A 261952-nucleotide genomic window follows, 5' to 3' on the forward strand; every position below is an offset into this window, starting at 1 on the left:
TTTACAGTATCATCAAATAAAGAACAACTATGCAAGGCAGACTTCCAGAAATGTGCTGGCTGGGGGTTATTGTTTTAATCCCACTGGACATAAAAGGCAAAAGCACTTGGAAGGTTTCACCTAGAAGGAATGGATGGTCAGTCACCTTGGGGTCAGCAACACAGACTTGGAAGGAGCCTTGGGCTCCTAGAGGGGAAAACTACTTCCTGTTTGTGGAGCCTTGGGATGTAAAACACCTAGCCCCATGGAAGAAGTCTTCCCATTGTGGGAGGTAAACTGGATTCTAGAACAGAGGACATGTCAGAGACCACAAAGAGACACCCAGAAGACATAGGGATGCCAGATAAAATGCTGAGTTTGAATTTCAGATAACAACAAGGGCTTGTAGCTCAGTGGTAGAGCACTAGCTTGTGTGAGATTTGATCCCCAACATCAGGAAAAATATCCAACTAAATAAACAAGTAATATTATAGCATAAATGTGTCCAAGCTTCCAAATATTTCATGGGGTGTACTTATACCAAAAAATTATTTGTTGCTTATCTGAAATTCAAATTTAACTGAGCATCTTGTATTTTGTCTAGCAACCCTAAGAAGACAGTATGAGGACCCTTCACAGTGTTTTTTCTGTTACCCCAAGTTTTTGATTGCCTTGGTCCTGCCAGGACACCTGAGGAAAATGTCAGTGCCCATGCGTGGGGTGAAGCCATACTGAGATACCTGTGCATTCAACTCTAGATTGGGGAGGGGTCCTACAAGAGAAAAGAAAGGCGAGATGACCAGAATCTGAAGACCAATTGGGTGGAAGTGGGTGGGAATCAGGATGGATTTGTAGCTCTTGTGAGCATTTCTCCTACAAAACTTATGGGGCAATCTGGTTAAAGTATATTCTCAAGGAGGCTGGGGCTTGGGCCATTGTGATTTGGACATTAAATATCAGTGTGACCTCACACACTGTAGAAGTCTAGGTAACTTGAATTACAAGTGCAGCTTCAGGCATCAGGGTTAGGAACTTTTCCTTTAGCTTCCAAGGTACCATAACAGGGTGTTAGCATGTAGTTTTTCCTTTTGCTTATTTCAGCGGTCACTCCCAAGCTGAGAACATAGGACGCTAGATGACCATGTACCCACGTACTCTAAAGAAAGGCTCCAGACCATCTATGCAGAATGAGCTAACAACTGATCCAAAGAAACCATTTGGAGCTGTCAGAGCATCAACCCCCACAGGCTGTCCAGGCGGAGCTAGGACTTCCCTAGCAGATTGCAAAGGGAGGGTTGCCCTCAAGCCAAAAGGAATGTGGTGCCAGGGGCAGGTGGCTTCAAGCCAAGTGAAATGAATCTTCAAGGGCTTAGAGAACTAACCTGTGTACCCTGGGGTGGCCTTCCCCTGGCTTCACCACACCTACAAAATAAAGGTAGAGCAGCTCAGAGCACACTTGTGTGGTGACAGGTCACAGACGAATGGGCTTTCCCATGGGCTCTGCACACTCATGGGAGGTGACCAGGCTCCACTGCGCTTGGAAAAAGACCCCTCATGAATCTGAAAAGAATTATGATGAGTGAAAGAAACCAAACCTCCCTCCAAAAAAAGAGCACATAGTCTATGATGACATTTGTGTAAAACCAAACCAATTGATAGTTCCAGAAAGCAGATGGCTATTGCCTGAGGATGGAGTGCGAATAGGAGAGAGACGAGGGCTAGTCATAAGTGTTTAGCAAGATATTATATTGCCAATTGCCAGGGCCAGAAAGCCATGCTGAGAAATGTCCCAATTGAAGACTCTAGGGAATCCCTAAAAGATGCCCTGGTCACAAAGACCCAGCATCTGTCACACCAGAGAGCACTACATCCAGGAAAGACTTTTTCTGGCTCTTATCCCAAACCTCACTTTACAAGAGCTTGAGACAGCCAGGTCAGTGGAGGAAGCAGGGAAGAGTACAGGAGAGAAATGAGGAGGAAGCTAACCATGACTTCCTTCCCTGTTGCAGACTTCCAAACCTGGGGCAGGAGAGCAGCTGTCTAATGGTTGAGAGGCTAGAGTTTCGGTATTAGATTTGATCTGTTTTTAAATCTCTCATGATAAATAGCTTGTTAATTCCTGCAAGACCTGCAGTGTGGAAAAAAATTAAATTGTTTCCTGCTTTGCATACCAATGAGTCCAGCTCCTCCAACAACCAAGATGGCTTTCTTTTCAGTCTATCTACCTGGTCTACTCTACCTACTGAGGATCAAATGAGCCATGGAGTATTCTTAATGACCTCTATAGGAAATGAAGAAAAACAGCATACATGTGAATATTGCCAACTAAGAGTTTTGAAGGAAATCACCAAAGACACTGTTTTTTATTTTGTTTTGTTTTGTTTTGTTTGGTGGCTCTGGAGTTTAAGCTCAGGGTTTCACGCTTACTAGTCAGGGGCCGTTACCACTTGAGCCAGTTCACCACCCCAACAAAGACACTTTTCAAGAAAAGAATCTGAAGTGGTTAAGAGCATGGGTTAGATTTGAATCCTGGTTCTTCTACTTCCTGCTTTTATGACCTTGGTCAAATTGCACAATCTCTGGGTGCCTTGGGAATGGTTCTGTTAGTCGGCTTAGGTTAAGTCGTTCTGCAAAAGCAAGCAACTCTTAAAAACTCGGTGGCTTGTAACAGCATAGGTTCATTTCTTACTCCTATCACAATAAACCAGCCACTGCCATCACAGATTGCCTTTGGCTCTGGGACCAGACTAAAGGAGCAGCCCTAACTGGAACACTGCTAACGTTAAGGCAACCAACAAAGAGCAGATGATGGTGATCCCATGCAGTGCCTTTTAGGGCTTCTTCTCAAAAATGACATATGTCCTTTTGGTGTACCTTTCCTTGGCCAAAGGAAGTTATGAGGCTAAGCTTGATGTCAACCTGATGGAGAGGTATAAGTCTCCCACAAAGAAGTGGGAGAGAATGTTTGGGGCTATAATTCCATCTCTTGCAGTACTCACCTTTGTAAAGTGCTTCAGACAGCACCTGACAGGGCCATGTAAATGTTATATAAAGACCATCACTAATAACGTCTTTTCCACATTTTATTTGGTTATTTTTCTAATGAGGTCAATTGCTCTCAGATCCTGATTCAAAACAGTCCCTACATCAAGAACTGTAAAATTTGGCAAGAAACACCAAAACACTGGGAAGGAAATCTTATTAAGAAATAGTCAGAATCTGGACCTCAGACTCAATTTGGGGTCTCAATGAAACATTCTAAGGAAGAGGAATAAATAGCACTGTGTTTTCCTAGCCCAGTCTCTGCCTGTCTCTCCCTGAAATATAAGCATCAAGGTAATGGGCCATCGTGTCTTAGCTATTTCAGGATGACGAGGCTTATGGAGCGCAGCCTCTGCAAAGTTATTCTTAACTCATTTGTCTGGAGGCAGACGGTAATAGCTCTGCTTCTGTCGAATGCTTAGACTATGGAGAGAGTGAGCCCGGGCTCCAAGCCAGCTGTTCTGTTTCCTCTTAGTGTGGGGATCAGCATTATCTGGCCCAGTGTCTGACCAACAACTTTTCTGTGAAGTTCCATGGGTGCCCAGACTGGCCCATTAGGGGGTCTGTCATAGATGTTCTTCTGCTGTATGTTCAGTTTGGGGTTTTCAACTGGGTAGTTCAAGGATGGAACTGGGAACTGTCACTGCCTCAGAGGAATGGGACATTTTTCATGGTCCCTGAGCCTCAAGGCCAAGGTGGCCTCAGGATTGGACCATTCTGAGGATTTCAAAGTCTCTTCTCAGCCCCTCAGAACATTTCAAAGCTTATGCAAAAGACCAAAATTCTGACTCTTGCAAGTGAGAAGCAGAGGGGGATGATTTGTATGTCATTTCTTGTTAGGACAGCTTTAATTTTATTCTCTTCTTTCTGATGGCTTGCAAACCATTCTAAAATGTACTGTGCAGCTAGTTCTTCACCTTATCTCTTTTCTCCTTATCAATTCAATCCAAAATGACAAACATTTGTTTTCTAATGAATAAAATATGTGCTAACCAAGGGCTTTGGGTCACACACACAAGGATTAACTCTTGGTCCTATCATTCATATGATCTGTGCTAGTTAGTTCACAAATATCACCACGGCAGGGCCAAAGGCAATTAAAGTGAAACAACTCATGAGTGCTAGATGTTTGTGTAGGTAAGTGAAGGGGGCTTCTTAAAGGGGTGTCATTTGAACTGAGCTTTGAAGGATGACATTGTGAGTTGAATTGTGTCTACCCCAAAAAAGATATCTAATATCTGGTACCTGTGAATATAACCTTATTTGGAATTAGGATTCTTACACATTGAGATGGGGGTTATTGTGAACAAGGGTGGACCGCAATCTTATTCTGAATTTGGATGGGACCTAATCCAGTGACTAGTGCCCTTATTAAAGGGGGAAATTTGGACCCAGACACAATGCAGTGAGAAGTCATATGACAACTGAAGCAGAGATTGGAGTGATGGATCTACACACCAGGAATGGCCATGATTACTGTGAAGAGGCAAGGGAGGATTCTTTCCTCCAGCCTTCAGAGAGAGCACCACCATGCTAACACCTTCATTTCAGACTTCTGGCCTCCAGAACTGGGAGAGAATAAATTAATTTTGGTTTAAGCCACCTGATTTGTAGTCTTTGCTATGACAACCCTAGAAAGCAGGTATAGATAGTCAACACTTTGAGACATTGGAAAGGACTCTGTGTAGACAGCCACTATGAGCACATATAACAACTTTTGAAAACATATGGAGTCTGCAGAATAATTAGCGGTTAAATTCAACTGTAGCAAAGGAAGTGGAAAAAAAGGAGGTACTGAATATAGTGGGAGATGAAGATGGAAATAGAGACTGAGAACTTCAGTCCAAACTAAGGGGTTTGCGTCTGGAAGCCATAGGTGTTTTTGACTCGAGTCTGAACTACACGTTAAATACTTTCATTATTCAGAGGTAAGATCGTACTATCCCAGTATGACTTTGAGTTTCTTTTAGTCCCTCTCTCTGATTTTGGTCCTAGTATTGGGGCTAGTAGATGATTCTGGGCTTAGACTGAAAGGTAGGGACAGGATCTAATTTATCTTTGTGTCCTCAGCAAATAGCACAGTAGAGGTAACATGTTGTATTATTCAGGACTTTAGCTGTGCATAACAGAAACGTAATTTTGCTTACTCAACCAGGAAATTCATTGGCTCACAAAACAGGCAAAAAATGAGAGGGTATGTTCACTTTGCAAGGGCTGCTATAACAAGTGACCACAAACATTCTGTCTAGCAGTTCTAGAGGTTAGAAGTGTGAAATCAAGGTGTCAGTAAGTTTCATTCCTTCTAGAGGCTCTCAGGAAGATTCTGCTCCGTGCCTTTTTCTTACCTTTGGATGTTACAATCCTGGGCATTCCTTGGCTTGTGAACACATCATTCCAGTCTCCATCTCCACCGTCACATGGCATTCTTCTCATCTGCCTGTCTCTATATCTCTTCTCCTCTTTGTATAAGGACATCCATCATTTTGGATTAAGACCCACCCTAGTTGAGTACAACTTCATCTAAACTTGATTACATCTACAAAGACCTTATGTCCAAATGAAATCACATTCACAGGGATTCAGGGTTTGGACTTGCACAAATCTTTTGGAAAGACACAATTCAATCTACAATAAAGGAATAGATATAACTTCAGGTATGGCTGGCTTCGGGAGCTTGAGCAGTATTATCTGGGCTCAGTCTCTTCAGTGTTCAGATAGGCTCTGCCTGATGGCCACTAGACGTCCGAGGATCTAAGTGTATGTTGATGGCAGCTCTTGTGTTTCATGTTGATGGAGATTAGAGCAGTAGTGAAGGAGGGGATAGGAGAGCAAGACATGGTTGTTGAGTTCTATGGTTTAACTATTGTTTGTTTCCCTCAAAGATTCATGTATTGAGGGCTTGGTCTTCTGTGTGATAATGTTGGAAGATGGGACCTGTAAGAGGTAAGACTTAGTGGGAAGCCCTTATAGGCTGATGGGGAGGGTATACTCTGGAAGAAATTGTAGGACCCCAGTCCCTTTCTGCTTTCTATTTCAAGACATGTTTCTTCCTCTAGTATGTGTTCTGCCATTGATGCTGAGGCCCTTGCTAGCCTGAACCATGCAATTTGGACTTTCATCCTCCAAAACTGTGAGTTAACTTCTTTTTATAAAGTTAACCTGCTTAGGTATTTTATTAAAGCAACACAAAAATGATGATACAGTGAGGCACGGCAAATTAGAGATGGGATGGATAAGGAGCAAAGATAGGGGAGAGAGGATGGTACCAGTGGAGTGGAGCTGTTATAGGCCCTGGACACCTTGTTAGCTGATCTGGATAAGTCTCTTTAAAGGGTCCAGTAAAGAACAGGTACCCAACACCAGGCTTGAGAAAAAGCACTCTTTGTTTGTTTGGTGGTGCTGGGGTTTGAACTCAGGGTCTCACACTTGCTAGGCAAGTACCACTAGCTCAAGTGGTACTTGAGCTACTCCACCAGCCCTTTTTTGTGTTGAGTACTTTCAAGATGGAATCTAGTGAATTATTTGCTGGGGCTGGCTTCAAACCCTGATCCTCCTGATCTCTGTCTCCTGAATAGCTAGGATTACAGGCATGAGTCACTGGCACCCAGTAAAAGCACTCTTTATGCAGAGCTTGCTATCTCCTGCCAGGACCAGTGGAGTGGGATCTGGTTTTTTCTCTGTTCAACTTCCGTTTCCAATTCCTTTGCTGATATTGACAATAGTGCCATCCTTTCCTTTAGGATAATTCTTACCACCACCACCACCTCCAATTCCAGCTCCTGGAGTCTCTAGCTAGTCCTGGACTGAGCAATCAGAAGAGCTCATCCCCTTGGCCTTAGGGCTTAGCTCAGGGAATGGCCTCCTGTGAGTCTAGGGATCCTAATCCCTAGACGTTTTCTGCAGCTATTGGGAAAGAGAAGTCCCCTTTCCGCCTGGAGGGAGGGGTGTTAAGCTGGTAGGATGGAAGTGTGGGGCTGCTAAAGGCCATCTGTGCAGCCATGTGGGAGAGCGTGCCTCTAAAGCAAGTCAAGACAGAAGAGAGCAGAGAGGAGAAATGCAGAAGAGGAGGCCTGGGACATGACTCCAGCAAATGCATCTGGCTGGGCTTGAAATAGTGTCTCCCCAAGCACTTTCTAGAATCCACATGGGTCAAGGGATTCCTTTCTCTACTTCAGCAGGTGTGAGTAGGATTTCTTTCATCAATAACAAGAGTCCAGATTCCACAGATCTGCTGCTCAGAGGCACCTCAGCCTTTGGTTGGATGGACTCCAGAGAGCTCAGGTGGCAGCTCCAAGGAGTTGAGTCAGAAATCTGTGTGGTTCCCTTTTCTCCTCTTGCCCTCAAGAAGAAAGCAGAGGCATATCATATCAGTGGTCCTTTAGGTTGCTCTGGTCTTTCCTAGCATACCTGGTATCCTCATGTTGCAGCAATGGGGACCACCCCAAACCTTACTCTGAATTTTCTGACCTGCTATGGTTAACACAGCCACCAGTCACATCAGCCACCTTTGCTAAATATAGGCATTTAATTCCATGTGTGTTGTTACCTTGCCTTGAATGCGTCTCCTCTTCACAGCCTATTTGGTCTTCACAACAGCCATGTTAAGACAGCAAACTGATAGTCTGATGTAATTATTGTCATTTTCACCAATGCTCAGATGAGGAAACTAAGCCAGTGATTTATAAGGGCAATTTTTGAGTATGAATACTTCTGAGCTAGGATCAAAAGTGAGACTGGGCCCCATTAATCTATTAATCCTCCTATTTGTCCAACAAATATTTCTTAAGGCTCTATAAGAGCCAGGGTTTTGTGGTGGCCTTTTTTATTGTTGTTGTTTGTTTGTTTGTTTTGCTAACTTCAATAATGAGTTTAAAATAAATATATTAGTTACCTTATCATCACTGCTACAAAATACATGACATAACTGAAAAGGAGAAAAGATTTATTTGGGTTCACAGTTTCAGGGGGTTCAGTCCATGACCACTTGATCAAAACATCAAGGCAGCAGGAATGTGTATTAGAAGTTTTTCACACATGGTGGACAGGAAGCAGACAGAAGATCAGGAAGGGGGCCAAGGACAATGTGCCTCCACGGATCAGCCCCCAGTACCTACTTCCTCCAGCTAGGCCCCACCTCCTAAAGGTTCCAGAACTTTCCAAAATAGCAGAGCCAGCTGGGCACCAAGAGTTCAAAACACAAATCTATGGGAGAATTTTTCATATTCAAACCATAACAGTGAGTAAATAAGACATGAATCCTCCCTTTAAGGATTCCCTGGTCTATGAGGAATGTTAAAGATATGTTTCTAAATTATAATGTTAGAAAGGCAGGAAAGGGTAAGTTTTCCAAGAGGCCCAGATAAAATATTGTGGAAATTCAGGAGAGAAGGGTTATTTCAAATAGGGACATAGACATTTGTGGCCATCTTAGGAAGGCAAGTAGGAGGAAGATGTACATGGATGAGAAGAAGGGCATTCTAGGAGGAAAGAGAAAAAATGAACAAAATCAAAATCATGGAAAGTCAAGGGGCGGTCAGCCAAAAGCTGAATGTGTCTGGAACATAGGACATGGGAGGGAAGAACAGGAGAGCTTAGAAAGCTGGATACAGAGACAGTAATGAGGTGGGGCTGTGTTCTGTTGATGATGACTCTTAAAGCAGGGTCCCCATATGGTTTCATCATGAAAATTAACCTGAGCAGTGTAGAGAGTGTTGGAAAGACAGGAGAATGAATGAGAGATTAGTTTTTCAGACAAGAAGTTATATGGTCCTCAGTAGGACAACATTCTGGTTATTTATTGGTATGTTGACAAATCACCCCAAAACTTAATGGCACAACACTCCTGTTTTCTCCATATGACAATAAAGAGGGAATATTTACTGGACATCTCTCCAGAAATTCCAGTTTTCTCTGGGTAGGTACAATCCAATAGTCTTCCCTATCATATTTACTTTCCTATAACCCATAGCAATGTGCATACAGTTCTATTACAGAGCTTCAGTTTTGTTTACTGTGTTGGTTCTGTTCTTATCTACTAGGCTGTAAGCTTTTTGAAGGTTGATTAATCATACAGCCTTACACATGACAAGCTGTAGGCTAAATATTTGTTGCATTAACAAAAAACCTTTAATGGCTCAAAATAACAATAATCTTGTTAAAACTCATAATTACATAGATCAGGAGTTTGGGTAGGGCTCGGCTGAGTGACTCTTCTGTAGAGTGCAGCCTGGAGTCACTTATTGGTACTCAGCAGGCAAACTAAGATTGTCTGCAGGATCCAAGGTTGCTTCCTTCACATACCTGGCTTCTTAGAAGAAATGGCTGAAAGGCTGAGTTCAGTTGAACCCTTCTCCTCCTCTGTGTAGTTTCAAGTCCTGTCCAGCCATCCAGAACTCTAAAAGTGAGAATTCTAAGACATAAGAAGTAGAAATTGCCTATCTCTAAGGTCCTGGGCCTAGAGATTGGCAGAGCATCATGTCTATCATATTTATTTGTTCAAGTAGCTATAGAGCCCGCTCAGATTAAAAGGTTGGGACATATACTCACTTTTCAGTGGGAGCATTGTCCAATATTTGGAACCATCTTTCATCTACCCCAGGTAACCACAATGGAAATGGACAGAAGATGACAGGAAAAAGGTAAATTATAGAGAAGTCACAGGACTTGACAACCACATGGAGTCATTCATTTGTTGAATATTTATTACTATGGGTAAACTGAGGATACTGTGAGATACTAAGGACACAGCAATGAACAAACTCTCCACCTCTATGGCACTCCTAGATAGGCGGCATAGAGAATGAAAGATGTGCTGAGGCTCCCAGCGTCTGTTCGTGGTAGCACAGTGATGCCATTATCAGACATAGGAGAATGTGAATTCAAGTTTGATAGCAAAACCGAGACACCATGTGCTCAATTCTCTGGCAAGCCTCATAGATTTCCTGCCTTCCTTGGGCAGGAAAAGCATGAGGAATCATGCAATCTACAGCCCACTGTCAATAGCACTCTGGTAATAAGTGGGAGGCTCTAACCCTGAAACTTATGCTCAGCTTAAATCCTCATGCATTTAAACTTGAAAACCTCTCCAAAGACCCACATTTTAAAGGAACAGAAGTATCTGGTTCCAGAAAACTGTTTTGGGGCACTTGGAAACTCAGATTAGTATTACTTAAAAGTGTATTCAAATGCCCACAATACATTATTAAACTTTTTTTTTAAAGAAAGTTGCAAAGTAATAGGTAAAACTTTTTTGGAAAAATTAATTGAACATATACAATTTGTGTTTATACATGCATGGCAAAAAGTATGGAAGGATACTGTATTAGTCAAGATAGGTCCCAGTAATGAGTGATCTAAAAAATCTTATTGTATACCACAAAAAGGTTCACTTGTCAAATACACCAGTGTCCATCGTGTGTTGGTTGTGACTCTGTTCTCTGCAATCCGGGATCCAATTATGTTGAACATTGTGTGACAGAGAGAATGGAGAAAGCAGCAAATGAACCAGGTATTGGCCTTAAAGAGCCTACACAGAAGTGATGCAAATCATTTCTACTAACAGTTCATTGGTCAAGCAAGTCACATGGCTGTATATGGGGTGGGGCCTATATATTCATTCAGAGTAGCAGAGTGACTATGTGTTAGAAGTAATGCAAATATTAGGGCTAAGGATATCTCAGTGGTAGAGTGCTTGCCTGGCATGCATAAGGCCCTGTACTGAACCATTTCCAGTAATTACTTCCAGGGGTAGATAGGGTGGGATGGGATGGGTGGGTGGTGGGGGAGGAGAAGGGAGATTTGCCTTTCACTTTATGCACTTCTATATTAGCTGCCATTTAAAAAGGATGCACTATTTTTGTAAGAAAAAATAGGCTTAAATTTTATTTTCCTTCAAACATATTATTATGGAAAAATCCAAGCATATACAAAGGTGATGTGTCTGTCTCCCAGTGCTCCCCCAATTCTCAATTCACAGACAACCTTACTTCAACAATAATTTTGGACCAGGGGTGTAGCTCAAGTGGTAGAGCACTTGTCCATCAAGAGCAAAGCCCTGAGTTCAATTTCCAGTACACCCCCTAAAAAAAAAGATGAAGAAAGAAAGAACAATAATCCTACTTATTCTCCTTTCAGATTATTTTGAATAAATTCCAGGCATATTATCTTGTCTTAAATTTTTTAGTATATGTCTCTAGATTGGGACTTAAGAAAAATAACCACAATGTCATTATCATTACTAAAAAATTAGCAATAATTTCTCAGTGTCATATATCCAATCAGTTTTCAAACTTTCCCAGCTCTACACACACACACACCCCACACGTATCATTAGATATATACCATTATATATACACACATACATCATATACTTATAGATATGTATACACGCACACACACAGAATGCTGTCATAGCTTGAGTATGAAGGTGTCCCCTGTAGGCTAATGTGCTAAATCCTAGATCTCCAGTTGGTGGTTCTATTTTGGGAGGTCCTGGAAACTTTCAGTGGTGGAGCCTCGCTGGAGGAAGTAGGTCACTGGGAAGGGTCCATTGCCCCTTCCTTTCTTGCTCCCTGCTTCCTGTCCACAATGAGGTGAAGAAGCTTCTCCTCCACAGGCTCCTGCTGCCACGATTTTCATCTAAGTGCATGGGGACAAGCAACCATGGATAAAACCATCTGTGAAACTATGAACCAAAATAAATCCTGCCTCCCTTTGTTGTTTGTCAGGCATTTTGGTCACTGCAATGAAAAGTTAGCTAATATAAATAGTATAAAGGTTTGTTTGAAGCAAGTTCCAAAGAAGGTCCATACATTATGTTTGCTGATATATGATCTTGACCTACAGGTCTCTCTTCTATTTTCCCTTCTCATTTTCCTTTTACTTTCCTTCCAATTTATTATTGAGGAAAGAAAGTTTTTTAGCTTATACAACTTCCCACAGTTTAAATTATTCAGATTTAAGCTGAAACCCTGAAGACAGGTGTATCTCTGTCCTCTGGCTGTGGTTTGAATGTCCCCATGAAATCTCATGTTGAAATTTATTCCAACTCTGGGATTTGGAATTAGGACCTTTGGGATATAGTAAAGTTAAATGAAACCATAGGGGTGGAGCCCTAATCCAGTAGGACTATGTGTTTATTAGTTTTATTTATTTATTTATTGCTTTGTTTAGGACTGGGTCTTGCTACCTTGCCCAGGCTGGCCTAGAATTCATGATCTTCCTGCCTCAGCTTCCCAAGTAGCTGAAATTACAGGCATATACCACCACACCTGGCTCAAGACTGTGGTTTTATGAGAACAGGAGGAGAGACCCAAGCCAATGTTCAATGTTTCTCACCAGCTCATCTCAAGGATGCCCTGTGGCACCATGGGTCTCTGCACTAGCAAAACAAATCTCACCAAATGTAACCACCCAATCTCGAGCTTTAGAACCATGAGGTGAATAAACTTCTTTTCCTTGTAAGTTCCCAGTCTATGGTATTTAGTTACAAGAGAAAATGCACTAAGAGCCCTTGTATTCCTGGCAAGTTGGCTGTGGATTAAGAGGCCCAGTCAGATGTAGCTTTGACTTTCTTCCCAAGAATAGTTCAGGTCGGCTGTGTGTTTCCACCAAGAGTAACATGTTAGCTTTATTTTCTTTTTTGTGACATTAGCTTAGCCTCTGTTGATGATTTCTGTATCCATCCAGTTTTTACAGGAGATGTAAAGAGGTGATATTCCAGTTCTATTATTCCCTTGTCACTTATCAGAGGCAATATTTCTATAATGAGAAACCTCTCCATTATCAACTATTTGACTATCCTGATACACACTTATACAGGAAAGGCAAAATAAACACTTGACTTTTTGCCTGTTTACCTGTTTTCAAATCATGCATTTGCTTCCTTGCCTCTTCAGAGTTTTTATTTTTATCAATAGGAGTTCATGTACTTAAACCCAATTACTATGTTTCAAATCATTGCCATTATTATCATTCCTGTACTCAAATTGTGCCTCCCACCTTTGGTCAGTGGGAGCCTCTTCAATTTGTCACAGCTTAGTAGTTTTTGATATTTTGTTTCCTTGCTTTCTTGACAAGATATGCCAAGCTCATTTTGGACTTAGCCATTTCTTCAGGAGCCCCGGTTTCATAGGTAGGAAATTACATTTGGAGACCATAATTTACAGCTCATTGCCATAGGGGTGCTCATTGTTTCTAGGCCTTTTCTGTGGGCAGACTAAGGAAATAGTTATTTAAAAAAAATTTTTTATTAGGATATATTCATTGTTTGGGGGGATTCATTGTGATACTTCCAAATAGGCTTAAATTGTTCATCGGTTAGATCACCCCCACCATGTTAGGGAAATTATTTTTAATAATAAAATATTATTATCAATTCGTATGGAAACTTCCATTTCAAATTCAGTACTATGAAGTTTTTACTTGACCTCATCTATCTTGCATATAAACCTGCTTTCTCCTACCCTGAGGCTCTGGTTCCTGGTAATAGAATTACTCATTTGCTTCATCCAGAGTATTCTAATAGTCTCAGAATAACACTGTCACCACCACTATGATTACTGAAGACAGATCGTTTTTATGATTTATTTCCTCCCTTCCTTCCTTCCTTCCTTCTTTCATTTTCTTTTATTTTGCTTTTTCTCCTGACAGTTCTTTTTGTCCTTGGGATAAATCCCACTAAGAATATACACTCAAGTGACTAAGCTTTAAAGTCATTTGAAGGGCTGGTGGAGTGGCTTAGGTGGTAAAGTGCCTGCCTAGCAAGTACAAGCCCTGAGTTCAAACCCCAGTCCTGCCAAAAAAAAAAAAAAAATTAAAGACATTTGAAATAGTTTTTCATCGTGTAGTTATGTGTCAAATTGCATAAAAAATTAAGTTCATTTTTTCATTTACTTTAGGCTTTTAGTGTTGGCCATCCATTTTTAAAAATTGAATTTTGTTATAGTTATGTAAAATATTCACATGGTTCCAAAGTCATACCTACAAAAGAAGGTATATTAAGAAAGTATAGGACTGGGGGCATGGCTCAAATGGTAGAATGCCTGCCTAGCAAGCATGAGGCCCTGAGTTCAATCCCCAGTACGTCCGAAAAGAAAAAAAAGTGCAGCTTCTCTGTTCTTGCCTCCCTACCCTAGACCTTCTCTTTCCCTGTGGATAGCGTTCTTTTAAAAATTACAGTTTGCCAGGCATGGTAGGGCACACAAGTAATCCCAGCATTCGGGAGACTGAGGCAGGAGGATCGTGACTTCCAGGCCAGCCTGGGCTATGTAGCAAGACTCTGTCTCAAAAAACAAACAAACAAAAATTTGTAAATACACATAAGCACATCTCCTTTCTTAAATTCTATGCATATTTCTCTCCATTTTGATCTTTTTGTTGGAGATGACTCCAAAACAGAACTTCCTTTAGAACCTGGTAAAAGAGATTCTTACCCTAGGTTCTCCTGCCTGGAATCCCATGCTTTAGAGGCCTCACATATCACAAACACAAGCAATACACTTATTAAAAAGCCCCTGGGTGCCTTGGATGCTAGGCCACCAGCACTCAGTACTGGCACAGTGAGATGCAGGGCCCTAAACATCCTTCCTGGTAACTAACACTTTCAGGCCTCAGAGAAACACTTCTGCCTCTTGCCCTAAGATGTGTAGACAGTGGAGACCAAGTGTGTAGGTTGTATTGCTGCCAACATTGGAGATGGGCACAGCTTTCAGGTTTGGGGAAGATTTGAGCAAAAAACATTCAAGTGAGAGCAGAGACAAGTAAACTACTTTGTCAAATCCTTCCTCTGGGCACAAACACAGTAGAGTACAAAACACAATACAGTTTTCTAGTAATGCAGAGTGTGCCTGTTTCTGTAACGCCTTGCTAAAGGCATGTTTTAAAGCTTTTGGGTTTTGGCCCATCTGATAGTTTAGAGATGATTTCTGTGTACTCTAATTTTTTTTTGTTGTTGTTATTCTTAGGTTGAGTGAAGTTGGGCATTTTTTAGTGTGATGAGGACCATTTGCATTTCTTTTTATCTACTCATATCTCTAAGCTCATTTTCTCTGGTTCTACTTTAGGTATATACACTGTGAACACCTGGATCCTTCTCTGCAGTGGACTCTGGATTAGGAGGTTTGGGAAATTCAGCCAAATGTAAAGCATCATCATGCAACACTAAATAGCAAGACATACAAGGAGCATTGGTGGTTCAGTGGTTTCATGAGAGAAAGACAGAGAGAGCAAGAGATCTCAAAAGAATACAGAATCAATTGCCAGACATAATAGCCATGAAGTGCAGAGACAGGAAGTGTGAGGGTGTGATACTCAGAGGTCTTAGAATTATTAAGGTGGAGTTGGATCCAACCTGGATCTTGAAGAACAGATTGGAAACATACGAGAGAAAGTTGAAGGTGGGAATCCCAGCCCTGGTGGTAGCCTTGAAAGCTGGGTCGAGAGTAGGGCCTTCTGGGTAGGGCATAAGAGGAGGAGAATGACATGTGCTAAGATAGAAAATGAGAGGCTACAAGACATGGCACTGGAGGCCAATGACTCCAAAACTTCCCCTCACCACAAGATGGAGTAAGCTGTACTCCCTCTTACATGTATGCCCACCTTATCCCAGGGAAATTGGGGGCAGTCTGAGAGAAGGGGAACATGCATTACCTGTAGGGGCTATTTAGATAATCAGATCATGAAAAGATTTCAATTGGATTAACTTCTTAGCTCCTTCCACAAACTCCAGTGAGTGGAGTGGTAGGGGCAAGAGCTGAGGCAGAAGGCTGGATGATTTACAGTAAATATAAAATCAAATATTCACATTCTTCATACATTTCAGCTGCTGTTGGAGCTAAAATCTTTGACCCTTATAAATAATAGTGCAGGTTGAGCATCCCTAATCCAAATCTGAAATCCTAAATGCTCTAAAATCCAAAACATTTTGAGCACCAACGTGATGTCACAAAGTGGAAAATTCAACACCTGATCTCATGTGTCAGATTGCAGTATAAATGCAGGCGCACTAAAAATATTGCATAAAATGACCCCCAGTCTATGTGTATAAGTTATATATGAGACACTAATGAATTTCATGTTTAGACCTGGGTCTCATCTCAAGGATAACTCATTATATATATATGATATTCCAAAATTTAAAAAAAAATCAGAAATCTAAAATACTCCTGGCTCCACGCATTTCTGATAAGGGATACCTAACCTATACTGCAATGGACAGAAAGTGTCCCCTCACCCCAAATTCACATGTTAAAATCCTAACCCCCAATGTGACGGTATTAGGAAGAGGGCTTTTGAGAGATAATTAGGTCATGGTGATGGAGCACTCATGAATGGCATTAATGCCCTTATGAAAAGGACCCCAGAGAAAAAGGAACCCTTATACACTGCTGGTGGGAATGCAAACTAGTACAACCACTCTGGAAAAAAATTTGGAGGCTTCTTAAAAATCTAAACATAGATCTACCATATGATCCAGCAATCCCACTCTTAGGGATATACCCAAAGGAATGAGACACAGGTCACTCCAAAGGCATTTGCACATCCATGTTTATTGCAGTGCTATTCACAATAGCCAAGTTATGGAAACAGCCAAGATGCCCCACTATTGATGAATGGATTAAGAAAATGTGGTATTTATACACAATGGAATACTACTCAGCCATGAAGAAGAATGGAATCTTATCATTTGCAGGTAAATGGATAGAACTGGAGAACATCATCCTGAGTGAGGTTAGCCAGGCCCAGAAGACCAAAAATCGTATGTTCTCCCTCATGTGCGGACTTTAGATCAAGGGCAAACACAACAAGGGGATTGGACTTTGAGCACATGATGAGGCGAGAGCACACAAGGGAGGTGTGAGCATAGGCAAGAATCTCCCCTGAAAAACAAGATAGCATTTGATGTCCTCAGTGCAAAGGAACTAATGCAGAAACTTTAAAGCGACAGAGGCCAATAGGAGAAGGGGACCAGGAACTAGAGAAAAGGTTAGTTCAAGAAGAATTAATTTAGAAGGTAACACACGTGCACAGGAAATCAATGCGAGTCAACTCCCTGTATAGCTATCCTTATCTCAACTAGCAAAAACCCTTGTTCCTTCCTATTATTGCTTATACTCTCTCTTCAACAAAATTAGAAATAAGGGCAAAATAGTTTCTGCCGGCTAGCGAGGGGGTAGGGGGGAAGAGGGAGGGGAAAAGGGGGGTAAGGAAGGGAGTGGGGGGAAGGGGGGAGAAATGACCCAAACATTGTATGCACATATGAATAAAATAAAAAGTACCCCAGAGAGCTCTCCTTTCCTGTCTTTGCCATGTGAGGATTCAAGGAGTTGGAAGTCTGTCAGTATTCTAAAGAAGATCTTGGCTGGAAGCGACCTTGACCTTGGAATTCCAGTCTCCAGAACTGTGCGAAATGCCCTTCTGTTGCTTAAGCCACCAGTTCTCTGGTATTGCATTAGAATAGCCTGAGCAGACAAAGACGAACACTTCATAGAGCTGTTGGGAGCACATCGTGAGATAACTGATCTGAACTGGCAAACAGAAGTACTAACAAGTGTTAGCTACTATTATGAAGTGAGAAAAAAAATGACTTGCTGAGGGGGTGGGTGAAAAACTAAATCAAAGGATGAATGACCAACCCAGTGGCAACAGTCCTTGGTACTAATGAGAAAGTCTGTGAGAGCCAGACAGGTCCAACACCCTGGGCTCTGCAGCTGAGGGCCATCCCCTGCCTAGACCTACACTTGTCCTAGCAGGAGCCAGTGCTAGGCTGGCACACAAATTCCTTGGCTCTGTTTCTTTGACAATTATAACTAAGGAATTCAGCTTATTTTGGGTGAAATCCCTGGAAGTCCAAGTTCAGATCTCAGACTGAGCAATGCAGCCACATTTTCCAGTGAGTAACTCCCTCCAATATAACTCCTGGCAAATGATCCTATCAGTCGCTGAGAGAATGTGCAGTCATCTGTGGTAAATAGTAAGACCACTGCATGGGGCCTGACTCATCTGTCAGAGCAAGGGTATTTTGAAAGCTTGACCTCATTTGCAAACATGTGTTTGCACATACCTTTTGTCAGATGCAACTTTTCTGTTCCCAACTTAGCTCCTCGAAATTTTCCCTGAAATGAAAGATATGGCTATGAAGAGATAGAAAAAAAAACTTTTAATAGACCTTGACTCCAGGTATATTCTGGAGGAACTTCTCTGTCTCTGAGCCAACTTCTCAGAAACAACGTCTGAGCCAGCTTTCAGTCCCAACTCAGGAGCTAGGACTAGGGGGAAAGAGAAACGGAAAGTACCAGAATGATAACAGCTGCCATTCCTGAGGGATTACCTAGGTGCCCAGCACTGTGCTGGCCGCTGTATGTACAGTGACCAGCATGGTGACCTTGACATGTAGCTAGTGGAGAACTAGAGAAATTCAGGCTGTGAGCTATCATGTGAACCCAGACTGCATCTCTGTTTAACTGCTGCAGTAAACATTTTTTAGATATTACCTGGTGTATAGCGTTAGCCAAGAGCCTCCCACTCCCTGGCTGAGATCTGGAAAAAAAGTTTTAGGCATTTTCCCAGGCTGGCATGCACTTCTGGGAAGAGAAGGGAACTGGAGGTTTCTGTGATTTATAAATAGATACTCTAGGGGAGGGGGGCAGCCCTCTGTTTAAAACTGCCCCAGACTTCTAGATCTGGTTCCCATCATCATGACACCCTGCATCCACAGTGTCTGGATTAGGCAAAAACCCATGTCTCTGAGTTCTTTCTCACTGCTCCCCAACATCCCACCAAAATACACAATCATCTGAATTCTAGAGACTTAACGAGGTGCTCTGTATGGCTTTTCCAGGTTGGAGCACAGAGCTCCACACACAACAGGTGTACCATGAAAGTACTGTGGTTGATAATGGTGACACACAGAGATCTGCATGTGCACAGTGAGTAGGAGTCTTAGGGTTAAGATCCAACTCTGTCCTGATTTGCTGGGATCGTGTCTGAATCTCCAGTTTAAGACTTCATTTGTGAAATGAGGACTTTAGGTGGCTCCTATGGCCTCTTCCCTCTGGAGAGGTCTGGATTCTGTGATTCCCACATGCCCATTTGAAGGGCAAATTTGGCTTCTGGAGCCCCTTTGGGGAAGCAGGTTCCTGGGCAGGGCTGCTCTTTGTCCTACCTTCCAAGTGGCCTTCATAACCCCGGAATGGGAAACAGTGTTACTATTAGTAGGCTCACAACCATCAATGTGTTCAACAGAAAGAAGTGGAGAAATCTCTTTTCATGAGTAGTACATTTCAGGACAGAGCAGGAACACTTTCCTCATGAGCCAAAAACTGCACAGCATACCACTTTGAATATAAAGTTTGGGTAATGAGGGCCTTTGTTTCTGCTACTTGCTGGCATTTCTCATATCAAGAACACCAGTGAGGCTAGAAACAACGAGGAGGCTCCCAGACACACAGCACCCAGCAGCCCCTTAGGGTAGCTGCCCTATGGCCAGACTCCTTCCAAGAAGATAGTGAGTGAACTTGATGAGAATACTCAGGCTTGTTTACAAAAGCGAACCAGGGAGACTCATTCTTTCAATTCCCAGGTGACATGTGTATCAATCTTATGATGACACTCCATCGTAACTGTCTGAGCTGAAACAGTCACTTGGATGGTGGGAAGTTTGGGGCAAGATGGCTGGGCACTATCACGGCAAGCCCATGAGGAAGGCATTCTGGACCAATGGAACTTTTCAATGTCCCCTGAGACCAGTGACGAAGCAGTCACATGCTCTGCCACAACTCCAGATCTTTCCTCAGGTAGAACATATTTCTACATGCAGTATTTCCACCTTGTCAGCAGAGCTCAACCATTAATAGAGCTCATCCCAGAGTGTCTATAAGACATCATTTGTAGACTGGGAGTGTGGCTCAAGTGAATGAGTGCCTACCTGAGTCCTGAGTCACTTGTCCCTGAGTCCAAACCCCAATATCACACACACACACACACACACACACACACACACACACACACACAAAGAATCAAGGAAGGTTGAAGGATATCAAAGACTTAATGCAGTCTAATTAAAAGTCCAATGTGGTGTTCCAACCTCGGCACAGACATCTCTCAAATAACCTAAGATTTTCAGCAGCTGCAAACATCTGAACATCACCTCCTGCTTCCATTCCCTAGTAAAAGAAACAAACTGGAAAAGCTAATATGAGCCAGGAACAGACTTTAGGAAGCCGGTGGTTGATTAACTACATGATCATCCAAAAGGAATCTGCAGCAATCATGTAATCAGTTGAAACCGACCTTGTGAAATACATATTTTTCAAGCACTTATAATGGATGCACCATCATGCTATGTGCCCTGAGGGATGCAAAATTAAGCAAGTGTGTTTTCCACTTCAAGATGTTCATAGTCTAGATGGAAATATCTGTCTTACACACACATAACCTGAACACCTGAAATGGGGTCAGTGTTATCACAAAAAGACAAGGCAGGAATTTAACCTGGGTCCAGGAGCCTTCCCCACCAAAGCCAACCCCAATATTGTGTGCAAGCACACAACACATGTGTACATGGGGAGGGAAGGGAGGACTTATAACTTCCATGAGATTCTCAAAATGATCAGTGATTTTACCACAAACACTAAAACACACAGTTTTAGAAATTAAAAGAGGAAAAGAATCACATTGGCTGGCCTGCCAGTAGGATGAGGAGTAAAAGTGAAGAAAGGCTTTCTGATGAAGGAGGACTTTCAGGTGGATAAACCTCCAAGAGTGGGTAGAAAGAATTCCAATAGGTAAAGATGTGGGGAAGTTCCCAATAGGCAAATTTGATAGGAATACATGGGGCACATCCAAGGAATTGGGATTAATTCATTTTGCTGGATCATCCAGGAGAGGGGCAAGGTAACACCACAAAGGAAGCCAAAGTGGCTTTGAGATTGCATACTGAACCAATATTCCTTATTGGTCAAATATTTGTTATGGATATTGCTATAGTTTGAATATGGGCAGTGTTCTCCCAAAGGTCTATGTGTTAAAGGCTTGGTCCCAGGATCGCACTTTTGGGAAGTACTGTGGACCTTCAGGAGGTGGGTCCCAGTGGGAGAAATTTAGGTCATTGGGATGTGCCCTCAAAGGGGATTTGGGACCCTGATATCTCCTTTTCTCTCTCTCTCTCTCTTTCCTTTCTGGTTCCTGATATGGGCAGGTTGCTTTGCTATATACTCCTATCTTGATGTGCCACTCTTGTCAGTGGCCCAGAGCAATGGAGCTACTCAATTTTGGACTAGAACTTCCAGAACTGTGAGCAAAAATAAACCTTTTCTCTGTTTATTTCTCTGAGTTGATTTCCTCAGATATTTCATTATAGTAACAGAAAGCTGACTGATACCAAACAGGATGGTCCCTTCCCTCAAACAGCTTATATTGTAATTTACAGGAAAATTATAAATAAGCAGAAAAAACTAATTTTAAGTACACCAGAAATTCAAAGAAAATTTTGGCTATTCAGGAAATCTTCAGAAGTGAACTTCAAGTTTAGTCTTGACAGGTGGAAAGGACTTAGCTAGGTGATTTGTGGAGAAAGGACTGTCTAACAGGAAATAGTACACGCAAAGGGAGGAAGATGGCCAGGAAGAAACAAAGAAGGTGAGAAGACCAAGAAGAGGTGATTACCTGGAGAAGTCACTGTGTTGACGAGCCGGGATGTGAGTTTGAGAAGGCAGGCGATATGAATCCTCTGGATTGTGGAAGATTATGGAAATCACTCCCAGACTTCACTTCCTTTGAATGCACTCTCCCAATAGAAGCCATATCAAAAAAAAATGTTACTTTTAAGCTTTCTGATATGAGGGATTTCTAATATATGCAAAAGTCGAGAGAGATGGATGTTCCCGTCACCCAACTCCAACAATTCATGGCCATTCATAGTTCCTTGCCATAACTTCTTCCATACTGTTTTGAAGAAAATCCCCAACCCTATATTCTTTACTCCTAGTGCCAGGAATTGAATCCAGGGTCTCTTGAAAGCTAAGCGTGTACTCTACCACTTGAGCTATACACTATAGTCTTTCATCTGTAAATATTTTGAGTATACTTCTCTAAAAGAAAAAGATTCTTTGGTCTGGGACTGTGGCTCAAGTGGTAGAGCACCTGTCTATCAAGCACAAGGCCCTAAGTTCAAAACCCAGTAAATGCCAAAAAAACAGAAAAGAATTCTTAATTTTTGTGTAATCACAATACCATTGCTACACACTGAAGAAAGAACAAGCATCATTATTAGATATCTAGTTGGCATTCAACTTTCTAATTATTTCATAAACGGTTTGATTGCCAGGATCCAAAAATGTTCATACATTGCAATTACTTTTATTTTGGTGCCAGGAATTAAACCCTTGAGCTTGCTAAGCACATACTCTACCATGGAGCTACATTCTCTGCCCCCAGTTGGTTGATCTTTTAAGTTGTTCAGGTTTTTTTGTTTGTTTGTTTGTTTGTTTTTCATTGACCACGGAGTCCATCTCTTTGCTGTTTTCTTTCCTGCAGTTTATGTATTTGTTGAAGAAATGAGATTGTGTGTCCTATTATGTTTCCATGGTGTAGATTTTGCTGACTCTATTCCTCTGCTTTGGTTTAACATATCCTCTGTCCTCTGTGTTTTCTGTAAATTGATTATTGGTTTCAGAGACTTGCTCAAACTCAAGTTTGAGTACTTTAAGGATAACTAGAAATTATTGAGGAGTCATCCCAGGAGTCCAGTGCCAGGCCAAGAGCATCATCTTATTGAATCCTTAAAGCCATTTCACAGATGAGAAAGCTGAGACCTTAAGAGGTCATGTCACTTGTCCAAGATCACATAGTTGTAATCAGGGGAGTGAGTGATGGGAAGAAGATGGTTGGCTAGTGGGTACAATGGTAGAGTTGGTTAGGAAGAATAACTTCTAATGTTTTATAGAATAGCAGGATAACAGTGGTTGAGAATAATTAATTATTTCAAAGTAACAGGTAGAGAGAATTTGGCATACTCCCAACACAAAGGAAAGATGTATGATTGAGGCTGGAGATATAACTCAATGGTAGAGCTTGTGCTCAATATCCAGAAGGCCCTGGAATCAATCCCCAGCACACACACACACACACACACACACACACACACACACACAAGACTTATGAGATGATAGATAGACCAATTACCATGCTCTGATCATTGCACTTTATTTATATGTGTTGAAAATGTCACATTGCATCTTATAAATATGTTCAATTACTGTGTATCAATTAAAAGTGAAAACATCCTAAAATTATTTCAAGAATGACTGATTGAGGGTTTCAAAATAACCCCCAATAAGATGCCCACATACTTTTTTGCCTGAAAAAAGCATGTAAATTTCCTGCATACGTGGGGGAAGCTTTTTACTTTCCCTAACACTTAATGTGCAGGACCAACACAAAGAAAAGGAAACCAGCCTGGCTTCTTAACGGTCAGGTGGCCACAGTACAACATCACGTGACAACAGTCAGGCTTGATTCCAAGAGTCATATGTTACATGTTGGAAAAACACAGGACTCTTCACATTTCTTCCAGAAATCTCCACCAGGGAACATCAAAAACGGAGACCAACAACTCCATTTCATTCCTAACCATTGATCACTGACCAGACTTCAGACATCTCAAGTTATTTGCCTCCAATAACCTGTTTGTCTTTCTGTCAGCCACCATCACCAGGATGATGTAACCTAGATCCTCTGATCCACCATCACCAGGGTGATGTAACCTAGATCCTCTGATCAACTTTCCTGTCATCTGTTAACATTTGCTAACATTAAGACCAGCAATCATATCACCTTGCTAAACATTTTTCTTTCTTTTGATTATTCTTTTCTCATTTATGTTCCTCAAATATATTGACTAAAGAAAACCACACTGGAAGCTTGTGAACTGCTTGTGAGGTAGCTTTTAGGAACCTCCAGGATCACTTTCCATTCTCTTTTGTGTGCCGGGTATTCCATCCTTTACACAAACTATTACTTTCCACAATTTTTTGTTATCAGTTTTCCTTCCCATTGCCTATGCTTTGATTCCTGGCTGATGTAGCCCATCACCGTGAACTGTTGCCATACTGAGCTCCTTTCAGGCTCAGCTAAAATGACCTCTTCCTCATGGCTGGAAGGAATCTTCCTGCCTTCCCTTCTTCCTTCCCTCCCTCTCTCCCTCTCTTCTATTCATCTATCCATCTAGTCTACCATTCAACCTTCCATCTTTTTAAACAACAAACATTTATTGTTTGTTGTTGTTTATTGTTTATTGAACATCTGCTATGTGTCAAGTACTAACTAGCTCTTCGAGATACAAGCTGAATATGCCTGACAGGAAGTGACAGTTTATTACTGCAGTACCCTATCTGGTAACTCCCCAGCCACATGTAGCTATTGAGCACTTAAAACGTAGCTAGTCTAAATCAACAGGTGCTTTATAATAAAATGAATGTAAAATATACATACTATTAAAGATTTCTAATTGATTATATTGAAACATAATGTTCTCTATTTACTTATATATGATCGAAGTGATACAAATAATGTGGTTTTCATTTTTAAATGTGGCTACTAGAAAATTTTAAGTTATTGGGCTGGAGACATGGTTCAAGTAGTAGAACGCCTGGTTAGCCAGCACGAGATCCTAAATTTAACCCCCAGTACCACCAAAGAAATAAATAAGCCCAAGGCACTGAGTTCAAACACAATACCACACCAAACACATACACACACACACACACACACACACACACACACAGAGGGAGAAAATTTTAAATTATCGATGTGGTTTGCATTGGTAGCTCACATTCTATTTCTAATGGTCAGTGTTGGTATTGAAGGATGATACAGGGGAGAAGAAGAGCAAGTGCCAGGACTTTTCATAGGTGTGCTCATGAAAGTGTTTTTAGCCTAGGAGGCCATGAGTGAAAAGAAGAAGGGAATCAACTTATAATGTGTCATGCATTGTGCTGGGTACTATAAATATCCTCATGTGCTATTGTAGTCATTTTAATGTCTTCACACATCGGCTTGGCATTTAAAATATCTCACATAATGCTTGTGACAGCAACAGCGATCCTCACAATCTGACCATGCTTCTGGCCCCTCCTTAGCTCAAGTCCATCATCTCCAGGTTGGACTGTTTGCTGCAAAAGTCTATTAACTAGTCCGCCCTCCCCCACCCTGCCCTGCCCCACCCCAACCCCTTTCAAACCTCTACCTCATGGTCCAAATGATCCTTCTAAAACACAAATCCGATCATGTTGTTCCTCGCAATGAAATCCTCCCACCTAAAATACCAGGTATGATCTGGGTTCTGCCTACCTACCTCCCTAGTTCCAGATCTCACCACATAACCTCTGAAAGAATTTTCCTCCTCTCTTTGTCTGGTTAATGTTTTGATTTTCAGATTGTATTGACAACATTACTTTCTCTAAGACTTTCTAGAGCTCCTTCCTATGCCCTCCACGCGACTATTCTGGGTTGGAGAGTCTTTCTTACCTGTCCTTGGATTCTGAGGTGCTTCTGTGATGTAGCACTGGTCATACTGTGATGGTTAATCGCAATTATCAGCTTTGATTGGACTGAGAGACACCTAGGAGATTAGTAAAGGGCACATCTAGGTGTGTCTGTGAGGGGGTTTCCAGGGACAATTGAAATGTGGGACAGCCACCAAGGAGGGAAGACCTGCCCTAAATGTGGGCAGTGATGTCCAGTAAGGCTGGGGTCCTAGATGTAACTAAGATAAAAGGAGGAAGTCTGGCAGGCTCTTCCGGAGTGAGCGCATCTAGTGCTGCTTCCTTTGCCCATGGACATCACACTCCATCTTCTTCAGTCTTCCAATGTGGACTCACACCAGCAATCTCCAGCACGCTTCCAAGCCTTCATCTTCTAACCGGAGCTACATCATTGGTCCCTCTTGTTCCAAGGCATCCAAGCTTCTTGGAATGAACAGCTACCAAGTTGTCTGGCTCTTCCGCATGCAATGACCATTGTGGGACTGACTATCCAGCCTCTAATCTGTCAGCCAATCTAATAAATCCTCTTTTGTTTTATAGGATATATCCTATCGCTTCTCGGCCTTTTGGCTAAGATCAAGTGTAGGATATATCCTGTTGGTTCCGTTCCTTTCTGACTACTAACATGCATATTATATTGCATTCTCTCAATCTTTTTATCAGAAGCCTCAGTGGTTTCTGCTTTTAGCAGATTCTCCCCAGAAAAAAAAGCATATGATAAATTTTGCACATAATTTCAGAAGTCCCTAGAACCCTGTATGTTTCTATGCCTCTAGATCAAGAACCCCTATTCTAGAATCTCTGAGTTCAAATCCCAGCACCACCAAAAAAAAAAAATTGCGCAAAAGACACTCTGTTATCACTTGTCACAGGTGTGACTTGCTCTAAGATTATCAGGCCTTAATTTTTCTCAACTTTTTTCTTTTTATATTTGGGGATAGAACCCAGGGCCTTGTGTATGCTAATCACATACTCTATCACTGAACTATATGCCAGGCTCAATTTTTCTACATCACATAAAATCTGACTTAGCCAGTAGATGGGAAATGTTAACTTAGTATTTTCGGGCACCTCTTCTTGTGTTTTCCCCAGAACTCCAGAGTTTATGTAGCCCAAGAAAATTCTGAATGTTTCCTTCTTTCTCAGTTCATTGCAGTCTTTGTTTTTGCCATTACTCCTTCTGCTTCATGATACCATTTGAGCATTGGTTTTTCACATTGGTCAGGCAATATTGTCCTAAGCAGGCTGAGGGAGGGACATCACAGTAGCCCATGCTCCAGGGTCCCCCACTTCCAGGAATCAGGTTCAAAGGACAGCCCTGTCTACCATTCTCACAGACCACCCCTCCCCCAATCTTTCCATATAACCTTTCTTACTTCCTGGGGTGATCTGACATGACTTACACTCCCCAACAAGTGGCACAGGTATTGAAAATTCAGATTAATGCCTATGAGGGCTGGAGTGTAGCTCAGTGATAGAACACTTGCACAAGGCCTTGGGTTCCATCCAGCACCGAAAAAGAAAACAAACAAAAAAGAACAGGCAAATAGTAAGTGAATCAGGTCAGAGAGAGCAGGGAGCAGGGAAGACTGAGGTATCCTGAGGAATGTGTGCTTTCTCTAAAACTGAGCAGCAGCTAAGGCACCCACAAATGGTTGCTGAATTGCCAGCTCTTCCAATTTTTTAAAGGAAGCCTGAAATCTGGGTTTTCATGTGCTAGTTCTTTTTTTCTTTATTTTTAAAAATAACGTTACTGAGGTATATTTGCATACTTATATAACTCATTATGCACAATTCAATGCTTTTTAAAGTTGTGAAAACATCGCCATAAATCAGTTTTAGAACATTTTCATCACCCCATTAGATCCCTCATGTACATTAGTGTTGATTCCTGCGTTGTCCTTCCTCCCTAACCCCACTCACTCCAGGCAACTTCCATTCTACTTTCTGTCTCTGTAGCTTTGCCTTTTATGGGTATTTCATGTAGATGGGATGGGTCAGTATGTGGTCTCTTGTGTCTGGCTTCTTTCATGGGTGACAATGTTTTCAAGATTCATTGCATTGCCTGCATGTTGTTTGTTCCTTTTTATTGCTGAATGGAATTCTTTTGTATGGATCTACCACTTCTGTCTAGCCATTTATCACTTGAACATTTAGGCTGTTCATTTACTGTTATAAATGATGCTTCATATACATTACTGTGCAAGTCTTGGTATTGACATAGATGTTCCCTTTTTCTTATTATTTTTCTTTCCTTCCTCCTTTCTTCCCTCCTTCCTCCCTTTCTCTTTTCTTTCTTTCTTCCTTTTCTTTCCTTCCTTTCTCTAGCTCTCTCTTTCTATATACCTAATGATAGAATTGTGGGATGTGTTAAATTTATGTTTTAACTTTTTAAAAATTATGTTAAAAGCATACAGTAGCTGGGTATGGTGGTGCTGGCCATTCAGGAGGCTCATGAGTTCAGTGTCAGCCTGGGCTACATAGTAAAATACAGTCTCAAAAAAAAAAAAGTACACAATATGTTTAACTTTTAAAGAAACTGCTCATTTTCCAAAGTGACTGCAGCATTTTGCATTCCTGCCAGTAATGACCAGGGTTCCTGTTTCTCTACATCCTCACCAACATTTGCTATTGCCCTTGTTTTTGATTATAGTCATTCTTGTGGGTGTGAAGTGGGATCTCACTGCAGTTTGGATTTGCATTTCCCTAATGGCTAAGGATGTTGGATAGCTCTTACTTTTTAAATGTTGACATTCACTCAACATTTTTTAAATGCGGCATATCATTTCTGTCCAGATGGAACAAAACAAGTTCATGTGCTGGAACTGCCCTGAGGGAACATGTTTGGACTTCTGACCTAGACCCTACAAACAATAGTCTGTAAACTTTCACTTTGGGGAGGTAAAAGCAGCCTACATAATCAGCAAAAAATGGAGAGAGATGAAAAGGATTGCTCATGCTTTATAATAAACTTGTACACTCTTTGCAATAAACTTGTACACTATTTATTCTTAAAGTCATGTGATTTTTATTCAGAAAACCTTCATGTTACATTTTCATTGAATGAGTCCTTAACGTACGTTTGTGTCTTTTTTATTTTAAGAGATGAGGTTAAGTAATTTGTGAGAGGTTGAACATCTAGGAAGTGGCAGAGTTAGATTCAAAGCCATCTATGATTCTAAATCTTGTGTTTTCCCTAACAAAACTGAAGCAGATTCTGGGATAGAGCTACAGCAGGTAGGCTGGAGACAGAAGAGCCTGCCCGGGATGGATGATGGAGATGGGGGTAAGGAAGAAAAAAGAAGTTTCAAGACTTGTTTCATTAACAGATCAAGAGAACTTGGGAAGTGTTCAAGTTGTGGGTTGAAGTGGGATAGGAAGAAAATAGTTTAAGGGCCCAAGACTTGGCTCAGGTGGTAGAGTGCCTGCCTGGTGAACACAAATCCTTGAGTAAAAGCCCCAGTACTGTCAATAAATAAATAAACAAACAACAACGAAAACTGGTTTGGGATCTTCTCTTTTGCATTTTCCTTCCCAAACAGACTTGTCAGCAGACAGTGGAAAATGTGGACCCAAGTTCTGGAGAAATACTTGGGGACAGTCTCTTTGTTATTGATTTCTCATCAAGACTAACGTCTTTGCGAGATTTCATTCTAGTGAACTTCCTGCCCTCTTCTTCTGATTGTCCACTGGGTTTGTTTTAAAACTATAAGGAAGTTTTTAAATTATGAGAAACCAGGGGCTTGGTGGCTTACAAGGTGGCTACTTACATGTGGATCCTTTAGGCAAGGAATTCAGAACTGCATTCAGAAATGACTTCACTGGCTGACAAAGCTAAGACTTGGGCTGTTAGAGATGGAGTTTTAGCTCTTCTCTAAACACACTGAAAAATCCAGAAAAGGATCAGCATTCACATACTCTGTACAGTTAACTTGTACTCCATGTGCAGACTGCACTAAGAAGGGCAGAACTCTTCATGGTGGCCAAGTCACAAGACAACTGGACAAGGGGCACCAGCCGCCCCAGCCACAGGTAGGGGTGGGGACAAAGGACAATACAAAGCCTGATTCGGATTTCCCTAGGAAGGACTCTGCACTTGGAGCTTTCTCTGAATTCCACCAACCTTTCAGTATCACTTCCTGCCTTGTTTTGGTTTTTTGTTTTATTCACTTTTTATCAGACTGAAAGTTTCCTAGCATTACAACATATGAATTAAAACACACCGTAGGGGTCTAGTAGTAGGGCTCCTGCCTAGCAAATTCCTGAGTTCGATCTACAGTACCACCAAAAAAGAAAAAAGAAAAAACCCGCACCTATATATCCAATATTAAAAAATTACATGTTTTTTGAACAAGTTTGATAACTTCCTGTTTTCGTTAGAACAAGTAATTCATTTTATTTTTTGTGATTTAAATATGTACGTATGTATATATATAACTGAATTCTAGGCGACTAGATTATGCATTTAACTAAATAGTCATTAACTTTTTCTTTATTCTGGAATCGTTCCCCTTCCTCCAAGCGTCAGTTATTTTCTAAGGTCCTTGAACCCCTCATAGGATTTAGGGGATATGACAACAATGCAGGAATCCAGCAAACCCCGCTCACGTGGGGCGTTGTACTTGGGGAATGAATGAATGAATGGACGAATGAATGAAGGAGGTGCTCGAAGTCCTTCCTCCAAGTCTTCCCTCCGAGGCCAGTTTGCTCCTCATTCTTCTGGAATCTCAGCTTTGCCTGGAGGCTGGGCAGGGAGGCCCCTCCCCTTGCTAGCACCAAACTGCCACGGCCGAGGAAGGTGTCTGGGGCCAGGATGGACAGGGCAGCATCTGACTGGGGTTCTGGGTCGCTACAAGGCTGTGAGCGCTGACTGCAGCCAGGCCGGAGTAGGGCCCTTGCGCATGGGCGGAGCGGCACCCCTCCCCCGGTGCAGGTGAGCCGCAGAGCCACGGCCTCCCCCTTCCCCCGCCCCCCCCCCCCGCAGCCCCAAGGTGACGTCAGCTCTCTGGACTGCGTTCCGGCCCCGCCCCTGCAGGCAGCGCCGGGTGCCCGCGACTCCGAGGTGGAACCCTGTCCCGCTGCAGGACACTCTGGTTGTTGTAAGCCAAGCGGGCCGCGGGGCGTTCGAGTGGGATGCAGCGGCGGCCCACTCGCTAAAGCGAGGCGAGTGCAGTGGGAGCTGGGGGGTTCCTATCCCGGTACATCTGCCCTACAGTCCGCTCAATCCCGGTTTGCGCAGCGAACCGGCCGCTGCAGGGTCCGTACCCGCTGCCTCGCGGGATCGCAGGGCGCACAGCCAGCCTCAGCTGTCCATCTCCACCCGAACCAGCCAATCGCCCGCCACTGTCCCGGCCGCACCTCCCGGAATCTCTGATAGGCATGAGGGTTGTCCTATGAGATTGGAGCTCTGGGGGCCTGGGTCGGAAGCGGGAGCCAATGAGCATCATTCCAGGTGGGTGGAGGGAGTCAGACACGGGAAGGTAGCTTCGTTCGGGTTGCTAACGTCTTGCCTGGGAGATGAGCGCGCAAACCGACCAGTGGGTCTGGGGGCGGCGGTGATGGGCGTGGAGTTGGCCCAATGAGGGTGGGGGTGGGTGGGGCAGCCACAAGCAGCAGTGCTAAAGGAGCCCGGCGGAGGCAGCGGTGGGTTTGGGACAGAAGCGCCGGCTCTGTGTTCGCGGCTGGGGACGTGCGCCGGCGCCACCATCTTCGGCTAAAGGTGAGAGGTGCGGCTGCCCGGGTCCGAGTGCCACGGCCTGGAGCACGGGGACGGTTCTTGGAAGTAGGGAAGGATCCCGGCAGCTCTAGAACGCAGGAACCGAGCCGAAGCTGGAACTAGGGAAGGCAGAGAGGGCTTTGGGAGGGTTTGTGCTGAGGGGACCGTAGGTTCGGGCGAGCTAACCCGGGGATGAGGCTAACGGGACCCCAGTGGGTAGAGATGGGGGGGACCCTTGGAGGGGCGGGGAATAAGGTCCTTGAGAGTGAGACCCTTGCAGCGATCAGGGCTTGGGTGTGCGGGAGGGCGACCCCTGCGGGGCTGAACGTGGAGATCTGGGGGTGGGGATGTAGGGACCAGTTCCTCGGTGTTTGGGATCCCTGGAGGCGTGGAGTTGGGGCGTTAGTACCCTGGTAGGGGGTCCTGGTGTTCCGCGTGTTTGTGTCTGCCTCCCGGGAGGGGAACCCGGTCCTGGGGCGTGATCCCGGTGGCAGGGAGCACTGGACAGGAAGGGCGCCTGGGTGGGCTACTGGGTGGGTTAGGCCCGGCCGGACTCTCCGGGCGCTATGGAGGGCTTCGCCGCGGGCTCGGAAGGCGGGCGCCGGACCTGTAGGGTGGAGGTACGCGAGCGCCGAGGGTCTGTGCGGCCCGGAGAGCGCGCGGCGGGTGCGGGGCTCCGGCGCCGCCCGCCGGCGCCGGGAGGGTCGCACTCTGAGGGCGCTGGGGACCGAGGACCGGAGGGGGGCGCCTGCCGTGCGCCCCGGTGGACCGCGGGGACCGGGGGGGTGGACGCCCGGCGAGGCCCGGGGAGCTTAGGGGTCGAGGCGGGAAATGTGGCGGGGGCGCGCTGCAGCAGGGCGGCCGGGGGGAGGGTCAGCCCTCGTCTCGGAATCCTTTTATTGTCTAAGTGATCTGGGAATGGCCCGCCGCAGTCTCTTCCTTGCCTTCTACAGTTGGGGGTCACACCCCGATCCCATAAAATCGGGCTCGAATTGGGTCTGAGGGAAGTTGAAGCTGCGGGGTCCTGGCATTGGCGGGGGCTTTGTGGGCCTGTGGTGAGCGGATGTAGCCCAGGGACCCGGGCGGCCCCCAGCCAGGCCTGCCTGGGAACTGGGGCCTTAGGAAGGAGGTGGCTACTCGGAGGGTCTGACCCGGGCTGGGGAGGTTTGGGTAACGTGGCCTCTGCCGACGACCGTTATCTGTTTCTTAGGGCCTCTGCAGCTCCCTTCCAGATCACTGCGGTGGATGGAAGGGGGTGGGGTGGGCTCGGGTGGGGTAGGGGAAAGCAGGCGGGGTAGATCCTGACTGCGGATGAAACAAAGACTGCTGTTTTCGCTGAATAATATAATACCAAATGCAATATTTTGGCTTTGCTGAGATTTTGCCTTTTTAACATTGAAGCCGAGGACTCCTTTGAGTCAGGTTTTATTATTCTTGATAGTATCTCACTCTGGAAAAAACTTTATAATCTATTCATTGTTTTATCTCCTTCATCAGTCTGCCTCTATTAATTATTCTTGTAGTCCCATGCTTTTGATGTTTAAGGATGCCCTGTCCGTCTTGGGATCTGGAAAAGTGGCCATTTTATGCATCTCCTTACTTCTGCATCTTAAATTCAGTTCTTTCCTGTCCTTATCGGGAGAAAACATATGGTGTAATTGTGCGATCTAGCACAAGCTTCTGCAGCAATAGGATGTGACCTGTGGGTGCTTGGCTGTTTATTTGAGCTTCTTAGGGAAATATTACAATAAAGCGACTGGCTAGAGGGTGAGATGGAGGAAAATTTGAAGGGCACGTTGTAGGGTGAAAGACTATATGCTTTTAGCACTTTATGTACTCTGTTATCACATGTGAGGAATTGAAATTCCTGGTTTGGGATCCAAGTTTAGAAATATTTAACACAGTGTAAAGATATTAATTGGGAGATAATGCCTGCAATACGGAGAGATGGTGGTCTTATGACTTTGGTTTGTGCTTGTGATTCTGTCGTTTAGCAGAGTTTTGATAAATTAGCAGACTTGCGCAGCCTTGTAACGACAGTGACCTCAGTGGTAGCTAGCATTACACAAATTGGGACAGTTCTGTTTTCGTTGGTCTGTTTTAGAAGGATGCTCTAGGGTTGATAAACGGTACATCATTTTTGTTTGCTTTTCTCTATGCAAGCTATTCATAAAATTTATTGTCCTCTCTCCATACCTACCATAGATCCTGGGAAGTAGTTGAGAAGTTTGCTGGGTGACATTTCATTGGAAGTAAAAATGACCTGAGGGGAATGGAGCCCCAGGGATGTGTGTCTAAAACCAGTACAGGGGAATGGGAACTCAGGTTCTGTAGGGGGCTAATTCATACGCTGAGAAATGACTTGATTATAAATAGGCAGTTATTTCAAATGACACCAAGATAGGCCTCCAGATTATCTTCATGTCTGCTACAAAGAGGTTCCTACTTATTCTTTTTTCCCCTGAATATAAGCATTTTTTTTTTCTTTAAAATACAAAGCCTTTGCCAGAGTGTGCTGTGTTCATTGGCTAAGCTGATACTCTTTAAGCTATGACTGGTAGACAGGGTTTTTTATTTGGCAGTGTACCACATGCCCTTCAAAATTTGCTCCCCCTCCTCTTGCCTTCCATCATTGTAGCCTGCAGTTTGCACCTGAACTCTGGGCTTAATCCCAGCTCTTGCTTCTTGTTAGCTGTGTGATCTTGGGTGGGTTTTTTGCCTGTACCTTAGATCTGTAAAATGGAGATATTAATGGTATCTATCTTTTAATGCTCTTGTGAGGATTAAGACTTGATAGATGTAACTACTTAGAATAGTGCCTGGATGTGATTAGGGATATATAACAACAATATCTGCTATTTTTAAAACTGTGGTATTAACCTTTTGGCATGACAAAACCTTTGGGAGTGGTTCCTGTTAAATACCATATTGACCCACATCAGATGCCAAATGTACTACAGAGTGAAAAAATACAACATATTTGGCAATTTCTTCAGTTACACTGAAGAAAACACCTTCACTAGCCTCATGAACTCTGTCAATTAAATACCACCATGAGCACCTACTTACTACCTGCTAAGGAAATCCTGTAGTGCAGTGCTAGGTAGGCAAGGAGACTGCCAGTGTGCTGAACAGAACGTTAGGAGAAGGAGAGGATTAAATTGCCAGACTGACCTGAAAAGAACTTGAGAGGGTGGCATTTGGGTCGGGAGTGGAAGAAGTAGTAGGTTTTAGGCTGTAGAGAAGTACAAGCTTACTTATGAGAATGGGGATCATTGGGGACCATTTATGTAAGGTTCATTAACAGGCTCCGATCCCCTGTTAATTACCAGTGACCAGGCCAAGTACTTAGGATAAGGCATCAAGGAACAGGTAACCATCCCCATAGTATTCAGTTGTGAAAATGCTGAAAAAATAAAAGTAATTTGTAGTCCTACTACTCAGAAAAGACCCAATGGATAGTTATTCCATCAAAACATAGATGAGTATATGTAACTTTCTCCCATAAAATTGGGAGCATGTTGCAATTACAATTGTGTAATATGTTGATTTTTTTAACTTAAATTAGAAGCATTTCTATATTTAGAAGAAGTACTAATAATTTTGATAAAATGGTAAAATAATTTAAAAATATATAATTTACTTTTTCTAGACCTACTCCAGAAATGACGTGGTATTCTAATTTATAGCCACCTACTAAATTTAAGCATGTAGTTACATACCCAAGGTAAATTGAAATGCGTGAAGCTGGGCAAGGTGGTGCACACCTGTAATCCTAGTACTGAGGCAGAAGAATTGAGGCTATCCTGGGATACATATGAGACCCTATCTCAAAAAGTAAAAAAAAAAAAAAGAAAAAACGAAAAAGAAGTGTGTGCATGCCTACTTGCAGCAAGCTAGTTAGTAGGTGCTGTATAGACTATGCAGTTCGTATTGAATGAGGGTAAGAGTAACATTACCATATTTTGTTATATTTGGACTTTTTTCTTTTAATAGATTCTGTACTTCCAAAAGGTAGAGTGTGTGACCCATTATTTGTCCTCAAATTCACCTAGGATGATTCCCATGACTCTGTTAAAACACTGTGCAATTTAAGTTGGAAAGAGTCCTTAATAGTCTTATAAGCCCAGTCCCTGGAGGTAGCAGGCTTTTGAAACCATACTTCTGAATGTATGTGTTCCCACAAATGATTTCTGTATTGTCTGTTGGCATATTGGTGCCTAAGAGGCAACGTTAGTTTAGTTATTAAACGTGTTAGCAATTTTATTTATAGAAGTCTTACTAACGTGAATCACATATTTTGTGATTTTGTTTTTTGAGGGGGAGTTAATTTGGTTTGTGATTTTTGTTTTAAGTCTATAACCTTTAAAACATGAGCACATTTTTAAAGCCATGTTATGGATGAGCCCAGGACATTGGCTTTCAACCTCTTTTTACCTGGTAGTAACAGTGACTCACCATGGCAGCCAGAGAACTGTGGAGAAGTGGTTGTCGCGTGTGGCCTATGTCCTGCAGCATCAGCACCATCTGGGAACTTGTTAGAGTCTACCCTACACCTAAGCAGTGAGAAGCCGTGGGGGTGGGCCCAGCAGTCTGTATGTCAACAAGCCTTCCTGGTGCTGCTAAGGCATGCCACAATGGAGACCCCCTACTCTAGGGCATGAGGATTTGTAGTGCATTGTATTATAACATAATTCTGAAAAATCATAGCTATTTGATTCTAGTAAGCTATTACTGGGGACTAAAAGACTTATCTGTACCCACTGTCAGTGATTAATTTTTTTAGGATATAGACAGCCTTTTGAGAATCTAAAGAATGTAAGGGTGTTCTGTTTGGGATAGCACACATGTGCACATGGAGTATACTACATGGTTATACTGTTTCAGTTCATGGAGCTTGAATTTCATCTACGGGCTTCAGGTTAAAAACTTACAACTTTGCGTGACTTTATGATTTCCCATGCACACTACAAGAGATGCCTTGTATGGAAACACTTGCCTACAAATCCCTCTTGCCCCCGTTTCTGGCCCTCAGTTGGCTTCTTATGTTCATTGGGGAAAGTCATAGAATGGTGCCTATGAAATTTATAATAACCTGGACTTTGAAGTAATAGCAAAAATGTTTGCAACGGTATCAGATTCCAAACAGATACTGCCAAGCGGGAGTGATGAATTATATCAGAAAGGTGAATGATAAGCCCTAAAGTCCTGTCATTTGTTCCCAAGACCAATTGCGTAAGTGTAGGAGCAGATACAGCTTAGCAACAATACGTATAGAACTTTTGCTAGTAGCTCCTTATGAGCCAACTCCCTGAGTGTTCAATAAATCAATTATATCTTGAGCTACATTAATGATAACACAGAACCAGACCTTTCCTCACTGTGGCTCAGGTTGTTAATTACCTTGTTTGCACTGGTCAGAACATATCTGGAATACTCTGTTTGCTTTTGGGCCCCACACTGTGCAGAGAAGGCTGGACACCTTGGAGTCTGTCCAGAGCCAAGATCTGGTTAGTGGAAGGATCTTACAGAATGGGGGGATGCTGCCATGGAGATGGAGGAGTGGAGCAGCTGCAGAATGGGAGTGGAGACCTGAATGACCACAGCTACCATCAGTGTACTCAAGGCTCATGTGAAGCCATGTGGGGCCATAGAGAAGCTACAGGGGACTGATTTGGGGCATTTATAAGGAAGGACGGAGCCTGTTGTCTGAAGGTGGATCAGGAGGCATGCTTTAGACCTGATTCTTTACCCTGTAGCAATCATGATGTGTTTTTGTAGCTGCAGCCTGTGATCACACTAATTCCAGTACCAGTCCGTGGACCTTTTATTATGCATCTTTGTTTTCTTTTTCTCCTTTCTCCTTTTCCTTCTTAACTCCCTGTTTAGTTTGTGGTGAGAGTGAAAGAGGAGGTGGAGAGAAAAAAGGTCACCCTGGAACTTTGCTCTTTTGCTTTTGCTTGCTTTATAGCCCTTGGTAACTGAGGGCAAATCTTGAGTGGTCCAGACAACCAGAGTCATAATTAGTGGTCATCCTTGAAATTTACCTTGGAGACGTGGTTAGTAAGGCTGTGAAAAAGGAATACCCCAGCTCCTTAACTCAGAGTTTATGCTTTATGTTTACCAAGGTTTTTGTTTAAGTTTCTTAGAAAGTAAAACTTATAAATTATATTTAATGATCATCTAACTTTGCCCTTCTTCTCTTAGAGGCAAGTGCTCTTGGATCCTTCTGTTTACAATGGCACAGAGAACTGGACTGGAGGACCCAGAGAGGTATCTCTTTGTGGACAGGGCTGTCATCTACAACCCTGCCACTCAAGCTGACTGGACAGCTAAAAAGCTAGTGTGGATCCCATCAGAGCGCCATGGTTTTGAGGCAGCTAGTATCAAAGAAGAACGGGGAGATGAAGTTATGGTGGAGTTGGCAGAGAATGGGAAGAAAGCAATGGTCAACAAAGATGACATTCAGAAAATGAACCCACCTAAGTTTTCCAAGGTGGAGGATATGGCGGAATTGACATGCTTGAATGAAGCTTCTGTTCTACATAATCTGAAGGATCGCTACTATTCAGGACTTATCTACGTAAGTATTTCCTCCAGATAACCATGGGAAGGGGTGACTGGGAATCACTGTAAATGTACATTATATAGCTTCACATGAGAATGTGGAATACTCTCAGTTTTTCATTACTAGTTCTGTTAAAGATAGAAAGGTTGTTTCTTGGTTACCCAAGTCTTGCTTTCCTTCAAATATTAACATGCTAACTAAGTTTAAATAATCCAGTCTGTAATTAGCTATAATAAAATGGTGTTTGAAGACTTTTATAGTGGTGCTCTGGAATATAATAAGATGAGCGAGAGCATGTGCCAGAAAGACAGGCTGTTTAATAAGGTAATGAGGATTGTGTTGGTAGGATGATCCAGACAGCACAATGGTAGAAAATCAGGTGCCTATCCAGGAAGATGGAGCAGAGGGCCTACAGGCTTAGAGGTTTCAGTGAAAGACAAGGACAGCTTCATTTGGGTACAGGGAAGTAGGAAAGATGAGTGCTGAGGTTTTTTAAAGAGGAAGCAGTTCAGGGTGAGATTGAGGCTGTGGTTGTCCTGTGGTTCACAGCTGACACATACGTTGTAGTCACTGACCATGTCCTTAATCATATAGAAGTTATTAAAAATAATAAGGGATAAGGTAGAGATGAAAAATGAAGCCATGTATTGAAAAGAATCTAGGTTTGAGAAGATGGTAAGCAGAGGTTTATCATCAGTGATTTGAAGAGGGTAGCATAGATTGGACAAAGACAGAAGGAAGAACATAGAGAGAAGCCGGCAGAGTGATGTTGTGCAATTGTAAAGAGTGGTTGAATTTTATGTAAGGAGCATACAGTCATTCGGAACCAGTATTCCCAAAGGAATTAGTGCATGTAGGGAATGTCTACTAAACACTGTGCCGTAGGTGCTGGGGGAGTGTGGTGAGCAAGACGGGCCAGGCTTCTGCCTGGGCTATGGGAAACAGGCTGTGGGATAGGGCCAGTCAGTGAAGGCCTTTGACAAGACAGCATTTGGGCTGGGGTCTGGCTGATGGGGGAGCAGCCAGGGGAAAGGCTGAGAAAGGAATAGTTCACTTTGCCAGTTGCCTCCATGGACCGCCCCCCCCCCCGCCCCCTTTTGCTTTTCCTCTATGGGATAGCGTATAAAGTAAGAGAGGAAGAGGCAGCATGGCTGGGGAAGCAGTTTCGGGAGAGTAGGAAGGTCTTAGAACTGGAGCGCTCCATAGAGAATCAATCTGTGATCATACCACCCTGATCTCAGAAGCTAAGCAGGGTCGGGGCTGGTTAGTACTTGGGTGGAAAATCCAGCCAATACAGGACCATTGTGGTAGAGACTACATTTGTGATTTTTGCCCCAGGCCTGTGAGGTTAGGGAGCTTGTTGTTCCATTGTTAGCACAGAGAGAGAGTCAGGCAGGAGAGGTTGATGGATCAAGAGTAGAGGCTATAATGATGCCTGTCCGTAGAGTGGGGGGAAGTGAGAGAACTGGAGAGATTCAGAGACTGTGGCCAGATGGTGGCTCAAACATCTAAGGTTTGAGAGGTGATCAGTTTTGGGTGAATCCCAGTGGGGTGACTTAGGTTGGCCTGGAGAGATCATCAGAACCAAGCACCACCAAGTAGGGTTGGAGAAGTGAGGGTCCTCCTCTTTGTCCCTCCACTGGACACTGCAGGTAGCTGCAAGCGGGAGAGAGAAGAGAGACTGATAGAAAAGGGAAGGAGAATGCGGTTGCATCATCATTAGTACTACTATTATTATTATTATTATTATTATTATTGCAGTCCTCCCCTCCCCTAACTTAAGGATAACTGAGTGAATTTGTGAAGTCTGTTTGCCTAGCATAGCCTTCCTGGGCTGTCCAGAAGGAGAATCAGTTTTTCTCAGAGGATTAAGGGTACGCAGATGTTGGGGTCTGAGATCACCTCTCCTAACAAATGGGTGGAGCAAGCTTCCCGCCGAGGAGCCTGTGGTTGAGGTGCCATGATGTAGATGGTAATTTGCATAGGATCTTTTCGGACATACTTCTGTAGATATGACATACTTTCATTCAAACAAGTTTGGTTGCTAACAAGTTTAGTTATGTTTTTTCCTCATATTTTCTTTGGACTTTTTTCTCCCTGACCTCCACATTCCCTCAGGTCGTTAATTTTTTTGGTAGTATGGGGTTTGAACTCAGGACCTCACACCTGCTTTACCACTTGAGCCACACCTAGCCCTCAGGTCATTAATTTTTATTTTCCTTCCAAATAAAATCACTTAAAACTATAAATGTCTCCTCTAACACTGTTTCAGCTCAGCTCACAAGTTTTGATATGTAACATTTTTGTTACTGAGTTATAAATATTTTCTAATTTCTAGGATTTCTTCTTCAACTAATGCATCATTTAAAAGTGTTTTTAACATTTCCAAGTGTCAGATTTTCTTTTCTTTTTTTTTTTTTTTTTTTTTGGTGGGGGGAGCTGGAGTTTGAACTCAGAGCTGCACACTTGCAAAGCGGGCGCTGTACTGCTTGAGCCATTCCTCAGTCCAAGTGTCATTTTGAAGTTACCGTTTTACTGTCAGTTTTGTTTTTAGCAGTACTGAGGATTGAACTCAGGGCCTTGCTCTTACTAGGCAGGGGCTCTATTACTTGAGCCATACCCCCAACCCTTTTGCTTTTAGTTTGTTTTTCAGATAGGGTTTCATGCCAACTGGCCTCCCATGATCCTCCTACCTCTGCCTCCCAAGTAGCTGCGATTACAGCTGTGTCCCACCATGCCTGGCCCTTTACTACTGATTTTTAAAGTAATCGCATCACAAAGAATATTGTCCTTACAATAGTGGCTCTTGCTTTTGTTGAGACTTGCTTTGTGTAATATATTGTCATTGTGAGTGTTCTATATGTGTTGGCAAACAAGGTGTGCTCTGTTATTGTTGGGTGCAGCCTTTTGGCTATGGTCATTAGATTAAGCTTTTTAATTGTGTTTGCATTTTCTATAACCTTACTCATTTTTTCTGTAACCTTCCTAAAATTAGTTACTGAGAGAAGTGTATTGAAATCTCCCAGTGTTGTTTTTCTATTTGGTGATATTGGATTTGAACTTAGGTCCTTGCACTTGCTAGACAGAATGCTTTACCACCTGATCCACATCCCCAGTCCATTTTGCTTTGGATTTTTTTGAGATAGGGTCTCACATTTATGCCCAGGCCAGCCTGGACACCGCCCCCCGCCCCATTATGCTTCCCATGTAGCTGGTATGACAGGCATGCACCACCACACCAAACTTTTTACTGATTGAAATGGAGTCTTTTGAACTTTTTGCCCACGTTGCCTTCAAACTACAATCCTCCCAAACTCTGCCTCCCAAGTAACTAGGATTATAGGTGTGAGCCACTGTGCTCAACTCACCCAGTGAGTTTTATCAACTAAGTATGCATCACTCAACAAACTAGTTTAGTCTTGCCTGTTTTTGAATTTTTGTATAAATGAATCTCACAGTAGATAGTGTTTGATGTCTGTGAACTTTTTGTTTTGCTTAGCATTACATTTTTAGGATTCACCCATACTGGTTTGTGTTGGTGAGAGTTAGTAGTTTTCAAGGTGTGATCAGTGGATCCCCTGTGGGCTTCCCTAAAACCAGTTCTCAAAAGTTCTGAGAGGTCAGAACTTTTCATGCTAAATGAAGATGTCATTTGACTGAGGGTCCAAAAGCAATGAGGGCTGACGCTCCTGGTGCCTTAGAGTGAGTACAGGCAGCGCCGCGGGCCAGATAGGCAGTCATTTGACTCTTCACTGCCCTTTATTAGCAGTTTTTAAAAATCCAGTTTCCCTCAAGGACGTTCTTGATAAGGCAGGAAAAATGGCTGGTTTGATTACATCTCAGCCCTCGTGAGCATGTCTCTCAAACTCTGTGATGAAGTGGTACGCTGGTGTGAGCACCGCTGCTGCCTGGGGCCGCCGATGTGTGTACTTCCTTGAGCTGCAGGCTAAACGTGCTACTGTTTTCATAGGGCGCCATTTTTACTTGATGGAACGACTGGCAGATAAGCTCTGGTTACTCTCACACAAGTATTTGGCAGCCACTTGCTTGAAAATAAACAAAGTGAACCTGTCACTCCAAAGAAAACAAGAGACTATGTTTGTTGTCAGTGATAAAATTTGGGGATTTCTGTCGTTGTTTTTGATTGTTTTGATTTTTTTTTTCTTTTGAGGTGTCCAGGTTGGCCTGGAACTCACAATCCTTCTGCCTCAGCCTCTTGAGTGCTGGGATTACAGATGTGTACCACCACGCCTGGAGGTTCAAGTTTGAGTTTTTACATGAAAATTAGAATTGTAGGAAAGCTGTGCCTACCATTGTGGACTTGATGCTTGTTGATACTTACCAACTTCCTGATAGTGATAATGATGAAAGTGACTTTTTGTTGTTGTTGCCGGTTAGGTGGTGTAAATAAGTGGGCCAGTGTTTTCCTTACAAACCCATGCGTGGGTGGAGGATTAATTCAACATGCAGGTAAGCCACTGGGTTTTGATGTAGCAGTGTAAGTTCACCAAGGGGCGTACAGTGCTGCGTGGTGTCTCATCTGTAAGAACTTGTTCCTCGTTCAGTTTTGGTCATTTCAAGAGGGATGTCTATACTTGTCTGAAAAGGCACTTAAATCCTTCCCCTTTCCAGCCAAATATCTGTGCAAGTCTGAGTTTCTTCATCTACTTCAACCACAACAACATAGCACAGTAGGTTAAATGTGGAAACAGACAGGAAATTTGGAAACTAATATTTGAACTTTTTTTCTGAAGCCAGGACAATAAAAGTTCACAAATATAAAACAGTACCACTCCTCTCTCTTTTGTTTTGGAAAGCAAAAAGTTACTTTTCATTCAAAATGTTATTTATGTTAACATGTGATGTGATGTTTATTGTTCTCTTTCTTTTTTTTATTTACTAATTTTTTTTTGGTGGTACTGGGTTTGAACTCAGGGCCTCACACTTGCTACGCAGGCACTTTTACCACTTGAGCCACTCCACCAGCCCTTTTTTGTGATGGGGTTTTTTAAGCTAGGATCTCACAAATTATTTGCCTAGACTGTCTTTAAACTGTGATCATCCTGATCTCTGCCTCCTGAGTAGCTAGGGTTACAGGCATGAGCCACTAGTGCCTGGCTTGTTTATTGTTTTAAAAAGAACAAATGTACATTTTTTAAAAGTGTACATATATTTTATATATACATATGTCTATATGTGTGCATATGTAAAATGAAAGGTCTTTGGAGTCCTTAATAATTTGTAAAGGCTCTGAAGTATGAAAAGTGTGAATAGTTAGTTCTTCACTTTTGTTGGAATGTAGTATTCCATTGTAAGAGCCAGTGTAGTTATCCACTTAACTATTTTTGCATAGCCTTTTTTCATTTGTGTGAACATTGCTTCAGTAGATAGCCTTGTACCTGTACCTGGCACACATCAGCGGCCTTCCTGTGTATGCATGTAACTAGAAGTGGAGAATCCCACTGCATATCTAACTCTGTGTCTTCAGCTTTTCTAGATAATGTCTCCTAGAGTTTCAGCAGGAAACAGAAGCCTCTCAAACTAAGTGTGTTAAGAGTTTAATAAATGGAAGATTCAAACATTGGGTAGAGCTTAAAAAGCAAATGAGGGGCAGGTGTGGTGACTCACATCTGTAATCCCAGCTACTTGGGAGGCAGAGATTGGGAGGATCACAGTTTAAGGCCAGCCCTAGGCAAAAAGCTGGTGATACACTGTCCCAACCAGTAAGCCAGGTGTGGTGGTGTGCCTGTTATCCCACCTGGGTAGAAGGACCAAGGTCTGAGACTGGCCCTGGATAAAAATGAACGCTTACCTGAAAACTAAAGCTAAGAAGGGTTGGTGCAGTGGCTCAAGCGGTAGAGCATCTGCCTAGGAAGTATGAGGCCCTGAGTTCAAACCCCAGCATCACCCCAACCCCCCCTCCCCAAAAAACAAAGCAAATGAGGAAAAGTGTGGCATCTCCATGCATCTTGATCTGTAAAGGAACCACACAAAAGAGTGCTTACCTCACCTCCAACGGGGGATCTTTATGACGGGCTGTCTGTCAGGAATTCCTTAAGGGTGCACACTGCTCATGGAAATTAGCTGGCTGAGAGCCTGGGAATAAATCATCTCACCTCCCCGCCCTTGGTGTCTTGCTAGCGTCTCCCATTGGCCAACTCAGCTTGCAACCAAAGGAGAAGGGAATTCCATGCCACTTTTCATAGGGCCAGCTGCCGTTTACTGAAACATAGTGCTTTCTCTACTACTCTGAAGTGCCACCTCTGTCCTAAGTAGATGTTCATAAATACTCTCTTAACTACCTATTCTGTTTCTTGGGTCCAAGTGCCCATCTTAAGGCTAATATTACATTGTCTTAATCATTATAGCTTAGCCAAAATGGTATGTCCTCTCATTTTTATTCTGAAGGATTGTTTTGGCTGATAGGGCCTTTGCATTTCAGTATAATTTTGGCATCCTCTGGCACTCTTTCACACACACACACACACACACACGCACGCATGTACACACATCCCCTGTTGGAATTTTGATTGGGATGTTATTGATCAGATCAGTTTGGGGGAGAAATTAGATCTTTACAATATTTAATGCTTAATTCCTGGCTATATATTTAGGGGTTTTATTTGCTTGGTTTTTTTTGGCAGTACTGGGACTTGAACTCAGTGTTTTGCACTCAGCAGGCAGGTGCTTTACCATTTAATCTATGCCTCCAGTTCCAGGGAACCAGGCCCTGTATGGGTTAGTTCTTAATTTTTGATATTGTTTGATAGTTTTCTTTGCAAATGCCATCCTGTTACTTTCTTGAGCATTTGAATTTTTCTTTCTGGGTACTATTCAAGTGGTACTTTAAATTTTACCCTTGCCACACATGTAGTGTTTACATATTGCATCCAGAATTGCTGCCACTGTGTGGAAATATTGTGTTTTTTATTGACTTTCTATAGTCCCTGACTTTGCTAAGTTTACTTATTATAATACTTTAGCTGAAGATTCTTTTCGGTTACCTGTGAACACACTCATCTACAAATAATGGGTTTCATTTTTTTCCTCCCCAATTCTTACATATTTCTTCTGCTTGGTTTATTGCATTGTCTGGAACCTTCCATACAATTTTGTTTTGTTTTATTTTTTGTTTTAATAATAATAGTGATGATAGGAGCATCCTTGTGTTATTCCTGATTTCAGGGGAAGCTTTCAATATTTCACATTTAAGAATGATATTTGCAGGCTGGGTGTGGTGGTAGGTAATCCTAGCTACTTGGGAGATGAAGATCTGGAGGATTGCAGTTTGAGGCTAGCCTGGGCAAGAAGTTAGCGAGCCCCCATCTCAACAACAGCAAAAAGCTGGACATGTGTCCCAGAGACACAGGAGGTGTAAGTAGAAGGATTGCAGTCCAAGGTGGCTGGGACAAAAAATGAGACCCTAGCTGAAAGATAGCTAAAGCAAAAAAGGGATGGGGACTTGGCTCAAGTGGTACAGTTTCTGCCTTGTGAGCTCCAGGCCTTGAGTTCAAACTCCAGTACTGCCTGTCCCCAACAACCCCTCCCCCAAGAAAAAGTATTTGCTGTACTTTTAAATTCTTACAGTGTTAGGAGTATAGCTCAAATAGTAGAATGCTTGATTAGCAAGTATGAGATACTGGGTTCAATCCCCAGTACCACAAAAAAATTTTTAAAAATATTCTTTAACAGATTAAGGAAAATTTCCTTCTATTCCTAGTTTTCATTCTGAAGGGATGACTTTTTTTTTTTTAATTCCAGATTGGATGTTAATTTATCAAATATTTTTCCATTATCAATGAGATAACCATGTGAATTTTCTTGTTATTTGTTGTATATTTCTGAATGTTAAACTATATTCTCTCTCTGTCTCTCTCCCTCTCCCAGAGCATTTTATTTAGGAGTTTTGCACTTACACTCAGGAGTGAGAATAACTTAAAATTTTCCTTTCTCGTGATATCCTTGTCATATGTTGCTGTTAATTAGGGCTGGCTCTGTGGTAGGGTGCTTTCCTAACAGATGTAAGGCCCTGGGTTCCAGCCTCAGTATCACCAAAAAAGAAAACAGACCAGGCTGATTTTGTTAAATGAGTTAAGGAATGGTCTGTCTTTTTGTTCTGGAAGGATTTGGATAGGATCCATCTAAGTTCTTTTTTAAACACAATAGTTTTCTTTTGGGGGAAGTTTTTCTTTCTGAGTCATATTGCTTCTCAGATGTTTAATTTCTTGTGTCAGCTGATAAATATGTTTCTCTAGGAATTTGCTTCTTTCATCTGAATTTTCAAGTATTTTGGCACAAACTGTTCATAATACTTTATTTTGTATAGGATTTCTCTCTCTCTCTCTTTTTTTTTCTTTTTTTTGTCTGTATAGCCCAGGTTGGCTGGAACTCATTATTCCCTGCATCAGCCTCTTGAGTGCTGGGATTATAGCTGTATAACACCACATCTGGCTCCCAGCCCTTTATTCTTGATACTGATAATTTGTTCTATCCTCTTTTGAAAATGAGCCTCACCAGAAGTTTATCAACTTTATTCTTTTCTAATAAATTGACTTAATGTCCATCCTACCTGTCTACCTGTCCCTACCAACATATATCCACTTTTCACATTCTTTTTATGAAGTTAAGCTGTTGTTCATTCTGAAAATTCTAAAGATACTTAGATCATTAATTTTTTTCCCAAGCTGGTCATTTTCTAACATATGTTCTGAAATTTAATTCTGAGTCCTGCTATATTCTATAAGTTTTATTATGTTGTATTTTTACTGCCACTCAATTCAAAATAATGTTTTCTTCCACGCCATGAGTGATTTAGAAGTGAACTGCTTAATTTCCAAACATAGGCTTATTTTGTTATTTCTCACATCGTAATCTCCCCTTGGTCAGAGAACTTATTTTAGTTCTTGGATATTGGTTTTACCTGTTTTGTGGTGCATTATAGGATTAATTTGTGTAGCAGGCGTGTGTGCATCCACATCTGTGAGTTCTTGGACCCAGTAGTGGTGTATTCACAGTGTCCTTCACTCTCATCAGCTTGTTCTGTTACTGTGCAGCTATCCCTATTTCTCTTTTCAGTCCTGTCAGTTCTTGCTCCCACTAAAGCTATGTTATCACATGTGTGCAGATGTGGAAATTTTACATCTTCCTGGTGGATCATGAAATGGCCTTTAGTTTCAGTGCTGTTTCTTGCAAAGTTGGCTTTGATATTAACTTTTTTTAAAGGTTAACATGTGCATGATTTATTGTTTTCTAAACTTTCAGCTTTTCTGAAAAGGTGCATCTCTAAAGGTATCTCTCTTACAAAGTTGTCTATACTTGTTATTTTTGTCCTGAGTCTGGCAGTATTTTAAAAAATATTTAATTTATATACATGCAATGTGATGACTGGTACATTTCATTTGAAATCTACCATTTGATTCATTGGGGTTTTTTTGTTTTTATGTCGCTAGGGATTGAACCGAGGGCCTTGTGCTTGCTAGGCAAACACTTGAACTCCCAGCCCTAGTTTTTTTTCCCTTTTCTTTTATACTTTTTTTTTACCCCCTGGGTTAAGTAATTTTTATTGCTCTATCTTGTTACCTTTTTTTTTTTCAGTCCTGGAGTTTGAACTCAGCACCTTGCCAGGCAGGCACTCTACCACTTAAGCCACACCCCTAGCCCTCTTTTTACCTTGTTACACATTGTTCTGTTCTCTTAGCTATTCTTTTAGAGTGCCTATTCTGACTGGTGACCTGTTACAGACTGACATAAAACAGAATTCTTACCAGGTCATGGATAATGAAGGGGCCTGTGAACACCACATTCCCTTTACTGTTTACACCCCATTTGTGTGCCACTGTTTATTTTAATTCTCTACTTTTTAACCCTATATGATACTTATTACTTTTTAATAGTCAATATTCATTATTAAATGAATGAAAGGGAGGGGGGAGAAATGACCCAAACATTGTATGCACATATGAATAAAAAATAAAAATGAATGAAAAAAACCTTTTTTTTTGGTGGTACTGGGATTTGAACTCAGGGCTTCACACTTACTAAGGCAGGCGCTCTACCACTAGAGCCATGCCGCCAACCCTCATTTAGTTTTATCTGTTTGCTCTTTGTATTGCTTTTCATTTTTTAAGTATTTCTTAGCTTATTTCTTATTTTTAGAAAATCTCTCTGTCTGAAAGCATTTCTCCTGTTTTTTGAAGTTTGCTGTGTTGTTGTAGCTGCCTTTGGGATGCAGAGCTGGTGGGCACCATGCAGATACCAGGGCATGGTGTTCTCTCCATCTTTGTGGAGAATTCAGCTTATAGTTTTCATTGTTGCTCCCCCACTAGATGTTTGTAGAATTTTCTCACTCTCTTTGGATTTCAGCACTTTTACTGTGATATGCTTGAGTAAACTTTTATAGTCACCTTGAAGTTTGCAGTGCTTGTGAACCTGTGGCTTGGTATCTTTTGTTGGTTTGGAGAATTCTTAGCCATTATCTCTTCAGGACACTTCTGCTCAGTCCTCTTTCCTCATTCCTCCTACGTTTGACCTTTTACCACATTGCTCATGGCTCTCACATTCTTCCACATTTTCAACCTTGTTTTCCCCATGCTTTAGTCTGTTTGCTTGATTAAAATTCAGATAACTAATTCTCTCTTCAGCTCTGTCATTAGACATATCCACTGGATTCTTTATTTTAGGTATTATTTTATTCAATTCTAGAATTTTCCTTTGGTTACTTTTCTTTTTTTAATTATAAGAGCACAAATTTGCTTTATTTACTTTTCATTAGTTTAAGTCCTTGAGGGGCACAGCATCACAGATTCTGTGTCCAATGGCCTTAGCAGGAAGACTGCTTCGAAATTTGGCCTGAATCATGCCACCGTTTCCATGGGCACAAGTCACCTTTCCCCAGATTGCTCTGGCTTTGTTCAGTTTGCTTCCAGGAGTCACGTGTGGGTTTTGCTTTGCACACATAAGCACATCTCTTGCCGAAGCAGAATTCAGTTTCATCTTGGGCATAAACACCTTCAATTTTAAGAAGAGCCACTCCCTTTGGTTCCAGAGACCAAAAGTGGCCTTGCACCACAGCCTTCCAGACATATTTGCCTTTTAGAAGTCTGTTCCCAGCAGGCCTCCACAGGGTCCAAAATGGCAGCTGAATTTTCTTTTTATGATTTCCAATTTTTGGCCAGAATTTTCTATGCTGTCTTTTAATATTTGAACATATTAACATCCAAGATAATAATAGAAGTCAATAAAAAGACTCAGAGGGGATCCAGATGTTGTCCTCTTGGATTTTAGCCTGGTTATTGTGTATAAAAAGTTGTGAGGGTAATTTGGGGCTTTGAGTGGCATTAAGTTTATTCTAGAGTTCTGCTTTGGGCAGGCAATTAAGCTGAGGGACCTAGGCCATGCAGTCTAGTCAGATTGTCATGCTTCCTGGCTGCATCTCATGTGTGATGGCTCCTCTGTCAGAGCTTGGGGTGCTTACTAGCCCCAGCCTGCACTCCAGCCTGGGTGGGCCATAACTCTTTAAATTTTCTTTTCTTTTTTTTTTTTTTAGACTGGTATGCTGCTAAAAGCTCTACTTAGTTTCTCAGAAAGTTTTTAGAACTTATAACTATCTAGCCAAGAAGGAAATAACAATAATCCCATATTCAGTCACTTTTTAAATTTCTCTTATAATCTCATAAATAGATGGCCAGTTCAAAGAAGTTCAGCCTATGTGTCTTCTAACCTGTGTTTCCCGTCCCTTTTTGATTTGAAGAAATGACGTCAGTTGTGTGGTAGAATTTCCCAAGGTCTGGACTTTGTTGGTTGCTTTCCTGTGGTGCTCCGTCATTAACTGGTCATTGGATTCAGGAGATTCCTCAGGCTAAGGTGTCCCTTGCCCTAGGACATTGAGACTGATCAGGGAGTCAGTTTAGGTTTTGCCAGCCACCTAAGGACGCCAGCAGCAGGGGTGAGCCATGTCCAGCTGCTCCTGTCTTTAGGGATGCAGAATGGCAGGAGTCTAATGCTGTCATGCCTTCTGTGATGATTAGCTTGCTGACTTCCTTTCAACTCCATAGATACTCCTCCCCCACCTCATCTCATTTCAAGTCAATTTTCTTCAAGTTCATTTTTTATTATCTTCCTCTTCTTTTTAAACAGGTTTAGCTCCCACTCAAAGGAGCAATAATGATTAATATTTTAGCTCCATTCCTCTACCATCCATCATGTATCCTCAAAATTATTATTTTTTTATTGGCTTTACCTTTGTAACTTTTTTTCTGTTATTTTACTTTTGTTCTACTTTTCTGTAAGAAGGGTGCTGCCCCAGAATAAATGTGTCTTCTTTTATCACTTGACTTACATTATTGTCTCCACTGTGATTGTTATTTTATTATGTGAGGTGATTCTTTTAGCCTTTTCTTGCTTTAGTCACCTATTTTCTGTTGCAGATATTAGTCTTAAAATTTTCTCTTAACTATTTTGTAGGTAATTTCATAGGTTTTTTTTTTTTTTGCTGTACAGGGTTCAAACTCAGGGCCTCAGGCTTGCCAGACTGGTGCTCTACCATTTAAACCAGGCCTCCAGCCCCCATTTCTTTATCTGAATGCCCTGAGTGACCGTCTTTTCCTTACTATATAGGGTGTTTTGTTTGCCTTTGCTTTTTGAGACATGTGTGAATTATACCCAGGGCTGTGTTTATGTGTGAATTATTTTTTCCTCCCTGCTTTCTTTTTGGGTGGTGGGCTGATTTCTTCTGAGAGCTATGTTGGGGTGTAGGGTCAGTGCCCAGGAGACTGTTGTATTTCTGGCATTGGCCTCTGTACCTGCTTCCATTTCCTGGCTCTCTAATGCTTCATTCGTAAGAAACACCGTATGTGCACAGCCCTGCTTTCTTAAACCAAGGCTTGATGCTAAAGATGAGTTACATTTCCTAGCTGTTCTAGACAGAGAAGGATGGCATTCCAGACAGAGTGGTCAGTATAGATGTTTGGGAAATTGTGACTTTTTTTATGTGTGCTCATATTTCTGTATGTTTCTCCTGGGTGAACATGCAGTAGTGTTGTCATATAAACGTGTCCCTCAGACCTTTGCAGTTATCAGGATTTCCTAGTGGCTCTGGCAATCCAACACTTCCAACTGCTCCCTGGGCATCCTTCGTGTCTCACCTGCTGGCCCACAACTGCATTGAGTGTGTTAGAGAGGGATTCCTTGTCTTTTCCCATAAAGTAAATCTCTTCTCTTCTCAGTAACTTTTCCTGCCTCTCAAGCTTGAAAATCTTGCCATGCTCCTTGGCTTGGGTCTTGAATTCTATTCTGGGTGCATGATTCTGAGTGTGCGTGGGGTCAAGCCTGCATCCAGCTTCTCGGGGTCTCCTTCCTCTCTGGTCTTCGCTGCCTCTTCTCATGCCTAGCTGGCCAGGGCTAGCTTCTCACTTCTTGCCCCTTCAGTCTATCCAGGCAGCTGCCAGATTTAGACTTTGTCTGAAGTGTGTCTCCTCCAAATGCTCTTGTCTCCTGAACCTCTGACCTCATCACCTAGATAGGACGGAGTGAATTGTTCAGTGTGACTTTCTAGGCTTTTCTCTCACATTCCACGGCACAGACTATTTTCAGCTAGGTGGATCTCCTTGCACTGCCGTGGATATATCCTGTTCCTATAAGAGTCTTATACTCCTAGGAATTCTTTGTCCCTCCTTTGGACCTAGTAGTCTTTAAAAAGAACATCTAAAACATCTGGGCTTGAATTTTGTACCTAGTTTTATAGTTTCTGAGGGGATGTCATGACCTTCACTGCCTGGGATGTGTTGTATTCTGCCCCAGGGCCTCTCCACCATTTTTTGTTGTGGGTTTTTTTTTTTTTTTTTTTTGAGGCAGAGTCTTGCTATGTGGTCCAGGCTGGCCTGGAACTTGCCATCTCCCTGCCTCAGTCTCCCCTATGCTGGGATTACAGACTTGTGCAGCTACACCCAGCAGTTATTAAAACTTGTTTATCTTCCTCTGTTCCAGTTTGCTGCCTTACGTTGTGATTGGTTTGTTTAGTATGTCTGTAAATTCATACCTAGAGCATATGTTTCTCAAAGGTGTTTAATATCTTTTATGTATATTCATATACTTAATGGAGTCTCATTTGAACTTGAAAGTCTCCAGAGAAATCATTTCCCAGCATTTTGCTCTCCTACCATGTGCCGGGGAAGATAGCAGAGGTACAATACCAATCCAGTGATGAGTTCATGCAAGCTCTCAATATTGAGCTCATTTTCCAGCAGTTAGAAGTTACCTCTTGGAGTACTTTAATAAAATTGCCACTTAAGCACTTTTCTTTACTGCTCCTCTTTGGCAAGGACACTGAGGATTATTTAACCTCGTCTTTTTTGATGACTTACTCATATTTGTGAGACTTACTCATTTTTTTAAATCCTCCTCCTCAGAAAAGTGCCTAACACATGTTGGAATTATTTCTGACTAAACATGTCACTGTTACTATCTGTTACTGTGCCATCCATGCTATGGAATGTTAAGGTGAACTTGTGTATTTTAACTTTTTAGAGGTTTTTTTGGTATGTGGAGGGAGGAAGTTTAATTATTTACCTATTATGAAAGTGAAATGCAGACTCTGTAGTTTCATGATAGACTATGATCTAACTTTTGAATGAAAACATGAGGTTATATGTATTAAAATTCATTAATGTATGGTATGACTTGTTAGTTTACTATATATAAATTGAACTCAAGCAAAAAGAAAAGCATTAAGGTTGCCTCACCTTCATTTTCCTTTAGTAAAGTATTTTTAAAATTACACTTATTTTTTAACTGATCCCTTAAAAACACACATTGCAGCCAGGTGCCGGCTCACATCTGTAATCCTCTGAGATTGGGAGGATTGAGGTTCAAGGCCAGCTTGGGCAAATAGTTTGTGAGACTCCATCTCCAAAATAACCAGAGCAAAATGGACGGGAGGTGTGGCTCAAGTGGTAGAGCACCTGCTTTGCAAGCACAAAGCCCTGAGTTCAAACTCCAGTCACACCATAAAAAAAAAAAAAAAAAAAAAAAAAACCTCATTGTATGTAATACTGGGGTACTATGTGATGTTTCAGTACATGCATACATTGGAAAATCAGGTTAAACATATCTCAAATGCTTGTTAGTTCCTTCTAGAGAAAACATTCAAAATCCTGTCTTCCAGCTTTTGAAATAAAAGTCTCTTTCTATTGCCTTTTTGTCATATGGGTAGCAGAAAGAGACTGGACTAGTTAGGCAAAACATTTGTTGGGGGAAAGAACAAGAAGGAGGACTGGGGTGCCCAGGAGCGAGCTAGGTATGAATGTACGTGAAAGAAGGCCAAAGATCTAAAGGCCTGAGTGTTCAGTGAGTCACGAATCCAGCTGCAGACAAAAGGGGACAGATTTCCATCTGGTCTGCTTAGATGTAAGGCATTTACCAACAGCCCAAATCAGTGACTTCTGGGCAGACGCCCTGTCTTTCGTCACCTTCTTAGCCTGGGAGGGAAGTACATTCCAAACTTGAGCTTACAGTGATGCCTTAAGATACAAGGGGAGCAGCCACAGAGATGGCTCTGGTCACTTAAGTCATGTGGCAACTCTCCTCTCTTGTTTTACATTAGTACCTGCAGTATTCAAAACAGGGGTCCCTGGGGGCCTGCCGGTCGCCATTGCCAAAGGGTTCAGCCCTTATGAACACAGCTGTTGGTTGGCACATCCCTTAGCGGTCCCTGGGGAGCTGGCACACAGCCCCTCCCACCTCCACCCCGTGAACACTCCCAGTCCTCCAGCCTTTTATGGTGTCCTGCCAGGGGTAGACTTTGGTCCAGTCAAATTACCTTAAGTAAAAGGTCTGTTTCATATGCAGCTGAAATGCCTTCATAGTTCCCAGAGTCAGTTTTGTAGGATATTCTCAGAAATCAGAGTATGAAAAAACTTTAAAAACCCAAGTCCTAAGTATTCACAGTGTCAATTCTGAATAAGGACTCCTGTACTAATCTTAAAAATTGTTGAGTTGCTCAAAGAGCTTGGGGCTATATTTGCCAGCATAGCCATGAAAACAAAATATAGATGCTTATTATTTCATTTAAAAATAATAATAGTAGCCAGGTGCTGGTGGCTCACACCTGTAATCCTAGCTACTCAGGAGGCAGAGATCAGGAGGATCTCGGTTCAATACCAGCTCAGGCAAATAGTTCATGAGACCTTATCTCAAAAAACTCATCACAAAAAAGAGCTGGTGGAGTGGCTCAAGATGTAGGCCCTGAAGTCAAACCCCAGTATTGCAAAAAAAAAAAAAAAAAAGTAAACCCATAACAAGTTAACCCAAATAAGTTATTTTTTATGAAAAACAATATGTTTTCCAAAACAAAACTCAGAAGAGTGAAAATGTTTTGTGAATTTCTTTAATATTTTAACAAAAGATGGTTGGGTTCTAATATCTGCTTCTGTATTTAATTTGTTGTAATAAGCTGTATTGAAGTATTTGAAGAAAATCATGCCTTAAGCGACTTGGGAAAGGGAGGAATATTGTAATAGCTTTTTCAGTGAACTGTGAATATTCTTCTTTGATGCCCTACCCCAACTTGACAAATGGTTGCCTGTGGGGATCTAACCTACATTAATGTGCACTCGTGAGAGGGTGAACGTGGAAAGACAGTTACGTGATTTGAACCTTACAGTAGCCTGTTGAAACCTTGCAGCACACATTATTTGTGTTTAACAGGGGAGAGTATCTTACAGAAATCGAGTTCAGAACAGTCCCCCTTAATAAACTCTGTGTGAGAACTCCTTGGAGTTCAGAGTGGGAAATTGCCTTTAGGAGCTAATTTAATTTGAGGTATAGATTAATTGCACAAAAAATGAAGATCTCCTGTTTGGATTACTATGTTCTGTCTCCCGATTGTACCCTGACTGATCAGTGCAGGGGTTTTGTTTGTTTTTTTAACGCTGTCCTTCATTTTTCTTCTAGACTTACTCTGGACTCTTCTGTGTAGTCATAAACCCTTACAAGAACCTTCCAATTTACTCTGAGAATATTATTGAAATGTACAGAGGAAAGAAACGCCATGAGATGCCGCCACACATCTATGCCATATCTGAATCTGCCTACAGATGCATGCTTCAAGGTAACTGGAAATGTTAGAACGAGAAATACTCAGAATTTCTTGAGTGTAAAAGGTTTTAATTTTTCGTCTAAAGAAATTAAAAAGTAATGTTTATTGTAGAAAAGTTATATGAGTTCTTAAAGTTTAGACGACTAGACATGTAGGAAGCTGTGAAGTATGTTTGTTGCTTCATAACAATTCTTCATATAAAGTTTCATATTAAAAAGCACTTAGTATATATATTTGATCGCCAACAGTAGCCAGTATAACTAATACTCTAATACGTTAAGTTTTAAAACCAACAGGAAGAGGATGGGGGCATGGTATAGTGGTAAAGCTCCTACCTAACATGTGTGAGGCCCTGGTTTTGATTCCCAGCACCACAAAAATAAAACCAACCAAAGAATAATAGGAAAAATGGGTGCTTCATTGGGTAGAGAAAGATTATGAAGTATTACTTGTGATTTAAATGTGTGTAAAAAGAACAAGAGTTTTTAAAAAATGTGTTGACTTGGTTGACTTTGATTGCTCTTTGGTTTTTGTTTTGGGTTTTTTTGGCAGTATTGGAATTTCAAATCAGGGTCTCCTCTCTACCAGTTGAGCCACGCCTTGTCCCTTTTCTCTTTGGTTTATTTTTCAGTTAGGGTCTTGCTTTTGCCCAGGTTGGCATCAATCCTTAATCCTCCTATCTCTCCTTCCATCTACTTCCTGTGTAACTGGAACCATAGACGTGTGCCATTGCATCCAGCTTTAATTTTTATTTTGGGGTACTACTAGAGTTTGAACTTAGGACCTTATGCTTGCTAGGTAAGCACTCTACCACTTGAGTCATATACCTGATCCTTTTTGTTTTAGTTTATTTTTCAGATAGGGTTGCATTTATTGGGCTGGGGCTGGCCTCTGTTCACAGTCCTCCTACCTATGCTTCCTGGGGTGCTGGAATTACAGGCATGCCACACCATACCCTGCCCTATGATTTTGATTTTTTTCTTTTGGATCAGAATGAAATATAAATTTGAAGAGTCGTTCACTCAAGCCCTGGCTTTAGACACAGTAGTTTATGAAGGGATGTTTTTTGAAAGTCCAAATGTGTGGGACAAGAAGTTGGAGGAAGCACTTGATTTTTCTATTTGAGTCTGTGGTCCCTGGACTCACAATTGAGTTGCTGACCCTCTGGTCTTTGGGGTATTAAAATATTTAGAGGAGTTCCCAGAAGGCTAGGGATAGGCTTATGTCCATCATTCTAATTTTTAAAAAGCAGAGAAAACTCTAGACCTCTGAGTTTAATATGCATGGCAGAGAAGATTCTAGAATCTGTTGTTAAGTGGCCTGTCTGAGAACATTGTGAATATATTTGCCACATTGTTTTGGGTTGTGCTGACAGATGATCCGGACTTCTCAGTGCTCTGAGAAGCGCGGGCTGTGCCGTGGCTGTGTGGTGAGAGCCTGAGCAGCAACAGCTGAGGGTGGCTGAGGTGGCGTGGGCCATCACGGTGTGCACACAGGCCATGCGTGCCTTCCTTGGCATTTCCATCAGTAAACTTGAAGACGCAGAGAGTATGCCCCTAAAGTTTGTGAGTGACATGAAAGTGGTGGGGATAATAACATCTGATGAATAGGGAGTTGAACCTAATGTCATAGTTAACAGAAATAAATGTGATGTCTTGTTACTGGGTTCCCAAGCAGCTGGATGAGTACAGAATGAAGAAATGAGGGGGACACGGCCACCAGCATATCATATTATTATTAATATCATTACTTACGCTAGAATGCACAGTTACTGAAAGTTCTGTGAGCCACACATAGTAATGTGTATCATGTGTACTTATATATATTATTTAATGCACATGGCAACCCCATAAAGTAAATAGGAGTACTCGCCCTGTTTTACTGAGGCACAAAGAAATAATTTGACCAAGAAATGTAGATTGTAAAAAAGATGAGCTAAGATTCAAAACCAGGCAGTGTGACACATTTTTTTCACATTCTTATCCATAATAATAAACTTCTCCTGTGAAAGTTAAATGGAATTAGTTGGTTACATAAATATTAAAAAGTCTGATAGAGAAAATAAGAAAAACCCTTATGTATTCCATTCTTCCAGGAGGGGTCTTATACCCTACAGAAACAGGAGGGACATCTGCTAGGGGAGGCCAAATAACAGGTGAGCAGTTGCTGATGAAGCTCACACCACCTACCAGTGCTCACCAGTGTCGGCCTTCAGTTACTGCGTGGACGGACAGCTTGAGAGGGGACCATGTGGCGATTTCGGGGCATTTGCCCCTCCCAGCTACGATGTTAGATGCAGTTCCCATTCAGCCTGTCAACATCTTTTCAGATTCTTTCTCTTTCCACCATATATGTATCATTCTTCCCAATTTCATGTCACACATGAAAGTTTTGGGCCTACATCCCACACTTTCAAATATGTTGATTAAAAATGTTCAAAGATTTGGTTTTTTTTTTTTTAAAAAGAAAATGAAAAAACAGAAGAGAGTTTAATTTTTTCTTAAGTTTGAATTCTAGGGATACCAGACCAATAAAATGCAGAGTGCATCTGGCACACAGTAGTTGCTTGCAAAGCATTTGTCGGATGAATGATGGAGGCAGAGTTCTCAGACGTGGACTTGATTATCAAAACCACGTACTCAGTAAAAGCATGGGATGGCACATTCAGCACAGTTGGAAACTAAAACAGCAGAACAAAAAGAAAGTGATAGAGCTTATGAAAGAAAGAGTAGGACGTACAGTATAGATGGTGCGCTTTAGGCTCTCTGATGGCTAATCTTCATGGTCAGCTCAGTTGGATTGAGAAGTACCTAGGAGATTAGTAAGGAACACCTCTGGGTGTGTGTGTGAGGGAGTTTTCAGGGAGGATTAACTAAGGGGGGATGTCCTATGAGGAACGTGGGTGGCACCCACAGGCTGGGAGGACCCGATGGAATAAAAGGGGGAAAGGAGAACCCTCCTGCTCTCTGTGTCTCTCTCCCTCTCCCTCCCTACCTCTGTCTGTCTCTTTCGCTCTTGCTTCCTGGCCACCATGAAGTGGAGAACCTCTTCTGCTCCTCTGCCACATAGTCCCAGCCACCACAATGTTCTGCTCAGGCACAGGAGGCCAAGCAACCGTGGACTGACCCATCTGAAACTATGATGAGTCAAAATAAATCCTTCCCTCCCTTGAGTTGTTTTTGTTGAGTATTCTGTCACAGCAACAAAAACCCTGACTAATGCAGGTTCTGTCAAAGAGTGATTGTTTTTGAAAATAACAATCTTCATGGCAAAGGGACCATTCTGGTCACTTCTCATTTGCAACTCTGGGCCTCAGAACTGCCCACAGTCCAGGCTCACCACGTGCGACTTGGCTTTCTTCTCTAGCAGTAACCAGCTCTGCTGCTGACCTCTGCTGACCTTCTCCACAGAGCAATGACCTTTTTAGGCCTGAGATTCTACTGTCTTCTTGGAGTCTTCAAAGAACAGCACACATCTCCTTGTTATGACTTGTTTCGCATCCACATCGTGTTCCTTTCCGTTTTTGCCTTAGGTGACTCCCACTCTTCAATGTGCCGACCTCTCCAGGCATTCAGTGTCTTCCTGAATGTTTTCTCTTCCTCCTGGTTTGAACTGAACACTTGGCTTTCTCTTGAGGTTGGGGTTGCAGCCTACTAAGTGACACTCGCTACCTCACTCAGATCCGATGCCTTGGGAGAAAGAGTTTGTGTATTTACCCTGAACCTGTGAAACCTTTCCTTGTGCCCTCTTAGAAAAGCTATGCCTTCACTTTTCCTTACAAGTTCCAGCAGCTTTCTTCTGGTTCCTCTGCTTGAGCCTTGCCCATGAACCATCCAGGACCTGTCTCACTGATGCGACCAACTTCTATGGTGATGCTGTAGTGTTGCCATCTTGTGGAGTCCCTGAGTCTTCAGACATTTCAGCAGTTTGGTTACTCCCATGCTGGTGGCCCACTTGATAAGACTCCTTAAGCCACTTCCTTGCTTCCTCACCTCCTTGTGGATCCCCAGTCTACTTTCTTACTCAGGAAAGTTAGAGCTCAGGGTCTGTCATTTCAAGTCTTCTGTCTGAATCCTAACCCTTGATCCCACTGTTTTTTGTTATGTCCGGTTAGCAGAACCCTCCTGCTGCAAGATGAGGTAAGGTGTTTGTCTCTGTACTCTTATGTGGGTTGCTGGTGCTTCTGGAATTATGTCCCACAGCTCAACAGATCGATCCTGCTGTCATTTCATGACTGCTGAGCGCTGACCTACTCTTAGCATGACTTGCCTGCCTTGTTTCTCCGTAATAACTGTGAAGCCTGTACACACTTCAGACCTCTGGCTCCCTGTGTGCTCCTCTGCTATCCAGCTGGTGACTTGTTTCCCATTCCAGAGAAATTAGAAGCCACAAGGGGAGACCTGCTCTGGGTTCCCAAATCAGATCTCCAGACCATCCGCTCGTGTCCATGGCTCTTATAGGCCATCGGTGCCAGTTCCCTCATCCTCCATCTCCAGTCCCCCCATGACATCCAGCCTTCTGCAGTCTCACAGTGTTGATTATTCTGCAGCGTCACTCATCTTCTATCTCCATTTTTATAGGCTCCTAACATTGGCGTTAAATTTGCTAAAACTGTTACTTTAAGAAAGAAAGTTCTCCTTCCTTTCACAGCCAGATTTTTTAAACAGTGCCAGCAGGTAGGTATCTGGATCTGGTTGGTGGTAGAGCTTGTGAAAATGCTGTGTTTTCTCGGGGAACTAAGAGTAAGGCTTCAGCTGAGAGGGAGGAGAAGCGAGGTAGAAATAATATGTGTGGTCATCAGGAGGAAGATAATGTTTTATTCACCAATGTCATCGCATCAGATACCTATGCCGATACCTATAGGAAATACAAGGTCATAGAGGGAGCATCTCTCAGAGTTTAACATACCAAGTAGAGGAAAAGAAAGAATGTGATTTAACACATTGGCAAGCTAGAATTGAGAAGTGTATGTGTAGTAGTACTGCCCATCAAGCAAATTTGATGTAAATTCTGAAGTCTCAGTTCCTAAGAAATCAGAGGCTACATTCTCTGACCACAGTATAATAAGACAGAATATTAACAGTATAAAGATTTTCAAGTGGGTCAGTATTGTGGGAGTGTGTTTAATGAGTTCTTGTTGTTTTGCTATTAATCATTCATTTGTATGGCTTTTTGATGAAATGTGGAAGCAAAAATGTATATTACAGATTCTTGAGGAATTAACCACAACAAAATACCACATGTAAAAAATGTATGAGTTGTGGCAAAAGTCACTTTAAAAAACAAGCTGAACAAGAGGATTAAAGGTTGAGGCCATCCTGGACAAAAAGTTAGCGAGTCTCCATCTCAACAAACAAGCCAGGTTTGGTGGGCATGTCTAATTCCAGCTGTGTGGGAGGCATAAGTAGGAGGATTGTAGTACAAGACTGTCCTGGGCAAAAAGCTCAAGACCCCAACTGAAAAATAACTAAAGCCAAAAAGAGCTGGGGTGTGACTCAAGTGGTAGAGCATCTGCCTAAGTAAGCACAGGACCCTGAGTTCAAACCACAGTGCTGCCAAAAAGTAAAAAGAAACAAAAACTAAAAAGAAGTAGTTCTTAGCTAAAGTATTTTTCATTAGTAAACAAAAACATTCAGAGGAGCAGGCAACTTTATGATCATTTATGGGGCTATACTCTTCTGAGCTTTTCCAAAAGCATGTTCTTTCCCAATAAAAAAACATTCTTTAATAGTCCAGCAGTAAAATGAACCAAAACAAAGGAAAATATATAAAAAAAAAAAAGATTAATAGATTGGAACAAAGTACATTCTTTGATAGAATTGTTAGGTAAAAGTAAGAAGAGCTGACTCCATGAAAATACTGTGAAATGGACAAGTGTGCAGCTACGGTGGCCAAGAAAAGAACCACCAGGAATCCAGCACCATAAGCCAGCTGGTGAGGGAAATGGAAGAGTGTGTCAGAGATCCACAGTTACAGCTCAGACACAGGCCCGAGCAGTGTAGAGGTAGTCGCGTCCAGGATGAGGTGATCCTGTGTTACCTAAGTGAGTGTAGACCACCAAGCCATGCAGAACAAACCATGTAGCCTGAGGGTCAGCATTGGTCAAGGAAATTTAAGTTCTTAAATTATTTTTTACTGTTTATTAAAGTAATATGTGAAGACACTTAAAGCAGCAACTACACAGTAGAGTGAAGTTTGTTAACATTATTGAAGAGAACAGGAGATACCTATCTACTCCTGCCAGTTCAGAGGAAATCACATTTTAACTGTTTCTTCTTATCTGTATACATATTTATAAGTAACAAACTTGTGCCATTTTTCCTTTCTTTTTTACTTCTATTATTACCTATAGACTTCCTATTATAAAAGAAGTTTTGAACTTATCACATAAACCTCCCCTGACCTTTCTAACTGAAGTTAAATTGATTATCTTTGCACATTTCCTTTCTTAAATAACTTGCTATTTTTCTTGGATTTAGCAATTTTTCTGTTTTGGGAGCAAGGTAGTTTTACAGTTACCAACATTATTTTGACAGAACTACACATCTTCTTTCAATACATAAAAATACATCACATCAGTGCCTTTAAGATACCTCCTGGACCCTTAGGACTCCTGTTTGCTTGTTACTTTTTGGACTTGCCTTTGCCTACTTTTGAGGAATTCCTTTTGCTTCTTTCCTTAATTGAATTTCTTAATTTACAGATGTCATATGCTGTTATTTTGGATGGTTTATAAACTCTAGTAGCTTCCTGAGAAATGCTTGGGACAACCATTTATTGTGTCATCAGTAAGAACTTAAAACAGGATGGCTCCTCCACGTAGTGGATACCAAGCAGCCATGTTGAAAAGAAGTCTACATAGTGAGTGTTCTGCTGGTATTACAAGCATACACACTACCCTCTGTTTTCTTTTAAGAATAAGCATCTTAAGAACAGGATTGCTATATACTACAATGTGGACCTTGAAAACAGAGATTTTTTTTTTTTTTTGGAAAATTTAGAAACTAGATTTGTTTTAGGAGAAACAAAGGCAAGAAAAACAAGCCATCTCCCAAAATAAACACGAAAGAAAGCTTTAGAAAGTCAGAAGACGTATGAACCAAATATAGCAGTTATAACAATAAATGTAAGTACTTTAGCACTCTGTACGTAAGAGGCACTCCGCCATTTACAAGAAAGACATCTCAGAGTAACAAAATCATAAATGTTTAAGAATGGGCAGATATCTCAGACAGTTGCTAAGAAAAAAAAGAAAGCACTCATCTGAAGTAAACGTCAAGCAAAACCAAGAACAAAGAACATCATTTTATATCATGAACAGGAATATTTTATAGGGAATTATAGTTATCTGACCTGTGGATTGTATTCTAATGTGGAAATAGGGAATGATAGGAAAGATCACTCGTCCTCCTGTGAAGTGTAAGACACAGTAAAACCCTTCTAGTGACACTGTTAGTGGTCTCTATCTCATTGGGGAGATAAAAAGACATAATATCAAGTAGTGATACGTGAAAAAAACTAAAAAATGGTAAGAGCATAGGTGAAAGGAGGGGGGGACCGATTTCATAGTTTATTATCATTCTGTTTTAAAAAACTATTCTGTTTAGTTCTTTTAATCTGTGATCCATTTTGAGTTTGTGTGTGTGTGTGTGTGTGTGTGTGTGTGTGTGTGTGTGCGCGTGTGTATGTAGTGCAGGGTGTGGGTTGAGCTTCATCCTTTTTGCATATGGCTCTGCTGTTGTTGTAGCCCATTTGTTGAAAAGACTGTTTCTCCAATGATTTATTTCCTTCTGTACCTTGGTTGGAAATCACCAATGGTCTAGTCTTAAGACTCTGTTTCTTCAAGATTGTCTATCTTTTCATTGGTATCACATTGGCTTGATTTATAGTAGCTGTATAATAAATCTTAAAACCAGAGAGTATTGATGTTCTTTTAAAAATTGTTTTCCCTATTCTAGTTCTCTTGTCTTTCCGTGCATATAAGTTTTAGAAGTACGCTAATCAATTTCTAACCACCCCCCAAAAAAATCTGCTGACATTTTGATTGGATTGCATTGACTCTCTAGCTAGCTGAATTCAGTCCTCCAATCCATGAACATGGCTTGTCATCCTTTATACAAAAGTCTTGTCTTCTTTGATATCTTTCATCAGTGTTTAGTTGTGTGTAGTGTACAGATAAAGCACATATTTTGTTGGATTAATACATTATTACAAGTACTGCAGCAAAACTAAACATTTCATCATCTTTATTTTTAAATGGAACTTTTGAAGTTCAATTTCCAATTGTTTACTATTAACATATAGAAGCTAGATTTTTCAGAATCTACATACTGGTTTTTGTCACCTTATTAAACTAACTTATTCTGGGAGGCTTTCATTTGTTTTGTTTTTGTAGATTTTTTGGGATTTTCTGAATAGACAGTTATTTCCCCTCAAAGACATTTTCTATGCTTTTAATTTTTCCCTTGCTTTTTGATGTTAAATAGGAGTGATAAGAACAGATATCTTTACTTTTCTTCCTGATCTTACAGGTACAGCATCAGTTTATTCAAGTTTGCTGAGGGTTTTTTAAATTTATTTTTTAATTTCTTTTTTTAACCACCTCATCTATTAGGTTTATTTCTTGGTGTTTGGCCTTTTTTTTTCTTTTTTTTTTTTTTTTTTTATTCATATGTGCATACAATGTTTGGGTCATTTCTCCACCCTTCCCCCACCCCTCTCCCTTACCCTCCTCTCCCCCCCCCACTACCCAGCAGCAACTATTTTGCCCTTATCTCTAATTTTGTTGAAGAGAGAATATAAGCAATAATAGGAAGGAACAAGGGTTTTTGCTAGTTGAGATAAGGAGAGCTATACAGGGAGTTGACTCACATTACTTTCCTGTACATGTGTGTTACCTTCTAGGTTAATTCTTCTTGGATCTAACCTTTTCTCTAGTTCCTTGTACCCTTCTCCTATTGGCCTCAGCTGCTTTTAAGGTATCTGCTTTAGTTTCTCTGCGTTGAGGGCAACAAATGCTATCTAGTTTTGAGGTGTCTTACCTATCCTCACCCCTCCCTTGTGTGCTCTTGCTTTATCATATGATCAAAGTCCAATCCCCTTGCTGTGTTTGCCCTTGATCTAATGTCCACATATGAGGGAGAACCTACAATTTTTGGTTTCTTGGGCCAGGCTAACCTCACTCAGAATGATGTTCTCCAATTCTATCCATTTACAAGAAAATGATAACATTTCGTTCTTCTTCATAGCTGCATAAAATTCCATTGTGTATAAATACCACATTTTTTTGATACATTTGTCAGTAGTGGGGCATCTTGGCTGTTTTCATAACTTGGCTATTGTGAATAGTGCTTCAATAAGCATGGGTGTGCTGGTGCCTCTGGAATAACCTGTGTCACAGTCTTTTGGGTATATCCCCAGGAGTGGTATTGCTGGATCAAATGGTAGGTCAATGTTTAGCTTTTTAAGTAGCCTCCAAATTTTTTTCCAGAGTGGTTGTACTAGTTTACATTCCCACCAGCAGTGTAAGAGGGTTCCTTTTTCCCCACAACCTCACCAACACCTGTTGTTAGTGGTGTTGCTAATGATGGCTATTCTAACAGGGGTAAGGTAGAATCTTAGTGTGGTTTTAATTTGCATTTCCTTTATTGCTAGAGATGGTGAGCATTTTTTCATGTGTTTTTTTTGGCCATTTGAATTACTTCTTTTGAGAAAGTTCTGTTTAGTTCACTTGCCCATTTCTTTATTGGTTCATTAATTTTGGGAGAATTTAGTTTTTTAAGTTCCCTGTATATTCTGTTATCAGTCCTTTGTCTGATGTATAGCTGTCAAATATTTTCTCCCACTCTGTGGGTGTTCTCTTCAGTTTAGAGACCATTTGTTTTGTTGAGCAGAAGCTTTTTAGTTTTATAAAGTCCCATTTATCTATGCTATCTCTTAGTTGCTGTGCTGCTGGGGTTCCATTGAGAAAGTTCTTACCTATATCTATTAATTCCAGAGTATTTCCTACTCTTTCCTGTATCAACTTTAGAGTTTGTGGTCTGATATTAAGATCCTTGATCCATTTTGAGTTAATGTTGATATAGGGTGATATACATGGATCTAGTATAAGTTTTTTGCAGACTGCTAACCAGTTTTCCAGCAGTTTTTGTGGAAGAGGCTGCTATTTCTCCATCATATATTTTTAGCTCCTTTGTCAAAGACAAGTTGGTTATAGTTGTGTGGCTTCATATCTGGGTCCTCTGTTCTGTTCCACTGGTCTTCATGTCTGTTTTTGTGCCAGTACCATGCTGTTTTTATTGTTACTGCTTTGTAATGTAGTTTGATTTCTTTATTAATTTTTTGTTTGGATGACCTATCTATTGATGATAATGGTATGTTAAAGTCTCCCACGACCACTGTGTTGGAGTTAATATATGCTTTTAGGTCCTTCAGGGTATGTTTGATGAAATTGAGTGTGTTGAGATTGGGTGCATATAGGTTGATAATTATTATTTCCTTTTGGTCTATTTCCCCTTTTATTAGTATGGAATGTCCTTCTTTATATCGTTTGATCAATGTAGGTTTGAAGTCTACTTTGTCAGAGATAAGTATTGCTACTCCTGCCTGTTTTCGGGGGCCATTGGCTTGGTAAATCTTCCAGCCTTTCATCCTAAGCCTATGCTTATTTCTGTCAGTGAGATGGGTCTCCTGTAAGCAACAAATTCTTGGATCTTCCTTTTTAATCAATTTTGTCAAACGCTGCCTTTTGATGGGGGAATTAAGTCCATTAACATTAAGTGTTAGTACTCATAGATATGTGGTGATTCCTGTCGTTTAGTTGTCTTAGTTGTTTGAAGGTTTGATTGTGTGTACCTAAGTTGAGGTTACTCTCTACTTTCTTGCTTTTTCTTTTCCTGTAGTTTGGTGCTGCCTGCCCTTTCATGGTTATGTTGGGTTTCACTTTCTGTGTACAGAGAATCCCTTGAAGAATCATTTGTAGTGGTGGCTATGTGGTCACATATTGTTTGAGTTTCTGTTTATCATGGAAGACTTTTATTGCTCCATCTATTTTGAATGATAGTTTTGCTGGGTAGAGTATCCTGGGGTTGAAGTTATTTTCATTCAGTTCCCGGAAGATCTCACCCCAAGCTCTTCTTGCTTTTAATGTTTCTGTTGAGAAGTCTGCTGTGATTTTGATGGGTTTACCTTTGTATGTTATTTGTTTTTTCTCTCTTACAGCCTCAATATTCTTTCTCTCGTTTCTGTACTTGTTGTTTTAATGATGATATGCTGTGGGGTAGTTCTATTTTGATCTGGTCTGTTTGGTGTCCTGGAAGCCTCTTGCATCTCTATGGGAATATCTTTCTCTAGATTTGGGAAATTTTCTGTTATTATTTTGTTGAATATATTATGCATTCCCTTCGCTTGCACCTCTTCTCTTTCTTCAATGTGCATGATTCTCAGGTTTGGTCTTTTGATGGAGTCAGTGAGTTCTTGCATTTTCTTTTCACAGGTCTTGAGTTGTTTAATTAATAGTTCTTCGGTTTTTCCTTTAATTACCATTTCATCTTCAAGTTCTGAGATTCTGTCTTCTGTTTGTTCTATTCTGCTGGATATTCTGCTGGATTGGCCTTCCGTTTTGTTTTGCAGTTCTGTTTCATTCTTTTTTCTGAGGTTTTCCATATCCTGAGTCCTTTCCTCTTTAATGTTGTCTGTTTTTGTCCTGAGTTCATTTATCTGTTTATTAATCGTGTTCTTTGTTTCACTTTGGTGTTTATACAGAGCTTCTATGGTTTCTTTTATTTCTTCTTGTGCTTTTTCAATTTCTCTATTTTTGTTGTCTTGGAATTTCTTGAGTGTCTCCTGTACATTTTGGTTGACCCTATCCAGTATCATCTCTATAAAATTCTCATTTTTTACCTGTAGTATTTCTTCTTTTAGATTATTCTTGTGGGCTTCATTGTGTTCTTTGGCATAGTTTATCTTCATTTTGTTGGAGTCTGGATCTGAGTATCTGTTTTCTTCATTTTCCTCTGGTTCCTGTACTAATTTTTTGCTGTGGGGAACTGGTTTCCCTGTTTTTTCTGTCCTCCCGTCATTGCCCTTGGTGTTGTTATTGTCTCTGTACTGTGTGCAATTAAGTATTTTCTAGTTTGTAATAATAACAATGGTGATATTTAGAATGGAAGGGTGAGACGAGATAGAAAGCAAAGAAGTTAAAGAAAAAGGGAAAAACAAATAAAAAGTAGAAAGAAACAAAACAAAAAACAAGTTTCAAAGATATAAACAGGGAGAGATAGTGTACTAATCAACAGTAAGCTGAACAGGCATTCGAGAGACAGAGGATTGAAGATAAAAAATTACAAAAACTATAAAATAAAGGAAAAAAAATCTCCAAGTTCAAATGTAATAAAGTTCCAGTCTTAATAATTTTGGTGTTAGCTCCTCAGCCTCCAATCCTGGAGATATGGTGTCTTAGAAGTAGTTCTGTTGTTGTCTCATCAAAGGGAAAAAAAACTAAAAACAAAACAACACAAAACATACAAACAAAAAAAACCCCACAAAGTGTCCCAAGTTCAAATGCAATAGAGTTTCAGTAAGTTTTTCAGCATGCAGGTGTAGTTCAGTTGTTGTCTCATCAAAGGAAGGGAGAAAAAAAAAAAAGCGTCTGGAGACAGTTCTGTGAATGGCTATCTGAGGTTGCGGCTCACCTGCCCGCTTCTGTCAGCCTGCTGTTGCTGGAGGCTTTATTTATGCAGTTCTCAGGAGTGAGCTTAACATTCACCTGGCCCCCATAGGCTTTGTTTACTCAGAGTTCTGTGTACAGTGCCACTGCTACAAGCTTTCCCCTTTCCAAGCACACTGGGGGAGGTGACACTGCACCCGCTTTCTCAGGCCTGTGTGTTTGTTTACGGTTCCCATGGGAAGTGGGTCTTACCCCCTCTTATGTGGAGTTTTCCTGCCACCACCAGTTTTACAAGCTTTCCCACTCCTGGTTACTGGGCTTGTGCCGCAGCTCCTGCCTTCTCCAGCTGGCTTGTTGTGAGGGATTTCCCCTCCTCCCCTCTTCGGTGCTCAGGGCGCCCCACCCTCTTTGCTACGTGTCTTTTTTTTTTGTTATTGCTTATTATTCAGGTTTTTTTCTTTACTTTTTCCCTGAGTGGGGGTCATTCTGTCCAGGGGGCTATGCTCATCTGGCCCAGGGTTGTCTGTGGGAGTACCACGTACCACTTAGCTCACCTTGTGGTCCGTGACTTCCCAAGCCGTCTGAGTGCCGCCGTGTGGCGGCAGCATGGGAGCCGTCCTGGTTTCTCCTTTTAACTTGACGTGGAGATGCTATGCACAGGCTGGAGGTGTGGAGGAGTCAAAGTTTTGCCTCTTCTCGGTGGTTTTTCCTGCTAGGTGTGTCTCCAGCGTCTCTCCAAGATTTTACTTTTGGAGGCATGCTTTCTGCTTCCTCCCTCTAGCTGCCGTCTTGGAATCTTCCTCTTTTTTAATTTTTTAAATCACTAGTGGAAGTTGAATTATTTTCAAATGCCTTTACTGCCTCTGTTCAGTGATAAAATGCTTTTTCTTCCTTAATCTGTTGATGTGGCAATTTAGATTGTTTACCTTTTAGATGTTAAACTAGCTTTGTATTCCCAGGATAAACAGCACTTGCTCATTGTATGTTCTTTTTTATATGTCTCTGGATTTAATTTGCTAACAATTTGTTAAGAATTGTGTGTCTTTGTTTTCTTCTATTGTCATGTCTTTTTTCCAGTTTTAGCATCAGCTTGAGTCTTAGAACTGATTGAGGAATGTCTCATCCTCTCCAATTTCCTGAAGAGCTTGTAGAAAATTCTATGTTTTTGTTTTGCTTTTCTTTCTTTTTGTGGGAAGGATTTTAATTACAGATTCTTTTTTTTTTAATAGATATAGGACTATTCAGGGTACTTTTTCTTCTCAAGTGAGCATTACTAATTTGTGTCTTTTAAAAGAAAATGACCCTTTCATCTTAGTTCTCAAATATTTTGGCATAAAGTGGCCCCTAATATTTCCTTATTTTTCTTTTAATGTCCATGGACTAAATAATAATGTTCCCTTTCTTATTCCAGATATTGATAATTGCTGTCTTTCTTTCCCTTTTTCCTGGTCAGTTTGGTCAGAGGTTTATCAAGATCATCTTCTCAAAGAACCAGTATTTGGTTTCATTGATCTTTGTTTTTTCTTTTTTCTGTTTTCCATTGCATCGGTTTCTATTCTTTATCATTTCCTTTCTTTGGCTTTCACTTGTTCTTTTGAGGTAGGAGTTGAGATCATTAATTTGGAACCTTTCTCACAATTGAAAATATGATTCAATTCAACATGGATTTATTGAGTAACTCCCTATGTGATTTTTGGAAGGTGCTTTGGAAAATACCAAGCTATCAAATGAGTCTCCACTCTTTAGCGGGCCAGTTGCACTTTTCCAAGTAATTTTTGTTCCCTTTGAGTATCACTTTAAGTCAATGTCTGGTTATATCTATAGGTTTTTAGAGTTTAAAGATCAGTGTAAACTGCCATAGTGTTTCAGCTGGCCCTTTCAGGACAAAGGGATTCAACGAAACAGGACAGGGAGGGGGGAAGAAGTATTTTCAGAGTTGGAAGGATCTTGGAGTTGTTGAGCTCATTCCCCTTATTGTTCAGATAGAGAAACTGAGGCCCAAAGTTAGTACAGGATGGGCTAGACAGTGAACACAGATGGGTATTGTTGTGGGGGTAGGCGGTGGAGGACAAATAGCACAGGGAAATAAAGTGGAGTGGGTTTGAAGGTAGAGACTTATTTACATCCTAAATTTCAGATGGTGAGAGTGGTGTGTACAGAGACAAGAAAGCTATTCTGAATGAATTGGGAGACTTTAATTTAGGTTAATTTTTGTTTTCTTTCTCTTCCTTTTATCAGTTCTGGCCACTGAAATAAGGACCTCACAAGTGCTAGGAAAGTGCTCTACCGTGGAGCACCAACCCGGCCAACCCAGTGTTTTAATTTCAGAAAAGCTATTAAAAACAACAACAACAATTTGCTATAGTGGAGTTCGATAGAAATTTCTCAAATCAAGAAAGTTTAGGGGTCTGAAGGCTCATCTATTAAGAGTGAATAAGCAAAGACTTTGTAGAATCATAGTTTGAGAATCATGGTGAAGAAGCAGTGAGGAGTAAATGATTCCTTACAGATATGTGGTGTGTGGCAGAACTCTGATTAGGACAAGTGTGGTATCTAGCAGCAGATTTCTCCTAGCACACTTGTGTTTCTCCTTTTTAAAAATTAGCACATATAAATTGTACAAATATATACAGACACATAATGTACTTTGACCAAATTCACCCCCTCTATTACTCTTTCTTATCCCTCCTCTGTCCTTTTTTGAAACAAATTTTCATGGGTTTCATTATTCTGTTTTGATACATGTGCATGAAGTACTTGAATCATAATCACCCCCCCTTTACCATCTCATTTCTCCACTCCAACTGATTCCCACCCCCAAACAGTCCCCACAAATACATTCGTGTTATTTGGTTGTTGTTGTTGTTGTTGTTTGCGGTACTGGGGCTTACTCAGGGCCTATGCCTTGAGCAACTTCACCAGCCTTTTTGTGTATGTATGTGTGTGATGGGTTTTTCGAGACAGGGTTTCATGAACTATTTGCCTGGGGCTGACTTTGAACCATGATCCTCCTGGTCTCTGCTTCCTGAGTAGCTAGGATTACAGGTGTGAGCTACTAGTACCCAGCTCATTTTCTTTTAGGTCTAGATCCCACATATGAGAGAGAACTTGAGATACTTGTATTTCTCGGTTTGGCTTACTTCACTTAACATCATGATTTCCAGTTCTATCGGTCTTCCTGCAAACAACATCATTTCATTCTTCTTTATATCCCAGCAGACCTATTAAAGCTAGCAATGGCTTACCAAGCTGGGAATGTGTGTGAGAGGTGTGTGGGTGGTCATGGATCTAGGGAGAGCATATTGGAAGAAAGGCCATAGGGAACCTCTTCTAGAGTATATGGTGGTATGTGGATTAAGGAGTCAGGCATTGACTTTACCTCAAATGCTGCCTATGACTAGGAACTATAAAGAATTAAGTAATTGGGCAGGGCATCGTGGCCCACACCTGAAATCCCAGGCAAGAGGATTGGAGAGTCAACTGAAGCTACATAGCAAGACACTGTCTTAAAAACAAATGTTTAAGTAATTGGGGTGGGGTGGAAGGGGAATGGTGAGTAGGTCCAGGAGAGTCGCTAGTAGAGAGGATCTGATGATCATGATCAGGAAATGATCGATGACTGAGTTGATAAATATCCCAGTCCCTGATCTTATCATGGTGCATTACATACATCTATGCAAGTATCATACTGTACCCCATACATGTGTATAATTTGTGTAATTTAAAAAATTTTAAATATATTTAAAAATTAAGTTAAACTTGAGGGGTAGGACAGTAATATGCTCTTTGTGCAACTCAGTTAATTTAATTTAATTTAATTTTTTTTTTTTTTTTTTTGGTGGTACTGGAATTTGAACTTAGGGCTTCATCCTTGCAGACAGGTGCTCTACCACTTGGACCACGCCTCCAGCCCTTTTTGCACTGGTTATTTTGGAGATAGGGTTTCACTTTTTGCCTAGGCTGGCCTGGACTGTGATCCTTCTATTTTACAATTCCCACTATATCTGGGATGACAGACACAAGCCACCATGCCCAGCTCTTTTCTATTGAGATGGGTTCTTATGAACTATTTTGCTGGTCTAGAACCATGATCCTCCCAGTCTTACCCTCGAAAGTAGTAAGGATTATCAATGCAAGCCACCATAACCCAGGATGCAACTCAGAATACATGACTGGATTTGTTTATTTTAATACTAGTATATGAATAATATGACATAGTGTATGGACTACTTACTCCTTTCAAGAAAGCTATTTATACCAGAACTACTTTGAGATCCTTATTGTGTACCTGATGGTATCCACTAGTGGAAAGCACAGATAGGGAGTGACAAAGCAGCTATCTGGACCAGGCCTTGTGACCACAGTGCCACTTGAAGCAATAACAGACTTGCTCAGTCATATTAAGAGCATAAAGAGGCTGGGCTTGGTAGTGTGCACCTGTAGTCCCAGCATCTCAGGAAGCTGAGGTGGGAGGAGCCTAGGAGTGCAAGAACACAGACAGTAGCTGGAGACAGGCCTGCTCATCCCGGCCTCCTTGCCCATTAGCTGTGTGACTTGGGAGGATTATCCAGCCTCCCTGAGGAACATTCCTCCTCTGTAAAATTAAGATCATAATACTCCAGAGTAATTAGAAACCATACACTGTTGTCCTACACTGGCAACTTTGTCCATGGCTTAGATGTGGCATTTCGCTTGAGAAAGCTGAATCCTTCAACCACTAAATCACTTTAAAACATTGAAAAGATGAGTAACTGCAAATCCATATAGCATTAGTCATCGTACATTCCTTTCTTACATGTAGTATGTGTTAGTCCGCTTTTCGTCATTGTGACAGATACCTGAGAGAAACAGTTTTAAGGAAGAATGACTTATTTTGGCTCATAGTTTCAGAGGTTTCACTCCATGGTCTGCTGGTTCCGTTGTTATGGGCTGAGGCCAAACTGCACGTCCTGACAGCAAAGCAGCTCATCCACGGCAGACGGGAAGCAGAGAGAGGGAGGAAGGGGCTGGGGACAAGTATATCTTTCCTGAATGTGCCCCTAGTGACCTGCTTCCTCCAGCTAGGCCCTCCCTCCCAATAATGCCATCACACTGTGGACCCATGGAAGGGGTAACTCACTGATTCGGTCAAAGTCCTCAGGATCCAATCACTTCCCAGAAGCCCTCAGCTGGCAGCTAAGCCCCCAATACGTGAGCCTTGGGGGACGTCTCAGCTTCAAAACAGAACAGGTGTAACAATAGTGTTTTGACTTTAGACAGTGGTTAAACCTGTTATATGTTCATCTTCCTTCAAACTTCTCCACTGGTATTTGTTTCTCCTTTAAGGTCAAACTAATAGTGATTCCTTGCTGGCTGTGGGTTCCTGAAGCCATTCTGAAAGCAGTGTTTTTCAAACCTGACCAGGCATGAAAACTACCTGGCTGCTAATTTAAATAGAGATATTCAATGCCTACATCCCTGAGAATAAATTAGCCAATGTAGAGCTCCAGGAGGTACATTTTTAAAAGCTTCCTAGTTGAATTTGATCTGCAGCTGGGTTTGAGGATCAAGGCTGACTAGGTATATGAAGTCAGCTAGGCCAAGGTTACCCCAGAGAATCTGGCACAGTTATTTGAGACAAGGAGTAATGGTTAGATTTAGAATGATCTGATCAGGTTGGAGAGGATTTAACTTGACTTGAGAGGAGAGATTCTAGTATTTTATAGGCTGTTACTACAACTTTGCTATGTCGGTTATTCTAAAACCAGGCAAATGGTCACTCTTTTTGTTTGTTTGTTTTGTTCTGTTTTATAGATCGTGAGGACCAGTCAATTCTTTGCACGTAAGTAAACATCCAAATTCAGACTTGTTTTTCATTCTTTTGAAAAGCAGGAAATTACTTTTTTGTATGGGGTGGAGGGAAGTAGTAGAGCAGGAATTTGATGTTAACCTTGTAGTTATTTTAAGACTTAGATTATAAAAATTGTTTAAATTTGATGTTATTGTTTAGTTGTCAAACAGGGCTTTTTACCCAAATGTTAATGTGGAAACTTAAATCTTCAGTTTGTGTGTCCAAGTGTAGGCCTATTGAGCATTTCGGTAGTTTATTCTTTTTACTCAATAAACATTTATTTATCATCATATGCCTTGTACTGTGTGCTACATACTAGAGATCACGGCTAACTAGAACAGTGTCTATGTCAGGACTTGATTCATGCACATTTGAAAGATTCCTTGGGTACAGTGTGGGGCATGGGTGGGAGGAAGGGTTAAAATGGGGATACCAGTTAGGAGGCTGTTGGGTTATTTAGGCAAGTGATGGTGGTGACTGCAGGCAGGGAGGTTGTTAGTGAACCTGGAGAGAAGCAGTGAATTTAAGTGGTGCTTGGTCTATGTGACAGTCTTCACAGGACTTGGAAGTTTACATGCCTAAGAAAAAGGAGCAAAAAGAGGGGTTATGATGAAGTCAGGATATCTCCTGATAGGAACATGGGAAGAAGAATAGACTGGAGTGACAGGTGATGAGCTTGGTTTGGAACAATTGCTTAAAAGGTGCCCAAGGCCAATCTGAGTGTCTCTGTCTATTTGTGGATGTGGAGATCTGTCTGTGGCCAGAAATGCAGACGTGAGGCACCAGGAGTGCAGATGAAAGCCATGCTGGTAAGTGGGATTGTCTGAGAAGGCAGTGTGTGAAATCCTAAGCAAAAGCAGCATTAAAGGGTCAGGCAGAAGAAGAAGAGTTGCAGTGGCCAAAGTGACCCAGCACAGAGGCATGAGGGGGCAAGAGGGATGGTGACACAGCAGCCAGGGGAGAGAGGCTTTCAAGGAAGAGGGGGTGGTCGTGGATAAGTGGCCCCCAAGATTGAGTGAAGCAAACAAAATCTGTGCCACAGAGGATGGAGAGCAGAGGGAGAGAACTGAGTGAAGACTGAAGGAAACATGAAAAAGTTAAAGAGATACTAAAAAACCAAGAACACATGCACTGTTTCCCAACAGTGAGAATGTGAACAGCCGAGGGCAGGTGAGAGATGAGCAAAGGGTTTTATTGTTATTGGTGATGTTTTTAATGTAGTCAAAATGAGCTACAGCTGAGAGCGGTTGTTCTTAGAGTGGCGGGGCTTGGGTCAGGAAGGAGGGAGATGTGACCTTTCTAGAGTGAGGGTCTGGAGGCTGATGAATCCCATGCAGGGAAGTAGGGAAGGGGAACGGGGTTGATGTTGTGTACAAAGCAGGAGGAGAGGCAGGACAGGAGGTTGGAGGAGAGGAGAGATGGCTGATCTGTGAATTTTCTCTTCCTAAACATCAAAGCCCCTGAAGCTTAATGGCTCAAAACAGCACAGTGCTCCAGACCTCCCAGCAATTGCATTAGATGGGCTGGTGGTTCTGCTGACCTGGCACCCGCCTACGTCTGTGGCCAGCTGTGGGGTGGCTGGCTGTCTGCAGGCCAGGTGCCTTGGCTTCTCCATGGGTCCTCTTGTTCCCAGCAGTCTAGTCCTGGTTTTTAGTGGGATGGCAGGGTTCCAAGAGCAGCCAGAGTACACACTCCAATGTGTGTTTAAGTTTCTGCTTGTGTCCCATTTGCTGCTGCCCTTTCTCAAGCCAGGACACATGGCCAAGGCTGGAGTCAGCATGGGAAACACATGGAAGTAAGGTATGAAACAGTGGGGCCATTGCTGCAAGTCATCCATCTGAGAGTGTTGGGACCCAATTTGTTAATCACACTGGTTCAGTCTGTGATCAGAAGACTTCCACACTCTTTGTATCCCATGGGAAGAATCTGTCACAGGACATGTGGGTGTAAATGGAGTTTATTAAAAGTTGGGGAAAGGGAAATACAAAGGGGAGCAGGGTGGGTTCAGGTGGAGTCTGCCTGCTTAGCATGCTTTTCTTAGGTACTTTTAAACTTTAGCATGGGAAGGGAGGAACCAGGTGATTCCCATCCAATAATCAATGAGTGGGGCGGGGCATGGGTGGTTCCCAACCAGGTGAGGATGGTGTGACCCATCCCTGGGCAACCTATGTATAAGTTCCGAACTTTCCCTACTTCTAGCCTGCCTCAGATCCAGCCCTGTGACAGTGGAGAACTCACATGTCCCCTCCTACATTGGCTGATTGGGGAGTTTGGATTACTACATTTTTGTTTTTGTTTTTTCCGATACTGGGGGTTGAACTCAGGGCCTTCACCTTGAGCCACCTTTTGTGTGTGTGTGTGTGTGTGTGTGTGTGTGTGTGTGTGATGGGTATTATGAGATACGGTCTTGTAAACTATTATATGCCTGGGCTGGCTTCAAACTGTGACCCTCCTGATCTCTGCCTCCTGAAGTAACTAGGATTACAGGTGTGAACCACCAGTGCCTGGCTAGATGACCATTTTTAATAAGAACTTTGGGTGAATATCTGTAAGCAGGAACCCCTACGGAGGGAACAACTGTTGTTAGGCTGTTAGGGTTACTGAGCACTGATTGGCTTTTGTTATCAAAGTGACCATCACCGACACTGGCACTTATCAGCCCAAAGTTTGTTGTCACTTAGGAGGGTTAAGTTGAGTGTATGAGCTAAGTCTTCTAGCAGCTGGGCTATCTCTAGCGCAAAGTAGCAGTCATCAAGTACCATGTTTGTTTTCTTTTCCATTCTTTTTAAAAAATTGTTGACTTTTTTCAGCATTAAATACCCATGTACACACCACCTAGATTCTATCAGTAATATATTACTATACTTGTTTTTATCATATCTGTGTGTTCATCATTCTGTCTAGCCATCAGTCTTGTCTTTTGTTGGAAGGAGAACCATTGGTTTGGGGCTCTAAATTAATTGAAAAGACGAGGTTTATTTACAGGAACTCAGTGAAACTACCCAATGAAACAGTCACAGCCAATCCTAGTAAATGGAGAAGGGAGGGTGGTGAAGGTTGGGACTTCAGTAAATTCTATGCTAACAGGTAGTTGAACTCACACTTAGGTGCTAAGGGTCAAATTTCCTATTTCCTGAGAAGGGCTCAAGGGCAAAGAAGACTTTGCCTAAGTTTATTGTTTCTTTCTGTGGCTACCAATTATTTAGAGATTTAAAGTAATTTTCATACCATTTTAGTAAGTTATCAGTCCCCTCATTTAATGCACATTTCAAGTTAAATTGTGGAATTGTTGAATCAGGGCATTTCCCTCTAAATGCTTCATATAGATAGTATACCTAAGGCCCCATATTTTCATCTTTCTCTTTGGAAGTAAAATCCACATTACTGGAATGCACACGTATTAGTACAATTTTGCTGAATCGTTTGTGTATCTTAAATCCCTATCAAGCTACCCAAGACCACTACCCTCCTCTCTCCTCCTAGTAAATGCCTACCCCTCCTCTTTCATCCTCACCATATTTCTTAATTTTTTATATACTACAATTGTGATATTTAATAACAGCTTTTCACGTTTGTATCTATAATAAAGCAACATTGTCACCTGAAAACTATGAAAACGTGAAACAATGTATCCTAGATTTTAAAAAAATATGTTCCTTGGTACTTTTGAAAACCCAAATAAGAGCATGTAACTGCTGTCTCCTTAAATAGAGTCCACAGCTAAGCTAATTAAGTGTTCTGCAAGCAAATAACTAGTCTACTTCATAAGGAAGTTAGTTTATATTAGTTAGTGGTTATTTTACCCCAACTATTTGCTTATAATACCACTGAAAATACAGTTATAACAACATAGTTATGTTTATTTAAATAAATATTGTGCGTAATTTGGTAGTTTGTAAGCTTTACTTTGTTAGTCATTTACCCTGATTTAATTTTCCTCTAAAGGATGAACTTCTAATTTATACCCTGTTCTCCTCTATTCCCATTGTTCACCTCCCAGCAGGTTCCCAGGCACCCCCTGCTTGGTCATTGTTTTGCCATCTTGCTAGTAATGGCATTTGGCCAGGACACTCAGGATGTCTTGTATCTGGGGAGAGCAAAGTTTTTCACATGCACCCCAGTAACTGGAAGTGAAATCCTGTTAAAGAATGTAGTCCTGTTGACGCTCCATGGCCTTGAATTAAGACTCACAAAACAGTTACCATTAATGACTTAAGTTCCCTTTTTAGAGAACATTCCATGTACATTTCATGACTGCTTTTAGGCAAGCTGGTAAAACCAAGTTTTTCTCCTTCTAAATATATTTCAGTATAACATGACAGTTGTAAAACAGTAGTTTTATGATGGTCTTCAATTAAGATGTAACAATAGTTTTTTTGGGAAGGAATTTTATCTATCATATACAAATATTACATAGGTCGTGATGGCAGAGCTAGCCTGAATTGAGAATAATTGGTTCCTGCCAGGAGTAGTATACCCTGAAAGTTTAAAGGTAAGCAGATGGACAGAATTGATTGAACAGCAAAGCCAATAGTACAGTGTAGTTGGTACATGGTTCAAATAGAAGTCTTACATTTCTTATCCCCAGTTGACCATGAGCTGTATGACCCCAGATCAGACAGTCTCTCTAGACCCCTTTGTTTTTTAAATGACTCTTGATTTTCAATGACCTCAAGTCATAAAGCTTTTGGAATTACTAGATTATTATAGCAGTGACTCTCTTCAATGACAGCTATGTTGTAGGACAGAAAAGAAGTATGCAAATCAACTTGTAAGTAGATATTTAAAAACTTCCAGGCACAATTGTTGTGTGTCAGTTAAAAATTTCAAAGGTAGGAAAGCATGTTGTAGGCAAATGTGCAAAAGGGAACTAACATCTTTGCAAATGTTAATTTCATGAGTCCTTACTATGTCCCTGTTAGTGCCATAATTTATCACTTTATTCAAGACCTGACATGAGCTGAGGTGGACTTGACCCAAGTCTACCTTGATCCAAAGATGACATGTAGGAATTTTCGGGTGTTGAGGATTCTTGGTCTGCTCTGAGATTGAAAGCAGAGGCAGACTCCAGCAGCAGAGGTCAGAAAGATTTTATTTGTAGAGAAGAAAAGGGAAAGGCTGCATGGGAGCATATAGCGGGAGCCAGAAACCGGTGGTCCTGTGGGTCAGGTTGGAAATTGGGTTTTATAGCCTTTTTTTTTTTTAATTGCCTGCGGGTGGAGCTGTCTCTCTGGTGCACGCAGATGAACAGATGTTTCCTGGGAAGAAGTGTTTCCCTGGCTAATTATCACCTTTTGGGACCTCCTGCAGTCTGCCCTTCAATTACATATCATTTTATTCAAGACTTGAGATGAGCTAGTATTAATTTAATAGAGGTAGACTAGAACCCAAGTCTATCTTGATCCAAAACCTCTGTCCTTCCTAGTAAGGAAACAATTTTGAAGCTAAAAGAATAATTTTGAAACTAGGAAATCATCTGTAAATGTTGGTGTGTGTTTGATATATATTTATTATATAGAGAAGGGTAATACATATATGGTATCTTTCAAATTAAGATATATACAGCAAGAGCTTCAGGCAAAAGGTATTTTTGCAGCTAAACTGAATTCCCTGTTACACATATCCAGAGAGAACACAAACTAGGAAAGCGATTCTCAGTGGGGATATCAGGGTCCTGGGATTCGATGAAGATCCCAGAATTGGTCATGTATTGATCATCTGCTCCTGTGCTTCTTTGAGCCATTGTTCATGTTTTTGAGAAACCAGTGAAAGCTCTAGACCTCTCTAGAAGACATAAATGCAGATGTGCTTCAACAGACACAGCACCCCCAACAAGAAGGCTCCATGTTTTATTTTTAGGTTAACTTTGCACTTTGACTAATACTGCCTGTGAAGGAAAGGTAAGGTTCTCTTTCTAAAAGAGCATGGCGATGCACCCACAGCCCTTCCCCTGACTGTGAGCTGCTACAGACCCGCAGCGAAATCAGCAGCTGTTTCAAGGCTAAAACTGTTACATTGCACATCTTGATTTGCTGGTAGGAATGGGGTCAGATTCCCTTTGCCTTCCTCCTGTTTGAGGTCTCAGCCTATTGCTCATTTTTCTGAAGTTCTTCTAAATCTGTTCAGGAAAAGTCTACTGAGCTTTCCTTTTGATTCTCCTATCCCCTTACTTTTATTCAGGCTACTTTTATTTCCTCAGCTTTCATCTTGGTCAGATGTACCATTTCCTACTCTTTTCGTTTTTTTCCTCTTTTCCTAAGAATTATATTCCTGTTTCTGTTACCTTCTTCATATTAGCATCAAAGGGTCTCTCTGTCTGTCTGTCTCTCTCTCTCTCTCTCCCCCCTCCCCCTCCCTCTCTCTCCCCCTTTCATTTCTCTTAATTCTTCACCACCGTCATTATCATCATTCATCATCATCATCCATTTAAGGAGAGCCTTTTGGCCAGGCATAATGCTAGGTTCTTTACATGCATTTATTTCAGTCCTATGAAGTGACTATATCTCATTTTAATTCATCAACTGAGTCTCAGAGAACTAAATAACTTGCCCAAAGCCCTATCATGAGGTAATGTGTTAAGTCAGTGTTCCATTGCTGTAATAAATGGCTGAGATAAATCAACTTATAAGAAGGAAAGGATTTTTTTTTTTTATTTTGGGGCTATGGTTTTAGAGGTTTGAGTCCCTGATTGGTTAGCCTGGCCTGGCTCCATTGCTTTTGGGCCTATTGACAGTGCAGAGCATTGTGGTGTAGCATAGCTGTTTTCCTTATGGTGTTTGGGAAACAGAGAGAGACAGGTAGGGACTGGGCTTCCAATAGCCCCTTAAAAGTCATGCCTCAATGACCCAACTTCCTCACCCTAGGCCCCATCTCCTAAAGGTTCCACTACTTCCATTACATCATGGGCTGGGTATTAAGCCTTCATTACATGGGCCTTTGGGAAACATGTAAGATCCAAACTGTTACAGAGTGGTGAAAAGATTTGAATTTAGGCAGGTTGTTTTCACTTTATAGTGTACATTCTTAGCCACTATACCAATACTATAGATTCATGAAATAACTTAGTATAGTAATTTAAATTGCCTCATAAGTGGACAGTAATGGTAATAATTATTGGATACTAGTTATGAACTTTCTTCAACAACCCTAAGTGTTAGGAAATATTGTTCCTGTTTTATGATGGAGAACTTAAGTCAGTCTCCCCTCAGGTGCTCAACAGTAAAGTGTTAAAATAATCTTTGAAGCAACATTTTCCATAGCAAAGTTTCTTTAAACTTGAAATTGTTGAAGTGCAGCTGCATAAGTATGACAGGTAGGGAAAGAAATGCTTTGAGGATACACTGAAGTCTGTCTAAGGAGCAGGGTAAGCTGTGAAACCTCAGAGGCAAACTAAGCTGAATGGTAACAATCATAATTTTTTAAGACAAGGCATGATCTGGCTTAATGAGAGACTCATTTCTTTAGCACAATAAAAAATTATCTGTTCAAAACCAACAGCCAATATCTTGATTAGCACTGAAACACTAAGTATTTTGAATAAAGTTAACCACAGAACAGAAAGTCATTAAGAAATTACATGTAAATAAAATCCAAATTCTTTACCATAACCTCCAGAATCTATCTCATCCAATCCTCCCTTCATCAGTGTCTCCATTTGTTGCCTACAAGAAACACACATTGCTGGCCAAGATAAACAAGCTTAAAGTGAAAGGATGGAAAAAGATTTTTCAAGCAGATGCAGCCTGAAAGCAAGCAGGTACCTATATTCATATCTGGCAAAGCAAACTTCAAACCAAAATTAGAAGAGATGACAATCTCTTCATATTGATACAGGAAACAGTCTATCAAGGGGATATAATTGTAAACATAAGACCAAATGTCAGCCTACTTGATTGCATAAAGGAAACATAGTTGGACATAAAACTTCAGATAGACCCCAACACAATAACAGTGGGTGGTTTCAGTACCCTACAGTCACCAGTAAGACAGGTCATCCTGACAAAAAATCAACAAGGAAACTTCAGAATTAAATGCCATTGTAGATCAAATGGACTTAACAGACATATACAGAATATTCCACCCAAAAGCTGCAGAATACACATTCTTCTCAGTAACCCGTGGAACATTTTCCAAAATAGATCATATTTTAGGACATAAAGGAAGTCTTAACAAATATAAGCAAATTGAAATAACTTCCTCTATGTTATGAGACCACAGTGTAATAAAGCTAAAAATCAATGACAAGAGAAGCTATAGAAAATACTCAAACACATGGAGACTGAACAGTGAACTTTTGAATGATCCATGGGTCATCAAGGAAATAAGGGGGGAAAGTTAAAAATTTTCCTAGAATCAAATAAAAGTAAAAACACAGAACTTTAGGGTTGCAACAAAGACAGTGCTAAGAAGAATGTTTATAAGTGCCTATATTAAAAAAATCAGAGAGATATTAAATAAGTAACCTAATGATGCACCTCAAGCTCTTAGAAAAACAAGAACAAACCACCCAAAGCAGTGGGTAGAAAGAAATAATAAAGATCAGGGCAGAAATAACTGAAATGGAGACTAAAAGAGCAAAGAATCAGTGAAACAAGAAGTTGGTTCTTTGAAAAGACAAACAAGATAACAAACTCTTAGCCAAACTAACCAAAGAAAGAGGGAGAAGATCCAAATTAATAAAATTACAGGTGAGAAATGGTATATCACAACAAACACCAATGAAATTCAGAGATCATTATGGAATATTTCAGAAACATATTTTAATAAACTGGAAAATCTAAATGAAATGGAAAACTTTGTAGATGCATATGCCATACCGAAACTGAGTTAAGAGAATATAAGCCACCTAAACAGTTCTATATAAAGCAGTGAAATTGAAGCAATAGCAAATCATCTCCCAAGGGCTGGGGATGTAGCTCAGTGGTTGAGTATTAGTCTAGCATGCGCAAGGCTCTGGATTTAATCCTCAGTACCAGTGAAGAAAAGCCCAGGACTGGTGGATTCACTGCTGGATTCTATTAGGCCTTTAAAGAAGAGCTAACACCAGTGAGCCTCATACTGTTCCATGAAACAGAAAGGAAAGGAACACTGCCAGACTCCATGAAGCCAGTATTACCTTGATACCAAAACTGGATAAGGATATGACAAAAAAAAAAAAATTATAGCCTAATTTCCTTGATGAACATAGAGACAGAAATTCTCAATGAAATATTTGCAAGCCAAATTCACCAACACATTTAAAAGGTCATATGCCATGATCAAGTTAGTTTCATTCCAGGGATGGAAGTGTGGTTCAACATATACAGATCAGTAAATGTAATACAGCCCATGAACAAAATAAAAAACAAAAATCACATGGTTATCTTAGTAGCTTCAGAAAAAACCTTTGACAAAATTCAGCATTCCTTCATGACAAAAGCCCTGAACCAAGTAGAAATAGAAGGCCCATACCTCAACTTTATAAAGGTGATATATGACAAACTTATGAAATAGGAGAAAACTGAAGCCATTTTCTCTTTAGTCTGGAACAAAACAAGGGTGTCCACTTTTTCTACTCTTACTCAATATAGTGCTAGAATTATCCAGAGCAATAAGGCAAGAGAAAAAAAGAAAAGAGATACAAATAGGAAGAAGTCAAATTATTTTTGCAGAGATAGGATCCTATATTCTATGACACAAGTACTCAACAAAAAACTAATGTCTGATGAACAATTTTGGCAAAGTAGCAGGATACAAAGCACCATACAAAAATCAGAAGTTTTTTTAAATACCAGTAATGAACATGCTAAGAAAGAAGTCGGAAAAAGAATCCCATTCGTACTAGCCTCAAAAAATTACCTAAGAATAAACTTGACAAAGGAGATGAAAGACCTCTACAATGAGAACTATAAAATAATGAAGAAAAAAATTGAAGAAGACACTAGAAGATAGAAAGACCTCCCATGTTTGTGGATTGGCAGAGTTAATATTGTTAAAATGGCCATATTACCAAAAGCAATCTACAGATTCAGTGCAATCCCATCAAAATGTAATGTCATTCTTCACAGAAATATATAAATTAGATCCTAAAGTTCATTTGGAAATGCAAAAGATTCTGAATAGCTAAAGCAATCCTAAGCAAAAAGAGCAGTGCTAAAGGCATCACAATACCTGACTTCAAATTATACTACAGAGATATGCTAACAAAAACAGCATGGTCTGTCACAAAACCAGACTGTGGATAAATGGAGCAGAAGACCCAGAAATAGTCCCACACAGCTATAAACACCTTGATTTTGGACAAAGATGCCCAAAAAATTAGAGAAAAGACAGTCTTTTCAACAAATGGTTGTTGGGAAAATTGGATATCTACATGTAGAAAACTGATACTAGGTGCGCATACCTCACCCTGTACAAAAATTAATTCAAAATGGATCAAAGATCTCAATAAGACATGAAACTGCTAGAGAAGAACATAGGGAAATCCCTTGAAGGTATAGGCAAAGGTAGTACCTTTCTGAATAGGATTCCAGTTGCTTAGGAAATAAGAAAAAGAATTGGCAAATGGGATTACATCAGATTAAAAATCTGCACAGCAAAGGAAACAATTACCAGAATCCAGAGACAGTCAACAGCCAGGCACCAGTGGCTCACACCTGCAACCTTAGCTACTCGGGAGGCAGAGATCGGGAGGATCATGCTTCAGAGGCAGCCTGGGCAAATAGTTTGTGAAAATACATAACACTAAAAAGGGCTGGTGGAGTGACTCAAGTGGTAGAGTACCTGTCTAGCAAGTGTGAGACCCTGAGTTCAAACTCCAGTACCACCAATAAACAGCCAACAGAATGGGAGAAAGTCTTTGCCAGCTATTCATCAGGTGAAGTTAAAATATGTTATCCAGAATATATAAAGAGCTCCAAAAAATTAAACACCAAAAGAACAACCAGTCTAATCAATGAACAGAGTATACTCAATACAAATGGGTACATGAAGAACTGCTCATCATTCGTAGCCATAAAGGAAATGCAAATTAAGACAACTCTGATATCCCACCTGACCCGTCAGAATGGCAGTTGTCAAGCAAACGGTATATAAGGAAGGAACCATTATGCACTATTAGTGGGAATGTAAATATGTGTAGCCACTATGGAAATCAGTATGCAGGTTCCTCGAGAAACTAAAAATAGAAGTACCATATGATCCTGCTGTACCACTCCTAGATATGTATCTGAAGGAATGTAAGTCAGCACACAGTAGAGACAGCTGCACAGCCATGTTCATTTTGGCACTATTCACAATACACAAGCTATGAGAACACTCCAGATGCCCATCAACTGATGAATGGATAAAGAACGTGAAATATATATATGGAGTATTACTCAGTCATAAAGGACATTGAGATTGTGTCATTTGAAGGAAAGTAGATGGAACTGGAAATCATCATGTTATCTAAAATAAGCCAGACTGAGAAGCACAAATATTGCATGTTCTCGCCCATGATGTGAAATCTAGACTTTAAAAATTGAATGACAGGCCGAGCACTTTTGCTTCACACCTATAATCCTAGCTACTCAGGTGGCAGAGATCAGGAGGATCGTGGTTTGAAGCCAGCAAAGACAAATAGTTCTCAAGACCCGATCTCAAAAATACCCATCACAAAAAAAGGCTGGCAGAATAGCTCAAGGTGAAGGCCCTGAGTTCAAGCCCCAATGCTGCAAAAAAAAAAAATTTGACAGGTATGTACTAACAGGGAGGGTTTGGGGTTGGGAACCAGTAGGAAAGAAGATGGTGAAAGGGAAAAGTAAAGAGGGATGAGTATGATCGAAGTATTTTATATGCGTGTATGCAAATAGAATAATGGAGCCTGTTAAAATTGTTTTAAAAGGGAGGAGGAAGCATAAGAGTAATAGGTTTTGATCTAAATATGTTATATGCATGTATAGAAATATCAACATGAAACTCCTTTGTACAATTACTATACACCAACAGAATATTTTCCAGTATCTCCTGCCACTCTGCCTTTATCATCATTCTTATGAAATCCTAACAGCTGACCACCAGCTCCTGGAACCCATGAAGCATGGCTTTTTTCTGCTTGGGGCCTTTGCACTTGTCCTTCCACCTGCCTGAACACTTTGCCCAGCTATTACTCATCTTGCAGGCAGCTTTTCCCTGACCAGCACACCTGGAGGAGTTTGCCCCTTCTCTAACTTCCTCCTTTCAGCATCTTTCTTATTTCCTGCCTAGAATTTCTCACATCCCATGGTCGTATGTTTTTCTTATCTTAGGTCTCTTCTAAACTTGAGACAGACTTTATTAATAGCAGTATCCCTAGCACAGAAGAACACCTGACATACAGAAACTGATTCATAAAATATTTGCTGAATGGCTGAATGAATGGGGTTTTGAATGAAAGAGAGGAAAATCCTTACTTTGCCTATATAAAAGTAGTGTGTTAGCCAGGCAGCAAATGTAACAGTAATGAAAGAATATTAATGACAGGAACAAAAACATCTTAAAAGATACTAAGAATAAATATAGCAAAAAATGCGTAGGACCTACATTCATTCATTTGTTCAACAGTGTATGTCAATACCTACTAAACTAGGAATTTAGAATTATCAAAGATGAGTAAGGCAAACATGGTCCTTGTTTACTTTGAATGAAAGAAGATTGACAATTTACCTGAAAGTCATAGGGATGAAGACATCACTTTTCCTAAAAATAGCATGTGTGTTAATGCTAAAAAAAAAAAAACTCAGAATTCCACCTGTTGTTTACTTGTGGGCAGGGAGAAGGTCAGGGACAGTGGGAAAAAAATATTTGAAGTTAATGAAAAATAAACCTCAGAGACTGCTTTGCTTTGCTTTTTCCAAAGAAGAACAATCGTATTTCAGAAATGCTGCTTTACATAATGTACTGCCCTTGATTAGGCCACTTGTATAAGAAATAAGTACATTTACAGTGAAGATAACTCTGCAAATCACTGCAGAATGAATGTCAGCCATTGACATTGGGACCTAGACCAATTCATTTGGGAAAAAATTTATATTAACCATAATTTTCTCAGGCCAATTAAAGATTTAATTATAGAAAGTAAAGCTCTAAGTTCTAGAAGAAAGTATACATGCATTTAATAATACGATCATAATGTGAGAAGCTTTTTTTTTTTGCTTTAATTATTTTTCAGGTAGGGTCTCACGTTTTTGACTGGGCCTGGCCTTACGACTTTACACTGTGATCTTGTATCTTTGGCCTCCCATGTAGCTGGGATGACAGGCATGTACCACCATGCTTGGCTTACAAACTGAGATGGGGTCTTGCTAAACTTTTTGCCTGAGTTGGCCTCGAGCGATCCTTCCATTCTCCACCTCCCAAGTAGTGGGGATTACAGTTGTGAGGCACAACTGCTAGAAGTGCCTAGAGCAGGCAGGCCTTTTAAACCACGAGTAATGGGCAGAAATCTTAAAAGTTTGGTAGATTTGACCAAAGATGCAGAAACTTTTGAGGGAAAAGAACTCTTGGTAATATAACACTAGAGGTGGTCAGTATGCAAATATTCCAAGTGTCAGTCAGTCAGTCAGTCTATGGCCATACCACCATGAACACGCTTGGTCTTGTCTGATCTTAGAAGCTAAGCAGGGTCAGACCTAGTTAGTACTTGGATGGGAATAACTAGGTTATATCTGGAGTCATCAAACCTTGGAAGTAGTTGGGACCGAATCCAATGGCTACATTTTACAGGCTCAAAGAAGATAAGTTCCTTACTCAAAGCCTTTCAGCTGCTCAATAGGATCCCTTTTCCCGGCTCTCCCTATGGTTGAGACAGGTTATCTGGCTGCAGAGTTAGGAAGGTAGCGTCAACAGTAAGCCCACTAGAAAATTTTAAGTCTGGGGACAGTTCCACCAGAACAATTCTAAACACAGTTCGAAGAAGGAGTCAGGATTTGTTAGGAAAATTAGACTTTTAGACCACAGATGCCACTTCCAAGGTGGCAGTCTTGGCGATGCATGTTAACATTTTCAAGTTTCTGAGTTTTTAGGAAAAACTATTCAACGTTAAGTTTTAAGTTTCCTTTATAATCCAAATTGAGCTGTTTGATTATAAGGATAGGTTTGCTTTGATCACGTCTTGGGAGGCTTACGTATTTGAGCAGAGGGGCATGACAGCTTACCTGAATTTCAAGCTTAGAATTGGGTAGAAATTAAAAACAATTTTTGAACCTTGGCTGCCTTGACTGTAAATATTTGTTCCCATTGACAACAGCTTCATAGTATCTGTTCATTTTGACAACAAACTATGCACTGCCTTGGGTCCACATGATGCGAGGTTACATGGATTTAAAACAAACAACCCCCCAAAGCCACAGTTTTTGGGTCAGGGAGCCAGGTGTGCAGGTGCAACGTTGGTGCCAAGGGGAGAATCATCCTTATCACAGTTTGAGGGGTGATCTGAGAGACTAATCTGGTGACTTTGAAGGTAAAAATCAATATTCAGTAGCACCCTAAAGTTCTGCCTTCTACTTCAGGTTAAATCCTCATAATTTCCTTGTTTGACGATCTCTGTTGGCAGTACTGGATATTCCTGGTACAGAGTGTTCTAATCAATTTCACTTCCCAGTAGACATTTCTGTATCTTCTTACTGGCATTTACTAAGAAATTTTTATTTGGGTTTACTTAATACCTTTAAAAAAAAAGAGTAATTTTCTCTCCTAACTACTGCTGATTTTTTTTTCCTGCTTAATTCTTGATTTTTTTTTCATACTTGTAATTTTGTTCTGAATCAATTGTAATTTTGGAATGCACATGTGCTCAGCTTCCTTTAAAACAGCCGATGTTAATGATGTTAATATTTCTTTTAGGGGAGAATCGGGTGCTGGGAAGACAGAAAATACTAAGAAAGTCATTCAGTACCTAGCCCATGTTGCTTCTTCACATAAAGGAAGAAAGGACCATAATATTCCTGTAAGTTTTTTGCTCTGCTGTTGCTTTTTAAGTCGTAGTTTGATTCTTTTATAATTTCAGAAACAAAACCAAGAAAGCACATCTCCATGCACTACTCTGATTGATAGCTTCTTTGTCACCTCCCCCCTCTTTTTTTTTTTCCGTTTAAGAAGAATCAGGCAGTATACAAGGCAATTGGCATTAAATAGGTTTTCTTACAAGGCAAATGGGAATTACGGTTTTGCTTGAAGCCTAAGTTCTTGCAAAGATTTTTGAGCATAGTTAAAAATTGATGAGCAGTATTTACGAAGATTGCTCATTTTCCAGCAAAAGAAGGACCTCAGAAGTTTGTAGCAGTTCCTTCTGAACTTGCAGAGTAGCCTGTTTCTCCTGTCCCCGGCACTTTGAGAGGAGAGGGGATGTATGGGAAGAATTCCATGGTAGAAAACATCCAAATATGGAATATAAATGTCATGTAATCCTAGCTACTTGAAATCTGAGATCAGGTGGATTGAGGTTCCACACCAGCCTGGACAAAAAAGTGTGCAAGACCCCATCTCAACAGAATAAAGCTAGGCATGGTGGCACCCACCTGTCATAAGTGGGTCTTGGTCCAGGATGGCCTGAACAAAAAGTGAGACCGTATCTCCAAAATAACCTTAGCAAAAAGACTGAAGGAATGGCTCAAGCAATAGAGCTCCTGCCTAATTTAACATGCATCTCTGAGTTCAAACTCCAGTACCACCAAAAAAAAAAAAAAAGGGGGAGGGAGGATATAAATTTTTAGAGATACAGGAGTGGTAGTTGAGACAGCCTGAGAGAATGCCAACCAAGCAGCTTCCACAGTCCTAAGCTGCATGCTGGCTTGGTGTTTTGGATATGGCTCTGCTAGGGAAAGACCTGACTTGCTAACATTTGCTTATCTGTTTGTAACGAACAGCAGGAATCGCCTAAACCAGTGAAACACCAGGCAAGTGCTTTTCTTTATGCTTCATAGTCATGAGTGTCTGCACTAATTTCTGTCTTTAATTGAGAGTCTCTACTAGAAACAAACAACATTCTTAGTCATCCTTTGTTCTGAATAGAATCTGTTGTAAAAAATATTTAATTTTGAAACTTGATTTCTTTCATGAGAAGCAGCATGCCATTTTGCTTTACACTTGTTTTCTGGATATGTGCTGGTGTTTCTTACCCCTTTTATCATGACATTGAAATGCACATTAGGAAGCCTGCAAACTTACGGCTTTATCTGTCAAGTACTAGGTGGAATTATTTTAATACTTCTGAAACACATGAAAAACTTGCTTTGTATTATATGAAATTTTGAATTGGGAGGTACAACTTTAAAAGTTGTACCTTTGCATTAACAAATTTCAAATCTGCTAAAGTTTTATGGCATCGTAGAGTTTATGTCTGTATATTTTAACAGAAAGGCCCCATTGTATTTATAATACAAAATAAAGTAGAATTTTCTTTGTGCTGGCAAGTACTGGAACAGCCTTTCACTCCACAGAGCCTAACATTGACCAAACCACCAAGCAGAGCAGGACCTCTAGTTCTTGTTTCCTGGGAGGAAAGGAAGGGCAGCACCGAGCCAAAGTCCTCGGCCTTGGACTTAATCCTTTCCCTAGCATTGGAATGGCTTTGGTTTGTCTGTCTTCCACAAGCATTATGGTGTAAAGCTAAAATAAAGCAAGAAGCAGTAATGTTGAGTTCTGGAGAGTTAGTAATATGAAAAAAACTATTGTAGGAACCTAAAGGAACTGTCACAGATTCTCAGGTTCTCAGATATCTTTTTTAAAAATCTTGAGAAATCATCAGACACCAAAGCTGTGCTGTACCTATGAAGGCCTGGGATGTTCTTTTGCTCCTTTAGCTGTGGTCCAGGCCAGTGGTACAAGCTGGAAGGGTTACTGAAATGATCATGATCTGTAGGGTATCAAAAGGTTTCTTTGCCAGTTGAAGGACAGTGTGGCCAGAAGCCAGCTTTTCTTTGCATTAGAGTACATGCTCTATGCCTTGTAATCTGTAATTAGAGCACTATTGAAATAGCCTTAAAATAAAACAACATACAGATTTAGGTTTTCCATGTCCTTAGTGGAACACGGGCGCCATTATGGTTACAATTTTGTTTCGATGTCATTTTAAACTACAGCGTGGATCCCTGTCGTATGCAAGTAGCATGCCTAGCCCTAGCTTTCACAGTGAGTCAATCCATCCCTGGGAAGCAAGGCTCCCAAAGAAGGGGGCCGCTGCTTTGGGCCATGCTGCGCTATTGTTGCTGATTTGCATGTTTTACTGGGATTTGCATGTTGGCTGTGCATAGAGTCCCCAGTGCTACCTTTGCCTCATCTATTTTTATGAAGCCAAGTCAAGTAGAAGCTGCGATGCTGTTTTCTGAAATAGTAGAAGAACACTGTTCTCAATTACTTTTTCTTCTCCAACCCACCTGAGGAGTGTGAGCAGCATAGCAGGAAATGGTCACCTCTATTCTAGCAGCACAATAGTTCTCCATGCCAGGTCTTGTGAGAATGACTGCCATAAACTAATAGTTACAATGTGGCAACTCAATCCAGTTGTCCTGCAGTGTTTGAGGGTGATTGGTTCCAAGGCTGCCATCTCCACCCACCTCAGATAACAAAATCCTGGGATGCTTAAGTCCCTTATATGAAATGGCGTAGAGTTTGCATGCAACCTTGTACATCCTCCTGTATACTGTGTATACTGTAAGTCATCTCTAGACCATTTGGCCACCTCACACAATGTCAGTGCTGTATAAGTAGGTGTTCTGCTATATTGTCCACGAGTGGGGCCAAGGGGAAAATAAGTCTGTGCATGGTCGATATAATCTCCCTGAATATTCCTATCTGCAGTTAGTTGAACCTGTGGATTCAGAACCCACAGAAATTGATTGTGCCTTGCTAGGGTGCTGTTTCTTTTGGTTGGTTTGTTTCCACTGGTTTCTGAATTAACACTAAATTTTATACGCCAAACTCACTCAGGTTCCTAGAAACCATTCTGGCATTAGATCATTAGACAGTAATATGAATTATAGAAACAAGAGGGAAGACATTTCTAGACTCCTGGTTTTATCAGTTTTTCATTTATTTGTTTATTTCCTCATTTTTTGGAAACAGCTTTATTGGGATAATTCACCTGCCAAACAATTTACCCATTTAAAGTGTGCAAAGCAGTGTTCTCATATGTTCCTAGGCTTACGCAACTCAGTTACCACCACAGCCAACTTTAGAACATTTCCATCTCCCCCAAAGAAACCCTGTGCCCATTAGCTGTGACCTCCCATTTTCCCCTCACTCCTGTCTCTTATGAAATTTGTCTGTTCTGAGCATTTCACATGAATGGAATCATAAGCCTTTCCTGAATGTTCTAAGATTCATCCCAAGTTGTACCATGTGCAAATACTTTCTAGGGCCTAATAATACTGAATGTATTAAATATGTCACAGTTTCTTCATCACTCACCAACTGATGGGATTTGGAATATGGGGAAAAAGCAACACTAATTATGTGGGTTTTTTCCCCCTTTTTGGTCACTGTGATTAGTGCCGCAATGAACATTTATGTACACATTTTTGTGTGAATATATGTTTTCATTTCTCTTGGATGCATACCTAAAGTGGAATTGCTGGCTCATATGAAAACTATTTAACAGTTTTAGGAACTACCAAACTGTGTTTGAAGAGTCTTCCATTTTATGTTTCCACCATCAATACATGAGCGTTTCAGTTGCTCTTTCTCCTCACCAACACTTGGCGTTCATTGTCTGTTTCTTTGATACAGCCATCCTAGTGGTGTGGTCAGTCTTTTATGTTTACCTTTAAAACTTAACCTTCATTTTGAAAATATGAAGAAGTAGAAACCAGTTTTACAATGACAGTCACAATACTTCAGTAAACTTTAAACAAATATTTGTCTATGGACTTCTGGTAAACTTTTTATAACAGAATTGAAAGTCATGTTTGGTTATGGTATTCGTAATTAATGTAATAAAAATGAGAGTATTATTTTCACCATGATCAGTAAACCTCTGAAGCATTTCATAATGCTAAATACTTAGAATTTTAAAAATAATTTAAATGATTAGTGTTGCTTTTTCTGATATTTTGAAATAACATTTCTCGTTATATGGAATAGAAGCAAGGGATAGTGCCTGTCCAATTCTAGTAACCACTGTTTTCTGCTGACTGATAAATGCCTTCATGATTCAGTTGAGAGTTGTTACCATTATTTATCTATTTATGAAATTATCCAACACAAAAATGATCACATTTCATGTTTGGTCTTTTTTTGGGGGACAGGGAACACAGTACTAGGATATGAACTCAGGGCCTCGGGTTTACTAGGCAAGAGCTCTACCACTTGAGCCATGCCTCCAGCTCCTTTGTCTTCAGTTATTTTCCAGATAGGGTCTTGCACTTTTTGTCTGGGTCAGCCTCTGACCATAATCCTCCTACCTTCACCTCCTGCATGGCATTACGTTCTTTGAGGTAGGATCTCACTAACTTTTTCTTGCCTCGCTTGGCCTTGAACCACAGTCCTTCTCTTCTGCCTCCCAAGTAGCTGGGATTACAGATGAGAGTCACTGTGGTCATTTCATAATAATTTCTTAATTGTAAGGCCATGTTTCAATACACTAACTTTGTGCTGGGCTTTTTGTGATTCTTCGGCATTTTTGACTTGATCTCATTGATGTGGCAGATCCTTTAGGAGGGATGACACTGTGTCGTAAACAGCAGGGACTGTGATTACAATAGGCCCCACACCTCAGATCCTGTTGCTGCCTTGGTTCTCCACCATCTCCTCTCCACACACTGCTAGAATGTGTCAGGACCTCTGATTATACATTCATTCAAACATTTGCAGGGCAGTTTTTTTTTTTTAATTTTTATTGTTTTATTATTCATATGTGCATACAATGCTTGGGTCATTTCTCCCCCCTGCCCCCGCCCCCTCCCTTACCACCCACTCCGCCCCCTCCCTCTCCCCTCCACCCCCTCGATACCCAGCAGAAACTATTTTGCCCTTATCTCTAATTTTGTTGTAGAGAGAGTATAAGCAATAATAGGAAGGAACAAGGGTTTTTGCTAGTTGAGATAAGAATAGCTATACAGGGAGTTGACACATTAATTTCTGTGCATGTGTGTTACATTCTAGGTTAATTCTTTTAGATCTAACCTTTTCTCTAGTTCCTGGTCCCCTTCTCCTGTTGGCCTCAGTTGCTTTTAAGGTATCTGCTTTAGTTTCTCTGCGTTGAGGGCAACAAATGCTAGCTAATTTTTTTAGGTGTCTTACCTATCCTCACAAAGTGCTGCAGGGCAGCATTTTGACCCAGTTCTGTCTGAGCTAGGTGTGGGGGATATAGCCAGGTTACTTAAGCCAGCACATGTAGGAGTAGAATCAGTAGATTACCCACTTACACTAAGGGGAAAAGAAAAGAATCAATGGAAAACATTTGACCCGTGTCTAGGGAACAAGAAAGCCTGGGTGTTGTACTTATTTTACTTCCAAGTTTGGAAGCCAGCTTGACAGGTTATGAGAGTCTTAGTTGTTACTCAAAAGATGGTATGTAATTGTGAAGACTCCATACTAGCACTTCATGTAAACAGTTGGTATCTGATGTCCCCACTTATCAGAGCATCAGTGTTTTCCTGACAAATTGATTTGGGTAAAAAAGCGGGGTGGAGGCTTTTAGAGCCTCAAACAAGTGTTGGAAAACCAGTATGCCAAGGGCTTCACTTTGTAAGATGTTAGTCATAGGCACCTGAAGGAAGTGGCCACTGACCTCAAGGAAAAAGGCAGTCCATTCTATCACAGGGTAATAACAGACATTGTTTTCTTCTCCTTCTCCTCCTCCCCCTCCCCTTCGTCCTCCCCTCTCCCTCCTTCCCTCCTCTTCTTTCTTCTTTTTCCTCCTCCTCCTCCTCCTTCCTCCTCCTCCCCCTTCCTCCTCCTCCTCTTTCTTTCTCCTCCCTCTTCCTCCTCCTCCTCTCCTCTTCTCTTTCTTCTTCCTTCTTTCTTCCTTCTTCCTTAGCCTCCTCTTCTCCTCCTCCCTTCCTCCTTCTCCTCCTCTTCTCCTCCTTTCTTCTTCCTTCCTCCTCCTTTGCTCCTTCCTTCTTCTTCTTTCTTCTTCTTCCCCATGCCTTTGCACATGGTAGGCAAGCGCTCTGCCACAGAGCTACACCTAACCCAGCCCATAACAGACATTGTTAATGATGGCTCTTAGTCACCAAACAGTTGAGGATACAGTGTTTAAGAAAGTTGGGCAGCATGTTATGTTTTAGAGATCACATAAACCATAGTCTGATAAGTATAGATGAGTAAACTAGAAGACTCACTTTACAGGGCACAGTGAATGCCCAGAAAGCGAAGTGATGCTGTGTATTGAGTTCACAGCAGGACTGGTTCCTGACTGTTGTCAGCTGAACACAGCTGTACCCTGGGGTTCAGACCTGTGGGAATCTGGGCGATCCAGATGGAAGCACCATGAGCTTGACCCCTTCTGGTTTGAGGGCCTCAGGAACACTGATGCACCCAGCCCAGTGAGGGACAGAGTCCCCTCTAGGGGAGGAGTCTTTGTTTGGCCATGTTGATATCACGGGACCCTTTGGAAGGAAGTAATACCATGGCAAATATTTGTTCCTGTTTTGGGGTTTGATAGTGGCACAATGACACACAATCATATGACAGGTGGCTGTTAATTCAAAAATCTTATATGAGGTTCTTTATGTCTCGTCTTTTTCACCTAGAGGAGCACATTTGCTAGTGATTTCTATTTGTCTCCCTCCTGCATTTTTGAATTTAGAATACTGTGAGCATTTTAAAGTATAGGAGTAAGATTTGTGTTTGGAAAAAGCAGATTTATTTAGGTCATAGAAGATAATTATGAAATTACATTCCAGAAACACAACATCACTTTGGTGTTTTGCTCAACCAGAAAGGGCTTCCTGCTTTCTGATACAGCTTTCTGTTATATTTCATGATTAAAGTACATAGTACTATACTAACATCATAATTCACACATAAATAAAGACACTGACTAAAGCACCCGTTAACGCCAAATGTGCTATACAGATTCATCTTCTAAATGTGAGCAAGTGAGTACCAAGCCATCTTTGGAGGTGAGGTCACTGCCCTGTCTACCCTGTTGACATTTTATGTGAAAGTTCTTGGACAAATAGAAAGATTTACAGTGGTCACTATGAAATTAGCCATCTTAAGTCTTTCACACAAGGCAGAGTAAAAATAAACACAAGTGTAAGTATTAATGTTCTTAATTGAAGTTTTGTGCTAAATTTCATTTCATGGAAACTGATTGGTATGTTTTATTTTCAAAATTCTCTGCCTAGTGTAAGTGCCCATGTTTAAGTTGATCCTCTGTTCAGTGTGACATTTTCTTCTGTAATCCCTTTCTGGTGCTAAATTTTTCCTTTAGCGCAGCCCATTATCATAACCAGGAACAAGGGGCCACTGAAGGTCATTTGGTGGCAGACAGGATGAAAGTACTCAGGAAGAGGGGCAGTTGGGTGTTTGTTCTTAATTTGTTTTTCTTTTTTCCCTGAGGACTGAAGTAAAGACATTAAATTAACCTACATCTGTTTTTATTTATGTGTGTGTGTGTGCACGCGCGCGCGTGTGTGTGTGTGTGTGTGTGTGTGTGATGTCTTCTAGGGAGAACTTGAACGGCAGCTTTTGCAAGCAAACCCAATTCTGGAATCATTTGGAAATGCGAAGACTGTGAAAAATGATAACTCATCTCGTTTTGTAAGTTTAAAAGCACCAGAAACTTTTAATTCCTTAAGTTTTTTGGTTAAATGTCTACTATGATTAACCAAATGGATTCGCTTTTTTCTTAGGTTTTAAGAAGAGGCTAATAGGTAGTAAAATTTTTTTTAAGACATGTAGTAATTTTTAGTACATTTCTAGAAGTTTTAAAAAGAAAAAGTAATTCTAATCATACTTTATTAGCTAGCAATGTATAATTACATATATTTTATATGGACCCATATTATATAAACTGAGCTTCTCTCTTTGTCTCTGACAACAGGTTGGTGTGGAGATGGTTGATGTGTGTCTCGAGTGCTTAGCAGATCAGTAGGCATAACCGTTCAACTGTTGTATTAGGTGTAGCAAATTATCTCTGTCGTATCTTACTATTTCCATGGATGTGGACTTCAGAATAATTTGTTACTGTTATTTCTCTTTAAAAATATTTTTTCTTAGCTTTTCAACTATTTTCATTCCTTAGAAATTTTTCTTTTCCCCGTGGTTTGACTAGCTGTAATATTTTGCCTAAGGATGTTATCCTGTTATCCACGGAACTTTAATATTAGTCAATTATTTCTACTTTAAAAATTGATTTTACTGTTTCTTTTCTCCCTCTGAAGAAGGCCAGGATGAAAAAGACTTTTAACTATTTTTTGATGGAAATTTTTTGGAATATAGTATTATTGTGATGTATTTTTAAAAACTGGGCATGTAAGGTCCATGGATAATCCTTTATTTTACCACATAAATCAAGTTACCCATCTATTCTGATCACTCACACACACACCCACCCTAGCCATGGTGTGGTTTCCATGACTAGTGGAAGGAACTGGAGTCACTTATTGCAGGGGGCCTGGTGAGCACACAGGCAGCCAGAAAAACCTCTGTATTAGTTTCTAAGGTTGCCATACAAAGTACCTCCAGCTGGGTGCATAAACAACAGAAAATTATTTGTTCACAACGCTGGTGGCCAAAAGTCTTGGATCCAGGTGTCAGCAGGTTTGGTGTCTCCTAAGGCCTTTCTCTTTGTCTTGTAGATGGACATTTCCCTGTGTCTTCACCTGGTCTTCCCTCCATGTCCCCATCTCTTCTTCTTATAAAGACACCTGTCTTTTGCATCAGGGCCCATTCTAATGGCTTTAAAGACCCTCTCTCCAAATATAGTTAAGTCCTGAAGGACTGGGGGTTAGGACTTTAACAGCAGACTGGGGTGTTGGGGGAGAGCACTGTTTAACCTAATATACCCTCAGAGGTGGTAGAAGTGCAGGAGGCCTTCCAAGTTATGTAGGAAGAGGGACCTGACTGCTTGAAATGTTGTTTGTTCCTCATAAGGTAGTGTTTGAGGAATCACATAGTCCAATCATTTAGCAATTATTTTAGCCTTGTGTGTACAAAGCAGGAGGCCCACCTGTAAGTTTGGGTTTATAAAAGATCTGAGGAAAGTGAGCTGCTTCTGGAGGTCCTGTCTTTCTCCTGGATCATCTCCATGGAGTCCGAGCCACAACTGAAAAACCCTGTGTTTAGTGGCTATGTCATGGGACGGTAGGAACAGTGAGCTCCCAGCTTTGGTATGTGAGTCTCCATGAAGACTGTCAAGGATTTCTTCATGGAAAACCCTTTATTTTACCACACAAATCAAGTTACCATCTTTTCTAATCCCTCCCGCCCTCAAAAAACATCAAGCTCTAAATTCCGGAGAAATAATTTCATCCCCAGTTCTCTCTTTTTTGCCTGGAAAAGATAGATTGCTAGTAAGCCATCATTTATGTCCTTGGTAAATATTATGTTATGGTAAGGATTTATTTACCTGGCAGGTCATGTCACCATTCCTTATTTTTGTGTTTGGTATAGACATAATTCTGTATTCAATATCTTTTGCTGCATAAAACCTTAGTGGCTTAAAACATTTACCAGCTTTCTGTGTGTCAGAAATTCAGTCCCAGCTTAGCTGGATGTTTCTGGCTCAGGATCTCCCATGAGGTGGTCATTAGGACGTTGTTGCTTAGGGGTGTTGTTGTGTGAAGGCCTGACTGAGGCTGGAGAATCTTCTTAATTAGGCAGCCCCTGGCAAGAGGCCCTAACTCCTCTCCACAAGGCTGCTAGCTTCCCCCAGAGCAACTGATCCAAGACAGAACAAGAAGGAATGCACTGTCTTTAATGACCCTTCCTTAGATGTCACCTACTATCCCTCTGTTATATTCTGTGGGTCACACAAACCAACCCAACACTATGTGAGAAGGTACTGTGCCAGAGTGTGATGCAAGAGATGGGGGGGTCATTGGGGCCATCTTGCAGGCTGGTTACCCTGAATCTTTAGAGGATCTCCCATTTGAGGGGTTTTATTCTGACACTGGCATTACTCTAACTGGTTCTTGTTTATTCATCTGTGTGGAAGGGTAGTGTGTGCTGCTGGCAAGTGACAGAGGCCAGGAGTGCTGCTAAGTTTCCTGTGATAGAACAGTCCCTGCAAGGAGTTACCCAGCCCCACGTGTCAGTTTCTCCAGTGTTGCAGAAACCCTTCTCTAGACTGTTCCTTTAATGGTAAGGGAGGGGGTGGGGGCAGGGGGGAGAAATGAACCAAGCCTTGTATGCACATATGAATAATAAAAGAAAAAATAAATAAATTAATTAATTAATTAAAAAGCCCAAACTAAGGAAGTCACTTTTTGTAACTTATTCGCAAAGAAACACCTGAGTTTCCTTAATGCTTGTTACTTATGCATCCTCTTCCAGAGGCTGGTGTAGATAATCCTTGTAGGAACCTGTTTTACATTCTGCTGGTAGGAAGAATTTCTGAGATTGTTTTCTAGCCGTCCTGAGGTAGCTCATAGCAGAGGGGCAAGAATCAGCACTCTGATCTAAATTCTCAGCAAACCCTATGTCAGCTTTCAAAAGTGCCACCTTCCGCAGTACTTGCAGAGCTATGTAATAACCTTTAAGTGTGCTGTATGTGTGTGTGCGTGTGTGTGTGTGTGTGTGTATGGCATATATATAGAGAGAGAGAAAAGATTTATTTAAAGCTGATCTTTGCTTTAATGGGAAAGACTTGATTAAGGCAGTATTCTTAGACATAGCTCTTCATTCAACTAAAAAACAAAGATGTCTTGAAGTTACTGACTTTGGGCTATTTAATTCTTAGAAGGTCAACTTTATGTGTGGTTTTTTTTTTAAGAAATAATAGTTTTTTTATTATTATAAGGCATTAACTCCACTGTACTAAAACAAGTAGTTGATTTTTAGTAGTTACATAAAAAATAATTAGGTAGTTAATTCCACTGATTGCAAATGTTCAGTTACAATATCTCTGTAGTATTTCTTTGTGTTTGTTGCCAACACTTTGGTCCCCAGAGAATTTGATTTTTGAAGGGAGGAGGCAGTACTGGGATTTGAACTGAAGGCACCACACTTGCTAGGCAAAAGCACTCTACCACTTGAGCCACGCCTCCAGCCCTTTGCAGTGGGTTTGAAAGTAACCAGTGTTGATTCATTTTTAAATTAAATTATATGTAATTTTGATTGCTGATTTGTTGTGCAGTTCAATTAATTATTAAGCATTCCTTCTTTGCCAGGCAACTCTGCCGTTTAATTGATATCTCCATTTTGATATCTAACAGATGTCTCAAATTTAATATGTTCTAAGTGGAAATTTTTCTGCTCTCAAAATTTATCTCTTTATGTCTTATGTCAATAAATGGTATCATCAAATTACACAGTTGCTTAAGCTTGAAGCAAAGTAAAAGAATAATAGTAGAACCTTGAGAAGACAAAATACCTGGGAATCATCCTTGATTCGGCCTCTTTCTCATGGCCCTTGTCCAGGCTGGCCATGAATCCAGTTGGCTCGACTTCCAGAATGTGTTTCAAATATGCCCACATTTCTCCCTCTTCCTTTCCGAGCTCCCTAGTCAGTCTTAACCCTGTCTCAGAAGGTTTCTCTATTATTGCCTCTTAGCATTCTATATGTTTCCCTCATAGCTTCACACAATCAATGCTGTCGTTGACCACAATCAGCAGCCTATCACAGTAAGACTACATAGTACAGTCAGCAGCCAACTATGAGAAGGTGAGGTCTCTGACAGTAGGACCTTGCTGCCTGTTCTCCCCTCTGTCCTTAGTTCCATCTCTGTGCTGGAAGCACCTGGTAGATATGCACAGTGGGATTCATTTAAGGAAATATGCCAGCTACTCTTCTAGGCCTAGGGAATGTATCAGTGGGCGAACTAAAGCCCCCAGCCTCATGGGGCTCACTTCAACTTGAGTTTAATATGTTTTCAGCAACATGCCATGGTATAAGTGGAGCTCAGCCTGTGCTAGACCCTCAGGGAATGTACATGTCCCCATTTTAGGAGCATGAGGAGCAGTGGCACTGTGGACAGGCTGGGCCTTGGGTTGGGATTGGTGTCATACAGAAAGAATAATACAAGTTGTGCATACAATAAAATCTCATGCAGACATTGTTTACAAGCCACATGCTTGCAGTGAAAATATTTGAAACTGTAAACTCCATAAACTTTAGAAGTCATTTGGTTTCATTTCTTTGATCTGATAGACGACTAATTTCCTGAAGAATATCTGTTCTTTCAAAGATGCCAGCATATGGTTTGTGTTAAGGAGGGATTCTTTAGTGGAGTATTACCCGTATGAAAATAATCGTTCACAGTTAGTCCAGTTCTCTGTTTATGAGAAGCAAAATGCATTCCAGATGGAGGGGATTCATGTAAAATGAATCTCTCATAATGAAATTTTAAAAACAGGGACTTCGATTTCAAAATGATTGTTTGGGATCAGCAGATACATCTCCTCAGAACACTTTGGAAAGAATCACGTTCTCTGTTTGCACAAATCCTTCTTTTTCTTTGCAAACTGACCTCCACCAGCTTGGCAATTATGGGCCTTTTTGTAGGTAATTAGCCTCAAGTAGTTAGAGCAAGGTAAGGGCTATTGTATGTATCCTTCCTCTAATTTGACTCCCAGGTCATAATGAAAGCAAGTTGGAACGCTGTGCCTTCACAAGTATTTGTCAGCAAGCAGGCACCAGAACAGTTGTGTAAGGTGAATGCAGCCCAGCTCTGAGCAAAGCTGTCCCTGAAGATCAGCTGAGACCCATGTGACAGTATCAACTCAGGGCACAATCTGCCCGGACAGTCAGCATCCCTCAGATCAACAGCTGCACACGTCTTCAGCAGTGTTCCCAGCAGCTCAGCCTCCTGGGGTGGCGGAGTCTTAACACCATGTTCACACCAGGGTGGGGAGAGCCTGTATTTCTAATCAATCTTAGGGCCACTTGTGTTACCCCAGTGATTTCTCATATCCATTATACTAAGTAATGAGTCCACTTAGTTCACAAAAACTCATTTGACTAATAGCAAAGCTTCTGGTGTGGTTTGGAGATTAAGATAACTGAGCATTTAAGGTAGCCATCTGGCCTTTGGGTTAAACACTAGCTGATGGCTCCTAGAACGGGTTTTCTCATTTAGGGGATGTGGCTGCCTCCAGAATGGAGATTAAAATGAAACTAACACACATCCATAATGCCCTATCTATGCCAAAGTATTCTGAAGTAAATTACTGCTGCTGGAACCACTGTAGATACCACACTAGGAAGGGGAAAAACACTTTCAGAATATGAAACAAACGTGCATTACCCCTGAATCAAGATGCTAATAATAATTAATCTAGGTTTAATTACTACAGATGCATTGACAGGAACCCCAGAAAAATGTTCAGAAAATTGATGTCAATTATGAAAAAAGAAAAATTTTGAAGCTAAATAAGATAATTTAATTTTCCACATAGTATCAAAATACTCCAGTAGCCAAATTGTCCTTATGTGGCTTTCAAATAAAAGTCTTAACAATTTATGTTTTAGGTCTAGGGGTGTGACTTAGGGTAGAGCACTTGCCTGGTACATGTGAGACCCTGTAGAATCAGTTTTTCATGTGTTAGTACACAATGTGAGTATTGCTACACAGTCAAAATGCATAACTGTAATTAATATACAATGTATTTATATTTGGTTTTTTCCCTTGTTTTTTTATTGGTAAGATTCTAGTTGAATATTGGGAATTCCATCATTTGACTTTTAAGTGAACATCAACTTAAATATTAGTAACAAAAATCAGGACTGTGAAGTAGGTCCAGTGGGGCGGGGGGGGGTACTAGTGGGATGGGGGAGGGTGAAGGAAGGAGATTAAGGTGATGATATATGGTTGGACTTCATATACCTGTATGAAACAGAACTAAGAAACTGGCAATTGCTTAAAGTATGGTGGGGAGAAGGTTGAGGGGGAGAGACTGGGGGCAGTGTAATAAATGTACAATATAAGTCTAATCGGAATTGTCACTGTGAATCCCCCCCATAATGAATATATCCTAATAAAAAATTTATTAAAAAAAACTTTTTTACTTTTATGGAAATAAGCTATGGAGTGGGCATTTTCAGCATAAATTTCTTACATCATGTTTAAAAGATAGAGAATACACTTTAAAATAGAACTCTGCTCTTCAGCTTAGTCTAGATTTGTGTTTCAGTAAAAATGTTAACTCTGAAAGAGGATTTGTTACATATGTGAGGAGAAAGCATTTAACCTCCAGAATTTGTTCCCCCACTCTATCTATCCCCAAGGGCAAAAAGTCACCTTTATTGATCTATCCAAAGCCCTGACTGTCTCATGCTGGAGTGGCCTCCTCACGTAATTTGCCAGGATGGCCAACGCTAAGGGACATGTCTGAATCCTAGAGTATTTGAATTTCTAGGAAATTTGGTTTTGAAATTTCACTTTAGCATGTTGTCAAAGTGCTCGGCTCTATCTTACAAACTACCTGAGCGTGATTGTTATTTAGCTTAGAAGCTTATAATTTTTCAACTTTATAAGATTTTTGATTTGTTAAATGTTTTCAAAGTAGAATAAACTAGAGCTTTGGCTTATGACCAAGATTTATTAGTTACTATATATGCTGTTTTCAGAGATATTAGTTTCTTTTGGGGGTGTTGAGAAGAAGCAGGGGTGGGGACACCACAGATCCATTCTCTACCTACTCACCACAGCTCCTACAACTCCAGCCTTTCCTCACTATAGCTCTTCTTTCATAGTTCTTGGCCTAGCCCTTGTCATTTACCCAAAGATCTTTCTCTTGCTCTCACTATAATGACTAGAGCAACTATGGACCCCGTTATAAGAGGAAATTTGGCTAGGGAACTGATGCGGAAATTAGAGTATTGCATATTGGAAAATTGACACCTATTCACGTAGGTGACCACATGTCTAAGTTATTTTGGAGTATTTCCTCATAGGTTACCTATTCATAAGGGCAAAGTGTTAATTTTCTTCTATTGCTTCTCTGACTCATAACATGCTTTCCTATTTTCTAATCTCCCATGAAATAAAGGAAAAAAAATTCCTAAATATAAAGTGGATCATATTTAAATTTAGATTTCAAAGTTCTTAGAATTCCATCTTATCTGTATAATAACCTTGCCTTATTGACCAAATGAAGAATTTCTTTTTTGTTGTTGAAATTTGAACTTCCAGTTTATCTGAAGTGGTAATGAAGAAGGAATGAGAAATAGTATAAGGAGCTGAAAGATGAAATAGCACATTTTAAATGCCTTTTTATATTCAGTCATTAACTGGATAAATTAACTAGTTTCACTGTGACATTTCCATACCTGCATATGTCATGCTTTGATCATTTCTACCCTCGCAAGCCTCCCCTCTCTCCCTCCCCAACCCCATATCCCTGAAAATCTGTCCTCTGTTTTCAAGCCATCTTTTGTTTGTTTGTTAAGTTTCCACATATGAGCAAAAACATGCAATGGTTGTCTTTGTCTAGCTAATCTTTTAACATAATAACCTCCAGTTCCATCTGTTTTCCTGAAAATGACTTGATTTCGTTATTCTTTATGGCTGAATAAAACTCTGAGTGTGTTTATATATCGTATTTTTTTTGTTCACTCACCTGTGGACAGGCACCAAGGCTGATTTCATATCTTGGCTATTGTGAGTAGTGCCACAATAAGCCTGAGTGTGCAGGTGTCTCTGTTGTGTGCTGACTGCATTTCCTTCATGAGTATATAACCAGGAGCGGTGTAGATGGATCATATGTAGATCTGTTTCTAGTTGATACATATTCAGTAAAGAAAACACACATATTGATGAAAGCTCTAAGTTTGTATTACTGGATATAATGAATTTTGTAAGTGAGCTATTTTCTTAAGTACAAATTAGGTAATAGCAGATGATTTTCATTAACCTTTCTGCAGAGTGTTAAGATGAGAAGTTTGAGGTAGTATTTGCTTGGGCAAGTCCATTGACAATGTATCCTTTGTAGGTTTGGATTAATAACATTGTCTTTTGACTACTGTCTCTTAAAATAGCAGTTCTTAGTTAACTCAATGAGCTTGTATATAGCTGACACAGCTGTTTAAAATTTATAAAGAATTTTCACCCTCAGTTGTAACATCAGGACCTAATTTTAGTTTTTGAGTTTCTTTTTTGAACAGAACTCATTGCTTGTATGGATTAATAGTTCATTAACTTTATTCTTTCTTAAGAATCTTCCCAGGAACCAAGACAAAAACATTTATTTTTAAAATAGAATAAAATCCATTGTCTTCCAATTACTGTGTGGATCCATCAGACCATTTTATAAATCTAAACTACATATGAAATATTAGTAATCTTACTTTTTTTCTGAATCTTGAAACATTTTGCTGTTTTGCCATCCAAGGAATTGGTTCACCACTTATCATTTATTACAAATTATACTAAACAGGGATTAAAGTGATGATAGTGGAATTGCCTGGGAAGATACTACAATAACTGTTGCATTGGGTTATCCTTTAGTTTGCTCATTATATTGCTCAAAATAATTCAAGGAGGTATGAAAGAAGACTAGACACCATCTTTGTAGCCTACTTCTAGCTTTCAGAGAACATAGTTGAAAAATCAGAAGTTTCCATTTTGTTTCCTTTTTTTTCCCCCCAATACAGAGTCTCACTATTTAGCCCAGGCTGACCTCAAACTCAGGATCCTCTTCCCCCATCCTTCCAAGTACCGAGATCACAGATGTGTGTCACCCATACGCAGCTTAGAAGTTTCCATTTTGTACTCATAATGTCAGGAAGAAAATCAAAAGGAAAACATTTCACAAGTATTAGACAAATTAGAAAATGAATGCAGAATGAGTCTTCAGATGACAGCTCACAATTTTCTCAAACTTAAGAGGAAGCTATTTCTAAGGATAGAAAGAAAACATAGCATTAGCATCCAATTAATCAATCAGTAAGAAGGGCTTCTTTCGTACTTTTTCAACAAGAATCTGTTGATTTTTGATTGACCATCTGTTTTTGCTAAAAGGATGTCTGACAGTAGACTTGATTTTGTATATTACTTGTGTATCAAAATGTGTGTGATATGGTATGGTTCATAGGTGGACAAAAGCTGAAGGCAAGTGTGTATACGGAAGTTACTAGAAGGAAACAGATGATGTAGAAGTGAGAAAATTCATCAGATTGACCATTCTAATTGGTGCTTATAAATCTAAAATGAAAAAGCAAAATTGGCCTTCTCTTTAAATATATGAACTCTTAATGGTTTAATATTGCATTCTGACAATGCATGGGCAGTAATAAGTGAAAATCAATTGGCAGAAACACAAAAGGTGCCTACAGTTGCTGCTTTGAGTATTTGTTAGCTCAGAATATCGAATCTCGAAAATAGTGGGTATAGATTTCCCTGCAACTTGACATTGAAATCAGATTGCAGTGCGTTAAGGACTGTACTCTTTAGAGTAGTTTTATTACACGTGAACTTAAAAATAAAGAAGACAGAGCCTTTAAGTGACCATTTAGTGTGAAACAACTAGGTGCTTGGGAAAACTGTAAGACCCTAGCTCAGATGGCACCATTTCTGCGAAATCTTCCCCTGTGTCCCTTGGTGCCTCATCTGCCATGCTGTTCTTCAGGTGTGAAAGAGCTCAGCCTCAGTGGTTCTCTTTACATTTGAAAGGCAGCAGGTCAGCATCCTTCAGTCCATGACATGATTACATCATTTGTGTAAAGTAGTTATTTAAAAGCAGTGTTTCTATGATATCACAGAGCCTTTCTCAAAGGGAGGGACCATTTTTCTCTCATTATAAAAAATCCAAACAAAACTTTCAAACTGTCCCCCACCATAAAACTAACCAAACAAGCACATTTTTATTATGTGACTCTTCAAATTTTCACTAGAAGAAAAACACTAAATTCTTTCTACTGTTTGATGGTCAACAGCCCAGAAATGCTGGGCTTGCACCAGCACACACATCAGGACTTGAGGTGTGGTTCAAATAGTAGGGCGCCTGCTGTGCAAACATGAAGCCCTAAGTTCAAGTCCCAGTCCCACCAAAAAAAAAAAAAAAAAAGGAAAGAAGGTCATATATACTTCAGAATGAATATCAGACCTCCATTGAGTTTGGTGGCCTAAGATTAGCTTCTAGGCTAATCTAATGCCAGTGTGTTGACAGACACCATCCTATCCACTCTGGAAGTCCCAACTTCATGTATGTATTCTATTCTTTTTCCACATATACTCAGGCATCTATGTTAGACCCATGACAACAGGATTTCGGTTTTACATTTGGGTATTTTATTATGTAGAGTGAGTGCTGCTGTGTAAGAGATGGTAAAAGTCTACCACAGAATGCTTTTGATTCTTACAGGAATGGTGTTTTAACTCCCTTTGGGCTTTAGTGGCCTCAGGAACAGGCACATGTGTGACTAGATGGTATGGTACCAAGGCTGTGTTACATACACCATGTACTTCTCAGTGCTGAGCCAGGCCCTAGACGCTGGGACGTGATGTTTCTGTTGTGGAGGGGCAGAGCTAGAAGGACACCTGGAAATGGTGAAAGGAGAACAAGAGGAATCTAAGTGGAGCCCCGTGCTACAGACTTAAGGCAGAACTTGCTCGGGTAAACTGACCTTGGTTTGGTCCACCTTAAGCCAGACATCAGCATTACTGTAGAGGCTCCCCAGTCCCCCATGTACTATCTCTTTTCCCTTGTCGGAGCCCTGTCTTTGCTTGGTGGTTCCAAATGGGAAAATTTGTTTAGTTTTCAATGAATGTACATAATATTGAACAAAAATATAAAGGATTATTGATTTTTGTAAATGACTTCTTTTCTTTTGAAAAAAATCTGTTACTTACAGGGTGTGATGGCACTTGCCTGTGATCCCAGCACAGCATTCAAGAGGCAAGGCAGGAGATCACAAGTTTGAGACCAGCCTGGGCTACATATTAGATCCTATCTCAAAAAAAGAAATCAATTTCGTGTGTGTTTGTGGCACTGTTCGAGCACCAGTTGTTGAGAGGCCTGTCCTGTCCCTATTAGATTTCCTTGGCACTTTTGTTGAGAAGGATCTTACATGCGTTGTCTATTTCTGGATTCTGTTCTGTTCCACTGACCTGTATGTCTGTCCTTACAACGATACCACACTGTCTTAATACATTTATAGCTTTTGGGAATTAAGCATTGGGAGTCCTCTAGCTCTGGCCCACTTTGTCTGAACTGTGACTGAGTCCTTTCCATTTCTTCCAGCCTTTTAGAAGCACCTTGTCAGTTTCCTCAAAGGAAGCTCTCCAGACCTCACTATCATGAGATGAATGTACTGTGTTGACTGGAACCAGTCCTTCCTAGCAGTCCTTGTTTATGTTTATTTCTTTTGAAGGTGTTTATTTTGGCCTTTTTAGATCTATGTAAGTGACCTATTTGTTTTTACTTTGTTTGCCCTTTTTTGTGCTATCTTCACCAGTTTGGGTACCCTGTGTTATGGTAACTTTATAAACGAAATAATCACTATATCCTCTTTCCCTGGCACAGTTATATAGCAAGGGAGACAAATATTTCTTAGAAATTTGTGAAACTCTTTTCATAAGACCAAGTCACCATTTTGAAAGAAGTAATTCTGCTTTGTTATTTTTTAATGATTTATGGTCTATTCACATTTTCCATTTCTTAAATAGATTTCTATTTCCCTAAGAAATGGTCTAGATTATTCAGATTTTCAAATGTATCAGCATAAGGCTACATACAATGTCCTTTCAAGCTATTTAAAATCACTCCTATCAGATTGTTCAGAAAAGCTTTTAAAAGTCTAAATGACTGGGGTTCATTCCTTCGGTTTTATTAACAGCTTCCAGTTTTATTCTGTCATTGTCTGAGAAGGTAGTGTATCCTTTTTGATAATTGTTGAGTCCTTTCTCTCTTTGTATTTGAGATAATATATATGTCCATTTTTATAGCCAATTCATGGATACCGAGCAGGGCACATTGCCATATTATTTTATTGTAGGTGCTCAGAGCCTTATTTGTTTCCAATTTTCTCTTATTTATTTTCAGGGCAAGTTTATTCGAATCAACTTTGATGTAACTGGCTATATTGTTGGGGCCAACATTGAAACATGTATCCTTTTTCATTGCACAATCAAAACAATGGCTTCCTCTCCCGGCAGCTTCACAGCAGCCCTCTGTGACACCACTCCCAGTATCTACGCAGTAGGCCGCAGGCCCAGAAACAGTGGGACATGTGTAAATGTTTTCATCTTCCGAGTTTTACCTCAAAAGTGCTGTGGAGATTGTTGTTTGTGTTTTAACCAAGCCATAACCTATGGGCCCGGAGGTGGAGGATCCCAGTGTGGGTCATTTAGATGAATGCTGTCCCCAGCTACTCTGCAGCTGTCGTGATGTGTGCCTGCTTTTTACCATCTGCTTCTGATATTCCAAAGAGAAAAAGGCACTCAGTGGAACAAGTCTTATGAAATGATGGAGTTAAAGTAATTTCAGTTAGTGTTAAATAGAATAAAGCTGTAGGAAAAAATTAAATGTCAGATACATAAAAGAGTCCGAAGAAATCTCACATATATAGAGTGACCTTAAGAAATAATAGGGAGAGCCAAGCGCTGTGGCTTATGCATGGAATCCCAGCAGTGGGGAGGATGAAGCAGGAGGATTGGGAGTTCAAGGTTGGTTTGGTTTAAGCCAGCGAGACGCTGGCTTAAAAAACAAAACACAGGGCCAGGGGCCTGACCACATGGTAGAATGCTTGCATAGCATGTATGAGGTCCTAGGTTCCATCCTAAGGACTTAAAAACAAGAGCAAAAAAACAGATGACAGGGGAATGGATTTACAGTTTAACTCTGTTCACACAGTCTGCTCTAGCATCATTCATCTGAATGTATTTTTCACCAAAGGTGGAGGATGGGTTTGAAATGGTCTCAGTTAAAGTTGAGGTGATTTGGCACATACAGAATTTATTCATTGGGTGGCTTTGGGGAAGGTATACATCAAAAGAGGTAACACCTTGCATGGATTCTGTGGGAACCCAGTGTGACTTGACCCATGTGCAGTACAGAAGCATCCAGACATTGGACAGAAGGTTAGACTTGTCTCAGATTAAGCCCACATCCACAGACAGGTGTGCAGTGGGTGTGAAATGCAGGAGCTGCTGCCCCTGGGGAGCCCAGCATGGTGGGCGGCAGAAGGCTATTGGCACTGACCTCAGTTCTTCAGTGCAGTGAGGGAAAGGCCAGTGGTTAGTCTAATCACAGCTGTCATCCAGTCATCAGTTCATCTCCCAGCTCTTGGGAACAGTACCTGAGGTGGCGGAAAGGAGGCCAGCACCTTGCACACTCAAGGTCTTCAGGAATGAGAAGGCCCTCATGGGAGCAGGGTGGTCAAGCACATGCGTTTCGGTGTCACTCTGAGTTAATAATTTCTTTGTGTCTTGGTTTCCTTATTTGGGAAATTATGAAATTCTGGTAATACAGCCCTCTCTTCCCTTTAATACCTGTCCTTCATTTTTAATAGCTTCTTGCTATTAAAACTTAATATCTAAGTTGGGAGCAGGAGAGGGGTGAGGTAAGCACTCTGTAATCTTTTAAATTCCTTCCCAACCCAGTGACTCTAGCTTAGTAAGGAAAATAAATTGCATATATTTTCTCTCTTTCTTTCTTTCTTTCTTTTTTTTTTCACTGTAAAGTACAATTCTTTAGAACAGTTCACTGTAGCATAGTTGATTTGAGAAATGACACATTTTACAAATTAAATTTGTGAAGAAAGAGGGCTTAAAGTAAGTTAATCCTTAACTGTCTCTGCTCAGACCTTCTAGAAAAGTCTCGTGCTGTTCGTCAAGCAAAAGATGAACGTACTTTTCATATCTTTTATCAGTTACTATCCGGAGCAGGAGAACACCTGAAATGTAAGTAACGAGGGTCTTATTCTTCTTTATTCAGTTGGGTTATCTTTTTTTTAATATTGAAGTTATTGTAAGAGACAGACACTTTGGGGAAACAGTAATTTTATACACCCCCCCACCACCACCAATCTCCAGCTTGTTTAAACCATGAGAATGAAAATGAACTTGAACTTCTGTGCCATGGGGTCAGTACTTTAAGTGGCAGGTATGTGAGTGTTGTGGTGTTAGCTTTTGAACTTTTATTTCTTTCTTAAAAATTTAGAAGACAAATCATTTTTAATTGATTCTGTTTCTGTTAAATTTATAAATGGAAGAATAAGAAAAAATAAATTTACTTAATAAAGTGAAGTAGAATAAAGGCTTTTATTCTTAGATTTACAACTAAATATTTATTTTGCTTCCAAGAGCAAATGGTGGATTTTTGGCTTTTTTTTTTATCGTCATCAATCACAAGGACTGGAAGCTTAGAATTGGCAGGGTAGAAAGAATTATAGTCAGGGTGAGAATTTTGCTGAGTCAGGAATGGGAGAGGAGAGGAGAGAGAGAGAGAGAAGATAACAACTTTCTGATCCCCTTCTGAATGCCAGGACAGCATTCTTTCTGTATGATTTTTGTATACATCATCTATATATTACACATTGACAGTAAGGCTTTTTTCATAAGAAGTCGGGGCTTTTGCTAACCACAGCTGTCTCTGAAAGCATTGGCCCAAAATTAATTAGAGAAAAACCTTCAAGGGGAAAAACTAAGCAACAGAGGAATTCCGAGGAGACACTGAAAAGTCAAGATTATACAGTATGCAGACTGAAACCCTCAAACTTTTAGACAAGCAATGACTTTGCAATAGGATTCATTCCTATTCCTGCAAGAAAGAGGACCAGTTTTCAAAGGAGGTAGAAAAAGAAGGCAGACAGTTCCTAATCAAAGTGAAGTGTGATGTAGATGCTGATGATATCATTGTATTCTGTCATCATGTGACCTGTTGCTTATCACTGCAAACACTGGCTTGGGGGCTGGAGGTTCAGGGAGCTCAGTGGTGGAGCTTTGGGTTCATGAGTTCGATCCCCCAACACCACAAACTGGCTTAGAGAAAGCGTTTCAGGGCCTTAACAGTACTCAGGATTTGCTTGGTCCATATCCTGACCTGTGTCACATCTTTCTTATATTCATTGTAGTTTTCATATAGATGTAAACCACTTACCAAGAGAGGACTACAGACTATGAGTTTAAAAGCTTTCCTTCAGTCCGAAAACAATAAAGTTACCTGGAATATTTACTCAATTTCCCAGCAGTCCAGATTTAAATAGAATTTTGTTCAAACAGCTGTCCTAAAATCTGCTGGGGTTTTTGCATTGTTCACATCATTTTCTTTCAGTGCTATAGATCCTGGAAAACTGTGTGTTTGCAGATTTACATGAATATATAGAAAGGAAATGTGCTGGTGATGGGTTGGGTGGTGAGCCCTGTCTCCTGTGTGGCATCAGCAGTGTACATGCAGGGTCACTTCAGCCTGTTCATGAGAATTCATTAAGTTTTATTCCATTGTGTTTCCTTTCAGCCGATTTACTCCTTGAAGGATTTAGCAACTACAGATTTCTCTCCAATGGCTACATTCCCATCCCGGGGCAGCAGGATAAGGACAACTTTCAGGAGACCATGGAAGCAATGCACATAATGGGCTTCTCCCATGAAGAGGTTCTGTGTACGTGTGGCTTCTCTAAGACCCTGATCCTGTTTCCATAAGTATTGTAAATTTGGGGTAAATAACCTAAATTAGAAAATGATTGGGAAACTAATGTGAACTCTGTCTTTCATTTTATGAAATCCTGAAGCTGCATCTCACCAAGAAGTTTTATATAGCTCATTTTTAAAGACAACATAAATTAGAATATGTCTCTGTTACATTTTGATAGAATTTTTTTTTCCTTTTTGTCAATACGAAGCAATGCTTAAAGTGGTATCTTCAGTGCTACAGTTTGGAAATATTTCTTTCAAAAAGGAGAGAAATACTGATCAAGCTTCCATGCCGGAAAACACAGGTAAACTGCTGAATGCTGATTTTATTTCTATTTTACTGTCTTGTGTTCTCAGAGAACATGGACACACATCAGACATCTCTGACGTGGAACTCCTGGGCAGAGTGGCTATGTCATGAGTCTACATAAGGGCCCACGCAGTTCCCTAAATGAGGGAAGGGGTCAGGGTATAGGGTGAAGGGTAACCATGACCACTGCCTTAGCATGAGGGAGACATCAGGAAAGGAGGGGAGGGAACTGAGCTGGTGGAAACCGCATGGTCTCCTGGAAGGTTGCTGCTCAGTTCTTGTCAAGAAAACAGACCCAGGGTTGCCAAAAATACAGATGATCCCCAGACTTATAATGGTTTCACTTAAAACTGTTTCAACTTTACAACAGTGAGAAGGCAAGCCCCAAAAGCCATTCCAGTTTTCAGTTTTAGTAATAGTCTTAAGTAAATCACATGAGATAGTCACTTTGTTGTAAAACGAGCTATGTGTTAGAAGATTTTACCCAACTGTGGGCTAATGTGAGGACTTTTCAAATGTTTACTGAATACCGTGATTAGATTAAGAGTAGAATTGGAGTATTTAGGGGACTTTTGCACTTCAGTTGCCCAGAAACTCTGCCACCTACTTGGGATGAATGTGATGGAGTTCACTCGTGCTATCCTCACCCCTCGGATCAAGGTTGGCCGAGACTACGTGCAGAAAGCCCAGACCAAAGAACAAGTAAGCTGTTTTTCTTACACATCTGTTTGGATGATAAGCCTTGGTCATTGGACCTTCTGATTGACATGTAACAAACTGAATCAATAAAAGCTCTGACATATGGATGTGTAACTTGCTAATAAATGAGTATGTTTTTTTCTGTGTCACTTTTTCTTTTTCAAATAATTTTAAAAAGTGATTTTTTTTTTTTTTTTTTTAGTAAATTTGAAACATCAACTCCAGTTTTCCCTGGGTAGACAAATAATCCAATAGACAAATCTATGTACCTTGGCAGCCAAACCAGCAGACGGGCCACCTATGACTTGTCACTGTGCTGAACGGAGGGATCGTATTTACCATTTAGTTGGGCACTATTTTTAGAAGTCCATTAGTAGCTTTGACTAAGCAGATTGGAAGGTGATTTTTCTGGCAAAGTGCCAGCTGACTGAGGCATGTGACAGATGCTGCTGCTCAGGACCCCAATTCTCCTGGGCATCTTTACCCACCCCCTGAAGTGATTAACTCCCCCTACCTCCATTAATGTGTAAAATTAGCAAGATTAAACAGTAAATGCCATTTTAAGTTTGTTTGGTTTTTTTAATACTGTACTGTATGACATTAAACTCCATATAAGAGCTATTCATGCTTTCTTGAGCTTGTTTCCAGGATAAAAGGTTGATGTTGTATCATTGTAGGCAGATTTTGCAGTAGAAGCATTGGCAAAAGCTACCTATGAGCGACTCTTCCGCTGGCTCGTGCACCGGATCAATAAAGCTCTGGATAGGACCAAGCGTCAGGGAGCATCTTTCATTGGAATCCTGGACATTGCTGGATTTGAAATTTTTGAGGTATTCTTCTCTCCCTCCCTTGTGCTGTTCTTTGTTTTTGCTCATTCTTTAATGAATGTTAAGGCTCATTATGAGTCAGGCCCAGTGCCAGGCATCAGAATATTAATGACAAATACAGGTACAGTCCTCACCATTCTAGCAGAGGGAAACAAACAGACGAGTGAAGAACGCAGTGAAAGCGTGTGTGATCCAACAAGCTGGGGCCACCTTCAGAACCTCTATTTGGAGATTCTTGAAGGACCAGCTGGCAACCTCAGAAAGTCTTCCCAGCATGATTGCAAATCCAGTGCTTCCATGTGGGAGAGTATTTGTCAAAGGTTAGATGCTGGAAAGCCAGTGTGTCCAGACATAGCTGACCAAAGGGAGAGGAGAATTGGAAACATGGAGTGTATCATGGGGTCAAAGTCAAAGTAGGGCAACGTTGAGGAGACCAGGGTGGCAGACCAGGGGCAGAGGAGGGTGACTTGATGTGGATGTCGGAGGGAGAAGTGTGGTGGGATGGTGGTCTGTGTATTGCAAACACAACCCCAGAGTTTGACGGTTGGATTGAATACATTGCATTGGGCTCTGACTATATTTTCCCAAACACTTATTCACCATCAAGATAACAGAGGCTTATGATCACATACTTGCTGTAGATTTGCAGAGAAGTTGGTAAAATTTTGTTGTCCTAAAAATGTGTATCTTTGTAGAGCTACAGATATAAGTCATAAATAAAATAGTTTATCTTTGTGGATTACATAGAATATTAAACACTTCTTGTGATCAGTGTGTTACTTTAGGCACTATGGGTATCACCTAGTTTTACAGCAAACCTCTTTAAAATGCTGTGTCTGTCCTCATAAAAACTGAACTCTCACTGACAGTAAGTAGTTTTGATCACTGAGCTGGCCCCTGCCACTCTAAGGGATTGCCTTGTAAAAGATTGATTTGTTAATAACTTCAGAAATCTTGAAAAGTAGCTAAGCACAAGATGCATTTTTTAAAAATCTGTTTTTCAGTTGCACTGAAATACTACTATATAAACTAGAAAGAAAGACACATACCCCCATTTCCAACTGCAACCAAAAGAGCTAGGATATCTAAAAATAAATTTAAGAAGATTTAGATTAAGGTAACTTACGATGTTACTGCAAAAAGCAAAAGAACAATGAAGAGACATACCCTGTTTTCAGTTAGTAAATTTAGCATTGTAAAGGTGTAAATCTCCCCAAACTTTATCTACACGTTGAATGTACTTGTTTAAAATCTCTTAGAAGGAATTTTGAAGGAGAGAGGAGACTAACAACCTTCTTCTAAAATTAATTTGAAACATAAAGTTATAAAAAAACAAAGAATAGACACTAAAATTGTGGAAAAGAAGAATTAAAAGACAAAGCATATTATAAAGAAGTGTGGTTTAAACATGAATATACAGACAGAAATATATGCAGATGCAAAAAATACAGTTCTTTTGCCAATATTACTTGTCATGAGGAAAGAATGGAAAAAGTCTTTGGATGTCCACCATTCAGAAACTCAATTAATTCTGTTATATCCATACAGTGAATACTGCACACTCATATAATGAATGACATATACTGATATAGAAAACTCTAAGATACATTGTTTTCTTGGGGTGCTGGAGACTGAACCCACAGCCTTACTCAAGCAGGCAAGTGCTCTACCATTGAGCTACATCCCCAGGACTTCAGGATTGTTAAGGGTTTTTTTTGTTGTTATTGTTGGGTTTTTTGTTTTGTTTTTTTAATCTAGGTCATACACACACACTTTTGTGAGTGCATAGACTATTTCCAGAAGGATTACAAGAAATAGGTGATAGTGGTTAACTACAGGGAGAACAAGTCAGGGATTGAGGTGAGATTGACTTCTCAGTGCAAATCTTTATACATTCTGGATTTTATACCATGTATCATCAATTCAGAAACCAAGCGCCTTGGGCTGGGGATGTAGTTCAGTGGTAGAGTATATGCTTGGTGTATACAAGACCATTGGTTCAAGTCCTCGCCCCACAAAATTTTGTTGATAAATCAATTATATTACAATATGATTGGTAGCTTAAATATGAAAGACAAGTCAAAATTCATGGTTTTTTTTTTAATCCCTTACTTGTAGTCCAGGCTAAACAGAGCAATAAGATGTCATATCCTAAGGCAAAGCAACAAATCCACTTACAGACATGAATAAGCAACATAAGGCAGTGTAAAACTTGTCCTATGTGCTGCTTAGTGGAAATAAGCATCAAGCCGTGCTCACTGCCTCTGCCCTCGTCACGTGACCGTGTTCTAGAACAGTGAGCACAGCACCTCCATGTGCTCCGGAAGATTGGAGTGACTTTTCCAGGTCATAAATGTATTCCTAGGAGATTGTTTGAATCCTCTCTAATTGAAAGTCACATTTTATAATGAAAGAGGTTATTTATAGGCACGTGCTACTTGTGTGAACAGCACAGATGCATAAAAGGGCTGTGCACTTACAGTATATAGGATGATTACTTAAGAAAATTAGACCTTTTAGTTCATCCATCCGTCCATTCATCCACTCAGAAACACAGTAGAAAAATGGGCAGAGTTCACAGACAGAAATGGCTGCTCAGGTTCACTTCATGAAAGCTGTGCAGTGTCACCTTTGACATGAGCAAAGGCCAGACATCCGATAGAGAAGGGCGTGCATAGAAAAGCCACCCGGAGCCTCACGCTTGCCAAGCACATTCTGTCAGGCACAGCTGAGCTGAGCTCCTAGCAACAATGGCCTGAAGGGTGGACAATTCTTAGTTGAGTTTTTCTTATCTTACTCTGGAACCTGTGGCCTCAGTGACAAGTACTCTGTAGATCCCTCACTTCCTATGCTTCCAGCCTTCCCAGGCTTTGGCACATATACTTCTTCATTTCTGTTTCTTAGCAATTCACTAATAAGAACTGAGAGGTTTCATTTGTAGTGCATTCAGTTTGAATTTCTCCTTTCTGAAGCTCAGCAATGTTGTGTGGCCATCTATTGTTATATTTCTCAGAAAGGCTGTGGAGGTAAGAAAGTGATTGAGAGAGAATGCTCCCTTGGTCCAGTCACTATCATTAGATAAAATCAATTATGTCATTGATACCTAATGAATAATTTTTAATGAACTTTTGGAGTAACTAGACGGCTAATTGTTCCATCTTCCCTGCCTCCCCATGTATGGGCAATGGCTCTTTCAACACCTGCAGCTGAACTCCTTCGAGCAGCTGTGCATCAACTATACCAACGAGAAGCTGCAGCAGCTCTTCAACCACACCATGTTCGTGCTGGAGCAGGAGGAGTACCAGCGTGAGGGCATCGAGTGGAACTTCATCGACTTTGGCCTGGACCTGCAGCCCTGCATCGACCTCATCGAGAGGCCAGTGAGTTGGTTGCCTCACTGTCTGGCTCCCCATTCCTGTTCATACAGAGCCAAGAGTTTTGTTCTTGGCATAATCTGAGAGGGGCAGAATTCCTAATTAGTCTTATCAGTATTAAAATAATATTCTAAAGTAAATTGTCTAGAAAGGTGATGCTCTGATAAAATATCCATTTAAAACAACCCCCCTCTCCCACCTACCCTGCCCTCCCCCCCGGCCTTCCCGGCAGTTTTGTTCTACCTTCAGATGATGTGCTCTGGTCCTCACAGACGGCAGAGACCACTGCGGTAGTAGCACTGATATGTACCTGTCAAAGGTGTGGCCCCCACCGATGTACTTCCTAGGTAATACAGAGACACTTGTTTAGATGAGAGCAAGACATGCTGCATAAGTCCGTTTTTGAAATAACCAGAGTTTGACCTTGTAAGTACAAATAATGTTTTGATTTTTGGTAGACTTTTTATTTGAAGACCCAGGTTTTGGGGGTTCTTTTGTCAGATGTATTTTTCGTGGCAATCTTAGAAAGCATTGGAAATCGTTTCCTTACTGGTTTACTGTTACATAAGAGTACATCAAATGATGCACAGCCCTTCCCTTTTGAAATCCCACTCCTTGTGATCTTAAATAAATAGTGACTTGGCTATGTATTCCCTGGCAGTTAGCTTTTGCTCACTCAAGCATTAGCGTCACTTATTTTATTTTAGCATCTGCCAAAATACAGGAAAAACAAAAGCAAAAGTAAACTTTGCTATCCTTTTGCTGCTTTTGTGGTGCTTGGGATGGAACCTAGGGCCTCACTCATCGACACCTTTACTTTTCATAAAGTTCTAGCACTTGGTAGGTGTTATGCCAGCAGCTCGGATGTCTCTCCCAGGAGGTCCAGTGGTCTGGTGAAGCAGTCATTTTCCTTGTTCTGCAGCCATTTGTGATCTGTGTTTTTGGAGGTAGCGGGGGTATGGTGTCTAAAGATTTTGGATGGCATAGTCCCTCAGTTCGAGGGGTGGCACATTGGGAAGAGTAAGAACCCAAAAGACATTCACCCCATTAGACATGCAGTTGTAGCACATTGAGTTTAGGGAACACAGCAGATGGTTTTCATTTGACTCAAACATAGGAATTCATCTTACCTTTCAAGGCCCTGTAGCTTCGTGGTTAGAGCAGAAGTCTAATCACCTGTAGGTAGGCACCTGTGTACCATGCAGCATCACTTGAAGGTAGTATTGCAGCATATTTGTAACTTCTAGTTAACTTTCATCTGTACGTAAGCATAGGAATACATTTCATTGCAACTTATCCACCCCCAAAAAAAAAAAACTTGTTTGGAGAGTTACGTTAATAAGGGAATGGAATATTTCACTTTAGTACCGTTGATGACCATATGAAAAATTGTTTGGGGTGCTCATTTATATGTGTCTCTATGACACTGGAAGTCCTATTTCTTTCTTTATTTTGGTGGGACTGGGGTTTGAACTCAGGGTTTCACAAAAGTTCTACATTTTACCACGGGAGTGCTTATGTACTTGCACTTACACTTCTTATGGAGGAAAGTGCAAAAAGCTTGCTAAGTCAATCTCCTTGTAGGAAGAATTGTTCCAAAACACTTCTAATTGGAAGCCCTCTTACCAAAAAATATCTTTAGAAGATTTTTAAATCTGATGATTTGGTGACTCATGAGTCTTACAAATGTGCATTCTCCTTAGTGCTACTTAATTGCATTTCTTTTGCTTTATCTCAAGGACAAAATCTAATTACTGTTTTTCATATTTTTCTCCATTTTACTCTAAAAGTGAGAGTGATAATGAAACATAATTAAACATTTCAACCTCACTGATTAACTCATAGCAAAAGTAAGTGGGCAGAGAGGATTTGATGTTTACGTTTCAGTTACTTTGCAGATATATTAAGTACAAATATTGTTGGGTTAGGATAAGATTGAGAAAGTGAGAGTTTAGTAAATCCTGGGTTATATTCTAGAAATGCAGGTTGGGAAGCCAGGGGATACAGAAGAATCTGGAACATGGTTCAGGTCCTCAAGGACCAGTAGGTCTTGAAACCAGAGAACAGAACAGAACAGAGCATAGTGGTAGCTCCATGGGTTCCATGGCACCAGCTCTCAGTGATGCTCTATGAATCTAGAAAAGACAAAAGCCACAGTCGCTGGCTGTGGTGCAGAAAGCTTCATGAGTGCGAATGTCAGGCAGGAGAAAGAGCCCCAAGGGGCAGGATCTGATGGACAGCAGTTGGCGGGTGAACCACACATTGGAAATGCTGTTTTAGGAAAGTTACTTGTCAGCGTGTTCAGAAAGTACTGGAATGGGTAAGATAGGACATTTACAGTAACGATTATGCCTAGACACTTCTGAGCAGTGAGTAGTTAATTAATTTCTTCTTCTTTCCCTTCCCTCCTTTGCCTCCCTTCATCTACCGCCCATACTCCTTATACTGGCACTTCCCCTAAAACTTTAAAATATACGTTTATTCCCTGGCTGAGTTGTCCTCATTTAAAGGAATGGCAGCTCAGAAAGGGGGGGGAAGGAATTCAAGGTCTAATGCTGACTCTTTACCTCAACTTTAGGATTATTCCAACTATCCATAGAAATATGAAATATGATTTTTTTAAAAAACAAAAATATAAACCCTACAAGAATTCCTTGATCAGGAATCTAACAATAGCGAGTGGAATGATGTTCCCTAATGGTTTCATTGATATTCCTTTCAAAATAGAGAGTGAAGACAATATTTTCTAGAGGGAAATACCTTTAAAAGTGTTTTCTAGTGGCACCTGCCTGTCCTGTGCCAGGCTCACCTCATCTCTTAGAAGCCCAGCCCCTGCCTGGTTTGGGCATGGGAAGAGGCAAGCCTGTGAGCATCTCAGTTTAAAAACATTTTGCCTGAAAAAGTACATTTTTATGTGTACAAGTGTAATTACATTATACAGAAACGCAGCTCCTAAGTGTACAGCTCTTTAGAAATACCCAATTAAAAGAAGTGGTGCTAGAGAATCACTGAAGGATAAAGTGGAAAAAATAATGAGACTTGATAATGGATATTCGTGCTGTCACTGAGTCACTTAGAAGAAATTAAATCATGTTTGGAATCCTGTGTCAGCATTTAGGATATTTTCAGTAAAGGGGATTACAAATGTAAAAATCGTGGTAAGAACACGGATGTTTCAGTTACCGTAACCCTAATATGAGCTGCATTTCTCAGCACCACCTGATTGGGCTACGTCAAATTATCTGTCACTCTGAGCCCTGCTCCACTAGGACTGTCTAACCCTGGTCAGCTCCAATTATCATCTTATTTTAGCTGATCTGACACCACGAAAGTTCTTTCAGGCCAAGGAGTTATGATGAGGGGCTCACTGAAGAAGGCTTTTCTCAGGTTCTTCCTACTGGATGGCAGTTAACTCTCATCTTTCCACATTACTGCATTGTTTCATTTGCATTTAACTATAACTTACTTTTAAGGTAGTATTTGTATATATAGCTAGCACTTCACCAGTAAATTAAAACCTGTTGAGTTGAAGAAATCTGATTCTGAAGGGTTTTATTTATTTATTTATTTATTTATTTATTTTAGCTGGACTGGGGTTTGAACTCTGGGTTTCATGCTTGCAAAGCAGGCACTCTACCACTTGAGCTACAGTTCCTGTCCATTCTGCTGTGGTTATATTGGAGATGGATGTCTCACAAACTATTTGGCCTGGCCTCTAACTGCAGTCCTCTGAGCCTCTTGCACCTGGCTGAAGTTTTATTTAAAAAGCTGATTTTTTTTCAGGTGTGCCCTGGAATTGGTGCAGGGTCAGTCTTGGGTCACACACTTGCCTTATTTGCAATGTAGTAATGACTAAAACCACTACATAGTAGACTATTACTGTCTAAGTATTTCATTCAGAAAACAAATCATGCCAAAGACTGACAAGATGTGGGCCTTTTATGTTTTTAATCAAGATGTAATTGATATTCCATAAAACTTACCCTTTATGGCTATAATTCAGTGGTTTTTTAGTATAGTCATAAAATTATGCAACCATCACCATTATCTAATTCCACATTTTCATAAACGCTCTGCCCCCCCAAAAAAAAACTCTCATACCCGTTAGCCACTCCCCACTCCCCACTCCCCTTCCTCCAGCCCCTGTTACCAGTTCATCTACTTTCTGTCTCTGGATTCACCAAGGCCTTATGTCAATGAACTCATAATTGAGTGACATAAAATGAGCTCTCAAATATTTGTTAAAATAAATACATAATGTGATTGATGAATATTTTATCACCTGCTTAAATATTTTACCAGGTGTGAAATGATACATTTACTTAATCATCACCAAAACAAAAATTTTAATTGCTTAGGATATAAAGTGTCAAGCAAGCAGTTAGCTGAGGTTTTATAATAGTTTATCCAGCCAGACATTGAACATAAACGTTAAGCTCCATCTCTCCATGCCCCACCCTCCTTCACTTATTCCTGTCTGGCTTCTTTTATTTGATGCTTTTGGTAACATCAAATACTTGGAATCAGTTTCCTTCCATGTTCATATTTAAAGTTTACTGGACAAATTTACTCATTTTCTTGCCAGTACTTGGCAGTTAGAGAACTCTGTGTTTGAATTTTAAACTTGTTATGGTTTGTACTTTACTTTGCATTGTAGCAATAGGTTTTCCATAGGCCTTCCTCAAACTCTAAGTACTTTGGAAATTATGCTGTCAAACCCAATGGTATTAGTGACACACAGGCCTCGTCAGTTCTTTGTGCGTCTTATTCTAGGCTAACCCTCCTGGTGTGCTGGCCCTTCTGGACGAAGAGTGCTGGTTCCCCAAAGCCACAGATAAAACCTTTGTTGAAAAACTGGTTCAAGAGCAAGGTTCTCACTCCAAATTTCAGAAGCCACGGCAACTGAAAGACAAAGCTGACTTCTGCATTATACACTATGCAGGGAAGGTAAGGGTCCTTGTGTTAAGGAAGCAGGTAACAGTTGCTGTATTTGTGATTTCCTGCATTTTGTGAAGGGGTATCAATAACAATGATAAACATTTCTAGATGCTTAAATACAGTGTGTGTTATAAATGTCTTGCCTTCGACATAGTCCATTTTTTGGCTTGTTCCCTGAAAGTTTTTGATCAAGGCTTAAGGTGTTTTTGCTTTTGTGTTTGGTTTTGTGTTCTCCATTCCACCACGCTTGGCTTTGGTGTGGGATAGGTGGACTATAAGGCGGACGAGTGGCTTATGAAGAACATGGATCCTCTGAATGACAATGTGGCCACGCTTCTGCATCAGTCATCAGACAGATTCGTAGCTGAGCTCTGGAAGGATGGTAAGAGTGTATTTATGCTTGTAGTTAAATGTGGCAGGAATCTGCTAGAGTTACAGCTTATTTATGGTTCTTTTACACATGTATGTATGTGTATATATACATATATTATATATTGTTTTTTATTTCTTTTTTTTTTTTTACTTTAAAAATCTTCCTTTCACTAGAGCAGGGCTGCCATTGTATCAGAAGTTACCCATTTAAAGAATACTTGGGTTAAGAAATGAATAACAAGACATCCAGCCTCTGGGACAGATGATGTCTTGAAGCTCAGAGTCCTAAGGAGCCACGCAGTGCCTCGGGCTCCCCAGTGACCGTTCAGTTATAAACTAAGAGCACAGAGCCACAAAACCCAAGATGTTCTGCACATGCCTTTTCCCTGGAGTTGTGTATGGGTCTGCCAAGTTGCATCCTCCATCACAGCTGCCCCCTCTACGTGCACATGTGCACGCACACAGTGACTGGCGAATAAACTCTCTAGTACCCTGCCCAGAGATCAATTGCTTCTATTTCCATTAGGCCTGGTAGTTCTTTGTGTATCATACGTCAGGGGAGATTTTTGGTGATGTTTAGCATAGACTAGATTTTACTAGTAGCAGAAAAGCAAAATGCCTGTGTGCCTTTGTATAAAGAAGGAACGCATCTTCTCCTAAAGCTTAGCTCATGCTGCTACACTTCATCCTGGGTCTGTTCCACCTCTGCTTGGCCTCAGCCACATCATAGGACCTTACCCCTAGAACTATCTCTGCCTAGGCCTGGACCTTGAGGCCAGACCTATTTTGTAACTGGCTCCTTGCTGCTTTCTCTGTAGCATCTCAAGATCAAATAGTCAAGTTGTCTTCTCAGAAGTAGAGGGAAGAAAACAAAATTCAGAAAAGAAAGGGGTTAGGACAGTTAGACCAGAAGAAAACAATAGAGAGAAACGAACACAGAGAAAGTGAGCAGGGGAGAGTAACCGTGTACATCAGGGCATGTACGTGAGGGAGGGGGTACGCCATATGCATGATGTGTCCTGGAAGATACTTCCCTGAGACCACACACAAAGGGGGTTTGGGGAAAGGTTAGCTTCCCAACAAGTAAAACAGAAGCTTTTCATCTTTGTACCTTTAAATGAGAGTATTCAACTGGTTGTGGAGTGCACAGTGTCACTATAGTGACCTAGTCAGTTAAGGACAGAAAAGAGCCTGGGCCTCATATAGACTGCAGGATCTTCAAAGTATAGCTTCTCCAGACCATGTGGCTGGGACTTGTCATGGGATCATAGAAACTGGACCCAAAGCAAGGAACCAGGACTAAGCTCAGGTCATCACAGGGTCCCCAGTGGTAGAAGTACCAGCATTGGTAAGTCGGTGTTGTAGGCAAGAGCTGTCTCACAAAGGAAGAGGGGCAATACTGCAGGTAATAAATACTTGCATCCCCTTAGGGCCGATTCAGTTGTGACTAGTGGGCACTCAGCCCTTCCTCCTGGCACTGTGTCCAGGTCTGAAATACAGTGAAGGTGGGGAGATAGGCACAAACTGTTGAGTGCCAGAGGTATCTGTGGTCAGTGCCATGTGAATGATACACAGTGAGATTTTAGGGATATGCAACAAGAGGGAGCCACTACCCTTTTCCTGGGATGTCAAAATAAAATGTCCCAAAGGAGGATGCCATTTTCTCATCCTTAAAGGATAATAATGATTTATTAATTAAAGGTGAAAGCTAGCACTTACTGAATGCCACGCAGTGTTTTCAGCACTAATTTATGGGCATTTACATCCTGGCTACACCTTCAACTCATCAGGACTGAGATTTTAGAGGGGACCTTGTTGTAGAATGGGGGCAGATATAGAGTGCTCCAGAATGGAAGTGGGAAGCCAGCACTCAAGCAAGTTCATTTTGGCTGGAGAGTAGTACTGGGGCAGAAAGGGTGAGTGAGCAGGAAGTATAACTGGGTGGTGGCTGAGACAAGGCTCAACCCCGAGAGAGCCCTGATAGCCTGGCCCAAGGGGAGTTTGAACTTGGACTTCATTAAATAATGTCAGTAGATGTGTTCACAGTTGGACTTGAAGAAGGAAAATGGGTGGCTTCTTGCATGGCTTAGGGTGAAAGCCCCTGAAAGTGGGGAGTGCAGAAAGGAAGTGATAGGGTGACAGTAAGCCTGAGACGAATGCTGAAGATGCAGGAACAGAGAGAACTGAGTGGGGCTTCCCTATATGGAAGGCTCAGAAACTGTTTTTTCTTTCGAAGAGGAGCAGGTTTTGGGGAACACTGACAGTTTAGTGAAGGAATCAGGTCCTGGGTTCCTGGGTTTACATCCGTGTTCTGGTGTTATGAGCCTCTTTCTTTTCATTCCTGTTCTTATGTTCCTTAACTAAGCCACGTCATAGGAAAGCCCTGCTGAGCACTTGGTCCATTGCATGCCACGTGACAGCTAATCCAGTGCTTCCCACAGCTCTACCTCTGAGGTGGATCTGGACACAGTGCAAGACTACCCTCCACCCACAACTGTCCACGAGCTTGTCATGCAGAGAGGAGGGCGGGTAGACAAAGGCACAGTAGTGGGACCAGGTTCCTCTGTCATAGCTCCCAGCTTCCTGGGCTTCCTCCTTTTCCTTTAGTTCCAGACACTTGAGAGGGCCTTGGCAGCAGTGGGTCATGGTTTTAGTATCATAAGATTTGGCAGGTAGGGGTGAGGTGAAAGGCTGAAATGATGAAGATAAATTACAGATCACAGATCTTACTGGTAGGACCATGTCTGGGGACTCCTTACCTGCATCTCTGATTGCTATTTGATAGACACAAGAAAGCTATTTATTTGGTCACAAACATGCTTGGAGGAAATGCCTGCAGCCTCACTGAGCCCCTTCGACCTTGTTTGCCTGTGCTTAGTCCCAGCTCTGACCTCTCAGATTGCACTGTTTGCCCAGCCTGCACGCAACCCTTCCTTGCTATAAGCCGCAGCTTGAAAGCATAGTGCACTCTTGTCAGAGTAAGGCTAAGAAGTTTTATCTACCCCCCAAGTTTAATTTGGCTCTGCTAGCTTCTGCTCTGGAACAGTGCTGCGTGTTTGCTCTCCTGATAATGTGACTATAAGCAGGAAGTCCCATTGCCTGTCAGCCTAGGTGGACAGCCAGCTAAATCTGAGTGACAGCAGATTTCAGGCTACACACCACAGGAGATGCTGGTCTTTAGGGTGAGGGGCAAGTGGAAAGGCAGTAGCATGTTTTTCCAAGTTTTAGGACTGTGTTTCATGCACAGAGTCAGTGGCAGACACAGAAGTTGGATAGGGTCCTAAGGACTGGAGAATCCTCACTGCTCACTCAGGAAGTTGAGATCTCTTGGCAAAAGGGGAGCTTTTTCCCTCAGCAAAGAAAATAGCCCTGGAAAGACATATAACTTTCCTCTTTCCATAACCACTGAAACGCAAAGGCAGAAGTGAATCCAAGATGCTTGCACATAGCTTGCCTGACAAGGTCCAGTGCCTCGAGCATAGGACATTTTGTGTTAAAGTCCAGTTCGCATTAGGGTTTCACAGAGTTTCCTCAAGGCCAAACCAGAAGAAATCAGAGGTATTGGTGGCAGCCCTGCCCTAGAGATTCATAGTGCCCAACTTTTTGCTAAAGATGTTGTTTTGGGATCTCTACCAGTTGCGCAGCACTTCTGGACGCTTCTTAAGGTTTATATGCAGAAAAAAACCTAAGACTGCATTTTCATGTAAATATGCCTCCTAGGTCATTTCCATACTAATAGTATGATTGATTTCTTAGGATGTGAAGTTATTTTAACATTTTGCTACAACAGAACTTGAGTTTTGTTTTCCTTAATAATAGTTACCAATCTTTTAGTAATTTGTATTTGAAGTAAATTATGTTTCCAAAATCTGTATTAAAATTAAAAACTCACAGCACTATGAATTTTTGACAGTAAAAGTCAATAATATAACTATTTATCCCAGTGTTCTAACTTAATGATAGTCTTGCCCTAACTTACTAGTTGCAAGACAACTCAACTAGTACCTCATTACTCAAAAATGTTACTCTGCACTTACCTGGGGTAATCATTTAACGTCGATGTAATATGATACTCACACCTGGAGTTGAAAATATCCTCTTTTGATGCAGCTTAAATTTATTTTATGAAGAACTTTGTCCAAATGTGCAAATTCTCTAAACAATGTTTGCATGGGATCTGCCCTGGACTGGCTACTTTTGTAGCCCCGTTTCAGGGTTTACTTGTGATGTCAAATGTCTTTCACACTAACTGAAGTGTTTGTGTATTTGCTCTTCTGTTCTCCTGTTTTCACTGTTTCTCTACTTTAGAGATTCAGAATATTCAGAGAGCTTCTTTCTATGACAGTGTTTCTGGTCTTCATGAGCCACCAGGTGAATGTATATAGCCTGTAGATCCTCCAAAACAGAAGGGTTTTAAGGCCACAGGAAAAACGTGGGGGGTGGGGGGTTGGCTGGGGAGGGCAGGGTTCATCGTGGGGTGAGGGGTGGTTTCTGGGTTTCTGTTTTCGTTTTGCTCATAGGCCTGCATGAACCTTCATTTCATGCTCAGTTTTATTATACTTCAAGGCAAGTGTTTGAGTGCATAGAGTTGAATTGCTATTGCCTACACATCGCTTCTTATTTTATGCATAGCACTTACAGCATTGCATATTAAAAGGTATGTCACTACCTTTTTAAATAGTGCCATTTTGATACACAGTCTTCCAAGGGGATTGTTAAGAACTGATCTGCTGAATGACATCTCCTTTGTCTTTGAGTAACCTTCCAATTTTCAACTGGTAAGGAATTCCAAGGAGGAATTTCTTTTTAAGTCACTAACACTTTGTGTACGAAGAATTACGTATTTATGTCAGGCTTGCTAGTCTCATCGTGTTACCGTTGGTTTGGAATTGGGATGCCTGTGTGGTTCTTAGCCTTTTCTTTTGAACTGGAGACACTGAACCTGTCTATAAGGCCTGATATGTGCAACTCAAGACTAAGAGTGGGAATATTGTTAGAATTTATACTTTGAACTTGAAATTGAGCTCTAAATGTTTAAGTTTTGCAGTATGAATCCTTTGCTGTGTTTTAAAATACATCCCAACCATGGATAGAGAGCCCCCAAAAGCCAAATAAGACAAAAATAATCCAGCTTTTCTAATTGTTTAGTAAAATTGGCAAAGTAAAGCCAAATTCGTCTTATAAAAATTCCTTTATGAATTTTGGAACATGATAATGCTGAGATCTAAATCGATCTCAAAAGTTATTTTTTAAAAAATATCAAAAGACTGCCTATTTTAATGCACCTCAAGATTCCTGCCATCAGTTCTAGCTGACGTATTTTCTAAGAAGTCAATTGCAAGCATGCAGGGGGCAAGGGGAAATAGATTATGCCAGAGATAGCAGAAGCCAGAGTGAAACTTCCAAAACTGCAAAGGATAAAGCCTTCACAGTCAGTGGTATTGACCTTGGGGATCCCTGGCGGTGTGAAGTGGACAGGAAAAGGCAGGGATAACTCCAGTTTTCAGCTTATGGTCTGCCTTGGACTTGCGCTTTGTCAAAAGGTTAGTGCTTGGTCTTTTGGACATAATCCCCTAGTAGTGTGCCTTCTTCAGATTAATTCTCTGTCATGCTTTTCGATTTCTAATCGTGAAGAGAATTCCAGACTGTGAGGTCTTTGAGATAAGAGCCCTGAGCCTGTTTTGCTGCCTGTCATTTTCCCAGCTCCTGGTACCCAGAAGGTACACCATGAATAAGTCACCGAAAAAATTGCTGGGTGGGTGGCTGGGTGGCCATGCTACACCCAGTTTTTACACTCAGCAGTTTCACTCCCACCATGACCCTTCCTTCCCCTAAAGCACAGATCTCTTTCCTATGGGACTGTGACCTTTAGGTACACAGACCAGGCATTTTTCTCTACTGGCAGGATCTAGTACTAAGCCACTCTTGGATGATTTCGTTCTTTTAAACAATCAGGGATTAGCTCATTCACCTAACCACACTCTTGCCATTGCACTGGTTCTCTCTCTCTCTCTCTCTATGAGTAGAGTTTGGTTGAGTTCCTCAATTGAACCAAGTAGCAAGAGTCTCAGTTTCTACTTCCCTCAGAAGCCCATCCATTTACCATGGTTAAATATGGTCTGAAGTTCTGTCTGTTAGTTCTATAGCAAAATCCAGTACACATCTGTAGGTCCAAGAGACTCCAGGGAAGGGTGAGAGATCTAAAAATGAAACATGGTGTAGTGGCGTTCCAGCATTTTCTTAGAAAACAATGGATGAAGGAGTTTCTGGGCCAGAAGCTGATAACCTGTCATCGGCTTGCCTGTAGTGAGCATCTCTAAAAGCGGTCACACAACGCTAATGTGGACCCTGTGCCTCTAAGTACATTTGTTGAGAAAACAAAGTGCTGGAAGCTTTTGAGGATAAAAAATAAGAGAGATGGGGTAAAGAGAAGCCTACAAAGCATGAAAGGACAAGTGCAAAGAAAAAGGAGCCAGGGAAAAGGGGATTCTTCACAGTAGAATATGGACTCCCACAGTTCCTGCTGTCATCTCAAGGACTACTTTCTTTCACAGAGATAAACTAGATGGGGAGAATGCAAGCACAGTGAATTAGCAAAGAAGGACCATAACCTTGCCGGGTGCCGGTGGCTCACGGCTGTAATCCTAGGAGGCAGAGATCAGGAAGATCGCAGTTCGAAGCCAGCCCAGACAAATAGTTCGTGAGACCCTATCTCGAAAAAACCCATCACAAAAAAAGGGCTGGTGGTGAAGGCCCTGAATTCAAACCCCAGTACTGCAAAACAAAACAAAACAAAACAAAAGGACCATAACCTCAAAGTGACAGTGCCTTTGGGCACCAGGATCTAAGATAATAGGGAATTATTAATGGCTCTAGACCAGACCCAAACCAGGCTGGAGGTGGTTCCCTGTCATCTGCCCTAATGCTGGCCTATCCCTGCTATTCCTTCTCAGAGTGAGGCTGTTTTAGCTCTTTGAATTCCCATCTGTGCTTCATTGCAGGGGACAGATCTGGAAGGGTACCATGAGAGAAAAAATAAGAGAAAATGTGAGAAGTGCCAGGAAGCATGTTTTAATTGTTGGTAGAGAGATCCCCCCCACCTCTTTTCAGACTTGCATAGAAGCCCTCGTGAAACACTGTGGCAGCAATTAACTTCAGACTAAGAATCACCAAGGAGGGGCTGATTCCCAACTCAGGATGTCCCAGTGCCCCAAGCTCTTCTGGGTCTCCCTGCATCCTGTGATTCCCACTGGATTCTTACCTACCTTCTTGCCTTAAGTCAAGGGAAAAGTTTTTACTTTAGTGATGCTTAAAACATAGCAGTGGAGATGTTCTGTCTTCAAAAGCTTTAAACCTGTCTTTTTTTCTTTCTTCTTCTGTCCAATAAGATGTTAAAGGAAACAATGTATGCACATATGAAAAAAAAATGACATTAAAGGAGCCAGGTATGGTAGTACATTATCTGTAATTCCAAGACACAGGTGAGAAGACATTAAAGGAGCCAGGCGTGGTGGTGCACAGCTATAATCCCAGCACTCAGTAGGCTAAGATGGGGATCACAAGTTTGCAAGGTCCTGTCTCAAAAAAATAAAGCAAAAAAGACATTAAAGAAAGCTCCACTTAGAATAAAGCAGTGTGACTAATAAAATGGCAGTAGGCATCAAGTGTCTTTACAGATTATGTCCATTGGTCACAATCACTGTCTAAAGTCCCATTTTAAGATCTGTGGTTTGGGTCAGACACATTTGTGTGCTTAGTTAAACTGTCATCATTTCAGTGGACAAAAGCTTTTTGTTGCTGCAATCTGTTGTTTTCTACTTTATATATTGAGTCTTACCAATAGTTGAAAACCCTAGGAGAAGTAGCATTTGGGTACTGCAACTGGACTTGCTTAGGTCAAATGGGGACAGGTCATCGAGAGCCTGCACCTGGCACAGGGAAGTGCTGAGTAGTTGTGGTTGGAGGGTTGTAACTACTGCAATTATGAGATGTAGAGATACTCAATAAATGTTTGTTTCCTTAGCTTTATTTAATTTTAATGCAAGTCCACTTTTATGCCTCAGGCTCAGCTGATAGGCAGTCACGGCCCACCAGTTTCAGCATGAGTCAGACGTGGACCTGACCCAGCAGAGGCAAGAGTAGCAGCGCAAGTCACAGCCCTGTGGTGGGGAGGGGCTTCCAGAAGGGATGGGCAAGGGAAGAGAGACAGCATTCACACTCAGCTTGGGATAAGAAAGATTGCTTTCTCTTAAATCACATCCTCTGGTCAACCTCTGAACTGCCTGGAATCTTTCTGAAAATTTCCAAATATGCTAAAGCAATTACTGCAACAGATTGCTTCTAGCAGCAGTTATGGAATGGTGTAGATTTGTGGTTATTGTGTAGATCTTATGGAGATTAACTGTTTGATGTTAACATTGTGTAGGAATTCATGCAGTTAAATGTTTCCCAATCTGTTCTCAACTATTAACATTTTTGTCTGTGATGGAAGAGAATAGTGTTAACTCGTTGAGGGGGCACTGAGGACCTACCTGTGAGCTGCTCTGCACAAGGCCCTGTGCTGGCGGCCCTTGCTAGGCAGTGTGGGGTAATTCTTAACCATCACTGGCCACCCATTAAAATTAACAATGAAGCGATGGCTTCCTTATTTTGGCTTCTAGCTATAATAACTAGAGTGAGTTTTGAAGATCTGGCTTAAATACTTAAAAAGTTTAGTGGCTCTCATGTTTTGGCCAAATTTTAAAAACATAAAAACCTCATGTTCATCCTTGTCTCTTAGATTGAGTGTTCCCCCTCCGCCCCACTCAAGAAGGGCCAGTTGGGAACTCTGGCACTAAACAATATCATTTTTTTTTATTTCCTTTATTCATATGTGCATACAATGATTGGGTCATTATTCCCCCTCCCCTCCTCGCTTCCAAACAGATTTACTGTTTTGCCCTCATCTCTAATTTTGTTGAAGAGAGAATATAAACATTAATGAGGAGGACCAGGGGTTTTTGCTAGTTGAGGTAAGGATAGCTATACAGGGAGATTCCTAGTTTTGCTTCCATGTACATATGTGTTACTTTCTAAGTTGATTCTTCTCGAACTAACCTTTTCTCTAGTTCCTAGTCCCCTTCTTCTATTAGCCTCTGTTGCTTTAAAGTTTCAGCATTAGTTCCTTTGCGACAATATCATTTCTTATAAAAACTATTGATGGCAGTTTTTTTATGAAGAGATAGATTACAAACTCCATTTTTTCTCTTAAATTGTGAAGATGGAACCCATCTAATGTCTGACTTATAAGTAAATTTTTGTAAAATACTAAATTGTTAGTGGAAATACTTTTAATTCTTTGCATGTTTCTGGGGACCCAAATAATGAATTTAAATGCCCACCACAGCCCTAACCAGGCTTTCTTGGCACCTCAGGGAGAAGAGCCTGGTGGGCCAGTAACCTCACCCATCTATCTTTACACTGGGATCTCAGCCATGAGATACTGAGGCCCAGGGTCCACCGTAGGTCCCAACAGAACAGCACAGTTCACTTCAGGTTGCTGCTAGACTTTGTCTCTGCATTTTCTGTCTTTCTCTGCTTCCTGTTCTAACAATTTCCATAAGAAAATACTCTTCTAAAATTTAAATTTTTCTGGGTCTTGATTTTTTTTTAAGTGAAATTACATTATCACTGTGGTGCAAATCATTTCATTAATTTCTCCACGTGTTCTCTTTTACTTGAAAGATAGTTTTGCTCATTGGTAGGCTCTAACCTTGAGCTTAAATTTTTGTATTAAAAAATTTAAAAAGAACTAAAAGTCCAAAGCATTTTTTTTTAAATCCCAATATCTAGCTTTGGCTTTCCCTTATTAAAATCAAAGTTGATGGTCAAGTTTGTGATTATTAGTTTTGATTACCAGACACTGTAGCATGTGGAGTTTAAGAGCAGCCCTTGCCCTGACCTAGCGCAAAGCCAGTGGACAGGATCTGCAAAGCAAACGTGGCTTTCCCTCTTGTGGTGGTGGTAATTTGTTCTTCTGGTCAACTGTGTTCCCCTGGTGCCATTTGTTAAATAGCTACTGGATGCCCACAGTGGTCTGGCCAGCACTGGCTCGGGGGAGGGGACAATTGCAATCAGCTGAGCTGGTGGTCAGGGTCAGAGAGACCCTGACAACAGCTCTCAGGGCCCTTGGTGTTGTGTGGGATTCTGGGGAGATGCTCCTACTCTCCCTCCCCCCCACCCCCCCAGGAGGCCCAGTGGAGCAGGAAAGCGCACAGAGCATATGGAGGTGTGCCCCAGGCATCTGGCCTGGAATTTAAAGCTCTGTGGAGGGAATGACCTGTGCAGCCTTCCAGCATGGTGGGGACAAGAGCCTAGGAAGACTTCACAGAGGTATTTAGGTAAAGGAATGGAGATTTGCAAGTGCTAAAGAGTTTGTCAAAATGACTGGAGAGGGTAGGCAGAAAGGATGGAGTGTGAAGTCATTGTGCCTTTGGGAAAGTGCAGCCAGTCTGTCCACTTAGAGTGAAGGGGACAGTGTGGCAAAGTGGTGAGAGAGGTGTCAGCAGCAAACACTTGAATGTGTTTCAGATGCCTTACCATCCTGTGAAGTAGATCTCCTTGACTCCATTTCACAGATGAGGAAACTGAGGCATGTTGGGGAACCTGCCTGCAGATCACACAGCCCAGGGTGGCAAGTGCTTCTGCCTCTCCAGGTTGAGTTCATCACTGTGCCACATGACTGGGCTGATATTTGGACTATAAGTGACAGGCAGTGGGAGAAATTCCAGGAGTTTAAGGCTTAGTTTTGTCTTTTGCAAATGACTGTCATTATTACACTGGGACAAAAGGTGTACATGAAAGAAAAGTGTGTACCAGATGAGATGGGGCATGAGGCCAGAGGAAGGAGCCAGCTTAGGACAGCTGCAGAATCCAGGTTAGAAGGAAAGGCCTAGCTAGGGCAGTAGCCAGGCAGGGATGGAGTGAACACAGTTGGAAGTGCGGCTTTACCAGTTTGGGAGAACAGCAGGGATGTGAAAGAAAAATCAAGTCACTTGGATGTCCAACTGAAGTGATCACTGGTCACATTTGCCCAGGAGGAACAGGCTGGGAGATGGGGTATAGACTGGGCTCAGGTTGATCATATCTGTCCCCCTCTTCTTGGCCATTCTCCTTCTCCTTGCCCAGCTTCTCCTCTTCTACTGTGCTCCCTGGGGATTGATCCCAGACCCCCATCTCTTCCTGTTTTCCCTTTAGGTAGCTCACCTAAATTAGGTAATTCCTAATGCCACCTATAAGTTGGCAACTCCCAAGTTTCCCTTTCCTGCTCAGACTTTCTTCTTAGAAGCAGACAGCCAAATTCAGCTTGTCTCCCTGACATCTTTCCTCCACCTCCACATCTCACAGGCCTCCCAGACGTACAGAGTTTTGGGTCCTGTCTTTCCAGCCACAAACCCACTTCTCTCCCCATCTAACCCATGATCTCACCCATCAGCCACTCAATTGCTCAAGCCAGAATCCTAGAGTTATTCTGGAAATATCTGTCTTTCCATGTCAATTTCATCATAAAAGAAAGTGGATCCTCCCACCAAAATATGCCTTGAATCTTCCCTCTGTGTCCTTCTCCTCTGTGATCACACTCGTTCCATCTGCCACTGTCTCTTGGGGAGCCTGGTCTCTTGTGGCAGTCCCTCTCTGGTTTCCCCACCTCCACTCCTGTCCAGCCCCTGGACCAAGCCATCCTGTCCATAGCAGAGGAGCGTCATGCTCTCCTCCTTCATGATGCTTCCTTGGCACTGACCTTCCTGCCCTTGGATGTCTACTCTGCTATTTCTACCATCTGGAATGGTCTCCCCTCACTGGCTCATAGCATCCTGTTTTCTTTCAATTCATTTCTTGCTAGTTGTAATTGAAATGTATTCACTAACATATATGTATTAAGTATGTTAGTGCCAGACGTCCTGCTGGGAACAGGGATGCAGTGTTGAGTAAAAGCAGACAGGCTGGGCATTTCACAAGAACTTGTAGTACACAGAGGCAACTTTGTGATGGGAGAGCATCTTGGATCTGGTGCTGGGTGGTCAGGTATATGTTGTTAGAGTCAGAAGTGGGATCACTTGGCTGAGAATATGACATGAGAAAAACAAGGCCTGTGTCTGCTCGCATCTTGCCATATTCTAAAAGGACTTTGAGTGAGTTGAGTTTTGGTCCCTAGAGAGTGGCACGACGTGCAGAAAAGTGGGAGAGAAGTCATCACAGATCACAAGACTAAAGGAGCAGGAGGGTACTGGAGAAACGGGTTCATTTTTAAAAGCCAGAGTGGAGAGAATTTTTGTAATGTTGCTGTAATGCTCAACAGTGAACGTGCCAGGGTCAAGTTAAATGAGCACTGGTTGGCATCTGTTGGTTTAGTGGGTGATCATTGCCTGGGTTGGACCCGGCAGGGCAGGAGGAATGGGCTCGAGGGCAGTTGGCTGCACACTGGTGGGGACTCTAGAAAGATGCTGGGCTCAGGTGGCAGAAGGAAGTTGGCGGATGCACAGTCAGGGAAGTGCATCCTCCATCTTTATGGGACACACAGAGATGGAGTTTAGTACTGTTTTCTGCTGGAGTAATGAAGAGGGAAAGGCTGAAGACACAGGAAAGAATGGGTTCTTGGAGGTATATGGTAGACAGGCTACAGTGCACAAACCCTCAGAGTAGCTTTGACCCCTGCCCTCAGTCGGGTGGCTTTGCTGGGAACAGTTTGCGTGCATGGGCATGGGAACTACCCAGTTGTTCCCGATCCTTCTCTAACCTCCATTTCAGCCCTGACTAACAGCATGTACATTACCCCCAGAGTGACAGCTTCCTCCTCTGTAAAAACCTTGTTGGAAATGGAGAATATACCAAGATTTTGCACATAAAGCCCTTCATCCAGTGCCAGGCCCCCACGTGCTGCTGTCACAGGAGTCAAATGAAAGGTCTGAAGTGGCTGTCAGGGTTGAAATGGGCGTTAGTAAGGGCAGGTCAGTTCCTGTTCTGATTGTTTGCAGATATTTGCAATGTGTTACACTCGTGTAGTTTTTCCAGTGAGACCACAAGCACAGTATGCATGGACATGCTGATTGCTCATGCACTGCTTTCAGTCTCATCATTACAAGTGTTAGGTCTGCGTGGTAATGTCAAAAGAGCAACACTTGGGGGATTGTAAAGTTCACCCATGGTCCACAATGGAGGCTTAGGCACCACTCTTTTCAGAAGAGTCCTTGTTTTCTGGTTTTGCCCTTCAGTGTCTAACTCTTACTGAAATTTACACTATACATCTTCCTGCATTCATTCCAAAAAATCTAATGACTCATAAGAGATAACTCTGGTCACTAGTCCTAAGCATATTCATCAAGTGAATTTGTACAGTGACATATTTTTTATCTATTTTATGAGCCATTTCCTAATTTGAGTCTTTTGACATGATCCGTTTGTGTATTTACTAAATAATTGCAAATCTAAGAGGCAGAATGTTGCCACAGACAATGAATTCCTGAGCCTAGCACAGCGGAAGGCACCTGTGGGTATGGGTAGCTGGGATCTGTCGAAGCACTGCGATATCCTGCCATATAAGTGTGTGGCTGTTGGCTCCACGGCTTGTGCAGTGTCTGAATATGCTGACTGCCTTACCTATATAGCACCTCTTCTCATTTGTTCACAAAGCTTGTGCTGCTGCACTGTCACTGTGTCTTCTCCTTCCCTTCGAAGACTCAGATCTGGCTCATACTCCTTTTCTCTCTTCTTCTCACCAGTGGACCGCATTGTGGGTCTGGATCAAGTCACTGGGATGACCGAGACAGCTTTTGGCTCTGCATATAAAACCAAGAAGGGCATGTTCCGTACCGTTGGGCAACTCTACAAAGAGTCTCTCACTAAACTGATGGCAACTCTCCGAAACACCAACCCGAACTTCGTTCGCTGCATCATTCCAAACCACGAGAAGCGGGTGCGTGGGAGGCAAAGCGTATGCTAGTGTTTAAAGTTGACTGGGGTCAGGTTACGGAGATTAAACTAGAAAACTGTTTGCTTGATTAGGCTGGAAAACTGGATCCGCATCTCGTGCTAGATCAGCTGCGGTGTAACGGTGTCCTGGAGGGGATCAGGATCTGCCGCCAGGGTTTCCCCAACCGGATCGTTTTCCAGGAATTCAGACAGAGGTATTGCCAACTTTCACCTTTTTATATGTGTATCAAGACTTGTCTTAATATGAATGAAAATGGTGATACAATGAGGAAACTTTTTTTCCTTGCTCCCTGGAAGGTTTCAGTTTTTTCTATAGCAAAGGGAAAACAGTCCTTATTACCTTGGAGGGAAAATTGAGAGACTACCATAGAGAAAGGCAGTGTGCTAGGAACTGCCATGAGTGCTGTTCCTAGAGGAGCCTGAAGGGGCCTGGGAGATGAATACAGAAAGCAAGAAACCCACAGTTTTCATTCAGATAGTTTAACCTGGAAGTTGTACATGTTTTAAAAACAGATTTCTTAAATGAACATACATTGGTTTGTTCAAGAAAATTTGAAATACAAGAGAAGTGAAAAGAAGATAAAAATCATCCAGGAATGATTCCTGAAAACATTTGGGGGTATTTTCCATCTTTTTTCAATAAATAAGTGTGTTTTTTCCCAGTATATATTGTGTGTGGCACACAATGACAGTCCTTCAACTAGAATAGAGAAGGAAATGGATAGCTTAAGAAAAAGGCGGGGAGGGGAAGAAATTGATCATTGTGCAATAGAAATTGATATAAACATATAATGAGAAATAGTTACTTTAGATTTTATTTGATAATTTTCCTTGATTATTAATTTGGTCACTTTTTTCCCTTTTTTTCTTCTGGAAACCAGATTTTGAAATATGACACATTGGTTTTGGTACATGAAATAAATAGACTTCAAAGTCAAAGAAAGGCCAGGCCCTCTGCCCTTCCCCCACTGTTCCAGATAGAATCAACTCGAAGTGACTATAATCCTCTTATGTCATCAGGAAAGCTGCTATTATGACCCTACTTCTTATTGACAGGAGGAGAAGGGGATATCATTGATACCTGGGTTACCAGATTAATAGCCACATTCATCTTTTAATATAGACGTCTTTCTGCTAGGTTTTCTGGTTGAGGGAGATGTCATTATATCCATTGAGGTACACACATTTTAAATGTACAGCTCAGTGAGCACATGTACATTCAGGCCAATGCCATGTTGTCCTGAGTTTGTCTGTTGTTCTGAAAAAGAGATCATAGAAATTGCTCTTACAACCTTTTATATATATTTTATATATATAAATTATATATATTAGCTATAATATATAATTTATAATACATTAGCTATAATTTATTATTATAGCTAATAAATGCCTATAAATCAACTGTGGCTTAAAGTACAAAAGAGCCAGATTTTCTGCATCTGAAAGGTGTGAGCATTTTGTGGGAAATAAAAGAAAAATGAAGGTCTTAGAATACCAGCTTTTGATTCTTTTCCACCACAAACAACCTCCTAAGCCTATGCTTTGATCTGGGAGAATTAACCTTGTTTTTACTTTGCTTCTTTTTGTAAGAAATAGAGGGCTAGAGATAGAGCTCAGTGGTAAAGTGCTTGCCTAACTGCAAGGCTCTGGGTTCTGTCCCTAACAGTGCAGCAAAAAACCTCAGGTATCACCTGCCCCATTTATTTCTTCATTCCTTTTTGTATTTTGTGTATTGCTTTATTGGCTGTTAGAGCAAAATTCAGAGTTGCTGTATAAAATGTTCACAAATTTCTAGTTTTTTTTTTTTTCTTATTCTCTTACAGATATGAGATCCTAACTCCAAATGCCATTCCTAAAGGCTTCATGGATGGCAAACAGGCCTGTGAACGAATGGTAAGTTTTTCTTGATTTTTCTGTTTGTCGACTATATAATCTTTCCTGTAGCAAAAAATCAACGGAGTGTTTCTCTCTTAGATCCGGGCTTTAGAATTGGACCCAAACTTGTATAGAATTGGACAGAGCAAGATATTTTTCAGAGCTGGAGTTTTGGCACACTTAGAGGAAGAAAGAGATTTAAAAATCACCGACATCATTATCTTCTTCCAGGCTGTCTGCAGGGGTTACCTAGCCAGAAAGTAAGTGTCTAGTTCTAAATCCATTGCCTCCCAAGGATGTGTGTGTGCTGAGCAGTGTCTGTGCCAGGGATGTGAGAATGTGAGGCAAGCAGCCCGTCTTCATGGAAACTGCATTTTGGTAGGAGAGACATCTAAGTCAACAAGTGAATATTCTGAATATCTACAGGACACATGAGGGGCCAAAATATAAAACAAAGGAATTAGAGAGAGGAGTCCTAAGGAAGCCTCTGAGGCCAACCCTCAGGGATAAAGGGCTGGAATACAGGAGGGAGGGAGGGACTACATGCTAGCAAAGGGAAAATAAGGGACCTTCCCTCATGCCATCTTCACTGTCTCAGGAAAATAATAGATGGTCATTCAGGCAGAGGAGGATATGTGGGGTGCACGCAGGTCACAGGTCCACCAGTTGGTGACAGGTGCTTGAGGCGGGCCAGGCTGGCCAGCGAGGTGGATGGCTTTGAGCCGGCAAGGACTGATGGAGGACCCACTCATTGTTAGCCACATAGGAATGCTAGCCTTCAGAAAGTCGTCTTGTGAACAGCCATTAACACATGGTTTTCTTCACATCGTCTTTCTTACCTGTTCTTCAGGGCCTTTGCCAAGAAGCAGCAGCAGCTTAGTGCCTTAAAGGTCTTGCAGCGGAACTGTGCCGCGTACCTGAAGTTGCGGCACTGGCAGTGGTGGCGGGTCTTCACAAAGGTGCGTGGGGTCGAGGTCTTTCTAAATACCCTCATGCACAGTAGGGGCCCATCAGTGAGAGGCACAGGAGAGAAGTGATGTAAGTTGTTTCATTCGGTCACAGGTGAAGCCTCTGCTACAAGTGACTCGCCAAGAGGAAGAACTTCAGGCCAAAGATGAAGAACTGTTGAAGGTGAAGGAGAAGCAGACCAAGGTGGAAGGGGAGCTCGAGGAAATGGAGAGAAAGCACCAACAGGTGTGTGAACCACTTCCACTCCCACTGCCCGGGTCAAGTGTGGATGGATGGAGAACAAGCTTACATACTAGTTATAATAAATAACCAGCCCTACCATATCATCTTACTTTATGGGAGGTATTCTCACTCATATCCAAAGCAGACACATTTTCAGAACAGAGTTAACAGGTTATGTTCTGCCTTGCATTTTAGGGTTATATTAATTAAAATCAACCTTACCTCCTCCATCTTTGCCTTTCCCATTCTTTGTCCGTGGTGTTTGCTGTCAAGGTTGAGGTAACACCTGTGTTATACGCAGCTTCCAGTGCTGTCACTTACTGTGACTGTTCATCAGAGGAATGGAAGTAAAAAGATGAGACGGTCAAGCTCAAGGCCCTGCCGCCTCTTCTCTAGCGACAGGGCCTTGAATCAGTTTCTTCTGTGGGCTGTTGTTCATGGTCAAAGCAGAGACTGGGTCATATTTGTGGATAACAATAACAAAATTGCAGTGTTCAAGGCCAAAATAATAATGATACAGGCCAAGAATATCACTTGGTGCTGGATAGGTTTTGATGGTCACCATGTACAGGAATATTTTTCCTCTCCTGTATGTGTGCCCCTTTGTAACTTAAGGGGCAGGAAGAACTGTAATTCTTTAAATGGCATGAATTTAACATTTATTAACAACCAAAAATATTTTCATCTAGCTTACTTTATTATAGCCAAATGTATATTAGAAAGTTTTGCCAGTGTTGTTACATCTTTTTTGACTCCCAGTTCCTTTGGTGATGGTTGCTGACCACTGAAATTGCAGTGAACGTCTCTGGTGAGTGCACTGGGAACAAGTCAAGTACTAGGCCCTGTGTTGTGTTTGCAGCTTTTAGAAGAGAAGAATATCCTTGCAGAACAACTACAAGCAGAGACTGAGCTCTTTGCCGAAGCAGAAGAGATGAGAGCAAGACTCGCTGCCAAAAAGCAGGAACTGGAAGAGATTCTGCATGACCTGGAGTCCAGGGTGGAAGAAGAAGAAGAGAGAAACCAGATCCTCCAAAATGAAAAGAAAAAAATGCAAGCACATATTCAGGTACCTGTGCTAGTTCTTAGAAGAGTTATATTTTGTATTCTCAAGATCAAGAAGCTGTGTGTTTGGAATCTTGTGTCTGTTAAGTAGCAAAGGACTCTGACATGCAGCACTGATCCATCATTTGAAGCACACAACGTAACAATAGATTGTTTTCCAATACAGATTTGTTATTTTCAATAGAAATCCTTTTTATGTTCTGATGTTGGCATCTTACAAATATGCAAAGAGATTCAAAGTCGAAAAGCTCTCAGTGTCTGCAGCATTCTGGAGAGGACATCCTGGTTCATTATATTGTCATTAATGATTCTGCCTTCTCATTCATTAGATAGGCACCTACTGAGTGGTCCCATTCATAAGAAATGCTTGGCACCGGCATAGGACAAAGTAGCCCTTCCCAGAGTTTGAAATATAAGCCGATGTTGCATGAAGCTCGATCACATATGGAACTGAATACCCAGACAAATGACAGAGACAGTGGTCACTCTGTCTGTTCTCTAGGACACACCCACTTCCTTTGCTCCTGTCTCCCGCCACCCCACCTAATCATGTGCCCTTCAGTGTCTGCTGCCAACATCTATGCACCATGGGTCCACTGCCAAACTTTCCTCCAGGAATATTTCTCCCTTAATATTTTTCATACCCCAGAACTTATCTTTTAAAGCACAGACAATTCCAAAGTTTTTCAGAACCACAGATGATGTTACTTCCTTATCAGACACTTCATATAATAAATCAACCACTTCCCTTTCTTCCATTCTTTAATGTAAACAGTTTTCAAATATCCTATAGCTGGTTAGCAGAATATCACAAAAGCTGTAAAAAGTGTACCCTTTTAATCCAGCAATTCTAATCTAGACTTTATCCAAAAAAATAAATCAACAGGAGATTGTTGAACCTTAGTGACACTGTAAATTAAAAGACGTTTAATTTTGTGGGTATTCGTAATATATTAATAAAGATAGCTGCAAAAGAGTATATATAATAAGGTCTAATTAAAATATAAGGTAGCTTATAAATTTATGTGTATGATTTTATATGAGAAGATCTAGAAGAATCAATACCAACCACAGTGAGTTATCCCTGACGGTATTACCAAAGGTTGTGATTTTCTCTTCTTTGTTTAAAAGCATTTGCTCATTTCAGCAATATTTTACTCATGTAGAGTCAGGTATGTCCTTGCAGAAGCCATTGTTTCTGTTTTGTTTTTTCATGACTTTTACCTTCACATTCTTGAGCCAGACTCTTTTAAACTTCTCATTTTTTGCACCGTTAATTTCTTATCTCCTTTTATGACGTGGAAGTTTATTCAGATGTGTTCTAAATCTGTAGCATTATTAAATTGTTAAGTATTTTTTTCTCTTGTGGCATGTCAGAGGTTCTGTATGAATTACAAGGCCCAAGGAACACCCACACTTGGTGGCCCTTGCCTTCTCTCCCCACTCCACCACCACCACCACTGCTTGTGAGACTTCGGCAGGATTTCTGAACTATCCCCTTTTCAACCAGAACCACTACAACTGTTTTGTTTTAGCTTGGTTTTGAACATTAATTTCTGGATTTTAATATTAGTGATATTGCTGCTTTTAGTGGGGTGGATATTGGGGATTGAACCCAGGGCATGTGCTTGCTAGGCAAATGTACTACACTTGAACCACATCCCCAATGAGTATTGTTGAAAACTTAGTACAAAATAGCTCCACTTACCATCCTATCACCCCTATTATTTTTTCTTGCGCTATTCAAAATAGATCTATACAGATTCATTCATTATTGAAACTATACTGAGCATACTGTTATTCTACCTGTTTTTATCACCTTACGAGTGTGCAGTGCAGGAATATAGCTAGCAAAATCCAGATCACAGGAAAAGTAGCCTGGAGAGGTTAAGGAGAAAGGATAGTGCAGCCTCCAATTAGAGGAGCCTCAGTCCTCTGACCTGCCAATCACAGCGTGTGAGACTTACTTGGATTCTGATTCAAGCCAACAAACATAGTTGTTAAATAGTCTTTATCCAGGGCTGGTAGAGTGGCTTAGGTGGTAGAGCGCCTGCCTAGCAAACGTGAGGCCGTGAGTTCAAACTCTGGTACTGGGGGGAAAAAGTCTTTATTCTTTGGAAATGTAGCCTGAAACCTTTCATTGTTTCAGATTTGTGTTAGAATAAGCCCAGGAGAAAAGGGAGAGGTGGAGGTCTAGGTGAAATAGGTTGACCAGAAGTTTATACTTGTTCAGGTGGGGTGATGTATACATTTGGGGCTCATTATACTACTCTGTGTGCTTAGATAGGTGCTTGGAGTTTTTCTCAATATAGAGTTCATCTTTTACAAGGGTTTTGTTGTAGAAATTCACTGTGAGTAAATTATTTAGCCAGAGTTACTCTTGAAAGTTTGTTAAATTGGTTGTATGTTGATTTGTATCTACAGCCCTGACATATTTATCATAAACAATAACATAGAGTGTGAAATAAAGATAAGCATATTAAAGAAAAAGTAAATACTAGACTTCCAATCAGTTGGGCATGCTTATGTTTGTGAAAGGCCCTTGAGCTGGACAGTGCTATTTAAATGTTCATGTTCTCTTTCTCTCCTCTTTGACTCAATACATACAGTTAAATTCAACTAAAATAAATATGCACTTGATACAGTGCTGCCTGTGTTGCTAATTATTACTGCAAAATATGAATTTTAATTATGATATGTTACACCATTTTATAAATGTACCAGTACTTAATTACCAAGGCCTTTCTGTAGCATGTTCACAGACAAAAAGCAACTGCCATTTAAACCAATAGCACTTCACTGTTAAGTCTTTTTACCCAGATCACAGCTCACAATTCCTGGAGTTGTATTTAAAAGAAATGCTCTCTTTCATACTACGGTTCACACCTCTAACCCCCTCTACTCAGGAAGTGGAGGCAGAGAATTGCAAATTCAAGGCCAGCCCTGGCAAAGTTAATGAGACCTTATCTCAAAAAGAAAATACAAAAACAAAGGGGCTAGGGGCCATGGCTCATGTGTGAGGCCCTGAGTTCAATTCCCAGTGCTGGGGCCTCCTCCCCCCGCCCCCAAAAGGACCATTTTGAAAGCTTGCTACATACAGGTTTCCATGTTGCTTCCAAAGGATTGACTCAGCTTGTCCTTCAACTTGTAAAAGGTACAAATGGATATCTTCTTTTTTGTTTGTTGTTTTTTGGTGGCACTGGGATTTGCACTCAGAGCCTCACACTTGCTAGGCAGGCACTCTTACCACTTGAGCCACTCCAGATACTTCATGTTTTTTAAATGCCACTTAAAAATAAAAATGAGCATGTTGACGCACTGCTGTGTGTTCCTGTGTGCGATGGACTCCGGTGGAGCAGGTGGGATGCTGACCAGGGGCTGTTCTTCTCTAGGACCTGGAAGAACAACTGGATGAGGAGGAAGGGGCTCGACAGAAACTGCAGCTGGAGAAGGTGACAGCAGAGGCTAAAATCAAGAAGATGGAAGAGGAGATTCTGCTTCTCGAGGACCAGAATTCCAAATTTATCAAAGTAAGAGACCATTTCCTTAATGTGCTTATGTTAGAATCCAGCAGTACCTGTGTCCGTACACTCACTGAATGTGGCCTCACACTGAAACTTCTCATTGGCAGAAGACTGTGGCTTCACTTACTTAATTTTCCCTGGAAGTGTCTGTCTAGATTTCTGAAGATCTGGACACTTTAGCTTTTTTAATTCACCAAATATCCTCATCATCTTTTAGGCTTTTGGCTTGTCCTGTCTGTGGCAGCTCCAGTTCACCCAAAACTAGTGTGGGACTCTGAGATCCCAGCCAGGCACTCAGTGGGGCCTGGCTGCCTTAGGAGGGTGCAGTCCATTGGTGAAGCTGTGCCACTGTCACTTGCATTTTCACTCATCAAAGAATGCTGACTGTTCTGAGTAACCCCAAACCCAAGCTGTCATTTGAATGCCTTTTCTGAAACAGTCACTTTTTCCTATTCAGGAAAAGAAACTCATGGAAGATCGCATTGCTGAGTGCTCCTCTCAGCTGGCTGAAGAGGAAGAAAAGGCAAAAAACTTGGCCAAAATCAGGAATAAGCAAGAAGTGATGATCTCAGATCTAGAAGGTTAGTGTTTGGGGCTAGAGAAATTAGGAAGAGGATGTGTGAGATTTTACTGTAACTAGAACTCAAATCTCAGAAAGTGTATGGTGACTGCTGATTATAGGGCCTTTGGTTTGGGTTCATTGTAAAATCTCTTACAAATTACTTTGTTTTTGCATGATTCCTTAGGATATTTGATGGAATAGCATAAAGATGATTTTACTTTTTTTGTTGTTGTTTTGTATTTTTCATTTTGTTTTGAGTCAGAGCCTCACTATGTTCCAGACCAACCTGGGACATCTCTAGACTTCCCAAGCTTCCCAAGTTGCTGGGGTTACAGCCATGCACCACCACCGCTGGCATGGTTTTACTTTTTTAAGTTTGGTACCACAGTAGAAGATACTGCCTTTTGGTGAATTTTGTTAGAGTCTAAATTAACTTTGAAATCTGCAGACCGCTGAGCTTTCTGATGTAAACACTACATTAAAACACCCAGGTATCACCTAATAAAGGGATCAGCCACTAACCTAGAAACTGGAAGGACAGAGGAGAAACTGCTAAGGGCAACAGTGATGTCAGAATTAGGATTGCTGCAAAAGAAATAGCAGAGGGTAGGAGTTGTAAAAGGTACATAAGAACTCCTTAGTGTCAGCAAAGGACAGAAGAGCTGGCTAGTGTCCTACAGATCCTCAGGCGCCTACAGGGTGTGCCCACTTGCCCACTCGATTTCTTAATGTGTACTTTTTTTCTTCTTCTTTTTTCTTAACTTAGGGTCTTCAGCTTGCCAGGCAAGCACTCTACCACTCGAGTTGACACGCCTCCAGTCCTCAATATATATATATATGCTTTCATTATGGGGGAATATGAGCTTAGGGTTTAAAAAAAAAATTAGGGTTTTCTTTGGCTTTTTTTCTTCATTTTTTAGACAAAAGACAGAATGTCAGTATGAACTATTTTTGCAGACCACTTTGCTAGTCTGTGGCTTCTCTGCTAAGGAGGTACCCACAAAGCAGATGTGCTGTGTTTCTGTTGCCCATCTGGTCAGCCTGGGATACGTATCTCATCTTCTCAGGCACGGGCTCCTACTGGAGAACATGGGCACAGGTCACAGTTGTGAGGAGACCACATGAAGGAGCAGGCCTTAGTTTAAGGAGCCACCACAGAACTAAAGATGCTAGCCCTCTGCTCACTCCTGTCACCTTTCCCTTGGTGCCTCTCGGTTCAAACCAGGGATTCCCACTGAAAAGGGACTGGGGTTAGGCTGTGACTCATGTAACCCTGGCCCTTGCTGGGTCCCTTTCCAGACCTGGGCAAGGCAATGGGTTTGACATGAGAGGATTCCAGATCACCTTAGCCTTACAGCGTGGGATCACTTCCCAAGAAAGGACATCCTTAGACTGTACCAATTTCCTTCTTAAGACTCCATTCTCACACTAACTTTTACCTCTGTTTGATCTTGGTGGGTTTCATGTGACACTGTTTCATACGACACAGTGTTATCAAGGCAGTGACATGCCTTAGAATAAAATGGCTTATTCTCAACTTGATCAGTTAAATTTCATTAGTATGGTGTGTGTTACTCAGTGTATTGAAGAGCTTCTGCCTTACTTTAAAGAGCGCTTGAAGAAGGAAGAAAAGACTCGGCAGGAACTAGAAAAGGCCAAAAGGAAACTAGACGGGGAGACCACTGACCTGCAGGACCAGATCGCTGAGCTCCAGGCACAGGTCGAGGAGCTCAAGATCCAGCTGGCCAAGAAGGAAGAGGAGCTGCAGGGAGCCTTGGCCAGGTCAGCCTTGCAACTGCCATTCAGTGTTGAGCTGCTACTGTGCCTGAGTTCCTGCAGCGCAGCTGGTGTCTGGGAGCGTAGGGCAGTTTCCTTGCTGTTGGGTATAACACCAATTATGAAAAACCCAGGAGTTTGTAACTTCTGTCAGAGCAGCAAGAAGATCTCACAAACCCTTCTCAATATTTATACTTAGAAATGATGAGTCATATTGGTGAACACTTGGGAAAGTCACCCCAGAACAAACCCTGTCAAGTGTTTTGTTTTCTGTACATTACAGGTTAGTTTTATTGTGTTTGGAACTGTAAAGGAAATCACTTTTCAGAAATGATATTCCCTCTCTAATAGCTTGCTCTGACGTCCAGTTCTAAGCCATGTGGTTTTAGAATGCAAGTCATTTATAGTCAACATATTTATATTTAATATTTTGTTTCTATTTAAACAATAACAATTTGGCTACATGGTTATAGATCTTGGAGTTTAATTTATACTGTGTTACAATGATCAAGGCCAGACACTGGTGACTCATGTCTGTAATCCTAGTTACTTGGGAAGCTAAGGCCAGGAGGATGACAGTTCAAGTCCAGCCCTGGCAAAAAAAAGTTCCCAGGAGCCCCCCATGTCCAAAATAACCACAGCAAAATAGACTGAAGGTGTGTTCAAGCAGTAGAATGCCTGCTTTGCAAGTGCAAAGCCCTGAATTCAAACCCTAGCCCCACCAAAAAATAAAATAAAATAAGATAACATGTTTTAACAAAACTATTTTCTCTGACCTTTACCACATGTACTCTGGCCAAATCAGCTTAGAGACAAGCTTTTTCCATTTGTAAGACTTCTGAATTAAATCTTTTGTTGGTTTCCATCATGTTTGTGTGTTTCCCCCTCCCTCAACTCAGACACCCTAACTGCTCTCTATCAGAAAAACCTGCCAGCATTTAAACCATGCGTGTAGATAAAGGTATATTGTAGGAAAGAAGTAAGTAGAATGTGGGAAGGTGGCAGGCCCCTTCTTTTGTGATCTACAAGTTCCTTGCATCTGTAGGTTTGCTCCAGGCTGATGGGCTATACTGCTACCTCCAGCCCTCACTAATGACATTTCACTGCAGAAGACATATTTTAATGTCCTAGTCATTAAAGTGGGGTTGTCCACCTTTTAACAGGGAATTACAGCCCATTAGAAAGGTGGCTGGGCTGGTCTCATTCTGGTCCACTGACTTTGGAGTCTTCCCAGAATGTTTACATGAGTATCCACCACACCCGCAAGCCCAGGAAAGGAGGAGGTGTAATGGGTGTCCCTTTGGCATGGTGGAGACAACCCATCTGTGTGCCACTCTGAGTGCCTCTCTGCCTGGACCTTTTGACAGGGGTGACGACGAGACACTGCATAAGAACAATGCACTTAAAGTTGTGCGAGAGCTACAAGCCCAAATTGCCGAACTCCAAGAAGACTTTGAGTCTGAGAAGGCTTCACGGAATAAGGCAGAAAAACAGAAAAGGGACTTGAGTGAGGAATTGGAAGCCTTGAAAACAGAGCTAGAGGACACTCTGGACACCACAGCTGCCCAGCAGGAACTCCGGTGAGTGTGATGGGGGATCTTGCGGGTGTTTGCTGGCTGCACCCAGTTCTGCAGAGGCTTCTCTTGAAGATGTTCCGGGAATCCTTTCCCCCTCCTGGAAACCATGGCAGGTAAAATGGTGATGGAATAGCGATAGTCACAAACAAATACCAGTAGGTAGGAACCACCTCTGTAGAGTGTGCCTCTAGATGGCCCAGTACACAGAGGCACAGAGTGAGATGTCAGAAAGCCAAGGAGAAGAGATACCAGGGTGGTCAGGCATCTTCAGGCAGTGCCCATAGACATGAGCAGTAGTAGGCAAGCAGCTGAGAAGGTGTGTGGGCCCAGGATGAGAAAAAAGGTAGGCCCAGGGCCTCAGACACAGATGTTCCCTGAGCAGATGCAGATGCAGGAAGAATCCCAGGAACCAAATGGTACACAAGTAGAAATCTGCAACATTTCAGCCCTACAAAGTTACAGTGCACAGAGCAGGCTAGGGCTGGCATGTGGCTCCCACTAGCGTGTAGATTTCATTCCCACGTCAGCCACTGGGGCTGTGCAGAGTTGCAGGAGATGGTCTGGCGTGCTGTCCTGGCCTCTTCTGACCATCTGTCCCTCCACCAGACTCAGACCTCCAAGTATCCAGGAAGCCCAGCTATGAGGGAGCCCTCACTGCCTTGGCTGGTCATTCAGGGAGTCCTCACTGCCTTGGCTGGTCATTCAGGGCTGGTCATTCAGCTGACTGCATGCAAATACACACACACACACACACACACACACACACACACACACACACACACCCCTCCCCCACCCCCGCCGGCTGCTCCAGGCTATGAGTGATAGAAGAGGAGGCAAGGCCTGGAAAAAAGCAAGCAGGCAAAGGAACTACTTGTGAAGTTAGGCATCCAGGAGAGGTAGGAATGACCCAGTGCACCCAGGAGGGAGAGGTGGTGTGGCAAAAGTCAGTGCTCTTCCCCAGAGGACCAGGATATATCATTTGGGTCTACATAGCAGCCAAAAACCGGAATGTGGAGAGAATGACACCACAGTTTCTACACAGCAGGCCAGCCACATAAAACAGCAAGACTAAGATCAGATCAGGGAGACAAGAGTATACTGGGACAAAGCAACAGAGGTGGTGCATCCAGAATCTGGGCCAAGAACACGTACAAGTGCAGCAGCAGTCCTTTCAAACTTCCCATGTTCCCCAAAAACAGATGTGGGAGCCCATCAGCCAGGCAGAGTAGCTGTGTGTAACAGTGTCAGGTCCTGGCCTTCTCTTTAAAGGTTAATGTCTGGAAACTTGTGCACTGAACTTTGTGGAAATGTCTGCTTAGCTGGGCTTTTGGCCACAGTAGAAACAAGGTGGCTCTAATCTTGCAAAAATTATAAGTGATACGTGCCTATTTACCAAAACCATACATATGCTTAATTAGAGCACTCAGTGATTGTGTTTTGGGAAGTAATAGGCTGCCTGCAGCTCAGGTGTGCACTGTACTCTTACTAAGGACTGTGAGTGCACTCAGGCCACTCCTGCCTGTCTGTTCTCCCTGAATTGTGTGTCACATGATCAGCTTAAAAGTAACGGCTCTGAGTAAATTGAATTTGGTAGGGAGAGGCACTGGAGTTTAAACTCAGGGCCTTGAACTTGCTAGACAGGCTCTGGACCACTTGACCATGCTCTCAGCCTGCAAATCAATTTTTTTTCTGCAGATTCATGGGCATTTTAAGTCCCTTTAGGACTAGGAGGGAAGTCTGAAGGGACCTGGGTTGCTTAGTTGGGGGAAGAGAGAGAAGTAGAAAGGTTCCTTTGACTCTTGGATTCAAGTTGGGACCAGGAGCAAAACCATTCGCTCAAACGATAATGAGCTGACACAGGGGAGATTTTGTGGACGTCAGAGCAGCAGTGTGAACTGAAATAATCTTGATGGGTGACATGCAGGGGACAGGCCAGACCATATGTTGCTAACCTCCAGCCAAGCCAGTGGGACTTGTGGCTGAGCTGGGCTGGACCACAAAGAATCTTCAGTCATTCTTTCTGTCTGAGCCCATGTGGCCACAGTGATCTCAGCCCCCTGGGTCTCACTGCTCCACTGGTAAAGGGGAAGAAAACACAGGATTCAGCATGTGAGTCACCATTCTAGCTGGTTACATGCCAGCAGTGAGCTTCAGGATTACTGTGAGGTTACAGCCAATGAAGATATCGTAATGTCCTTCTTGGATGGGGTGGGGGCGGTGGTGGCGGGGGGAGGAGAATGAACTCAGGGCCTTGCATATGTGAGGTAAGTGCTTTGCCACTGAGCCAAACCCCAAGCCCCTGGTTTCAGTCTTTATTGAGCTATGTACTTAAAGACAGTGCTCAGGTTGACAAATTTAAAGAAAGGGTTATCGTAGGGATTGAATTTGCTTCTAATTAGTGAAGTAACTTGGTTATTGAAGTTGCTCTCCCTATGTTATAGACAATTATAAAAATAATAGAGAGGCATGTAGGGGTATTTAATACCAATGAGATCTTTCATCCTTAAGCACAGATTAGATAGACCCTCAATTTATCTCAGAGCATTCAAATTCTGGGATCTTATTACCTGTTATGTCCTCATAACAAGCACCACAGACCCTTCAATTTGCCTTCTAGTCTTCCTTCAAAAGTTAATGCCTCCCTCCCCAACCTTGACCATCTCCTGATGGAGCTTCATGAGTGTGTCCTGTGATAGTGGGTAAGAGGCTCACTTGTGGTGCAGCATCCTGATTGATTGGTCTTTGCACCCCTTAGCTTGTACAAGCCTTGTGGGGTTTACCTTAGGAAATCTGCTGGGGCAGATCTGCTGCAGGCAGTTTGGCATCTCATGTTAACCAGTTCCTGACCTACAGTGAAACCAGGCTGCCCAGAACAACTAGAGGAGCCTCACAGATAACACTCTGTGTCTCAGTTATAAGTCACATGTGGAAAATGCAAGTTGCACTGTTTCCAGAAGGATTTCTAGTACCAAAATAATGGGCATGTCAGCTTACTAGAAAATAGCACATCTGATATTTGTGAAAGGAATCTGTAAGCTTTACTCCTTTTTGCAGTGTTGGAGTTTGAATTCAGGGCCTCATTCTTGCTAGGCAAGCACCCTACTACTTGAGCCATTCCACTAGCCCAGAATCTGTAAGGTTTAAAACAAACAGAAATAGCACTTAAAATGTTTTAATTTAATCCATTGGCTAATTCTGCACTTCATTATTAAAAAATGTTTCTCTAGCACAAAACGTGAACAGGAAGTAGCAGAACTGAAGAAGGCTCTTGAGGAAGAGACTAAGAACCATGAAGCTCAAATCCAAGACATGAGACAAAGACACTCAACAGCCCTGGAAGAGCTCTCTGAGCAACTGGAACAGGCTAAAAGGGTAGGGGACCCCTGCCGTGTTCCACTTCCCAGAGAAAATCTGCTGTTACACAGACACCATCATACTTGGCCGTTCCATTCAGCTGTGTACTGATTCACTTGCACCCTTCAGTAGGCTTCTGGGGGTCTGGTCACTCATAAGATAGTGACTGCTTTCTAAAAGCACACTGTTTACTTAAAGACAGAAGCCACGTGCCTTGGATTTGTCTTTTTAAAAGAACTGGATGGATCCAGCTTCCACCTCAAGTCACATTTTCCTCCCCAGTGTCTAACTGAAGCCATCGCTCTCCCAGTGGCTTAGCACGCAAACCTGGAGTGGTTTCACTGTCATTCTTCTCTCACTCAGCTGCTGCCAGTCAGCAACAGTCCCTTCAGTATTCCCTTTCCGGTACTCTTTATACTCCTTTCTCCCTGTGGCCCCTCCTGCCTCTGATCCTGTTCGTTCCACTGCTTCCCCAGGAGCCTGGCTCTCACATACAGGCTTTCCATCTGCCAAGGCTTCATTTTCCCTCCTCAGTCGCAAGCCATCCTCCTGTGCACACTGTCTTCATCTCATATTTCCCAGTCATCCTTTCCTTTATGCCTTTGTTCTTTTTGGTTTCTCTGCCTTTCTCTTCTCTACCTAGCCACATCCCACCTTTCAATGTACACTGTGACAGTATCATCATGGACTGAACATTTATGTCAATATGGGTCAGTCACTATGCTAAGTCTTCTGAGCACTGCCTTCTTATGGGATAGTGTCTATCATTCTCATTTAAAGGGTGAGGAAACTGAGGCCCAGCTAAGCCAGTGTCACACAGCTAGTAAGTAGAAAAATAGATTGAAGCCACAGTCTGCCCCACAGCTCCACGTAGCTCCATCTCCTCCCTGCAGCCATCCTCAAAGACCCACTCCTGCTCCAAACTTACTCATGTTAGTAAGTTTTAGAAAAAAGTTTATAAACTAACACTGTCATAGGATGCACACAGTTTGTTTCCTCTGCCCTACATGGATGATAACTACATAGTTCAGTGAGCCCCAGACATTCACAAGCAGTACGTACAGGGTGTCTGCACACAGAAACCTGAGTGCTCAGAACACCCAGTGTTTCACTCCTTCATTCAACAGATGCTGACTGCAGAGTCACCATGTCACTGCAGAGACATGATTCTGCAGGTACAAAAAAAACAGTGCTTTCTACGGTGTGTTGTAAAATAACTAGTAAATTATTCTCCCTCCCTTCACCTAGTTCAAAGCAAACCTGGAAAAGAACAAGCAGGGCCTGGAGACAGACAACAAGGAGCTGGCTTGTGAGGTGAAGGTGCTGCAGCAGGTCAAGGCCGAGTCTGAGCACAAGAGGAAGAAGCTGGATGCCCAGGTCCAGGAGCTCCATGCCAAGGTCTCAGAAGGTGACAGGCTCAGAGTGGAGCTGGCCGAGAAGGCAAATAAGCTCCAGGTAAGCTGGAATGCCTGGACTCTGGACATGTCCCACTAGAGCCTGTACATGGTTGGGCCTTTTTATCCCTGTGTGGCCAGAAGAGATCCATAACTAGAGTGCTCTGACACCCGAAAATTGCCATCGCAAGTGTTGTGTCCTCTTACAGATAGCCCTAGTTACATTGTTTGATGGAGGTAAGTGATACTTGTTTTAAGAATAAGATGGCCTGAGGGCTGGGGGCATGGCTCAAGAAACAGGGTGATTGCCTAGCAAGTGTAAGACCATGAGTTCAAACCCCAGTACCACCAAAACACAAAAAGAGTAAGACTGCGAATTGGCCTTAAACCTAGCCAGTGCCACTGAATTGTGGCTAGAATTCTTTGAATGATGTTAAACCCAACATCATCTTCTCCATTCATCTAACAAATAAGAGAGTAGGAGCAATGGGCAAAAATAATTATACCTAGTAGGGATGAAGATTTAGGAAGCTGGGTTTTCACACATCAGGGGCTGGAGTATAGATTGGTACAACCTTTTCTCTGTAGGACAGTTTGACAGTTCTGTCATAGCCTTAAAGCTGGGAATAACCCTTAGAGCCATACAAATCAATGTCTTGTCATTTATCTAGAGAAATAACTAAGCTGCACACAGATTCAAGTTTAAGAATGTTCTCTGTAGAAGTGGATATAAAAGCACAGAGTCGGCAAGAACAGTAAAAACAGCTTAGTAGATGAGTATTGATGGTAAGAAAGTCTTTTCATGTTGCATTGAAAAAAAAAATTGCAGAACTGGGTCATGTCAGAGGACTCAGCGTCTAGGACCCCTCACAGCCATGATTTGTCACAATGAAAGAACACAGAGTAATGTCAGGAAAGGGAACAGAGGGCCTGAGACCAGCAGGGTCCTGAGGAAGCCAGGCACAAGCATCCAGGGGTTCCCTTCCCAGTGCAGTCCCATGGCATGCACTCAGTTCCTCCAGCAGGGAGCTGTGACAGTATGTGGGAAGTGCTGTCTTCCAGGGAGCTCATTCGAGACTTAGCACCTGAGTTGTTTTTGGGCACTGCTGCTCATGTAAAAGTTCTCTCCCGGGCATCCAGACACCCGGGAGGAAAGCAGGTGTTCAGGCCCCATTGTTTGCATAAATCATTTAGGCACAGTGAGCCAAGTTAATGGAGGGAGCCTTTCCAAAATCCAAATTTGCAGACACTAGCCAGGGGACACCACAAGCAGGCATTTCTGAGGTGAGCAGTCTCAGGCCTGCTATGTTAACATATGTGTACTGAAATACTGTGCACACATGCATGTACATGACCTCACAAATCTGGAGAGATACTTCTGCTGTACCTCTCAGGAGTAGCACTGTGGACTTTGTTCAGTATGGAACCGAGGTGAGTGACATTAGGGAACCCCTGAGCAGCACCTGTGTGCATGGTTTCCCCGTGTGATGGCAAGAAGGCTGAGGTGCACAGAAGCTAGGGACCTGCCTCCCTCCGGTGACTTACTAGCAGAGCTCAGGTTGAAGACTGTCATGACTCCAAAGCAATTCCCCACCACACTGTTCCCAAGACTGGTTAAATAAGAGTTCTCTGAAGGATGTTGCTAAAACAGTATAAATGGAACATTGTTGGTTTGTGCTAGGTGTACACACGTGTCCTCAACACACTATCTCTTTGCTAACACAGCCAGAGGACAAACAAGAATGAAGGGTGCCCTACTACCCCTTCTGAGTCCCTCTCCTTGTTTCTATACCCACTCTCCTCACAAAAAAATCAGAAAACATCTTACATCTTATTTTAGGGAGAAAATATTTTAGAGCTATCCTTAATTGAGGAGGAAAGGACAAAATGTTGCATTGTGCCTGAAATCTGACCATAAGACACAGCTAAATATTCATGATCAGTATATAATTCCAGATCTTTAAAAGCTGAAAGAACTCTTGATTAAATGCTAGAATTAAAATTTGACTCCCTAAACGTTGCCAAGTTCTATAAGAAGATGAATTATATTTGACCCTCCCCACACACAAAGCATGTTGGAATGAAAAGAACCAGGTACCCATGACTCACACCTATAATACTAGCTACTTAGGAGGCATAGATCAGGAGGATCATGGTTCAAAGCCAGCCCAGGCAAATAGTTCTTGAGACCCTATCTCGAAAAACCCATCACAGAAAAAGGGCTAGTGAAGTGGTCAAGGTGTAGGCCCTGAGTTCAAACCCCAGCACCACAAGAAAAAAAAGCCAAAATGAAAAACTGGTCTGAACAACCCCTTCACATAGGATAACAGTCATGCTTTCAAAGAATTTGGTGTCATTTTTACTTCTTTGTTAGGAGGAACCCCTAGCTGTAACCTCTCTGCCTTTCAGTAGGAGAGGTGCTATCGAAGTATCTATCAAGGCAGGTTTTAGCACCCACCTACTTGAGCCTTCTATAGGGAGATGACAGACCCTTGGTGGTGAACATCTTCCTTAATTGAATTTGGCAGTTTCAGATACATACACACCTCCCAAATACTGCTCCGTTTGTGGTCAAAGAGCTGCGGTCCTATATCCACTTCATTGTTTGCTGTGGAATTGATTTTAACCTTTACTCTCCTTGCAGAATGAGTTGGATAATGTCGTAGCACTTCTGGAAGAAGCAGAGAAGAAGGGCATTAAATTTGCTAAGGATGCAGCAGGTCTTGAGTCTCAACTACAGGACACACAGGTATTCCAGCGGGAAAGAGCTTGTTAGTAATAACTAACAGTTCTGAAATATATAAACTGGTAAACTTGCTAGTTCCAGAATTGCCTTGTATAATATCGCCTCCTACTTTTTCACACTGTATCTGGAACCATCTTACACTGAAACCAGCCTTTTTCCTCAGGAAAAATCCACTGAAGCTCAGTGTCTTCATGTAGAGCCCTTGGCCTCTGTGTCCCATAAGTACACGGGTAGCTTGGGAGGCAATGCCACCAGGCTGTGGTTTACCTCAGCAGTGGCCTAATATACCATCTTAAATAAGATAGTTTTATTATGACTAGCCAGGTGTGGTGGTGCACATCCCACCTCTCAGCAGACTGAGGGAGGAGGGTCGTGAGTTCAAGGCCAACCTGGACTACATGGAGAAACCCCATCTGAAAAAAAAAGATTTTATTATGGTTGAAATTTCATTATGTTGGCCTAAGGATAACAATCCATTTTGTAAAAGGTCAGGTTGCATTTGTTTAACACAATGGTAAGACCTGTATTAAATTGTCTGTTTGGGGTGTACCTAAATTTGGGTACAAGGTAACTGACAATAATGTGGCTTTTGTTTTGTTTTGTTTTGCATCTTAATTTCATTAAGCTTGCAAGCATTTTTAAGTGCTTGTCAGGTTCTGGGCCTGGTGCTGAGGATATGGGGCAATAGTCTCAGACAGTATCAAGTAGGATAATTAGGGGCAAGTTCATTGTACCCCGGGCACTCTATGGCAGGGCTCACCTGGTCAGCAAGCCCACAGCAGGAGCGGGAGCCAGAGCGCAGAGCTCACTGCAGACATCTGAAAGTAAATTCCAAGGCTTATCTGGCAGAATGAGGGGACAGGTGATGGAGGGGCACCTGAGACTGGAGGCCATCCCAGCGAGATGTGCTGAGTGCCTGAACCCAAGCTGGGTGTGGAGAGGAGCTCGAGGTGGGAGATGCAGGAAGGGGAGGTGTCTCAGGCGCCTCCTGAGACATGGTGCTGTCACCTTTGAGGACAAGCGTGGGGCAGTATTTGGGTGAACTTTTAAAAAATTATCATGTGTGTTTTTAGATCATTTGTGTTGATTAACGTCACTGGGCATATATCACCCACTGAGACCCTTTTTTTGTGATATGGTTTTTAATAGTTTTTTGGCTTCAGTGGCTTTTATTTTTCTTTTGTTTTGGTTTTTTTGTGGTGGAAGTAGGGGTTAAATCAGGTATCTGGTGATGACTGTAATGTAAGCATTGACTCCTTAAACAAATAAACAGGAGCTCCTTCAGGAGGAGACACGCCAGAAATTAAACCTGAGCAGTCGGATCCGACAGCTGGAAGAGGAAAAGAACAGCCTTCAAGAGCAACAGGAGGAGGAGGAGGAGGCCAGGAAGAACCTGGAAAAGCAGGTGTTGGCTCTGCAGTCCCAGGTGTGTGTCCTCATTAGGGAGTGGTGGTAGCCTAGATGTGTGCCACTGGCAGCTCACGTCCCTGCTCTGCAGAACTCTTTCAACTCCATTTGGGGCAGTTAATTAGGTTGTACTAAATTAAGCCCGTTACATGTTTTTCCTATCGCCCAGCCAAATGCTGACATCCTTCTTCTCAGTGTTGGCAGTCTTTAAAAGAAAGACAGAACTATGGCACCTGTGTAAGAATTTAGTCCAGTCATCATTTTATAGATAAGCTAAGGAATTCAGTTACAAGTCTAAAATTCATTTGTTTTAAAATCTTATGGTATTGATTTACAATATTGAAAACAAAAGGTTTTTTATTCCTCAAATACAAAAACCAGTTGTGTTTTACCAGGTGTGGTGGCTCATGACTGTAGTTCCAGTGCTTGGGAGGCTGAGGTAGAAGGATGACAAGTTTGAGGTCAACTTGGACATCAGAGTGACACCTTGTCTCAAAAAGAGAAAAGCAATTGAGTTCTTTATTTTGACCACTTATTTTCTCTTACCAAAATGTAGTTGGCTGATACGAAGAAGAAAGTAGACGATGACTTGGGAACAATTGAGAGTTTGGAAGAAATCAAAAAGAAGCTTCTTAAAGATGTGGAGGCGCTGAGCCAGCGCCTGGAGGAAAAGGCGCTGGCCTCTGACAAGCTGGAGAAGACCAAGAACCGTCTGCAGCAGGAGCTTGACGACCTTACAGTAGACCTGGACCACCAGCGCCAGATTGTCTCCAACTTGGAGAAGAAGCAGAAGAAGTTCGATCAGGTGGGCGGTGGGCACACCTGGCTCCCAAACCCCAAGATCCCCACACCACGTGCTGCTTCCTCCTGGCAAAGTGCCCCTTTTTTTGTTTTGATTTGAAACAATCTTATTTAAAGTCAATTAAGCAATATATATTTATGTAAACATAGGAAAACAGAAAGAAATTATGTGAACACTCATCTACTGCAGGTTGTTTCTACCTTATACCAGACTGCTCAGGACCAGAACTGTTCTGGATTTAGGAGTTTTTCTGATTTTTGCAATACATCTACATAATGAACTATCCTGGGAATAGGACCCAAGTATAGCATGAAATACATTTATGTTTCATGTGCACCTCATGGCCTGAAGGTAGTTGTACAGAATATTTTAAGTGCACCTACATTTTGTCTGTGACCCATCCCATGAGGGCAGATGTCGCATTTTCCACATCAAATGCTCATTTTAGGAAAGCTGAGTCTGTGGTGGCATTCTTAGCAGTAAATGAACCCTGCAGAGGATGCTCTTTTATTGTTTTTGTTATTCCTTGTGCTTTTGCATGTAGCTGTTAGCAGAAGAGAAGAACATTTCTGCTCGCTATGCAGAAGAGCGGGACCGGGCTGAAGCAGAGGCCAGAGAGAAAGAAACCAAAGCCCTGTCGCTGTCCCGGGCCCTTGAAGAAGCCCTAGAGGCCAAGGAGGAGTTTGAGAGGCAGAACAAGCAGCTCCGAGCAGACATGGAAGACCTGATGAGCTCCAAAGATGATGTGGGGAAGAATGTAAGCCACCCAGGGGCTCCACAGGAGAGCAGCCCTGAGACTTGGGGCTTTCCGAGTACCTGAGGACCTGGGAACACAGACCCACAGTGCAGCTGACTCGGAGAGCCTTGGCCTGTGTGTGAAGGGGGCGTTAGTCTCTGGGACCAGCTGGCAGGTGTTCTGCAGTCTGTTCTCCAGTATCCATGCCACGCCAAACCTAGAGCTCTATGGCTGGCCCAGCTGGTGGTCAGACTGTTTATTCTTGTCACTTTCTCTGGCCTTCCTCGCCCTGACCAATCCTAGCAGACTACTGTCAACAACAGAATTTCATTATTCTACCGTCACGGGTAGTTATCAAACCCAAGTCCCACAAGGTCCCCTGAGATTGAGGCTAGTGGGCGCTGACTCCATGAAATGGGGTGGGAGTTACATCTCCCCCTGGCCTGGCCTTCCTAGTGAGGCCTATGGATTTGCCTTTGAGGTTTCCGTGACTTTGAGGACTCACTCACAGTTTGGACATTTTCGTAGTACTCTCCTCTTCCTACTGCATACATCTTCCCCCAGAGCTTTTTGTTTACCCTATATCCCCTCCTACCTTAGTATGTGACATGTCGAGGGTAGCAAAGTAAATCTGGGCCTTGCACTCAAAGATGAGGTTCCAACCTGGCTCTTCCCTTGCTTTCATTCTGATGATGGGAAGGAAGCCAAGTGTCCTCATCTGTCAAATGGACATTGTAGACCTGCCCTATTTCATCTGGTTTGAAAATCATGAAGCCCATTGTCAAGGTAGGGTGTCACTTTCATGGGGTATGAAAGTGATGAGAGACTGTCCTCCCATTCTGCTGGGTCCCCTACATGCTGGTGCCCAGGGGACCAGTTCCATGGATCAGAAGAGGCTACCTAGAGTCAAAATGACCCTGGGTCTCTTTGATAATACAATCAAATGTGGAGAAAAAACTATCTTGGCACCATAGTCATTTTCTCTACAATAATCAACACTCACATTTGTTCCACAAATTTTAAGTGCACCTGCATTTTGACCGTGACTCATCACTTGAGAGCAGATGTTGCACAAGCATGACTTTTGTGCCTACTGAGTACCAGGCACTGCTTAGAAAATGGACCTGTCATAAGTCTTCCTCTGCTGGCCCCTGTGGGAGCTGGCATGCCCATGGATCCCAAAGGTCCTAAACCTGTCTCAAGGTTGTGAAGATAAGATGAGATAGGAGGTGGAAGCAATCAGCCAGTACTAGGCACAGAGAAGCAGGTAAATGTTGAGGGGTGGGGGGATGTCTTTGTGTCCCAGGAAAGATCAGGCCTCAAAGCTGTACCCTGCTTCTCAGGCCTAATCCACCTTAATGTCCACACATTTGCATGTAGGCCTTCCCAACTCAAGTTAACCTTTTCTATGGCAAGAAGAGGTGCACTCTTGTCCCATTCCTCACACAGCAGGAAAGTGCCAGCCAGCACACAGGCTCCTCCAACACTGCTGTTTTCCCTGTGCTCCAGCTTTACAGGAGCTCTTGGGTCAGGTCAGCGGAGGAGCAGGATTATAAACGTGTGGAGGAAAAAGTCAGAACTTCAGTTTTAAACTGCATCCCTGAAATAAGGAGGAGCAGCCCTAGAGGGAAAGAAAGGGTGGGCATGCATGTATCAGAGGCTGGGGGTGGGGGTTTGACCAAAGTGGGCAGTGTGCCACATATGTACCCGTCAAGTAAGAAGACTATTGTCCTTGACTTGTGCTTCCACCAAGGATTACCTCTTCACTGGTGCTCCCTGTGCTGTAGGTTCATGAACTTGAGAAATCCAAGCGAGCCCTGGAGCAGCAAGTAGAGGAAATGAGGACCCAGCTGGAGGAGCTGGAGGACGAGCTCCAAGCCACAGAAGATGCCAAGCTCCGCTTGGAGGTCAACATGCAGGCCATGAAGGCCCAGTTTGAGAGGGACCTGCAAACCAGAGACGAGCAGAATGAAGAAAAGAAGCGGCTGCTGATTAAACAGGTAGGTGAGGGGCGGGGCCTCCAGACCTAGGGCTTGTGTGTTCTGTGAGCAGCTCTGCTCAGGGTCCTGTCTATTCAACTTAGGACATATTAGCAGAACTAAAATTAGTTTATTTGGTCATTCAAGGATTTTATGTAACTGTTTTGGATTTTCTCAAGTGTGGTGTATACAGGGAAGAGGCACCGCACACCAGGCAAGGGGACACTGCACTCTGGTAATTCACATCACATGCCTTGTTAAATCACTCTTCAGAAAAAAAAGCAGATACTTGCTGGTGGAGGAGTGGCTCAAGTGGTAGAGCACCTGCCTGCCCACCAGGCATGAGGGCCTGAGTTCAAACCCCAGTACTACCACCACCCAAAAAAAAAAAAGACCTATCAAAAAAAGTTGATATTTAAATTTTTTGAAAGTTGCCAAGCACTTATGATTTGGATACTTTTCTGAATATACATTAAACTTGTAATTTAAAAGTTTACTTAAAAAACTAATTGTGGCCTTCATGGTAACAAGTTCTGAATTGACATATATCTCATTTTGGTTTATCTTGCTATTTTCATTCCACTAACATTAACTCTATTAGTCATTTATTGCTTGGTGGTAAGTTACCTAAATGGCCTAAAGCCACATTTCTGATGTCCCAGTTTCTGTGGTTCAGGATTTGGAAGTAGCTCAGTGGTGGTTCTGGGCAGGCAGGAGCTGAACCTGGATGCATCATGTAGCAGCCTGAGCCTGGCCGGAGGAGCTGAGCCAAGCTGCTCACTCTCACAGGGTGGGCAGGGTCCTCCACACTGGCCAGCAGGGCTCCCAAGGCGGCCAGTTTCCTGGAGGGAACCTTCTCAAGAGGGCAAGCGGGAAGACACTGCCCTACCCTTCTACCTGGTTTCCCAAGTCACACACTTCCTTTCTTTTGTGTTCATTCAAAGTGAGCTGCCAAGTCTTGCCCACATGCAAGAGTTTAGGTGCTAACTCTTGGGAGAGGAGGACAGTCAAAGAATTTCTAGATATTTGAAAACCATATACTTAGAATATCGGGGAGAAGTGGACAAAGCAGCCTCTGGTTAGCCTGGGTTGGAGGCGCAGTCCCACCAGCATGAAGCCAGGAGAGAATACCTCTGCCCTGCTCCTCCTCCCCCACCGCTTCCCCTGCAGATGCAGAAGCAAAACAGGCTTGTTCTCCACTTGGAGAGGACCAGAAGTCCTCACCCCAGGCTTCTTGGGATCACTAAAGGCACCTCCCTTCCCAGACAGTGCTGCTTCCATAGTGACACACACACCCCCACTCCAGCCACCTTTCCGTTCATGGCAAGCACTCAGCAAAGAGCCCCCACTGCAAGACCATGTGGGAAAGGCTGGGAAGCCCACATCAAGGCGCCAGAGTACTCTGAAGCTGACTGAACTCAGAGCTCAACAACTTCATATCCAGTCCTGTTTTCAGTTCATTGCCAGTGATTTAGGCATTAGGGTTTGGTTTAAAAGATAAAGCCTGCTTTTTCTCAGCCTTCCCCATACAAGGGCACAAGTAAACAGTATTATTCCAGCCCCACAATGCAGCCAGAATCTTGCAGAAGGCAGAAAACCCCAGAGTGAGTGACTGACTGCAGGGGTGTGTCCCTGGGTCCTGAGTTGTGTCTGCTTCAGTATCCAGCTCACATTTGCTGGTTTGTTCATTGTTTTCTCACATCATCTGCTCTAAAACCGGCCTTCATTTCCTGCTGAACTGGTACACCAAATGTTTCTGCTTCAGTCTGAGGCTCCTGTGACCTGGCCAGACCTGATTCCTGGGTCTCAGAGCACACACCTAGGCTGTGGGCAGGCCTGCTTCCCCATGGTTCAGGACACAGTCATGCTCACTTATTCCCCTGGAACAAGGTACCCCATGCCCTCAAGTCTTTCTATTTTAAATCATTATCTCACTGCTGCTTGTCTTTGTCTTCGAGCCACTTAGACTGTACATTTTAGGTCTCTGCTTTCTTGTGTCCCTAATAACCATCTGTGGGAACTGTGTGTTTCAGCCTGATAACAGGATGTTGGGTTTAACCAGCTATGACCCAGTGCTTTTCTTTAGGTACGGGAGCTCGAGGCAGAGCTGGAGGATGAGCGGAAACAGCGGGCACTTGCTGTCGCTTCAAAGAAGAAAATGGAGATAGACCTGAAGGACCTTGAAGCTCAGATTGAGGCTGCGAACAAAGCTCGAGATGAAGTGATCAAGCAGCTTCGCAAACTCCAGGTCGGTAAGCAGTCATCCAAGTCTTTGGACAGGGTCAGATGGCCTGAGACCAAGCTAAACTGTGAAGCTAGGGAAAAAGACATTGCAGCATCCAGCTGTCACCTTGTGTCTGGCTCAGTGTGAGCCACTGCCACTTCGGGGACCCAGTGCAGCTGTCCCTGCCGTCTGTGGGTTAGGGCAGCAGGCCATAAAGATGGCACAAGTGTATATGCTGTGTCTTCAGGATTTGCTTTTGAGACAGAGCTGGGGTGGTCACCAGGTGAGCATCCTTGTTGGAACACGCTCCCCCTGGTGTTGCTTAACTAACCCACGTACTGAGTCCCCTGAGGAGAGGTTGCGCGGCTTCCCCTTCTAGTGCTGGGAGTGCTAGTAATCTTGCCAGTGTGTTTCAGTCTTCACTTTTGCTACCAGGTGATGGGCCCTCTTCCTGAACTGCCCACGGGAGTGTAGATAGCCACAACTTCCGAGATGGCTGCGAGCTGGGACAAAACCTCCATCAAATTTCCCTTATCGTGATTCCACATCTTCAGATTTATTCGACAAGATATAAAGAAGCATTTCTATATACGAGCATCTTAGCTGAAGCATTTTTTATGGTAGCAAAAAATGGAAACAGCCTCAGTGTAAACGGGCTGCTATCACGTGAGCGGTGGGCTGTATGTGACCACGGCAGGACTTAACCCAATGAAGGGAAGGCAGCGAGGCTGCTGAGCTTAACCACACACGTGCCTAGATTTTTAATTAAACACGCAGACAGCCACACCTAGAGAAAGGCTTAGGGAGAAGTCATCTGTGGTTAGTAGGTTTATGAATAACATTTGTGTCCTTATACCTTTTTTCTTTTGGTAGGACTGGGTTTTGAATTCAGGGCTCCATGTTTGCAAAGCAGGTGTCAACCACTTGAACCACACCTCCTGTCCTTATACTTTTTTTAAAACTAAATACAAGTGTTTATTTTGACTTGCTAATTATAAAAGTTTTAAGCTAATTAATTGTAAGGAATATAAATTATGCTACTATGTTTGTTTATTTTTGGAAGTACTGGGGTCAAACCCAGAGCCTTGCTCATGCTAGGCAAGTGCTCTACCACTGAATGACACCTCCAGCCCTTATTTATTTAACAACTATTCATTGAGATATAATTCATAATTCACTTACCATACAATTCTCCTAAAGTGTTTTCAGATTTTTTTGTTTGGTTGGGTTTTTCTGGATTATGAAACTGTTCTGCTATATAATTTTGGTCCTCCCTAATAGAAGCCATATACCTATTAGCTGTCACCCCCCCATCCTCCTATCTCTGCCAAATCCAGTGCTAATTCACTGCTAATCTACTTCTGTCTCTAGGAGTTGCCCCTGTATACAGAACATTTCGTATACATGTAGCGATACAATATGTGGCCATTTGTGATCTGCTCTTACTTAGCATAGTGTTTCAGAATTCATCCATATTGTAGCATGAATAAATACCTCATGGCCTTTATGTTACTGGATAACATTCCATTGCATGGAGACGTATATATTAAATACATGTTTATGTCTATACACATAAACCACATTTTATTCATCCATTCATCAGTTGATTGGCATTGTGTTTGGCTATTATGAATGATGCTGACGTGAGTGCTCAGTACATTTATTTGTGTGACCATGTGCTTTTCATTTTCTTGACATATGCCTAGGAGTGCTAGGTTACACCAGATCTGTGTTTAACTTTGTGATACTGCCACGCTGTTTTCCACAGTGATGGCACCATGTACATTCCCTCCAGCAGTGTATGAGGGTCAGTGTCTACGTCCATGCCCACACTTGTCACTGCCCCTCCTGTGTTGACAGCCATCTGAGTGGTATGAAGGAATCTCACTGTGGTCTTAAGTTTGCATTTCCCTAGCAACTAATGATGCAGAGCATCCTTCTATGTGCTCATTGGCCATTATCTTTTTCACAAAAAAAGTCTTTGATTCTTCTCCGCCCATGTTTTCAAGTGAGCTCTCTTTTAATTATTCAGTTGTATACAGTGTATACTGTAAATAAAAATTCTTTATGAAATAAATGATTTCCAAATATTTCTTTAATTCTGTAGGTTGTTACCTTACTGGGTATTACTATTTGTAGCACAAAAATTTTTTTGTTTTGTTTTGTTTTGTTTTGAATTTTGATGAAGTCTAGTTTATTTTTTCTTTTGTTTCTTATTCATTTGATGTGTCTATGAAACCATTGGTTAGTCCAAAGTCAGAAGATTTACTCCTATGTTTTCTTCTCAGAGTTTTGTACTTGTAGCTCTTACCTTGAGTGTTTGTGTCATAGCTTGAGATGTAACTCATGGATACTTCATTCTTTTGGATATGGATGTCCAGTATTGACAAATACTGTTCTCCATTCTGAACTGTCTACATGCTCTTGTCAAAAATCAACTGGCCAAGGCTCCTATATCTATTTCTAGGCTCTGAATCCTACTCCACTGATCTGTATGTCTACTCTTATAACCAGTTCTCCAGACTCAATTAATTTTGTAGCAAGTTTTGAAATTGTCAAGTGTGATTTAGCCAACTTTATTCTTTTTTTAAGATTGTTTGGGCTGTTCTAGCTGGATTCTTTACAAATTTCATAGTGATTTTAGGATCTGCTTGTCAATTTCTCTACCACTACTCTCCCCAAAAAAGCTTTGATTTGGGTATTGTGTTGACTCTGTAGATCGCTTTGCCACCCTTACATAAGTTTTCCAGTCCATGAACATGGGTATCTTTGTTTTTATCTTTTCTTCCATGGTGTTTCACAGCTTTTGGTGTGTGTGACTTTCACACGTTTGTTGAATTTATGTGTAAGTATTTGGTGCTATTATGAATGTAATTACCATCTTAGTTTTTAATGTTCCTAGTTAGGAAATGCAGATGGTTTTGTATATTGATCTTGTATCCATTAACCTTCCTGGACTTATGAATTTTGGAGGCTTTTTCAGTAGATTGCTTAAGATTTTTGTATATACAAGATCCTATCTGCAAATTGAGCTTTTATTTCTTCTTTTCCAACCTAGATGGCTTTTATTTCTTTGTGTGACCTAATTGTCCTAACTAGACTCTTCATTTCAGCAACAAATGAGTGGCAGAATAGACATCCCTGTTGGGCACTGTAGCTCATGCCTATAATCCTAGCTACTTGGTAGACTAAAATGAGGAGCCTTGCAGTTCAGGCCAGCCCAGACAAATAACTCTAGAGACCCCATCTCCAAAATAATCAGAGCGAAATGGACTGGAACAAGTGTGGCTCAAGTGGTAGAACACCTGATTTGCAAGTGCAAATCCCTGAGTTCAAACCCCATTCCCACCAAAGGGGGGAAAAAAAATGAGAACATCCCTATATTACTGCGGATATTTTAAGAGACATGCCTTCAGCCTTAGATCATTAAGTTTGATATTAACTCAGTTTTTCTTTGATGCCCTTTTCCAGAGTTGAAAAGGTTTCTTTCTCTTCATAACTTGTTGAGTATTTTTATAATGCAAAGATATCCATTTTGTCAAAAACTATTTCTGTACTTATTGAGATGATCACATACTTCAATACATTTTTGGTTGTCAAACCAACCTTGCATTTCTCAGATAAATCTCACTTGGCCATGGTGTGTATTCCTTTCTACATGTTGACAGATTTAGTTTGGTACTTATTTTGTGGAGAATTTTTACATCTGTATTCATAAGGGATGTTAGTCTATAGTCTTTTCTTATGACATCTTTGTTACTTCTGTGTACTCTTGTATTTACAATGAATGTGTGTTACTTTTATAATCTGGAAAACACATGTTTAAAAATTAAGATGAACTGGGCACCAGTGGTTTACATCTGTCATCCTAGCTAGTTGGGAGGCTGAGATTAGGAGGATCACAGTTAGAGGCCAGCCCAGGCAAATAGCTCTTAAGACACCATCTCCAAAATAACCAGAGCAAAAAACTGGAGGTGTGGCTCAAGCAATAGAGCACCTGCTTTGCAAGCATAATATAAAACAAAAACTAAGAATGAAGACTAACCCCAAAACCTTCTTATTTAACCTTAGGCGCAGATGAAGGATTACCAACGTGAATTAGAAGAAGCTCGTGCATCCCGAGATGAGATTTTTGCCCAGTCCAAAGAGAGTGAGAAGAAACTGAAGAGTCTGGAAGCAGAAATCCTTCAACTGCAGGAGGTTTGTTTACTTTGTATCTACTTGTTTGGCAAATTTTTGCTACTGAAATTTTTCTGAGTTCAGATAAATATATATTTAATCTCTCTGTAGCCTACTATAATTTCAGTGACTATCTCATTGCTTCAGGTCAGCAAACAGAAGTGGTAACACCTTGACTCCCTGTGTCAGGAATGAAAAGGAAACTGCAAACCAGATCAGTGACTGAGTAAATCCTAAGATTACACATAGCACCAGCTTTTTATCCTTCTTGGTTTTCTATTTTATTGGTGTTTGCTTTAATCTTTATTTCCTTTGGATTTTTTTCTGAGTCTTTAATTGTTTAGTGTTTGTTTGGTTTTGGTGCTGAGAATTGAACCTGGGGCCTCAAACATGCTTAGTATATACTCTACCACTAACCTACCCACAGCCCTTTTTTGACTTCTTGAGGTGAATACTTACTCATCAACTCTGAAGCTTTCTTCTTATCTGACATGTTCATACAAAATCATCTTAAGTTCTGTTTTCACTTCTTCCCACACATTTTGATATGGAATGACTTCACTGTCATTTATTTCTACATTTTTCTATTACATCTTCTTTATCCTGTGAATAATTTAAAAGTATGGTTTAAATTTCCAAATGTATGGCATTTGTTTTTGTTTTTCAAGTTGATTTCTAGTTTTATCTTATCATGGTTGGAGAACGTTGAGTGGGTGTAGGGCTGAGAACATGACAGTTTTTATAAATAGCCCTTGTCTGGTTTTAGAGAATTCATGTTGAGAATGACTGCAGTATGGAAGCTCTGTGCATCTCTCCTAGGGTCAGCCAGTGACATCCCAGGCACTCATTTCCCCACAGGTGGTAGGACCTATGGAACCTCCTGGATAGCTCCCGGGATGGTCCTGACTGTCCTGGTGGTTTTCCATGCACCTAGGACTCTCATTTCTGGAAGCCGGCAGTGGCTTATTCCAGACCTCCGGCAAGGAGCATGTTTCATTAGGAGGAGACAGAGGTGGCAAATTGGCCTTGCCCTCCCCTCTTTTTCTCTGATGTTTTTGCTTCCCTCAAACACCTCTATCCATCTGGGTCCTTTCCATTCCCATGGGTCCCTCAACCTGCTAAAAGCAATTCCAGCCAGTGGACAGGAGCCTGTGAGCTTCTGGGTCCTGAGAGGTCTGAATACCGGAAGTTATATGGCAGAGTAGTCTGTGATCTGTGGATCTCAGTTGATGAACAAAGCATTCTGCCAGCTGCCCTTTTCCCTCCTGCCTCCACCTGCCCATGTGCTGGGACTCTGTGCTGGAATTTGGCCTTTCAGAGGACATACCTCACAGTACTAACAGAAGAGGCAGGTGCCAACCTGGCTCTTGAACATCTTCAAGATGCACTCTTGTCAAATGTGGCATCTTCTGGTCGGGGAAAATGGTGGGAAGAGCCCCGGGCAGGGAGTCAGAAACCTGGCTTCCTGCTGCTGACTGTCCTTGAGACTGGTTGGGGAAAATGGTGGGAAGAGCCCTGGGCAGGGAGTCAGAAACCTGGCTTCCTGCTGCTGACTGTCCTTGAGTCTCTCCATCCATTTGGGACTTAGTTTCCTTATCCATAAAACAAGTGCTCAAGTTCAAAGGCTGCAAGCTCAGTCTTTACCCAGTTGGGGTAAGAAATGCACCCTTAACTGCTTTTGTGGCCAGTCATCTTTCTAAGAAAGCCCAGTCCTTGGAGAGTCTACTGCAGAGACCTAGCTCTCCAGTACCTGAGCCCCAGTGGCCATGCTCCAGTCACCTGCCCAGGGGAGCTAACTGCTTCCTTGACCTCCAACCAGTCTGTGTATGTTCTTGATCTCCAACTGGCTATGTGAAAGGTACTTCCAGACATAATGCAATAATTTCTTGTAGCTTAGGTTTCAGGGTAAAGTTTGTGCTGAGTTTATATTTAAAAACTCCCAACTTTCAAGGATGGTAGGAAAAGAGCCAACTCTTATATTGGAGGTGACAGCAAACCTTTACAAAGACTAGGCATTCCCCTGGGGTATGGTTTAAGGAGGTTGGCACCCCATGTCACCTGCTGGCCTTGAGTTTTCTTTAGCAAGCTTGCCAGTTTTACTTCTCACTGTAAATTGCAGTTTTCTGAGGTACAGAGGAATGATGGAGCAAGGTCACCACAGATCCAGGCAGTTATCAGATTTCAGGTGCCAGGGAACTGGAGTAGCCAAAGCCTAACTCAGAGTCTAACTCATTTCAGGAACTAGCCTCATCGGAACGTGCCCGCCGACACGCCGAGCAGGAGCGCGATGAGCTGGCTGATGAGGTTGCCAACAGCGCTTCTGGCAAGTGAGTCTCCTGGCAGCGGGCAGAAGGGGAGGTATCTACAAAGAGCAATGCCCACTCCATCCTCCCCACAGCCTATGGTTCTCTGCCTTCGGGCATGTGTACTAGGACAGAGGCTGAGGCTGTCACCTGTCATCTCAGACTCAGAAGTGGGCTTGCTCATACATTCCCAGTCTGGAAGGATGAACAAGAATTGCCCAGCCTGGACAGCCTCAGCCACCAGCCATCACATCCCCTGGGCCTCACAAGTCCTTACTTTCAAATTCATTGGTGGGATAAGTACATTCCTTCAATGGCAGCTTCCTTAGACATGAACTTTGTCTGAAGTCATTTTTCATTAAAAGCTATCTTTTTCCCTAAGTTGACTTCTCCACTTACCATATTAAGGATTCAGCTTGTACTTACCTGGTATGCCATGAGGAGCTGGAATCAGTGCACTGTGAAACCATTAGCGTTTAAGCAAGGGAATGCCGCATCTTGTTTGCATTGTGAGAGTTGACTATGGCTCTTGTCTGTGGAGGACAGGTGGAGAGGCATAGGAGGCAGCAGGGAGGTCACCAGAAGGCCACCAAGGTGGTCCAGGCACAAGATACTGGGGCCAGGACCAGGGAGGCAGAAATAGGCCGAGGCGAGAACTGGGTGAGAGGGTTAGAAATGTAAACAATGGGACCGTGGGTGGATTGGGAGACAAACACAGGAAAGAGAGGGATCGGGAGGGATACTCGGCAATAGCAGCAGGGTGGTGGAGGGAATACACACACGCACACACAACACCATCCCCCCCCACCCACCCATTTCCCTTGCTGCACTGTGTCAAGCTGCTGCCTCCCCCTTCCCCGCCAGGTCTGCTCTTCTGGATGAGAAGCGGCGTCTGGAGGCTCGGATCGCACAGCTGGAGGAGGAGCTAGAAGAGGAGCAGAGCAACATGGAGCTGCTCAACGACCGCTTCCGCAAGACGACACTGCAGGTGGCCATACAATGGCCTGCTCTCTGGAAGGGGCTGTGCCACCTCCTTGTGCAAGTGACCAAACCTCCTCCTCTTCCAGGTGGACACACTGAACACAGAGTTGGCGGCCGAGCGCAGTGCCGCCCAGAAGAGTGACAATGCGCGTCAGCAACTGGAGCGACAGAACAAGGAGCTGAAGGCCAAGCTTCAGGAGCTAGAGGGTGCCGTCAAGTCCAAGTTCAAGGCCACCATCTCAGCCCTGGAAGCCAAGATTGGGCAGTTAGAGGAGCAGCTTGAGCAGGAAGCCAAGTAAGGTTCTGGCAGCCCTCAACCAAAACTTGCTACTCTCTGCTGTAGATTGGGCCAGACTGTATGGACCACCACACAGATGGACACCTCACCCTCAGGGAGCTCCCTAGTACAGGGGAGATGACAGGGGCACACATGGCCATGACAGGAGATGGGAAGGCCAAAAGCCATGAAAGAAGTGCTGGCAGTGCTCAAAGGTTGGGAGGATAGATGGCCCCTGTGAGGTGTTAGGAAGACTAGGCTTTGCCTGCCAGCTCCTCCTGACCTCAGCTAGGGGTTGATCATTCTGCACCCCATAATTTCCTAGGCACCACCAGTTTCTTTCCGTACCCAGAGTTGACTTCCCAAGCTGGTAGTATTTAGCATTCTGTGAAATGCTACTTTGCTGACAGGGAAATGCAACAGGGAATAAAAGCTTCCCTTCCCCACAGGAAGCGATTGCTTGACAGTTTCCACTGTGCCATGTTGAAGCCTGGTGAGAACCATGAGGAGCGGCACAGTCCTGCTACGGCAGGCATCTTGCAGAGCTGTTAGAACCAAGCAGTGGCAGAGCTAGAGTCAGCCTTCAAATTCACATTCTTGTTGAACCCAGAAATGCAGGGCTAGTGCTCAGACCCAACCTCCTCCCAACCCAGCACCTGGTATGGACTTCCCACTCCTCTCTTACTGCTCCCCAGGCTGAAATAAAACAATTAGTTTTGCTTTTCTTATTAACATAATTTGCCCCTTCATCTGACCCTACTGTAACCCATTTTTGCCTAGTATTTAAGAAACAAAAGGACTTTCTCTCCTTCCATGGAGTCCTCCAATAAGTTACCTCTCCTTCACAGGACAGCACTCCCATGTAGAAACATGAGAATTTGCCTTCTAACCAATGGCAGGGGAGGATTGGTGGTTTATGTTTTATGTTGTTTTTCAGTGCTAGCTACAGCAGCTCCTACAATCATAGTGTTCTGAATTGAAATAATCGCTTAATAAATTGAGGTTTTTGTTTTCATCTTCTAGGCAAAAAGGTTAGGTGATTAAGGTTTATGTCTTCAAAGTCAGGCAAAGCCACACCTTGCCAGATATGCTGACACACATTACAATCCCAGCACTCTGAAGGCTGAGTCAGGAGGATGGCAAGTTCAAAGCCAGCCTGGGCTACAGTGAAATTCTGGGATATTATATATATATAATATCCCAGAATTTCAAAACTATGTGATTGCTTTCATAGGGAACGAGCAGCTGCCAACAAACTGGTCCGTCGTACAGAGAAGAAACTGAAAGAAATCTTCATGCAGGTTGAAGATGAGCGGCGACATGCAGATCAATATAAAGAGCAGGTAAGGGGCAAAGCCACGTGGGAAATGCTTTAGCAAGAGCCGATGAAAAATGAGCCAAATGGTACAAACTGGCAAAACCAGATGCTGTTGTTTCAGCTAACACACGCTGTCCTGTGTCCCACCAGGCACTCTGGTGCTGGAGTACAGGGGTGATAAACAGGGTTAGAGCCAGCAGCAAGGCTGTGAGGCGTGTGGCCGGACTGAGTGCTAAGGTTCCCATCTGTTTCCTCCTGTAGCCTATCTGCTTCGTGAGTGCAGAGACCTCCTTCCTGTTTCACTCCCGGTTCTCTCCCTGGTGCTTACTGAGCACAGTCAGCAGTCAGGCAGATGAATACAAAGTGAAAATAAACAAATTGTATGTGGAACTGAGTGCCCTTCCTTGCCCAGAGCCAGGCACCCTAACCCATGCAGCCTGGGCAGCTGCGCCCACCCTCCGGCCCTCCCCTCTGCTGCAATGAGTCCTGTTTTTGCATACACTAGGAAGGACTGTGGCTACGGCTGAGGACTCACTGCCATGGCCCAGACCCTCTCCCCTCCCCCACTTTGCTGCCCTACTCCAGTCAGTCTGGATGGGCATGAACTGCACCCACAGGGCAATGGCCAATATCTGCAAATTCTGGAGCGAAGGATCCAATGGGGAAGCTCCTAGTGCTTAGGCAGGTCTTCTCAGGGTGACTCTGCTTAAGTCTTGAGTGTGGTATGTGAAATGGCCACACTTCACAGGTGTGACAACACATGGTACAGCCTCCTGCAGTTGGCGACTGTCCACATTGTTGGCATTTCTGCATTTTGTAGGAATAGCGATTTCCTTTCACAATCCCCTAGGTTACTCATGGAAAGATATTAAATTAGGTCATCTAGGGCCAAGCGTAGTGGTGCACACATGTAATCTCAGCTGCATAGGAGGCAGAGACAGGAGGATCGAAGTCAGAGACCAGCCCCAGCAAGAGCAGATCCAATCTGAAAAACTAAAAGGACTGAGGTGTGGCTCAAGTGGTGGAGAGGCTGCCTAGCAAGCAGGAGGCCCTGAGTTCAATCCCCTGTACTGCCAAAAAGTAAATAAAACTAGGTCATTTTCCTACAGAAAACTCATGTGTAAAAACAGTCTTAGGTTTATTTTAACCTTCTGTTAACAGAGTTTGCTCTGTAGATACTGACCTTGCTGAGGGGCAAGGAGTGGTATATTAAAAAGCCTTACAGTGGTCCCCAAAGCACATGTGTGTGTTAACTGCATGCAGATGTGTGCATGCTCAACAAGGGCACGGCGCACAGCTGCAAAGAAGCAGACGTGGGATTCACTGTGCTTTGTCTCGGGTGTAACACCCCAAGATGGAGAAGGCCAATGCCAGGATGAAGCAGCTTAAACGCCAGCTGGAGGAAGCCGAAGAGGAAGCTACACGTGCCAATGCCTCTCGGCGTAAACTCCAGAGGGAACTAGATGATGCTACTGAAGCCAACGAGGGCCTGAGCCGAGAGGTCAGCACTCTTAAGAACCGGCTGAGGTGAGTGCTGGCAAGGATGGGGTGGGCTGGCAGGCTGAGGCTCGGGTTCAGTGTGGAAGCTCACGTGGATCCCTGTGCAGTGATCATTCTCTGGAATCACTGCATTCATGCACTGAACTTTGTAGTAGTGCTAGGTGAGAAGAGGGACAGGCCTACCACTTGGTGGACCAGTCTGATGGACTGCACAAGGCTGGAGACCATGGGCAAGTGCCTGTTCATGTCTGGGTGTCCATGGGGAGAGGTCACCCCAGGCTCTGTTCAAAAACAGGGCAGGAGTTTCTCAGAAGTGGCAGCATTGGCCCTTCTGGGCAGCTCCTCCTCTCCACCCCAGGAGGGGGGCGGAGCATGGAGGAGCTATAGCCAGACTTGCTCCCAGCAGTGTGAGCAACTGGTCATTGGGCACATTCAGTCCATGCCCTGCTTTTGTACTTAAAATACAAAGACAAATAATACACGACAGAGCCCCTGTGTGAAACAAAGCCTAAGGGCAGTGTCTGCTGTCTGGCCCCTTTGTAGGAAAAGTTCGGTTGGGAAGGGAGAACTCTGCCTTCATTCATCTCTGTCACAGTCTGATGTTGAATCAGGCCATCCCCAGGTCTCTGAGGACCTGCTTTGTGTTTACTGTGTTGGATGGGGAGATGTGGATTGGTAAAGCACAAAGCTTTTCCCCGGTGGTACCACCTATCAAGGCCATGTGTCCCAAAGCCTGGACGGAAATGCATCATTTGGGGTTGGGCACTCCAACACATTTACCCACGTTCCTGCTTTCTGCTTTCCCAGACGGGGTGGCCCAATCAGCTTTTCTTCAAGCCGATCTGGCCGGCGCCAGCTGCACATTGAGGGGGCTTCCCTGGAGCTGTCAGACGATGACACAGAAAGTAAGACCAGTGATGTCAATGAGACACAGCCACCCCAGTCAGAGTAGAGTCACCAGAAAGCAGAGGAGGCGATACAGTGGCTCACGCAGGAACTCACCCGAGGCCAGCCTGCCTGAGGCCTCCTACAGGTTTAGGAATCAGAAAGCTACGGGATTCCTTGGGAAAGATTAACTGTGTCTTAAGGCTTTCCAGCCTACACAGACTGTATCCTGCTTCAGATTAGGTACAATTGCTCCCCTTTTTATATATATACCTACACAAGACACACGCATATTAAACAGATTGTCTCATCGTTGCATCTATTTTCCATATATTCATCAAGAGACCATTTTATAATACATGTTAAGAAGAGAACCCTTTTTAAAACACAAACTCCAGACCCTTCCTTGCCAGTTGCTGGGTCGTGGGGGCAGCCCTGCCATGGTCGTTGCTCAGTCGCTCTGCATGCTCTGTCCTACAGACAGGTAACTTAGTTCTGTGTTCATGTGGCCTCGACTCCTTAGCCACATCCAGTCTTAGAACATTGTGGAACCTAGACTGCACTTGTATCTCTCATTTCCTTCAAATAATGATCACTATTTCAGTGAGTAAGCTGTGAAGGGGCTTTGGGAAGATCAGGAGGGTGGGCCAGACTGGGGGAAACAGCATGTACTTGGGGTTACCACACCATCTCCTATGGGATGGCCGTGCCTGTCGAGAGGTGGTGTCCCCGCATGTCATGTGAATGATCCTTGGCCAGGGCTATTTGTGCGTAGAAAGGGTAGTGGCCACGACACAGCTGAAACCATAGGGCAGCCATCACAGCAACTTCCAGATGGTCTCCTGACACATCTGGCTTGCCAGTGCCCTCCTCACTTCAAGAGCCAACAGCCGTGCGCCCCACGGGCTAGAGAAGGCCCTCCCTCACCAGCCAGTCCCTCATGCCAACCTTGCAAATTCAGCCACTGCTTTGAGCCCAAAACGGGAATACTGGTTCTGTGTCCGAGGCTTTTTCCACGTTTTTCAACAAGCTTTAGAGGACCTCAAAAACAGATGCCATCTGCCTGAATGTTGACATGACAGTGGGTGTGAATCTTCATTTTTCCTTTTCCCTTCCTCTGGACAGTGTTACAGTGCACACTTAGCATTGGTTTCTGGGTGATAGTTGAGCAAACTGACATTACAGAAAGTGCCTTAGACACTACAGTACTAAGACAATGTTAAATATATTATTTGCCTCTATAGCAATTTAATGTATTAAGTTTTGACTGTGCTTCATATCATGTACCTCTCTAGTCAAAGTAGTATTATAAACATTCAGTGACAATGAATCAGTGTTAATTATAAATCTTTGATCCTCTGCAATGTGCTTGAAAACACAAACCTTTTGGGTTAAAAGCTTTAACATCTGTTAGGAAGAATTTGTCATGTGGGTTTGGAATCTTTGATTTCCCCTCTGTATGAATTGTACTGGCTGTTGACCACCAGACACCTGACTGCAAATACCTTTTCTTGTATTCCCATATTTCTAGACAATGATTTTTGTAAGACAATAAATTTATTCATTATAGATATTTGCGCCTGCTCTGTTTACTTGGAGGAAAAAGCACCCGTTAAGAATAAACAGACCTCAATAAACAAGAATAATCATGTAAACATGGATTCTGTTTTCTCACCTTCTGTTCTGTTTCCCTTCTGTGGCCTGACTGGAGGGGGCCTAGCTACAGACTTGAACAGGGAGCCAGACTCAGTAGGTCTCCCAGCAACTGTCAAACAGGTAGTCCTGGCTCTCAGTCCATTCTCACTAGTTGCTCCTGGTGTGTAGATGCTTAGGGAGAGAAAGAGCTGAAGGTGAGCTGGAGGCCCGGTTATCAAGGGGCAATTTAGGAGGGCTTGGGCAGTGGCCAGCAAAGCTCATCACAGGACTAGAGAATTTTTTAAGGGTCCAAGAGTTTCGGGCTGTATTTCCCGACAGGATGCACATTGAAAATGCTTTGGGGAGGATTCAGTGCCCCTCTGCCCCCAGGGGCACCCTCTCCAGTGTGAGCCAACAAGGTCAGAGATGCTGATCTCTTACTCCACCATATTCCTGGGCGAGTCTGATCCGGTGAAAGCCTAGCCTCTCTTGGGAGAGGTGCATGTCTAGGCTTCTTGGCAGCAACACAGATGTGAGAAATGGACAAAAGAGCTCCCGCTTCCTGTGTCACATCACGGGAGAAGAAAGGTGGGTTTGAGGTCTCAGTGTTTTAGCCATGTCCTCACCCCTGCATCCAGCATCTCAGTCCAGGAGTTCAGGGACTTAGAAGCCTGGTCACTCAAAAAATTCTTTCCTATTGTCTGGCTTGACTGGTGTCCATGTCAGTTACCCAGCTACTCAGTTTGCCAAGAGAAACAATCTCCATGAATTGACTCCACAAAGACACCAACTAGAAGGAACCCTTCTTCACTGAAACCACCATTTTGCAGTCAAAGGAAAAGTAGTTCATAAAACCTCTTTTGGGTATTTAGATCACAAGAAGATGATTAGTGGCATATAGGCTTTGAGTATGCCAGAAAGTCAAGGAAGCCCCACCTCCCACCCAAAAGTGTGGTTCAGTGAGAGGAAGGACCCAGGCCAGAGGTTTAGATGAGAGGAGGCAGTGTCAGGCCTTTGCCTCAAGGTGCAAACCAAATACTCCAACAATGCTGTATCATAGGCACAGTTTTTTGTTTTTTTCTTTTCTTCCTTCTTCTTCCTCCCTCCTCCTCCTCCTCCTCCTCCTCCTCCTCTTCTTCTTCTTCTTCTTCTTCTTTCTTCTTTTAATGCAGACAGTCCAGGGGATTATTTTAAACTGCTCTGTAAGGCTAATGCCTATTTCTAGCTTGCTGGGCTGAGGGTGCTCTCTCAAAGTTCTTGTGTCAGAAAGACTCTAGAGCCCATCCCAATTTCTTCCTGTCACCAACTTTCCTCATCACTGGAAACCTCAGCTAAGATGAGTTATTGGTTGTTCTGGCCAGCGAGCCCTATGGTTCTGGTTTTCAGAGATGATGCTAACTAATTACAGTGCTGATATACTGTACACAGAAGAAGTGTGCACATGTCCTTCAACCCTACTCAAACTAGAAATTCATGTTTGATTCATTACAGCAGTGAGGTCTGCTGACTTTTTTTCAAGGTAGCCCAACAGGGGGCCCCATTCCAGCTGACGATGTCATGAAGCCATAATGTGACATAATCAGATTTAAACATTGGGTCTGACTGAAACATCCAGGCAGGGTGCTGCCTCCTCCAAATGTCCATTCTGAGTAGATTTTAAGATGCCCAAAATGCACCTCCCAATCACTGTCAGTAAATAGCAGCTGGGATGTGCTGTCATTGCCTGACTCCTTGGAAAAAAAATTCTGAAGCCAACAATGGACTATGCTTTTCAGGAGTGCCGTATCACTAATGCTCACTGTGGCACAGAGGATGACACTGTTTGGGAAAACACAGACAAGGACAACTCTGGGTCAAAATGTGATGTAGAATGTCAGATCTGAAGTTTTAGGAATCTCACCTTTCTTTTCCTTTTTGCATACAAATTAAGTGTGATAGGATGGAAATCTACCTGAACTGTGACAGGATATAAATATGTATGAAGAAGTCTAAAAGCTCTCAATAAATATTAAAGTCTAAACAATAAGCATTTTCATAGTTATTGGCACATTTTTCTTAATGGTTCAAAAATAAAGGTGTGTCTTGTAACTGCTGGTGTTTGAGACTCTATGAAATACACAGCACTCCTCATGAGGCCCGGTCTGGGGGCATCTAGGAGTCTATTTTAATATTTCCCCAAGTGTGACTGAGCTGGTTGTTGGGCAGATCAGTGAGCCACTGCCTTGTGCTACTGCTCAAAATCTTGGAACTTCAGGCCACCATGGCAATGATAGAAAATCAGTGCTATTACTTCAGCCCATTTTTTTTTTTAATGAATTTGGCCAACTTTAGAGAAAAATTTAGAACCCACAGTGAATATATCATGTCCTTTCTGTTTCACTTCGATTTTCTTTAAAAAAAATGATAAAGTTGCAATCAGCATGCTTCTGTTTTGTGTTCTCTGCACCTTGGTCATTTCCAATCTCTTTTGTTAGCATGGCTGCACAGTTACAGGCTGTGTGGTATGCATAATGTTAATAAGTCACCCTGACCATTTCCTGCCGTCAAGACATTGACATTTATTTTATCCTATTTATCCTCACTACCATGGGACATTATCCCAAAAGTAGATTTTATAGCTTATCCCGCTGCTAGGTTGATTCCAAAGGACAATACAGTGCAACCAGTGGTATAAAGCATACCGCTTCCCCTAAACTCTAGGTGACAGTGATATTAACATATGGACTTTTTTTTCTAATTAAAACCATCATTTTGAACCAAAACAAGGGCTTCCTAGCTCCATCCTTTACTGATGGAAATAGCAGGGCTCTAAGCCTCATTCATACTTCACTCATCCAACTGTTTCACAAAACGTGCCAGAAAACCTACTGCCCATGCCACCAGCTCACCACAGCAGCCGCCCACCTACCAAGCTGCCCACTGAAATCACGGTCCACACAGGATTTCAGATGTGCAGTCAGTGAGACCACACTCAAACATGACACCTAATGAGAAAACACAACTCTTCCGCCTCACCCCCACCCCCGCCGTGAAAATAAACTACTGCTCAGTGTGCACAACATTTGCCTCAGGGAACACTAGCAGAATTCCTGTGGGTGCAGACATCAGGACAGCCTGACCTCAAATTATAAAACAGCACAACCCCATTTGTTCCAAATTTACCTCTTCCTATGCACTCATTTATAAAGGAAATCTGTTACCATCATATTTACTCCATTGTGGATATTCCTTAAAATTAAAAAAAGACCTACTACGTTCCCATATATTACATCTTTAATATTCATGGGAACTTTTTCACATACAGTTCTTAAAGTCACATGAAAATTACTTACAAAGACGACCACTCCTTTCCTCTCCCCCTACTTTTAAGAAAAAAAATCAAGTGACATCTTTTTTTTTTTTTTTTTTAGGCCAAACTTGTGTTTTAAACTCACTTTATAACTTGTGAAGGGGCTTAGCTTAGCATCTTCTAAGCAAACAGTGAAGTCCACTGACTGCGTGGCCCACCCCACTTTCTGGCACATTCCCTCCAACAGCCAGACTGCCTGCCCTCGGTTTTCATCCAGGAGGAGGGCAAATTGACTGCAGGGTGCTCCCCACCTCACCAACTTCCCCAGAGGTGCCAACTTCCACTCAGCTCTCAGGGAATGCTAATGGGACAGCTTCTAAGAGGGAGAGTTAACATAGCCCAGAAGAGCAGGACATTGGAGAGAAGGAGGGCTGCAGAACAGGATTCCTCCTGCCACAAAATTGTGCTGGCCCCAGCTCATTGTTTTTCAGTCCTTCAAAATCTATACACCCAATCAGGGGCAACCTTTGTTATTGCTGTTTTATGGTACTAGAGTTTGAACTCTGAGCTTAGAGCTTGCTAGGCAGGAGTAACCTTTAGAGGCAAACTGAGTAGAATGTTCCTCCAGGTAGCAATTGCTCCTGCTCCAGGTGAGCAAGTACAAAGTAGCATCTTGAACCAAATCAACCAAACAGGAAGGTAAAGATAAGACATAGGGAGTCAACCAATGTCCTTTTTCAGGGCCATATGCCAAGAAGCTACTATAGTCATTTAAAAAAAAAGAGAAAAAAAACCTAAATGAAGGTCTCATGAAAAGAATGGTAAGAAGCTGCTTTCAAGGACATGACCTGTACTCCCCTGGACCCTGGACCAAAGCATAAATAGCATGAGCCCCTGCAGCCATGGCCCCTCCTCCAGCCATCAACTGATTGACTGGCAATCAACACAGCAGTCTAGATGAGATGAGCCCAGAGGTGCACAGCTGTCAAGGAATTAAGAGGGTCACTGGGGAGCCAGGGATGAGGACCTCGGGCTCCAGCCTCGGCCTTGCTTTTACCAGAGCAGTTTTACTTGTTATGTTTCAGATTTCCTGCTGAAACCTCTGATCCAATCCAATCCTCCAATGTCAGTTGGGCAAGAAGCTGAGAACTGCTACACTTAAGAGGATTTGCCACTCTGCCAGCATAACAGGACATGGCACACACTGTTGCACATGCTGCTTGGGGAGTTGGCTCCGGGAGCAATGAACAGCAGACATTCCTGCCCATATACTAACTGACAGACAGAAGAAATGTGTGGAAGTGTATCCTACTTAATGGTTCCTACTCACTTAGGAATCTGACTCACTTAATTTTCATTCATTCATTCTTTTAAAACTACAAAGCACGCAACTTGTTTATGCTGCTACACACAGGCTCTGTTCTAAATCTGATGCATTCATACAAACCCCTATTTTACCCATACCTCAAAGTGTCATCTGTTGTCTTGCTACCAAATGCCTGGTGCCTTTCTTCATTTGCTAGAAAAGAAATATGAAGAAAGAAGTCCACATCCATGTGGCCTCTAATCCCACACAACACTGGTCACACAAAGTTGTAGGCAGCTTAGCTGAAGGACCAGCTCCAGATCCATTCCAGGTGCTCCATGACCTGGAAACTCCCTCCTCCAAGACCTGGTACCTTCCCCAGATTTTTACCAGGGCCTGAGTCATTCCCAGGCTGCCCCTGGAAATCATACAAGCCTAGAAACCAGCACCAAGACTGGCATGAGCAACCCTGCTCAGTGCATAAGCCATCTGCCAAGGCCACCTGATTCTTCTCTTCCCATTCCACAGATGTCCATCTGCACACACCCCATACCCGAGAGCAGAAGATTGGAATGGGCTTTGTATGCTCCAGCTCCATCTCACATGATGGCAGGAACCCAAGAAAACAACCTCAATTCTTTTTTTCTGTGAAATTTATTGTTTCCACATTAAAAGATTTTCTTTCGGAGGGGAAGTATTTTGTTTTTAACCACATGATGATCCTATACAGCTGCCCAGAGAAGGACACCATCATAAATCATTAACATGCCATATGAGTTCTGAATAAATAAAAGCTACAAAGCCTAAGTTATATACAAGTATCTTAGGCAATAATGTTTACAAACCTATATACAATAAAACAAATGTAAACAGTAAGTGCAGCATGAGAGCAATCAAAGGATGTAAGGGACAACCACTTCTGGTCAGTACCCCTAGGAGCCAGCAGGCCAGCTCCCAGAATCAGACCCCTCAACCCTTCCTGATGCGCTGGATGGACCTTCAGAAGAGAAAACAAATGCTCTGAGGATGTCACTGAACTGAAGGCTGGCGAGGAGGTTGCCACCTGCCTCCCCTGAGTCTGAGGCACATGGAGGAGGCAGCACCAAGGCTCAGTCCTGGAGCCCTGGAAGCTCCTGCCGCCTGCAGCTCAGGCGGCATCTTGCTGCTTTGGGAGGCAAGTCTATGGAATGGAAACTACTTACATAAAATCATAAGGTGCGGACAGTATTCCCTAATTCAGTGACGTTCCTGACTCTTTTCCAGAAACAGGCCAAACTGTAGGGTCAAGTTTGGGGGTGAGACATGATTGTGAGCACTGACGATGCCTGGGTGAGAGCTTGGATGGGCACACACCAACCTGATTGGGGAAGAACTTCTAGAAGATCTGCAATGTCCTAAACACAACTAAATCCTATCAGCACAGCAGAGTAGGGGTATGAGGCAAGTGTGATGAACAGGTACTTCCGCATCCAGTGACCAAGTAATACACATATGTATCACCTTATGACCCACAAAAGTGCAATCATGTGAAACCAACGGCACTACGGCGAGAAGAGAAAATAGCCAATATTGATATCGCGCAGAGTCCTGGGGCTGGGCGGGGCCCAGCAGCCACCACTGCATGCAGCCTGCCCTCTGCCAACTGCGAGAAGGCAGACGGAGGGTCACAGGGCTGGGCCCAGGCACCGAAGGGCGAGGCGTGGGTGTCCTGGGCTGCTGGAGGAGGGCAGGGCCCCCACCTGGAGGCTGGGCACTCACACACTGAGAGGCAGCATACCAGGTGCTGAGGATGGGCGTGAGGAGCCCAGGCCAGGAGGAGGAGCTGGGTCGAAGCCGTTTACTGCCCTATGGAGGTGACCAGAGGAGAGAGAGGAAGGGAAAAAGAGAATGTCATTTAAAGTCACTCTACACACAATAAATTCATTTGCTTTCTGTAACTAGCCCTCTTCCTGGCCCACAGTAGGGTCCTGACTGCCGAGGGATGAATGGCTGCCCAGAAAGCATTGATGGATTACAGAATAGAGAATTTATAATCCTGGGGTACCAAGACCATGTACCTACCCCTTTTCTAGGCAACCTCATCACATGAGCCACTATAGCCACAGTCCTAATATTTTTCCCCATAGAACAGGTCTATCTGGTAAGAGGGAATTAGTTAAATAAGTAATTGTACGACAAAATAATGAAATATAAACACATTAAAAACACATTCCATTAGCTTTTTTAATAGCATGGGAAAATATTCAGAATGTATTTAATGCTGCCAAAAGAAATAGGAAGGGTGGGCAAGGGGGGGAAGGAAAGAAAGAGAGAAAGAAAAAAACAAGGGGAAGGAAGGAACCAAACTGTGTGTGTTCAGTGATGTGAAGAAAAAGCATACAGTATATATTCTAGATTCTATAGCATAGCCCCTACACAGACAGTAGTATGTAGCTAAGCCTAGAATGTGTAGATTTACACACACACATATATATACATATATACACACATATGAATATTTTACACATAATATATACACGTATACACACGTACATAAAATCATATATAGTCATACACATACATATATATGAAGGAAAATGTAACAATAGTTACTTTTCTTCCTTCTGGGTTGTGGGTAAATTATTTACTACTTTATGTTTTATTATTTCCCAAATCTCGTACAATGTGAATACTTAATAAGGGAGAAAAATAACTTTAAAAAAATTGTTTAGCAAGCAAAGCCAGACGGAAGGATTTCTCTTTGGGAGGCTCTGCAGACTTGTAAGCGGGCAGCCAAGCCCCGTATCAGCACCAGCACCCACGCACACCCAGCAAGGTGCAGCACCCCCAGCCCCTGTACCTGGTAGCACAGCCACAAGAAGCAAGAAGGGAGAGAAGGAAAGAGAGAGAGGCCTGGAACCTCTCTCAGGAAGCTACTTCAGCCTCTTTGTCCTGAAAAACTTCCTAGGAGAATCTGTCCCACTAGCAATTTGGGAGATGCAGTCAACTGCAAGGGGCTGCACTGCATCACACTTGCCCACCACTGTCACTCTACTTACTTACTCAGCCTATATAGCTGAGTAAATCTATATTGAGCTCAATACAGACTCAGGGAAAGAGGTTCACTCAAAAAAGAAAAAAAAAACAAAAGGTGGAACCATGAATTCCCTGCAGACTGCAGTTTCACAGGCTAAAGAGTTAACTGTAATCACATAGAGAAGCAGAAACAGGCATGAAGAGAAACTTGATAACCTGACACTTTGAAGAAAAAGACAAAGTTCATGTTCCAAGAAACTAAACACAGTCCATATTTGGAATCTGAAATCAAGCCACCACACAGAAACCAAAAGCAATGGAAAAGAAACTCTAGTAAATGTAATTCTCAATGTTGTACCTTGTTCTACACTTCAGAGATGGACAGCCTGACTTTTTCCCTTTTCTTTTTGGGCTGAGGAAAGTCTGGTATTTGAGCTTTGTCACATGTGAAATTTTAAATCACCCTTCCCAAAGCTATATTCCTGAATCTCTACAAAGGCCTGGGGCCACATCCTATTTGCCACTGTAGTTCTCACTTAATAAACCCCATCTGTCCTTTGTCTGTCTAGTTCCAGAGTCCCCAATGCCTGCCTCTCCTAGAAACCTCAAGAACTAGACAAATGACCCCAGCTTCCAACATATGTGCCTCAGTTTTCCAGCCTCTCAGAGCACTGTGGCAGGACACAATAAGATTCCAGTATTTTCAAGTTAGATGTTCTTCTAAGGAGCATCAAGCTCATCTCCACCTGTTACAGAGCTAAGGGAACCATAGCAAAAAGTCCAGGCATTAACCCACGCTCATACGGTGAGCAGTTAGTGGGGAAAATGAGCCCACAATCTGCTTCAGACGCCAGGGCACCCACCACTTCCTGTTCTTCTCTTACCAGAGGCTGCTCAGAAGCCCTTAGCAAGCAACCACTGGTGCTCCCAGTGCAGATCAGCAGTAACTGGGGAAAACAATTGGCACAGTCAGAGATACACAGAGAGAACAGGAACTAGGTGTGGATAGAGGTGGAACCCTTGACTTGAAGGCAGGTAGAGTAGAAAGAGAACACATTTGATGTCCCCAACTCCAGAGGAACTAATACAGAAACAAAGCAACAGAGGTCAATACGGGAAGGGGATCAGGAACCAGTGTAAATGTCAGTTAGATATGAATCAACTTGGGTTGTAACACATTTGTACACGAAAGCAATACTAGGAATCTCTCTGTATAGCTATCCTTATCTCAACTAGCAAAAACGCTTTGTCTTTCTTATTATGGCTTATGTTTTCTCTTCACAAAATTAGAGATAAAGGCAGAAGAGATTCTTCCTGGAAGTGATGAGGAGTGGGGAGTAGAGGGTGGAGGTCGGGGACGGTGTGGCGGGGGAATGACCCAAACAATGTATGCACATGTGAATAAATGAATAAAAAAATAAAAAGTAAATAAAAAAGAGAAGAACAAGCCACCAGGGTCTCATTTAACACTTCTCTTCTGAGTCAAGTAGGAAGTTAAAACCAAAGAGAGAGAAAGCTTACTTACAGATGGGATTTTTTGGTATGATGAGGTTCTCTTCAGAGAAGTGCAAAATTGTGCAATGTGGAAAGGTTCCCAAGAGAACAAACACCTCAGTATGTATCTGAAGGAGCAAACACCTCAGTATGTATCTGAAGAGCTAAAGGGAAATGTTCCAGTAAACCATACAGGACTGAATGGAAAGAACAGGCAAGGATGGAGAGATAGTCCTGGGAATCAACTATGCAAAAAATGTTGCAATTCATGATTTTATCCCAAAATCTAGTTAAGGAAAAACAGACTCCAGCTAAGAAAAGGTACTAAAGTCAGTTGTAAAATGACAACAGAAATAGTAAAAAGGAGAAAAAGAGCCAATGCACATTTAGAAGCCAGTCAGGAGGACCATGTATCTAATAACAACAGAGATAAAGGAGGGAAACAATCTGTCAAAGAAGCAAGGTCAGTACACCTAAGAGGACAGTAAAGCGAAAGGAAGGCAGCTGGAGCTAATTCAGAAGAACAGGAGACACATCCAGAGCCTGGATGGATAAATGGAAGCTCAGAGCAGCTACAGCCAGCTACAGCCCTCGGCCCAGACTATGCCAACTGAAAAGCAGTTCTGAAACCTAAGGTAGATCTTACACACATCCTCGAGGCACAGAGGCAAGGGAGTCTTATTATCATTAGAGATCTGAGAAAACAGAAACAACTGGAGGACAGAAGAAGCCCCATCCCCAAGAAGACAGTGGAATGTGTTCCTAGGGCCTGGCAGCCAGTCCCACTCCTGAACTCAGACATCACCACAACACCCTGCCCTATGTGGGGAGTGCCACAGGCAGGCCCAGGACCACTGCACTGATGTTTTGGGTTTTTTTGAAATGAGGTTTTGCTATGTTGCTAGGCTGGTCCTGAACTCCTGGGCTCAAGCAATCCTCCTGCCTCAGTCAGACTCCCAAGTACCTGGAACTACAAGCACATGTTGCCACACCCAGCCACTGGTGGTGATACTCCGCACAGGTGAGCTAATACTAATGGTATATAGTCAAGTCAAACAGGATCTTGAAAGCTCACTCATAAGCTGTAAGTTGTGGTTAAAGCTGAGTCAGCTCCATGCAATTAGTAAAACCAGTTTGTTAATGTGTTTTCCGCCATACACCATAATTAATACACCATAATTAAGAAAGAGGGAAAGAAAGCACAGCAAACATTCAGTTACCCATGAACAACGTGGGAAATATGACTTTTTCTTGCCTAATAAAAAAAGGAAAAAAAATTAATAGTACAAGTAACATTTTCACATTGTGCCCTAAAATTAGTCCATGCCCACCTACACACCACCCAAAAGTAGAGAGACTGGCTTGCAAAAATAGGGCAAGTGACAGATGAGAAACTAAAGTTATGGAGCAAATTCAAGTGACTATACCACACAAGAACTCTGTATCCTTTTAGATGCGGACATAACATGCTTTGGTGGTGGGAGGAACCAGAGCAAGTAGAAACAGTGACCTGCATTTGAGGAACTGACAGAGTGACCCCAGACTACACAAAATCCTGCCTCTAAGAAGTCCTCAAATAACCAGAATTTACAAACTACTTCTGAATCTCAATGTGCCTACTTTAGGTATAGTCTAACATGGTAAGGCTTCATTGCATCTGAAGGCTATGAGGGTAGAAAAGGGGGTGAACAAGCACACCCACACATATACAAACCTCCCCCAATGATCCTCAAATGGGTCTCAAGCCACATTAGTCAGCCACAATGATGGCACTGCATTCCTCAGGAATAAGAGGCAGGGTTAGAGACAAGGTCTTTTTAAAATGAGGGGCCTTTCCTCATGCTGAAATGACAGGCCATACTTCAACATCTCTACAAAAGCTAGCCTCTTTTTTTTAACCTGCTAGATTTGATAATGGATCTGGGAATTAGGCTATTTGCCCTCCTCTTTTTGCAGCTGGTTTATACCATCCTGATTTTTATCTAGTCAGTAGGTGAGGAGAAGAAAGGCCAGAAGTAAAAAGCCAGGCAGGCCAGAAGGAAGCCAGAATGAAAGCAAAGCAGCAAGGAAATGGAAACCCAACAAAGCCACAAAACAGCTGTCCTTAGGAATGTGGAAACTCAACAAAGATCCCTCACGCAACAGCAGGTTAACGCTGCAGGGTGCATACACAATTCACTTATCAAATCAGCTGAATGTTTGACCTAGGGTCAGTCTACAAAAGCATACTGCATTCTTGGTAGAAACAGTACAACATACAATTTGTTCAAGTGAAAAAACAAGCACTTTCCCAGTTTAGTCCAGGAAGTACTGACTACAGTGCCTCTAGGTGCTCCTGGGGTCAGGGGTTTAAGCAGAAGCCACTCCTGGTTTCAGCCTACACTGAATCCTTCACATCTCCCCAAGAGCAAGTATGTTTCTGGGTCATACCTGCCCTGGTGCTCTGTAATGGGAGGCAGATGGAAGGCAGAAGCAAGTGAACCTAAACAGACAGTGATATCCCTCCCTGATTGAGACCATTCTGAAGCACTTTCCATGCCTGTCCTCATGTCCTAAGATGCCTGAGGCCACCAAGAAGTAAGATTCTAGACACAGAGTAATAACTATTCTACTGTAATTACAACTTTCAGGAAAAAAAAAAAACACTGTTTCCAATACTCTTAAAGACTTTCCCTAAACTTTCTCCATATTATTTGGGGGAAATGGCTACTCTAATGTAGAAATATCTATCCATTCCACATGCTATTACAGTACCAAAACACAGGAACTGGCCAAGTTTGCCTGAAGCTCCTAAGCCTGAGGAAAATTAATTTTATACTTACCACCCCACGAGATATCTAAATATTGATATTTTAGTATGTGCTTTTAATAGAATATCCCTAATGAAATGTGTATACTTCAGGATAGAACTGTCTTACAGTACAAAGATGAACCAGAAAATTCTACTATGAGGATGGACATAAGATGCTGTTTAAGAATGGACTATGTATCAAATTAGGTCCTTCCTAAACAAGCCATAATTACTGAGGACACAAATACAAGCTCCTTTAAGATATTGTGAAAATTTCTAGAGCTGTTCCTAAATTATTTACATAGAAAAACAAGACAAGTACAAAGCCCTGAGTTCAAACCCCAGTCCTACCAAGAAAAAAAAAAAAACAAGAAAAACAAAACAAGAAAGAACTTCCTGTACAACTCACAGGAGAGACCACAGCAAGGAATCATAGGTGCCTCGGTTGCTGTTCCAGTAACAACTAACTAAAGTCTCGCGCTTGTCATTCCCAAACCACATGTCCTAACTAGCTCCCTATATTAAGTCATCCCTGTAACAAGTGGAGAGCCATGCATTATTTTTTAAAAACTCAGGTAAATGATATGTACTGACATAGAAATATACGGATGATGAAAGCCACGAGAGGCATGTTGCAGAGTAGTATTTAAAGTATAATCTCAGTGTATTGCAAAAAGCTTAAAGCAAATACATAAAAATATGATTTTACATGCCTAAGACTAACTTCTAAGAATGCAAAAAAAAAATAGTAGGAAAGCAGAAACAGTTACCTTTTATCTCACATACGTCTATACAAACTGAATATTTTTTGTATTAAGAATAGATCACTGTTTCAATCTGAAGACCATTTTTTTTAATTTCAATCCTCACAAAAATTTTTCCTTCAGGGCTGGGGGCATGTCTGAAGTGGTAGAGTGCCTGACAAGCAAGTGCAAGGCTCTGAGCTCAAACCTCAGTACCACCAAAAAAAAAAAAAAAAAACTTCACATTATACAAAAATTTTAACTCCTCAATTGTATTTGATTCAATATCTAAACACTTCAGGACTTTGTATTTTTCTGTCAAGTCTGAATATATATAACTGCATGTACATTATCTTTAAAAAGATGTGCTGAGAACGTCTCCTAGGTGAACAGTCTCCCTGGAGAAAAGGGACCACGCCCCAGCCCTGAGAGTCTCCCAAGCCCAGGATGCTACCTTTCAAGAGTCTACTCCCAGGACAGAAGCTGCAGACTCCCAGTTCCTAGGGCAACAGACTCCACAGGGACTGAAAATGACAACAGTTACTGTCCCCCAAGATTTGAATGAGAATAGGCTTCAGGTAAGTTTATCAAACTGAGCTTACCTTCTCAAGACTTCAGTACACTCTCTTAATAATCTGCAGCTACTACTCCAACTGATCATTTAAAAAGTCCAGAACTAGCCATGTACTGGTGCCTCACACCTGTGGTTCTAGCTGCTTGAGAAGCTAAAATAGGGAGGATCGCAGTTTGAGGCCTTCCCCAGAGAAATAGTTCAAGAGACCATCTCCAAAATAACCAGAACAAAATTAACTGGAGGTGTGGCTCAAGTGATAGAGCACCTGCCTAGCAAGTGTGAAGCCCTAAATTCAAACCCCAGTACCATTAAAAAAAAAAAAAAAAAAAACGCCCAGGACTCACCCTTTGTCGAAGAAAGATGTGTGCCCTGATCGAGAGAACTTTGTGCCATTGCTGTTCATCACCCCACAGTTAACGTTCCCTGAAATATAGGATTTTCGTGATGCTTGGTCCTTTGCAAAATTTCTGCAAGCTGCTAATTTGGATTCTAAAGCCTACAAAAGGAAGAAGGAATGATTTAGTTGTCAAAACAATAGCTGTACAGAAAAATTTGCATTTCAAATCATTTCTATTTCAAGCCTTAACCCTTAACCTCCAGGATGATAATGATAGTTCAGTCATGCGCAATCCCCTTTCTAATAGAAAGAGGGAATGTTTATGCTGCCTCCCTTTTTAATGAGCTCAGAGTTTTTACCTATTCCTTTCAGTATTACTGAGAGATGCAGATATAATCTGCAACTAAGAAAAATGTGGAACATGTACATAAGGACAGACCCTACCCATTACTTAAGTTGTAGACTGTTAGTTGGTGTTGGATGTGTGTGTGTGTGTGTGTGTGTGTGTGTGTGTGTGTGTGTGTGTGTGTGTGTCAGGGGGTGGAGGGGAAATACAGCATTACAAAATAGAATCCAAAAACATCCACTAAGAATGTTGTTAATGCAGCCAATTTTTTTTTTTTTTTTGGAGAGGGGCTGGGACTGATACCCATAGCTAGGATTACAGGCGTGAACCACCGGCACCCAGCCAGCCAATTCTTTTTATAGTCTTTACTCTAGTTTTTTCCATTGCATCAGAATAGATGCAAACACAACACTTCAGATAAAATGAAAAGACTTTTTCTTTCTGAGAGTACACTGTAAAACTCAATACTCTTTGTTTATAATTAAATAATTCACCTGCAATTTCAGTAAGAACACAAGAAATAGCCACAAAAGTAGACTTAAGCTTCCTTCTTGTCTCCTTCTGTGACAAAAGTACAGTGAGCTTGTAAAATAATGACTAAGGAAGGAAGAGAGGTAATGACCTTGCAGGATAGCTCTGAATGAACATCATTCAGGGGCATGTAAAGATACACACCTGCAATACACACTGACAGCCATCCGTTTTGCCCTACATTCCATAAAGACACATGTCCATTTATTCACTATGTGCTGAGCAGCTGCCACATGGCAGGCCCAAGTTATGTCTGAGGCATCAGTAAGACATACAGGTACAAGTACTGGGTCTTTTAAAAGGAAGAGGGTAGTCTAGAATGTAAGATTTGGAAGATATCTGCATCCACCATGTTGTGAATTATTCACTATGTTATTTTTCACCATGTTGTGAATGATAAGATCAGGTAACCAAGGACAGAACTCTTAACAAAACCAACACTTAAAGAATGGGCAGATAAAGACCAGCAAGATAAAGACCAGCCAAGGCTGGGGACTTGGCCCAAGTGATGAAGAAGAATGGGAAAGGTGAGAGTAGCCATGAAACAGCATCAGGAAAGCAGAGGAAAGAGGACACTTCAGAGAAAAAAATAGGACAGGTTGGTGTTGAATGTTTCAAGTAAAATTAGAACGACACACACTGGATTTGACAGCAGTGAGATCACCAGTGAGTACTTTTTCAGTGGCTTGAGCAGGGAACAGAGCCCAGACCAGAATGTCTAGGGAGTGCATGTGCAGTCAAAATGCTAACAATAAATACAGACAGGCTTTCAGAAAGCTTGGCTTTGAAAAGAAGAGAAAATGGCTAAAGAGAGATATAACATAAAAGAAAATAAGAACTGTTTTTATTTTTGCTTTTTAAAATTAAAAAAATATGTAAAGGACTAGCAATATAGCTCAGTGGTAGAGCATGTGCTTAGTATGGACAAAGCCCTGGGTTCAAGTTCCAGCACCTAAAAAAAAAAAACAAAAACAAAAAAACCCTAAGCAGTACACATAAAGTATACAGTTTTATATGTATACACATAAAGTATACAGTTGGGCATGGTGGTGCATGTCTGTGGATCACAGCACTTGGCATGTAGAGGAATGAGGAGGATCTCAGGTTCAAAGCCAACCTGGCTACACGGCGAGACATGGCCTCAAAAAAAAAATCAACAAAAATAAAAATAAAAGTATATGTTGCCTGTCATGGCAGTACAAGCCTGTAATCCCAGCACTCAGAAGATGAAGCAGGAAAATTGTAAATTCAAGGCCAGCCTGGCTACATGATAAGACCCTGCCTCAAAAAACAACAGGCCTGGCATGGTGACTCACACCTGTAAGCTACCTGGGGGATGGACAGAGAAGGATCACAGTCCAAGGCCAGCCTGGGCAAAAAGTCAGAGAGATCCTATTTCAAAGAACAAACCTGGTACATGACTATAATCCCACCTCTGTGGGAGGCAGAAGTAGAAGGATCTTGATCCAAGGCTGGCCCTGGGCAAAAGAACAAGACTCTATCTGAAAAATAACTAAAATAAAAGGGGTTGGGGACTTGGCTCAAGTGACAGAGCACCTGCCTAGCAAGCATGAGGCCCTGAGTTCAAAAAACCCCAGTACCACCAAAAAACAAAACAAAAGTACATAGTATATGTATAATATGTATATTAACATATATAAATGGAAAGATAAAGACGAGAAAGTTTTGGGGTGGTGGAGTGACTCAAGTGGTAGAGTGCCTGTCTAGCAAGAGTGAAGCCCTGAGTTCAAACTCCAGTACTGACAAAAAAGGATGAGAAAGTTGAAGGAATGGGATCCAAAGCTCAGATGGACAAAATCAGCCCTGGGCAGGAATCTACACTTACCACTGAGACAAAAGGAAGAATGGTTAGGAAAATAACAGAAAGTGAGAGAAGAAATCAAATAAGGTTAAATCCAATGGACTTGATTTTCTCCACAAGGATGCAAAAGTAGGGAAGGGACTTCCAGTTCAAGACAGTGGACGAGGCACATATAAAATGAAACATGCACTAAAGTACTCAGGAGATGGTGGTTACTAGCACACCAAAAGTTTTGGTGACATCTTAGAAGACAGTCCAGTTGAACCGGTAACCATTCAAGAACTCCAAATTAACTTTCATCATCACTTCTGAATAAATTAAAGTACCAAAGCAAAACAAATGAGGAACAAAAATAAATAAATAAATAGCATGGGGTAAGGAGCAGGCAGGAATAACCCAAGAGTGCAGCGGGAATAAATTCTAGAGTGTATCAGCCCTAGAAGCATATCAGGGCATTAAGCAAAGAACATGAATGAGAAGCTGGAAGTGAAGAGCTATTGCAAAGAAAATATGTTTCTTCTACCACAACTAAGAAAAGTACTTCAAAATGCTAGGAAAATGAAAACAACATACAAGTCAGCTACAATACAAAGATGATATGATTTGAGTAAATGATAAAAAACACAATGTTTGAAACTCACGTTGGGTGGCACAAATATAAAAAGCCCAGCTCCTCCTCTCTGGTTACGTGATAAATGACACATAGAGGGGGCATAAGGCAGTTTGACTAATTTTCAATCTTTCACAGTCAACCAACAGAGAATTCACAACCAATAGAAACTTAAGGAGGGACAGCGGAATGGTGTGAGGAGAACAGAGTTTAGATGTAGTCTAATACATTCAGAAAGGTTATTTAGGGAAATGTAGCTCAGTGATAGAGCACATGCTTAGCATGCATGAGGACCTGGGTACCATCCCCAGTACCACAAAAAAAAATTTTTTAATTAAAAAAAAAATTATTTAAGATTATAAAAATAACCAATAGAAAAACAAAAAATAAAAGTAAAATTGGGAGATGGTAGGTTAAATTCCTCATCTCTTTTTTTTTCCTTAAAGTTAATTAAATCAAGATAAAATGAGCATATCAATTGACATGATAGGGATAAACAACATAACCCTTACAACAAATAGGATCTTAAAAATTGTTATCTTAGAAATGAAGATTACTGTATGTACTGCATGAATGATTCACGTACATTACTTTTTATAGTAACTTTAAGATAAGGACTTAGAGCTAATTTGATAGTTAGAAAATAATCCATTTTATGAGCCAGAAAAGGCAAACATAGTACCCTATGTCTTGGCTTCCCATTTTTTCTTTAACGTACAATACAATTTTGGCTTTTTCCACAAAATATCTCACACAAAAATAGGTAAAAATAGGTAGACCGTGGAAAGTTCCAAGGTGTGATTATTAAAAAAAGACAAGAGTCACTGAGGGAAATATGAAAAGGAGCTAATACTAGAAATGCTGAGAATACAGTAGTGTCATAAATTCACCTTGATTCTATGATTGTTTCCAGAAACCCAGCCTGTTTGCCTGTTCTAGATTGCAGGTCTCCTTTACAGCCAAGGAAACTATGAAGTCAATAGCAACAGAGTAAGTGATCTGTGGGGATCGAAGAAGGAGGAAAGAAGTGAAAGCAACAGATGGCTGATAAAGACCGACAGGGTACTACTCTTAATAAGGTAGGTGTTAAACAGAATAAAAACTGAATAAGAGACCAGGCACACCGTAGTCTCAGTTACTTGGGAGGCTGTGGCAGGAAGATCACTTGAGCCCATGAGTTCGAGGCCAGCCTGGGCAACATAGCAAGATGCCATCTCAAAAAAAGAAAAAAAAAAAAAACAAGAAACAATGAATAAGCAGAAAAAAAGTTTAATATTTCAAAAGCCAAACTGTTCTGGATACAAGACTAGAGCCAAGGAGAAGGCACTGAAGTTAGGTAGTCCAAGAGCAGTAAGACACAGAGTGGTCAGGCCCTGAGCCAAATGTTAGCATCTCACAAAATAAAAGGTGAGAGGGGATGGGAGAGATAAGGCAAAAAACAGGATTAGAGGGAGCCCAAAGACACACAGCAGGCCTTGGAGGCATCACACTGTAGACAGCAACGGGAAACAGGAAGAATGCCAAGTGGTAACCTGCAGAGGCACCACAAGTGCAGTGCTGGAGGTGTGTATCTGAACTAGTCTCTGCTCTTCACTGGATGCTTATCCTTCTCATACAGAAAGGTATCCTTTTTTTCTTTCCTCACTTCAAATGAAAAACAATTAAAAACTACCTCAGCAGTGGAAACACTTAGTGATAAATAATTGAATGCTTACCCCTACTTTCCGTAAGAGATCCCCCACAATGTTTAGTGCTGATATCCTAGCAGAAGGAGTTAGTGGACTGGTTCCAAAACCATTTGGTATAGCTAAAGAAAAAGAAAAGACGAGTGATGACATTAGCAGCTCCCTTTACATTTGGGTTTTATTGTTGATATTACAAAGAAGAGTACACTCAATGCAAAATCAACTTTCACACTATGAATATAGAGATATCATAAGCAAGTTTAACCACTCTCCAAACTACATATAAATATATGTGTGTATATATATGTGTTTTATATAAAACATAACTGTATACATCATATTGGTGGATAACAATTGATGGTAGACTTTCAATTTTTCATTACGATAAATAATGTTATAAGGACACAGATCTTTAGACATCTAGACAAGTATTTCGAGAGAAGGTTCCTAAAAATAAAACTTCTAGGTCAGAGGGGTGCCCTTTCTTCACTTTAACACAAACTGCCAGTGTTCCATTAAAAAATGCCAATATCTGTAATCTGCATGGTAGCACTCCTAAAAACATTGAGATATTAACCTTTTTAGTTTTGGGGTTTTTTTTAAAGCAATTTGATAGTTTCTACTGCTGAAATAACTGCTTGTTTAAATTTCCTCTTCTGGAAATCATGTGGGTTTTTATGTTTTGGCTTTTTTTTTTTTTTTTGTATCTTCTACTTGGTTGTCTTTAATCAGTCTACAAGGGTGCTATACATTATGACTATTCTCTTTTCTGTTATATCTCTCAGGACATTTCTCTCTTAAACTTTGTGCTTTGAAGGGGGAAACCTTTGGCTCCCCCATCTCAATATTATAAAAAGGTCCCCATATTTTCCTAAGTCTTTTTTTACACTGACATCATTTAAGGGTTAGGGGAATGGTGTGCTTGCCTAGCACATGTGAGGCCCTGGACTCATCCCCAGCACAAGCCAAAAAAAAAAAAAAGCCTAGATCACTTAATGTACCTGTATTTGAATATCTTCAGCGTCACTGAATTATTAGTCTATTTCATCATAACTATGCTACTTTCTTTCATTTATGACATATATATGGAGTACCATGAAATGTTTCCATACATGTATTTTAAGCATGCTACTCTAGTTATTGGTGTTAAAATGTATTTTAGAATCTCAAAAGGCAAGCCCTTCTTGTTATTAGCCTATTTCAAACTTTTCTTCACTATTCTCACAACATTTACTATCTCAGAATAACTTAACATCAATATTAATATGTAGGGAGGGTTTTCAGTCATGTACATGTCTTCAATTTTAAGAGACAGTATGGCATAATACTAAGAGCTCTTGAACTAAATAGCTGTATACCAGTTCAATTCTGCAATTTAGTAGCTGTGACATTGTCAAGTTACTCATAAGAAGGCACAAGCAGTACTCATAATGTTGTTAATTAATACACTTTAAAAATGTCTACCGCATGGTAAGTAAGTACTCAATAAAAGAACTAGCTCTTATTTTTTTACCTGTTCATTTTCTACAGAATGCTGATGAGCAACTAAAATACACTGGGCGTTTTGCATTCCTTCTTCTCTAGACTATAACCTCACTGCAGGTAAGACTTTTGTGTTACTCAGCACTAGATCTCCAGCATCTAAATAATGCATGGCATATAACAAGTTCTCAATGTGATATAAAGAAATGGCTACATTTTTCTTGGCAGAGAATTCAGAATCTCATTTTTCCCTACTCTCAATTTTTGTATTTTAGGTACCATTAAATCTGTGCTTTTGAGGTAAGTTGTCTTAAACACTTTTTGAAAACAACCACTGTACAAATAAGAAAAAATGAAAAGAGAGGCCACTTCACAGAGATCAGCTCTTCATCATTTCTGTGCTGACTTTTACTCTATGAAACTGCAGGGATCCAAGACATGGAAGCTTTCATGCTAGACAAAGTTTCTGCAATCAGTTCCAGTCTAAAAATATATCTATTTGGATGAATATTACTTCTTTAGGGTTGACATCTCATTCTATGCAAAAGCAGGCTCTATGTCCTGTTGACTCCCCAAGTCCCTTAATGAAAACTTCAATGGGCTATAGAAGAATGTACACTATATTTGGGGTGATCAGTGAACAACTAAAGAATTTTCAGGGCTAGAGGCGTGGTTCAAGAGGAAGAGCACTTGCCTAGCATGCTGTAATCCTAGCTACTCAGGAGACAAAGATCAGAAGGATCATGATTCGAATCCAACCCAGGCAAACAGTTCTCGCGACCCTAACTCAAACAAAAACCATCACAAAAAGGGCTGGTGGAGTGGCTCAAGGTGCAGGCCCTGAGTTCAAACTCCAGTACCACAAAAAAAAAAAAAAAAAAAACAGAACTTAGCTGCAAAATTCTAACAGTGTAAAAGTAAAACACTATTGGTTTTCAGTTCAGTAACTGTGAAGTCTTCAAAAACTGACAGTGAGAACTTCTAATGACTGCTATAATCTATACATTGCCTTTCATGTCCACAGCAGCAAACTTACCACATACTAGTATAGTTAGTAACTAGTCACACACTCTATTAACTTCACCTAATACTAAGTCCCAAACAAGCTGATCACCTGAAATGTGGCTAAATGCAACTAAGAAACTGAATTTACCCTGTATTTCATTTCAATTAACACAAATCTGAAAAGTCACACGTGACTAGGCTACTGTATTGAGCAGAACAGATACAGAGAGCTACCTGTACTAATTGCCCAGATAGCAACCTTGTCTTATCTCTCTGAAAGATAAAACCCTGTATTTTAAGAGGGGGCAGGAGGACAGCTTCAGTTTGGAGTGAAAGAAGCACAGGGATGTGAGGATAGCTAAGCTATGATCTACAAACTACAAAAGCTAAAACTGGAATTGAAAACTTTGGAATTATATTTGAAGGTTTTCTTCTTTTCTGCATTTAAAAATACATTGACAGCAAAAAAAAAAAAATAGCCTTCTTAATGTAGCACTCATCTATTATCCTGAATGTCACCTTTTATAACAGCTCCTGAAGTATGGAACAGAATGGGTACATCTGTCTAAGCCAGCCTTATATGAATCTGAGTGGTAACTCAAAGTTTTTCTTCATACCTGTGTATAAAGGCCTCTAGTTTTCCATGATATGGTAAGTGGCAAAAATAAGAAATAAAACTGTATTTAAGTATGATTTAAAATTTATGTGTGATAAGGAGATGTATACAAACACACACAAGCACACACAGTAGGGAAAAAACTCAAAATTTTAGGGATCTTTAAGTGGTAAGATTACAGATGGTTTTTACTTTGTTTTTTCTTTCTGTGTTTTCAAATTTTTCTACATGATGTTGGGGATGTAGTTCAGTGATAAGAGTTCTTGCCTAACATGTGCAAGGCCCTCACTTTGATCCCTAGCACCACAAAATATCTACATGAATATGTATTACTGCTACAACGAAAAGAAAATAACTTTCCTTAAAAACTTACAACTTTTTAAAATCTCAATTAAGGTGTCTTAAATGTAGGCATCACCTCCCTGTTTTCCTAGGTATAAATGACCCAGAAAAACAATTCTTTCTTCTGCCTCATGTAGCACTAAACTAAACCAACTTTTTTGTTGTTGTTTGTTAATACAGTGTCTTGCTATGTAGCTTAAGCTGGCCTTGAACTCAAGAACCCTTCCTTAGCCTCTCCAGTGCTGGGATTCTGGGTGTACACCATCATTCCAGCCCTTTTGTTTTGTTTTCTTTGGTGCTTGGGATGGAATTCAGGGCTGTACGTGTGCTAGGCAAATGCTCTACTACTGAACTACATTCCTAGCCCTAAACCAACTTTTTAACTGCAGACTTTTAAACTGGTTAAACCTTAGCAACTCCTGCTGCATCAACAAATTCTCTTAAACTGATAATCTTACACAGCCTTAAAAAGAAAAGCACAACAGACCTTTTGGTGATGGAAAACTGTTTTCTGTTCCTTTGCCAACAGGAGTCGCTGGTAAGGACAGTGAAGCCTGTACAGCAGAATCCATCTTCTCACAGTCTAGAGTCGGAGAACTGGGAGCTGACTTTCGGGTCACTTCCTGTTGTCTTTCCCGAACTGCTAGCTCTTGTCTTAAATCTGCAATGTTGCAAAGAAAGGCAGGAATACTCACTAGAGGGAGCAACTACATCAAGCAAAGTCATACCTGAAATGTCATTATGACATTCTTCCTAAAGTACTACTTCTCAAAAATGAATTTACTATTTAAGCCACACCTCCAACAGGAAAGTTTTTTGCTTTTTTTTTTTTTTTTTTTTTGGCAATACAGGGGTTTGAACTCAGGTTCTCATGCTTGCTAGGCAGGCGCTCTACCACTTGAGCCACTCCTCCAGCCCCCACAAATTTCCTGTTCAGTAATGTTCATTTTAAGAGGAATAAAAATGACAATCCTACAATCTGAGTGATATCTTTAGAATTTAAAAATGCTATAAACTCACAGAACAGTTACTGTGCCCAAATGTAAAAAGAAACAGGGCAAAGTCAAAAACAGAACTCATAGTGAGCCTGTATGACACCAAAATAAATATCCTTTACCAACTCATTTGCTTTCACATTTTGAAATGATGTAGTTTCAGGATTACTGCAAAAATCAATGAAAGGCTGGTAGAGCACCTTCTTAGCAAGCGTGAGGCCCTAAGTTCAAACCCCAGTAAATGAAGAGCAGTGTTATAACTTTTAAAGGGTTGGATTTTTCGTAATCATCACTATGAAATATTTTGCTTAAAAAGAAGTACTCACAACAGTATAAAATTTTTCTTGCCTTCAAATACTAAATTTTTAACTGGTGATACTGAACTCAGGGCCTCATGCTTGCAAGGCAGGTACTCTACCACTTCAGCCACTTCACCAGCCCTAGTGTTTTCTTTTCAACTAACCTACAGAATATTTGCTTATGCTAAAAAAAAAAAAACAAAAACAAGGTTATCCACTTCTGTGATCAAAGAATTGAAAACAGGATCATAACGAGCTATCTGCACACCTGTGTTCACAGCAACATTATTCATAATAGCCCAGAGATACAAGCAACCCAATGCCCATCCATGAATAAGTTAATAAAAAACATGGATACATGCAATGGAATATTATTTAGTCTTTAAGACGAAAATCCTTGGGGGCTGGCAGAGTGGCTTAAGTGGTAGAGTGCTTGCCTAGCAAGAGTGAGGCCCTGAGTTCAAACCCCACAAACCCCAGTACCTGTCATAAATTTCATTGTGCAAAATGAAATAAGCTAGTCACACAAAGAGATAAATACTGTATGATTCCACATTTAAGTAGTCAAAGTCATAGAAACAGAAAGCAGAACTGTGGTTCCAGGAGTTGGGGGCAAACTGGGGGTAAGATGGGTTAGGGAGTTGCTATTTAATGGCTTATATAGTTTCAGTTTTGCAAGATGAAAACATTTTACAGATCTTTAACCCAACAATGTGAGTACATTTACCACTACTAAACAATACATTTAAAAGTAGTTAAGATGGTAAATGCAATGTCATGTGTTTTATACCACAATTATAAATAAATAAGATAGGGCTGGAGGTGTGGTTCAAATGGTAGAGTATTTGCCTAGTAAGCACAAGGCCCTGAGTTCAAACCCCAGTAACACCAAAAATAAATAAGATAAAAAGAGTTGGTTTTTTGTTTGTTTTTGCCAAGTCTGAGTATAAAGTCAAGACTTTACACTTGCAAAGCAAGCACACTACCGCTTGAGTCATAGCTCCAACCCTAAAAAGTTATTATTTTAAAACAAACAAAAATGTCTTTTTTCAAAAACAGAGGACAGAAAGGTAAAACAGGTCCTGTATGGGGGTTGGTACCAGTGGGAGGAGGAAGGATATAAGGAAAGGGTGTAGGAGGGTAAATATAGTGGTAATATTATGTACTCATGTATGAAAATGGGAAAATGAGATTTGTTGAAACTATTCTAAGAATGAGGAGAAGGAGATAAAGGAGAATGATGGAGGAGGCAAATTTAAGATATATTGCAAGCACTTTTGTGACTGTCACAATGAATCCCCAGTACAATAATATTATGACAATAAAAGAAAAAAGTCATTATTTTATACACTATACAAATTATGAAAAGCTCTTCAGATGATTATATTACCCCCTGGAAGGGGAGAGAAAAAAAGGCATGAAAAAACAATCTGTAAAATGATCAATTAAGATTGGAAAAAGGGCTGGGGCATGGTTCAAGTGGTAGAGTGCTTGCCCAGCAAGCATGAGGCCCTGAGTTCAAACCCCAGTACTGCAAAAAATAAATATTGGGGGGGGAAAAAGTTTCACCACAGTAGGAATCAAAGAACTACAAATTAAAGAGCAATGGGATAGGAATTTTCAACTGTATCACAGTGTTTGCAAAAGTATGTAAACCTATAGTTTGAAAGAAATTGAAGGCTGGGGATGGAGCTCAGTGTTAGAGCACTTGCCTAGCATGCACAAAGCCCCAGGTTTGATCCCCAGCACTGCAAAAAATTTAAAATGTAAAGGTAAAAGAAGTTGATTCTTGAGCTTACTCTAACTTAGGCTCATCAAGGTAAAGGATAAATATTCTCTAAGTTATAAGCCTCACCTCTTGCTTCATCCTTTAACCTCTGTACAGAGACCAACAAAGATTCCTTTTCATCAAGTTCACTTTCTAAAAATGCATTTCTTTCAATGGCCTGATTTAGCCTTTGTTCAAAGTCTTCCAGTGAAACTATTGTTGCCCTGAAAAAAAAGAAAAAAAGAAGAAACCATAAACCAAATAAATAACATGCGGATATAGCTACTATAAAAGGAAACACTTCATCTCCTTCCATTCCTGACCTGGGGTGCATGTTCAAAGAGAATGATGTTACCATTCAAAAAACATTAATATGCACTAACCTGGGCCCCTTCCACTCTGTGCTATTTGCTACAGAAATAAAATTTTTTAACCTGTTAGAACTCTGAATGCCATCTTCAATTCTATCAGTTCCTATCAACTGCCAAAATGTCTCTCAATTGCCCCAACTTTCTGCAATTTTCTGCCTCAATTCTTCATCTGTTATCTGAATTAATCCTTAATGGTCTTCATATCTCCACCCTACCTCCAATTCCTCAGTATTATCTTCTCAAATCAAAATCTGGTATTATTCCTTTATTCAAAAAAAAAAAATCTTAAAGTGCTCCCATTGCTTATAGAGTGACTCTCAAACATAGCACACAGGTTCTTCACAACCTGGCCCCAAGCATCTTCCAGTCTCACCTGTTCAGCCATGCTATCCCAGACCTGTCAATCAAAGTAAACTATCAAATACCTCAAGCACCTTCCTGCCTCCCTGCCTCTGCACCTGTCTCTTCACTTGGTCAACTTCTCTTCCTCCTTGCTGACTCAGCTCCAACATCTGCAAAGGCTTCCCAAGTTACCACAGGTGCTCTGGCTGCTCCCTCCTCCATGCCCTGGAGTAGCCAGTGCATTCTTTTTACTAGAGCATTTGTCATAGTGAATGTTCTTATCTGTCAGCCCCTAGCACAGTGACCAGCATAGCTCTATATCCTCAACCCCAGCATCATATCAATCACTTATGTGTCACTTGATAAATATTAAGGAAAGAAATACCAGGCAATAATTGTAAAGTAATAGGAATGAGATTTGGCCTGACTAAGAAACAACTAATTACAGAGACATGAAAACTTGCAATAGTAATAACAAGCCACTGTAGGTTATTCAGGAAATCTGCAATGAAAGCAGTATTTGGGGGAAATCCATTGTTCAATATTAAAGCAAAAGAAAATGAAAAAGAATCAAAATATAAAGACAGATTCACTAGAAGATAACTGCAGAATCCAGGTTTAAGATATGAGGACCTACAGAAAGTGTGGTAGTACTACGAATACAGAGAGAAGATAGAGGGATATGTGAGACACATCTTAAAGAAAAAACTGGACCATGAAAACAACAGTGCATGAAAGAAGAAAAAGTAAAAATTAAAAGAAAAACTTGGGAGGACACTATCTAGGGAAACAAGGATTTTTGGTCCCTTTCAATCCAATGAGTTACAGATAACATAAAATAGCAAAGGGAAGAGTTCTGTCCTAAGATCTAGGTGAGAAGTAATCTTAATCACTGATTATTCTCACAACAGGCACACCACTTTTACCTTTTTGCTCGCTCCAGGTCATCATTGGCCTGCTCCAGCTCTCTCACATACTTATGCAACTGCTCCTTAATGGCCCGGGTCTGACTTAAATCATCTTCTAATACTGAGACCTGCTTGTAGCTCTGGGCGTATTGATGTTCTAGTTTCTCCTGAAGACATAAGCATACAGAAGAAAAAAATGTGCTTGTCAATATATAGTCTTCTTTTGTTTGGTTGGGGGTTTTTTTTATTATTAACACATATTAACTGTACAAGGTGGTTTCATTTTGACATATATACTTACAATGTATCTTAATTAGATGCTCCCCTCTATCATTCTCCCTCATCTCTCTCCCCCCTTCTTAGTACAATTTCAGCAGGTTTCATTGTTCTACTTTCATACACTTATACACAACACACATAGTCTTCTTTTTAATAAAAGAAGTTAAAGAAAAAAAAAGGTTGAAGAAATTGTCCCTCAATCTGAGTTGATGGTACTCCTCCCTCTCCTTTTTTACAATACTGAAAAAATAAAAAACTACGAAATGGACACATTCATTCTAAGTACCTTAACTCATATAAAATTTAGACAGCTGACCATTCTCTCAGAAAGAAATCTAATAATGATCTCTCTGAAAAGAAGTAAAATAATGAAATCCTTGCCTCAATATCCTCAAACTTGGTGGGGAACCTCTATGTTCTCAAGCTGAGTGCAGCCCACTCAGGGTAAGCATGGAAGACATTCAAGTCTCTTACCCCTTACCTGCCCTCCTCCTTGCATAAACCTACCACTCCCTTCAGAAATACTCCTGAGCATTTGGCTATGGCAGATGAGGAAGAGCACAGAAAAGGGTTAATTCTTTTACTTCTAAAAATTCCATTTTGAAGGGAAATTTCTAACCCAAATTAAATTGCAAAACTGAAGCAATTATGAACAATAATGAAATAAATGTAATTCACATAAATAAAATTTTAAAGTACTAAACAACGAGGCAAACAATTTGTCAAGATAATCAGATAGTTCTTGAAAATTATAAGAGCTATAAGATAATACAAGTAGGAACATTATAGCTAGAAAACTGACAGCCATAAAGTTCCTGAATGAAGGTTGGGGCGTAGCTCAAGTGGCAAAGAACTTGCCTAACTTGCAAACAGTCCTGGGTTCAATGCTCAGCACCACTTAAAAAAAAAAAAAGTTCACCCTAAATGCCCATAATCCCAGCACTTGGGAGGCTGAGGCAGGAGTAACATGAGTTCAAGGCCAGCCTAAACCAGGCACCAGTGGCTCACACCTATAATCCTAGATATTGGGAAGCTGGGACCAGGAGGACAGAGGTTCAAGGTCAGCCTAGCAAATAGTTCACAAGACCCCATCTCCAAAATAACCAGTGAAAAATGGACTGAGGTGTAGATCAAATGGTAGAGTACCTGCTTTCCAAGTATGCAAAGCCCCAAATTCAAACCCCAGTCCCATTTGAAAAAAAAAAAGGCTAGCCTAGGCAGCACAGTAAAACCATCTCAAAAATTTCACCTTAAGCCTTTCTTTTATATTCTTTGGTTGCCTGTTGCTCTTAAGCACCAATTGAAAAATATGTATCTCATTTAACAGTATATTAGCCAGTACTATGCCCACTGCAGTAGCTTCAACTGCCACAGTTACCTTTAATGCCTCCACTTCATATTTCAGTCTTTGGTTATCAGCTTGCAGGTCTCTATTTCTTTGTTCAGCCTGTACTAACTGTGCCTCCAATTCTGCTTCTAATTCTCTGCTTCCTTCCTGGAATTCAACTAGCTCATCCCGAGCTTCCTGAAAGCTAGTCAGAAACAAAATGGGAAAGATGACGAAATAGTTAGAATCACAAGATCATCATCAAAATAATTATGTATCAACTCAATAATTTCTGCCTGAAATCTAATGCTGTCATAAAAAATGGTAAACTTTTGTATTTACTTAGAATTTTCAGGATTAGACAAAATGAGTTGTAAGCCCACGAAAAACTCACAAATCAGTGATTACAGTGTTTATGAAACATAAGCCTATATAGTTAATACCACTAGCTTTTCCTCCACGGAACTTAAATGACAGAAGGGAAGAGTGCATCTTTATTTTCACTAAAGTTACTTAAATTGTGACTCACTTTCAATTCTGCTTAATAGAAATCACAGACAAGCTCACATATCAGTAGTTGGTACAGATATCTCTAAATATCATTTATTCTCATCACTAATTCTAAATTAGGTAGTTATTACACTCCTCCCAGATCTTTTTTATTTAATGCACAAATAATACATTATTTTAACACCACAAGTTAGCTTAATATTTAGTTAACTATTTTTAATTTAATTAGTTTCCTCTTTAATTCTATTATTTAATTTTATTCATTTAAAAACATTCTGAGGCCAGGTTCTTGCCTGTAATCCTAACTACTCGGGAGGCAGAGATCAGGAAGATGGAAGTTCAAGGCCAGCCTGGGCAAATGGTTCAAGAGATCCAAATACCCAACACGAAAAAAAAGGACTGGAAGAATAGTTCAAGTGGTAGCCAAGTGTGAGGCCCTGAGTTCAAACCCCAATACCACCAAAATTAATTAAATAACTCATTAATTTAACTTAATAAAGACATTCTGAGAAGAGGCCATAAGCTTCCTATCCTTAAAAGCATCTGTAACACACATAGACACACACACACACACACACACACACACACACACACACACACACACACAAATGAAGATCCCCTGCCAAGGTTGCATACCACCTATACCCACTTGCATAACAGAATAATTGGCTCAGTGACAACAATGAAAAAAGCAGTGAGGTTTGATAAAGCTTGGCTAACTCTCGTAGGAAAATGTATAAGTATTTCAGAAAGATTCATTTTTAAAAAAAGAAATTTAAAACAAGTTTAGCTGCAAAGGGGTTATTATCCATAAGTTTTCCCAACTAAATAAAATAACTGAGATTTTTATCAAGGGCTCTGTACCCCTGAAGTTCATCATCTTCCCTCAAAGGTCAGCTGGCTCCAGATACTAATAATGCATGCCTAAAGAGGACTAAAGTCCGTTATAAGAATTTCCAAATGAGCAAATGATGAGGCAAAACCAGTACATACACAGCAAGCTAAAGAGGACTCAGGCTGGTAATAAACATAACAGGAGAGAAAAGAAATCATAAATGACACTAATGTTTCCTCCTATTTTAATAATTTGAACAATATAAAGATTTATGGCATTTTTATACTATTTAAGCACAGGCAATGTTATGACTATTTCTGGAAACACAATCCTAAGTCTAAATTTAGCTTTATGTTTTAAAGAAAACTGTACAAGCTGGACATGGTATGTCCCAAATGCCCTCTCCTATTTTTCATATGCTTTTCAACATTACCTTTGTTTATACTTCAAGGAAAGTGCCTTCCAATAAGCAGTTTCTTCCTTTAAATTTGAAAAATCTGGTATATCTTCACCATCCATGATCAAGAAAGCCTATGAAATATTAAAAATAAACTGTTATATAGTAGAAGACATAGGAATCTAAGTAAATGTACAAAATCTGGGACATTAATCTGCAGCGTTTCAGAAGGAGTTAATCTGAAAGATTCTGGGAGTTATTAGCACTTCATTGCCCCACGCAGGGACAACCAATATTGTTGATGAGGTCATGGCAGGAGACAGATAAACAAAGTCCTTTGGTACAAAGCCAGTGGGGCACTGTCAGTTACAGCACTGGATTGTGCCTTCGCCCCACAAAATCAGCCTGCACACAGTTCCAGCAGCTGGTTTTTGGTCAAGTGGTGTTCTGGGAATCAGGTGACCAAAACACGCATAATGTCAGAGATGCTGCTACTGCATGCTCTTCCCTACTGAACAACACTTCCAAAAGATCAGGCACCACATTCCCAACAATTTACTACTACCACATTTATAAACTTCCTATTAATTATCTTTTAGGTCCAAAGCTTCCTCTAAAGGTTCACTCATCTCCAACTTCCATGATCTTTTGTCTTAGTTCTTCTCCCATGGCATTAGGGCAGGTAGAGGAAGGGGAATCTATTTAATTAACCTTGCATTTGAACTAGTTAACTAAAACTCCCAACTGATTATCAGACCAAATGGAACACCAAAGACTGTTTCCTTCAACACTCTTTTCTCCAGCATCCTACTTTATATTCCATTAATACTATTCAAAACTGTCTTAACACACCACGCTACTTCAAGTCTGGATGGTTTCTCTGCCTGGAATGGCTCTCGATTGCTTGCATTTGGAAAGTTATTTTTCCTTAACACAAAGCTGTCATCTTTTCTAGAAAGCCTTTCTTGCCCTCACCTGAAGAGCATTAAAATCTGATGTGCTCTTGGCTACCTCTACCTCCCCACACACATGCATCTTTCAATGATATCCTTACCATATAACAATGCATTTGCTTACACCTTTGTGCCCCCTATTAGGCTGTATACCATTCTTATTTCTGTCCCAGCACAATGACCATGCAATAGTAGATATTCAATAATATACACTGAATTAAACCATAATTGCCTCAACCTAATCCATACTGAGCAGCAAGGACTCAAAACCAGCTTTAAAAGTAAATCAATGAAGCCTTAGAGATGTAGAGAACTTGGAATTCATCTAACACAATCCACTCTTGAATAGCAAGGACTCAGTCACAGACAAGAATAAATAGAAAACTGGAGTTTCAGGGTGGATATATCAAAGAGATGTAAGAGTGGTTTTTAATGGAATAAAACCAAAAATTAATTTTATAAGCTTAATTCCTTTTGCCTACTGCTTTTTTTTTTTTTTTTTTTTTTGGTCAGGGAAAGAGGCAGTACTGAGATTAAACTCAGGGCCTTGAGCATGCTAAGCAAGCAAGCTACCACTTGACCCATACCCTAGCACAAATATTTCTTCCTTAAACAAGTCTTTCCTGATTATCTATTATTACCTTCACATCTGTTAATCAATCTTCCAGTTATCTTTAATTATCAACCAACCTGAAAGTTCTTTGAAAGCGATGAATCCTGGACATATTTGTATCCCTTCCCAGCACTGAGCATAGCACCTTGCTCAGAAACAGCACCTAATGTTTGCAAACATTTACTGAGTACCTAGTAGGTAGCAGATATTGTTAGGCACTGATTACCCGTCCCATAGCACATACTGTCTATATCATTCTATTCTTGGATATACCTTTATAGCATGACAGGACTTTAAAATGTTAATCCCAGCCCTGCTGAAACGGGGTTCTAGAGCTCCAATTCTGCCATGAAATTGCTTAAGCAAACTGCTTTATCTCTTAGGGCGTCAGTTCTTCATTTAATGAGGGTCTGGGCTACCCTAGATGACTTATGTTTCTTCAAGTATGTGTACTGATTAATAAATAATACTGACTGATTTTGTAATCCTGTCCCACCATCAGTTTCCCATTTTCACTTCACTTTCCCAGATGTATAGGTAATCTTATTTGAAACTAGCTTGATTTGCAGAAAGGTATGAAGAGGGATGAGGGTCTTCAGCACCAAGACATATTTGTTTTTCAAAAGATCTAAAGTACTTACTGGCATCATCATATGCTATCAGTAACACCTCAGAGTTTACCACCTCAGTCTCCTTCAGGGGAGGGACATATTTTAACAATCCAGATAAAGGCACAATTACAGGACAAGTAAGGTAGTATCTAGAGATGAAGCAACAATTCCTATGTCCTTTAAATGCTCTAGGTAAGCTCTTTCCCAAGATGCCCCCCCAAAATTGTGATTGCATTTAAATAAATGTAAATAACCCCAATCCAACCCTAAAGAGCTGGTTATAAGCTCATGAACACGGGTCCATAAATTTGGATAGATGCTACCATTTGAACACTGGCAACTATGTGTAGAAGTGCAGCTCAATCAGGAGGATCACAGCTCCAGGCCAGCCCAAGCAATTAGTTCTCAAGACCCCATCTCCAAAATAACCAGAGCAAAATGGACTGGAGGTGTGGTTCAAGTGGTAGAGCGCCTGCTTTGCAAGCATTGAAATCCTAAACTCAAACCCCAGTCCCACAAAAAAAAAAAAAAAAAGAAAAAAAGTGCAGCTCAAATGTTCAATTCCTGCTACACAATCTAATAAATGATGGTTCTGCAAAATGTTATGAAGACTAACGATGACACAAGTAAAGTTCTGCATTAACTCTACCTTCATCATCAGTTGAAGAGGAATGTAAGGTTAAGTCTCTCTAGCTAGTTCCTTTGAGGACAGGATCTTTGCCTTATTTATAGATCTGTCTGTCTTCCACATCACCAGAAATGTGGAACATAGTAAGTTCAATAAACACTACTTGGACTGATTTATAATCTTTCCTTCACTCCTATTCCTACTCCCTCTTTACTTCAAAGCACCACTTTCTTTCACTAACATCAGAATTCCTCCTTCAGAAATGGAGTAAGGGCTGGCAGAGTGGCTCAAGTGTTAGAGTGCCTAGTCAGCCTGAGACCCTGAGTTCAAACCCCAGTACAAAGAAAAGAAAGAAACTGAGTAAGCAAAAAATCTTGTGGGTAGTTTATTTCTACCTCCCAATGCACCACCATATACTAAATTATGAGTACAAAACCTATATCCCGGTTGCACAAAATCATCAATCTGATGCTGCCAACCTATATTCACTGTCACTTGTGCAGGCTCCCCATCAACAACAAGAAGTCGATGAGACTTATGGGGAGAATCTTGAAGAAACCACTGCATACCAGTACTCAATCATATCCAGTCCTTCAGTTTTAAATGGAAGTGGGCAACCAAGAATCACCAAACAAATGGAAGACCCTATAGCATGCATAAGAAAATCCTAGGACCTACCAAACTGAGAGGAAAGAAGTAATTCAGGAAGTGAGGAACATTTTTTCTCATACAAGACCTCAGCAGGGTTACCTCTCACACATTTATGGAAACAGCTACAAAAGAAGAGAAAACCATGACAGAAATAGAACAGAATGCAGGACACAGGGTTCCTACCCAGGAATGCAACAAAGAGAAGTCCCAGAATGAAGCCTAGTTCATTAGGCCCAGAGAGTAGCTCAGACAGAGAGATGGCTCCAAGAAAAAGAGGGAATTCCATATAATATGTGACATGAGAAGCTGCTTATGTGAGTTTCTAGTGAAGACACATTACACTTCTGTCAACTAAAAACAGAGCAATTAAGGGGCTGGGTGTGGGGACTCATGCCTGTAATCCCAGCTATGTGGGAGGTGGATAGGAAGATGGCCACTGGAGGCCAGCCAGGGCAAAAAAATTAGTAAGACCCCCATTTCAAAAACCAAGCTAATGTGGTGGTACACAACTATAATATCAGCTATATGGGAGGCAGAAGTAAGAGGAGGATCACAGTCCAAGGTCAGCCCCAGCAAAAGCACAAGACCCACCTGAAAAATAAGCTGAAGCAAAAAGGGCTGGAGGCATGGCTCAAGTGGTAGAGTGCTTGCCTAGTTAACACAAGGCCCTGAGGTCAAATACTATTATCACCACGAAAAAGAAAAAGAGCCGTTGAAAACCTTGGTAAAATAGGGGCTAGGAATGAATGTAGCTAAATGATAGAGCACTTGCCAAATATGAACAAGGCCTTGGGTTTGATCCCCAGCACCATAAAAAAAAACCTGGCACAGGGAGCAACATAAGAAAGTTCTGGTCCTTTAATGAAACATTTTTAATTAATGATTTCAAATTTAAAATTGTATTTACTGATTTTATATTATTTTAAGCAACTGGGATAAGTTCTATAACTTTATAGTCATCAATGAATTCCTATGTATGTTTGATCTTGAATTTGTTTTTTCATATGTTGCTCTGCTGTGAGGTTCCAGGATTTGGTAAACAAGCTTATATTCTCCTTTTTTTATCCCCTTTCTGATTTCTGTAAATTCTGATGATAATATGTCTCAGCCTTGGTCTATCCAAAGTGAATGCTTCTTGCTTTCTTAGCCTATAATCATCTGGCAGCCATCTCAGTCCCCTAAATATTCTCGCCTCCTTACTTTAGACAGCCCTTAGATTACGTACCTACTTTCTGAAGCTGGACACTTCATTCAATGGTAGAATAATTTGTCTCTTGAGTTTTCTGTACTCTTTCAGACTAGGCAGCATTTGATAATATTGCTGACTATGGGAGATATAACTCACATGGTAGAGCACCTGCTTTCTAAGCGTGAAGCCCGGAGTTCAAACCCCAGCTCCACCAAAAACACAAAAATATTGCTGACCGTGTGGTCCATGGGCCAGTGCCCTTAAGAAGTTCCTAGTGACTGTCAGATGCCTTCCTTAACATCTAACATTTATTTGAATGTACTGCATTTGAATGTGGAACCAATCCTACAAATAAAGTCAAGATTGTTTTATTTATAGATGTTATTCACATTTCACATGCTCACTCTGAAACTTTTCTGAGTAGGGTGGTTTTTTTGTTGTTTCAGACCCATGTATAGAGAATCACAGGACTTACTGGCAGTCATTGCTTTGAAGAACACCTAAATAATCAGTGATCCCTGGGGGAACAGCACTGTTTACACCTCTGGGTATGCTGTAAAGTATCCACTTGGTATCTGGTTTGGTTTTTAAACAGGGGCATTTTTTTTTTTTTTACTGATACAAAAAAACCCATAAAAGCTATACATGTTAATGGGTACCATGTGGTGTTTGATATACACATTGAATTCTGTTTAAATCAGGTTAGATGTATTTATCTCACTTATCAATTCTTTGTGGTGAAACTTCCAAAATCCTTCTAGCTGTCTGAAATGTATGGCACATAATTGTGACCTAAAGACACATATTCTTAATGCAATGACCCAACTTTTCCATCACTGTCCCCTGATGACACAGGTTTTAAGTAGTTTTTTGCATGAAACTCGTGAGGATCTAGTTTTAGCTCTTGAATTCTCTTCATCCAACTACTTTGGTGTCAAATAATTCTAGCAAAATTATTTTAGAATTTTTTATTTCACACATGATTCTTAAATTTTCTTGCTGCATTATGTGAGCAGAATATTGGCCACAACTTTTTTTTTTTTTTTTTTTGTAGACTGCAGAGATTTTATTTAATGCCAGACTGGTGTTTTCAATATAATCACCAAAGGGATTTGGGAAGGAAGAAACAAAGAGTTCGCTTATTTTCTTCCTCCTTCCTTCCCCACAGAGTATCAGGGTAACAAAATTGCTCTGACCCATGCTTATTTGACCATAAGTAATACACACACACACACACACACACACACTCTCTCTCTCTCTCTCTCTCTCTCTCTCTCTCCAGTTCTTGCAAATTGAAATAACCTGGAACAACCACTCTATGGTAGACAGTCACCCCCATGTGTAATTTGACAAGGGACCATATCAGCATGTTTCAGTCCATTTGTGTAGCCACCTACTTTTCCCTCATCTTTGAATGTACAAGCTCTCAGTGATCCCACTGGATTGCAACTGGGCAAACCATGATCTTACTGTGGGAGTTGCTTAATTTCTCTTTGCCCCCACAGGGTCTGGAGGACCTGCCAGGATGGGGCCCAGAGTCACATGTCCTAAAAGTGTGAGGATCTGGTGAAAGGTAGAGGTCTGTTCTCAGTAGCCCAGGAGAAGAAGAACACAGACTTTCTCTGTTCCCTGGGAGGACGTTTTCTTGTGTGGGGACAGTCTGACTGGTAAGTCACTGTAATGCTAGGCCACTGGGGAAATCCTCCAGGGGGCGCTGTGGTTTCTATTCTCAGAGAGAGCACCTGCTCCCTAGGAGCATCAAAGAAACCCCTCAAAGGTTATAACAGCAAATAGAAAAAAATGGAACCCCAGAACTTTTCTTGTCAACAGAAAAGTTGACCCGAAACTGTATTGGCCCTTCAAACTGGCCCTTCAAACTGTATTATAACCTATTCCAGAAATCTTTTACTAAAATGTCCATCTTTTCTGGAACAAACCAATTAAAAGCATTTAACCAAGAAAAAGTCAGAGAAGCAACAGCATAGCACAGTAGTTAAGAGCCCAAATCCTGAAGCCAAACCAACTGGGTTTAAAATCAGGCATCTCTACTGACTAGTTGGTGCCCTCAGGCAAGTTACTCAACTACTCCGTGCCCCATTTCCTCACCTATAAAATGGGAATAAATACTAAACAGAGACTGTGTTATGAAGATCGAGTTACTACTCATAAAGGAACTGGAAACAAAGCCTAGCATGTAGTAAACATAGCATAAATGTTCACTACATTAAAAAAAATGGTAATTCAGTAGTGGACCTTTGAAGTTTTACCACAAAGTAAATACGCTTCAGAATTAAAACATACAAATGATTCCTGAACAATTAATCACTTAAGGGAGCTATGTTCACATTCCAGTGATACCATCATTACTGAAAACATTTCTAAAATTTCTCTTTTGGAATAGCCTTTATGAGCCAGATTAAAAACTAAGCAAAAACTTCTTTCTCTGTGGTCACACTTCTTATTTATTGCTTTCTCACTGGCATTAACCAGCTTTATTACTCTATTTTTTCACACTTACCCTTTTTAAACCAGGTTCTTCACAAATAACAAAAATGTGCTACCACAGCAGATAATCACAAGACTGTTCCAGGGTCTGTAAAGACAGTGTGTTCAGTTTGCCTCAAATTACGTTGCGAGAGTATGTTCAGTCTGTATTTGAAACTATGTAACTGGAGATATTAAATCTACAGAAAGGTAGCCAGTAATGAAAAATATACTGCTAAAAAAAATGCCTAAATGGGTAGATCTACTGTCTTTGAAAATGGAATGAGGTAGATAATTAAGTATTTGCTTCTTCCAATCTTCCTTAATACCATGTCTCATATGGATGGAATAAGAGTCTCAAAATTACAGCTTTTACATCAGGCACTATCATATTCTGTATGACCTTCAGGCATCTAACAACTGACAATTAACTCACTTGGGTTTAAACCAACCAGTCCAAAATGCCTTACTTACAAGGCAACTACTCTGTACACTGGTAAGAAAATTTGTTTTATATGTTATGTCTTCTTGTTAACAACCGTAGAGTGGACTGGCAAAGATTTTAACTCCCTATAGGTAATACATGCCTTTTAACTGAAATTCTTTTTCTTCTCTCAAAACTGGCATTTACAGAATTAGCATTTCAAAGTCAACCATAAAAATGGTCTCTCCCATTTGGTCCTAACAAACTTATCTCTCTACTTACAGAGTTCTTATAAACTTACATCAGAAGTAAATTTAAGCTTTAGTAATCTAATTTATCTGAGCATAGTTTAAAATGAAAATAAAATAAGTTTTGTAGATGTCATGAAGGCAAGATCTAAGTTTTTACTGAGGTTTCTAATTTGTTTGAAACACTCCCTATCCAATTTAAACTAAAAAGTCAAAATAACCCAGGCACCAGTGGCTCATGCCTGTAATCCTAGCTACCCAGGAGGCAGAGATCAGGAGGATCGTGGTTGGAAGCCAGCAGTTCTTGAAACTCTATCTGGAAAAAACCCATCACAAAAGAGAGCTGGTGGAGTGGCTCAAGTGACAGAGTGCCTGCCTAGCATGTGTGAGGCCCTGAGTTCTGGACCCCAGAACCGGCAAGAAAAAATACAAGTCAAAGGAAAACTACAGCTTCAGAAGATTTACTAACATCTATGTGGATCAGGTCAACCTCTAGTCAGGGTTAGCTAAAGGTTTTCTTTATTCTTTATGCATTTTATAAATAACAATTTTAATAATAATTCAGAAGAGACTCCTCACTCAGTGACCTTTTGCTTCTCTCTGTGACTTAATGGCACATTTCACCCCTATCAACTTTATTGTTTAGCAGAAACATTACCCTATCTCTTAAGTGCATTGAAAATAATTTATCAAGACAAAATAACCAGCCACTCATCAACAAGCTTCAGAGTAAGACTTTCCTCATAATGGAACAATTCTTAGGTGAGTATGCTTAAAAATAATTGAATAAGTCGTCCACTAGCTTCAGGTATATCTTTGGCAAGTCAAATAGTCTACTTTGCTTTCTAGCTGTGAAGAGTATAAAAATCGCACCAAAAAGACAGAGAGAGAGAGGTTAGCCAAGCTAAACCTTCACCAGTTGGGTGAACTCAAGCATAAATCACTTAATTACCGCCCCCCCCCCAAAACTAGGCTCAATTTCCCCTTTGCGAGCAAAGACAACAGGCTCCGACACAACCGTAGATAGCAAATATTCTGAAATGTGCAAAGGCGCTACGGGAATGAAATGGGAATTAGTGAAAGAACCCTCACTTCCTTGGCAAAACTTACAGGGTTACCTCCTCGCTTACCAGCAAAAACAAGAAGCGAACCCGAGCAACCCGAGCCCATGGGTGACACTTTCCGGAGCTCCAAGGGGCGGGGAGGGGAGAGGGAGGGAGCGACTAGCAGTTCGGGGCCGTAAGTCACGGGAATGCCAACCCAAGCCCAACGTGGGCTGCTCCGGCTCTCGCCCCCTCCCCCGGGGGACACAGATCAAAATCCAAGCCGGTTTCTAACAACCCGCGCGGCTAAAGGGACTGGGGGTAGGGTGCTGGAGGAGGTTGGGCACGCCGCTGCCAACGTCCCTCTGGGCCACTCCTTGCGCCACCAGCGCCCTGGTCCACCGTGCCACGTCCCGGCCTCCGTCCCCACCCCAGAACGGGAGCACATCCTCTGGAAGTCACCGACCTCCCTTGCAGGTGGCCCTGGTGGGCCACACCTCGGACCAGGACCGGGTAAGCACAGTTAGAGCGGTTGGAACTGTCGCCCCCAGGGTTGCCACCCCAGAACCCAGTCCTGGCCCGGCCCGGGACTGTGTTGGAGGCTCCGCCGGGCCGGGACAGGCTCCCCAGGAACAGGCCTCGGCGCCGCCGGCCCGGCTCGGGCCTCCCCGGGAGTGGCGCCGCACGGCTGTCTCACCTCCAATGTGTCAAAAACGCATGTTCGCCGCGGCTCGACCGACGTCTCTGCTCCACTGGCCTGGCCAGGCCCGCCCAGCCGCTCAGCTCCGCTCCCCTCCACCGCCCAAAGCTCCGTTGCACGGTCCTCCGCGCCCGGCTCCTCCCCGACACGTCAGGAGCTGCCTGGCTGTCCGAGGCCATTCTGTGACGCAGGGAGGGCGGAGCCGTGAGCATGCGCAGGAGTGCGCGGGCGCGCGCAGCGGGGCTGTGGGGAGCCGACGTCACAGGAGGCGGGCCGGAGACCGACGCGCTGACGTCAGGCAGGCGGTGTCCTTCTACGCATGCGCCTCCTGCCGTGCAAGTAAGTGTTCTAGATCGGTAGGGTCTCGTGTAACTACCTTTAGGCAAAGTGATGCCCTAGGAAACTGGGAGGGGAAAGCTGGGCGGATGGGGTACTACCTCAAGAAGGCCAGACACTTAAGGATGGGCAAGTGTTCAGGGAAGGGAAACTTAAAGGAAGAAAGCAGTTTTAAAATTTTTAGTAACTTTTGCTGTATCATGTATAACGCAATTCTAGTATCAGTGCTCTTAGGCTGGTTTTGTGGGATTTACGGACACAACAACGTGCACGACACGCCTCAAGGTGAGAGCAAGGCGAGCCTAGGAAGCCCAGTTACACTTTTGAGGAAAATGGGTTATAAGAGATACCCAAATCAATGAAGCTCGGAGAAGGATAGCATGTAGTCCCTTAGACTCTGAAGACGTCTAGATTGAAAAAATAACTCACTTTTGTTGTACATACCAGCAATTGTGCCAATCATTTGGTCTGCATTATTTCATCCTCACAATGATCCCATATGTTACCGCCATTGTACAAATGAGAAAAGAGACCAAGTTGCCCAAGATCACTCAACTGGAAAGAGGTGGGCTTAAGATTCAAGTTCACCTAGTCTGAATTGTCTAACTCCAGTAACCCAACTACTGTATTACCCACTACTACACTGACACTCTAAAAAGGGGAATATTAACACTTTATCAGGCTGAAACACTGTGCTAAGTGTTTTTCATACTTTACCTCCCTCAATCCTCACAGCAAGCCTGTAAGGCTGGAATTCTTACCTCTGTTTTATATATTGTAAATGAGACCTGGAAGAGCTGGGATTTAAAGCCAAACAGTTCTTACTCCAAGGCCAGTAGCCTGGGACATTTTAGAAACTCTACAACTCTGCTTCCCTGGTTGGAGATGTCCTCTAACTGATGAGATCTCAGGCAGGGAGGTGATTAATGATGGCTTTCCTGTAGACCATGGCTTTCCTGCTTCTGGACTGAAGTGCTAGGAAATGCACTGAGTCACCTAATGGCAGGCTAGGCCCCTCAGAAAATGTTGGTGTCATCTTCCAGGCTGATGCTTGGAAATCAGCTAGGACTGGTTTTGTCCAGACTGGTGTGTTGGCACTATCTTAATGAATAGGCTTTGCTTGGCTGGGCCCTCAGAGGTGTCAAAGGCCCTGCCCTGATCACTTTCCTCCTGGTTGGTTGAGCTTTCTCCCTGGAGATGAACCCTGCTGAACATGTAACAGTGAGCAAACTTTGCTCCACTCCCTGCTTTTAATATGCTAAATCCTTGGAAAACAAATTTCAGAGGAAGATGAAAGACAGCCTCAAAAGGAAGAAGCCAGTCATGGTGACCCATTATAGTAAACAACAAGGTGAAAAGTATGAGGCAGGAGGGTTGTGAGTTCAAGATCTGGGCTACACTTGCTAGGGCTGGGGCTCAAGAGGTAGAATGCTTGTCTATCAAGCATAATGACTTGAGTTCAAACCCTAATACCAAAAAAAAGAAAGGAAAATAAAAGGAAGCAGAAGTTATGAAATCAGGTGAGTGAAGGCTGTATCTTTTATCTTCATAATCCATTAGGAAGCATTTTGCTGAGATGTAGGTTCCAGTACAAGGTCTTTCTTGGATTGAACAAAAGGAGTCAATGTCACAGTCCCTAAAACATGCATGAGAATCCTTACATCTTCCCTATCACAAACTGAGATGCAGGAAACAGAGACCAGGTTCTATCACTAGAAGGGGTAGGGGTTGACCGGCTATCACAGAGCAAGTCTCAGTACAAGTCTAGACTCTACCTAGTTCTTACTATCTAGACTAGTTGCACTTTGGTCACATCACACCCTCACAGTGACACAATGCACACAAGCCTGCTATGAAAATTCTGAGGACATGAGGCATATTGAATCAGGTAAGCAAGACAGCTCAGCATGGATTACACCTGTAATCCCAGCACTCAGGAGGTCTGAGATGGTGATTTAGAGTTCAAGGCCAGCCTGGGCTACATAGGAAGAAAAGCACATTGAACATTTTATTTAGCATAATCTCTATATATTCCCTTTGGCCAGTATTTTTTGCCAAGTGTTGGGCATAATGAGGCTAACTATATTGAGGAACACTCAATGCCTGGCTGGTTCTAATGGTCTGCTGGATATGTCCACCTGATGTCCTACCAACACCTCTAGCTCTATATGCCTAAATCCTAAACAGATCCTTCTTTTGCCTCAAGTGAAATTTCCAGAACAACTTTCATGTTTTAGCCAATGGTGCCATTATTCTCCTAGGCACTGAAGTACAGAACCCTCATCACATCCCCCTTAATTATTCCTCTCCCCTGCTTGCATTTCCCTCATGGTCACCAAGCCCCAATCACTTTCCCTTCATAAACTCTCTCAAGTGAACCCATTAAGTTCTCAGTTCCTTCTTCCTGCATTTTCCCCAGTCCAAAGGCTCCGATTTAGCTGTCCCTCACTCTCCGAACTTCTCTCCCTTAAATTTCTTCTTCTTCCAGCCCTGCTGGAACATAGCCACCATAATATTTCTAACTGGACACCAGTGGCTGACACCTGTAATCCTAGCTATTTAGGAGACTGAGATCAAGAGGATCATGGTTTGAGGCCAGCCCTGGCAAATAGTTCACAAAATCCCACCTCCAAAATAACCAAAGCAAAATGGGTTGGAGGTGTGGTTCAAGCTGTAGAGTACCTGCTTTGCACAAAGCTCTTAATTCAAATCCCAGTCCCAAACTAGTATCATCACTGATTTTTTTCATTTAAAAAATGACTAAAGCAAGAGATGTTGCATTGGGGACCGTAGCTATTGTAGAGTGGGATAAGATTTGGGCTAAATAAAAGGCATATGCCCTTTTGCCTTTGATCTGAACCCGAGTTCCTTTTAACTTGGTGTTACCTACCTTCAGATATAATATATATAATATATATATATTACACCTGTAATATATATTTCTAAAATTCCACCGTATATAGAGCATCCTTGCTCCAAAACTTGTTTTAGTATCTTGTTACTCTTGTGATAAAGTACAAACTACATAGTTCTGGCACTCAAGGCCCCCAGAGCAACTCCAATCCACTTCTGCAATCTGTATCTACTACATCCCCCACATGGATGGTTCCTTTCCTCTCTGGAACTGTTTTTATTGACTCCCACTGCCCTGTGCTCCCTAGGCTAGGCCAGCAACCTTCCCCTCTGTCTTTTGTAGTCTCATTCATATACTATGTCCTCTAGGAAGCCTCGCCTGACACCCAAATCCCCTTCATCTGAGCCCAAGAAGAGCCCCGCATAGTTCTCAGACTTAGTAAACTCGGCCTTTTGATCCTGGAATTATCCAGTCTCCCCCCAGGAAACCAACAGTTGCTGAGTGCAGGGACATGTCAATTGTCCTACTATCCCCTCAGCACCAGGTAGTTTACAAACATTTGTTTAATATGCTTCAGTGAAAGTGAAAGAGTAAATATATGATTTAGTAGCCTACCTCCAAAGACAAGACTGACGGAACTTTCTGGGAAATGCCTCAAATATTGAAAAAAGACAGAGGGGCTTTTCACTGGTATGAAAGTCTGAAGGTAGGTAACACCAAGTTAAAAGGAACTGGGGTTCAGATCAAAGGCAAAAAGGCATATGCCTTTTATTTAGCCCAAATCTTATCCCACTCTACAACAGCTACGGTCTCCAATGCAACATCTCTTGCTTTAGTCATTTTTTAAATGAAAAAAATCAGTGATGATACTAGTTTTTTAGTGTTAAAAAATATATACTGAGGCCTTGAGGTAAGCAGTTGTTTTATAGAGAGAAGAAAATACATCATCAACTATTAGTTTAGTGCTTGCTGGGTACAAGGCACTGATCTAGGACTTAGAGATTCAATCATATCTTTAAAAAGCACCTCCCTACCCCACCATGGAGCTGATAGCCTAAAGGGGAAGACAGATAATAAAAAAAATAGACAAATACGTTCATCATGAGAGCTATAAAGAAAAGTAACCACAAAGGATACAGTAAGGCAGAGACTGCTTCCTGAACATACGGCTTAATATTCATTCCTATAAATATTTCCTATGACTATATTCCTATGAATATGTGAATATTTTTCTTCCAGGCCCTTTTAATAAAGGACTGCTATATAAAATACAAAACAGCTGGGCACCGGTAGTTCACATCTGTAATCCTAGCTATTCAGGAGGCAGAGATCAGGAGGATCTCCATTCAAAGCCAGGCTGGGCAAATAGCTGAAGAGACCCTATCTTGAAAAAACCCAACACAAAAAAATGGCTAGTGGAGTGGCTCAAGACTTAGAGCACCTGTCTACCAAGTATGAGGCCCTGAGTTCAAACCCCAGTACCACCAAAAATAAATAAAATACAAAACAAATACAAAGTTAAATAAGAATGTAAAAAGATGCAGATGCATTAAATAGAGAGGTTTATCTTTTTTTTATCATAGTGCCTATTCTTTATAGGTAAATCTTAATTGGATGAATGATGAATGACTAGCCATATGGTCTACAGAATGCCAGAGCCTTTTGTGCTCTCAGACAATAAATTTCCTCTTCCAAGATTTTGAATGGCAACCAGCTGATGTTTGATTCAAAAATCCCCACTTCTAAGCCAGATCCTCAGGAAGATCACTTGAGCTCATGAGTCTAAGACCAGCCTTGGCATCATAATGAGATACCCCCATCGAAGCAGGAGAAGGGAGCTGGGGAGAAGGAGGAAAGGTACAAGAATTTTCAAAATTGCCCATTTCTGTTGGTCCCTGACCCTTGGATGTCTCCCGAAGCCTTGCCTGGAATATTCCTATATACCTTGAAAGGAAAGAAAGTTCCACTGGTTGCCCACTCTCACTACCTCCTGAGTAAATGGCATCCAGCAATGACCCAAAGCAACTCAGGCACCCAGACTCAGCTCTTCCACCAGAATTTATCCCTTTGGTTTCAAACTCCCATTGCCTATAAGTCAACAGAAAGGAGTTGGGTAGAGATGAATTTGCTACGTGTGTTTTTTGTTTATTTTGTTGTTGTTGTTTTATTGTTTTATTATTCATATGTGCATACAAGGCTTGGGTCATTTCTCCCCCCCTGCCCCCACCCCTTCCCTTACCACCCACTCTGCCCCCTTCCTCTCCCCCCCCACCCCCTTGATACCCAGCAGAAACTGTTTTGCCCTTATCTCTAATTTTGTTGTTGTTTTTAAGAGATGGTCTCACTCTGTTGCCCAGCCTGGCCTCAAATTCCTAGGCTTAAGCCGTCCTCCTGCCTCAGCCTCCCAAGTAGCTAGGACTACAGGCACCAGCATATGCTGTTTTAGGATCCAAATCCCCTATCTCTTCCTTCCCTTTCCAATCTGTCTAAAAATGCCACCTGCTTCTGGCCCTCGAACCCCTTGCTAGGAGGTGCCTCACAGACCTCCAGGTGTCAGTCGCTGAAAGGTGGCTCTTAGAGGTGAGAAAAATGAAGACAATTTAAGTTGTGGCTTCAACAAACCTTCCAATCACAGCCCTGCACCGGCTGCTGGCACCCTTATGATAAGTTGAGGTCTCAAGAGACTCTGCCCACCTTTGACCCTATATTGGTGGAAACTGACCTCCTGCCATGTACCCAGGCATCTTCTTCCCCAGCAGCCGACCTGACCTGCGTACCTCCTCCCAATCTCAATCAATGTGGTTTTCCTAGCTGCAAGAGCCTGCAGTCTCCCAAACTTCAGTCTTCACTACCAGCTGCCTCCTCGGGAAAGGATGGCTGACATTGTTGATTGCTAATTGGGTTAACACCTGGCAACCCCAAGCGCTGTTGACATCATACCTACATAAACAGTGTTACTGTCCCTAGAGAAAAATGATACCTGTTCGTACATCTTTACACGAGACAAGGTGGCACCTAATTTACCTACTCCCAGATGGAACTGATGACTTGACAGGCCTGAAAAGAAATGGAGTGTTTGTTAACAGCCTGAGATGACTGTATCAGGTGATTTCAGCCGAATTTTTATTACCTGGTAAGCCCATGAGTCAAAGTTACTAGTTCCAAAGATCATGTACCGAACCGTTCCACAAATATGTACTGAGTGCCTAGCTCTGTTCTTAGTCCTAGGAATAGAGCAATTAAGAAAAGGATCTAAGTCTTTTCTTCCTGGGGGTTTTCTTTTAAAAAATAATAAAAGAAGATGGAGGAGCGGGGTGGGAAAGGAGGAGGAAGAGGAAGAAGAGGAGGAGGAGGAGAAATAGAAGGCAAACAGAAAATAGACAAACATGAGTATGTCAGGCAGTAATAAGTACTAATGAGTAAAAGTTAGCTACAGATATTCAATATTTTGCCTATTTCTTAAACCTATGGATTTAGAGCCTTTTTAGAAATCCAGCCTTTAAGCAGATTGACTCCAGTAGGTATAGGAATGACCTGGGTTCTCATGTCACCAAACTCTCACAAGGAAGACTCCCAATTCTACAGTGAGAGTCATAAGAATTCATTTATTTAACCAGGTGCCAGTGGTTCACACCTGTAATCCTAGCTACTTGGGAGGCTGAGATCTGGAGGATCCTGTTTCAAGGTCAGCCTAGGCAAATAGTTTGAGACCCTATCTCCAAAATAACCAGAGCAAAATGGACTTAGAAGCGTGGCTCCTGATTTGCAAGTGCAAAGCCTGAATTCAAACCCCAGTCCCACCAAAAAAAAAGAATTCATTCCTTCTGCTATGACTCCCTAATTAGCCCAAACTGATTGTATGTACAGCTCCCTCCTTGGAACATATATGCTGATTCTACAGACATAAAATTTCTACCCTACAATCTTTTCAACTTCAGGTATTATAAACATAAACACCTATTAACTGACAACATGATATTTGGGGCACTAAATGGTAAAATTATCTGGAACATCAACTGTAGCTGTTGTAGGATGTAAGAATTTCTCCTCTAAGGGTCACTTATCTGGTGACCCTTGTCTAAATAAAAGGGAGCTGGGCACTGGTGTCTCATGCCTGTAATCCTAGCTACTTGGAAGGCTGAGATCAGGAGGATCGTGATTTGAGGCCAGCCTAAGGGAAATAGTTTTCAAGACCTTATCTCCAAAATAACCAGAGCACAAATGGACTAGAGGTATGGCTCAAGTGGTAGAGCACCTGCTTTGCAATCACAAAGCCCTGGGTTCAAACCCCAATCCCACCAAAATAATAAATAAACAAATAAATAAATAGGGGGAAAATACCCCAACCATTTATAATTACAACTTCATCGGGTATGGATCTCAGAGTGAATTCCACATTAGTTGTTGTCAATTCCTATATGATATGACATGAGTCTTGACATCCCCTTTGAAAAATCACAATATGACGGGGGTTTGTGACTTTTGTATAGAAAACATTTTCTGCTCAAAATTAGGAGACTGGGCCTTATTCAGGAGTGTTCATACCATAGGAACCAATTTTAAATGCAAATTCAGAAGTATAGAAATGAAACACCCCACGTTTCATGTTAATCACAGAAGAATGTCAGTTCTATAAAAAGAAAATAAGCATCTTTCTGGAGGGGAGCAGGCCAGGCAGAGAGAAGACGTTTGCTTAAGTACTGGGGGCAGGATAAGGGGAGAGCAGGGGAGCCCTTTCTCCAGGCATGTTGCTGCTTCAACAATTTTCTAAAGATCTTGTGTTAACAGGATGGTTATTAAAACCCTGATTAAATATATATATATATATTAGGAGAAGCAGTGTGAGTGCCAGAGTCCCAGACACTTAAGAGAACATGATCAAAGGACAGCAAAGATCCACACTCTGCCTCACGTGGAAGGTCAGGCCCCCACCCCTTCCCAGGGCTCCCCACCTGCTGTGGGAACCCAGGAGTGCCTCTGTAGGTTGCTGCTCCCTACCCCATCTTAGGAACTCAGCTGTTTATTCATCTTGACCAAATCAGTCCCATCATTGATTTTTACCTAAGTTACTCCCCAGTTCTGGGCTTCAGTTTCTTCATCTGTAAAATGAACAGGTTAAACCAGATGACAATTGTTGACAGTGCCCATGAGTCAGGACTCATCCAGCCAAGAATCCTCCCCGTGGAGCTGAGAACCCTGCCTGCCCTTGGCCAGTCTGCTGAACGTGATGGCAGGGCCACCCTGCTCCAGAGGGGGGTGAGGTCAGGTGACCAAAGTTCCTTTTTCTGCTCTAGGGAACTGCTGAACTTGCAGAATGTACAACTTCAAGTATGTCTAATGGTCGGTGTATTCATTTCCTGTGGCTGCTGTCATAAGTAACTATAAATTCAGTGCCATAAAACACATTTTATTCTCTTGTAGTTCTGATGAGCCCTACAGAGCTAAAGTCAAGTGCTGTTCCCTGACGGCTCCAGGACAGAATAGATTCCTTGCCTCTCCCAGCTTCTAGAGGCCACTGGCTTGGTTCTTGGCCACATTACTCCAGTGGCAACCACCATCATCCCTGCATTCTATGCCTCTAACCCCCTCCTCCTTCCTGGAAGGACTTTTAGTTACAGATAATCTAAAACAGTGTACCAGTCCTCAAAACCCTTAACTTAATCACATCTGCAAAGTCCCTTTGGCCATATGTAATACATACACACTCTGGGAGTTGGGGCATGGACATTTGGGGAAGCTGTTATACTGCCTCCCATTTCTGACATTCTGATTTTACTGCCTACAGTATATTTGCAATTTCTGCATGTCATTTTTAAGGCTTTTTCTTGAAATTCACTCACCTTTCTAAAGATGAACTTAAGTCTCATGTTCAATCACCTTGTCCTAAACAATCCCGACTAGGAAATCATGGAATTGACTAGCTGCTGGTCCTTTTCTCCTAATCTCTAAAATAAATACATAGCTATCAAGGCTTCAATAGTTTATCTGTGTACCATCTAAACCTCCATCCTTTCAGGAACAAAACTAGACTCCAGCCTCCTGATTTTACAGAACAGAGCCGTGTGTCCAAGAATGCATACCAGCAAAATTTGAGCTACGCCCACCCCTTCTTCCTCCTGCCTCCACGATCCTTAATCACAACTTGAAAGTACGTCAGCCTTTTAGCGTAATAGCATCTCTAGCGTTGATGATTCATGTAATCTAAGGTTTACTTCCCCTTACACTCATGGATACCCAAAGCCTCTTTTTTCTATTTGGAGGATGAGGTTTTCCATTGCTTCCCTTCTCCACCAATATCCGTGTATCTGACCTGTGTTCAACAGTAGCCTGATGCTGGCAGAGTGGCTCAAGTGGTAGAGCGCCTACTTAGCAAGTGTGAGGCCCTGAGTTCAAACTCCGTGCCACCAAAAAAAAAAAAGAAAAAAAGTATCCTGATAACTTGATTCATATCTGGACAGTGGCCAGTCTCTGAGGAAGAATAAGCTCAAAAGGGAGGTCAGTGGCCAGCGGTGACTTTGTATTGTGCCCTTTGGCATCTGTCCCAGCTGCAGATTGAACTTTGAAACCACTTTTGAGAAGACAGAGATCTTCCTATATCCAGTGTGGGCTGACATAATTAGGCTCGTCTTACATAACACTCAGCATGCAATAAAAATAGCCGTCATTTATTGGATACTTGGTATGAATCAGGCCCTGTGGTAAGCGCTTTACAAACATCCATTCACAACAACCCTATGAAGTAGCTGTTAGTGTTCCAACTTTACAGATGAGAAAACCCAGTCTCAGTGAGGTTAAGCAACTTGTGCAGGATTACAACAGCTAGTGTGACAAAAGTTGGTATTCAGAGAACTTCAGAGATACAAGAGGACTTGGAAATCATCTGAGAAATGAGAAAATTGAAGATGGGCACAGTGGCTCCCATCTGTAATTCCAGCTACTCAGGAGGCAGAAATCGGGAGGATCTCAAGTTTGAGGCCAGCCTAGGCAAAAAGTTTTCAAGACCCCCATCTCAACCATAACCTGGGCATGGTAGTGAATAAGTCTGCTGTTCCAGCTACACGGGAAATGTAAATGGGAAGATTGAAGTCTAGCCCTGCCAAGCACAAACATGAGACCCTATTTGAAAAATAACTAAAGCAAAAAGGGCTCAAGTGATAAGAGCACCTGCCTAGCAAACGTGAGTCCCTGAGTTCAAACCCTGGTACTGAAAGAGAAAGAGAGAAAACTGAGACATTGAGCAACCTGCCCAAGGACATAAGATGAATGACAGACTCAGAGGCAGAATTCAGATCATCACCTCTCAGACCAGTCTCTTTTTTCAGACTTTCCTTTTTCTTTTCTTTTTTGGGGGGGATCAGGATTGGGGTTTGAAATCAGGGCTTTCCCACTTGCAAAGCAGGCACACCTTGAGCCACACCTCCAGTCCACTTTGCTCTGATTATTTTTGGAGATGGGGGAGTCTCTCAAACTATTTGCCTGGGCTGACCTTGATCCTCAGTCCTCCTGATTTTAACCTTCCAAGTAGCAAAGATTATAATCATGAGCCACCTGCACTCAGCAGACTTCATCTCCTTTATACTGTTCTTTCTCAGGTAATTTTTTCAGATGCCTGCTGGATCTGCTTCTTTTTTCTCATCATTCCATGTATCATGCCTTCCTTATGCTTTTGTCCCTCACCATTTTCACTAACTGTGAAACTGTGGAGGTGCCAAAAGAGAGTCCCAGAATGATTCTTCTTCCTCTCTCCCTTTAGCACAGGAAAATCAGGCAAAGTGCTTGAAAATATCCTTGAGTCTGCATTCATTAACTTGGAATTAGTAATAATTTAACCACAAAAGGATTGTTAACCTTTATCCTTCCTCTCCACACAAAAAATATAAAATAAAATTGCTAAGTAGATACATTGTAGAAATAAGATTAGATGAAGCCATGGCCAAAGGCATTTGTTAATGAAATTTTTAACCCAGTAAGAAGCTAAATGTGCATCACCAGGAGATGGACTGAATCAAGGATCCCACAAACACGCAGTGGGATACTTCGCTGAAAATGACGCCAGGGAGCCATGCGTGGTGACATGAAAACACATCGTGGTTTAGTAAACTGAAAGCATGAATGCAAAGGAAATGGCTCACTTTTATTTTTATAAATATATGCCCATAGGGGAGAAAAAGACTGGAAGCACGAGTGGTGAGTTATACTTTATTTTTTGTGTTTATTTGCACTTTCCCACTTTTCTTTTATGGTTCTGAGGTTTGAACTCAGGGCTTACACCTTGAGCTACTCCACCCTCTTTTTGTGATGGGTTTTTTTTGAGATAGGGTTTTGTGAACTATTTGCCCAGGCTGGCTTCGAACCCCAATTCTCCTGATCTCTGGCTTCTGAGTAGCTAGGATTATGGCATGAGCCACCAACGCCCAGCCCTTTCCCACTTTTCTAATCGAGGGGGTGGAAATCATCAAAAATTTTACCTGTAATCATTAAAAATTGCTGCTGGTAGGAACATGGCTTAAGTGGTAGAGCACCTGCTTAGCAGGGCAAGTCCCTAAGTTCAAGTCCCAGTACCACCAAAAATAAAAAACAGTAACAGCAAAAACTGCCATTTCTGGCCCCACCACTGACGAATGGATTAAGAAAATGTGGTATCTATACACAATGGAATTTTATGCAGCCATGAAGAAGAACGAAATGTTATCATTTGCTGGTAAATGGATGGAATTGGAGAACATCATTCTGAGTGAGGTTAGCCTGGCCCAAAAGACCAAAAATCGTATGTTCTCCCTCATATGTGGACATTAGATCAAGGGCAAATACAACAAGGGGATTGGACTTTGAGCACATGATAAAAGCGAGAGCAAACAAGGGAGGGGTGAGGATAGGTAAGACACCTAAAAAAATTAGCTAGTATTTGTTGCCCTCAACACAGAGAAACTAAAGCAGATACCTTAAAAGCAACTAAGGCCAATAGGAAAAGGGGACCAGGAACTAGAGAAAAGGTTAGATCAAAAAGAATTAACCTAGAAGGTAACACACACGCACAGGAAATTAATGTGAGTCAACTCCCTGTATAGCTATCTTTATCTCAACTAGCAAAAACCCTTGGTCCTTCCTATTATTGCTTATACTCTCTCTTCAACAAAATTAGAGATAAGGGGAAAATAGTTTCTGCTGGGTATTGAGGGGGTGGGGGGAGAGGAAGGGGGTGGAGTGGGTGGTAAGGGAGGGGATGGGGGCAGGGGGGAGAAATGACCCAAGCCTTGTATGCACATATGAATAATAAAACAATAAAAAAAATTCCCATTTCTGAAGCCTGTGCCCTAAGTCTAAATAAACAAGAAAATAAGTTAACCATAAGTCTCTTTACAGAGCTGGCTAGGCATTAACAACTTAACAATTATCTTACTGCAATAGAAAATGAATACCAGCTACATGGGAGACTGAGCTCAGACGGATCACTGTTCCAGGCTAGCCCCAGGCAAAAAAATTCATGAGACCCCCATCTCAACAGAAAAATGTTGGGTGTGGTGCACTCCTGTTACCCTAGTGTCTATGGGAAGTATGAAATAGGAGAATCATGGTCCAGGCTGGCCTGGGTAAAAAGTGAGACCCTATCTCCAAATAACCAGAGCAAAAAGGACTGAAGGTGTGATTCAATTAATAGAGCACCTGTCTAACAATTGTAAAGCCCTGAATTCAAAACTCAGTACCACCAAAAAACAAAAAAGAAAGAAATGACCAATGTATACAAATAAATAGATGGCACATAGAAGAAATACAAGTATCCAATAAACACCAAAAAAGGTCCCCAATTATGTTACTAATAACTTCTTAAAATGTAGTAAAAAATGTAATTGATATTTACATTATGTTTATGGTTTAAGCTACAAAAAATAAGTAAGTAGGGGCAGAGAGTATAGCTCAGTGGTATAGTATATGCTTGCACAAAGCCCTGGATTTAATCCCCATAAACAAACACATTTTTTAAAACTTTTTAAATAAAAACATAAATTAAAATGACAGTGAGAACCTGGTGTGGTGGCTTGTGACTGTAATCCCAGCACTCAGGAGACTGAGGGAGGAGGATGGAAAGTTCAAGGCCAGCCTGGGTTACAGAATAAATCCTGATTTTTAAATAAAACAGTAAAATAGGATAAAATAACAATGAGACATCACTTTTTGCTTCTCAGATTAGGAAACTTTAAAACAAATGATGATAATTCCCAGTGCTGGTAAAATTTTATGTAAGGAAACCAATTCACACCTAGAACTCCAATAGATGTAAAAATGCTCTAATCTACTGGGCTACCATGATGCTCAAATCTTTACTTCCTCCTAAAACCCCACCAAAAGGACAAGAATTCCCAAAGGTATAAACCCACAGCAAAGGAGCCTATGGGGCTCAAGAGGAGCTCTGAAGCCCACAAGTGGATTGGTGAGTGGAACCATGCAGTGGGTCAGAGAAGCCTGAAAACTGCCAGCAAGGGCCCTGCTCTGAACAAAACAGGGAAGGTCAGCTGAAAGTACAGGGTGCGACAGAGTGGTCACACAGATTCACAGCCGAGGCAACAGAGAGGCCAAGGCATTGACCCCCTCCCACCCCAGCAGGAGAACCAGGCTCATTTCCTGGGGAAACTAAACCAGAGAAGCTCCAGACTTGGTGGGACTGGGTACGACAGGGTTAAGTCACTACACTATAAAGGGATGGGGTATGTGGAGAGAGAATTCCTCCAAGCGCACAATGAATGATGGGACCCCAGCTCCCCTTGGTGACCTTCCAAAATGCTGGCAGTCTGGTTTGTTCCCTCCAGGCAGGAACTCAGAGAATTCTCAGGGGGTCTTCCAGACACGTAACCTGGTCCCCCACTTGATCGCCCTCCACAGAGGTCCCACAGCTAACAGGCCCAGATACACACGCATGTGGATACACGCACACACAAACACACGCACACGGTCTCCAATCAGCTTCCAGTTTCTCGGTCATAAAAATGAACATTTGCAAGATCCCCAGCACTGCAAAAATAAATAAAAATGAACATCTGACAAGGAATCACCACACATTGAGGAAGGCTCAACGTGAAAGGACAAAATAACACAAAAGAAGTTTGGGGGCTGGCAGAGTGGCTCAAGTGGTAGGCACCTGCCTAGAAAGCATGAGGCCCTGCCTGAGTTCAAACCCCACTATTGAAAAAGAAAAATTGGGAGCAGTAGGTAAAACGCAAGGAGCAGAAAGCTGGAAAAAGAAAAAAAAATCCTTAGTATTTTCAGAGAAATAAAGGTACTACAGCATGAAACAAGAACATGGGACTGCAAAAAATGAAAACAACAGCCCCCCCCCCTTTTTAAAATGCAGTTAAAATTAAAGTGTTTTATTTGAAGAGTATGTGCACAAAATTGAGGAAAAATCTCAAAGAAAAGAACAAAAGGCAGTTCTCCCTAAAAGGAAATTAAAGCAAGAATCTGAGAGAAACCCAAGCCTCCACATCCACATGAAAGGACTTCCAGAAAGTGAGAACAAAGTCAAGAGGAAGACATTTAATATTATTGGTATTATTATTTTGGTGGGGCTGGGGTTTGAACTCAGGAATTCATGCTTACAAAGCAGGCACTCTACCACTTGAGCCACACCTCCAGACCATTTTGTTCTAGTTAATTTGGAGATGGGGTCTTCCAAACTACTTGCCAGGTCTGACATTGTACTGCGATCCTCCCAATCTCAGCCTCCCAAGTAGCTGGGTAATCCCAGGGGTGAGCCACCAGTGCCCGGCAGGAAGACATTATTTTAAGACAACAATAATTCAAGAAAATTTCCAGGACTGAATTAACAAAAGAACACACATTGAAAGGGTCTCCTGAGAAAGCAGTAAAATTAATGAAAAAACACCCACAAATGAAATGTCAGCATCCTAGGGAGAAAGAACACCCCTAAAAACTTCCACAGACATAAAAACAGGACACATACAAAGGACAGAGAACCAGAATAACAGATTTCTCAATAAACCAGAAGCTTGGAGACTATGAAGCATTATCTTTAAAATTCCTAGAGGAAAACCCAACATTCTAAATCTAGCCAGACCTTTAAACAAGAATAAGACTGGAATAACCAGGTATGGTAGTACCAGCCTATAATCCCAGCACTCCAGGCTGAGGTAGTTCCAGGCCACCTGGGACTACCATTGAGACCCTATCTCAAAAACAAAAGGTGGAGGGGAGGATAAAATAAAGCCCTTTTCAAAAAACAGTCAAAAATGAGAAAAACTGCTGTGTGCAGGTAACTCACACCTGTAATCCTAGCTACTCAGGAGGCTGAGATCAGGAGGATCACGGTTTGAAGCCAGCCTGGGAAAATAGTTATTGAGATCCTATCTTGAAAAACCCATCACAGAAAAAGGGCTGGCGGAGTAGCTCAAAGCGAAGGCCCTGAGTTCAAACTCCAGTACCACAAAAAAAAGGAAAAAAAAAAAAAAAACTAAGGAAAACTTGTATGTATTGGAAGGTGTATGTCATCAAAATAGGGAAGAACATGCAGTGAGAAATGTGGGATCCACACAAATACCAGGATAAATACTGTGTGAGTCTCCTCTGAAGTGTTTAGACTAGTCAAATTCATAGGAACAGAGAGAAGAATGAAGGAGAGAAATAGGGAATTATATTATCAGGTACAGAGTTTCAGATAGGGAGGTGAAAAAGTTCTGAAGATGGAAGGTGGTGATGACTGCACAACTATGCGAATGTACTTAGTGCCCCGAACTGGACACTTACCCATGGTTAAAATGGTAATTTTAACAAGAATGTAAAAGAACAAAAAATATTAAAAATGAGATCCAAAAGAGAGAAGATGCATAGAGAAGACTGGACAGGGGATTTCTCAGATGATGTTTAGGGTATCCCAGGACAGCTCTGTGACTCACCATCCAGACCAGGGCAACAGGATGAGACTTCAGGGAGTGTCTGTCGGGGAGGGAGGGCGGGTGAAGGAAGAGAAGGGAAGGGAGGAGAGAAAGAAAAGAGAGAAATTGATGTATCTAATCATCTTGACAGGAATTTAGTAGCTCTGTTGGAAGGAAGTCAGTGATATGTGTATAAAAATTAAGCAAATGAAAAACGAAGGCAACTACCAACTCCAGGAAATAAAAAGAGACAAAAGACAGGGAGTGTTATCATCATTATCACAGCCATCATCACCACCTGCATAGCTCAGAGAACAAGTTATAGAATCACACCATAACGTGTGCATAACAAAAACATGAATATTGACTTAACCTGAATCTACAGTACAACATATTAGGAGGGGAACAATGATGTGGGTAGGGTGGTAGCCAGGTGCTGCATCTTTGCCTTTCATAATAAGAAATCAATAGAAAATGACTAACATAAAGAAATAACCACGTAGGCACTTTATTTGAAAATAGAAACAACTAAAATAATTCAAAATTTTGTCTCTGGTAGATAAACTTTGAAAGTGGAAAGGTGAGACAGGTAGGTAATTGCTATTTTTCATTGTAAGCTTTGTGCTGCTTTAATAAAAATAGAAGTTAATATCCCAAAGAAACCCCTTTGTACTAATAATAAAAAGGTTACAGAAAAAAATTAAAATAAAAGCAAGGGATGGCAGAGTGGCTCAAGCACTTAAGAGCACCTAGGTGTCTAGCAAGCGTGAGACCCTGAGTTCGAACCCCAGTACTGCAAAAAAATAGAAGCCAAATTTAAAATAAATTAAATGGTATGACATTTTTGGATGGAATCTGGACAAATGAATCAAAGCTATAATATGCACACAATCTTTCACCTAGCAGTCCATCTCCTAAGGACTTATTCTAAGGAACTAATAGGACTAGTATGCAAAGATGCACATTCAGTGATGTATTCTGCAGCATTGTTTATTATTTTAGAAATAAGCTGAAGACCCCCTAACCACCCATTGAATAGGAGCTTACTTTAAGAAATCATGGTACATCCACATATGGAATACTATGCAGCTCTTAAAAGGGACAGAATAGATATATGTGAATTAACATATGAGGACTCACGTGACATTAGGTGAAAAAAAGTTTACATTAAAATTTTTGTTTAAACAGTAGAAGTATTCATCCTCAATGGCAGACTTATGCGGAGACGTTCAACTTCTCTGTACTGTATTGTTTTTATTTTATCAACTATTACATTTTCAGGAAAAAGTATGTCTAGTTCCATTTAGAAAATGAAATAAAGGCTGGGATATAAGTCAGGGGTAGAGCACTTGCCTAGCATGTGTGAAGCCCTGGGTTCCATCCCCAGCACCAAATAAAGAAAAGACAAAATAAATAAATAAAAGTAACTCTAAATTCTGAATACAATCTGATAGTTTGCAAAACACTTTCACACACATTGTCCTACTTAAGAACCACAAGAACCAAATAAAATGGAGAAGTTTTGCCATTTGTAGACAAGAAAACAGGTTGAGTGAAGCAACTGACCAGTAAGCAATTAAGCAATTTCACTAAGGAGACAGGACTTTTGTCAGGAGCCCCTCACTTGGTCAGCTCAGCATGATTTCAGTGCCTCCCAGTGACTATGTCTCCGTCAGCTCCAGATAAATCTGTCTGAACCCCAAGGACTTCCTCTGTACCTCAGAGAAATGCTACTTGGGCAGCCCAGGAAACAGAAAATCAAAGCAAGGTGATCAAAATCTGGGAAATGAGAGCAGTGTGGTTTCATGAAGCCACCAATGCAAACCCCTAGTGTCACCTGCCACTGAGACACACTGGGCTTCACAAGCTGACCAGCTTTTGACAATCCCCCTACCACACAGGCAGAGAAGTTCCTCAGACACCAGAAGCCCCCACTCTGGTGCCTCCTAGGCCAGCCCTTGGCTGCCCAGACCTTCTCCAGTTAGCCCCTCTCCTTGCCCTCCCCCTCTCCTCCAGGTCCCCTCTATCCCACGGCACCTGCTCCTGGGACTTCGGCTGATCTGATCCACAGCAGCCCACACCAAGCCAGTTGGAACAAGCAGATGTCAACAGGAAGAGTGAGAATCACCGTCTGACAGAGGAGAAGAGGACAGGAAGTGGCTTAGAGCCAGGAAGACTGGGGCTTGCCGTCTAGAGGTGAGGCAACCCTGCCAGCCTTGTTGCTTAGCTGGAGTTGAGCAAGACTTCAAGGCTGGGGAACAGGAAGAGAAATGCCAGGCCCAGGTCCTCACCCAGGCCCTCAAGGTTCCCACTGCATGGGTATGAGCCATGGGCTGTCCAGAAGAGCAAACGTCTGGCCTCTCTCCCAGTCTCCTGCCTCCATCCTTGTATTTGGGAGTTACAGTCAAGGGGAAGAGCTGTCAAACTAATTTAAGAGATGAGTGGCTATTAATGTGTCTATCTCAAAACACACCCACAGAACCAGGCACTGCGCATAAATGTGACAGGTGAGAGAAGAAACTGGGGCTGGGGGTGTAGCTCAGGGATGGAGTGCTTGCCTAGCATGTGTGAGTCCTTGGATTCCATCACCAGTGCTGAAAAAAGAGAGGGGAGCAGGGGTGGCTCCCTTGTGTCCATTTGTCTCACCAAATAGAAGAGACCCATTGGCAAGAACTAGTACTGAAAAGAAATGTCAAAGTAACTGGCTATTTACTCTAGCAATACCCATTGAATGACAAAATAAAAATAATGCCCTGTCTGCAGATAACAAAACATAACAGCTAGTGGGACCCTTCACTGAGAATTCCTTTCTCATGGGGATGTCTTATCTCCCCCAAGTTTACCCAGTGAACACAGGAGCTGAGTAGACTTGACTCTGTCTCCCCGGGAGCACCCAGCAGAGTACTGGAAGTTGGTCCATAAGTATTTGTGGATCTTAGAGATACTTTGGAAATAACACCCCTATTCAAAGATGTTCTGGAATGACTGGGTCCTAGTGTATAAGGACCAGCCCCAACGTACAATGAGACTGAAGAAAGACAGGCAGACAGACTTAGAATTGCATACAGTGCAATTTTTGGGAAACTTACTGATAGAAGTGTAGTTCTAGGTGGCAGCAAGACTGATTGGATCCCCACAATTTGGGTCAGAAAGAAGAGCATGCTTATGGGTTAGGACAAAAGTGACTACATCCTGGTTGGAATGTACCTGGTTTATTTGAAGATAATATCAAAGGGTGAGGTGGATCCTCCAGTTGTAAATCCCTACATATGACTCTAATGGTTTTGTCTATTTATGGTTTGTTGGGAAACTATACAGGAAAAACCAGCTAGGGTGACTCGGGCCAATCATGGTGGTTACAGTTCAACATGGCTGCAGTTGTGTCAAGCCAAATCCATAGATAAACTTAGGTACCTGGGTTGAGGAAGTCATAGCAATGGAGCTGGGATTTTGCAGGTTGTGGCAGAGCCTTGTGGGAGAGCAGGGCCAGGGTAACCCTTGACTCTTCTTAGCACCTTTCACAGTCCCCTAAAGCCATGAAAGATATAAAATGGGAAGTGTGCTGAAAGGCACAGATCTGCCTGGAACTCCTCCCAGCTCCTGCCCACCCCATCCATCCATCACCGGGAGGAAGCCTGCTCAGCCTGCAGCACACATAAATCCCCTCAGATGCAGTCCTTAGGTTTGCCGTCTTCTGACTGAGAGACCTGGTTCCTGGCTCTCTGTCCTCATCTTCCTGACTCCTTTCTCAGATGACAGATGTCTTGCTAGCTGAGATGGCCCCTTCTTAAGGATTGCTCCCCACCTCTTGCTTCCTCCACTTTACCACTACAACAGGGCTGCCCACCTGACTCCACACTTCTCTTAGGGTACCCCAAGCTTATCAGGATTTACTGTGTGCTGGGCATGGTGCTAAAGGTTTTACCCACAATATCCTCTTTAACTTCAAGTAACTCTCTAAGGTAAAGACTGGTATTAATCCCATTTTACAAATGAGGAACCTGAAGTCACACTACTGCCCCAAAGTCACATGGTATTTGGGCTCATGCTAACTTGATTTTGCACATTTTTGTGAATTTGTGTTTACTTTAGGATGCTCCAAACTCTTTGAGGGGAGAACTCCAGTTTGCCTCTCCCCTCCCATGATTGCAAGCAGACAGAACCTTCCAGTGAGCATGCACCAAACTTCACAGCTATTGTGCATGAGTCACCACCAAAGAGCTTGTGAGAAAAGCAGAATTCAGATCCCGCCCCAGGCTACACTCTCAGAATTTTCATTTTCACAGGACAACCAGGTCATTGTTCTTTCAAAGTTTGAGGCTGCACTGGAGTAAACTGAAATGAATGGATGGTGCTATCCAGACACCCACAAACAAAGCAAGTATAGGGGAAAAAAAATAGGAGAGAGACCACAGGATTCTTGATGCTGAGAACTGCACCTTCAGTGGAAGCACAGAGCCAAGAGGGTTTTCCATGCCTGACTCAGCCTCCACTCCAACAATGGCTTGGCTCTGGGAGTCTGGATAGCCATGGTGCATCTTTAGAGCGCCACCTGCTGGTCGTAATTAAGTATGCATCCATGCGTTTCTGCTCCAGGAGTCCCCTTCCAGAGCATAATCCCCTCAGCTCTTTCTAGCCTGGTTTATTTTTGCTCCTTCAACATTCAGCATTAGCTTTTCATACCACTGGATTATATGACTCCTTATGCTCTAAATAACAACAACTCTCTACCTCATGTTTTCTTGATTTGTTGAACTCTTTACTGGGTGCAAAGCATTAAGACTTCAATAAAATGTCCCTCTGACTAGCATCAAAGTAGTAAATAAACCAGGCACTAGTGTTCTGATTAAGAGTAAAAGCATAAAGATTTAAAAGCAGTCCCTACAAGAAAGCATTTGCAACATTCACATGGACGTATTCCTATTTACTTATATTTATAGCCATCTAAAATCAGTAAGAAAAGGAAAGCACCCAGGGCTGGTGCAGTGGCTCACACCTGTAATCCCAGCTACTTGGGAGGTAGTGATAGGGGGATCATGATTCAAAACCAGTCTGGGCAAAAAAAGCTAACAAGCCCCTATTTCAAAGAACAAGCTGGTGTGGTGGTACATGCCTGTAACCCCAGATATGTAGGAGGCTGAGGTAGGAGGATTGTGGTCTGGAACTGGTGAGGGCAAAAGCATGAGAAACTATCTGAAAAATATGAAGTCCTGCATTCAAAGCCCCAATACTCCCAAAAAAGAGAGAGAGAGAGAGAGGGATGGAGGGAGGGAGGAAGGAAGGAAGGAAGGAAGAAAGAAAGTCATTCAAATGGATAAAACATAATTTCTTAGCAAATGATGCAAATAGTGAAAGATACTTTTAAAATTTATTTCTTATACCTTTCTTATTTTCTTTGGCAATAATTATATTATTTAAATTATTCTATTTCCTCATTACCTTCTTAACTATACATTCTTTTAATATTCTTTTAAAAGTTACCTTAGAAATTACACTTATCCTTAGATTATTATTCTACAGATGAGAAAATTGAGGTCACTCAACTTTTGCCCAAGGTCACACAAGTAAGTGGACTAACTTACACTAACTTTTACCATTCCCCTAAAGTGCAAGAACCTTACGATTTAAGTTCATTTACTCCCCTCTTGCATTTTAGTTTATTATTGTCAAGTAATTCTTTATATATTTTTATATTATTATATTTTTATATTATTGTTCTACATACTCAATATTTAGATGTTTCCCCCACATACAGTAAATTCATCTTATTCATGGATTTATTTCACACAGTTTTAACCAAGTGCAGTCAAAAAATAATAAAATTCAAAACCAAATGTTTTAAATTCTTATGTGGCTCACGCCTATAACCCTAGCTCTTCAGGAGGCAGAGTAAGGAGGATTGCAGTTGAAGCCAACCTCAGAAAAATAGTACGGAAGACCCTACCTCAAAAAGCTCATCACAAAAAAAGGGTTGGTGGAGTGGCTCAGGTGGTACAGTGCCTGCCTAGCAAGCACAGTGCCCTGAGCTGAAACCCAAGTACTGATGACAAAAAAAAAAAAATTGGTCCACAGCTTGGTACTGTTGAAAGGTGGTGGAGCCTTTAGGGGGTAGGGCCTGGTGGGAGGCTTTGAAAGGAACTGTGGGGTCCTCTCCTTCCTCACTCTTTTTCATTTCTGGCAATGAGATAAGAAGTTTTGCTCTGGCATGCTCCATCATGGTGCAACCAAACTAATGAGGTTAAACCCCCAAAACTGTAAGCAAACAAACCTTTTCTCTTTTAAGATTGTTTTATCCTGAATGTTTGTTGCAGCAACAGAAAACTGACCAACTCAGATTTACTCCATCTTTTTGTTTTTGTTTTTTTGGTGGTACTTGAATTTGAACTCAGGGCCTCACACTTGGTAGGCAGGCACTCTAACACTTGAGCCATTTGACCAGCTTTTTGTTCTGAGATGGGGTCTTGCTGTGTTGGCCAGCTGATCACTCAAGCAACCCTCCACTCAAGCAGCCCTCCTAATCTCGAGCCTCTCCAGGTATATGCCACCACACCCAGCTCCAACCTCATTTTTTTTTCTGGTGGTACTGGTATTTGAACTCAGGACCTCACGCTTGCAAGGCAAGTGCTATACCACCTTGACCAGTAGTCAGCATTCTTATGGCTCCTCTAAAACAACAATGTCTGCTTTTTCTCCTCTGTAAATTTTTAAGAATTCTCTTTGTGTTTGGTTTTAGATGTTTTACTACAATGTGTCTAGATGTGGATTTTTGTATTTATTTTGCTTGAGATTTGTGGAATTTCTTGAATCTGTGGTTTAATGTCTTTCATCAACATTGTAAAATTCAATCAACAACTTCTCAACTATTACTTCTGACCAAGTCATTCACTGTCCTTTACTTAAGCACATTCTATATGCTGTTATGATTTCTGTATTTTTCATCTTTTTTTCTCACTTCATGTTTCAGACTGAATATTTTATACTGACCTATCTTAGAGTTCTCTGATGTCCTCTTCTGTTGAATGAAATTCTACAGTTTCCATTTGATTCTTTTATTAAAAAAATACTTTAGCCAGGCACTGGTGGCTGATGTAATCCTAGCTACCCAGGAGGCAGAGAGCAGGAGGATTGCAGCTTAAGACAAGCCTTGGCAAAAAGTGAGACCCTATCTCAAAATACTCAACACACACACACACACACACACACACACACACACACACACACACACACAATGATTCTGCAAATTCTCAGAGGGGAAAGACTGTATGGGACGTGTGACTCACTTTTATTGTGCCCTTTTCCCTGGGGTCTTGATTCCTTAAATTCTGTTTGCCTTGGACTCCAATTTTATTTTATTTATTTTTGCAGTACTGGGGTTTGAACTCAGGGCCAACGCCTTGAGCCACTCCACCAGCCCTTTTTCATGACTGGTTTTTTCGAGATAGGGTCTTGAGATTTATTTGCCCGAGCTGGCTTTGAACCGTGATCCTCCTGATCTCTGCCTTCTGAGTAGCCAAGGTCAGAGGCATGAGCCACCAGTATCCAGCTTGGACTCCAATTTTTGTGCCTTGTGGTATTTCCAAGGCTTTAGGCCTCCATTTTCAGGCCTCTCTCAATGTCTCTCAAGCAAATCAGCAAATTCCTTGAAGGTAAAAAGCAGTAAAGAGGAAAGGATCCCTCCCACCTTAGTGTGCTTTTATTCTTTCCATGGTTCTGCACAATGACTGCTTTCTGGCGCCTTAAAACAGCTGTGTGTTTGTCCGTGTGTGTATGTGTGTGTACACATGATTTAATTTTTGCACTGTTTTTTTCTTAATTTTATTTTATTGTTGAATTATCGTACATTAATAATTCGAGGGGATTAGGCTATTTCCAAGGGACAGTGTATCTTGAACAAGTTCATCCCTCCTGTATATTTCTATTCCCTCTCCCTCTCTCCGCTCTCACAGTGTTTTGTGGGATTTGTAATATGGTTCATATGCATATATGCCTTATACTGCCATCCTCCCCACCCCTCAGTACTCCCTCCCATTCATCCCCCTACACTGTCCCCCATATACATTCATGTCCTATCATCATCACCATTTTAAGCCTAGGTTCCATAAATGAGTGAGAACATGTGATATTTGGCTTTTTCAACTTGGCTTTTCTAAATCAGCATGATGATCTGCAGTTCCACCCATTTTCCTGCAAGTGATATAATTTTATTTTTCTTCATGGATGAGTACTAGTTTGTGGTATATATGTGTATGTGTTTATGTGTGCCATATTTTCTTTATCCATTCATCAGTTGAGATAACACCTCATTGACTCCAGTTTGGCTACTGTGAACAGAGCTGCAATAAACATAGATGTCAGGTATCTCTCTTGCATATTGATTTATTTTCCTTCAGATATATGCCCAAGAGTGGTATGGCAGGGTAATAAGGTAGGTCTATTTTAGTTTTTTGGGGGAGCCTCCATACTGATTTCCATAGTGGTTACACTAGTTTACATTCCCACTAACAGTGGGAATTCTTTTTCCCTTGCATTCTTGCCAGCATTTGTTGTTGCATTCTTGATGATAGCCATTCTGCTTGGGGTGAGAAATCTCAGTGCAGTTTTGATTTGAGTTTCCTTTATGGTTAAACATGTTAAACATTGCTTCATGTGTTTATTACCCATTTGTACTTGTTCTTCTGAGAACTCTCTGTTCAATTATTTTGCCCATTTATTAATTAATAATTATTTGTTATTTTGCTGTTTAGTTTTTTATCTCTTTGTATATTTATATATTAATCCTTTATCTGTTGAATAGCTGGCAAAGATTTTCTCCTGTTCTGTGGGTTATCTCTTGATTTTTGGTAACTGTTTCTTTTAATGTGCAGACCTTTTTAATTTAATGCAGTCCCATTTGTCAATTCTTGCTCTTATTTCCTGAGCGATTGGAGTCCTATTCAGAAAATAATTACCTGTGCCCGTATCTTCCAGCATTTTCCCTATTTTTTTCCTGCAGTAGTTTCAATGTTTCAGCTCTTGCACTAAGATCTTTGATCTATTTAGGCTTGGTTTCTGTGCGAGGTGAGAGGTACAGGTCCAGTTTCAGTCTTCTCCAAGTACATAGCCAATTTTCCCAGCATAATTTTTATATTGTTCTGGAAAGGAATCCAAGTCTGATGCAAGCCACTCTGTCATGACAGAAGCATAAGTCAAAGAAAGTACATTAAAAAAAAAAGGTAACTCTGACTATTCTGTGAGAAAACAACATGGGGCCAGGGTGAGAGGAAGACACTGGAGGCAGGAAAGGAAGGGAAATGGCTGTTATTGCAGAACCCAAACAAACTGCTGCTGGTGTCTTGAGCAAGGATATTGACAGGGAAAACACAGAGAAGTGGAAGATTTTAGGATTTTTTGTCTTTGGTAAAACTAAAATTATAACAATATCCAGGAAAGGTGAGTGAGGGAGGGGCAAGACAAGAGGCAGTTTTGTGTGTTGCTTCAGTTTGTGTGGGTACCACCTCTCTGAAAGGAAAATTGCCTATATTTTTTGTCACAAATCTTTAAAATGATATTAACATTTGACCTATCTATTCTGTTCTTTGTCATTTATTTTAAAGAATAACACCAAGATTTTTTCATAAAAATACTTATTGCAAAATATTTTTATAATATGGAAAAATTAGAAAGCACCTACATGTCCATCAGTATGAAATTAATTAAATAAATTACAATAGTCATTAAAAATGAGGGATAGGGAACTAGGGTGTAGCTCAAATGGTAGAGTGCTTGCCTAGTGAGTGGGAGGCTCTGAGTTCAATCCCTAATACCACCAAAAATAAAAAAGGCAGATGGGGTATAGCTCTGGTAGACTGCTTACCTGCCTGTGTAACTGCCCAGGCTGGATCCCTACCACCACTAGAGAGAGAGAGAGAGAGCCAAGCCAGGCATGGAGGCTCATGTCTGTAATCCCTGCTACTTGGAAGGTGGAGATCAGGAGAATTGTGATTGGAGGCTAGTCCAGGCAAAAAGTTCTTGAGCCCACATCTCAACCAATAAAATTTGGGTGTGGTAGTGAACACCTGCCATCCCAGCTAAGCAGAAAGCATAAGTAGGAGGATCACAGCCCAGTCCAGGTCAGCCCAGGCATAAATGCAAGACCCTATTTGAAAAATACGTAAAGCAAAAGAACTGGGTGTGTGCTCAAATGGCAGAGCATCTGCCTAGCAAGCACAAAGCCCTGAGTTCAAATCCCAGTGCCACCAAAGAACAGAAAAAGAAAATTGAAGCAAGGACTGGGAATGGCAATGCAGCTCAATGAAAGAGCACTTGCCTAAGGCCCTGGGTTTGATCCCCAGTAGCACAAAAATAAATAAATAATACAATTTTAAATGAGATTGTAAAGGAAGGTTTATTGTGATCACAAGATAGAAATTGAAAAAAATCAGGTCCTAAAAAAATTTATACAATGTGAGCCTGCTTATCTTAAAAATAATTATATATTATATGTATACAAATAATACATAATTATTCTAACATAGCTACATATTATGTATGGTTATATTTTATTAGATATCCTGGAAGAATAAACACCAAAATATTAATAGTAGTTATCTATAAAAGTGGTAGAGCTTGTGTCTTATTTTGTGCATGTGCTTCTATAAATTTGTTCAACACTAGTGCTTTTTGTTGTTGTTGGTTGGTTGGTTGGTTTTTTTGAGACAAGTTCTCACTGTGTAGTCCAGGCAGGTTGGCCTCAAACTCTTGAGCCTCCTGCCAAGTGCTAGGATTACAGGTAAGTGCTATTTTTATGAGAAAAAAAAATATCTTTTTCCTTTTTCACTCCTGACAGTGTCCCTGACCCTGGCTTTACCTGTCTCAAGAACTGATATCAGGAGGATAAAGAGTGAAGATGCTAGATCCTCCTCAAAGGTAACCATTTACCTCCAGCAACAGCTCTCTGGCTACTGCTACCATTCCAGTATTGCTGAGAAAAACCTCCTCATTATGTTTTCTTCCTTAGCCTCCCTCCCTCACCTGTCCGGAAGTTTCCCTGCACCTGAAGTACTCATTTTGCAAGCCTGTGCTCTTGACAACAGGGAGAGCAGGGAAAGCAGGGAGTCCACACAGCCCAGGTGAATGACAGGGACACAGTCCCACACTGAAGGCTGAGGATGGCTGGGCACTGACTTGGTCCATTACTCAGTGCCTTCCTGCTGGCCCAGTGCCCCACCCCCAGGGTCTGCCTCCTCCCACCCACACCCTGGGAACATTCACCTTCCTTGCTGCTTTCACCAAGTCCAAGATATTTTTCTCTTCTTTTCTCTTTTGTGTGATCGCCTGATCACCTCTGTGGCTTCACTTTCCCCAGGGCTCTCAGGTCAAGCATGGGTTCAGCCATGGAGAGTCCTAAAGTCTTGAGGTCACCTCTTCTTTTTCTTGTTGTTGTTTTGTTTTCTTAAAACAGGGTCTCACTATGTAGCCCAGGCTGACCTTGAACTCTTGTTCCTCCTACCTCTGCCTCCCAAGTGCTAGGATTACAGGCGTGCCGCATCACACCCGGTTGTGAAGTTGCCTCTTTAGTCTCCCTGGGCACCCACCCTGTTCCCTGCCCAGGCAATCAACCTTCAGTCACACATCCAAGTCAGTGTGTGCCAAAGGCTGCAGACATCACAATTTTAGGTGGTACACAAGTGAACCTGTTCTTAATTAATATTTAATCTTAATTAAATATTAATTTTACCATTTATTAAAAGTACAAGCAGAACTACAACACTAAGATTACAGCTTTGAAGTTCCAATCATATTTTAAGATGCGAATATTTATGCTTAAAGTATTGCTAAGGTATGGACATTTTAAGGTATGGAGAGTTCGGATGAGTAGGTATTTAAGTTTAAAATGTGGCTCAGGGTTTGAAAACTGAAACAATTGTACATGTAGTCCAACTATTAAGACGGGCTCTTCCCAGAAATCCTTTTCTTCTTCAAGTCCTCAGTTTTCTCCACATCTTCAGCCCACCTTCCATCTCATCCCCAGGCTAACATGGGCCAGGCTCTACCCAGAGAGGGGCTCATTCTCCATCTCCAACCAGCCCAAAGTGACTGAGTGCATCATGACTTTGAGGAAGGAATTTTGGTATAGATTCTAAATGTATTTAGAGTAGAAAGTACAGTGGCTGTGTTACCCAGCCCCCACGCCCCGCCACACACACACACCCCCCACCTCCAGCCTAGAACACCTGAGCTAGGCCTGAGAAGTCTGGCAAATTCACGGAGCACACATTTCTCTATTGGCTCTAATAATCCCAGGCCCCTGTGCTAGAGTCTACAGAGATGAGTTAAATAGGGTCTCCTCCCTCAAGGACTTAAAAGATGGAGAGGAAATGCCAGGGGGAGGTGATGAAGAAGTAGAAATAAACCAGCAACATTACAAAGAAAAAAAAAAAAGGGCTAGCGGAGGCTCAAGTGGTAGAGCACCTGCCTAGCAAGAGTGAGGCCCTGAGATCAAATGTCAGCACTGCAAAAAAAAAAAAAAAAAGAATCAGAGTTTCTAAAGCCCAGAAACTTCAAGGGTTGCAAACTGGAAGCCACTGCTGTGAAGAGCACACTCTGTGGCATGGAGATAACTGAGGGGAAGGAGAGAGGAGCCCATGTGCTCACTGAGCGTGGGTTTTGTCTTGAGGGAAATGGGGAGCCACAGAAGTCTTCAGAGGGAGGTAGGTGATGGGGTGAGACCTGCTACCACTGCACCTTATTCTGCAATTAGGGCTAAGGGGTCAGGGCAGAAGTGGGAATGAAAACCAGTGCTTGCTCTGCCTACTAAGTGGGGTGCCCAGACATGGCCTGGTCAGCTTGGAGGAAGGTGTCTTTTGACAGTTTGCCTCGTGCAAGGAGGGGGTTTCTGTTTTCTGTTGAGAGGCCAACGGTGCTCCCTGAGCTTCCAGCAGCCCTGGGCTGTGTAATCAAGGGGGAGAACCCAGGAGGGTGGAACAAAGGGGACAGGTTGGAGAGAGATTTCCTGAACAAAGGGCCAAGGCCTGACACATGCAAATGAGCAGGGGGACAGTGGGGCTGCACCAACACAGGCTTTTCCACCTGGACACTGTGGCCCAGGATCCACCCAGGAGGCCCCAGTGGCTGGACAGGGCTGGCTGTGGGTAGGGGGATACAGGGCACCTGTAGGACCATTGAAGTAGCCCATGTTCTCTCTCAACCCCCGTGCAGACCACCCTGGGGACCAGGCCATTTTCCACTCACATTCTTGGGGTCCTTCTGCATTGCTGGTTAGGCCTTCTCAGCTGCCCACATTCACCAGGTCAGTCTGGATGGTGAGGTTTGTGCATGGGGCAGGAAAGACACACTCAGGGCTGCAAGGGGCCCTGTCTCCTGCCCCATGGGGCATGCATGCACAGGGGTGCAGCCAGCCTGCCCCTGGCCCTGCCTCCGTTGCATGACTGTTTTCTTCCAGAGCCAAGGCTGGAGCCAAGCTTCCCTGGCCAACTCCAGGCACTCAGGACAGTAGCTGAATATATACAGCCTCCAGATCTTTTACTCTGCCCTGTTTAGCAATCTAGGTATGCCACAAGAGCATGTGTTGCTGGCGAAGATCACTGGCAGGTGTCTTATCATGAGCCACACAGAAAAAGAGCAAGAGCCTTTGCCTTAGCAAAGGTTGGCCTCAACCAGTAAGCTCATCTTCTTTCCCTTCCCTTCCCTACCTCTGGACCAGGCCTCACGCCTTCTCCCCAACCTCTGTCCCCCTCTGCCTTTGGATGACTCACTTTTACTCTTACTAAAGGCTTGGCCCTGGCATAGGATCCAAATAGGGTGGTCCCTGCCTGCTGCCCCCATCCCATCCCACAGAGGGAACGAGGGCAGAGCAGAGAGCTGCAGAATGCCCTGCTCTGGACCCTCCACGGCCCTCCAGGATAACAGGAGCTGTGAGGATCCCAGGTCCCTGGAAAGCTGCTGCAGAGGATGCTGGGGGCAGTGAAAACAATGGAGACAGAGGAGTCCACTACTCTGGAGGCTCCTGGGACCCTCTGGGCCTCTGTCTGAAAGAGCCACAGCAGCTTCTGGTCTTCCTCCACCCAGCCTGGAGGAAGGAGTTCTTCTCCAAGTAGTCCAGGACCTCAGCCAACATCCACGGCAAGAGATTTCAGCCAAGATGCTCCTTGACGTTCCCCAGGGAGGCTGCTACAAACAGACTCCAGCTGGGCACCGGTGGCTCACAAGTGTCTGTAATCCTACCTACTCAGGAGCCTGAGATCGGGAGGATCATGTTTCAAGACCAGCCCAGGCAATATTTGTGAGACCCCCCCCATCTCCAAAATAACCAGAGCAAAATAGACCAGAGATATGGCTTAAGTGGTAGAGAGCCTGCTATGCAAGCACAAAGCCCTGAGTTCAAACCCCAGCTCCATCAAAAAAAAAAACAAAAAACCTCAGACTCCAGGACTGAGGCCAAAGCAAAGAGGGGGCTCAAGTGGTAAGCAGTGTGTAATGTGCTACCTTTAGGTTAAAGGGAGCAGGAGGGAATCCATATCCATATTTGTATTTGCTTATGTGGACATAAAAATAAGTAAAATTCACAAAACTACTGATGGTAGTTACCTTTTAAAATTGTGGTAAAATAAATATAGCACCAAATTTATCATCCTGTTTTGAAGTTTGCACTTCAGTAATGTTAAGCACACTCACATGGGTTGTGCACCCATGGCCAGAACTCATCATCTTCTCAAACTGAAACTCTGTACCTATTAAACACTAGCCCCATTGTCCCCTCCCTCCAGCCCCTGGCAAGCATCATTCCACTGTCTGTGATTTGGGCTACTTTAGCTCCCTTGTATAGATGGAATCACAGTATTTGTTGTCTTTCTGTGTGATTGACTTCTTTCACTTAGCAAAATATCCTCAAGTTTCACTGAATGATATTTCACTCTATGACTATGCCACATTTTATTTATGGATTCATCCATCCACAGACACTTGGGTTGCTCCCACCTTTTAACTATAGTGAATAGTGCTGCTGTGAACGTGAGCAGACAAAGGTCTGAAGCCTTACTTTCAAATATTTTGGTTATATACCCGAAAGTGGGATGGCTAGATCATATGGTAAGTCTGTGTTTCATTCTTTGAGGAATCACTATATTGTTTTCCACAAAGGCCACATCCCACCAACAGGGCACAAGCGTTTCAATTGCCCCACCTTCTCATCCACATTTGTTACTTGATATTTTCTGGCTGTTTAAATACACTCTTATGAATGGTTACCTTTTTGAAGGGATGCCTAGGAAATGGTTGGATGGGAATAGGGAGGGAATTTTCACTGTAGGTCTTTCCTGTGTTCAAGAAGCTGAAGTGTTTTACCAACATTTATCATGAAAATTTCCAAATATACAACACAACTGAATTTAACAATGAGAATGCAGGTATCTAGCACCTGGACTCCCCCCATTAGCATTCACTCACTATTTTTGCATTTTCACATATCTATCTATCCACTGATCCATCCTTTTTTTTTTTTTGGCAGTATTGGGGTTTGGCCACACCATGAAATTTTTTAATACCACCATTTTAAATTTTTTTCCTTTTTTTTTTATTTTTTGTACTAGGGTTTGAACGCAGAGCCTCACATGTGCTAACCAGGTACTCTACCACTTGAGCCACTCCCATCAGCCCTCAGCCTTCTCTGGTTATTTTTAGGATAGGGTCTTGCTTTTGGGCCCATGGACTTGGACTGAAATCCTCCTATTTTACACTTCTTGCTGTAGCTGGAATGACAGGCACACACCACCAAGCCCAGCTGTTTTCTGTTGAGATCGGGTCTCACAAATCTTTTCACCCCTGCTGGCCTAGAACCTCAATCTTCCTGATCTCAGCCTCCCATGTAACTGACAGGTGCATACCATCACATGTGATGTGAACCACAGCTCCCAGCTGATCCATCAATTAAAAAATAAATAAATACAGAATATTGTTTCCCAACACCTACTAAATCCTTCACAAGGGGCTGGAGCTTCATTTTTTAAAATCAGTTCTCCAGATGATTCTGTCATTTAGGAACTTCTGTCCTGGTCCAGCTACTCATCCCATGCAGAAACTATACCTGCAGTTAATTGGTTGTCAGCTGGGATTCTTCCCTTGTCTAAAAGCCCCTTCCCTGACAAAAATCTCTCTCCAAGGAAGGTCTTACCTCTCTGGGGCCAATACAATCTCTAAACCCATCCTTCCCTCCCAGCCAGTCTCTTCCCCAGGACACCCTTTGGTGCCTTAGTAACACCTCCAATGTGGCCCCAGAATGCGACACAACTCTCCATCATGGCCTGTCCACAGAAGAAACCCTGGCTCCATCCATCCCGGAGCTGGAAACTTTTCTCCCACAACTCAGTCTGCACTGTCCTTCTTGCCAAGAAGAGCAGGACACCTGAATACAACAGAACTGTTTTCAGCAGGCATCTTACTCACTATGCCAGAACTGCACCATCCAGCCCCTGGGATTAGGGGCTGTTCACGTCCTCTTATCTCTTTTTGCCATAAGATGATGATGACATGGATGACTACAGTGACAACAGAAAACACTGTCAGGACCCTAACTGCATATCAGTGTTACTTCCGGCATGTTATTTGCATCCATTCATTTTATTGCCACAACAGTCCTATCAAGTAGGTACTATTATCACCATTTTTTACAGATGAAGCAACTGAGGCACAGAAGGATTAAGTAACTTACCCAAAGGGACATGGCATTTTTCTTTAGTCACCACCACATGTGAACACACATAGGGCACTTGTGAAAGCTCATGTACTGGTCTTAATCCCCCAGAGTTCCCTGCTATCAAATCAGATAACAGAGATCCTCCTGCTAAAAACCTGCACTCCCAGCCTTTCTTGAAAATTAATTCCCTCTGCTTGCCAAAACTTAGCAGTCCTCTATTCCCCTTTCTCAGGAACTTGCTAGATGGGTAGAGCCATCTTGATAAATAAATTCAAACCGAAGTCTCTGACTGCTTATTTTCTCCCTCAGAGAATTGTGTATGTACATATGTATGTGTATACAATTTTTGCAGTAGAATTCTTATTTTAGATCATAAAACCATGACAGGCTATTATAATAAACACTTACCTGTTCAAGGCAATCTTCAAAGTCAAGCTTCATGTCAGAGATAGCAAAAGACATATATATCATTCCATAAATCACATCACGTAGTCTGAGTCTAATGATGGCCTTCAACTGAATGACTTGGCCTGGCTCAGTCCCCTCCCTGAAGGACACAGTGGGGGGGTTGCTACTGAGGTATTTTGGGCTACTTTTAAGGAGCCCCCGCAAAGCCCTAGGAAGAGTAATGAGCCACACTGAAGGAGCTGAGAACTTTGCATTTGGCATCCAGGCGTGCTGATGGAAGAAGAGACATTTGGGGAGTCCTCTGAGACTCCAGATGAAACACAGGGTACCCAGTTATATTTGGATTTCAGATAGACAACAAATAGTTTTTTTTAAAGTATAAGTATGTCCCAAATGGATGCCAAAAAAAAAAGTACTTAGTATCTATCTGAAAACCAGATTTCAGTAGGCATGGGGGTTCATGCCTGTAATCCCAGCATCAGGAGGCTAAGGAAGGAAGACTGCAAATTTGAGGCCTGTCTGTATTACATAGGTAGCCCATGTCTCAAAAAAAAAAAAAAATCACCTAGGCATACTGCATTTTGTGACATCTTAGACTACCTGGAAAAAGAACAGGAGAGGCTGTCATGACAGCTTCTACTCACCCATCTCTATGTCCCTTAGTTAGGTGGCTGGATGCACTGGAGTGTCCCCCCTGTAACTGCAAGGTATCCATGGAACCAGGGCTAGTTAATGTGGCAGAAGAATGTGCCTCTTGTGGGGCACACTCATGTTTGCCTATGCCTTGTATCTAGCAACCCACTTGTTTTTCTAAAAAAATAAATAAATAATAACTAGTTTTAGGGTGTCCTCCTGAGATAACAGGGAGGGGATACTCCAAAATGATTTCTAGTTACCCAGCTTTGATTCTCCTTTATTCTTTATTTTTTTTCTGATTACAAAAAATACACATATTCAGGGTGAAAATTCAAACATTCCAGAAAATCCCACCAGAGATAATTACTACTAAGAGTTGTTATGGCTTCCTCCAGACTTTTCTTTATAAATCTTATGATGCACTAGTATCATTTCTATAAAGAGAATCATATTACACAGACTGTCCTAAAATTTACTTCATTTTCACATGGTGTCAGGGACTTCTTTCTGTGTATGTGTGTGCTCCTACTTTTTTGTTTGTTTTTGCAGTACTGGAGTTTGAATTCAGGGCCTTGTGCTTGCTAAGCAAACACTCTACCACTTGAGCCACATCTCCAGCCTGTTCCTACTTCTTGGTATCATTCTGCCTCACTCTCTTTACTAACATTTTATTAAAATTTTTTACTGACACATAATTATACATATGTAGGGAGTACAGTGTAACATATCAATACATGTATACAATGTATAATGATCAGATCAGTGTGGCATATACATCAACTCAATTAGCATTTCTCTATGTGGGGAATGTTCAAAATCCTCTTTACCAGCTCTTTTGAAATATATAATTGTTGTCAACCATAATTGCCCTAATGTGTTTTCCAATATCAGATGTCATTCCCCCCATCCAACTTCTGCCTGTTTATACCAATGTGCTTTGAGCCTCCTTGAGTGTTTGGTGAATGACAAATTCACATGGGCACAACACACAAACGTTAGGGTGTGACTTTGGATATCATAGTCTTCCTGAGTCTGATCTCCTGACCCCTTCACCCTGTGATGGCATGGGAGGGAGATGGGGACCACTGAATGAATCCCAGAGGGTGGGAAGAACTGTTTTATTTTCCTATTGTTGGAATAGGGATAGCCAGGCCCTGGGAGTCTCGATCAAAGGGTCACTGTCTCCCTTGAGAGACCCTCTGACTCAGTCCAGGTCTCCTCTGCTAGCATCCTCATTGGAATCACCTGACGCCAGCAGCTGCCCAACCCCTGGGCAACACCAAAAGCCTCCTGGCCCCAAACGGGTTGGACAGCATTCACTTCCCTGTGCTGTCCTCCCAACCTCTCAGTCATTAGGAAATGCTTCCGCAGCCAGCACAGTGACAGCAGCCAGAGGAGATCGCTCTGCCAGCCAGCACATCTGGGTGACTCCCATCTGCTCTGCAGAGGCTTCAGGTGGAAGGACCTATGCTAATCTCTCAGGTCCCAGCTGAAGTGAGTCTGGGGGCTTGGCTGGGGTGGGAAGGAGCGTGACAATCCTCTGGACTGAAGCTGGAATGATGCAGGTGTGTGTGTGGGAGAGAGAGATGTGTGGCACTTCTGAGTGGGGAGGTAGTCATAGCTGAAACTACAGGGCTTGCATTGGGGCTTTGGGAGGCAACCCCAAGAGCCTAGAAAAGTCACTGTAGCTGAGTGGAGGTGGTTTATCTGGGTTGGTGACAAATGCTCCCTGACCCCCATCCTCAAAATGTGCTGTTCTTGTGGAGGAGGGTGGGCTGAGGTCTGCTACCTTGGGCCAGCCATTGTCTTTCCCCTCACAAGTGGCCAAAGGGACAGCCCTGTTTAAGGTCACTTCACTCTGAGAACAAATTTTCAGTAGTCACTTTTCCATTGGTGGTTCTTCATCTATTTCTTTCACTAAAATTTGGGAGACCCTCCTGGAGGCCCATCTGAGCCACCAGTAGAGAGAGTGGTACATAAAGTGGGTTGTGTGGTCAGGCTGTCCTGTGTTTGAATCCAGGTTCTGCCCCCATACCAGCATTGTGACTTTGAGCAAGAGTTATTTTACTTAAGTCCTCAGCCTCAGTGCCCTCATCTGTAAAATGGAGATAATACCTACCTCCTACCTTCCAAAGTTGTTTTCAGGGTTCAATGAGGAAGGGATGCAAAATGCCAAGCACATAATTAGTGCTCAGTAAATGGTTGCTGTTATAATTATTTATTATTAGCTAAACACTGGACCTACCTCAGTCCTAGTCTTCCCCCTGGTTTCCTAAGGCTCCAATGGGGATGCTTTGGCATGTAGCGCCTGTGTTGTTACTTAACTAGTCTGTGTTCAAACTAGAACATGTTACTTGCATTTATGCTGCTGCCCTCTTCCACACCCCAGCACCCAGCAGAGCCAGGCCCATCAGAGGCACTCAGGACAGAGAATGGTATGGAATGAAGAGAAAGGAAGAGACAAGAGGAAGGAGGGGCCAAGGAAAGGCTGAGGAAGAGAGGTGAGAGGAAGGTGGGGAGAGAGGAGGGAATGTCCAAGCATGAATGGTGTGGCTCTCCTGAGGCACCTGAAACAGAAAGAGACCATCAGCGAGTTCCTGGGATGTCTTTCACACTTCTTGGATTCCTTTTTTTTTTTTTCCATAGAATTCAGATGAGAAGTAAAAACTCCCGTCTTCCTCTGCTGTTCATCTTAAAGACAGTGCTTCCTAACTTGGCTAATATCTACTCACCCATTCTATCAACTGATTCTAGTAATATTCTCTCTATCCTCTGTGAAATCTCTCTCTCTCTCTCTCTCTCTCTCTCTTTCTCTCCCCATCACCTTCCCAAATGACCATGGGCAAGTCACTTCCCTTCTCTAGACCTGAATCTACTCATCTATAAAACTAGGAGGTCCAACTAATGGTCTCTGGAGTCCTTTCTCCCCCCACTCTTCTCTTATTTATGCTTCTTTTCTTGCCTACCTTGATCCCTACTTTTCAGTTATGCAAACTTCATAACCGAAAGTTATGAATACTAATGAAACTAAGTTCATTAGTATTCAGGAAGGAAGGAAGGAAATTTCTTTTTCAAGAAAACTTTTAAATGTCCTCTAGGCTCTAAAATTCCATGGACTTCCTTGAACACTGCTTATCCCCAATGTATAAGCTCAGAATTTAGCAAATTGCAGGTAGTTGGTAAATATTTATTGAATAATTGGATGGATGGATGGATGGATGGATGGAAGGAATTGCCACTACACACCTGTGGGGAGTTATGAAATGCAGAGGAACATGTTAGTAGTTGGTTGGATTAAGACTACCATGGTCATCCTGATAATAATGCATTTAGTTTAGACTTTGCTGCTGTGTTATGAAATGAAAACTGAGATACCCTGGAATCACTATCTTAATATTTACCATTGCCCACCACTTACTTAATTATCTTGTTCAGTTATTCTCATTTAAGATGAGCTGCCCGCAGTCAAGGGGGAGTCACTTTTTAGACAAGACATATGACAAGGGTCTCTAAGACCCTGTGGGAGAAGAAAGGAGAGATGAGTTGACTTGCCTTAAGAATGACATCTCACATCTATTGAGCACTTACTGTAATGCCATATTCTTCACTTCCATTAGCTCACTTAATACCACCGATGACTTTAGGAGAAAGGTAATACTATCATTACCTTTTGTAGGAAACTGAAGCTTACAAAGGTTAAACAACTTTGCCAAGGATATACAGACAGGAATGGGTACATCAAGGGTTGAACCATAGATCCATCATCTAAGCACTTGACCACAACAAAGGACCACATTAGTCAATGTGGTCTTCTAGCTCAGAGACCAAAGCTAGAAACCCCTGGAAAAGTTTTGGGGCTGCCTCCATGGTTCCATGTCTCCTATCACCACCTCCATATATTTTTACTCTTTCTTAATTATAGGACATTTTCAACTTGGCAAAATAGATTTGAAACCAAGTCAAGAGAAGGGAGAGTTTCCAAAAGTAGTTTGTCCTTCCTAGTAGCTAATTTGTCAGGTCTCAGGGCCACCACATGGCTGTCTTACCAGTGTGTCCTGGGGTCATTTGCGTCATTGATGGAAAAATGTATTAATAACAGAGGATCATGGTTCCTTCCAAGAAGGCTGTTCTAGATAAGTTTAGACTGCACACTTGTGATACTGGGGACTTTTAAAGGAAGAGAATTGGAACTTGCCACACATCCATGCAGGTGTTTCCCTTCAAAGTCATCAACAATTCTGCTAAGAGCATCTTTCGGGGGTCTGTCCTTTGCTCTGAGATACTAATTAAACCTCATTAGGTTATTTTACAGTAACTCCATGTCTTTGATTTCAAACAAGTATCATGCCACTTGATCGCTCATTTACTTTCTTACCAGCCTTGGCGCCGAGTAATTTTTGGCCATTTCTAAAACATCAGACACATCCTCCAAGGATGAAAATCTGCCTTCACTGAGGTTACCCAGAAGGTTCTCTGCCTCAGGCAACCCCATGAGAAGACTCTGAAGAATGACTGAGCATGGCGGGTGTGTGATCACACAGAGGGCCAGCAGGCATTTGCATGTGTAAGTTCTGAGCTTTATTTTTCACACAGTCATTGCTTTATAGCCACACTCAGCTCAGTGGAATGCAATCCAATGATTGGAATAAACTTAAAAAGTTATTAAGAAAGAGTAAAAATATGTGGAGGTGGTATCAGAGAACATGGCACCATTACCAGCCATGGATCAGCCAACTCCTGCTGGTTCATGCTGGATGAGGAATAGCAGCTGTTTAAACAAAAAAAAAAAACAAAAACAAATGGCTACTTGGGGTATAGGCCCAAACTGAAGACTGAACTTGGGCTGGGCATACATCTTCTTAGCTCCTTGTTTGCCCTGGGAACTGGGCCTTCCTGTTTTTACTTCCGGCCCTGAACCAGGAAGAGGAGAGGTGGTAAGCTCAGCATGAGTGCATGTCATAGTTGAGGTGAGGCATCAGGCACTTCAGGTACTTTTCACTGCCCTCCACACACTTCCTTCCACAGCCCAGATGGCTGGGATCTCTTAGCTGTTTCCAGATGCCCCAGTCCAGAGCTCCCGCACACCCCCTCCAAGGACCTTGTGCTCTAAGGACTTAGGTCTTAGTTTAATTCAGGTTGACAACTGAGAAGAAGCAGCAGAGGAGGAAAGAGTACAAGTAGAAAAGGAAGAGACAAGGAGAAGGGATGAAGGAGGCTGTGGAGGCAAGAGGGTGGGTAGAAATTATAAAGAGGGAGGGAAGGAAGGAAAAAGGCCCGGATGTTCCTGACCTTTCGCCCTTTCCCACCCTCAGTTAAGCCCTGCCTTCTCCGAGGGTCATGTCAGAAGGGGAGAGTAAGGACAGCTTGGGCAGCGAGTGCCCAGTGTGCTACGAGAAATTCCGGGACCTGGAGGGCGCCAGCCGGACGCTGAGCTGTGGCCACGTATTCTGCCATGATTGCTTGGTCAAGTATCTGCTGTCCACCAGGGTGGATGGACAGGTGCAGAGGACCATCGTCTGCCCCATCTGCCGCTATGTCACCTTCCTCAGCAAGAAGAGCTCCCGCTGGCCCTCCATGCTGGACAAAAGCTCACAGACCCTGGCTGTGCCCGTGGGCCTGCCCTCCATGCCCTCGCCAGAGCGCGGGGGCCACACAAACCCCTTGGCCATCTCCCAGTCGGTCTGGAGATCTTCCTCGAGCCAGAGTGCTCAGCTCCCCTTGGACCTGCTGCCCAGCCTGCCCCGGGAGTCTCAGATCTTCATCATCAGTCGCCACGGGATGCCCCTGGGGGAGCAGGACAGTGTGCTGCCACGGCGCAGCCTGGCGGACCTCTCCGAGGTGTCCCCCGCCCCCAGCACCACCCGCTCCTTTTGCTGCCGGTCGCGAGCTCTCCTGCTCATCACCCTCATCGCCGTGGTGGCTGTGGTAGCCGCCATCCTGCCCTGGGTGCTGCTGGTGAGGAAGCAGGCCTAAGCAGTGGCACCCAGAGGACACTGGAGAGAGGACTGGCCTCAGAGCTGGTTTGGAAACTGCTGGCTCCAATGCCAGATGGGCTGTGGCTGGGGCCCTTGGCAAAGGGACCAGGTACAGACCTGAAGTAACAAAGCTCTGAGAGAAGGGCCTGGGCAGAGAGAGCAGTCAGGGGGGTGGGCCACATTGGAAGTTTGTGACTTTTTCCTTCCTGTCACCCCCCACCCCAACCCAACATTGGCTTAGGCCTGACAAGCAGGTTGGGTTGGCACTCTGAGACTAATTTTGCATCCTCAGCAAATCCTTAGCCCCCCTCTAGGCTGGACCTGAGCAGGCTGGAATATGGCTGGTCTCTGCCCTCCGATGGGGTTGCCAGCCCTGAGGTGCAGACGCTACCTGCCAGGTGACCTACCTGAAGCCAAGTGGGTCTCCCTAGGGACTAGGAAGCTCTACTGGCCTATGTCCTGCCAGATGGGATCCCACTGGCGGGCCTCTTGCAAGCCAGAATTCCCACCTATTATTCTCTGGCTTCCTTGAGCTTTCTCCCAGGAACAAACAGAAAGTTTAGTGCAGGGGCCCAACCTTTCTCAGAATCTTAGTGCCCACACACCACCCTCACTGCTTTCCCTCATCACTACACCTCACAAGTCCCCCCTGGCTCCAACCAGCCAGCCTAGAAGATGTTCCCTGAGGGAGAAGCTGATCTCAGGCTGAGGCCCAGAATTTCTGGGTGAAGCAGCAAAAAAAGGGTCTCCCTGGAGAACTGGACAGAAACAGGGTTACTGACAGAGGCTGGGGTCAGCAGCATGGTCACAAACTGAGCCCTCCACGCCCAAGGAGTGGGCCTGATTTTGGGTCTTCAGGTTCTCATGGGTGGAGTGGAAGGCAAGGAGTGGAGGGACGCCTGACAGGTGAGACTTGTCAGCTGATAGCTATGTGGGCAAATTAACCCCTGGGGCTCCTGCCTCCCTCCCTGCCAAGTCCTCCTCATGACCCAACCACTCATTAGAGGACACACCAGCTGGGCCAGTTCTGAGGCGTAGTCTCAGGCAGAGCTGGGTGAGGAAGGGTGGAGAAGAAAACAGCTGTGCTTCTCAGGGACGCTGTTGTCCCAACTATGCTGACAGCCAGGCACTGTCAACTGCTTGCCAAATCGCTGCACTACACCTGGGGACCACACACTGGACTGTGTTGGGGACCCCCGATGAGGCCCCACCAGGAAAGCCTCTGATTGGGTCTCTCCTGAGGACAACTATTTGGGGAAATCTATTGGCTGGCTAATGAGGCCCAGAAGTCACAAACCTCCACCTATTGTCAGAAATAGATGTGTGTTGGCACCTGGGGTGTGCCAACAATTGGGCCATCTAAAACCCAAACCCCACTCCCCAAAGTTTACTACTCACAGGGAAACAGCTCAGTGCTTCTGATCTAGTGGTCATCATTTGGGGACCATTAGGGAGGGGTATCCACACTACAGGGAATACTTGTGACACAGGGCGGGCTGCTCTAAAGTACTTACAGGTCTTTATGCCCTTCTCAAGATGAGAGAACACAGGTGCTATGGGGGGAGGGGAAAGCAGGGATACTGGGGGGGGATATGTATTTATTATAGGATCAAAAATAATGTTAACTTTACAAAGACTCTAATTTGTCTGTCTTCACCTCATCCAGGCTACTTTTGTCAGTGTCATGAACTTATAGGGAACCGACTTGAACCTTTTCAAATTCTGTTGTTTGCCAAGAGTTTCTTTCAAAATACCTGCAGTATTTTCATACCATTCAGCTGCAACTTGTAGCTGTCACTTCTATTTTCAAAGCATGTTGAAAGCTGTTTTTTAAATAAAGGTATATATTTTCTCAAATATTCCATAGACTTTGTACTGTGTGTGGGGAGCTCTGAGCTTGGACTTTTAGGATAATTGTCTTTAGATGAAAGAGACAATTTGAAAATACAAATGCCAATGGCCCTTAACATTGATTCAACCACACTTGTAAAAGAAATGCAAATTTAAAATTCTGCTGCATTCTAATTTTTACCAATAATTTGTCAAACCCTTTTATTTTCATAACCCACTGTGCTGCTGAGGCTGAGGGTGGCAGGTAACTTGTTGGTAGGAATGTATACTGGTAAAAACCCTTATCAAGGAAAAATTGACATTATCAAAATGTTCACTCTGACTCAGCAATTCATGTTCTAGAGATGTGTCTTGTAGATATACTTGCATATGTGGGACAGTGACGTGCACAATGCTGTATCATTATATAGTTGTAATAAGAAGGACTGAAAAAACTCTACATGTTAACCAATAAGTAACTGCTTATTTAACTATAAAAACCACAAGAAAAGGGCTGGAGGTAGAGCCCAAATGGTAAAGTGCCTGCCTAGCAAGTATGAGGCCCTGAGTTCAAACCCCAGACCTGAAAAAAAAAAAAGGCACAAGAAAGGACTATGAATGACATTGGGACATTTCCACGGGATAATGGATGGCAAATGCGGAACAAGCCAGGTGTGGAACACTGGATGTTGGATAATACAATTTAGAAAGAGGGAACACAAATTTCCATTCCTATTTGCTTACGTTTGCATAAAGAAATTGGGAAGATACACAAAAACTGAAAACTAAAACTCTGGAAGGGGATGAGAAACTGATGGGCTAGGGGGAGAGTTTTCGCTTTGTCTTCTATACGTTTTGATTTTTAAGCCAAGTAAATATTGTCTATTCAAAAGTTGTATTGAGAGCCGGGGGAGTAGTTCCATGGGAGAGAGTGCTTAGTATGGGAGAGACCCAGGGTTCAATCCCCAGCATCAAACAGAAAAAAGTCAAATTGAAGAATATTAGAAGCTAGTCAGTGACACACCTGTGACCTGTGGGGAGACTGCCAAACCCCCACCAGAAGTGTCAAGCTACTGTGAGTGTCAGCTACTGGCTCTGTGGGGCTGGTTTGTCTGGTTAGAGATAGCGCATAGCATGCATAACAAGCACCCAAGAAAAAAGGCAAAGAGTTTAATCTTCTCAGGTCCTGGGATTTCTTTGAGCCACATCATTTAGCTTGAGTTCCCATTCTCTACCCCTTTTTTTTTTTTTGTGGTGTTTGAACTCAGGGCTTCATGCTTGTTAAATAGGTGCTATACCACTTGAGCCACTCAACCAGCCCTTTTCTTTCTTAAATAATTTTTTTTCTTTAAGCAACCACCCTGGGGCCAGGATGCTATAGGAAGATACCATCAAATAGATAGATAGATAGATAGATAGATAGATAGATAGATAGATAGATAGGAAGGCAGATTGACTGATAGATACAAAATAGGGATGGATACCTGGAGTTAAACCTAAACTCTGTTGCCCCTTTCTTCATTCCTTTGTCCACGCACAATGCACACACACTGCTACTTCCCATTGTCACACTAACCTTTAACTCTAATTATATACTTCCACAATCTAGGCCAAGCTGAGGAACCTCAACACTGAAGGTTGCGCTCTGGAACATGCATTCCCCCTTGTCTACCTACCTTTCAGTCCAAGGGTGACCTACAATGACTTCCCTATCACCTACATCAGGTGAACTGACCAGTGCCACTTCCTACACAAACACTGCACCCCATCATCTTCCTGCAGTGCTTTATTGTAAGTCTTTGTTGACATGTCTGTCTCCTCCTTTTAGGCAAAGCATTCCTTCAGGAGAGGCTGGCTCATACAGATCTTGGTATCTCCAGTTCTGGTGCAGAATTTAGTACCCAGTAAGAGCTGCATATTTGTGTAATACATACATACATTCATGAATGAATGTAAGGGTTTGGTGTCTAGAAAAAGGGTTAGTTCAATTGAGGTGTGCAATCTGGATATAAATCCTTGCTTTGGTGTGTCTGAGGGCTTCACAAAGCTCTGCTTTGAAATGATCCTAGAAGGCCAGTTTAAGGGATCGTTTTCAAAGTAGGTAAGAAGAATGTAGAGAAGAGAAGGAGAGGGGGCAGCCAGTGCAGGGTGCCCTAGAATCATGCAGTGTGGAGCCAGGACACCCCACAGACACTGGTTAAGACTTCATAGCTAGGCCACTGGTAATTTGCATCTCTGGGTGCAATTTGTAGCCCAACAATCTTCCCACTGTATAAATTCTGCTTTCCAAACAGTGGGCTGAAGGTTTAATTTTAGTGACTCAGTGTTTGAGGAAGGGAGGGAAGGAGGCCCAAGAGGGCAGGGTGTTGGCAGAGTGGGAGTGGAGGAAGCAGAGTGGGCCTTTGTAGGAAGAGAGGAAGATGATGAGGGGAGCTCAGGAAGGGGTGGAGGGGGTGGGCAGATAAGGAGACTTATCTTAAGAAGAACTTAAGAAAAGTTCTTCCTTAAGTCAAGGGGGTGACTGTGCAGACCAGAGAGGAAGGCAAGGTAGGGAGGTAGGTGTCAGCAGCTCCCTAGGTTTTCAGCATCCAAATAAAACTCAGCTGGGGCCCCTTGGCTTCCCAGTGAATTCCTCTCTCTTTAGCCACAAGGACTTAGGTTCCCAAAGGACAGCATCATGCTGTTTCTGTCCGCCACCCCCATCCTCCTATCCCTTCCCTCTGGCTATTCCCATTGCCTCATGGAGCTAATTTTAACATTCTTCAAAACTCAGTCAAGGGTGACCTCACCATAGAAATCTCCCCTGACCCCTGCGCTCCAACGGCAGCCAGCTCAGGGAGCGTTTTTCCTGTGGTCCTGTTGATTCCCTTGCTCCCTCTCCCCTCTTGAACAATGAGTTCCTGCAAGCACATACTTGGACTTATCTTGTACCTCCAGTGTTTCGCTCAAGTCTAGCCTATGAAAAACACTCCTTAAGCATTTGTTGAATAGAGTTACAGCAAAGGAAATCTCGTTGAATTTTTCAATTACAAATGAAATCTGGGGCTCTTTCCTTTTCAATGTATTTAAGAACATGCTCTTTACTGACTTTACTCTGGGCCCTCAGGGGTGTGATTTCTCCCTCTCTGACTTGCCACAGAAGGCTCCTGAAGACTGAGGCCATATACCAGAACGGACTGGGAGCCCTCCTGCTATAAACCAGGGTTTTGTTTTACCTTGCACCTTCCTTTTTTTTTTTTTTTCCTTTTTCTTTTATTATTCATATGTGCATACAAGGCTTGGTTCATTTCTCCCCCCTGCCCCCACCCCCTCCCTTACCACCCACTCCTCCCCCTCCCTCTCCCCCCCAATACCCAGCAGAAAATATTTTGCCCTTATCTCTAATTTTGTTGTAGAGAGAGTATAAGCAATAATAGGAAGGGACAAGGGTTTTTGCTGGTTGAGATAAGGATAGCTATACAGGGCATTGACTCACATTGATTTCCTGTGCGTGTGTGTTACCTTCTAGGTTAATTCTTTTTGATCTAACCTTTTCTCTAGTACCTGGTCCCCTTCTCCTATTGGCCTCAGTTGCTTTTAAGGTATCTGCTTTAGTTTCTCTGCGTTAAGGGCAACAAATGCTAGCTAGTTTTTTAGGTGTCTTACCTATCCTCACCCCTTCCTTGTGTGCTCTCGCTTTTATTATGTGCTCAAAGTCCAATCCCATTGTTGTGTTTGCCCTTGATCTAATGTCCGAATATGAGGGAGAACATACGATTTTTGGTCTTTTGGGCCAGGCTAACCTCACTCAGAATGATGTTCTCCAATTCCATCCATTTACCAGCGAATGATAACATTTCGTTCTTCTTCATGGCTGCATAAAATTCCATTGTGTATAGATACCACATTTTCTTAATCCATTCGTCAGTGCTGGGGCATCTTGGCTGTTTCCATAACTTGGCTATTGTGAATAGTGCCGCAATAAACATGGGTGTGCAGGTGCCTCTGGAGTAACCTGTGTCACATTCTTTTTGGGTATATCCCCAAGAGTGGTATTGCTGGATCAAATGGTAGATCGATGTCTAGCTTTTTAAGTAGCCTCCAAATATTTTTCCAGAGTGGTTGTACTAGTTTACATTCCCACCAACAGTGTAAGAGGGTTCCTTTTTCCCCCGCATCCTCGCCAACACCTGTTGGTGGTATTGCTAATGATGGCTATTCTAACAGGGGTGAGGTGGAATCTTAGCGTGGTTTTAATTTGCATTTCCTTTATTGCTAGAGATGGTGAGCATTTTTTCATGTTGCACCTTCCTCTCACTGTGGCTCACTTGCCCTACCTGTAAAATGGGACAATATAGACGCACCAACGGGGCAGTTTTGTAGATTAACGAAATTAATCATGTAAAAGGTGGCACCTGTATTATTCATTCAACTGAAACCGATGCCCCAGAATCTATTTGCTTGCTCTGCTTCCATCAGATCCTGAGCTGAAAGAGAACAGGCAGAGATTCTGAAAGGCGCGTCTCTCCGCACTGCGAGGCTTCCCCGGTCCGGTGGTCTGGACCCCACCTTCTGGGCATTACCTGGAAGCTCGCTGCAAACGCAGATTCAGACCTATTTCCGCAGGGTGGGGGGCGATCGGGGGCTCTGGTCACCTGAAGGGCAGAGCCCAAACTCCGGGCAGGCCCCATGGGGGCAGTCAGAACCCGTCCAGGTGTTGGGGCGGCTGGCGGGGCCCGGCTGGAGCTGGTGAGAGACCTGCACGCTTGTGCGCCCACGCCTTTAGGGTGGTGAGCTTCAGGTAACTCAGGTGATCCACAGGTTGAAGTCCCAGTGCCACCTGGCGGCTAAAAGTAAGGCTTGACTTTTACCGGTTAAGGGAGCGCCCGCCGCCCGGCATCCCAGAATG

The 261952-nt window shown here is 42.0% G+C and overlaps 3 protein-coding genes, 1 non-coding gene and 1 pseudogene across 15 annotated transcripts; 3 read left to right on the plus strand and 2 right to left on the minus strand.

Annotated features, from left to right (window-relative positions):
- The first annotated feature begins 26112 nt into the window (after positions 1-26112).
- On the plus strand, positions 26113-26309 carry LOC141414223 (U2 spliceosomal RNA). The gene has a single exon (XR_012439291.1). It is a non-coding gene; the product is annotated as a U2 spliceosomal RNA (small nuclear RNA).
- A 4292-nt stretch (positions 26310-30601) lies between these two features.
- Positions 30602-175826, plus strand: Myh10 (myosin heavy chain 10). Of its 5 annotated transcripts, XM_074046881.1 has the most exons (43): positions 30878-31014; positions 37486-37861; positions 54794-54950; positions 73399-73426; positions 88277-88379; positions 89299-89328; positions 96047-96139; positions 108524-108587; positions 110284-110382; positions 111938-112081; positions 112323-112418; positions 113007-113125; positions 113800-113952; positions 117156-117329; positions 122097-122270; positions 122529-122643; positions 126942-127004; positions 136391-136584; positions 136674-136795; positions 138425-138494; positions 138576-138736; positions 139327-139435; positions 139539-139670; positions 140527-140733; positions 144122-144259; positions 144711-144834; positions 146426-146597; positions 147959-148171; positions 151396-151540; positions 152771-152977; positions 155561-155665; positions 156936-157088; positions 157626-157874; positions 158416-158628; positions 160395-160607; positions 162673-162834; positions 166882-167010; positions 169228-169316; positions 170157-170280; positions 170360-170568; positions 171785-171893; positions 173223-173395; positions 174176-175826. In XM_074046881.1, the coding sequence occupies exons 1-43, from the start codon at positions 30956-30958 to the stop codon at positions 174318-174320; spliced, it is 6114 nt and encodes a 2037-aa protein (XP_073902982.1). In that variant the 5' UTR covers positions 30878-30955; the 3' UTR covers positions 174321-175826. The 5 variants fall into 5 exon arrangements, with proteins under 5 accessions (XP_073902981.1, XP_073902982.1, XP_073902979.1 ...); XM_074046880.1 differs by lacking the exons at positions 30878-31014; positions 89299-89328 and adding an exon at positions 30602-30725; XM_074046878.1 differs by lacking the exon at positions 89299-89328.
- On the minus strand, positions 48619-48928 carry LOC109693923 (large ribosomal subunit protein eL33-like; annotated as a pseudogene).
- Positions 175827-181118: 5292 nt separating the features above from the next.
- On the minus strand, positions 181119-233649 carry Ndel1 (nudE neurodevelopment protein 1 like 1). 3 transcript variants are annotated; one of them, XM_020175527.2, is made up of 10 exons: positions 215449-215581; positions 205944-206041; positions 204217-204370; positions 202578-202726; positions 201026-201162; positions 198364-198537; positions 194462-194553; positions 189445-189596; positions 186213-186247; positions 181119-182328 (listed from the first exon to the last, which is right to left on the minus strand). In XM_020175527.2, the coding sequence occupies exons 2-10, from the start codon at positions 206027-206029 to the stop codon at positions 182321-182323; spliced, it is 987 nt and encodes a 328-aa protein (XP_020031116.1). In that variant the 5' UTR covers positions 206030-206041; positions 215449-215581; the 3' UTR covers positions 181119-182320. The 3 variants fall into 3 exon arrangements, with proteins under 3 accessions (XP_020031116.1, XP_020031115.1, XP_020031114.1); XM_020175526.2 differs by lacking the exons at positions 186213-186247; positions 215449-215581 and adding an exon at positions 233563-233649; XM_020175525.2 differs by lacking the exon at positions 186213-186247.
- Positions 233650-250330: 16681 nt separating this feature from the next.
- Positions 250331-257091, plus strand: Rnf222 (ring finger protein 222). Of its 6 annotated transcripts, none has more exons than XM_074046887.1 (4): positions 250376-250824; positions 251649-251760; positions 253638-253823; positions 254572-257091. In XM_074046887.1, exon 4 carries the CDS (start codon positions 254597-254599, stop codon positions 255230-255232), a length of 636 nt encoding a protein of 211 aa, XP_073902988.1. In that variant the 5' UTR covers positions 250376-250824; positions 251649-251760; positions 253638-253823; positions 254572-254596; the 3' UTR covers positions 255233-257091. The 6 variants fall into 6 exon arrangements, with proteins under 6 accessions (XP_073902990.1, XP_073902988.1, XP_073902985.1 ...); XM_074046884.1 differs by having other exon boundaries at positions 250376-250753; XM_074046886.1 differs by having other exon boundaries at positions 250376-250753; positions 253679-253823.
- The last annotated feature ends 4861 nt before the right edge of the window (positions 257092-261952 follow it).

This window comes from Castor canadensis, chromosome 11 (genome assembly GCF_047511655.1).
Source record: "Castor canadensis chromosome 11, mCasCan1.hap1v2, whole genome shotgun sequence".
NCBI lineage: Eukaryota > Metazoa > Chordata > Mammalia > Rodentia > Castoridae > Castor > Castor canadensis.

Coding starts and splice junctions, on each gene's coding strand:
- Myh10 (XM_074046881.1), top strand. CDS start 30,956: ATGAGATTGGAGCTCTGGGGGCCTGGGTCGGAAGCGGGAGCCAATGAG. Junction 136,796..138,424: donor TTCCAGGAATTCAGACAGAG/GTATTGCCAACT, acceptor ATTCTCTTACAG/ATATGAGATCCTAACTCCAA. Junction 173,396..174,175: donor ACTCTTAAGAACCGGCTGAG/GTGAGTGCTGGC, acceptor CTGCTTTCCCAG/ACGGGGTGGCCCAATCAGCT.
- Ndel1 (XM_020175526.2), bottom strand. CDS start 206,029: ATGGATGGTGAAGATATACCAGATTTTTCAAATTTAAAGGAAGAAACT. Junction 198,538..201,025: donor GTTAAAGGATGAAGCAAGAG/GTGAGGCTTATA, acceptor GCAACATTGCAG/ATTTAAGACAAGAGCTAGCA. Junction 189,597..194,461: donor ATCTCTTACGGAAAGTAGGG/GTAAGCATTCAA, acceptor TTCCTTTTGTAG/GCTTTAGAATCCAAATTAGC.
- Rnf222 (XM_074046889.1), top strand. CDS start 254,597: ATGTCAGAAGGGGAGAGTAAGGACAGCTTGGGCAGCGAGTGCCCAGTG.